This window comes from Triticum aestivum, chromosome 5A (genome assembly GCF_018294505.1).
Source record: "Triticum aestivum cultivar Chinese Spring chromosome 5A, IWGSC CS RefSeq v2.1, whole genome shotgun sequence".
Classification (NCBI taxonomy): Eukaryota; Viridiplantae; Streptophyta; class Magnoliopsida; order Poales; family Poaceae; genus Triticum; species Triticum aestivum.
This window is the reverse complement of record NC_057806.1, coordinates 422,211,244-422,499,601: the sequence shown is the minus strand read 5'-3', so window position 1 is coordinate 422,499,601 and position 288,358 is coordinate 422,211,244. Positions and strand designations below refer to the sequence as shown.

Below are 288,358 nucleotides of genomic sequence, written 5' to 3'. Positions count from 1 at the left end.
TATACTCGAATTGTAAAAGATGAAAATTACACGTTGAAATAGTTGAAGTCATGCTTAATTATGAAAATAACACTTGTCGTCGTTGTGTACCGTTTCAACTTCGAAGGTCTCCTCGAGCTTAATGCTGAAGCGCCGATCATCGTCCAGGTGAGGCATGTCGCACAGACCTCGATCGTCGTGGCACCAGTCGCACTCCGCCGGGAGACTTTCGTCGTCCGATGATGATGACGACATATCCTACGTTCATAATTCAAAACTACATCATTTAGGGTTTGTCGACACCGAGGCATCCTAAAAGCTAAGCTTTTATCATTTAGGGTTTGTCGACGCTGAGGCACCCTAAAAGCCTAAGCTTTCATCATTTAGGTTCTTATCGACACCGAGGCACCCTAAAAGCCAAGGTTTTATCATTTAGGGTTTGTCGACGTCGAGGCACCCTAAAAGCCTAAGCTTTCATCATTTAGGTTTTGTCGACGCCGAGGCACCCTAAAAGCCTAAGCGTACATCATTTAGGTTCTCATCGACACCGAGGCACCCTATAGAAGCGAAGTTAAGTTTTCATCATTTAGGGTTTATCGATGCCGAGGCACCCTAGGTTGGGCCTAATCACTTGGCACTAATCACTTGGCTCTATTGCCACCTATGTTGGGTTTATCATCTAGGGTTTATCGATGCTAACGAGAATTCTAAGTTGGGCCTAATCACTTGGCTCTATTGCCACCTATGGTTTAATGCAGCAAGAATGGCGGGGCAGTTGATCCTACTTAACTAAGTACTAAGATACCCCGGCCCATGCATTAGTCGCAAGTACCCCATATGTCCTATTTTTAGCAAAGTCATGCTAAAATTCACGGAAAATTTCAGCATGACCTTTGCTGAAAATAGGACATATGGAGTACCCGAATTTGCCGGAACGGAAGTTAATCGACATTCCGGCAAACTCAAGGGCCTCTCGGGGTACAGCAGCAGCATCACAAGTTGACAAAATTCCCAAGTAGTACAGCAGCAGCATCACAAGTAGTACCAATGAACATATAGTCCAGCAAGTTGAAAAAGCTGAAGTTCTCAGCATGAAGAATCACACAACACAGCACCTACATTATGATGATACATTTGGAGATTGCACATACAGTTTTCACATAAGCATAATTGTTCTGGAGATTGCACATACAGTTTTTGACAGCACAACACCTATGACAGCACATACAGTTTTCGTTACTGCTCCCAAATGAAATGACACTTTGACATGGCTGCAATTTTTAGTGTCTACTTATCTGCAATTTTTCAGTGTCTGCTTAGGAGAAATAGGTTTCAAACTTCAGCTTGCTTTGTATAAGGAGACTAAAAAACTATCTAAGGAGTTCTTCAAGTTCAAGTTACAGCCTGCATGACATTTTCCTACACAATGCTTGTTGTAAATAATTACTTAAAGTAAACACTTTTTTTATCTTAGCTTACTTACAACAGAATGCCTATCTTTCTGGTTTTCCAATTCCTTTTGTTTCATTTTCAACATTGCTCTATTTGTAATTAATAGCACTGTTCAAGAAATCTGTATATGCAATCTACAGAGATCCCCCTCCTGACTTTTAGACTGATTTTCCATCAAAATTGAAAATAGTTACACTAAGTTTCAAAATAAAAAATACACTTCTCAGTTTTACAAACTGAAAATTACTCTAAAACTGAAACTTTAACTGACTTTTAGACTGAATTTTTACTCCAAGAGTTTTTATATTCAGATCACTTTAACTGAATTTTACATTGAGTTTTAGATTGAATTTTAAACTTTCTTGCAATATAAGCTTGCCGTACACTTTATATTTAGATCAGGAGCCAAGCTCTAAAATTGAATTTTTAACTGAATTTTTATGACTGCATCTGTTTCAATTTCAGTTTCAGATAAAGTTTATATTCAGATCAGGAGACTGACTTTTAAACTGACTTTATATTCAGTTTCAGGTAAGGACATCAGAGAATCTACAGCGAGGGGCGGCCGGCGCGGTGAGCACGAGCCCGCATGCACAAACGGTGACTAAACAAGGAGAAAAACAGGGGAATCGATGGAGACGCTCACCGCGGAGCTGGGGAAGGAGACGGCGAGGCCGAGGGTGGTCGGGGCAGCGCGGATCGACGCCGAGAAGCAGTGGTCGGTGATGAGGAAGAAGAGGTCGATGCGCTCGATCCTTGATGACCCGGCTCCAATCCGTGGACGTAGGCGATGAAGGTGATGATGGTGTTGCTCCAGGCGCAGCTCCTAGGCACGACGACGGAGGACGGGGCGGTCGGTGGCCGCGGTGACGCGCGGCGGCAGCGCTCGGGGTGGAGGGAAGGAGCGGGGCAGGTCGTCAGTGGCGAGGACCGAGAGGGCGATTGAGGAGTGGAGGGAAGGAGCGGGGCAGGCCGTCGGCGGCGAGGACCGAGACGGCGAGGCGGGGCGCGGGGGTCGTCGGGCGACTAGGAGGGAATGAATCTGGCGAGGGGTAGTGAATCTGGCGAGCGGGAGGGATGAAGGGATCGGGCGACTAGGGGGGAAGATTACTAATGGCGCACCCCCTGGCGGTGCGCCATTAGTATGTTTTTTATAGCAATGGCGCACCCCCGAGACGGTGCGCCATTAGTATTCTTTTTTTAGATAGCAATGGCGCACCAGCCAGCCTTGCGCCATAAGTAAGATTTTTTTATTATTATTTTGTTGCATCTAATAATTTAATAGAAAATTAATATGAATATGAATATGAAAATGAATATGAATATGAATATGAAACAGTAATAAATTTTTATAAAAACAGTAATATTTTTTAAAAAATATCATCAAATTTGTTATTTGAAAATATTTATGAATCGAAAAATATCATCAAATTTATTATTTGAAAATATCATCAAATTTGTTATTTGAAAATATAAACAAATTTGTTTTTTTCGATTTTTAGTTGCATTCATTTGTGACGGTGGAGCGGGGAAGGGTGCGGGGGGTCGGCGGCGCGGTGGAGCGGGGGAGGGTGCGGGGGGTCGTCAGCGGCGGTGGAGAGGGGGAGGGTGCGGTGGGTCGTCGGCGGCGGTGGAGCGGGGGAAGGGTGCGGGGGGTCGTCGGCGGCGGCGTGGGTCGGGGCAGCGGGGGGAATTAGCTAGGGGGCGAGGGAGAGGGATGAAGGGGATCTGGCGAGAGGGAGGGAATTAGCTAGGGGGAATCTTACTAATGGCGCACCTGCGGTCGATGCACCATTAGTAATCTTTTTTTTACATAGCAATGGCGCACCAGGCAGAGGTGCGCCATTAGTAATCTTTTTTTACATAGCAATGGCGCACCAGGCAGAGGTGCGCCATTAGTAATCTTTTTTTATATATATAGCAATGGCGCACCAGCCAGAGGTGTGCCATAAGTAATTTTTTTGTTGCATGTAATAATTTTTTAGAAAATGAATATGAATATGAAACAGTAATATTTTTTTATAAAAACAGTAATAATTGTTGTTTAACAACAATTGTAGTCTACACTTTTTTATTATTATTTTTCTTAAAATGAAGAGGGGAGAGGAGGCGCGGGTGGGATCGAGATCGAGATGGAGGGGGAATCGAGATCGAGATGGAGGGGGATCGAGATCGAGTGTCCTCATGAATATTCAATATTTTATCATATTGAATATGAAAAAATATCATCAAATTTGAAAAAATATTCATGAATTCAAAAAGTGCCCATGAAATTTAAAAATATTCATGATATCAAAAAGTGCCCATGAAATTTAAAAATATTCATGATATCAAAATATATACTAATGGCGCACTTCTACAGGGTGCGCCATTAGTAGTTTAAACTAGTAATGGCGCACTATGAGGCGGTGCGCCATTAGTAGTTTTGCAAAAAAAAGAATAAAAAAATTCAGTACTGGCGCACTCCCTGTCCGGTGCGCCATTACTAGTTAGAACTAGTAATGGCGCACTTCGGTAGGATGCGCCATTAGTATGTATGTAAAAATGAAAAAAAATTATCACTAGTGGCGCACCTGTTTTCTGGTGTGCCATTAGTGTCTTCCACACTAATGGCGCATCACCAACTGGTGCGCCATTAGTATATAGTAGTGGCGCACTACTTCCCTGGTGCGCCATTAGTGTCAATCCTATCTATAGCCCTTTTCCTAGTAGTGTGATGGTCAATTAATACAACACATGCAAATTGATTGGACGTGAGGGCGGAAGAAAGACATTATTACTCCACTGCACGCATGCGAGTAGTTAAATCGTGGGTTGCTAGTAGTACTTCCATTGGTCTTCGTATTTTGTGCCAATTTTTGACAGTAACATAATATTTACGCATTTGAGCAGTGTAGTACTTGAAATTTGTGTTCCGCTAAACTCATCGGGAGCCGTTTCGGGCCTCAAAACCAAAACCACCAATTAATATTTACCTTGTTCCCATCATATTCGAAAGCCTGCTCACACCTACTAGTACGTACCAAACGTGAACGTGTTCGCACTATGCAGGTATTAGTACTAGTGCTAGTACTTAGGTTATAAAAAGGGGAACTGCCTAACCGAAAATTACTCTGCCTTTCCTCCTTATAAGTGCTTCTTCTTCGTCCGTCGTTGCCATGGCCGGTGAGCAGAGCTCTAGGTCGAGAACTACTCGTAACAAGGGAGCGGAAACCAAGGCTGCAGAAAAAAAGAGAGGGCTCGCCGCCATGCAGAGACCTCAAAAGATCTCTCACGGGCAGGCGATGGCTCCCAGGAGCGCCCTAGCCGCGGAGGCGAACATGCTGAGCCGGCGGAGCTGGAGTCGTTATCCCTCGACGGCATGCCCGATCAGCTCAATAAGCACCTCAATAAGCAAAAGGAGTTCATCCAAGGCTTGATGGAGTTGCTGAAGGAGAGCCTCGACGACATGCCCGCTGAGCTCAATCAGCAGGGGGAGTTGACCGCCGGCTTGGTGATGCTGCTGAATAAGAGCATTGCCTCGGAGAAGAAGGCGACCAGCAAAATCCCGCGACCTCAGGAGGACAAGGTGAAGCTCTGCCACGATATCGACATGTTGAAGGAGAAGAACACTGGCTGGAAGAAGCTGCATGAGAATAGTAGTTCCTTGATGAAGATGCTGCAGGCCCTTGTCATGGAACAGAAGGAGGAGTTGGCGAAGCTTTACATCGAGCAACCGGCTGTTGTCAAGGTACGTAATGCGGCCATGGAACAGATGATGAAGGCTCGCGTCGAGAAATCCCGCGTCATGGACAGAATAAAGAAGATGGCGGAGGAGACGCGCAAGGAGATGGAGGTCTTGGAGGCAATGAAGAAGCAGTTACGACTCCGTGGCAAATTAGATCATTTGGGGTGATAATCTTCCTTCTTCTTTTGCTCCTGTGTTTCATCTTTTGCTTCAGGTGTTTCGCCACACGTGTCACATTCTCTACGAGGCATGAATAGAAAAATGGTTTTTTAGGGAATGAATAGATCAATGCTAAAAATGAGATGACTAGCAAATTAGATCATTTTTATCGCCATATGGCACTAGGCTATCGTGTTTCGTGCTCCTCCGTTGCAGTACAACTCCAGTGGAAAACTTGAGTATATCGCACGGTTCCTTGCTCCTCCTCGATTAGGTCGTCGGCGCATTTATACGAGCAGTCAAATCACAAGGCCCCGCCTTCCAACAGTAATGAGCCGTCAAATCATAGAGGCCCTCGCCTCTCATGAAACCGACCAAGCTACACTGCCCCGCCCTCTAGCCTTTTAAAAAATGTATACTTTTGTACAGTAGTAGTATCGATGGATTGCGCCATGGAGCAAAACTTGAAATTAAGAAAAAAGTGGTACACATAGAGAGTGCTCGTTGCCAAATTATGCATATAGTACTATTAAAAAGGCTAGTCACAATAATGGTGTCCAACACAACCCACCCCTCAAATAAAACTAAGAGGGTGCTTGGATATGTTTTAGTCCCATGACTAAAAGTAGTGGGACTAAAACATGCTAGCCTCACCCATGCTTGGATCCAAATACTAAAAAGGCTAAAATCAAGTTAATGAGCATTTATTATCATCCAAACCCTCCAATCCAGAACTCGCCTGTGTTAAAGGAGAGGAGTTAAATGAGTAGAGAGAGGACTAATCCACATTTTAGTAGGGGTACCCCTGACTAAAAAAATTTAGTCTCAAGACTAGTTTTACCCCTCTTTAGTCAGGGGTGCTTGGAACTCTAGTGTCTTAAAGAGACTATTTTTAGTCAGACTAAAATAAGTCCCTTGGATCCAAGCACCCTCTAAGCATCCTGGAATTCTTTGACAAAACTAAGCACCCTGAAATTCTTTGACAACTAAACTGCTGGCTATATGATGTTGGCCATATATATATTGTACGTATATAATGTGAAGAAACGAGTGGTAGTACTATACCCACTAAAAGATGAAATGTAAGAAATACTAGTATGTATGTACTGAAGAGTTAAAGTAATGAGAAGAAATATAACATAGTTCTGCTGGGGGCTCTGCACAACACACCCCTCAAATTAAATTAAGCACACCTGAAATTAAACTTTGCAACTATTCCGGTAGACACTGCATTAGAACCACCATGAGCAATGACACTGCCACCTTACTCGGAGTCCTCGTCCACGTCCTCGACTTCGTCCTTGTCCCTCTTCCTCTTGGCCGATACTTCTTTGCTTGAACCGCACACTTGGCTGTTGCTCTCCATCCAACCCTTGTAGATATTGAAGCAAAGGTAGCCATCCATTGCAGCATAGTGGATTTGGTCTATATCTAGTACATTCCACTGCCATGGATGACGATGAAACGTGTATGGAGGTTTCTCCAGTTTACCGTACGAAGGATGAACCATGGCTCCTACCAGGGTCAGCATTGAAGGCTGACGAGAGGACACCAACCGATTCTTCTGGAGGTCGAAGGTGTTGCTTACAATGAGGCCTATCCGACGCATGACTTCTTTGTCGTTACCAAAGTCTACAGTAATGAATTTGACTAGGTTGCTCTGGAGGAAGTCCTTAAAATCCTAGCACTCAACGTCGGCATGGCATATGTGGTAGACCAAGCATAAGTCATGCACACAAACCTGGATCATGGCGGGCTTCTTCCTCTATTCGTCCTTTAGATACTTCTCTGGTCCCGGGACTATGGTGTACTCAATATCTAGCCCAGCGACCCACTCATCATCTGAGTCTTCGAACATGCGTCTGAAGCGAGAAAGGCATCCTTTCACCGTCGCGGAAGAACGGGTGTAGATGACGTCGAACTCATCGCCGGTGAGGGTTCTAACCTTGTACTCACCGCCGATCGTCGAGATTTGGGACGCCATGGATTTGGGAGGAGGGTTAGGATTAGTGGAATTGGCGTAATGTCAATGGACGTGACGACTAGGAGCGAACCGCTGTAGTATTGAAGGACTTGCGGGGACGAGTAGGACTGAACTGCCAGCGCGCGAACGGCAGGGTAGTGGCTTCCCATTCTCCCATGATCATGGGGCCCTACCTGTCCAGCAGTAACTCACTGTCAAATCACACAGCCCTACGTTTGCAGCAGCCTACTCCCTCGTCTTCTCGCGTCTCTGTCGAACCGACTAGGTGGAACTGCCCCGCCGCCTACCGCGCAGGAAAAGCCCCACCCTCGACTTTTAAAATGTATATAGTATACTAATTTTGTATCCCTGGATTGCACCCGCGCCATGGATCAAAGCGTCTAGAAAACGGTGGTACACATGTACGGAGTATACAGCACGCCCGTTGCATTCGCGTCGCACCCCAGACGGTCGGTCGGTCTGGCACGCTGCTCTCCGAATGGAACGCGCGTCATATTGCGTTTGCACACACATGTGGGACGACAATTGAAAACCGACCATAGGCACACTCCCCGGCCCCGCAAGTCGGGTGACTTAATATAAGAGGGAGACGAGCGATAGTACTAGAGAAGTGTTGTACTACGTTGGTGCCTGGACGATCCCTGCAAGACACAGAAGATCAGTTCGTCCATGCATGTGACCAGACTCCAGCAGACACGCCTGGATTGTCTACCGTCTACATATCGTGCAGGCTGTGTTGTACATGGTTGTAGTTGTGGTGAGAAATCTAAAAAAAGGTTTCTTGTCATCTCGCAAAATTAGGTGTCATGTGCTTCGGATCACTGCGAGGGTTAAACAGCAACAACTGAGTTGGGCTAGTCATTGGGGGCACATGCACGAACAGTGAGTACTTGGCTACCATCTAGGTCAAGACGGCTATGTTGATTAGGACATCTATCGATGGACCCCTTTTCTACGAGTTTATCTTTAATTTGATCTTTGTTCCTCGTCTAGTTTGTCCGTCGGGATTCATGTTGTCTCCTTTGGGCAGTGAGGTTATGATTGCTTGTCATGTGGCATTTTTTCTTGTTATATGTTATAATCCGGCGCTTCAGATCAAAATGATGACAACTGCGCCTCCGGGCCACATGCATGAGGAGGTTGTTTTGCAATGGAGAAGATCAGAAGAGGGAGGGGCGAGACGGTGGTTTTGGAATGGAGATGATGGAGAGGAGAGGAGGTGGTTTTGCAATGGAGAAGATCAAAAGAGGGAGAGGCGAGATGGTGGTTTTGGAATGGAGATGATGGAGAGGAGAGGAGGTGGTTTTGCAATGGATAAGAGGGAGAGGAGCGTGCGGCAGCGATTTAGGATTGGATGAGAGGGCCGACGCGCTGTGACTGGATCAAAATCAAAATCGATTTACCCTTCAATTAAGAAAGTGACCCCACATTAACTAGTCTCCCTTTTATTCTGGGTCATAATTTACCAAGATTTTCGCACATAAAATATATGTTATACGTTGCAAAAATAATATAATTTGAAAGTACATTCAAATATGAACCAAACGATACAATTTTTGGTGACATGCATTCCCATTTTGCTTGTCAAATACAGTACGTGGTCAAACTTTGACCCCAAATATGCAAAACAACAAAAAAAATACTTCCAAGACCAGCGCCGCTCTTCCGCTCTTCTCCTCTTAAACCACCGCCGCTCCTCTCATGTTCCAATCTAAATGCAGCGCCACTCCTCTCCTCTTCCATTTCAAAACCACCGCCCCTCCTCTCCTGTTCCAGTCCAAAACCAGTGTCGCTCCTCTCTCGTTCTAATCCCAAACCAGCGCTGCTCCTCTCCTCTTCCATTCAAAAACCATCGCCGGCGAGTGAAGGTGCTGTGGAGAAGTAGATCGATGGAGCAGTACAACCGATACGTGAGGGTCGCAGACGGCGACCCTGTGAAGCTAGCTAGGATGTTGGAGATACAATCTTGGTTTGACAACAAGGACCAACTAGCGGCGACAGCGACATCCATGGCCAAATATCTGCAATAGATCGAAAAGGCGGCGATACTCCCGGTGCGTCGGAGTACATAGAGCTGCTCCTCTGGGCCATGGAGCAAACAGATTCACCGAATCCGATCATGAGGGAGCGGTGGTGGGAGTATCGATCCCAGATGGAGCATCCACCAGAGATTGAAGGATCGAGCATCTACAGGGTGTCGTTTGTGAGGGTGTCCTGCCAGAGCGAGCCGATGGAGTCTTCATTGACCGAACCCAACTGCAAGAGGAGAAAAGCAGTTGGCCCGATGACGCTTCCCCGCCATCGTGTCACGACCGGTTTTCCGGGTTTTAAATTCCATAAAATGGCTGTTGTACTCACCAGCCCCAGGATAACTGTTAGCTGATGAGGCACCAACTTGATACAAAAATTCCAAGCAAAATACAACATATGTAGTACAAGACCATTCTGGCCTGTGAGTACAACAATTGGTTTCTAGTGGTTGATGGCGGAAGCGGTTTGTGAGACATCAGTGTCTATGGGACTCCATTTCCCACAGGAACAGCTGACCAGGTTAACTCCTATCCTCGCGAGGCTGCTATCACCGCTGCTTAGTTTCCGGGGCTGTCACCCCAACGCTCCTCTCCAAGCAGAAATCTGGCCAAGACAATAGCCAGGGACAAGCCAGTGAGTACTTTGAATGTACTCGCAAACATTATGAACACAGGTATAACATAACAATGATGTGCTGAAAATATTTTATGCTCATGACGTCAGTCACAAAATATAAATAAAACTCTGATGCGTGCAGGCATGTTATTTATGAATATGCAGTAACATAGTAGTATTAAAATTTATAAAAAAATTAACAAGCAATGCCACAGTCGGGCGTCTTAGCGACACCACATAAAGGGCTTTAAAAGAAATGCCATAGTCGGGCGTCTTAGCGACACCACATAAAGGGCTTTAAAAGAAACGCCACAGTCGGGCGTCTTAGCGACACCACATAAAGGGCTTTAAAAGAAATGCCACAGTCGGGCGTCTTAGCGACACCACATAAAGGGCTTTAAAAGAAATGCCACAGTCGGGCGTCTCAGCGACACCACATAAAGGGCTTTAAAAGAAATGCCACAGTCGGGCGTCTTAGTGACACCACATAAATGGCTTTAAAAGAAATGCCACAGTCGGGCGTCTTAGCGACACCACATAAAGGGCTTTAAAAGAAATGCCACATTCGGGCGTCTTAGCGACACCACATAAAGGGCTTTAAAAGAAATGCCACAGTCGGGCGTCTTAGCGACACCACATAAAGGGCTTTAAAAGAAATGCCACAGTCGGGCGTCTCAGCGACACCACATAAAGGGCTTATAAAACAAATAATCACAATGAACATCCAGGAGGTAGAACCGTCCTAGGGATACTTGATAATACAAATAATGCAACGGGTTAGTCCATCACAAAAATATAATCATGGTCCTCACAAGTAACCAGTCGGTATCCAAGTTTGGTTTAACAATTTCACCTCCGAAGACCGACACTAAGACCAACACTTGACCCATCCCAGACTGTAATCCTTAACCATGGACACGGCTATTCGAATAGGTTTAATCTCTGTAGAGGGTGTACTCTTTACCCACGAGTAACGGATTCCTTTAGACCATCGGGACTAATTCCGTCTACGGCCTTTTAGTTGAAAACACGCCTAACTTGCACACACCAGCTTAACTCATCGGTGTCTGGAATCACCCACGACATTTGTTAAGCAAAACTCTAAGTGGGGAGGCTACAACCTCGCGTAGCATGGGATCAAATTTATATCGCGCGCTCTAAGGGGTGGCCTCCCCTCTCGGTCCCAACCGGAAACACCCATGCCCCCTGACCAGGTGGCATGCCTACCGGCTACAACCGATATCTTCCACCATGGACTCTCTGTACGTTGTGTGCTTGAAAGGGGTTGACGACTTACTGAACCGTACCCTACCTGCGGCAGGGACAAGTGGTAGTACAAAACAAGTATGGGGGTTACTGGAACAAGACTCGATCTATGGTCGACTCAGGAGGTTTATAAATTCCCTGCATGACATGTATAACAAATATATTTCAACCAACAAAATCACCACTCAATATACCTTATCCTGCCATACCGGACATAACCGTCCCGACGAAGACCGGCGATAAGCTCACGCCTACCCAAGGCAGAGGCTTTCCCGGATTTCTTTCCGGCATGCATGCAAGGCACATGAGGATGATTACCATCACAAGTATATTCATTTCCAACAGCAAGGAAATCACTAATATGCATTCATGCAAATGATCACATCGCCACATAAAATAACGAGTTCTCCGAATGAGATGGTGTTATAAACGAGTCAACTATCACACCAAAAATATTATGCCGGGGTTCAGAATGCTTGCCTTCAAGGTGTGGAGAGGTGGGGGTGCTCTCCAAAACTTTTTGAAAGTTTTCTTCCTCTCTCCAAAATCCTATTTTCAATAAATTTGAATTAACACACAATTTCAAAATAGCACAAAAAAAATTGTTCAATTTTTTTTCAAATAAATATGATAAAAAACTAGAGAAAAATTTAAAGAGGACAGAAAAAATATCAATCAAAAATCATTTTCTGTTTAAAAGTTATAAGAGTTTTAATCCAGGGACTTTTCTGTAATGAAACAGAAACTTTCCAGGGTTCTCTTTATAAAATCAGAAAACGCTTCAGTCCCGAATACGCCAGTTCAGTGGAGAAAGCGTATTTTGCTCGAAGGCGTTTCCAGAAAACGATTCAAAAAGAATAAAAGGATGACGGGGCGGACCCACCCGTCGGGTTTGAAAACAGAAGCAGAGCTTTGGCGCTAGAGGGCTGCAGCGATCACCGGCGGCGATCTACGGCGAGGCAGGGGGATCGGAGTTTACCAACGTGCTCATGGCGTCACTCCGCGTCGGTTGGTGGTGGTGGTGGTGGTCGGCGAGCACCACATCGGCGGTGGCTCTTGCTCCGGCGGACGGTGGTTCGGACGTGTATGGAGCTCGCCGGAGAGTGCTGCGAAGGGCAAATTGAGGAGGGGGTTAGGCCTCTGGTAGCTAGAGGAGGTGATTGACGGAGTCTGGGCGCCGGGGACGGCCTTACCGAAGAGAACGTTGCCGGAGCCCGAGGCGGACGGAGGTGGCCGGAGTCGAGGAAGAAAGGCTCCTCGAGGCTCCTCCAGTGGCTAGGCGGGGTCTGGCGAGGTGGTGGAGTTGTGCGGGGGGAAAGAGCAAGCTCGGGGGGGGGGCTATATATAGACGGCCCGAGGCAGTTGCCGTGAACGGATAAGTCCGGCGGGCGATTACGGTGGTGCTGTGGGTGGACGGTCGGCTTAGGGGCTTGAGCATCGTCTAGGTGAAGCAGCGGTGCCATCCCAGTGTCCAACTAAGCACGGGAGGGAGGATTACGGCCTGCCCTCGACGGAACGGCCGCACGGCACGCCGGCGGTAGAGAATGCGCTCTGCGTGTGCCAGGCCACGGCAACGGTGCTGCATGCGTGCGCTGGCAAGGAGGTGGCCACGCGGAGCTCTTAGAAGGTTTGGGCGGTGCTGAACGACGTTATGCCGCAGTGTTGCCCCCTGTCGGCCGCTACGGTGGATCTGCCGCCGCGGGACACACCGGCGCAGGCGGGCCAGGGCGCCACCGACGCCAGGAAGGCGCCAAGCGTGCGTGCGGGGTGTTGGCCAAGGGGATGGGGTCGTGTGCATCGCGCCAGGGTGCATTGTGGTCGCGTGACCGAAGTCTGACGAAACTAAAACTCTGAACTTTACTGATTTTCTGAAAGTGCAAAGAAACAGTGCAGTTCAGGTGTTCGACATAATGCTTTTGGCATGAAGGGATTTTTCCTTGAGCTGAAACTTGGTGGAGTGGCCTCTCATTGCACCAGGAGGCTGCCTGAATTTTGGTAGAATTTTTGGAGAAGAGAAAATATGAATTTCACCAAATTTGACGAATCTGGTCCAAAACTGCAGAGGCTGAAACTTGAAAATTTTAGAAAGAAGAAGAGTGGATCTTGATGGTCCTAGGTTTTGGGTGCTAAGGAATATCCATAGGAGTTGGTTTGAGATCAGAACTCAAAGGAAATTAGGTACTTGCTTTGCAAATCACCTAGGCTGGACCAGAATGGAAAAGAGGTTGATTCACTCAAAATTTTCAAAGAACAGCACTAGGATTTTGCATAAAGTTGAATCATATGCTACTACCAACATCCCATAATTTTGGTGGAGGCCAGAGAGAAATATTTAAATGGGTTGTAGTGCAAAATTGCACTTTGGACCAGAGAAGAAAAGTGGATGCAGAGCTCAAAATATTACATGAATAAAAGATATTTTTGTATAAAAGTGATTTAAAAACATCACATGACATCTCCAAATTTTGGTTGGAATTTTAGGTGAATTTATCAAATGGTTGTAGTTCAATTATGGCCATATAACCTTGGAAAATCATTTTTCAAGAAAATAAAGATCAAGCAATTTAATTAGGTAATTAGTTATACTGATAAAAGAAAAGTTTTTCTTGAGAGGTTAAACAAGTCCAATAACATATTTGAAGGGTTTTCACTTTAGGGAACAACTCCATGATAATAAGAAAGGAAATGTTTCAAAAAAAATCAAAAGGGAGTCCAAAAAATCAAAGTTTTAATTCCTGGCAAAAAATCAATTTAACAAAACAAGGCCAAAATTTTGGGGTGTCACACATTGTCTCCCTCGCCGTTCACATCGTCTCACGGGGCGGCTGTCTACCGCCAAGGAATAGGAGGGGGCTGCCCCCCTAGCCCAATAGTCGGGCAGGTTGTGAATTGTCGGGAGGAGCTTAGGGTTGTCAGTATTTGTAGGTTGTGAATTGGGTTTTGTGTTGTGTATTTTGAGAGTACTTTCTGATATGAATGTCTTTTGAATTTCATATTTGCAGTATTGAGCATATGAAGTATTTTATGAATTCTAGAGATCTATTTTTAGCACTTAAAAATGTAGTTTCATAGGAGTATAAAAGTGCAGACAATGTGATTCTCAGAGAAGAAACTGCAAGTTTCAGTTTCAGATAAGAAACTGCAACTTTCAGAGGCAGAGCATTTACATTAACACTTCCTTTTCAAACAGGGTTAACATCATGTTGGAAGTTTTATTCATGGTCGAAAATGGAACTACCAGCCAGTTAACATCATCTTGATCAACATTCATGCATAGCACATCTTCATATGACGCACAGTCAAAATGCCCACACAATGTCGAGTGTGCGAAACACAGAGAAAACGAGGGACGAAGTTTTGGCAAAGTGTTGGACGTGGTTTTGGGCTGCCCCATCTAGGCTTTCATTTTTAACATGCGCAGCCCACGACCTCGGATGGGAGGTCCATAGGCCTGTTTGTATTTTCTTAGGGCCGTCATGTATCGACCGGCCTATGGTCCTCCCATCCGAGGTTTCATTTTTGGCAGCCCAATTTATGTATTTTTTTGAAGAAAACGCAGAGGTCTGTTCTATTTTTCTATATAAGAATAGGAACGCCAGGTCCAACTTATGTTTCCCTTCTAACTATATTATATATATTTAAATTATTTTATATGTTATTATATATTATTTTTATTGTCATCATATATTTAATAGATACTTACATATGTAAGAAAACAATATCCCACATCTTATTAACTTATAAAAATAATTTCCTAACAAATAAAATCCTGGATTGTTTTGGCACGAAAATCCTAGTGATTGTGTACAAAAGCTTGGTAAGATTTAAGGATGAATGTAATAATATCACTTATTATTTAAATATATTTATAACAAAATGCTCAGCCCCTTTTTATTTTTTGATAACATTGCTGGCCCAACCCAACATTATAATTAGAATCAGCCCAGCAAAATCGTGTATTTCGAGAAAGTGCAAATGGCCTGTAATTTTTTAGGAAATAAAATAAATGGGCCGCATGGACGCTACATTATTTGTTCACCCAGCCCAGCTAATGGCTGTAATTCAAAAAAAGATCCAATTGACTGTAAATTGTACCGCACAAAAAAAGACTGTAAATTCTGAAAAAATGGGTTGAATACGTACCACATTTTTGGAGGCTGAAATGTGGGCCAATAGGTCGAAGCCAACGCAAGTCGTTGTCAATTTAGTCAACAAATGATTCTGACATGTTAGCCGTTGGATTTACATCCAACAACCGGCATCCATCTTCGATCTCTCGTCTTCTTCCTCCATCGCCGCCGGGACCACCTCCCGCCTCCTGCTGCTAGTAGCTCTGCTTAGCACGCTTCGCTATGAAGCGCTACTCAACCGTTGTCCAGGCCATCTCTCCACCCCTCCACACCTCCTGTTCTTCTCCACCGACTGCCGAACCACACCGCACTAGAACCAGTTAACCCTCGTACACCTCTCCGTCTGCGACTCTACTCCCATGTCTTCCCATCTCCGGCTCGTTGCTGTCCGGGGCCTCGCCGTCGTCCACCACCTTGGATGCGCTCGGCGTGGTGTGGTCAACGTGGTCAACGAACGACACCATCGGAAGTAGACTGTGCATGGAGAGGCTGACAGCTGGGTCCACGGCCACACACAAGGAAATGCCTCCTTATTACACGCAAAATAATGATTCCTCCACCTGACATCTAGGACCCACCGGAAGGGCCTCTGTATTTCACGAAAATAACGTGCCCCCCGCTGACATGTCGGACCCACCAGGTATCTTCGCACGCAAGGAAGTGCCTCCTTATTACGCACAAAAAAAATGAATATTCCCCCTGCCAGCTGGAACCCAGCATAGTGGGAGGCTGACTTGTGGGCCTACCAAGTTGACGGGGACCGAGGGCTTTGTCAACTTAGTCAATATGGACGATTCTAGCTCCTGTTACCGTACGATGTTCATCCAACGGTCGTAGTGCTTCTTCAACCTCTGGTCTTCTTGCTCCAGCCACCCAAACCAGCGCCGGTCGTGCCGCGTGCTCCTGCCTACCGTGACCGGCTATGATGCCGCGGAGGCCTCACCGCCCCCTACTACTCCCACCGCTGGCCAGGCCATCCCTCTACTCACCCACTCCCCCTGTTATTCTGCGGTGACAACAGCCTCACACCGCAGCCGAACCAGTGAACCCTCGTACTCCTCTTCATGTGGGCATCCACTGCTGCGTCTTCCCCGGCTCCGAGTCGTCCCCTTGCTAGTCCTCGCTGTCGTGCACCACCATGGTGCTCTCGGCGCGGCGTGGTCAACATGGTCAAGGAACGACTTCCATCGGACGTGGACTGTATGTGGAGAGGCTGACAGCTGGGTCCACGACCGTAGCAAGGAAGTGCCTCCTTATTACGCGCAAAATAATGATTCCTCCACATGACAGCGGGGACCCACCGGACGGGCCACCGTATTTCGTGAAAAAAACGTTTCCCCCTGACTGCTGGGACCCACCAGCTACATCTTCGCACGCAAGGAAGTGCGTCCGGGCAAAAAAAATGATTCGCCCCCTGACTGCTGGGACCCACCAGCTACATCTTCGCACGCAAGGAAGTGCGTCCGGGCAAAAAAACGATTCGCCCCCCTAACTGCTGGGACCCACCAGCTACATCTTCGCACACAAGGAAGTGCCTGACAGTCGGGACCCACCTGGTCGAAGCGTACGTAGCGTTGTCATTCTGGTCGCGAATGTGTACGTACATATATACTGGTGGGTGTAGAGGCGCGCACGTGTCGTAGTAGAGGTGTGTACGAGTCGTAGTAGAGGCGCGCACGTAGCATGTACACGTACGTGCAGCGGCCAGGGTGCAAGAAATAAAATACGGCCACATATGTGTACATACGGGCGAGGTCTCAAACGCCTACTCGTGCATACGTACGGCCAGGGCTCGTGTACATGGCTGGGTCGGAACGGAGAAACAGCATCGTCGTCGTGTTCATGGGGAGGCAACAGAATGCGTCGTGTTCATGGGGAGGCAACGGAATGCTCGTGTTCATGGGGAGGCAACGGAATGTGTCGTGTTCATCGGGAGGCAACGGAACGCGTGGGAGCCAACCGGCTGGGTCGGAACGGAATGCATGGTCGTGTTCATCGGGAGGACTTGGACGGAACAGGCGATGGAAACGAGGCCTGGCATATCGCAGAACGGAGGAAACGGCCTTGTGTTCGACCGGCCACTTTCGAAACGGGATCCTGTTCATCGGGAGGGGTCTGGCGTACCGCAAAACAGATGAAACGGACCTCCTACGGTCGAAACGGGGGTCCTGTTGATCGGGAGGGGTGTGGCGTACCGCAAAATGGATGAAACGGACCTCCTACGGTCGAAACGGGGGTCCTGTTGATCGGGAGGGGTGTGGCGTACCGCAAAACGGACAAAACGGACTTGTGTTGGAGCGCTACGGTCGAAACGGGGGTCCTGTTCATCGGGAGGGGTGTGGCGTACCGCAAAACGGGACTCCATGGGATACTGTTCATCTCCACCGCCGTCCTCCTCCAACCTCCACGGGCTACGTCGACCTCCTCCAGCCTCCACGGGCTCCTGTTCATCCAGCCTCCAACATGCACTACTCCACCGACTACTGTTCAACCACCCCTCCACGGGCACCCCTCTACCGTCTACTGTTCATCTAGCCCTCCACACCACGGGGTCCTATTCAACCACCCCTCCAGGGGCACTCCTCCACCATCTACTATTCATCCAGCCCTCCACCACACCATGGGGTCCTGTTCATCCAGAGGCAACGCCACCGCTCACTGTTCATCCAACCCCCCCCCCCCCCACAATGCTCCCTGTTCATCCCAGACGCATCATCGCTCGGCTTCAGTTAGCAGCAGTAGCGAAGGAATCGCTCGATCGGGTTCAGTTAACAGCCATCGATCAATCTCTCGGGTTCAGTAGCGCGTAGCCTGCAGTGCAATCGCTCGGGTTCAGTTAGAGCCCAACGCCTTGCACACACGCGCGTACGTGTACGAGAGAAACGCGCATCGCTCGGCCCCCGACCTCCCACCGTAACTGGGAACTCCCCGAAATTTTCCTCCCCCTCACTTCTACCATGGTTTTTTCCGTCATGGACGGCCCAAAGAATGTCATGCAGCTGCGTCTCCAGCCCGCCCAGGACGAAAAGCCCATTTTCTATCATGATTTTTTGTCATAGAAGTAGGATCCCACCACATCTATGATGATACCAGGTTTTGTCACAATTATCGTCATAGAAGTGTCATATGTATGACAAAAAAATTCGTTCGACCCAAAATGTCACGGATGTGTCTTTTTTTGTAGTGTGCTCTGAGGGGAGCACAACCCACCAGGGCGCGCCTGGAGGCCCAGGCGCGCCCTGGTGGCTTGTGCTCCCCCCCTCGGGTGCCCCCCAGACTGCCTCTTTACTCTATAAATACCCCAATATTCCAGAAACCCTAGGGGAGTCGACGAAAATCAATTCCAATCACCGCAGAGTCCAGAACCACCAGATCCAATCTAGACACCATCACGGAGGGGTTCACCACTTCCATTGGTGCCTCTCCGATGATGCGTGAGTAGTTTTTATAGACCCTCGGGTCTGTAGTTAGTAGCTAGATGGCTTCCTCTCTCTCGTTTGATTCTCAATACAATGGTCTCTTGGAGATCCATATGATGTAACTCTTTTGCGGTGTGTTTGTTGGGATCTGATGAACTTTGAGTTTATGATCAGATCTATCTCTTTTTATCCATGAAAGTTATTTGAGTTTCTTTGATCTCTTATATGCATGATTGCTTATAGCCTCGTATTTCTTCTCCGATACTTGGGTTTTGTTTGGCCAACTTGATCTATTTATCTTGCAATGGGAAGAGGTGCTTTGTAGTGGGTTCGATCTTACGGTGCTTGATCCTAATGACAGAAGGGGAACCGGCACGTATGTATCGTTGCTACTAAGGATAAAATGATGGGGTCTATTTCTACATAAATAGATCTTGTTTACATCATGTCATCGTTCTTATTGCATTACTCCATTTCTCCATGAACTTAATACACTAGATACATGCTGGATAGCGGTGGATGTGTGGAGTAATAGTAGTAGATGCAGGCAAGAGTCGGTCTACTAATCTTGGACGTGATGCCTATATAATGATCATTGCCTGGATATCGTCATAATTATTTGAAGTTCTATCAATTGCCCAACAGTAATTCATTTACCCACCGTTTGCTATTTTTCTCAAGAGAAGCCACTAGTGAAACCTACAGCCCCCGGGTCTCTTTCTCATATTATTTGCCTTTGCGATCTATTTTATTAGCCTTTTATTTTCAGACCTATTAAACCCAAAAATATAAAAATACCTTGCTGCAATTTATTATTATTTATTTTATTTGGCATTCGATCTATCAATCTACTACAATTTATTCACGTCCTTTTGCCCATTTCCGGCGCCATTACCCGAAAGGGATTGACAACCCCTTTAATATGTCAGGTTGCGAGTATTTGTTATTGGTGTGCAGGTGTTGTTTAGACGTTGTTGCTTGGTTCTCCTACTAGTTCGATAACCTTGGTTTCATCACTGAGGGAAATACCTACCGTCGATGTGCTACATCATCCCTTCCTCTTTGGGGAAATACCGACGTAGCTTCAAGCTGCATCATGCAGCAAGGTAGCCCAATCCTTTTTGTAGCAAAGGACAGGCAAAACGGTCTCTTATAATAAGCAATGCGTTCTTGAGGGCACACGGGAATTTCATCTAGTCACTTTCATCATGTTGGTTTGATTCGCGTTCGCTACTTTGATAATTTGATATGTGGGTGGACCGGTGCTCGAGTGCTGGTCTTACTTGAACAAGCCTCCCACTTATGATTCACCCCCTCGCAAGCATACGCAACTACGAGAAAAGTATTAAGATAAATCAGTCCCTTACGAAATAGTGCATAAACTAGAGTTTAAGCTTCTTTCACTATAGCAACCCATCATCTAATAAATACTCCACAATGCATTCCCTTAGTCCCAAAGATGGTGAAGTGTCATGTAGTAGATGTTCACATAACACCACTAAGGGAATCACAACATACATATCATCAAAATATCGTACACATACCAAATTCACATGATTACTTGCAACATGACTTCTCTCGTGACCTCAAGAACAAAGGTAACTACTCACAAATGATATTCATGCTTAAGATCATAGGGGTATTAAATAGCATAATGGATCTAAACATATAATCTTCCATCAAATAAACCATATAGTAATCAACTACAAGATGTAATCAACACTACTAGTCACCCATAGGTACCAATCTGAGGTTCTGGTACAAAGATTGAACACACGAGATGAACTAGGGTTTGAGATGAGATGGTGCTATTGAAGATGTTGATGGAGACTCGCCTCCCAAAGATGAGAGGGTTGTTAGTGATGACGATGGCTTCGATTTCCCCCTTCGGGAGGGAAGTTCCCCCGGCGGAATCGCTCTGCCGGAGGGCAAAAGTGCTCCTGCCCAAAGTTCTGCCTCGAGACGTCGGTGCTCCGTACCGAAAGTCCTCTCCTTATTTATTTTCTAGGTCAAAAGACCTCATATACCAGAAGATGGGCACCAGAGGTGGGCTGGGCTGCCCACCACCCACTAGGGCGCGCCTGGGGGGAGGGGGTTGGCGCGCCCTGGTGTCTTGTGGGCTCCAGGTAGCCCCCCTCTGGTAGTTCTTTTCTCCAATATTTATTAAATATTCCAAAATAATTCTCCATAATTTTAGCTCATTTGGACATGTGCAGAATAGGTATCTCTGACGTTGCTTTTTCAGGTCCAGAATTCCAGCTACCGGTATTCTCCCTCTTTGTGTAAACCTTGCATATTATGAATGACAATAAGAAAACATGATGCAAAATGGACGTACCAATATTGTGTGGCCAAAGGCGTCTCCCCTAACCACGTATCCTCCTAGAATCTCGTCAAATTACCGTTTCCAATGATGAATTTAGTTATATGGAAGAAAGCTGCTTTCGTTCTCATCAAGCCTCTCCAAAATGGCGAATCATTGGGTCTAACAGTAACCTGGGCCAAGGTCATAGATTATAAGTACTTATTATGTAAAATTTGTACCCACAATCCTTCGGTCTCCATAGAAAGCCTGTATAGCCATTTACTGAGCAGACATATGTTCTTTACCTCTAAATTCTCAATCACAAGACTACCCTGGTCCTTCGGCCTACAAATGATGTCCCATTTAGTAAGCTTGTACTTCCTCTTTATTTCATCACTCTGCCAAAAGAATCATGATCGATAGAAGTCCAGTCTTTTTCGTATCCAAGGTATCTATAATTTTTTATTGTTCCATGCTATTATGTTATCCATCTTGGATGTTTTATATGCTATTCTATATGATTTTTGGGACTAACCTATTAACATAGAGCCCAGTGCCAGCTTCTGTTTTTTCCTTGCTTTTGAGTTTTACAGAAAAGGAATACCAAACAGAGTCCAATTGACGTCCCAATTTTTGATGATTTTTATGGACAAAAATAAGCCCCTGGAGTAAAAGAGTTGGGCCAGAAGAGTCCTGAGCCGTCCACAAGGGTGGAGGGCGCGCCCTACCCCCCTGGGCGCATCCCCCTATCTCGTGGATGACTCGGAGACCCCCCTGACGTGAGACCGACTCCAAAAATTCCTATAAATACAGAAACCTCTAGAAAATAACTTAGATCGGGAGTTCCGCCACCGCAAGCCTCTGTAGCCACCAAAAACCAATCGGGACCCTATTCCGACACCCTGTCGGAGGGGGGAATCATCACCGGTGGCCATCTTCATCATCCCGGCGCTCTCCATGACGAGGAGGGAGTAGTTCAACCTCGGGGCTGAGGGTATGTACCAATAGCTATGTGTTTGATCTCTCTCTCTCTCTCGTGTTCTTGATTCTGCACCATCTTGATGTATCGTGAGCTTTGCTATTATAGTTGGATCTTATGATGTTTCTCCCCCTCTACTCTCTTGTAATGGATTGAGTTTTCCCTTTGAAGTTATCTTATCAGATTGAGTCTTTAAGGATTTGAGAACACTTGATGTATTTCTTGCATGTGCTTATTGATGACCCACAAGTATAGGGGATCTATCGTAGTCCTTTTGAGAAGTAAGAGTATCGAACCCAACGAGGAGCAGAAGGAAATGATAAACGGTTTCCAACAAGGTATTCTCTGCAAGTACTGAAATAAGTGATAACAGATAGTTTTGTGATAAGATAATTTGTAACGAGCAACAAGTAACAAAAGTAAATAAGGTGCAGCAAGGTGGCCCAATCCTTTTTGTAGCAAAGGACAAGCCTGGACAAACTCTTATATGATGTAAAGCACTCCCGAGGACACATGGGAATATCATCAAGCTAGTTTTCATCACGTTCATATGATTTGCATTCAGTACTTTGATAATTTGGCATGTGGGTGGACCGGTGCTTAGGTGCTGCCCTTACTTGGACAAGCATCCCACTTATGATTAACCTCTATTGCAAGCATCCGCAAATACAACAAAAGTATTAAGGTAAACCTAACCATAGCATGAAACATATGGATCCAAATCAGCCCCTTACGAAGCAACGCATAAACTAGGGTTTAAGCTTCTGTCACTCTAGCAACCCATCATCTACTTATTACTTCCCAATGCCTTCCTCTAAGCCCAAACAATGGTGAAGTGTCATGTAGTCGACGTTCACATAACACCACTAGAGGAGAGACAACATACATCTCATCAAAATATCAAACGAATACCAAATTCACATGACTACTAATAGCAAGACTTCTCCCATGTCCTCAGGAACAAAAGTAACTACTCACAAAGCATAAACATGTTCATGATCAGAGGGGTATTAATGTGCATATAGGATCTGAACATATGATCTTCCACCAATTAAACCAACTAGCATCAACTACAAGGAGTAATTAACACTACTAGCAACCAACTAGCACCAATCCCGGACTTGGAGACAAGAATTGGATACAAGAGATGAACTAGGGTTTTGAGATGAGATGGTGTTGATAAAGATGTTGATGGAGATTACCCTCTCCCGATGAGAGGAGCGTTGGTGATGATGATGGCGATGATTCCCCCCTCTGGGAGGGAAGTTTCCCCGGTAGAACAGCCCCGCCAGAACCCTAGATTGGTTCCGCCAAGGTTCCGCCTCGTGGCGGTAGAGTTTCGTCCGAGAAGATGGCTTATGATTATTTTCCCATCGAAAGAGTCCATATAGCAGAAGATGGTCACCGGAGGGCCACCAGGGGGCCCACGAGGTAGGGGCGCGCCCAGGGGGTAGGGGGCGCCCCCCACCCTCGTGGGCAGTGTGTGGCCCCCTAGTGAAGTCCTTGCGCTCAATGTTTTTTTATATATTTGGAAAACATCATCCGTGAAGTTTCAGGACTTTTGGAGCTGTGCAGAATAGGTCTCTAATATTTGCTCCTTTTCCAGCCAGAATCCCAGCTGCCGGCATTCTTCCTCTTTATGTAAACCTTGTAAAATAAGAGAGAATAGGCATAAGTATTGTGACATAATGTGTAATAACAGCCCATAATGCAATAAATATTGATATAAAAGCATGATGCAAAATGGACGGATCACTTATCTGTGGTGATAATGGGATATTCACGTGATCCACTTGATGTATGTTTTTGTGATCAACTTGCGAGTTCCGTGACCTTGTGAACTTATGCATAGGGGTTGGCACACGTTTTCGTCTTGACTCTCCGGTAGAAACTTTGGGGCACTCTTTGAAGTTCTTTGTGTTGGTTGAATAGATGAATCTGAGATTGTGTGATGCATATCGTATAATCATACCCACGGATACTTGAGGTGACATTGGGGTATCTAGGTGACATTAGGGTTTTGGTTGATTCATGTCTTAAGGTTTTATTCTAGTACGAACTCTATGATAGATCGAACAGAAATAATTGCTTTGTATTATTTTACTACGGACTCTTGAATAGATCAATCAGAAAGGATAACTTTGAGGTGGTTTCATACCCTACAATAATCTCTTCGTTTGTTCTCTGCTATTAGTGACTTTGGAGTGACTCTTTGTTGCATGTTGAGGGATAGTTATATGATCCAATTATGTTATTATTGTTGAGAGAACTTGCACTAGTGAAAGTATGAACTCTAGGCCTTGTTTCAAAGCATTGCAATACCGTTTGTGCTCACTTTTATCATTAGTTACCTTGCTGTTTTTATATTTTCAGATTACAAAAACCTATATCTACCATCCATATTGCACTTGTATCACCATCTCTTCGCCGAACTAGTGCACCTATACAATTTACCATTGTATTGGGTGTGTTGGGACACAAGAGAATATTTGCTATTTGGTTGCAGGGTGGTTTGAGAGATACCATCTTCATCCTACGTCTCCCATGGATTGATAAACCTTAGGTCATCCACTTGAGGGAAATTAGCTACTGTCCTACAAACCTCTGCACTTGGAGGCCCAACAATGTCTACAAGAAGAAGGTTGTGTAGTAGACATCAGTACCTCAAAGAAGGACAACAGGAACATCAGCATACTCATGAGCACTGAGTTTATTAGTATTAGGCGACCTCCGTATGACATAAGCTTGCCCTTCCAGCAACTTAATTTCTTTTCAAATCGATCTTTTATACACTTGTACTCCTTGTTAGATAGCTTGCAATGGTGAATTGGTATGCCTGGATACACATCCAAATAGTTGTTTATAAGCATCTTGTTCATCTTTGGCTCCCCCAAAACAAAACAATTCTCTTTTGTGAAAATTAATCTTCAATCCTAACAACTGTTTGAATAGGCATAACACAAGCTTCATATTTCTGTCCTTTGCCAAATCATGAATATAATGGTATCATCAGCGTATTGTAGTATGGACACCCCACCATCTACTAGATGTTGTACTAGTCCTCCTACTTGGCATTCCTCTTTAGCTCTTCCTATCAGAATTGCTAACATATCTGCTACTATGTTGAACAAGATAGGAGACATCGGGTCTCCTTGTCTTAGACCCTTTTGTGCCTGGAAGTAGTGACCTATGTCATCATTCACATTAATCCTGACACTGCCTTTTTGTACAAATGAATCGACCTGCTTCCTCCAGGAATCATCGAGTCACTTCATACGTAAAGCTTGATGTAGGAACGACATTTAAATTTATCATATGCTTTCTCTAAATCCACTTTGAAGACCACCCCATCTAGTTTCTTCGAGTGGATCTCATGAAGTGTTTCATGTAGGACAACCACACCCTCAAGTATGTTTATGCCCGGCATGAATGTCGTATGAGTTGGTTGCACCACAATATGATGCCGTCTGAGGTGGCTGCACCACACTATGTACAGTCCGCGTCAGTCGGTTTGTCCCAACCTTGGTAAAAAAAGTAAAGGTCACATTAAGCAGACAAATTGGACAGAACTACTGATTGTGTACCGCCCCTCCTTTGGCAAAAACATTACCTTCCCAAAGTTTAGGTGGAATAGCTGTAAATGGCCACTAAACAAGTCATGGAACATTGGTACTAGATCTCCTTTAATAATATGCCATCACTTCTTATAAAATTCTGCTGGTAAGCCATCCGGGCTAGGCGCCTTATTATTTTTAACTGTGATATTGCCTCAAACACCTCTTTCTGCTCGTCCACTGTCTTAGCTGTCAGATAATCTGCATTTAAAAATGTGGGTTCGGCCTTGAGATCAAGCTCATTTATAAGGTGTATAAGCCTGTCCTTTTCCACCTTATAGATTCTGCTTAAATTTTTAGCCCAACCCCTCAAGAACTGCCTCAAGTGCCTAATCTTATTTTGCCATCTCTCGATATTTGACCTCCCTCCTATGGCATTAGCCCATTCCAGAGCTATGATATCAATTAAGCCTTATCTCTCAAACTATGCTAGTTCGAAAGAGAAGACATTCTTGTTTCCCACATGTGGCGCCTCCCCAAAGTCAACAAGCAGCAAGGTGTGATCGGAGATCGCTTTCTACAACTACTCTTGGACTGTCACCAAAGGAAACTTCTGTTCCCATTCAATACTAGTGAGCACTCGATCCAACTTCTCGTATGTTGGATTTGGCAGATTGTTCGCCCAATTAAACTTTCTGTGTGAGAGTTCAATCTCTCTCAGATCTAGACTTTTGATAATTGTGTTGAACATAAATGACCATCTGCCATCGAAATTATCGTTATTATTTTTGTCTCTCCTCCTAATAATCTTAGAATCACCTCCGACCAGTATAGGTAGTCTCTCATCCCCACAATATATGCACAAGGTTTGCTAGGAGGTCTGGTTTGAGCTTCGGTTGAGCAGCTCCATATACTGCAACTAGCGGCCATTGGAACATATCAACCTTCGAGTGCACCCTGAATTTGACGGCAAAGTACCATAGCACTACATTTCGGACTTTTAGTGTCTCGCACTTGACCCCAAGTAAGATCCCATGGGATCTTCCTCTTGGAGCTAGACAGTGCCAATCAAAATCAACACCACCAGATAAGGTGACTAGAAATTATGATGTAAAATTATCCCTAATAGTATCAAGGCAATGAAGTCCAACTTATGTTCTAAAGACACTTCCGCTAGGAACCTACTTTTAGCCAAATCTGCCAGACCTGTGCTATTCCAAAAGATTCCTTTCATCTTTCATCATGAAATTTTTTTACAGTCCAAATTCTCGTACTTCTACGCACAACGGATGTAGGATATACCTTTCTCTTCCAAGTACGTTTTGGCTTATCCTGTCCAGCTACTCGGTCCATATAACCGAGATCAGTCCGCACACTCAAATCTGGCTAAAAAGGGGCCATATACCCTTAGAAACCATATCCGCATCCTCTTCCTATAACACAGAGGAGGGAACTAGATCCTCGCAAAGGCAATCAAGTGCCCTAACCCCTAACACATTAATGTCCGAATCATTCATAGGTTTTACCGCTGCTATATTGCCAATCATCTCCATAGCCCTCTCAGCCTCTAAGTCTAGCAAGTCATTAACCGATTTAGCAATTTCTTTCCCATTATTACCCAAACAAACACCCAATTTATTAGCATTGTGAATAATCTCATCATCGGAAAAAATGCAAAATTGAGCAACTTGTATTAAATGCCATACCTGAAGTGGCCTTGATGTCCCGAAGCTTGGCCGCACACATGGCACGTCCCAACTGCAGGTCGTCAGCATCTGGTTGAGCCTGAATCCGTGGGCTCACCCGTCTGTCCCTGAACATGGGGTCTGGTATCCCTACAAAGGCGATGATGTCGTCAGTGGTAGCCCCAGCTGGGCCAGGACCGCCTGCCTGGTGCCCGATTGTACATATCGCCACCGAGCCAGTTGGGGTGTGGTCTCCTGCCAGGTCCCCAACTGTATCCACCACCACCGAGACAGCAGGCTGCACCCTCACAATCGATTGCGTGCTCTGCTCGCACGGACTATGTGACGAGACCGTCTATAGGCACTGAACCTTGGAGGAAGAACCCTGTTAGCGTGAGCGGCTGCCTTCACCGAGGCACCTCCCCCACCGATCCTGGTGGGAGTCTGTGTCGGCGTTGACAGCAACGGACTAATGGGGCGTGACGAAGCCTCCTCCCAAGTGTCCCCAACCACTTCCGCCTAAAGTACTCGCTGCGGCACCGAGGGTAGCATGGGGGATGTGATCCGCACCACACCGGTATCCAGAACCAGCTGTCCCACTGCACCTGAAGAAGCCAGCGATGACAACGGCGATAGCTCCTACTGCGTCGGGTCATTCAACTCCGCCCTATGGCCCCAAAGGCAACTAGGAGCAGAAGACGCGTCGAATGAACTAATACGTATCCATAATTTATGAAGTATTCATGCCATTATATTGTCATTCTTGGGTGTTTTACAATCATTTTATAGCAACTTTATATCATTTTTTGGGACTAACCTAATGACATAGTGCCCAGTGCCAGTTGTTGTTTTTTCCTTGTTTTTTACATCGCATAAAATCAATACCAAACAGAGTCCAAACGTAGTGAAACTTTTTGGAGATTTTTTCTAGACCAGAAGACGCCTCGTGGGATAAACAAGTACCAGCGGGGAGCTCCGAGGAGAGCACAACCCACGAGGGTGCGCCTGGGGGCCCAGGCACGCCCAGGTGGGTTATGCCCACCTCGGTGGCCTCCCGCACCGCCTCTTTGCCCTATCAATTCCCAAATATTACAAAAACCCTCTGGGTAACCCTAGATCTGATGTTCCGCCACCGCAAGCCTCTATAGCCATCAGAAACCAATCTAGACCCCATTCTGGAACTCTGCCGGAGGGGGAAATCATCACTGGTGGCCATCTTCATCATCACGGCAGCCACCATGATGAGGAGGGAGTAGTCCACCCTCGGGGCTGAGGGTTTGTACCAGTAGCTATGTGTTTATCTCTCTCTCTCTCTCTCATGTTCTTGATGGCACGATCTTGATGTATCTGGGGCTTTGTTAATATAGTTGGATCATATGGTGTTTCCCCCTCTCTATCTTGTTGTGATGAATTGAGTTTTACCTTTGAGATTTCGTTTTATCGGATTGAATACTTTTATGGATTTTAGACTTGGTGCATGTCTTGCTATGAATACCCGTGGTGACAATGGGGTATCATATTGATTCACTTGATATGTGTTTTGGCATGAAACTCACGGATTCCCAAGGTGACATTGGGGTAATCTATGCAAAGGGGTTTATGCACATTCTCGTCTTTGTTTCTCTGGTAGAAATCTTAGGGCACTCTCTGAGGTTCTTTGTGTTGGATTGAGTATTATGAATCTGAAATTGTTTGATGCATATCGTATAATCAACTCACGGATACTCACGGTGACATTGGAGTATGTAGGTGACATTAGAGTTGGTTGATGTGTATCATATCGTGTTATTTAGTACAAATTCTTGGTTAGATCAATTCGAAAGAATAGCTTGGTGTTATTTTAGCACGAACTCTAGGATGGATTGATCGGAAAGAATAGCTTTGAGGTGGTTTCATACCCTACAAACAATTTCTTCTTATGTTCTCCGCTAGATAGCAACTTTGGAGTGATTCTTCATCACATGTTGAGGGATGGTTATATGATCTAATTATATTTGCATTGTTGAGAGATTGCACTAGCAAGAGTACGGACCCTCGGACTCATTTTTAAGCATTGTAATAACGTTTGTGCTCCGTTTTATCAATTGCTACCTTGCTATTTTTTATTGTTCTTATTACAAAAATCAATATCTACTATCATTACTACACTTGTAGCACCATCTCTTCGCCGAACTAGTGCACCTATTCAAATTACCATTGTATTTGGTGCATCGGGGACACAAGAGACTTTCTATTATTTGGTTGCAGGGTTGTTTGAGAGATACCATCATCATCCTATGCCTCCCATGGATTGATAAACCTTAGGTCATCCACTTGAGGGAAAATTGCTACTGTCCTACAAAACTCTGCACTTGGAGGCCCAGCACGAGTCTACAAGAATAAGTTGTGTAGTAGACATCAAGCTCTTTTCTGGCGCCATTGCCGTGGAGGTGAATGCTTGAAGGTATGTCTTTAGATCTTGCAATTGAATCTTTTAGTTTCTTGTTTTGTCACTAGTTTGGTTTGTAAAAAGAAAACTACAAAAAAACTAGAATTGAGGTTGCATCATTCATCTTTATAATGTCTTCCGTGAAAATGATGGAAATAAAAATTCTGCTCAGTTGTTAGAAGAAGAATGCTATAAAATGTTTGGCATATAATCGATAAACGATGTGCATGATTGCAATGTTGCTAGTATGAATTCTTTGAATATCCATGATGCTAATGATATGCAAAGCCATAGGCTTGGGGATGCTATATTTGATGAAGATGATATTTTTAGTCCCCCAAGATTTGATGTGCAAATTTGTTATAATGATTGAATGCCTCCTATTTATGATGATTATATTGATGAAAGTGGGTTTGGAAGAGTGTCAACTCTAGGTACTAATGATCCCATTATTTTGGAGGGTGTTGAATCTTTTCACAATATTGATAAATGTGGATTTGGAGAGTTCATGACTTTATTTAGTGATGAATCCACTATTTTGGAAGAGGTTTCACTTGATTATTATGACAAAAAAGTTTCTATCTATGATGATTATGGTGATGACATGTATGCTATAAAGAACAATGATAACCATGAAACTTGTCATCATGATTTTAATTTTCAATCACATGATAGCTATTTTGTTGAGTTTGCTCCCACTACTATTGATGAGAATAAATTTGCTTATGTGGAGAGTAATAAAATTTCTATGATTGTGGATCATGAAAAGAATGCTTTATGTGATAGTTATATTGTTGAATTCATTCATGATGTTACTGAAAATTATTATGAGAGGGGGACATGTGCTTTTACATATTGCAATAATATCATGTTTCCTCTCTATGTGTTGAAAATCTTGAAGTTGCACTTGTTTTGCCTTCCTATGCTAGTTGATTCTTGCTCCCAAAAGTTATTTGCTCACAAAATCCCTATGCATAGGAAGTGGGTAGACTTAAATGTGCTATTCATATGCTTCATGATGCTCTTTTTGTGTTGCAATTCTTATCTTTTATGCGAGCATCATTGAAATCATAATGCCTAGCTAAAAAGGCATTAAAGAAAAGCGCTTGTTGGGAGACAACCCAATATCTTTACCTACTATTTTTATGTTTTCACATGATTAAGCTACTGTATTAATCATGTTTTATAGATTTTTTTCAATAAAGTGCCAAGTAAATCCTTTGGGATTATGTTTGGTTATAGTTGATTTGATCTTGTTGGAAAACAGAAACTTTTGCGTCCAGTAAACAATTTTGAAAAATCACAGAAGTGACAAAACCTTCTGAATTTTTTACACAACACTGATATACAAATTCCCTATGTTGTCCTCATTTTTCAGAATTTTTGGAGTAGCATAAGTATGGTTCGAGTACAGATTACTACAGACGGTTCTGTTTTTGACAGATTCTGTTTTTTAATGCATAGTTTGCTTGTTATCTAGTTTCATTGACTTATATTACTCAATATAAATTGTGGAAATGATGACGTATAGTAGGCATTGTGTGAAAACAATTATGAATCTTGTTTTTTACAGTACCAAAGTGAATGATTTGTCTTTATCATAATAACCTATCTCACGAAGTTCCGTCAAGTTTTGTGTGATTGAAGTTTTCAAGTTTTGGGTGAGATATCGATATGAGGAGAATAAGGAGTGACAAGACCGTAATCTTGGGGATTCCCAAGGCACCCTCAAGGTAATATTCAAGGAAGATCCAATAAACTAAGCTTGGGGATGCCTCGGAAGGCATCCCCTCTTTCGTTTCCAACATTATCGGTAACCTCACTTGGAGCTATATTTTCATTCGTCACATGATATGTGTTTTGCTTGGAGCGTCATTTTCTTTTGTTAAGATTTGCTTGCTGTTATTTATAATAATGTTTTGTATATTTTACTTAAAAATTCCCTAGAAAATTCAGAATGTGATAAAATGTTGAAACTTTTTGCAAAATAAGCTATGATAAATTTTCTATAGTATGGTAAGTTTTCAGAATTTTTGGAATTAAAGAAGTATTGATACTCCTGCATTCTTTACAGAATGTACTGTTTTGGCAGGTTGCTGTTATGTTTGCATATGTTTTCTTGTTTAATGATTCTATTTGAGGATAGGAGTATTAAATATGCAGAGGCATTTAGTATGCAATGTTGAATAATAATTTTGGTGATTTTCTATAGTGGAGAATGATAAGGTTTTGCATTGATTTATACTAACTTATCTCATGTGTTCTTGTTTAGTTTTGTTTGGATGAAGTTTTTAAGATTTAGGAAACCCATGATATAAAAGGAATTAAGGAGACGCAAAAGCTCAAGCTTAGGGATGCCCAAGGCATCCCAAGATAATATTTCAAGAAGTCTCAAGCATCTAAGCTTGGGGATGCCCCGGTAGGCATCCCACATTTCTTCATCAACAATTATCGATTAGTCCCAGTTGAGCCTAAGTTTTTGCTTCTTCACATGATGTGTGCCATTCTTAGAATTTCATTTTATTTTGTTTTGCTTGTTGTCTTAATAAAATACTTGGAACTGAAACTTTTAAATAAGAGAGTGTCCTCAAATAGCTACCCATTTACATAACTACTCGCTTGATCATCACTTATATTTTTTGGAGTAGCTTGTCATTTACTCTTGTGCTTCATTTATATCCTATGAGTAAATTTTTGAATGAATTGAATATCAAGAACTTGAAATTATATGTTCATATCATGCCTAGTAGTAGCTTCACATTGGGTTTAGAAAGTGAAATCTTTTGAAGCTTGACAATCACAATATTGGTCATACAAGCAATTCATGAATGATTAGTATAAGGAAGAGAACTTTCACATATAAATATATTATCTTGGACATCTTCTATGATTGTGAATACCCATTAATTATTTTGAAACTTGAGCAAATTAGTTGAAGTTGGACAAGGAAGACAATGTAATGAGTTATGTTTGGGTATATTTGCATAGAAGTTATATTGTCATGGATCCTCCAACATGTGGTGTTTGCCTAGGATCTTTTGCTTGCCAAAAATTCGTACTAAGTAGAGATACTACTTGTGCATCCAAAACCCCCTTAAACCTAGTCTCTTGCCATGAGTGTCCACCATACCTACCTATGGATTGAATAAGATCCTTCAAGTAAGTTGTCATCGGTGCATAAAGCAATAAAAATTGCTCCTAACTATGTTTGATCTTTTATTGTAAGGGAAATTTAAGCATTGTACGAACTTGTGATGGAAAAGTAATAAAAGCGATGGACTGCATAAAAAAGGTTGCTATCATTAGGGGCAATATAACGTGACGTTCCTTTGCATTAAGAGCTTGGGCGTCCAAATAAAAAGCGCATGACAACCTCTACTTCCCTCTACGAAGGGCCTATCTTTTACTTTTTAGTATTTACTTTTATACAAGAGTCAATAGTATGCATTATCATTTCAACCTCAACTATTCTCTATTTGGCAAACATCATGTGGTGGGTAAATCTCTAGGCACATATGATCAGTCAAATATATTTGATCATGATTTATTATTGTTGACAATTATCTCTATGATAAATGAGTTGCGAGGCAAAATATTAAGCCCATATCTTTCTCTGTGTTCGATGGATGCCATTTATTCTAAGAATATGCTTTGAGTATCGAAGACAATATGATGATTGAGTATGTGGAGCTCTTACTTAGACTTTGTTGAATAAGTTGAATTGCAATTGTTTGGTGACTAAGTATATAGGTTGTTGAGTTTCAAGAGAATTCATTGTTTGAACCTTAACAAGTGAATTGGTTGCTACTTTAACATGAGAAGTTTTATAAGAAAGAATTGATGTTATGATGCTAGGAAAAGTGATTGAAATTATCATTGATCAAACTTATGCACTTTGCTAGCATTCACACTTCATAAATTATTTCTTTTATCATTTACCTACTCGAGGACGAGTAGGAATTAAGCTTGAGGGATGCTGATACGTCTCCAACGTATCCATAATTTATGAAGTATTCATGTCATTATATTATCATTCTTGGGTGTTTTACAATCATTTTATAGCAACTTTATATCATTTTTGGGGACTAAGCTATTGACCTAGTGCCCAGTGCCAGTTGTTGTTTTTTGCTTGTTTTTTATATCATAGAAAATCAATACCAAACAGAGTACAAATGCAGCAAAACTTTTTGGAGATATTTTTTGGACCAGAAGATATCCGGTGGGCCAAAGAAGTACCAGAGGGGAGCTCTAAGGAGAGCACAACCCACCCAGGCATGCCCAGGTGGGTTGTGTCCACCTCGATGGCCTCCCACACCGCCTCTTCGCCCTATAAATTCCCAAATATTCCAAAAACCCTCGGGGTAACCCTAGAGCAGACGTTCTGCCGCCGCAAACCTCTCTAGCCATCAGAAACAAATCTAGACCCCGTTCAGGCACTCTGCCAGAGGGGGAAATCATCACCGGTGGCCATCTTCATCATCTCGGCAGCCACCATGATGAGCAGGGAGTAGTCCACCCTCGGGGCTGAGGGTTTGTACCAGTAGCTATGTGTTTAATCTCTCTCTCTCTCATGTTCTTGATGGCACGATCTTGATGTATCGGGGGCTTTCTTAATATAGTTGGATCATATGGTGTTTCCCCCTCTCTATCTTGTTTTGATGAATTGAGTTTTCCCTTTGAGATTTCATTTTATCGGATTGAATACTTTTATGGATTTGAGAGCACTTGATGTATGTCTTGCTATGAATACCCATGGTGACAATGGGGTATCATATTGATTCACTTGATATGTGTTTTGGCACTCAACTCGCGGATTCCCGAGGTGACATTGGGGTAATTTATTGTCACATCCCTAGCTAGTCACTGCTTGTCATTGCATCATCATCTTGCATCATGTTTAAATTTCTGAGAAACTTGAAATGGGGATGATCAAACTCTAGCAGCAAATGGAATTCAAATAGGTTCAACTAAAATAAATTCCAAGAACCCAAAATGGTCTCAGAAAAATGTTCATGATTTTTGTAGATGCTGGAAATAGCAACCAGAGGTGATGCACATTTTTCCTAGCCATCTTGGATTTTACCTCAACACATATTTTATTTGATTGGGGCTCCAAAACATTGCTATAAATATTTTGACAGCTCCAAATATTCTGAGAAATATTGAGGGACACTGGATTAATTCAGAGAGTTCCCAAAAAAATATTTTCAGAATTATATAAAAATGATTTGGTGTTAAACTAAATCAAATCAGAGGCAAACAAATAGAAAAACAGAAACAAATAAAAGGAGAGCAAACTTACCTGGCGCTTACCTACAGCCAAGAGGTCAGCACTATGCAGCCCAGGAGCTGGCCCAGCCCACCACCAGTGCCAGTCGTCTTCAACCCAACGCCAGAAGGACGCTGGGCGCGTGCTCGTCGCACGCTGGCCACGCGCCGGGCCACCTCCTGCTACCTGTCGTTGCCTCGACGCCTTGGACGATGCCACGTCTTCCCCTGGACCGCCTCGTCCTCTCCCGTGCCTCTCTTCTCCTCTGCTCTCCTCCTCCCGCTGCTGCCGAGCACCTCGCAGCGCGCCGACGACCTCCACTGTGGCCACCGGCCACCCCATGCCTCGCCGACACGCCAAGAAGCTCCGCCTCGTTCCCCTCTTCCTCCTCACCGAGCCACATGGTGCCTGAAGCCCCTGGACGCCGCCAACACCGCCATTCCCCTTGTCGGTCGCCGTGGATCCTCGCCGTCGATTCAGGAGCTACCGGGCGTCCCCGACCTCGCTCTCGCGCTCATTGGACTCGCTGTGAGCCACTGCTCCGAACCCCTCTTCTCCCCCTCGCGTTCGCATGCTCTAGCCCCATCCCCCACCATGGCCGAGGCTTGCCGCCGCCGTGCCTCGTCGCCGCCGTGGCTGGAGCCGTTGAAGCTCGAAGCCGAGCACACCATCGCGCTCAACGCGTCTCCAGGAGCCCATAGCCAGCACCAGCTTCTCCCCACGTGCCCTCCTAGCTCCAACCCGATTAGGCCTTAGCTCCGGCCGCTGCTCGGCTCATCGCCGGCGTCGATTCCGGTGACCCCGTGACCTGCTGCTGCCTCCGCTAGATGCGCGGGAGCAAGGGCTATCAGCCGGTGCCCTTAGCACGTCCAACCGACGCCCACAGCGCGATTCCGGCGAGCCACCGCCGCACTGTGAGGTCGTCGAAGTCCAACTCCGGTGGCTGGTGATGTGGCACATCATTAGCCGCTGATGACCCCGCTAATTAACGCCCTCACTCACTGACATGTGGGCCCCGGCATGCTAACTAACCTAGCTTAGCACTTAAACTAACCTGAATTAGTTAATTAACTAACTGTGTGACTGACCAATGGGCCCCACACGTCAGGTTTGACCTGGACCGAGCCGTTGACCTGCTGACATACTGTGAGGTCATGTTGATGCAGTAAAGCATTTTCTGAATTTAAGTTTATTCAGAAAATTCCAGAAAATAGTATAAACTTCTAAAAATCATAGAAAATCAACCATAGCTCCAAATGAAATAATTTATATATGAAAAATTATCAGAAAAATTCAAGGAATCCATCTGTACCATTTCCATGCATGTTTGAGAAAGTTAAACTAACTGTTTAGGATGAAACAAGATTAGGGAAAATTTCATAATAGGTTTGGAGTTGGAATTTAATGTAGTTTTGAATTCCACTTCAATTAAAATGACTTTCTGTTGCATTAGCCCAAACACCGGCAAGTTGCCATGTCATGATCATACATCATATTGTTGCATTGCATTGATTGTGTTTCTTCCTTGTTTGTCGGTGTTTGTCCCCTCTTAGTAGACGTGGTTTCGACGATGTGATCGATGACACCGATGAAGAGCTATACTATCTTCAGAAGTGCCAGGCAAGCAAAAACCCATTGTTCATCCCAATACAATCCCACTCTCTCGCTCCTGCTCTCTTTTACTGCATTAGGACAACAACTTTTCAATTGTTACATGATGCGGTAGCTGAACCCCTTTCCTCTGCATGACCTATCATTGCCACAGTAAATAAATGAAACCCACTAGCATGAGTAGGAGCTGTCTGAGCCCTGATGTGCCTACTCATTCATGTTTGTTTGTCATGCCTGCTACTGCTTAGAGTTGAGCCAAGTCTGATTCATCGGGGATGAATTGGAATGTGGTGAACATGTCCTATCGTTGAGAGCTAAGTGTGTGAACACGATTTGGTAAAGGTAGCAGTGAGAGGCCATGTAGGAGTACATGGTGGGTTGTCTCATTGCAGCCGTTCTTTGGAACTGAGTTCTGTGTTTGTGATCCATGAACAGTTACTACCACACATTGGGTTCCGGTAACTCGACCCCTCTCGACTTATTAATCCACTCGATCTCTGTCCAGGAGTTGCAACTAGTTTCTGGTGTTTGTAGGTAGTGTTAGTAGTCTACCAAGTGGCACCCGGTACAGGTGGGCTTGGGACAGACTAGGCACAGTGGCCCAGTGTACCAAGTGGCACCCGGATGGTGGGCTTGGGAACCCTGTACACATCGTTTGGGGCCGTGAGCGACACCCTGGCCGGATCTCCTTGCGGATGGAACCCGAATAGGCGATAAACCTAGACGAGAGACTTGTGTGATTAGTCAGGTCGTGGCCGACTCCCTCGCCCGGCTTCCGCTTGAAGGTTGCCGAGGTACATGACGTGTACAGGGCGATAAGTGGCGAGAGCGTGTGTGAAGAAGTACACCCCTACAGGGTTATCTTTATCTATTCGAATAGCCGGATTCCTCGGATATGGAAACTTGGACCCCTTGCATATTTCATAGACAAGTGAAAGTGGATACTCTAAAACTCGCAAGATAAGCGTGAGTGCTATGGATGGCATTCTCGCAGGGAGACGGGAGCGGATCCATAGTGGTGTATTGGTATGGTGAATTTGTGGACTCGTGTGCGCCACCTCAAAAGAGTTACTTGCAGTCATAGTTCAGGATAGCCACCGAGTCAAAGCTGGCTTGCTGCAGTTAAACTCCACCACCCCCTTTGTTGATACCGATGCATATGTAGATAGTTCTGATGTAAGTCTTGCTGGGTACATTTGTACTCATGTTTGCTTAATTTATGTTTTTGTAGAGAGACTTCAGTCTCGCTAGTAGTTCCGTGTGGACTTCGACGTTTAGCTTGATACCTCAGCTACGATCTTGTGCCCTCGGCAGGATCTGGTAGATAGTCAGGCTTCTCAGCCTTCTTCATTTGTAGTTATCTGTACTCAGACAAGTTAAGCTTCCACATGTGCTTATTGCTTGTATGCTCTGTATGTTGGGTCATGAGACCCATGTTTGTAATATCTCGCTCCTCGGAGCCTAATGAATAAATACTTGAGTCGTAGGGTTATGTTGTGATGCCATGTTGTATTTACACATGTCGACCATATTGTGTGTATGATTGAAATGCTTGGTATGTGTGGGATCCGACAACATAGTTGTTTATCCTTGGTAGCCTCTCTTATGGGGAAATGTAGTCTTGTGCTTCCATGAGCCATAGTAGTCCGCTACAGCCCGGTTCACCGGAGTCCTGCTAGCCCAGCACTACTGCTCAAGACTCTTGACTGGCCGGCATGTGTTTTACTTCATCCCTGTGTCTGTCCCTTCGGGGAAATGTCACGCGGTGACATCCGGAGTCCTGCCTAGCCTGCTACAGCCCGGGTTACCGGAGTCCTGTTAGCCCAGTGCTACAGCCCGGATTCCATCGCTGCTGACCGACATGCTCGATGTTGATTCATGTATGCCTGTTCCTGTAAGTTAGTTCCACTTTGGGTTCACGATTAGTCATGTCGGCCCGGGTTCTCTGTCATATGGATGCTAGCGACACTATCATATACGTGAGCCAAAAGGCGCAAATGGTCTCGGGCCATGGTAAGGCTACACCCGTGGGAATACCATGCGTGAGGCCGCAAAGTAATATGAGGTGTTACAGGCTAGATCGGCGTGACTTAGAATTAGGGTCCTGACATTTATGCCTAGGGGTTGATGCACGTTCTCGTCTTTGTTTCTCAAGTAGAAATCTTGGGGCACTCTTTGAGGTTCTTTGTGTTGGATTGAGTATTATGAATCTGAAATTGTTTGATGCATATTTTATAATCAACTCACGAATACTCGCGATGACATTGGAGTATCTAGGTGACATTAGAGTTGGTTGATGTGTATGATATGGTGCTATTTTAGTATGAACTCTTGGTTATATCGATCGGAAAGAATAGTCTGGTGTTATTTTATTACCAACTCTAGGATGGATTGATTGGAAAGAATAACTTTAAGGTTGTTTCATACCCTACAAATAATTTCTTCTTATGTTCTCCGCTAGATAGGAACTTTGGAGTGATTCTTCATCGCACGTTGAGGGATGGTTATATGATCCAATTATATTATCATTGTTTAGAGATTGCACTAGTGAAAGTACGGACCATAGGCCTCATTTTTAAGCATTGCAATACCGTTTGTGCTCCATTTTTATCATTTGCTACCTTGTTGTTTTTTATTGTTCTTATGACTAAAATCAGTGTCTACTATCATTACTACACTTGTATCACCATCTCTTCGTCGAACTAGTGCACCTATACAAATTACTATTGTATTTGGTGTGTTGGGGACACAAGAGACTTTTATTATTTGGTTGCAGGGTTGTTTGAGAGAGACCATCTTCATCCTATGCCTCTCACGGATTGATAAACCTTAGGTCATCCACTTGAGGGAAAATTGCTACTATCCTGCAAAACTCTGCGCTTGGAGGCCCAACACGAGTCTACAAGAATAAGTTATGTAGTAGACATCAGGAACTGAACCTCGGAGTGTTTATCGGTGTTGATGGGGGTGCCGCCCCCTTGCCTGAAGTATCCACACCCGACTGACCATTTGACCTCTTTCCAACATCGCTGCCACTGTTATCCGCATGCTTATCCTTATTCCCACTACCATCATCACCCTCTTCCATGTCCACATCATTATTCGGATCCACCCCATCAAACAACGGGGGCCCATCAATCTCGACTTCAAGGTCATACATCATTCCCGCACAGGTCCATCGCACAATGTCCGGAACCAACTCAACATCAACGACACCGCATTCATGCCGACTTAGAGTGGACACGACCTCTCACTATTGCCGGCATTGAAGCGGCGGGCCGGCCAAGAGCGGCAAGAAGTCATATATTGCCAAATGTAGTCTAGAGTGGCCAACACTGATGCCCACACCGCATCCTGTATATGTGGACGGATGTCATGTCTTTTTAAAAATTAGCGTTGGAGATTCCCTAAAATAACAGATCAGTCATGGAATGTATAGAGACCTTCACATTGCCTATGATTTCTCCTCTTGCTCCGAGGGAAGAAGAGCACGACGTGACGAGGGTAGATCTCCTTGAAACAAGAAACCTTTGCATGTTGAGCAATAAAACAACACTCACAAGTGATACTAAATAAAGAATTATTTGGTCAACAACGATAGCTTCTGATCATGCTGCATGAGCTCGATCCCATAAACGACAAAAGTGGAGGCGGAAAACCAAGACCCACGTGAACCACTTTGCGCCTAAACCAACGAAGGGTAGACACAGCCCCAAAGTCCAAAGTAAATGCCCCCCTGGTTGTCTCGTTTCGTCTCACATGCAGGAAGGAAGGACGCAGCATACCGGCCAAATCATGCGCCGTGCACGTGACAACGTCGACGTAACTGGCGCCCTTCTCTCCATTCGGACAATAAGAGCAACTCCAACAGGGCGACCCATTTCGTCCCCTGGCATCCATTTGGGTCGGCGCGGACACAAAAGTCGACCCAACGCGCCGACCCAAACGGACGTGCATTCGCTTTTTGTCCGTGGGCGACCCATTCCCGGCCCATTTTTTAGCCGGATTTGCGTCGGCGCGGACATGAGATGAACACGCGTGCACACGCCTTCTCCTCCCTTGGGCCCGCTGGTCAGTGGCACATTGGCCTCCCCCATTCCAATAGCAACCCTTCCCCACCTCCTTCGTCACTGACGCTGCCAACCATTTTTCCGGTGACTCTGCCAGCTGTCGGCGCCGCAACATCCGCTCAGCAACGCCGCCAAACTCCCACGTCGCGTGCCACCGCCGTCTTGCTGCCGGGGAGCCGACTGCTTCCCACTCCCGCTCCCCCCACCCCCCAACACAGCCGCCACCGCGACCAAGAATCCGCCCCGCTGCCCCCGCCAGATCCTCATGGGCACGCTCGTCAAACGCAGGCCCACTCGTCGAGCACTGGCAGGGCAGCTAGCTGGTCCGTGCACGCCGCGACTCCCTTCACCGGTCGTCTCCTTCGTCGACGCCCGCAAGCTGTTCGACAGTTTGTCAAGGTACAAAATGGACTCCACCGACGAGTTCTTTTTTCACAATTTCCTTTGCGACTCTGATGATTCGTCGTCCTATGACGAGGAGGAGATATTGGCTGTCGTGTTGGTCCATCACCACCTCAACAGCCAGCGGCCGTTGTTCCGTGGCTCCATTCCAGGCCACCTTCCGGCATTGAATCGCAACCGAGAGAGTGGGCTTTTCCTTCTTTGGAAGGACTACTTTGATACAACAAATCCGTTGTTCGAACATCAAAACTTTCGCCGTTGTTTCCGTATAAGTAGGCATCTTTTCAACCGTATTAGAGAGGGGGTGGTCGGCTATGATGACTATTTCGAGTGCAAAGAGGATGTCGTTGGCAAGATTGGTTTCTCCACTTATCAGAAATGCACTGCTGCCATCCAAATGCTTGCATACGGAGTGCCCGATGATCTCATTGACGAGTACGTCCGTATGAGCGAGTCTACATGCCTAGAATCCCTCTATAAGTTCTGCAAGGCTGTTATTGTTGTGTTTGGCCCTGAGTACTTGAGAGAGCCGACTCCTGAAGATGCAACCCGTTTTTTGGTGATGAATGCCAGCAAGGGCTTCCCAGGGATGCTTGGCAGTATAGACTGCATGCACTGGGAGTGGAAGAACTGCCATTCTTCTTGGCAAGGGCAGTATAAGGGCCATGTCAAGGCTTGCACTGTCATACTAGAGGTCGTGGCGTCTCAAGATCTCTGGATCTGGCACTCTTTCTTTGGCATTCCCGGATCACACAACGATATCAACGTGCTTCAATGCTTGCCGGTGTTTGCTAGGCTTGCCGAAGGCAACAACCCATCGGTGAACTTTACTATCAACGGCCAAAACTACGACAAATGATACTACCTGGGCGACGGTATCTATCCTCAGTGGACCACTATTGTCAAGACAATCCCCAACCCTGTCGGAGAGAAGAGGAAAATATTTGCCCAAGAGCAAGAGAGTGCTAGGAAGGATGTCGAGCGTGCCTTTAGTGTTTTGCAATCTCGATGGGGCATCGTTTGGTATCCTGCTAATACCTGGAGCACCCAGAAACTATGGGAGGTGGGACTGCTTGTGTGACCATGCACAATATGATCCTAGAAGACGAGTGCCCGGAACGTCTGTACGATCAAGAGTTTCAGTTTCAGGGTGAGAATGTTGTGCCTGAGCATGGAGGAGCGGCAACGTTTGAACAGTTCACCCAATTTCGTCATGACATGCGCGATTGGGAAACTCACATGCAACTGCAAAATGATTTGGTTGAGCATATGTGGGCTCATGTTGGCAACCAATAGATGTATCTTCTTTTATTTATCTTGCAAAACTATGTGAGACATTTTTATTTTTATTCGGCTTGTAAAACTATGCTAATTTATTTGGTTCAAACTATGTTATTTGACTATTGTTATGCAAAATCAATGCAAAAGTGAGCTATTTGTTCAAATATGGCGGCCATCCCGGCACATATTGGTCGGCGCGTTGGGCACGCTGCCGACCCATATCTAAAACAGGGCAGATGCCAAGTGGGCGGCCGACCCAAACGGAGAAAAATGGGACGAAATCGCCGTCCGTTTGGGTCGGCCCGTTGGAGTTGCTCTAACGGCCTTTATTACCAGACATGGAGAAACAAAGAATAATCAAAATGAAATCCCCAATGCGGCAGCGTCAGCGGAGCCTCCAAATGGCGTGGCAGGGCCGTAATTAGCGCCCTCTGCCCTGACCATTTCCATTTGCGCGCGTATCCCACTACGCGCCTCCCTCACGTCATCGCTGTCACCCTCACGCGTCCTCCTCCCCGCCTTCCTCACTGCCCCATTCACTTCCCAACCGAGCTCCATTAATGGCGTCTCCCCTCATTTAGCCATCACATCATATCATGGTACCAGGACGACCAGCTGGGGCACCACTCGGAACCCGGCGCCACTAGCTCCTTCAGGTCGATGTCCTCAGAGCGGGAGTTGGGCTGCTCGAGCCACCCGCGCCACATGGGCTACCAACCCAAGCACGGCGGCAGCGCCTCCGGGGCCGCGGGTGGTGAAGGTGGAGGTGCCGTTGCCGGTGACCACCTCCCGCGCCTGCACAGCCCCCGCATCGGTGGTGGCGGGTACATGACCCGCCGCACGAACTCCTTCAAGCGTTGCCCCTGCGGCGAGATCGAGCTCCCGATTAGCGGCTCCCCGCGCTCTCCATGGACCGACAGACTGGGCAGCCCACCCAAGCATGTGACGGAGGCCTCCTCCTCCAGCGCCTCCCCCCAGCGGCCTCCACCACCACCACCAGCTCCGGTTCCGCCTCTTCAAGCGCCCGGGCTGAGTCTCCCATGTAGTTGCGCACTCTAATTTTGTGCATGGCACACGGACCTGGATGCTAAATGGCTTTTGGCAATGCTATCAAGCTTCGAGCATTTGTTTACACAATTGACGTATACAAATAATTTTCCAGCGACATGAAATTGTACAATGCTCTGAAGCTTTCAGCTTTTCTTTCGTGTGTCTTGCCAGCTGAAAGGTTGTCTCGTTACAATATCAATCAAAATACTAGAAAGGAAACTAACATCCATTCTCTTTCGGAAAAAGAAAAAAAAACTAACTTCCTTGCTAATGCATCTCAATGATTAGCAGATCAGAACTAATATTTACATCACAATTGAAGACAAAGTTGTGAGAAGGTGTTAAATTAAAATTGATCCATGGTTTCATTGGCAGCAACTTCCCCCAGCTCTGTCTAAATCAACATGGCATGTTGGGAAAAAAGTAGCTGTTAGGAGCATGTAACTTTCCGATCATTTTGTGTAGTTCCACTAAAATAGAGCTGAGCATCCATGTTCCAAAGATATTAAATGTGATTACAATAATAGGGGACTATAGTTGAAACAATAAACATATAGATAGAAGTCGGTCACCTTTGCAGTCTCTCTTAAGACTAACTACTTGGAGAAGATTAAGCAAATAGTTGGAGAAGATCAAGCTCGGAGTTGGATGAGGAGGATAGAGCAAAACCAATCTCCCTTTGTGCAGTCGCACTAAAATGTAGAGTCGTTGTCCGTGTGACATTTTAGTAGAACTGCACAAAACACTCTTAAGAAAAAAGTGATTTGTGCAGTTCACCAAAAGGTCACAATAGCAATGAGGTGAAATCGATAGCCCTACTTGCAAAAAAGAGGTAGAGAGGAAACAATTGCTGGCCAATAACAGTTGATGACACATAAGACAACAAAAAGAAGCATATGCTTTATCCTAAGGGAAGATAACAACACGGTTGTTTATCTAAAACAGTGTGAGGACGAGATTGCAATATGGAAAGTACGCTGGACGAGCTACATTTTGGGAAAAGAACTAGGGAAGATCCACATGCAAGATTTTCCACATGCAGCGATGTGGGAAGATGGGTAGTGGAGCAAGGCCGGAGGGGAGGAAGCTGTACCTGGGGGTTGTCGGGATGTAACTAGGAGGGTGACGGCGGGCGGGATCTGCCCATACTATGGCAGCGAGCAAGTGGTGAAGGCCCTACCGCGCCAGAGCTTTTGGTCAGAGAGAACATCGGGTACCACAGATCGGGACGTGCTTCCTTGACGGCTTCGAACGAAGAAACAATGCACATCATCCCTTCCTGTCGGTGGAAGGGATGCAGCCGGATCAGTGGCCAATGATGAGAGAAAGAGGCCATTGCCGCCTTGTGTGAGATAGTGTGGCGAGAGACAAACCCCGGTAGGCAGGCTCCATAGTATATAGTGGAGCGGATTTCTTTTTTATCGATGACAATCATTTTATATTCTGTATGTGCCAGCCATTGAGGAATATTGTTGGGGAACATACTATGCAATTTCAAAAAATATCCTACACTCGCGCAAGATCTATCTAAGGGATGCATAGCAACAATAGGGGAAGAGTGTGTCCATGTACCCTCATAGACCAAAAGCGGAAGCGTTTGACAACGCGGTTGATGTAGTTGAACTTCTTCTCATTCCGACTGATCAAGCATCGAACGTACGGCACCTCCGAGTTATGCACACGTTCAGCTCGATGACGTCCCTTGAACTCTTGATCCAGTAAAGTGTCGATGGAGAGTTTCGTCAGCACGACGACGTGGTGATGGTGATGGTGAAGTGATCCGCGCAGGGCTTCACCTAAGCACTATGACAATATGACCGGAGGCGTAAACTGTGGAGTGGGGGCACCGCACACAGCTAGGAATCAATGTTGTGTGTTCTAGCGGTGCCCCCCCCCCCACGTATATATAGGTGGGAGAGGGAGGGGAGCAGCAAGGGGTGCCCCAAGTAGGAAGGATCCTACTTGGGCGCCTCCTCCAAGTCGGCCTCCCCCCTTCCATATGCAACAGAGGGGAAAGGAAAGAGAGGCGGAGGGGAAGGAAAGGGGAAGGCCGGATCCTCCCCTTTCCTTCCCCCTTCCCTCCTTTCCTATTCCTCATATTTCGGCCTATAGGGGGCGCACCAGCCCCTTAGGGGCTGGTCTGTCCCTCTCTTGGCCCATTAGGCCCATATAGTTTGCCGGGGGTCGCCCGGAACCCCTTTCGGTGACCCGATAAGTACCCGATACCCCCGGAACAATTCTGGTGTCCGAATACTATCATCCTATATATGAATATTTACCTCTTGACCATTTTGAGACTCCTCATCAAGTCCGTGATATCATCTAGGACTCTGAACAAGATTCGGTCACCAAATCACATAACTCATATAATACAAAATCGTCATTGAACGTTAAGCGTGCGGACCCTACGGATTCGAGAACTATGTAGACATGACCGAGACACCTCTCCGGTCAATAACCAACAGAGGAACCTGGATGCTCATATTGGTTCCTACATATTCTACGAAGATCTTTATCGGTCGTATCGTAAAGACAACATACGTTATTCCCTTTGTCATCAGTATGTTACTTGCCCGAGATTCGATCATCGGTATCTTCATACCTAGTTCAATCTCATTACCGGAAAGTCTCCTTACTCGTTCTGTAATGCATCATCCCACAACTAACTCATTAGTCACATTGCTTGCAAGGCTTATCACGAGGTGCATTACCGAGAGGGCCCAGAGATACCCCTCCGATACTCAGAGTGACAAATCCTAATCTCGATCTATGCCAACCCAACAAACACCTTCGGAGATACCTGTAGAGCATCTTTATAATCACCCAGTTATGTTGTGAGATTTGATAGCACACAAGGTATTCCGCCGATATCCGGGAGTTGCATAATCTCATAGTCGAAGGAATATGTATTTTACATGAAGAAAGCAATAGAAGTAAAACTTAATGATCATTATACTAAGCTAATGGATGGGTCTTGTCCATCACATCATTCTCCTAATGATGTGATCCCGTTCATCAAATGACAACACATGTCTATGGCTAGGAAACTTAACCATCTTTGATTAACGAGCTAGTCTAGTAGAGGCTTACAAGGGACACAGTGTTTTGTGTATGTATCCACACATGTATCAAGTTTCCGGCTAATACAATCCTAGCATGAATAGTAAACATTTATCATGATATAAGTAAATATAAGTAACAACTTTATTATTCCTCTAGGGCATATTTCCTTCAGTCTTCCACTTGCACTAGAGTCAATAATCTATATTACATTGCCATGATTCTAACACCCATGGAGTCTTGGTGCTGATCATGTTTTGCTCGTGGAAGAGACTTAGTCAATGAGTGTACCACATTCAGATCCGTATGTATTTTGCAAATCTTTGTGTCTCCCTCCTTGACTTGATCACGGATGGAGTTGAAGCGTCTCTTGATGTGTTTGGTTCTTTTATGAAATCTGGATTCCTTCGCCAAGGCAATTGCTCCAGTATTGTCACAAAATATTTTCATTAGACCCGATGCACTAGGTATTACACCTAGATTGGATATGAACTCCTTCATCTAGACTCCTTCATTTGCTGCTTCTGAAGCAGCTATGTACTCCGCTTCACACATAGATCCCGCCATGATGCTTTGCTTGGAATTGCACCAACTGAAAGCTCCACCATCCAATATAAATATGTATGCGGTTTGTGACTTAGACCCATTCGGACCAGTGTCAAAGCTAGCATCGACGTAACCATTTACGACTAGCCCTTTGTCACCTCCATAAATGAGAAACATATCCTTACTTCAGGATGTTCTTGACCGATGTCCAGTGATCCACCCCTGGCTTACTTTGGTACCTCCCTGCTAGACTTATAGAAAGGCACACATCAGGTCTGGTACACAACATAGCATACATGATAGATCCTATGGCTGAGGCATAGGGAATGACTTTCATTTTCTCTCTATCTTCTGCAGTGGTCGGGCATTGAGTCTGACTCAACTTCACACCTTATAACACATGCAAGAACCCTTTCTTTGACTAGTCCATTTTGAACTTCTTCAAAACTTTATCAATGTATGTGCTCATGTAAAGTCCAATTAAGTGTCTTGATCTATCTCTATACATCTTGATGCCCAATATATAAGCAGCTTCACCGAGGTCTTTCATTGAAAAACTCTTATTCAGGTATCCTTTTACGCTATCTAGAAATTCTATATCATTTCCAATCAACAATATGTCATCCACATATAATATTAGAAATGCTACAGAGCTCCCACTCACTTTCTTTTAAATACAGGCTTCTCTGAAAGTCTGTATAAAACCATATGCTTTGATCACACTATCAAAGCGTATATTCCAACTCCGAGATGCTTGCACCTGTCCATAAATAGAGCGCTGGAGCTTGCAAACTTTGTTAGCACCTTTAGGATTGACACAACCTTCTGGTTGCATCATATACAACTCTTCTTTGAGAAATCCATGAAGGAATGCAGTTTTGGCATCCATTTGCCAGATTTCATAATCATAAAATGCGGCAATTGCTAACATGATTTGGATAGACTTAAGCATCACTACGGGTGAGAAAATCTCATCGTAGTCAACTCCTTTAACTTGTCAAAAACCTTTCGCAACAAGTCAAACTTTGTAGACAGTAACATTACCATCAGCATCAGTCTTCTTCTTGAAGATCCATTTATTCTCTATGGCTTGCCGATCATCGGGCAAGTCAACCAAAGTCCACACTTTGTTCTCATACATGGATCATATCTAAGATTTCATGGCCTCAGGCCATTTATCGGAATTTGGGCTCATCATCGCTTCCTGGTAGTTCGTAGGTTCGTCATGGTCTAGTAACATGACTTCTAGAACTGGATTACCATACCACTTAGGTGTGGAACGTGCTCTGGTTGACCTACGAGGTTCGGTAGTAACTTGATCTAAAGTTTCATGATCATTATCATTAGCTTCCTGTCTAATTGGTGTAGGCATCACTGGAACTGATTTCTGTGATGAGCTACTTTCCAATTCGAGAGAAGGTAAAATGACCTCATCAAGTTCTACTTTCCTCCCACTCACTTCTTTCGAGAGAAACTCCTTCTCTAGAAAGGATCCATTCTTAGCAAAAAAAAGATCTTGCCTTCGGATCTGTGATAGAAGGTGTACCTAATAGTTTGTTTTGGGTATATTATGAAGATGCACTTCTCCGATTTGGGTTTGAGCTTATCAGGCTGAAGTTTTTTCACATAAGCATCGTAACCCCAAACTTTAAGAAACGACAGCTTAGGTTTCTTGCCAAACCACAGTTCATACGGTGTCATCTCAACGGATTTAGATGGTGCCCTATTTAAAGTGAATGCAGATGTCTCTAATGCATAACCACAGAATGATAGTGGTAAATCAAAAGAGACATCATAGATTGCACTATATCTAATAAAGTACGGTTATGATGTTCGGACACACCATTACGCTGTGGTGTTCTAGGTGGCGTGAGTTGTGAAACTATTCCACATTGTTTTAAATGAAGGCCAAACTCGTAACTCAAATATTCGCCTCCGCGATCATATCATAGAAACTTTATTTTCTTGTTACGATGATTCTCCACTTCACTCTGAAATTCTTTGAACTATTCAAATGTTTCAGACTTGTGTTTCATTAAGTACATATACCCATATCTGCTCAAATCATCTGTGAAGGTCAAAAAATAATGATACTCGCCGCGAGCCTCAACACTTATCGAACCGCATACATCAGTATGTATTATTTCCAATAAGTTAGTGGCTTGCTCCATTGTTCCGGAGAACGGAGTTTTAGTCATCTTGCCCATTGATACGTCTCCGTCGTATCTACTTTTCCAAACACTTTTGCCCTTGTTTTGGACTCTAACTTGCATGATTTGAATGGAACTAACCTGGACTAACGCTGTTTTCAGCAGAATTACCATGGTGTTATTTATGTGCAGAAACAAAAGTTCTCAGACTGACTTGAAACTTCACGGAACAACTTTTCGAAAATAATAAAAAAATGCTTGCAAAAGATGAAGGCCAGGGGGCCCACCACCTGTCCACGAGGGTGCCCCCCTACCTTGTGGGCCCCTGGAGCTCCTTCGACCTCAACTCCAACTCTATATATTTGGTTTCAGGGAGAAAAAAATCAGAGAGAAGAATTCATCGCGTTTTACGATACGAAGCCGCCGCCAAGCCCTAAATCCTCTCGGGAGGGCTGATCTGGAGTCCGTTCGGGGCTCCGGGGAGGGGAATACATTGCCATCGTCATCATCAACCATCCTCCATCACCAATTTCATGATGCTCACCGCCGTGCGTGAGTAATTCCATCGTAGGCTTGCTGGACGGTGATGGGTTGGATAAGATTTATCATGTAATTGAGTTAGTTTGTTAGGGTTTGATCCCTAGTATCCACTATGTTCTGAGATTGTTGTTGCTATGACTTTGCTATGCTTAATGCTTGTCACTAGGGCCCGAGTGCCATGATTTCAGATCTGAACCTATTATGTTTTCATCAATATATGAGAGTTCTTGATCCTATCTTGCAAGTCTATAGTCACCTATTATGTGTTATGATCCGTTAACCCCGAAGTGATAATAATCGGGATACTTACCGGTGATGACCATAGTTTGAGGAGTTCATGTATTCACTATGTGTTAATGCTTTGTTCCGGTACTCTATTAAAAGGAGGCCTTAATATCCCTTAGTTTCCATTAGGACCCCGCTGCCATGGGAGGGTAGGACAAAAGATGTCATGCAAGTTCTTTTCCATAAGCACGTATGACTATATTCGGAATACATGCCTACATTACATTGATGAACTGGAGCTAGTTCTGTGTCACCCTAGGTTATGATTGTTACATGTTGAACCACATCTGGCATAATTCTCCATCACCGATCCATTGCCTATGAGCTTTCCATATATTGTTCTTTGCTTATTTACTTTTCCGTTTCTATTGCTACCATCACTACAAAATACCAAAAACATTACTTTTACTACTGTTACCTTTTGCTACCGTTAACACTACTATCATATTACTTTGCTACTAAATACTTTGCTGCAGATATTAAGTTTCCAGGTGTGGTTGAATTGACAACTCAGCTGCTAATACTTGAGAATATTCTTTGGCTCCCCTTGTGAAGAGTCAATAAATTTCAGTTGAATACTCTACCCTCGAAAACTGTTGTGATCCCCTATACTTGTGGGTTATCAAGACTATTTTCTGGCGCCATTGCAGGGGAGCATAGCTCTATTCTTTGAGTCACTTGGGATATATATCTGCTTATTATGATGAAGAACTTGAGAGATCCAAAAACCAAGATTTATCCCTCAACTACGAGGGGAGGTAAGGAACTGACATCTAGCTCTGCACTTGATTCACCTTCTGTTTTGAGTAAGCTTGCGACACCTAAACCTGCTTCTGCTATTCGTTCTGATATGTCACATGTTATTGATGATGCCACTTCTGCTATGCATGATACTTATGATGAAACTACTTCTATGCTTGATACTATTGTGCCAGTTGGTGAATTTCTTGATGAACAACTTTCTAGGGCTAGAGAGAATGGAAACATTGAATCTGATAATACTGATGAAAGTGATGATGAAGACTCACATGTTATTCCTAAGGGTTATGTTTTTGATAAAGAAGCTTCTTTAGCTATTTTTGCCTGCAAAGATAGATATGAACTCAAGAGGTTATTGGCTAAGTGGAATAAGCAATCTCTAAATGCTAGGATGAAACCTGACCCTGCTTTTGCTACTTCACCTATCTGTGTTACTGATAAGGATTATGAATTCTCTATTAGTCCTGACATAATTACTTTGGTTGAATCTGATCCTTTTCATGGCTATGAATCTAAAACTTTTGTGGCACATCTTACTAAATTAAATGATATAGCCACCCTGTTCACTACTGATGAGAGAACCCGTTACTTTTATATCCTTAAAATATTTCCGTTCTCATTAAAGGGTGATGCTAAGATATGGTTTAATTCTCTTGATCCTGGTTGTGTGCGTAGTCCCCAGGATATGATTTATTACTTCTCTGCTAAATATTTACCTGCTCATAAGAAACAAGCTGCTTTAAGGGATATATATAATTTTGTTCAAATTGAAGAAGAGAGTCTCCCACAAGCTTGGGGGAGGCTTCTCCAATTACTTAATGCTTTGCCTAATCATCCTCTTAAGAAAAATGAAATACTTGATATCTTTTATAATGGACTAACCGATGCCTCCAGAGATTACCTGGATAGTTGTGCTAGTTCTGTTTTCAAGGAAAGAACGCCGGATGAAGCTGAAATTCTATTGAATAATATGCTGACAAATGAAAATAATTGGGCACTTCCTGAGCCAGTTCCTAAGCCTATTCCTAAACCAACTCCGAAGAAGAGGGGTATTCTATTTCTCAGTCCTGAAGATATGCAAGAGGTAAAGAAATCTATGAAAGAAAAAGGTATTAAAGCTGAAGATGTTAAGAATTTAACTCGTATTGAAGAAATACATGGTCTTAATTTACCGCCTGTTGAAGAAACATATGATCTTAATCCTTTACCTATTGAAGAAACTCATGGTCTTGATAACTCGACACAGGTAGTAAAGGTAAATTCTCTCTATAGATATGATAAAGCTGAAATCCCATTTACTAAGTTTGCTACCCATGCTTAGATGAGTTTGATAAATTTATGGCTAAGCAAGAAGACTTTAATGCTTATTTTGGTAGAGAATTGAAATACAATTCAAATATGCTTGAACACTTGGGTGATTATATGGCTAATGTTAAAAGTGAACTTAAACTTATTAGTAAACATGCTTCTATGGTTACCACTCAAGTAGAACAAGTACTTAAAGCTCAAAATGATTTGCTCAATGAATTGAATAGTAAGAATAATGATAATGATGTTAGAGTTATGACTAGAGGTGGTAAAGTGAATCAGGAACCTTTGTATCCTGAAGGCCACCCTAAGAGAATTGAGCAAGATTCTCAGAGAAATAATATAGATGCACCTAGTCCTTCTAAAAGGACGAAAAAGAAAAATGATAGGACTTTGCATGCTTCTAGTGAACCTATTACTGAAACACCTGAGAATCCAAATGATATTTCTATCTCTGATGCTGAAACTCAATCTGGTAATGAACCTGAAACTAGTGATAATGTTAATGATAATGTTCATGATGATGCTCAACCTAGTAATGACAATGATATAGAAATTGACCCTGCTGTTGATCTTGATAACCCACAATCAAAGAATCAACGTTATGATAAGAAAGACTTTGTTGCTAGGAAAAATGGTAAGGAAAGAGAGCCTTGGGTTCAGAAACCCCTTTTTCCTCCCAAACCATCCAAGAAAAAGGATGATGAGGATTTTGAGCGCTTTGCTGAAATGATTAGACCTATCTTTTTGCGTATGTGATTAACTGATATGCTCAAAACCAATCCTTATGCTAAGTACATGAAAGATATTATTATAAATAAAAGAAAGATACCGGAAGCTGAAATTTCCACCATGCTTGCTAATTATACTTTTAAGGGTGGAATACCAAAGAAACTTGGAGATCCCGGTGTACCAACTATACCATGCTCCATTAAACGAAACTATGTTAAAACTGCTTTATGTGATCTCGGAGCCGGTGTTAGTGTTATGCCTCTCTCTTTATATCATAGACTTGATTTGAATAAGTTGACACCTACTGAAATATCTTTGCAAATGGCTGATAAATCAACTGATATACCTATCGGTATTTGTGAGGATGTGCCTGTTGTAGTTGCAAACGTTACTATTTTAACGGACTTTGTTATTCTTGATATTCCCGAGGACGATAGTATGTCTATTATCATTGGAAGACCCTTTTTGAATACTGCAGGGGCTGTTATTGATTGCACTAAAGGCAATTCAACTTTCATGTTAATGGTAATGAGCATACGGTACACTTTCCGAGGAAACAACCTCAAGTTCATAGTATCAACTCTATTGGAAAAATTCCATCGATTATATTTGGAGGTTTTGAATTTCTTCTTCCTACTGTCAATAAGAAATATGATATTCTTATTATTGGGGATGTGCATATCCCCATTGAGGTAACATAGTGTTATTCGAAATTTCTCCGGTTCCATGTTTTTCGGAATGAGTTCGTTAACAAGACTTGATCAACCTTGTTAGTGGAATCCTTTTGATGATCATGAGAAGGATGAAACTAGAAGGCACAACCTTCTGTACCCCACTTTTAGTTTCTGTTATTTATATTAAATAAAATAAAAATAGTATTTTTCTGTCTGTTATCTGATTATCCGTGCAATATAAAAATACCCAGAAAATAAAAGTTCTCCAAATGCCCTGAAATTTAAATATGATTTTTTCTAGAATATTTGAGAATATTTGGCACTGAGAACACAGCAGGGGGCTCATCCACCTGGCCATGAGGGTGGAGGGCACGCCCTACCCCCTAGGCGCGCCCCCTGCCTCATGGGCCCACGGTGGCCCTCCTCCACTTATTCCTGCACCCACACACTTCTTCTTCCCACAAACACGAATATCCAGCTCAAGCACGAATTCTAGCTCATTTTGCTACCATTTTCGATCTCCTTGCTCAAAGCACGTCTCACAAAACTGCTTGGGGGGATTGTTCCTTGGTATGTGACTCCTCCATTGGTCCAATTAGTTTTTGTTCTAGTTCTTTATTCATTGAATATTTTTGCTGCTTAGGTGACCCTGTTCTTGAGCTTGCATGTCAAATTTATATGGTTCCAAGTAGTTTTGATCCATGATATAGGCTCTAGGCACTTGTAGGAGTTGTTGCTATCAATTTTGTTGAGCTTGGTTCACTTTTATTTTGAAGTTACTAAAAATTTCAGAATTTTTCACAAAATAATGAAGAGACTTTTGAGGGGCTCATCGAGCCGAAGCTCGTAGGAAAAGGCACCGAAGCCCAAGTATAATTTGCCTCACACCGCGGAGGTTCGGTCGTGTGAATGGCCTTCCAACGATTTCTTGAGAGCAGCCGGGATTTATGAAGATTTTTATGAATTGGCTAAGAATGCGGGCCTCACCGCTTTCCTCCACGACCAACGCGATCAGTATCTGTTAGTCACAAATATTTTTGTGCAAAACTTTTATTTCCATTCTAGGAGCTCACCACCTACGGTGGAGTTTTATTTATATGATGAGCATAAGGAGATGTCACTTTATGATTTTTGTCGGGTTTGTTTGGTCCCTTTCGAGGGCACGACAGAGGAACCACATCGCAGCAATGTGGATGGGTTTATTGATATCATCATTGTAGGGGAAACAAGGAAGGTTTCCGATGCACGAATCACTAGCATACATTTTCCCGTTTTCCGCTATTTTGCATTATTTGCTAGTCATTGTTTAATTGGTCGCGGAAACTGTGGAAACCTTAGTGTTCCTGATATTATTATTTTGCTCCGCAGTTTATTCAGTGATAACTCTATTAGTATGGGCGGCATTATTGCTAAACGGTTAAGTCTGAACCATACAAAGGGCCCCATCTTTGGAGGCATATATGCTTCTTGCCTAGCTGCACATTTTAACATACCTATTAGGCATTATGAGAAGGAAGAAATAGTGTTTCCTCGTGTTTATTTAGATTATAAGAGTATGGTGGCACACAATTTTATTGTTAAGAATAGGGAAGGGGAGCTTAAATACAAATTGTTCTTTGATAAACATCATCCTGAGACTATTACCCTTCATGCTCCTTCCTTGTTTGATTTATCTACAAGCCAGTACCTTGTTCCGTTAGAGGCTATTCACGCCTACCGGAACCCTACATCAGCCACAGAGCCAGATCCGGAACCACAAGTTGATCCTCCACGATAGTCTAATTACCATTGGGATCCGGAGATGATTGCCAACCAGTGGCAATCAGAGTCTTCTTCATCACAGTACGACCCCAACTATTATTATGGATACCCGCCAGGCCAGCCATGGCCATAGACCAACTTAGGCCAAAAGCCTAAGCTTGGGGGAGTACGTATTTCTCACCGACATTACATTCATGTTCACACACTCATTGCTAGATGTCGGTGCTCATACTTTTTCATTGTATCATCCATGCTAGTTTATTTTCCTTTTTATGCTTTCTTCTTGTGTGTTAAATAAACCTTAAGAAAAACAAAAAAAATAGTTGTAGCTTTTAATTAGTTTAATTTCCATGCTTGTAGTAGTAATTAAAAAGAAAACCCAAAAAGATTTCTTGTTCTTCTTTTGCTTGTTGGGAGCTTTCCCGTGTAAATAGTTTTATTTCTTTTCTTTTCTTTGGGGGTTGATAGGAGAAGACCATAATTAAATTGTTGAAGTGGCTCTTATATGCATTATTGTTGATCTAACAAAAGAGCCCATATTACCTTGTCTTCTCCTGTTTATTGAATGCTTGCAGATTCCAGCTTAGTCCAATGCACGTGCACTATTATTATTATCCATATCTTTCGGTCGTGCAAGTGAAAGGCAATTATGACGATATATGGTGGACTGACTGAGATGAGAAAAGCTGGTATGAACTCGACCTCTCTTGTTTTTGTAAATATGATTAGTTCATCATTCCTGATTCAGCCTATTATGAATAAACATGTTTGCAATGACAATTAGAGATCATAGTTTCTTGTGCCATGCGTAATTAGCTATGAGTTATAATGATTTACCTTGCGTGCTAACATGCTATTAAAATGGTTATGATGTGGTATAATAGGGTGGTATCCTCCTCTGAATGATTTAAGTGACTTGACTTGGCACATGTTCACGCATGTAGTTGAAACAAAATCAACATAGCCTTCACGATATTTATGTTCATGGTGGATTATATCCTACTCATGCTTGCATTTGGTGTCAATTAATTTTAATGCATGTTCATGACTGTTGTCGCTCTCTAGCTGGTCGCTTCCCAGTCTTTTGCTAGCTTTCACCTGTACTAAGCGGGAATACTGCTTGTGCATCCAACTCCATAAACCCCAAAGTTATTCCATATGAGTCCACCATACCTACCTATATACGGTATCTACCTGCCGTTCCAAGTAAATTTGTATGTGCCAAACTCTAAACCTTCAAATAAATATGTTGTTTTGTATGCTCGAATAGCTCATATATCAACTAGGGCTGTCCGTATCTTCCATGTTAGGCGGGTTATTCTCAAGAGGAGTGGACTCCGCTCCTCACTCACGAGATAAATGGCTAGTCACCGGGATGCCCAGTCCCATGCTTTATGCAAACTAAATCAAAATAATTGCAAACAAAACTCCCCCTGGGACTCTTGTTAGTTGGAGGCACTCATTGTTTCGAGCAAGCCATGGATTGATGCTTGTTGGTGGAAGGGGGGGTATAAACTTTACCATTCTGTTTGGGAACCGCCTATAATGTGTGTAGCATGGAAGATATTGCCATCTCTTGGTTGTTATGTTGACAATGAAAGTATACCGCTCAAAATATTATTCACCTCTATTTCAAAATCGAGCTCTGGCACCTCTACAAATCCCTGCTTCCCTCTGCGAAGGGCCTATCTATTTACTTTTATGCTGAGTCATCATCCTCTTATTAAAAAGCACCAGTTGGAGAGCACCACTGTCATTTGCATTCATTACTATTAGTTTACATTGAGTATGACTTGACTGGATCTTTTTTACCATGAATTACAATGTCTAATCAGTCCTTGGTCTTTGAAGGTGTTCTGCATTTATGTTTTGCGGTCTCAGAAAGGGCTAGCAAGATACCATCTTGTTATATCATATTCTGATTGTTTTGAGAAAGTGTTGTCATCCGAGATTTATTATTATTGCTCGCTAGTTGATTATGCCATTGATATGAGTGACCTAACGTCATTGTGAATGTGTTTATGTAACATCCCAAATTTTCAATTTGGAATGTTATACATAGTCATCCATGCATATCATACTTTATTCGCATTTCGTCTCGCGATCCTCGAAATCCTAAGCAACTCAAGGACCCTCGGAGAGAGTTGGGGATTTCCCTGTTTTTAAATTTGTTCTCTATCAAATTTTGAAACGAGGATTTTTGGTTTAATTATTTTCTCTCCAAAAATATTTCATACTAAAATATATGAGAGGAGATAATATGACTTCTCCAAGATAATTGAAATATTGGAGGAAAAATATTAAAATCAAATATTTGTTTTATTTGGATTTTATTGCAATTTTGTTTGCATTAGAAAAATTGCACGTTTTTCAAAATTGCATTTTAGGGTCAAGAAAATGTTCATCTCGTTCTAAATATTTTATTTAGACGGTGAAAATTTTATTTTTGGCATTTTTAGATTTTTATTTTTTTTCTAGGATTTTATTTCGGTCGGCGAAATTGTTTTTTTTTAAATTCCCGCGCCCGACTGGGCCTAAGACCCAGCCGAGCCAGGCCGCCGCCGCCGCCTTCCCCCGCGCGCGCGCCGCCGCCGCCGACTTGGACGAGGAATCCGAGACGGACTCCACCGCCGCCGCCTTGGCCCCTCCTCCAAGCCGCCCCGCCCCGCCCCTTTATATACGCCGCCACCCCGCCCCCAAACGCCACTGTCACCGCCGCCGCAGCCGTCACCGCCCACGCTAGCCGCCGCTGCCGCTTGCCGCAGCCCGCGCCGCCGCCGAGCGCCGCCGCCCCGCAAGCCACCGCCCCGCCGCTGCCTCACCTCACCGGAGGTAGTCGCCGGACTCCGCCGCCGGTTTTTTTATAAAAACCGTTCAGTTTTTTAGAAACCCTAGATCCGTTTTTTCGGATTCGCCGGTTTTTCTCGATTCTTCTAGTTAGCGGACGTTCATCCGAACGTTTGTTTTAACGAACGGTTCTTCGCCCGTTAGATACAGCTAACGAGCGCTCGTTCTTTAGTCTGTTCGTCAGTTTTCTTTTATCGGATTTATTCCGCGATTTTCTCTGATCGTGATTTTTGATCCGATCTTAGTTTCTGTTTATCTTTTCGCTCGTTAGTCAGAATTAGGCGATTCAAGCACCTAGAGTTTCATCTCGAAACCCTCTTTCTGTTTAACCAACTCAAACAAGTTTTCTCTACTGTAAAATTTGACCTAGTTTCAGATTAGTAAACGAAGCTTCTTTCTTCCGCCGTTTGAGTTTCGTTGCTCCGTTTTATTTGATTCTTTTTGTGAACCGGAGTTCTTAATTTGAACTTTCTGGTCAACCTCTTTTATTTGAGTTTTGCTTGTGCATCGTTGCTTGTTACTTATGTATGCTATTGTTTGCTTGCGATAGAACACCCGGAGTGCGAAGCGTGCTACTACGAGTCCCTAGGTTTCGCAGATCGTCAGCAAGGCAAGTAACACTTTGATCATACCCCTTTATCACCCAGTTTTTATGCATTAGTTCCAATCCTCAAACATTGCATGATTAGGATGTCATTAACTTGTGGGTTGGGAAGTAGTTGTTGAGGTAGAACCTATTGCCCTGTTACATTCAAACCCTTGGGAGTTACTCTACTTATTGCTTATATTACTATGCTATGCTATGCTCGTAGACGTGGTTTGGGTTTGAGTGAAATCCATGACAGATGTGAGCTTGTTAATTAATGGTTCAACTTAAGGTGGCAACTTAATCAAACAACTGGGTGGATTGAGGCACCTGGAGTACCCAGTGTTGCCTGTATTTTTTGGAAATCCCGGATTACCCGTGTGATCTTCCTATGGACCGCCACCCAGGCTCAAAGGGAACTGAGATGATTCATGCTAGAAACTTCCGTGTGCAGCCACAAGCTATTATGGGCTCTAGCATAGTTGAGTAAGTTACGTGAAGCTCTTGAAGAGGCAGATCAGCAGGTAGTGGGATGTAGGTTTGGTATGGTCTGTCCGGAGTAGAGAGTTAATGTTTCTGAAAGACTGTGTCTCGGTCATCCGTTTCTCAAACACCCTGTAGTGCGAGAAATCCAACGGAGGCGATCGAGTCTTGTGGGGAAAAGTGCGCAAACCTCTGCAGAGTGTACAATCTAATCATGGTTAGCCGTGTCCCCGGTTATGGACAATTCTTGAGTATCTAGTACTTGGGTTATCACAAGTATCTCATCATGTTTAACTAATATTGTTGGGTTGTTAATCACTTTAATTGGGATTGAGTTGGAGGAACCTTCTCAATGATGTTTCAACTACCATGATAGTTAAATTAAAATCTATTCCTTTGTTGTAGGGAAAAATTGGCTTTTCGCAAAACTGTAACCATAGAGCTTTCCACCAGCCAAATATGCATGTAGTGATAGCATTATTCTGTTCTTGCTCTACTGTGTTACTTTGCCAGCATATTCCATGTGCTGACCCGTTTTCGGGCTGCAACGTATTATGTTGCAGACTTTTCAGACGAGGAGTAAGGTTTGTTAGGTCGTTGCCGTGCAGCTCAGCTATGCCGTTGGAGTTGATGGACTCACTTTATCTTCCAAGCCTTCCGCTGTTATCGTATTAGATGGCCTTAAGCCATATTATTGTAATAAGTTCTCTCTTGAGACATTCGATGTAATAAGTGTGTGATTGCTACTCTGTTATAAATCCTTCGAGTACTGTGTGTGTCAGCATTACCGATCCAGGGATGACACTGAAGCACAGAGACTTGACCATCTGAGGTCGGGTCGCTACAAGATGGTATCAGAGCACACGCTGAGTGTAGGACACGACCACTAAGATAAACCCTAGGTCACACTTCTCTTCTCATTTCTGACTCCTCTCCATTTTCTACTCTTTAGGATGACGGAGATGAAGAACAAGTTTGCACAACCGGATGAAGACACACCTTTTGGACGCCACTTGAAGGAAGTCACTAGGTACTTGAACATTGGAATACCAAGCTTCACCGGGACGTACAACGCCACTTTACCTGAAGAGGAGCGCTGGATGATTCAAGTACAAGTTCCAGGAAGGACGTTCTCGCCAACTTCTAAACCCATAGAGTTTTCTTTCGAAGCACCCACCTGGAGTCTAGGCAAGAGCATGGCAGCCCACATTACCATTGGACGCATTGGAGAAGTTTACAACAGGGAGCTTAAGGACACTATTTACCAAATATGTGGGCGCCGAGACGAGCAATGGGAAGTAATCAGCACCAGGAAGGATAGATCCATTGCAGCTTTCATCCAGGAGTTAAACCAGCACATCCGACGTCAGGAAAACCAGATGTGCGCGGACATGATGGACTTAAAGAAGGCGAAGACTAGAATCATCGAGCTGGAGGAAGAACTCAAGTTTGTACGCGATGGATATGAGGAGGAAATCAAGACACTACTGGAGAAGAATGACGACCTAGTCAAGAAGATCGGAGTATTCATGGGAGGACCAGCACCAATAGAAGAAGAAGAAGAACCCAAGGAGATACGCCCCGAGGACTACATCATCATCGACGACACCGATTCCGATCCTAGTGATGATGACTATGAAGACGAAGCTGGAGCAGACATCATGGAGTCTTCCACCGATCAAAATTTCTAGATGACTACCATATATCACTAGTATTCCCCCATGTATTTAGTAGTAGTTGAGCACTTGTGCGATAGTTCTAGATCGTTTGTATGCCCTTGCTTGATTGATTGAGTGAAATGATTGTGTTTGTCTCATGTGCATATGGGTAGTGTTTTCTCATTAGACCTCTTCTCTATTCTAAATCTCTTCCATCTAAACCCTCAGATGCCTCTGAGACGTGACACCGATTTTGCCTTCCCACCGGAGCTCACCCAGTTGATCCAACAGCAGAATACGTTGATGCAATTGCTAGTTCAGAATCAGGGCAACAACAACAATAACAACAACAACAACCCGCCGCCCGTGGACAACCTAGCCCGTTTTCTAAGGTTACAGCCGCCGGTGTTTTCCAGTAGCACCGAGCCCATAGTTGCGGACGATTGGCTACACCGTATTGGAAGGGAGTTGACCACCGCAGGTTGCACAGATGCTGAGAGAGTGCGCTTTGCCGCACATCAATTGGATGGACCAGCAGCCTCATGGTGGGAGAATTACACAGCCACTTTTCCTATAGCCAATGTCACTTGGGACCAGTTTCAGCAAGCTTTCCGCACAGCCCATGTCTCCACTGGAGCTATGCAAATGAAGAAGCGGGAGTTCCGCAACCTACGCCAGGGGAACCGTACTGTGGCTCAGTACGTGGATGAGTTTAGCAAGTTATCTCGCTACGCCCCTGATGATGTGGCCACAGATGCCGCGAAGCAGGAGAAGTTTATGGAAGGGCTGAATGATGAGATGAGTATGCAGTTGATGGTAGCAACCTTCAACAACTACCAGGAGTTGGTAGATAAGGCTCTTATGATTGAAGGGAAGCAGCAGCAGATTGAGAGCCGCAAGAGGAAGTATGGACAAGGGAAGTATAACTCAGGAGCTCAGCAGAAACCTCGCCTAACCCCGAACTCGGGAGGACTTGTTCATAACCATGGAGGTCACAACCACACTGGAGGAGGATCGCATAACCACAATGGATCTAAGAATGGGAATGGGAACGGAACCAACAATAATCATAACCGCCCCAACCCAGCCACACCCGCCAAAAGGGACTTAAGTCATGTTACTTGTTTCAAGTGCGGGAAGACTGGACACTACGCCACGGAGTGCCCTGAAGGAAAGAATGGAAATGGAAATGGGAGCGCTGGGAAGAAGCCAAATCCATTCAACAAAGGACAAGTGAACCACGTTAACGTGGAGGAGGTTGAAGAGCAGCCGGACGCGGTAATAGGTAAGTTTTTGGTTAAGTCATTTACCGCTCTTGTTCTTTTCGATACTGGTGCATCGCATTCATACATATCAAGGGGATTCGTGGATAAGTTTAAACTACCAACCCAAACCCTTAGGACCCCTCTTTTAGTGAGTTCACCCGGAGCAGAGTATATGGCTAGTCGATGGTGTGACCAGATACCCTTAACCATTGGTACACATGTTTTTCCGTCCGACCTAATTATCTTGGAATCACAAGGATTGGATGTGATATTGGGTATGGACTGGATGTCAAATTTGGAGGAAGCATTGACTGTGCTAGTAAGTCGATTTATCTCACCACCCCGGAAGGGAAAAGGATTAAGTATGTATCTAGGCATGTGCCTAGGAGGAGTCAAGTGAATGCCCTTACGGGAGTTGTTCAGGAGGAAGTGCCTGTAGTGAAGGATTACCCGGATGTTTTTCCAGAGGAGTTACCAGGCATGCCACCGGATAGAGACATTGAGTTTTTGATAGAGCTGTTGCCAGGTACAGGACCAATATCCAAGAGACCCTATCGGATGCCCGCAAATGATCTGGAAGAAATTAAGAAACAGATCAAGGAGTTATTGGAGAAAGGATACATCCGAAGAAGTTCATCACCTTGGGGAGCCCCAGTACTTTTGGTTGAGAAGAAGGATAAATCCCTGAGGATGGTTGTTGATTATCGAGCATTAAATGAAGTGACGATTAAGAACAAGTACCCACTGCCGATGATCAACGATTTGTTTGATCAGTTGCAAGGAGCTAAAGTGTTTTCGAAGATCGATTTGCGATCGGGGTATCATCAGTTGAAGATACGAGAGAAGGACATACCGAAGACAGCGTTCACAACACGATATGGATTATACGAGTACACGGTCATGTCATTTGGACTGACTAACGCCCCTGCCTATTTCATGAGTATGATGAACAAGGTGTTCATGGAGTATTTGGATAAGTTTCTTGTGGTGTTTATTGATGATATTATGGTATACTCGAAGAACGAGGAGGAGCACAAGGAGCATTTGCGCTTAGTTCTCGAGAAACTCAGGGAACACCAGTTGTATGCTAAGTTTAGCAAATGCGAATTTTGGTTGAAGGAAGTTGGGTTCCTTGGACATGTTATATCGGGAGAAGGTATAGCAGTAGACCCCAGCAAAATTCAGTTAGTCACTGAATGGTTGGCACCCATTTCAGTTAGCGATATCCGTAGTTTTCTTTGACTCGCAGGATACTACCGGAGATTCATCGAGAATTTTTCCAAGATTGCAAAGCCAATGACTGAACTGTTAAAGAAGGATACTAAGTTTAAATGGACAGAAGATTGCGAGGCAAGTTTCCAGGAGATGAAGAAATGTTTGACTACAGCGCCAGTGCTAACACTGCCAGATATACATAAGGAGTTCCAAGTGTACTGCGATGCCTCACGCTTAGGACTTGGATGTGTGCTTATGCAGGATGGGAGAGTTGTTTCGTATGCCTCACGACAACTAAAACATCATGAGTTAAACTATGCCACGCATGATTTGGAGTTAGCAGCCATAGTGCATGCATTGAAGACCTGGAGACATTACCTTATTGGAAACCGTTGTGATGTGTACACGGACCATAAGAGTTTGAAGTACATTTTCACACAGAAGGAGCTGAACCTTCGACAGAGGAGATGGTTGGAGCTTATAAAGGATTATGACATGAAGCTACACTATCATCCAGGAAAGGCCAATGTCGTAGCAGACGCTTTGAGCCGGAAGAGTTATGCTAATATCCTTGAAAGCAAGGGACTGCCGAAGGAATTAGCAGAGGACATCATGGAACTTCGATTGGAGATTGTTCCTAGAGGATTTATTGCAACAATGGAGGTCCAGTCGACATTGCTGGACAAGATTCGGGAAGCTCAGAAGGAGGACAAGGAGATTGCCGAGATAAAGGAGAAGATGAGCAAAGGAAAGGCCAAAGGTTTTCGTGAAGATGAGCACGATACCCTATGGTTTGAGGACCGAGTTTATGTGCCCAATAACCAGGAGATCAGGAAGTTAATACTTCAAGAGGCCCATGACTCACCATACTCGATACACCCCGGAAACACCAAGATGTATTTGGATTTGAAGGAAAATTTCTGGTGGACTGGTATGAACAAGGTTATTGCCGAGTATGTCGCCGTATGTGATATATGTCAGTGCGTGAAGGCAGAGCATCAGAAGCCCGCAGGATTGTTACAGCCTATGCCGATACCCGAATGGAAGTGGGATAAACTGGGCATGGACTTTATCACCGGATTGGCTAGGACCAAAGCAGTATATGATTCCATATGGGTAGTAGTTGATCGCTTGACCAAAGTAGCTCTCTTCATCCCAATGAAAACCACCTATACAAGTGCAAAGTTGGCCAAGATATATATGTCCAGGATAGTATGTCTGCATGGAGTTCCGAGGACCATCGTATCAGATCAAGGAACATAGTTTACCTCAAAGTTTTGGCACCAGTTGCACCAGACCTTGGGAACGAGATCGGAGTTTAGTACAGCATTTCACCTGCAGACGGATGGACAAATAGAGAGAGTCAACCAAATTTTGGAGGACATGTTGAGAGCCTGTGCGCTAGATTATGGATCTAATTGGGATGACAATTTGCCATACGCGGAGTTTTCATACAACAATAGCTATCAAGCCAGTTTGAAGATGGCACCGTTTGAAGCCCTGTATGGACGAAGGTGCAGAACACCGTTGATGTGGGACGAGGTAGGAGACCGACAATTGTTTGGACCAAACTTGATCAAGGAGTTTGAGGAGAAGGTTAAATTGATTCGTGACAGACTGAAGATTGCTCAGTCCAGGCAGAAGAGTTATGCTGACTCAAAACGCAAGGAGGTAACCTATGAAATTGGAGACCGATCATATCTACGAGTATCACCCTTGCGAGGAGTGAAACGTTTTGGAGTTAAGGGAAAGTTAGCCCCGAGATTTGTAGGACCGTATCGTATTTTGGAACGGATGGGAGAAGTTGCCTACAAGTTGGAGTTACCCGACGGATTGTCAGGAGTTCACGACGTGTTTCATGTTTCACAGCTGAAGAAGTGTCATGCGCAGATGGCGGATATACCCCTGGAGGCGATTCAGTTGGACAGTGATTTGACCTACGAGGAAAAACCAGTTAAGATTCTTGAGTTTGCCAGCAGAGTCACCCGCAATAAGGTTATCAAGTTTTGTAAAGTTCAATGGAGCCACCATACCGAGGATGAAGCCACATGGGAACGAGAGGATGATCTTCGCAAAGACCACCCACACCTATTTTCTAGCCAACCCGAATCTCGAGGGCGAGATTCATCTTAAGGGGGTAGGTTTGTAGCATCCAAAATTTACAATTTGGAATGTTATACATAGTCATCCTTGCATATCATACTTTATTCGCATTTCGTCTCGCGATCCTCGAAATCCTAAGCAACTCAAGGACCCTCAGAGAGAGTTGGGGATTTCCCAGTTTTCAAATTTGATCTTTATCAAATTTTGGAACGAGGATTTTTGGTTTTAATTATTTTCTCTCCAAAAATATTTCATACTAAAATATATGAGAGGAGATAATATGACTTCTCCAAGATAATTGAAATATTTGGAGGAAAAATATTAAAATCCAATATTTGTTTTATTTGGATTTTATTGCAATTTTGTTTGCATTAGAAAAATTGCATGTTTTTCAAAATTGCATTTTAGGGCCAAGAAAATGTTCATCTCGTTCTAAATATTTTATTTAGACGGTGAAAATTTTATTTTGGCATTTTTAGATTTTTATTTATTTTTCTAGGATTTTATTATGGTCGGCGAAATTATTTAAAAAAAAGTTCCCGCACCCGACTGGGCCTAAGACCCAGCCGAGCCAGGCCGCCGCCACTGCCGCCTTCCCCCGCGCGCGTGCCGCCGCTGCCGACTCAGACGAGGAGTCCGAGCCGGACTCCACCGCCGCCGCCTTGGCCCCTCCTCCAAGCCGCCCCGCCCTGCCCCTTTATATACGCCGCCACCCCGCCCCAAACGCCACCGCCACCGCCGTCGCAGCCGCCACCGCCCGCGCTAGCCGCCGCCGCCACCGCTTGCCGCCGCCGCAGCCCGTGCCGCCGCCCCGCAAGCCGCTGCCCTGCCTCTGCCTCGCCTCGCCGGAGGTAGTTGCCAGACTCCGCCGCCGGTTTTTTTATAAAAACCGTTCGTTTTTTTAGAAACCCTAGATCCGTTTTTTTTGGATTCGCCGGTTTTTCTCGATTCTTCTAGTTAGCGGACGTTCGTCCGAACATTCGTTTTAACGAACGGTTCTTCGCCCGTTAGATACAGCTAACGAATGCTCGTTCGTTAGTCTGTTCGTCAGTTTTCTTTTATCGGATTTATTCCGCGATTTTCTCCGATCGCGATTTCTGATCTGATCTTAGTTTCTGTTTATCTTTTCGCTCGTTAGTCGGAATCAGGCGATTCAAGCGCCTAGAGTTTCATATCAAAACCCTCTTTCTGTTTAACCAGCTCAAAGAAGTTTTCTCTACTGTAAAATTTGACCTTGTTTCAGATTAGTAAAGAAGCTTCTTTCTTTCGCCGTTTGAGTTTCGTTGCTCCGTTTGATTTGATTCTTTTTGCGAACCGGAGTTCTTAATTTGAACTTTCTGGTCAACCTCTTTTATTTGAGTTTTCCTTGTGCATCGTTGCTTGTTACTTATGTATGCTATTGTTTTCTTGCGATAGAACACCCGGAGTGCGAAGCGTGCTACTACGAGTCCCTAGGTTTCGCAGATCGTTAGCAAGACAAGTAACACTTTGATCATACCCCTTTATCACCCAGTTTTTATGCATTAGTTCCAATCCTCAAACATTGCATGATTAGGATGTCATTAACTTGTGGGTTGAGATGTAGTTGATGAGGTAGAACCTATTGCCTTGTTACATTCAAACCCTTGGGAGTTACTCTACGCATTGCTTATATACTATGCTATGCTATGCTCGCAGACGTGGTTTGGGTTTGAGTGAAATACATGATAGATGTGAGCTTGTTAATTAATGGTTCAACTTAAGGTGGCAGCTTAATCAAACAACTGGGTGGATTGAGGCACCTGGAGTACCCAGTGTTGCCTGTATTTTTGGAAATCCCGGAGTACCCGTGTGATCTTCCTATGGACCGCCACCCAGGCTCAAAGGGAACTGAGATGATTCATGCTAGAAACTTCCGTGTGCAGCCACAAGCTATTATGGGCTCTAGCATAGTTGAGTAAGTTACGTGAAGCTCTTGAAGAGGCAGATCAGCAGGTAGTGGGATGTAGGTTTGGTATGGTCTGTCCGGAGTAGAGAGTTAATGTTTCTGAAAGACTGTGTCTCGGTCATCCGTTTCTCAAACACCCTGTAGTGCAAGAAATCCGACGGAGGCGATCGAGTCTTGTGGGGAAAAGTGCGCAAACCTCTGCAGAGTGTACAATCTAATCATGGTTAGCCGTGTCCCCGGTTATGGACAATTCTTGAGTATCTAGTACTTGGGTTATCAAAAGTATCTCATCATGTTTACTAATATTGTTGGGTTGTTAATCACTTTCATTGGGATTGAGTTGGAGGAACCTTCTCAATGATGTTTCAACTACCATGATAGTTAAATTAAAATCTATTCCTTTGTTGTAGGGAAAAATTGGCTTTTCGCGAAACTGTAACCATAGAGCTTTCCACCAGCCAAATATGCATGTAGTGATAGCATTATTCTGTTCTTGCTCTACTATGTTACTCTGCCAGCATATTCCATGTGCTGACCCGTTTTTGGGCTGCAATGTATTATGTTGCAGACTTTTCAGATGAGGAGTAAGGTTCGTTAGGTCGTTGCCGTGCAGCTCAGCTATGCCGTTGGACTTGACGGACTCACTTTATCTTCCAAGCCTTCCGCTGTTATCGTATTAGATGGCCTTAAGCCATATTATTGTAATAAGTTCTCTCTTGAGACGTTCGATGTAATAAGTGTGTGATTGCTACTGTGTTATAAATCCTTCGAGTACTGTGTGTGTCAGCATTATCGATCCAGGGATGACACTGAAGCACAGAGACTTGAATGTTGGCTTTACATATTTACAACAACAACGACAAACAGAGTTTGTAAAAGTTTTTCTTTATCACTTTCAGTTTATCAACTGAATTGCTTGAGGACAAGCAAAGGTTTAAGCTTGGGGGAGTTGATACGTCTCCATCGTATCTACTTTTCAAAACACTTTTGCCCTTGTTTTGGACTCTAACTGACATGATTTGAATGGAACTAACCCAGACTGACGCTGTTTTCAGTAGAATTACCATGGTGTTATTTATGTGCAGAAACAAAAGTTCTCGGAATGACCTAAAACTTCACGGGACAACTTTTCGGAAATAATAAAAAATCCTTGCAAAAGATGAAGGCCAGGGGGCCCACCACCTGTCCACGAGGGTGGGGGCGCGCCTGCCCCCTAGAGCGCGCCCCCTACCTCGTGGGCCCCCTGGAGCTCCTACGAACTCAACTCCAACTCTATATATTTGGTTTCAGGGAGAAAAAAATCAGAGGGAAGGATTCATCGTGTTTAACGATACGGAGCCGCCGCCAAGCCCTAAAACCTCTCGGGAGGGCTGATCTGGAGTCCGTGCGGGGCTCCGGAGAGGGGAATCCATCGCCATCGTCATCATCAACCATCCTCCATCACCAATTTCATGATGCTCACCGCCGTGCTTGAGTAATTCCATCTTAGGCTTGCTGGACGTTGATGGGTTGGATGAGATTTATCATGTAATCGAGTTAGTTTTGTTAGGGTTTGATCCCTAGTATCCACTATGTTCTGAGATTGATGTTGCTATGACTTTGCTATGCTTAATGCTTGTCACTAGGGCCCGAGTGCCATGATTTCAGATCTAAACCTATTATGTTTTCATCAATATATGAGAGTTCTTGATCCTATCTTGCAAGTCTATAGTCACCTATTATGTGTTATGATCCGTTAACCCCGAAGTGACAATAATCGAGATACTTACCGGTGATGACCATAGTTTGAGGAGTTCATGTATTCACTATGTGTTAATGCTTTGTTCCGGTACTCTATTAAAAGGAGGCCTTAATATCCCTTAGTTTCCATTAGGACCCCGCTGCCACGGGAGGGTAGGACAAAAGATGTCATGCAAGTTCTTTTCCATAAGCATGTTTTACTATATTCGGAATACATGCCTACATTACATTGATGAACTGGAGCTAGTTCTGTGTCACCCTAGGTTATGATTGTTACATGATGAACCGCATCCGGCATAATTCTCCATCACCGATCCATTGCCTATGAGCTTTCCATATATTGTTCTTCGCTTATTTACTTTTCCGTTGCTATTGCTGCCATCACTAAAAAATACCAAAAACATTACATTTACTATTGTTACCTTTTGCTACCGTTACCACTACTATCATATTACTTTGCTACTAAATACTTTGCTGCAGATATTAAGTTTCCAGGTGTGGTTGAATTGACAACTCAGCTGCTAATACTTGAGAATATTCTTTGGCTCCCCTTGTGTCGAATCAATAAATTTGGGTTGAATACTCTACCCTTGAAAACTGTTGCGATCCCCTATACTTGTGGGTTATCACCCATGAGGCATGGTTCGCAAGTATCAAATGATTCATAATCAAGTGATCCCAAAACTCCATCAGCATGGAGTTTCTTCATGTGCTTTACACCAATATGACCTAAACGACAGTGCCACGAATATGTTGCACTATCATTATGAACTTTGCATCTTTTGGCATCAATATTATGAATACGTGTATCACCACGATCGATATTCAACAATAATAGACCACTCTTAAAGGGTGCAAGACCATAAAAGATATTACTCATATAAATAGAACAACCATTATTCTCTGATTTAAATGAATATCCGTCTCGCATCAAACAAGATCTAGATATAATGTTCATGCTCAACGCTGGCACTAAATAACAATTATTCTGGTCTAAAACTAATCCCGAAGGTAGATGTAGAGGTAGCGTGCTGACGGACGTCACATCGACCTTGGAACCATTCCCGATGCGCATTGTCACCTCGTCCTTAGCCAATGTTTGTTTAATCCGTAACCCCATTTTCGAGTTGCAAATATGAGCAACAGAACCAGTATCAAATATCCAGGTGCCACTACGAGCATTAGTAAGGTACACATCAATAACATGTATATCAATATACCTTTGTTCACTTTGCCATCGTTCTTATCCGCCAAAACTTGGGGCAGTTCCGCTTCCGGTGACCAGTCCCTTTGTAGTATAAGCACTCAGTTTCAGGCTTGGGTCCAGACTTGGGCTTCTTCCCGGGAGTGACAACTTGCTTGCCATTCTTCTTGAAGTTCCCCTTCTTTCCCTTGCCCTTTTTCTTGAAACTAGTTGTCTTGTTAACCATCAACACTTGATGCTCCTTGATTTCTACCTCCGCTGCTTTGAGCATAGCAAAGAGTTCAGGAATTTTTTTATCCATCCCTTGCATATTATAGTTCATCATGAAGCCTTTGTAGCTTGGTGGCATTGATTGAAGAACTCTATCAATAACACGATCATCCGGAAGATTAACTCCCAACTCAGTCAAGTGATTATGATACCCAAACATTCTGGGTATGTGTTCACTGAAAGAACTATTGTCCTCCATCTTGCAGCTATAGAACTTGTTGGGGCCTTCATATCTCTCAACTCGGGCATTTTCTTGAAATATTAACTTCAATTCCTGGAACATCTCATATGGTCCATGATGTTCAAAACATCTTTGAAGTCCTGATTCCAAGCCGTAAAGCGTGGCACACTGAACTATAGAGTACTCATCAGACCGCATCTGCCAGACGCTCGAAGCATCTACATTAGCGGGAGGGGGCTTGTCACCTAGCGGTGCATCAAGGACATAATTCTTTTGTGCAGCAATGAGGATAATCCTCAAGTTACGGACCCAGTCCGTGTAGTTGCTAGCATCATCTTTCAACTTAGCTTTCTCTAGGAACGCATTAAAATTCAAGGGAACGGTAGCACGGGCCATTGATCTACAACATAGATACGAAAAAACTATTAGGACTAAGTTCATGATAAATTAAGTTCAATTAATCATATTACATAAAGAACTCCCACTTAGATAGACATCCCTCTAGTCATCTGAATGATCACGTGATCCATATCAACTAAACCATGTATGATCATCACGTGAGATGGAGTAGTTTTCAATGGTGAACATCTCCATGTTGATCATATCTACTATATGATTCACATTAGACCTTTCGGTCTCTAGTATTCGGAGGCCATGTTTGTACATGTTGGGCTCGTCAAGTTTAACCTGAGTATTCCGCATGTGCAAAACTGTCTTGCACCCGTTGTATGTCAACGTAGAGGTTATCACACCCGATCGTCACGTGGTGTCTCGGCACGATGAACTATCGCAACGGTGCATACTCAGGGAGAACACTTATACCTTGAAATTTTTAGTGAGGGATCATCTTATAATGCTACTGCCATACTAAGCAAAATAAGATGCATAAAAGATAAACATCACATGCAATCAAAATATGTGACATGATATGGCCGCCATCATCTTGTGCCTTTGATATCCATCTCCAAAGCACCGTCATGATCTCCATCATCACCGGCTTGACACCTTGATCTCCATCGTAGCGTCGTGGTCATCTCGCCAACTATTTCTTCTACAACTATCGCTAATGCATAGTTCTAAAGTAAAGCAATTACATGGCGTTTGCATTTCATACAATAAAGTGATAACCATAAGTGGATTTCATACAATAAAGTAAAGCAACTATCGCTCCTGCCAGTTGCCAATAACTTTTACAAAACATGATCATCTCATACAATAACGTATATCACATTATGTCTTGACCATATCACATCACAACATGCCCTGCAAAAACAAGTTAGACGTCCTCTACTTTGTTGTTGCAAGTTTTATGTGGCTGCTACGGGCTTCTAGCAAGAACCGTTCTTACCCATGCATCAAACCCACAATGGTGATTTTAATCTTCAACAAGGACCAGACACAGTCAAATTCGATTCAACTAAAGTTGGAGAAATAGACACCCGCCAGCCACCTTTAATCAAAACTAGTTGCATGTCTGTCGGTGGAACCGGTCTCATGAACGTGGTCATGTAAGGTTGGTTCAGGCTGCTTCATCCAACAATACCGCCGAATCAAAATAAGACGTTGGTGGTAAGCAGTATGACGAACACCGCCCACAAATCTTTGTGTTCTACTCATGCATATCATCTGCGCATAGACCTGGCTCGAATGCCACTATTGGGGAACGTAGTATGCAATTTCAAAAAAATTCCTACGCTCATGCAAGATCTATCTAGGGATGCATAGCAACGAGAGGGGAAGAGTGTGTCCACGTACCCTTGTAGACCGAAAGCGGAAGCATTGTTGACAATGCAATGTAGTCGAACTTCTTCTCATTCCGATCGATCCAGCACCGACGTACGGCACCTCCGAGTTCTGCACACGTTCAGCTTGATGACGTTCCTCGAACTCTGGATCCAGCAAAGTGTTGAGGGAGAGTTTCGTCACCACGGCGGTGTGGTGACAGTGATGGTGAAGTCATCCGTGCAGGGCTTCACCTAAGCACTACCATAATATGACCAGAGGCATAAACTGTGGAGGGGGGCGCCACACACGGCTAGGAATCAATGTTGTGTGTTCTAGCGGTGCCCCCCCCAATATATATAGGTGGGAGAGGGAGGGGAGCAACAAGGGGCGCCCCAAGTAGGAGGGATCCTACTTGGGCACCTCCTCCAAGTCGGCCACCCCCCTTCCATATGCATCAGAGGGGAAAGGAAAGAAAGGGCGAGGCCGAATCCTCCCCTTTCCTTCTCCCTTCCCTCCTTTCCTATTCCTCCTATTTCGGCCTATAGGGGGGCGCACCAGCCCCTTAGGGGCTGGTCTGTCCCTCTCTTGGCCCATTAGGCCCATATAGTTTGCCGGGGGTCGCCCGGAACCCCTTCCGGTGACCCGATACGTACCCGGTACCCCCAGAACACTTCCAGTGTCTGAATACTATCATCCTATATATGAATCTTTACCTCTCGACCATTTCGAGACTCCTCGTCATGTTTGTGATCTCATTTCGGACTCCGAACAACATTCGGTCACCAAATCACATAACTCATATAAAACAAAATCGTCATAGAACGTTAAGTGTGCGGACCCTACGGGTTCGAGAACTATGTAGACATGACCGATGGACCTCTCCGGTCAATAACCAACAGAGGAACCTGGATGCTAATATTGGTTTCTACATATTCTACAAAGATTTTTATCAGTCGTACCGTAATGACAACATACGGTATTCCCATTGTCATCGGTATGTTGCTTGCCCAAGATTCGATCGTTGGTATCTTCATACCTAGTTCAATCTCGTTATCGGCAAGTCTATTTACTCGTTCTGTAATGCATCATCCTGTAACTAACTCATTAGTCACATTGCCTGCAAGGCTTATCATGATGTGCATTACCGAGAGGGCCTAGAGATACTTCTCCGATACTCAGAGTGACAAATCGTAATCTCGATCTATGCCAACCCAACAAACACCTTCGGAGATACCCGTAGAGCATCTTTATAATCACCCAGTTACATTGTGATGTTTGATAGCACACAAGGTATTCCTCCGGTATCTGGGAGTTGCATAATCTCATAGTCGAAGGAATATGTATTTCACATAAAGAAAGCAATAGCAACAAAACTTAACGATCATTATGCTAAGATAATGGATGGGTCTTGTCCATCACATCATTCTCCTAATGATGTGATCCCGTTCATCAAATGACAACACATTTCTATGGCTAGGAAACTTAACCATCTTTGATTAACAAGCTAGTCTAGTAGAGGCTTACTAGGGACATTGTGTTTTGTCTATGTATCCACACATGTATCAAGTTTCCGGTTAATACAATTCTAGCATGAATAATAAACATTTATCATGATATAAGGAAATATAAATAACCACTTTATTATTGCCTCTAGGGCGTATTTCCTTCAAATATAACTTTATTTAATACTAACGCATCAAGTCAAACTTTGTTCCGTGTACGCATGGTACACGACCCTCCTTCAAGTAAACAACCGCTACACGCGTCAAATTATCATGTGGGCTGCCTTTTCATACAGAAATGAGCTCCACTATGTACCCGCGTGGGTGTGGCTGGGAACGAGACGTGAGTGTGTGCGTTGTGCGTGCACCTCTTCTTTACGTGCAGGTACGTACGTGGGTGTGTGTGAGCGAGACAGTTTGTGCGAAACAAAGTCAATGTGTCGATGATATCTCAAACAAAAAATGTAACATATGCAATGTGTGTGAAACAGAGGCCTAGATATATCATATATAGAGGGAGCGATCCACGAGAAGAGAGTGGAGGTATCATCGGCGTGAGATATCAATAGAATCAAAAAGAAAGGATGAAGTGTTCGGGTGCGCAATGAATAAAGAGTGCCATCAAATCTGTGTTTGCCCACGTCAAAGATACAGGACGGCTAGTGTCGATGTCAAAACCGGCTGATCTCGGGTAGGGGGTCCCAAACTGTGCGTCTGAGGATCGAAGGTAACAGGAGACATGGGAGACACGATGTTTACCCAGGTTTGGGCCCTCTTAATGGAGGTAAAACCCTACGTCCTGCTTGATTGTATTTGACGAGTATAGGGGTTACAAGAGTTGATCTACCTCGAGGTCGTAATGGCTAAGCCCTAGATGTCTAGTGTATATGAATTCGGATAGCCTCTACGGACTAAACCCTTCGGTTTATATACACACTGGAGGGGCCTAGGGTTGTACAGAGTCGGTTTACAGAGAAAGGAAATTATTCATCCGGATGCTAGTCTTGCAATCCACGCAAAGGAGAGTTCCACCCGGACACGGGGGAAGGTCTTCTATCTTGTATCTTCATGGCCCATCAATCTGGCCCAAGCTACACAGCTCGGACACCCGAGGACCCCATAATCCAGGACTCCCTCAGTAGCCCTCCAACATGCCTTCTATGACGATGTAGTATTCGGCACATGTCTTTGGCTTTGCAAGGAGGGTTATTCATCACAATCCAGACTAATGATAATCCAGCGACAACCTCAACGTCTTTTACAATTCCACCCTAATGGCGCTTTGACTTTCATGCGCAGGGTGAACATGAATGGTCCATGCTTTTTCTCAAATAAGCGATCCACCATGCTCGGGCGGCATCTATATAAAGGGATATGGGTCTCCTAAGGCCATCTCACACCACGCAGAAGGAAAAACGGCCAAGTCTGGCCACAAAACAAAGCCTTCATCATGGCCAGCACCCCAGGCTCCTCTTCGCGCCCCATGGCCCTCAAGAGGGCGATTGGCAGAGTTGCTCCATGCCTCATCTTCAACTAAGCCGGATCTAGACGCAGGGCTACCTCCCCCTTGCAGATCTAGTTCCTGTTCGAGCGAGATTATATTCAATCGGCAATGATGCGATGGCTGAGAATTTCCCCAACCCAACAAGGAGGAGAGGGTCTGCTTTGTCCCATTTCTGTTACGGGGCCTGGGGTTTCCAATCCATCCCTTCCTTCGTGAGTTATTGGAATTTTACGACATCCAACTACATAACTTACCCCAGGTTCGATTCTGCACATCTCAGGCTTTGTTGCCCTCTGCAAGTTATTCCTAGGCATCGAGGCCCATTTAGGATTATGGAGGAAATTCTTCTGCCTCGTTCCATGCCACAAAGGGGGTTACATATTTGAAGTGGGTGGTGCCGAAGTATGGCATATTGCCAGATCCAGATACCCTGTAGGAACTCCTAAAGAAGCATACTCGCGGTGGTCTTCAGAGTGGTTATATATGGATGATGTTCCGCTGCTGGATCCAGTCAGGAACGGTCTCCCTGAATTTTCCGGCGCTCCTCTAAAGAAGCGCTTAAACTGGCGTCCTCGAAGTCCCAAAGAAGAGGGCAGTGCGGAGATACAGAAGTTGGTTAGCAAGGTCAAGCTGCTGGCCCACTCCGAACTCTCAATAGTTGAAGTCATGGCAATCACAATAAAGAGGTGTGTGATGCCTCTTCAATCAAGAGTAACTCCTTTATGATGTTACAATGGAGAAGACGACGCGTCCCGTTACAGATGCAGGGTCCGGATACCCCAGCCGAACTGGCCTCAATTTTGGCTGATCTGTACAAGGTCGAAAAAGAAGATTTTCTCCGGTTAAACTGCCAGGAGGCCTATTCCATGTACACCCCTATTGAATGGGTAAGATCTCAATTCATTTGTGCTTATTTTACTACATTGCAGATACTAATCGAATGTAATTTTTGTTGCCACCAACTAGTCATGGAGGAGGATGATCAAGGACGTCCACTGTTCTGCTCCCCAGCTGGAGGATCATAATCGTGATAAAGATCCTGGCTTTTGTGAGGATCCGGATATATATATAGAATTCACAATGGGGTATTCTATCAGGCGAGCCTTGACGGTTCGGAAGTGGCCATCATTGCCGCCTACCCTCGCCTTTACCCATTTTGCATTGTGTGTATCCAGAGGCTTCTTAAGAAGAGGTCCTCATCTGTATCCTTATCTGTCGTACTGATCTGGCACTACTGCAGGATACTGCTAATGCGACACTACGATCATAGACCCTTTGTTGAAATTGTGTGCGATGCAATAATCGCAAATGATGGTGTAAAAAACCTGTCAAAAAAGGTGCAAAATGTTTGCAGTGGTGGATCCATCAAACATGGTTCAGATTTTTAGTTGCGTGTGCGATGTAGGACACACGGTTAATCCATTCAAACTGTTTGCGATGAGGCAGAACAACTGAAACGGGTAGCCATAACAATGTGTGTGCAATGCAGGACACACGGTTAATCCATTCAAACTGTTTGCGATGATGTAGAACAAAAGAAACGGACAACCATATCAATGTGTGTGCGATAAACGGCATACAATTAACTCGGACAAACTGTTTTTGATTAGGGAACACAACAAAAACGGTTCAACTTAACAAGATGTGTGTGATATGTGGCATAAAGTTCACATGGATGAACTGTTTGCAATGAGCCAAAAGAACACAAACGAGTCGTGTAAACAAGATGTGTCTGATACGTGGCAAACAGCCGACTCGGAGGAACTGTTTGCGATGAGAAATTACAACACAGACGGTCAATGCAGTTACTTCGTGTGTGATTCTGTGTGTACAAAAAACTTTGAAAAATGCAAACTAGTTGCTTGCGGTGGTGGAGTATCGCACACGATGAGTGTGCGAGTACTCGTGTGTGATGATTAGTATGTTACACATACATTTCCTTATGTTAACATGTGTGTGAATTTGCAATATGGACAGTTAATATGCAAATGCCTTCTGGTCATCAGGCACACGCTTAAACTCAATGAACTGTGTATGATACCAATACTTTTCATGAAAATTTATGAACTTGGCTAACAACATTTGAGTAACATATATATAGTGGTTACACTATTCGACAAAAGGAGGATCTTCATAGCACGGGTTTGACAACCATATGGTCCATATCTACATACTTAACATAGTAACAACTATCACATTTTAAGAGGCTAAGAGCCAACAACCATATGGTCCATATCTACATACTTAACATATATAGTAATAGCTAGCACATTTTAAGAGGTTTAGGTCCAACAACCACAACTATCCACTAGAAGCGGCTTGATCATGGTGACTCAGCATCTCGTCAATGAAATGGAAAAGCCCTCATGTGCCTTGGTAGATCATGAGTAGAACAGTGTCTCCAATTTTCCAATATGGATGCATTGCCACGAGAAGCGGGAACTTGTTAATTTGAATGGTTCCATTTATGTGGGAAATGTAGTACCTTGCAATCACTTTGGCGTTATTAACAGGCACAAGTGTAATTCGACCACGCCGGGAAATCGATCCAGGAACTGCTATAGGGGGCAATTTATGTTGACATGTAGAATAAAAAAACAATTGTAACATATCCTTGAAGATATATATAGTTTATGAGCATCAACATTAAAATAAGACTTTTTACTAGCGTTTTGTGCACACAATTGGTCTTGTTCAGTGTGTGCACCATAGGTCTAATCAATCCCATCCAAAATCCAGCATTCATACGGTGTCCTGTCTTTGTCAGATTATCAACAAAGTTTATGACATGCTTCAAGTCCTTCCAGTGAAATTCGGTACGCCTTAGTAACATACATATCATTCACTATGCACCCAACATATCCTGCTTAAAAGGTGGAAAGGTATTATTTATTCAGAACATGGTAGAAGAATATACAGTGCGCATAAATTGGTAAATAGAATTTGTTACTGCCTAGGAACGGAGTTAGAATATGATATCACAATTGGTTGCTTAAATAGTGATAAATTGGTTGCTTAAATAGTAATATGATAGCAAGGAGAAAGTTGAAAGGACACTAACCTCGATCATACTTTGATCGGCTGATGACGTTGCGGAAGTAAACATCCATGTTAATTATACCAGGATGTGGTGCACGCACTAGAATCTTATTGCCGGCTTTCAGTTCATAACACTTAGACATTTTTCTCCAAAGGTCCGCATTAAAATAGGAGTGACCATCTTTATCAAGTTTTACGCTAACCGTCACTGTAAATCCATGCTGTGTTGTCAATATGACATCCTGGGAGTCATCAGCAAAGTAAAGCCCAAGATTTCCTTCTACTCCCATTCTTGCAAAGCAAGGGATGTACTGCTCGAAATGAAAATTAAGATCGTAAATTAGATATACTGAAATAAAAGAGCAAGATGCAAATATGGGAGTAACTGATCGAACAGATCCATATATAGATAGATGAAAGCAAAGTACAAAAATATAAAATTAAAAATAGATAATGTAACAAAGATTTGATGCAAATATATAGATAATGTAGCAACAGACGGTATATGTTCACAAATTTAGGCCATGCCGACCGTGGTAGGTTGAGATTGAACATATCGAACGCTCCCTAAAGTCATCCTGAATGGTGAGATAGAAATTCGTTTCTGACTGGCCACGACCATAGTTACCCGATTTGTGCTGGCACTGTGGACACATGAATGAACACCCACGAATCAGTTAGAACAAAAATGATTCCACGACGATTTTCACCGGTTGATTAACAGCGACAGACGGACTACGATAAGAGATGAGTGAATATTTTGCTAATTAGGTTGATTACCTTCTCCATGAGAAAAATCCCTGGCCCAATCTCACAAAAAAACCCTAGTCGACCAGAGTCTAGAATGTCGGTGCAGATAGGCGGCAAAAAGCGGTGGAGGCGAAATCCGGTGCCGTTTGGAACGCGACCTACGCCCGCCGCCAACAGCCGTCGAGCTTAGGGTGCAGAGTTGCGGAGGAGTCTACGGTGAGTGAGTGGGGACGAAGTGGGCGAGGGTTTTCTTTTCCTTTTGCATGTGTGAGTGAACACACACGGTTCACAGAGGCGACAGAGATGAATCGTGTGCGATAGTAAATCACCGAGATTGAATGGGAATCCAAATTTCCTTTGTCCTTCATCCATGCGTTTTTTCTATGATGAACATAAACCCTGCTAATCACTGTGTTCAAATTTGACACTTTTTCGGGTTCATTTACAATATTTATTGGATTATGTGCATTTTGTAGGCATTAACGCACGTAATTCAAATTCAAACAATCGATGCATGAAAGGGTACACAAGAATGGTCTGTAAAAACCATACTTGTTGTATTTAGTAATTTCTCAAGCCTTTTACAAGGAATGGGCAGAGATTTCAATGGAATGTGTGGCAATAGTCAACCAAACGCGTCATTTACTGGGTTATAAACTATTGAACAATGAAATATGTGCTTGAAAAACATGACGGCTGGAACGGTGCGATGGTATGGCCTCACTATTGCCTGGTTAAAAGCTGAGAAGGTTTGATTTATGTCGTCATGCATGCCCTTCATAAATCTAACCATCACCGCGGAAGTTCAATGCTTTCGAGAGGGAAATCACCAAGATTGAAGGGGGATCCAAATTTCCGTCCTAGTTTGTCATTCAGTTTTTTCCAACGATCAGCATACCACCTCAAACGCAACGTGTTCAAATTTGACATTTTTCTAAACTCATTTACCATATTTAGGGGATTATATGCATTTTCTAGGCATTAATTATGCATGTAATTCAAATTTGAACAATCGGTGCATGAAAAGGTGCACAAGAACGGTTTGGAAAACCATGCTCATGCTATTTAGTACATTCTCATGCCTTTTACAAGGAATGGGCAGATATTTCAAGGAAATGTGTGGCAACCATAAACGTGTCATTTACTAGGTTAACAACTATACAAAAATGAAATACATGCTTGGAAAAACATGACGCCTGGTGTGGTGCTATGGTATGACCTCACTGTGCCCTGGTAAAAATGTCGTGATGCACGCCTTTCATAAAACGAACAATCACCGAGGAAGTTTCATAGTTTCGAGGGGGAAATCACCAAGATTGAAGGGGGGTCCAAATTTCCTTTGTCCTTTGTCCATGATTTTTTTTCTATGATGAACATACAACCTGCAAATCACCGTGTTCAAATTTGGCACTTTTCCGGGTTCATTTGCCATATTTAGGGAATTATCTGCATTTCCTAGATGGTAATGCACATAATTCAAGTTCAAACAATTGGTGCATGAAAGGGTCCACAAGAACGGCCTGGAAAACCATTCATACTTGTGCCATTTAGTAAATTCTCATGCCTTTTACAAGGAATAATGGATAGATATTTCGATGAAATGTGTGGCAATAGTCAACCACGAATGTTTGTTTGTTGGGTTTTCAACTATAGAAAAAATGAAATAAATGCTTAAAAATATGACGTCTGGCATGGTGACATGGTATGACCTCACCATGCCCTGGTAAAAATTTGAGAAAGTTTGGCTTATATCGTCATGCACGCCCTTCATAAATCGAACCATCATCGAGAAAGTTCCATGCTTTCGAGAGGGAAATCCCCAAGATTGAAGGAGAATACAAATTTCCGTCCTAGTTTGTCATTCAGTTTTCTTCCAACGATCAACATACCGCCTCAAATGCAACGTGTTCAAATTTGACATTTTCCCGGGCTCATTTACCATATTTAGGGGATTATGTGCATTTTCTAGACATTAATGGACATAATTGAAATTCGAAAAATTGATGCATGAAAAGATGCACAGGAACGGTCTCGAAAACCATGTTCGTGTTATTTAGTACATTCTCATGCCTTTTATAAGGAATGGACATATATTTCAAGGAAATGTGTGGCAATAGTCAACCATAAATGTGTTGTTTACTCGGTTAACAACTATACAAAAAATGTAACACATGGTTGGAAAACATGACGCCTGGCGTGGTGCCATGGTATGGCCTCACCATGCCCTGGTAAAAATTGGAGAATGTTTTCCTTATATCGTGATGCGTGCCTTTCATAAATCGAACCATCACAGAGGAAGTTCCATGGTTTCGACGGGGAAATCACCAAGGTTGAAGGGGTGTCCAAATTTCCTTTGTCCATCGGTTTTTTTCTATGATGAACATACAACCTACAAATCACCATGTTCAAATTTGGCACTTTCCGGGTTCATTTGCCATATTTAGGGGATTATGTGCATTTCCTAGGCATTAATGCGCATAATTCAAGTTCAAACAATCGATGGATGAAAGGGTCCACAAGAACTGCCTAGAAAACCATGCTCGTGCCATTTAGTAAATTCTCATGCCTTTTACAAGGAATGGACAGATATTTCGATGAAATGTGTGGCAATAGTCAACCACAAATGTTTGTTTGTTGGGTTTTCAACTATAGAAAAAATGAAATAAATGCTTAAAAACATGACACCTGGCATGGTGCCATGGTATGACCTCACCATGCCCTGGTAAAAATTTGAGAAGGTTTGGCTTATGTCGTCATGCACGCCCTTCATAAATCGAACCACCACCGAGGAAGTTCCATGCTTTCGAGAGAGAAATCCCCAAGATTGAAGGGGAATCCAAATTTTGTTCGTTCTTTGCCCTGGAGTTTTTTCTATGACAAACATACACCTTGCAAATCACCTCATTCAAATTTGGTATTTTTCCGGGCTCATTTACCATATTTAGGGGATTATGTGCATTTTCTAGGCATTTAGCGTATATAAATCCAATCCAGCTACAGGTGCACGGGTGTGATGTGAGGGACGTGGATTTTCGTTCGATCGCGGTGCATCCTATGGTGCACACGCGCGATCCGCGTGGCTGGGGTTCCGACCAGTCATAACGCAACACACAATAGGCTCAGCGCACAACGTTTCTGGAAGCGATGGAGATGAACCGTGTGCGATAATGAACGAGCAAAATTGTAAGGGAAGCCAAATTTCTATTGTCGTTTGTCATTGAGCTCTTGAATACCACCACACTGTACGGCTGCCCGGCCCCTCTGTCCCAGAGCTCTCTCCAGGCGTCGTCCATGGCACCGCGGCGCACAGGAACTGGTAAGGAAGCGATGGCATCCCGCCGCGCCGTGTTCCTCGCCGCCCGCAACCGCACATATGGTAAGGAAGCGATGGCATCTCGTTGTGCCGATTTCATTGCCGCCGGTGGCCAGACAGTTACGGACTTTGAGGCTGCCATGGCCGAATGGGTGGTGGATCTAGGGGCGGCCAAAGCCGCACAGAAGGAGCGGAAAAGGCAGAAACTAGTCAAGAAAAGAGAGTCCCGCCGCCGCAAGAAAGAAGAGGCCGCACGCCATGGTGAGGAGAGCTTGGCGGAGATCGAAGCACGGTGGGCTGCTTCCTACAAGGCAGGAAGGAGAACGCCGGTGTCTGGCCAGCAGACCCTAATGGCAGCATGTGAGAAGTAGTTTAAGTTTGTAGCATAAGAGAAAATTACCAGTAGTACTTTAAGTTTGTAGTATTAACGTACAATGTCGATAAGAGCATCCTTTGAGAGCTTTGAGCGTTGATTAGCATGTGTGCCCGTGTGTGTTTTTTGCGTTAATCATTAGAAGATCACAAAACACACGGTTTCTATGTCGTACCCGTCTGCATTTTTTTGTGTTAATGACCCATAAGTCAGTTACATGTGCGGTGTTTCCTAATAAACCAGGCGTACCATTGATCGAAAAAAAATCAAGAACTAGTGTACATTTTTTTAGAGACGGGATCTACCAACTTTCTTTTTTCTCGCACACGAGTATTTTACACGTTTCGTCTGCGTTGTGTGCTTCCCCCGCCCAAGTTTCAAGTTTCGCACCAAAATTTTCATTAGGCATGTGATTTCAGAATTTATTCCTCCAACCACATCCCCTTCCCCTCAGTATCCTTCCTCGCTCCCGCCTCCCCCTACCGGCATCTCAAACCGCCGGCGCCGCAACCACAGCTTCAACCACATCTATGCTCTGCTCAGATCCAGTCAGGTAACCCACCGATCTCTATCACGTCCCCGGCCTAATTGCTTAAATGGCACCTGTGAAACATCCTCATGCCTCCAAATCCCCCCCCCCCGCGCCAGGAGCTGATGGCGGTCCATGGCACAATGGCCGCTGTGTGTGTTGACCCGGAGGAACACCTCGCCTCCACCGTCGTCGCTGACATGGTGCAGGCTCTGGCCCAGATGAAGTCCCCCCACCGACATGATTTCTACGGTTGATGTATTAAGCATGTCTGTGCCTTGTTTATTTCAGTACTGCACACTGTGTGATGTTCAAATATTACCATGTCCATCTCAATTTCACCAATACCAACAACAAACTTACAATACATGACTCAGGATATCACTAGAGATGCTGCCCATTTGATATTTTTAGTGGATGCTAACCCTGTTTTACTTAACATGCCTGTCCATGTACTTACGCAGGGTCATAACGGCCGATGCTTCTGTTTGCCATCGAGGTGAGCTGCATCCCATGTCTTACGGTATTTCACATAATGTGTGCAATTGAAGTTTAACTTCTACACATGCCAGTGGCACTGATCCACGCTTCAACCCGGAGGAACAGCTCGCCTCCGCCGTCGCTGACTTTGGGTGAGCTCTGGCCAAGATGAAGTGCCCCAGCAACTACCTCTCAGGACTTACCAAGTATGTATTCTCCAGTTCATTCTTACCAATACAAGTTGCAATTAATGGCTATGTTCTATATGGTCGATGTATTAAGCATGTTCTAGTAAACTTGCCTAACACATTTTTGCTACTTTCCCTACATTTTTATAGACATCTAGGTCATACTCTGCTCTGGCAGCACCTGCCTTGTGATGTTTAACTATGCCAATTGCATTTTTATCAGTACCGGTTTCAATGTCTATTAAGCCTATTGCAATTAACAGTTGAATCCATTTTTAAACAGTTGTATTTTAGTGTCTACAAACTTACAAAACATGACTTAGGATGTTGTTAAGCCTGTTGCAATTAACAGTTGTATCCATTTTTTTAATCTGTCAATTTGCTACCATGCTACTCTCCGCAATGAAGATATAGTAGAGATGCTGCCCATTTGCTATTTTTGGTGGATGCTAACCCTGTTGTACTTAACATGCTTGTCCATGTACTTAACATGCTTGTCCACTAATCCGGTGCCGGACTCGTTAGCTAGGACGCAAGCCAATGATGCGCCCGTTCCGCCTCCTCAAGAGGATTCAGATGATGTGTTGGTTATGAATTCCGGAGTGGAGAGCGTGATGAATCACCGACATTTGAAGGAAGATATGCATGCTCCGGTCTTGTCCGGACAAGAATTCACCGCACTGAGTTCGACAGATGCATATATTCGAGCCGCTCGAGACTGATACGTATCCAACGTATCTATAATTTTGATTGTTCCATGTTGTTATATTATCAATCTTGGATGTTTTATAGTCATTTTTAGTCATTTTATATCATTTTTTAGTATTAACCTATTGACATAGTGCCAAGTGCCAGTTCCCGTTTTTTCGTGTTTTTTACATCATAGAAAATCAATATCAGACAGAGTCCAAATGCCACGAAACTTTACAGAGAATTTTTATGGGCCAAAAGGAACACAACAGGCCCTGTCTATGCCTAGGGGGTGCCCCGAGGGGGGCACAACCCACCAGGGCGCGCCAGGAGGCCCAGGCGCGCCCTGGTGGGTTGTGCCCACCTCGGGTGCCCCTAGACCGCCTCTTTGCTCTATAAATACCCCCAAAAATCCCAGAACCCTAGGGGAGTCAACGAAATATTTATCCACCCGCCGTAGAGTCCAGAACCACCAGATCCAATCTAGACACCATCTCAGATGGGGTTCACAACCTCCATTGGTGCCTCTCCGATGATGCGTGAGTAGTTCTTTGTAGACCTTCAGGTCCATATTTAGTAGCTAGATGGCTTCACCTCTCTCTCTCTCTCTTTATCCTCAATACAATGGTTTCTTGGAGATCCATATGATGTAACTCTTTTGCGGTGTGTTTGTTGGGATCTGATGAACTTTGAGTTTATGATCAGATATATGTTTTTACATCCATGAAAGTTATTTGAGTTTCTTTGATCTCTTATATGCATGATTGCTTATAGCCTCATATTTCTTCTCCGATATTTTGGTTTTGTTTGGCCAACTTGATCTATTTATGTTGCAATGGGAAGAGGTGCTTTGTTGTGGGTTCGATCTTACGGTGCTTGATCCCAGTGGTAGAAAGGGAAATGACACGTATGTATCATTGCTACTAAGGATAAAATGATGGGGTCTATCTCTACATAGATAGATCTTGTCTACATCATGTCATCGTTCTTATTGCATTACTCCGTTTCTCCATGAACTTAATACACTAGATGCATGTTGGATAGCGATCGATGTGTGGAGTAATAGTAGTAGATGAAGGCAGGAGTCGGTATACTAATCTTGGACATGATGCCTATATAATGATCATTGCCTGGATATCAACATAATTATTTGAAGTTTTATCAATTGCCCAATAGTAATTTGTTTACCCACCGTTTGCTTGCCTTTGCGATCTACTTTTATTTGCTTTTATTTTCAGATCTACTAAACCAAAAACCCAAAAATACTTTGCTGCAATTTTCCCTTATTTATTTTATTTGGCGTTCAATCTATCAATCTACTACAAATTTATCTCACGTCCATTTGCCTATCTTGAGGCGCCGTACCCCGAAAGGGATTAACAACCCCTTTAACACGTCGGGTTGCGAGGATTTGTTATATGTGTGCAGGGGTTGTTTACGTTGTTTTGCTTGCTTCTCCTACTGGTTCGATAACCTTGGTTTCATATCTGAGGGAAATACCAACATAGCTTCAAGCGACATCAAAAGGAATTTCTGGCGCCGTTCCCAGGGAGGATCAAGTCAAGATAGTCTCCGGCCACATGCCAATTTCTGGTGCCGTTGCCGAGGAGGATCTTCAACATATACCAGGCTCCTAATCACAAATCTCATCTCCTCGCAATTTACATTATTTTCCATTTGCCTCCCATTTTCCTCTCCCCCACTTCACAAGAAATTGTCGTTTTATTCGCCTCTCTTTTTTCGTTCGCCGTTTTCTTGCCGGATCTGTTTTTGAGTGTGATCTTGTTATGTAGTCATCATGACTCAAGAGAACAACAAGTTATGTGATTTCTCAAATACCAACAACAATGATTTTATTGGCACTCCGATTGCTCCTCCCGCCGCTAGTGCGGAGTCTTGTGACATTAACACTGCTTTGTTGAATCTTGTCATGAAAGACCAATTTTTCGATACTCCTAATGAGGATGTCGTGTCCCATCTTAATACCTTCATGGAAACTGATGTGGTCAAGATGAAATGATTTCCATTTTCCTTGCGTGATTCTGCAAAAATTTGGTTCTCTTCTTTGCCTTGCAATAGTATTGATTCTTGGAATAAGTGCAAAGATGCTTTTATCACTAAGTATTTTCCTCCCGCAAAAATTATTTCCCTTAGAACCCAGATCATGAATTTCAAGCAACTTGAACATGAGCATGTTGAAAAATCTTGGGAAAGGATGAAAATGATGCTAAGGAATTGCCCAACTCATGGGTTAAATCTTTGGATTATCATACAAAATTTTTATGCGGGGTTGAATTTTGTTTCTCGTAATCTTTTAGATGTCGCCGCGGGTGGTAATTTTATGGAAATTATTTTGGGTGAAGTCACCAAATTGCTTGATAATATTATGGCAAATTACTGGCAATGGCATACCGAAAGAGCTCCTACTAGTAAAAAGGTTAATTCGCTTGAAGAAATTTCATCTGTGAGTGAAAAAGTAGATGCTCCTGTGAAATTGGTTGCTAGTAGAAGTGCTCCTATTGATCTTAATGATATGCCTTTATCTACTTTGATTGAGAAAAATAGTGATGCCATAGATGTGAATTTTATCTCTCGAAATAATTTCAACAGCAATGCTTATAGAGGTAATTTTAATCTAGGCCTTTTCCTAGTAATTCATCTAATAATTATGGTAATTCCTATGGAAATCAATATTATAATAATAATAGGAACACCTGTAATCTTGAATTTATCAATACTCAAAAAGTTTTCAACACTTCCATAGAAGAAAAGTTGAGCAAGATTGATGATTTGTCTAGAAGAGTTGATAGAATTGCTCATGATGTGGAAAATCTCCAGATGAAATTTTTTGTGCCTAAGGTTGATGAATCAATTAAAGCTCTTTATGTTTCTATCGATGAAAGTAAGAAAAGAACCGCTATGCTTAGAGCTAAAAGAGAATTTTTAGAAAAGGCGTTCTTTAGTGATTTCTTTCGCAAAACTGATGAAGATCTTAAAATGATTGGTGTTTATTCTATTGATTCCTTGTTTAGTAAAGTTAATATTGATGAAAAAGGGACTGGAGAAGAATCAACTTTAGGTAGAAGGCGTCCCAATATTTCGAAGGGTGAAAATCTTGTTGAAAAAATCGATGAAAGTGGGTTTGGAGAGGTCAAAACTTTAGCTAGTGATGTACCCGCTCTTTTGGATTACAAAGACTTAAATTATGATAGTTGCTCTTTGATTAATTGTATTTATTTGTTGCAATCCATGATAAATTCACCCCATGCTTATGAACAAAATAAGCTTTTACTAAATATATTGTTGATGCTATGATGAAAGCTCTTGGAATTAGAAGTTTCAATTCCTAGAAAATTGCATGATGAATGGTAACCTAATATCAAAGTCAAGATTAAAAATTATGAGTGTTTTTCTTTGTGTGACTTGGGTGCTAGTGTTTCTATAATTCCGAAATCTTTATGTGATGTGCTTGGTCTTACTAATCTTGAAGAATGTTCTTGGCGGATTCTACTATTACAAAGCCTATGGGAAAAATTAATGATGTTCTTATTCTTGCAAATAGGAATTATGTGCACATAGATTTTATTGTTCTTGATATTGATTGCAATCTGTCTTGTCCAATTATTCTTGGTAGACAGTTTTTACACACTATCGGTGCCGTGATTGATATGAAAGAAGGCAGTATTAAGTTCTAATTTCCTTTGCGGAAGGGTATGGAACACTTTCCTATAACTAGAATTAAGCCACCTTATGAATCAATCATGAGGGCATCTTATGGATCTCGAACCAAAGATGACAAAACTTAGATCCTTGCTTTATGCCCATCTAACGGCGTAAAACTATAGCCCTTGTTGGGAGGCAACCCAATGAATAAAATTTATTTTTGCTTTTTGCTTCCTGTTATTGTGTGTTAACACAATTATGCTACTGTTATGATTGTGTTTTTTATTTTTTAATTAGTGTTTGTGCCAAGTAAAGCCTTTAGGATCTTCTTGTGTGATAGTTGTTTGATCTTGCTGAAAAAACAAAAACTTTTATGCTCACAAAATTAATTTTCATTTTTTACCAGAGTGCGATAAAATACCCATTCCACTTGAAGTAGATCAATATACAAATTTCTCAGGTCATCTTAATTTTTCAAAAAAACTGGATTACATAAGTATTTGAAATAGTCAGATTGCTACAGACTATCTGTTTTGACAAATTCTGTTTTCTTTGTGTTGTGTGCTTATTTTGATGGATCTATGGTTTTCTTTGATGAGTTTTTGCCATAGAAAAGTTGGAATACAGTAGATATAATACAAGAACAAAATATGAATTGGTTTGATACAGTACTTATAGTAGTGATTTATTATTCTTATACTAACGGATCTCATGAAGGTTTTGTTGAGTTTTGTGTGATTGAAGTTTTCAAATTTTGGGTTATCTTATGATGGATGAAGGAAGGATGGAAGAGTCTAAGCTTGGGGATTCCCCCGACTGGCATCCTCGCTTTCTTCCAATGACCATCGGTATTTTACTTGAAACTATATTTTTATTCGTCACATGATATGTGTTTTGCTTGGAGCGTCTTGTATGATATGAGTCTTTTATTGTTTTATTTTGTGTTTCAAGTCATCAATCCTTGCTGGACACACCTATTTGAGAGATCCAAAATTATGTCATGACTTGTTAGAATTGCTCTCTATGCTTCACTTAACTTTTAATGAGCAATGGACTTGCTCTAGTGCTTCACTTATATATTTTTTTGAGCATGGTGTGCTTTAGTATTATTGAAGAAATGCTCCCTTGCTTCACTTAGATTTATTTTAGAGTTAGTAAAATTTTCAAGAAATTCTCTCTTGCTTCACTTAAATTAATTTGAGAGAAAGAAAAATATATTATGCTCATGATCTTCACTTATATTTGTTGGAGCTTGTCAAAAGCAATACATGAAAATTAGTCCCAAAGTGATAGATATCCAAGAAGGATATAATAAAAACTTTCATGCAGATCATTGGACAAAATAAACTTGATTCTTAGTAATAGTTTTGAGATATGATGATGTGATATGTGAGTCATCTTGATGAGTAATTATGCTTTAGTAAGAATATTGGTGTTAAGGTTTGTAATTCCCTATGCAAGTACGAAAGTCAATAGTCATGCAATGAAATTATATCCTACTTGTGGTTCATTATCCGGTGTTATTTATGCTTAATGCTTGCTTATGAGATTATGCGTTTCTTAGTTGGCCGCTGTCGGTGTCAAAACCGGCGGATCTCGGGTAGGGGGTCCCGAACTGTGCGTCTAGGATCGATGGTAACAGGAGACGGGGGACATGATGTTTACCCAGGTTCGGGCCCTCTCTATGGAGGTAATACCCTATGTCCTGCTTGATTAATATTAATGAATATGAGTGTTACAAGAGTTGATCTACCACAAGATCGTAATGGCTAAACCCTACAACTCTAGCTTGTATGACTATGGTAATGAGTATAACCTTTCTGGACTAACCCCTCCGGTTTATATAGACACCGGGGGGGAATCTAGGGTTACATAGAGTCAGTTACATAATAAGGAATCTTCATAGTCGGTCGCCAAGCTTGCCTTCCACGCCAAGGAGAGTCCAATCCGGACACGGGTATAGTCTTCGGCCTTCATGTCTTCACAGCCCATCAGTCCGGCCCATGGATAATAGGCCGGACGCCCAAGGACCCCTTAATCCAGGACTCCCTCATACATAAAAGAATTCAGAGGAGAATGAAATATTGTTCATAGATAATCTGGATCATAAACCCACAAATCATAGGATCTCGACAAACACACCGCAAAAGAAGATTACATCGAATAGATCTCATGGAAGATCGAGGAGAACTTTGTATTGAGATCCAAAGAGAGAGAAGCCATCTAGCCAATAACTATGGACCCGAAGGTCTGAAGTGAACTACTCACACATCACCCGAGAGGCCATGGAGTTGATGTAGAGGCCCTCCGTGATCAATGCCCCCTCCGGCGGAGCTCCAGAAAAGGCCCCGAGATGGGATCTCTCAGGTACAGAAGGTTGCGGCGGTGGAATTAGGTTTTTGTGGTGCCCCTGGATGTTTTGGGGGTACGTGGATATATATATATAGGGGGAAGAAGTACGACAGTGGAGCAACGAGGGGCCCACGAGGGTGGAGGGCGCGCCCAGGGGGGGTAGGTGCGCCCCCGTGCCTCGTGCCTCGATTGTTTCTTGATGCACACCCCAAGTTTCCTGGATTACGTTTTTTGAGAAAATCATGTTCCTGAAGGTTTCATTCCGTTTGACTCTGTTTGATATTCCTTTTCTTCAAAACCCTAAAATAGGCAAAAAAAAATCAGCAATTTGGGCCGGGCCTCCGGTTAGTAGGTTAGTCCCAAAAATGATATAAAAGTGTAAAATAAAGCCCATTAACATCCAAAATAGATAATATAATAGCATGGAGCAATCAAAAATTATAGATACATTGGAGACGTATCAAGCATCCCCAAGCTTAATTCCTGCTCGTCCTCGAGTAGGTAAATGATAAAAAAAGAATAATTTTTGATGTGGAATGCTTTCTAACATGTTTCTCAATGTAATTTTTCTTTATTGTGGCATGAATTTCAGATCCATATGATTCAAGATAAAAGTTTAATATTGACATAAAAATAATGATACTTCAAGCATACTAACTAAGCAATTATGTCTTCTCAAAATATCATGGCCAAAGAAATTTATCCCTAGAAAATTATATAGTCTGGCTATGCTCTATCTTCACCACACAAAATATTTAAATCATGCACAACCCCGATGACAAGCCAAGCAATTGTTTCATACTTTTGGTGTTCTCAAACTTTTTCAATCTTCACGCAATATATGAGCGTGAGCCATGGATATAACACTATATGGTGGAATAGAATGGTGGTTGTGGAGAGGACAAAAAGGAGAAGATAGTCTCACATCAACTAGGCATATCAACGGGCTATGCAGATGACCATTAATAGATATCAATGTGAGTGAGTAGGGATTGCCATGCAACGGATGCACTAGAGCTATAAGTGTATGAAAGCTGAACAAAAGAAACTAAGTGGGTGTGCATCCAACTTGATTGCTCACGAATACCTAGGGCAATTTGAGGAAGCCCATCATTGGAATATACAAGACAAGTTCTATAATGAAAAATTCCCACTAGTATATGAAAGTGATATCATAGGAGACTCTCTATCATCAAGATCATGGTGCTACTTTGAAGCACAAGTGTGGAAAAGGATAGTAAAATTGTCCCTTCTCTCTTTTTCTCTCATTTCTTTTTTCTCTTTTTTTTCTTTGGGCCTTCTTTTTTTGCCTCTTTTCTTTTTTTCGTCCAGAGTGTCATCCCGACTTGTGGGGGAATCATAGTCTCCATCATCCTTCCTTCACTTGGGACAATGTTCTAATAATGATGATCATCACACTTTATTTACTTACAACTCAAGAATTACAACTCGATACTTGGAACAAGATATGACTCTATGTGAATGCCTCCGGCGGTGTACCGGGATGTGCAAATATGCATGAGTGGCATGTATGGAAGAATTATGAACGGTGGCTTTGCCACAAATACGATGTCAACTACATGATCATGCAAGCAATATGACAATTATGAAGCGTGTCATAATAACGGAATAGTGGAAAGTTGCATGGCAATATATCTCGGAATGGCTATGGAAATGCCATAATAGGTAGGTATAGTGGTTGTTTTGAGGAAGGTATATGGTGGGTTTATGGTACCGGCGAAAGTTGCGCGATACTAGAGAGGCTAGCAATGGTGGAAGGGTGAGAATGCGTATAATCCATGGACTCAACATTAGTCATAAAGAACTCACATACTTATTGCAAAAATCTACAAGTTATCAAAGCAAAGTATTACGGTCATGCTCCTAGGGGGATAGATTGGTAGGAAAATACCATCGCTCGTCCCCGACCGCCACTCATAAGGAAGACAATCAATAAATAAATCATGCTCCGACTTTATCACATAACGGTTCACCATACATGCATTCTATGGGAATCACAAACTTCAACACAAGTATTTCTAAAATTCACAACTACTCAACTAGCATGACTCTAATATCACCATCTCCATATCTCAAAACAATTATCAAGTATCAACTTCTCATAGCATTCAACGCACTTGTATGAAAGTTTTTATTATTGCCATGTTGTTCTAAAGGACTCTCAAAATAATATAAGTGAAGCATGAGAGATCAATTATTTCTATAAAATAAAACCACCACCGTGCTCTAAAAGATATAAGTGAAGCACTTAGAGCAAAAACTATATAGCTCAAAAGATATAAGTGAAGCACATAGAGTATTCTAATAAATTCCCAATCTTGTGAGTCTCTCTCAAAAGGTGTGTACAGCAAGGATGATTGTGGTAAACTAAAAGGCAAAGACTCAAATCATACAAGACGCTCCAAGGAAAACACATATCATGTGGTGAATAAAAATGTAGCTCCAAGTGAAGTTACCGATAGACGAAGACGAAAGAGGGGATGGCTTCCGGGGCATCCCCAAGCTTAGGCTTTTTGGTGTCCTTGTATTTTAACTTGGGGTGCCATGGGCATCCCCAAGCTTAGGCTCTTTCCACTCCTTGTTCCATAATCCATCAAATCTTTACCCAAAACTTGAAAACTTCACAACACAAAACTCAAAATAGAAAATCTCGTGAGCTCCGTTAGTGAAAGAAAACAAAACACCACTTCAAGGTACTGTAATGAACTCATTATTGATTTACATTGGTGTTAAACCTACTGTATTCCAACTTATCTATGGTTTATAAACTCTTTTACTAGCCATAGATTCATCAAAATAAGCAAACAACACACGAAAAACAGAATCTGTCAAAAACAAAAGAGTCTGTAGTAATCTGTAGCTAACACAACTTCTGGAACCCCAAAAATTCTAAAATAAATTGCTGGACGTGACTAATTTATATATTAATAATCTTCAAAAAGAATTAACTAATTAGCACTTTCCAAATAAAAATGAACATCAATTCTCGTGAGCGCTAAAGTTTCTGTTTTTTTACAGCAAGATCAAAAAGACTTTCCCCAAGTCTTCCCAACGGTTCTACTTGGCACAAATACTAATTAAACACAAAAAACACAACCAAAACAGAGGCTAGATAAATTATTTATTACTAAACAGGGACAAAAGGCAAGGAATAAAAATAAAATTGGGTTGCCTCCCAACAAGCGCTATCGTTTAACGCCCCTAGCTAGGCATAAAAGCGAAGATAGATCTAGGTATTGCCATCTTTGGTGGGCAATTCTTCAATAAGACACCTATAGCTTTTAGGAGTTTCTTTATTCTTATTAATTATCAAACTCCTAGGCACGAAATTAATAAAATCATTTGTATCAAAAGGTTCCTTAAGGATAGTGAGAAAATTGGGGCGAACACTTATGGATTTGAGGTCCGCATTTTCCTTACTAGAAGTTTCACCCTTATTTTTAGGAACATACATCAATTTAGTAATCTTAGCATTAGGAGGAGTGTTTTTCTTGGAAGAAAAGGAAGACCCAAGGTTGGTAATAATATCCTCAATTTTATCAATTCTAGTGGAATCTTGATCTATCTTTTCATTAACCATAGGTCCCTTTTCTGTAAAACTTTTAAGAGCAACTCCTACCTTAGATCTGTATTGGGTAATTTGGTTATGTATCTTTCTATCCAAATTTTCAATCAACTATATAGTGGCAACTTTATTTTCAATAATTTCAAGCCATTGCATCACGTGTTCCAAAGTTAAAATAGTTCCATTAACCAAAAGAGGTGGTGGGCCTAACAAATCTATCATAGCATTATAAGAATCAAAAGTATGACTACCCAAGAAATTTCCTCTGGTAATGGTATCAAGAATATATCCGTTCCAAGGAGTGATGCCTACATAAAAATTGCGAAGAAGAACAGAAGTAGATTGCTTCCTAGTAGATCTATTTTGCGCATTGCAAATTCCGTACCAAGCATCTTTTAGATTTTCTCCCTCCCTTTGTTTAAAATTAAGAACTTCATTCTTGGGAGACAAAGGAGTAGATAAAGGACTAGCCATAATGACAAGGCAAGCAATCCAACACACGAGAAAACAAGAAATGGGCAAAAAGGCAAATAGAAAAATTGAAGGGGAACGGAGAAGAGAGGGCGAATAAAACGGCAAGGGTGAAGTGGGGGAGAGGAAAACGAGAGGCAAATGGCAAATAATGTAATGCGAGGGATACGAGTTTGTGATGGGTACTTGGTATGTCTTGACTTGACTTGGCTTGGTGCGAATCTCCCCGGCAACAGTGCCAGAAATGGCTCGTTGTCGGAGTCCAATCTTGACTTGACTTGGCGCGAATCTCCCCGGCAACGGTGCCAGAAATCCTTCTTGCTACCTCTTGAGCACTGCGTTGGTTTTCCCTTGAAGAGGAAAGGGTGATGCAGTAAAGTAGCGTAAGTATTTCCCTTGGTTTTTGAGAACCAAGGTATCAATCCAGTAGGAGATCACGCTCAAGTCCCACACACCCACAAACAAATAAGAACCTCGCAACCAACGCGATAAAGGGGTTGTCAATCCCTTCACGGTCACTTACGAGTGTGAGATCTGATAGATATGATAAGATAATATTTTTGGTATTTTTATGATAAAGAGAAATAAAGATGCAAAGTAAAATAAAAGGGCAATAGAAATAACTAAGTATTGGAAGATTAATATGATGGAAGATAGACCGGGGGCCATAGGTTTCACTAGTGGCTTATCTCAAGAGCATAAGTATTATGGTGGGTAAACGAATTATTGTCAAGCAATTGATAGAATTGAGCATAGTTATGAGAATATCTAGGTATGATCATGTATATAGGCATCACGTCCGTGACAAGTAGACCGAAACAATTCTGCATCTACTACTATTACTCCACACATCGACCGCTATCCAGCATGCATCTAGAGTATTAAGTTCATAAGAACAGAGTAATGCTTTAAGGAAGATGACATGATGTAGAGGGATAAACTCATGCAATATGATATAAACCCCATCTTTTTATCCTCGATGGCAACAATACAATACGTGTCGGTTCCCTTTATGTTACTGGGATCGAGCACCGCAAGATTGAACCCAAAGATAAGCACTTCTCCCATTGCAAGAAAGATCAATCTAGTAGGCCAAACCAAACTGATAATTCGAAGAGACTTGCAAAAATAAACCAATCATACATAAAAGAATTCAGAGGAGAATCAAATATTGTTCATAGATAATCTGGATCATAAACCCACAATTCATTAAATCTTGACAAACACACTGCAAAAGAAGATTACATCGAATAGATATCCAAGAAGATCGAGGAGAACTTTGTATTGAGATCCAAAGAGAGAGAAGAAGCCATCTAGCTAATAACTATGGACCCAAAGGTCTGAAGTAAACTACTCACACATCACCGGAGAGGCCATGGAGTTAATGTAGAGGCCCTCCATGATCGATGCCCCCTCCGGTAGAGCTCCAGAAAAGGCCCCGAGATGGGATCTCTCGGGTACAGAAGGTTGCGGTGGTGGAATTAGGTTTCCGTGGTTCCCCTGGATGTTTGGGGGTACGTGGATATATATAGGAGGAAGAATTACGTCGGTGGAGCAATGAGGGGCCCAGGAGGGTGGAGGGCGCGCTCAGGGTGGTAGGCGCGCCCCCTGCCTCGTGCCCTCCTCGATCATTTCTTGACGCACATGCCAAGTCTCCTGGATCACGTTTGTTGAGAAAACCACGTTCTCGAAGGTTTCATTCCGTTTGGACTCTGTTTGATATTCCTTTTCTTCGAAACCCTGAAATAGGCAAAAATAATAGCAATTTGGGCTGGGCCTCCGGTTAGTAGGTTAGTCCCAAAAATGATATAAAAGTGTAAAATAAAGCCCATTAACATCCAAAATAGATAATATAATAGCATGGAGCAATCAAAAAATATAGATATGTTGGAGACGTATCAAGGAGGAGACGAACAAGTGGTTTGGCGCTAGGCATAGAATCTCCGGAGTCTGGCCGCGTTCCAGGGGTTCGACTCGAGGCGATTGGCTGATGCATCATGAAGATGATACGCTCCTCCGGTGAGAACTTCGTCAATTATGAAGGGACCCTCCCATTTGGGCTTGAGTTTGTCCTTTTCTTCTCCGGCAGGCGTAGAACCAGTTCGCCAACGTTGTAAGTCTTGGCTCGTACTTCTCTGCTTTGATATCTTCGAGCTTATTGTTGGTAAAATTCTAATGGGCTTTTGCGACATCATGTTCCTCCTCCAGGGCATCTAGGCCATCCTGCAAATCAAGCTCGGCTTCTCTCTCTTCGTACATACGCACTCAAGGTGAGTCATGAATAATATCGCAGGGTAATACAGCCTTTGCGCCATACACCATGAAGAAAGGTGTGTATCCGGTAGTGCGGTTGGGCGTGGTCCATAGCCCCCAGAGTACGGAGTCGAGCTCCTCGACCCAGTTCTTGTCTGATTCTTTCAAATACCGCACTAGTATGGGCTTGATGCCGCTCATAATAAGACTGTTGGCTCGTTCGACTTGACTGTTGGTTTGTGGGTGGTAGACGGAGGCGTAATCGAGTTTAATACCCAGATTAGTACACCAGGTTTTTACCTCGTCGGCTGTGAAATTGGAGCCGTTGTTAGTGATGATGCTGTGTGGGACACCATAACGGTGCACAACACCGGATATGAAGTCTATCACTGGGCCGGACTCAGCCGTTTTAACCGGCTTAGCCTCTATCCACTTAGTGAATTTGTCCACCATAACCAGCAGATATTTTTTCTTGTGGCTTCCCCCTTTAAGGGGTCCAACCATATCGAGTCCCCAGACCGCAAAAGGCCAAGTGATGGGGATTGTTTGTAAGGCGGTGGGGGGCATATGGCTTTGATTGGTAAAGAGTTGGCATCCGACGCAACGTTGGACAAGGTCCTGTGCATCTGCTCGGGCCGTCGGCCAATAAAAACATGTACGGAAGGCCTTGCTAACAAGGGCCCGAGCTGCGGCGTGGTGACCGCCGAGTCCGGCATGAATTTCAGCCAAGAGCAGCTGCCCCTCTTCCTCGGATATACATCGTTGAAGGACTCCGGTGGCGCTTTTCTTGTAGAGCTCTCCATCATGAACCTTGTAGACCTTTGAACACCGGACAATGCAGCGGCCCTCATTCTGGTCCTCGGGAAGCTCTTTCCTGTTGAGGTAGGCCAGGAAGGGTTCGGTCCATGGGGCAATGACTGCCATGATGAGATGCGCCGACGGTGTTATTTCGATGGATGAGCCCCCGATGACGTCGGTGTTTCTGGGATCTTGGATTATGTTTGGTTCCGGACTAGTATTGCCATTTTCCCCCTGCCACACCACGGATGGCTTAAAGAGCCTTTCCAGGAAAATATTAGGTGGGACGGGGTCACGCTTAGCGCCGATATGAGCAAGAATATCCGTCGCTTGATTACTTTCTCGAGCCACATGATGGAACTCGAGCCCCTCGAACCGGGCCGACATTTTTATGACTGCGTTATGATACACTGCCATCTTCGGATCTTTAGCGTCGAAATCTCTGTTTATTTGAGATATTGCAAGGTTGGAGTCCCCGCCTACTTCTAGGCGTTGTATGCCCATGGAGACAGCCATCCGGAGACCATAGTAAGGCCTCGTATTCGGCTGCGTTATTGGAGTCTGTGTATAGTATTTGGAAACGTACTAGACGATGTCTCTAGTAGGGGACGTTAAAATGACGCCCACCCCTAACCCTGCTAGCATTTTGGAGTCGCCGAAGTACATGACCCAATTGGAGTATGTGCCGTACTCTTTAGGGAGTTCAGCCTCTATCCATTTGGCGACGAAGTCGGCCAGTACTTGGGATTTGATAGCTCAACGTGGTTTATATGTAATGTCAAATGGGAGGAGTTCGATGGCCCATTTGGCAATCTGGCCCGTAGCATCGCGGTTGTTTATAATGCCATTGAGTGGTACTTCGGAGGCCACCGTGATGGAACACTCCTGGAAGTAGTGACAGAGCTTTCGCGATGCCATGAAGACCGCTTATGCTATTTTTTGATAATGAGGGTACCGGGATTTGCATGGTGTAAGGACAGTAGATACGTAGTATACTGGCTTCTGAAGTGGGAATTTATGTCCATCCTGTTCTCGTTCAACGACGAGTACGGTGCTCACCAACTGGTGTGTTGCCGATATGTATAATAACACCGGTTCACCGGCGTTTCGTGCGGCCATGATTGGATTGCTCGCAAGAAGGGTTTTTATTTCCTCCAGTCCGGCTGTTGCCGCGTCCGTCCACTCGAAGTGGTCGGTTTGCCGGTGATAGAGTGGTAGTGCCTTTTCTCCCAATCTAGAGATAAAGCGGCTTAGAGCTGGTACGCAACCCGCAAGCTTTTGAACTTGTTTAAGGTCTGTTCGCTTAGCCAATTGTGACAAAGCTCGGATTTTGGCTGGGTTTGCCTCGATTCCTCTATTGGAAATGTTGAAGCCCAGCAGTTTTCCAGCGGGGACGCCGAAGACACACTTTTCCGGGTTGAGCTTAATGTCATACACCCAGAGGTTGTCGAATGTAAGACGTAAGTTGTCTATTAGTGTTTCGACATGCCTGGTTTTGATGATGATGTCATCGACGTAAGCTTCTACTGTTTTGCCGATCTGTTTCTCCAGGCATGTTTGAATCATGCATTGGTATGTGGCGCCGGCGTTCTTGAGCCCAAAGGGCATGGTGTTGAAGCAGAATGGCCCATATGGGGTGATAAATGTTGTTGCGGCTTGATCGGACTCCTTCATTTTGATTTGATGGTATCCGGAATATGCATCGAGGAAACACAGTGAGTCGTGTCCTGTGGTGGCGTCGATGATTTGATAAATGCGGGGGAGGGGAAGGGATCCTTAGGGCAAGCCTTATTGAGGTCTTTGAAATCGACGCACATGCGCCAGGATTTGTCCTTCTTTGGTACCATCACCAGGTTTTCCAGCCAGTCCGGGTGTTTGATTTCTCTAATGAATTCGGCCTTGATGAGTTTGGCCAGCTCCTCCCCCATGGCTTGTCGCTTGGGTTCGGCAAAGCACCGCAGTGATTGCTTGACCGGTTTAAACCCCTTTAATATATTGAGGCTATGTTCGGCCAGCTCGCGTGGGATCCCTGGCATATCTGAAGGGTGCCAGGCGAATATGTCCCAGTTTTCACGCAGGAATTCTCGTAGTGCGGTGTCAACTGTTGGGTTCATTTGAGCTCTGATAGATGCTATCTTCTTGGGGTCCGTTGGGTGGACTTGGAATTTGACTATTTCTTTTGCTAGTTTAAAGGATGTGGATTTAGGCCGTTTGTCGAGGATCACGTCATCCCTGTCCATCGTGGAGCGTAGTGCGGTTAATTCGTCGGTCGCGAGGGCTTCGGATAGCTCCTCCAGGGCCAGGGATACGGTTTTGTTTTCAGCGCGGAGTGCTATGTCCGGATCACTGACGAGAGTGATTATACCGTTTGATCCAGGCATTTTGAGCTTCATATACCCGTAATGGGGTATGGCCTGAAAGCATGAAAAAGCATCCCGCCCCAACAGGGCGTGATATCCACTCCTGAAAGGGGCCACTTGGAAAGTTATTTCTTTGGACTGATAGTTCTCCGACGTGCCGAATACTACGTCAAGTGTGATTTTGTCCGCGCACCGCGCCTCCTGACTAGGAATAATTCCTCGAAAGGTTGTGTTACTTTGCATGATGTGGCTCCTATCTATTTCCATTTTATGGAGTGTGTCCTCATAAATGAGGTTTAGTCTGCTGCCGCCGTCCATGAGGACCTTGGTAAGTCGAAACCCATCCATGATGGGACTAAGGACTAACGCGTTTGGCGCTTGTACTGTTCTATACTTTGGTTCATCACCGGTGTTGAATGTTATAGCCGTGTCATTCCAGGTGTTTATCACAGCAATTTGGCAGACTTCGGCGAGCTCGCAAAGCGCCCTTTTGCGGTTGTTGTTTGGAGCGAATGTCTCAAAGACCGTCAATACTCTTGAGTTATTGTCCCCTGGGGGATGTCGTCCTGGGTCGTCCTTGATAAGGATGTCCTCACCGCTCTTGGCTACCTGTCATAGTATTCAACATGCTCTAAGGCTGTGGGTTGCCACAGTATCTGGTGTTGTATGTATTTTGCATGGGCCATCGAGCCACCCCACCAGAACGGTGCCGTGCCGCATAGCGGTTTTGTGTTTCTTGACTGTTGGACTGGGCATGCCGTGAGGGTGCGCCCTTTTCGCCTGTAGGGGGAGTTGAGTTGGGACTGACGGTTCCCAGCGAGCTACCTGAGTTTTCTAGGTGCTCTCCATCGTGCTGTACTTTTGTACGATGGTTACTAAGTCAACGAATTTCAGTATGCGGCGGCGATTGATGGCGTTGAGGATTCCTTCGTCCACGCAATTGTTGCAGAACGTGATATTGCGTCCTTGTCACGGCAATCTTTTACCTTGTCCTTGACAAGGAGGAATGTGGCCCAGAAATGGTGGACCGTTTCCTGAGACTGTTGTTTTATGCTCATGAGAGCGTGTATATCCGGGTGGGTGGGTGGAATTAAATCCGAACCCCGACCTGACCGGTTATCCGGAGTCTGACGACCTTCCGGGCTTAACAGTCTGTGTTCTGGAATATCTTCTGATTGTTTAGGACCGCCATCCGATGCTATGTTCGGAGGGCTGGTCGCGTCCTTTCGCGGGTGAGTATCCGGCTCTTCTTGACCGGCGATCCGAACATATCCGTATTCGGTATAGAAGAAGACTCGTCGTCCTGTTCCATGACTACTGCAATCTGGTGAGTGACCGGTAGGGTATCGATTTCTCCTTGATCGGTTTTAGGCCCAATCCGATCGTAGTCTGTGGCTATTCCCGAAGCGGCGATGCGATCTAGGAGTTCGTTCAAAGACGAAAACTCCATTGGATCCATCTGCTTGGAGTTCCCGGAGTTGATGCAAAGGGGGTTTTTCGATGGCCCGAGAGGTCATCATCGGCTCAACGACCGAACGGGCGATCATAGTAAAGCCGCCCAGCCGGAGGGTTTGGCCTGGGGCCAGAGCTCCCCCGGAGGTGATGTTGTCTTTAAGGACAAGGCGAGCCATCGAGCCTTTCGTCGACGGCACAGTGGAACTCTCAATGAAAGCACCAATGTCGGTGTTAAAACCTGCGGATCTCGGTTAGGGGGTCCCGAACTGTGCGTCTAGGATCGATGGTAACAGGAGACGGGGGACACGATGTTTACCCAGGTTCAGGCCCTCTCTATGGAGGTAATACCATACGTCCTGCTTGATTGATATTGATGAATATGAGTGTTACAAGAGTTGATCTACCACAAGATCGTAATGGCTAAACCCTAGAAGTCTAGCTTGTATGACCATGGTAATGAGTATATCCTTTCCGGACTAACCCCTCCGGTTTATATAGACACCGGGTGGGGAATCTAGGGTTACATAGAGTTGGTTGCATAAGAAGGAAACTTCATAGTCGGTCGCCAAGCTTGCCTTCCACGCCAAGGAGAGTCCGATCCGGACATGGGTACAGTCTTCGGCCTTCATGTCTTCACAGCCCATCAGTCCGGCCCATGGATAATAGGTTGGACGCCCGAGGACCCCTTAATCTAGGACTCCCTCAACCGCGTCCCAATCTTTTTCTAGCCTTCATTTTGCACTAAGTATGATAACTACTTGTGCATCTAAAAACCTTTAACCCAGTTTTGCCACATGAGTCCACTATATCTACCTATATGCGGTATTCTTTTGCCGTTCTAAGAAAATTTGCATGTGCCATCTCTAATTTTCAAAATAAACTTCTCTTTTGTGTGTTTGTTTCGCTCGCGGAGCAGTGAGGGGTGGCTAATATTTTCCATACTAGATGTGTTATTCTCAAGATGAGTGTTTATTCACTTGTAATTGCATGAGAGTAAGGCAAAGGTATTAGGGATGCCCAGTCCCGAAATGCAAAAAAAATTAATTTACTTTATGCTGTCAAATAATAAATTCCTTGGAAAGTGTTGGTATGGAGGGCACTCGTGGATACGGTTAGCCATGGAAAGTGAAAGTATGGTGGAAAAAGGAATAAACTTTATTTTCTGTTTGGGGACCGCCTATGATATATCTATGCATGGAAAGTATTGGAAACTATAAGTCGTTTTCGTTGGTGGGATGGATACACCTCTCAAAATGTTTTTATCTCTAAGTTTGACGATTTGAGCTATGGCACCTCTACAAATCCTTGCTTCCCTCTGCGAAGGGCCTTTATTTTACTTTATGCAATTTTTATTTTTGAATTTGAGTCTCCATCTTCTCTTATAAAAGCACCAACTAGGAGGCAATATGATCGTACTTAAGTATTGGGTGTAGCTAATATTCGAGTGTGTTTCATGAATGGATCAATGTTAGAGCATGATGGGCTTGAGATAGCTTATTTTAGCGTTGATATTTTGAAAGACGATCCCTTTTTGATATGCTTGAGAATCTAAATTATCATGTCAAAACTAGACTATTGCTTTGAACAACTAAAAGTCCAATTGTCCATGTTATAAAGAAAAGAATATGATATAACATGATAGGCAGCATTGCACATCAAAAATTCTGTTTTTATCACTTACCTACTCGAGGAAGAGTAGGAGTTAAGCTTGGGGATGCTGATACGTCTCCAATGTATCTATAATATTTGATTGTTCCATGCTGTTATATTATCAATCTTGGATGTTTTATAATCATTTTATAGTCATTTTATATCATTTTGGTACTAACTTATTGACATAGTGCCAAGTGCCAGTTCCTGTTTTTTCCGTGTTTTTTATATCGCGGAAAATAAATATCAGACGGAGTCCAAATGCCACGAAACTTTACAGAGAATTTTTATGGGCCAAAAGGAACACAACGGGCCCTGGCTACGTCTGGGGGGTGCTTGGTGGCACAACCCACCAGGGCGCGCCAGGAGGCCCAGGCACGCCTTGGTGGGTTGTGCCGACCTCAGGTGCCCCCCGAACCGCCTCTTTGCTCTATAAATACCCAAAATTCCCAGAACCCTAGGGGAATTGACGAAATATTCATCCAGCCGCCGAAGAGTCCAGAACCACCAGATCCAATCTTGACACCATCTCAGATGGGGTTCACCACCTCCATTGGTGCCTCTCTGGTGATGTGTGAGTAGTTCTTTGTAGATCTTCGAGTCCGTAGTTAGTAGCTAGATGGCTTCATCTCTCTCTCCCTCTCTCTCTCTCTCTTGATCCTCAATACAATGGTCTCTTGGAGATCCATATGATGTAACTCTTTTGCGGTGTTTTTGTTGGGATCCGATGAACTTTGAGTTTATGATCAGATCTATCTTTTTATATCCATGGAAGTTATTTGAGTTTCTTTCATCTCTTATATTCATGATTGCTTATAGCCTCGTATTTCCTCTCTGATATTTGGGTTTTGTTTGGCCAACTTGATCTATTTATCTTGCAATGGGAAGAGGTGCTTTGTAGTGGGTTCGATCTTACGGTGCTTGATCCCAGTGACAGAAAGGGAAACGACACGTATGTATCGTTGCTACTAAGGATAAAACGATGGGGTCTATCTCTACATAGATAGATCTTGTCTACATCATTTCATCGTTATTATTGCATTACTCCGTTTCTCCATGAACTTAATACACTAGATGCATGCTGGATAGTGGCCGATGTGTGTAGTAATAGTAGTAGATGCAGGAAGGAGTCGGTCTACTAATCTTGGACGTGATGCCTATATAATAATCATTGCCTGGATATCATCATAATTATTTTAAGTTCTATCAATTGCCCAACAGTAATTTGTTTACCCACCATTAGCTATTTTTCTCGAGACAATCCACTAGTGAAACCTACGGCCCCCGGGTCTTCTTTCTCATATATTTGCCTTTGCGATCTACTTTTATTTGCTTCTATTTTTAGATCTACTAAACCAAAAACCCAAAAATACTTTGCTGCAATTTTCCCTTATTTATTTTATTTGACGTTCGGTCTATCAATCTACTACAAATTTATCTCACGTTCGTTTGCCTATCTTGAGGCGCCGTACCCCGAAAGGGATTGACAACCCCTTTAACACGTCGGGTTGCAAGGATTTGTTATCTGTGTGCCTTTTTATGTTGTGTTGCTTGGTTCTCCTACTGGTTCAATAACTTTGGTTTCATATCTGAGGGGAATACCTACCGACCCTGTGCTGCATCATCCCTTCCTCTTTGGGGCAATACCGACGTAGCTTCAAGCGACATCAGAGATGGCCTTGTCGGAGTTATTCAGCTGTTCTCAAAGAAGATACAGGTAAAATTTGACACAAGTTTGCATGGTCGTATGCCAGTAACCCCCGAGACTTGAAACGGTGAAGCAAACCGATTTAAGGATCGATAATTTTGTGCAGGTTCTGCAAGAAAAGCACACTATGCTGGCTCAGGAGCTGAACACAAACCAGACGCAACTGAGTGCAGTTACCACCGAACTAGCAGTTTTGAAAGAGATCGCAAAGGGCGGGTCGAGGGACAAAAAACTTGAGGAGGAAAAGGACAAACAGTCCGAAGAGATAGGGAGCTTGAAGTCTCAGCTATCAGCCGCTCAGAAGGAAAATGAAAAGCTGAAGGGCGGCATGTTCTATATGTCTTCCTCTCATGTTTAGAACCACCATAGGTACTTCACGTCTAATCGATAATGCGGAATACCATGAATTTGTTACGGCAAGTCTATTAACTGGTCGACTAGAGGAGGAAGTGTCCAGGTTTCAAGGCGACGTGCTAAAGGAGTTATCCGCCATGCATGCTCGGTCCCGGAAGGCCATGAGGAGTATGGTGAAGGCGTTATGGCCATTTGATACCCCTCCGGAAAGTATGGAAGCCCTGGCAAACCTGTTCAAAGGTGCTCGGCATCGGTTCGAGCTATGGAAGACATCTGCCTGCCATGAAGGCGCACGAGAAGCCTGGGCCATGATGAAGACACGCTTATGGAAACTGGATCCGAATCATATGGCCCGAGTAGGACCACAGGGACCAGACGGGAAGGAAATCCCGTTAAATTTAGTCCATGATCAAGTAATGCTCGCTGCGAAATATTCGCAGGAAGACTATAGATTAGACAGCCTTATAGACGACATAGAGAAGGAATAGGTTTTGAGCTTAATGTATTGATGCACATTTATGATAAGCCTATGGCTTTGATCCGAACATGTGAAATGATTTTTTCATCGCAGACTTTTGGCTTTAACCTCCAAACCAATAATGGTGATGTGTTTCTGGAAACGTACGACAAGAGGAAGTATCCTTCCAGAAACCAGGCAACCCAGTCATAGTGCTCAAATAGACAAAAAAATTTGAGTTCGGGATGTATGTTATATTACGTATGTAAGAAACATCTTCCAAGGAAAATAGTTCTGTTAAAGGTTCCTTTCCTTGGGTCGTCATGTTATACGTGCCAAGATGTGTGGTTCATAGTATGAAAAAACCGTCTTGAAATGCTTTGAAGATGATTGCAATACAGTGATAGTTTGCCGACCAATTATTCCCTTAAGAACGCTAGCTTTCGGCTTCACCCGTATGAGGTACATGTCCAAATGACCCGGTTGTAACAATCGTAGAGGTGCTCCCTTTATGCCCTAGCCGAACAATCGGGAATGTAGGGCATAAGCACAGGAGCGAGGTAACCCAGCTTGGCAAAAAACTTAAGTCATAGAGGTGCATATAATTGCAAGAAAGGATGTATATCCGCAAACGGCACATGTATTGTGAGCTCTAGGCTTGATATAATAATAAGCTTCTATTTATAGAAGCCCCCAGTCGTGGCTGATACGTCTCCAACGTATCTATAATTTTTTATTGTTCTGTCCTATTATATTATCTATTTTGGATGTTATTGGGCTTATTTTTACACTTTTATATTATTTTTGGGACTAACCTATTAACCGGAGGCCCGACCCAAATTGTTGTTTTCTTGCCTATTTCAGTGTTTCGAAGAAAAGGAATATCAAATGGAGTCCAAACGGAATGAAACCTTCGGGAAAGTTATTTTTGGAATGGAAGCAATCCAGAAGACTTGGAGTATATGTCAGGCAAGAAACGAGGCAGCCATGAGGCAGGGGGGCATGCCCACCCCCCTGGGCGCGCCCCCCACCCTCGTGAGCCCCTCATTGCTCCACCGACATACTTCTCCCTCCTATATACTCCCTATGTTCTGTATTATTTGTTGTTGGGCATTCACAGTTCAACTTCTGTCACGTTCATTCTCTTTTTGACTTTCCAACTTTACCCCTCCTTCGCCGCTGTCGTCGTAGCTCCCACTCATTCGCTCGCTATCTCCCTCTCCCTTTCCTTGTCGCCGCCCTCTCCCTCTCTTCTCTATCGCTGCGGCTCCGCCGCAGCTACGTCGGCCGCAGCTCCTTCGCCCCACCCCATACACCTCCTGCACGACCTTGCTGCGCTCGAGCTCGCGGCCCTATCTGCCCGCACCGCCGCCTCCCTGGGGGGCGCAGCCGGCCTGCCGCAAGTACACCTACGCTATCGCCTCCCTGGGGGCCGCAAGGCGAAGTGGATGTCCGAGGAGAAGGCTCGCGGCGAGGGCCGGGCGCCCAAGTGTGAGGCAGAGCTCGCCTCCCCCAACGATGGCGGCTTCGACCTGAGAGGCCTAGTCTGAGCCGGCGCCGCCGCCAAGGCCAAGACCGAGTGAGGCGCCGAGGAAGCTAGCAAGGATGACAAGAAGAAGCCGGCGAGGAAGGGCATCCAGATCGAGGAGATCCCGGCGGCTGTGACGTCCAGATCAAGGTATACTCAGTAGAAAAGATGAGATTTTTTAGGTGTTTGGCCCCAATCTGAATGAAATGTGGGATTTCCAGTACCCCAGTAGCACACTCCAGTACTGTACTCCGGTAGCTTAAATGGAACTTGACTGTTTTGGGTTTTCCAGTAGCTTAATGATCTCTGCATCACCACAAAAGTGCAGATACAAAGCCAGATGATTTGCTTAATGATCTCTAGAGTATATTGAACTTTTCGTGAGTAAGCCAGATGGTTTGCTTTTGCTATCTTATTAGGTGAGTAAACTGGATTTATATGAAAGTCAGTGTTCTTGAACTACTCCAGTTAGCTTGCTGATGCTTTCAGCAATCTTGGTGTTTAAATTTGACTTGGTGTAGTAATCTTGGAGCTTAGTGTTCCAGTTAATTTAACACTTGCAGTAGTATAGCACTTGCAATAGTATAGCACTTGCAGTAGTATGGCACTTGCAGTAGTGTGTGACAGCAGTAGTTTAGTGCAAGTTTTAGTTAATTAGCTGGACTAAACAAGATGCTTGGTGATCTACAGGAGTAGGACAAGCAAATCTACTTGAATATTTGTTTACTGAAAGTAAATGAACATTTTACTGCTAGTGTACTGATAGTGTAATCTAGCTATTGTACTGATATTTCTGTTTCTTTGAACATTTTACTATCAATAAAAATGATGTACTGCTAGTGTACTGCTGCTTTCAGTTAATTCAAATTAGCTAAAACCTTTTACTGTCAAATAGTGCTAATGTTTACTCTATGAAATAAACTACTCCATGTGAAATAAACCTTGCTAGGTGAATCTTGTTTGCATTAGGAGTAGTTGCTGGAAATTTACTGAATTTTGTTTCCAATAGATGCACTGCATTTCACAGAAAGAGTACTCAAGTGCATCACCACAAAAGTGCAGATACAAAGCCAGATTGTAGTAGCTTAAATTAGAACTTTACTATTTTGGAATTTCCGGTAGCTTAACATTATTGTTATCTGCTTTGCTGAATTTAACTGTAGTAAATTAGTGTAAATCGAAGATTGCTGGAGTATGTATTGGCAAAAGGCAAGAGGCTCAAGATCTTGTTTAGTTAATTAGGAGTAGTGTACTACTGCTGTAGTTTCTCCATCTGGAGTACAACTCCTCTTCTCTTCTCTTCTTCAGTTAATTAGGAGTAGTTTTAGAGGTAACTAACTGAAACTTTTTACATGTTGACAACAGTAGCATGTGGACCTATCATGGTGATTTCATATCAAAATAGAGGAGTACTCCTGTTCATTTGGAGAACTCATACAACAATTGATATGCATCAAACTTGGGATCAACAGTAGCATGTGGCCTTATCATTCTGGTTTTTGGATGATTTAGTTAATCAAATTTCTCAATTGAGGAACACCTGTACTTGTCATTCCGGTCTTGGGATCAACAGTATCATATGGACTTATCATTCTTGTTTCTGGATGATTTAGTTAATCAATTTGACATCAATTGACCTGGTTTATGGATCCATTGCAGTTCTCTGCGCTGTCCGAGATGAGAAGAGCAGCAACAAGAATCAAGCACAATATAGAGAGGAGAGGAGCAACAGAAGTGGACAGCACAGTGGCTGACCTCGGGCTCTTGATTGGAGTGGGGGGAGGCAGCCGGCGAGGGATCTGTGGCCAGTGGGGAAGGATCTGAAGCTACGGCGGAGCAGGCAGCCGGCAAGGGAGCTGCGGACCGCGGCAGGGAAGGGCGGCCGGCGAGGGAGCTGCGGACTGCCGCGGGGAAGGGCAGCCGGCGAGGGAGCTTCGAGCTAAATTGGGGAAGGGCGGCCGGCGTGGGAGCTTCCGACCACGGCGGGGAAGGACACCGGAGACGCGAAGGGCGGAGGAGCCCGGCGGAAGGGAGGAGCGACGGCGGAGAAGCCTGGCGAGGGGAGGAGCGATGGAGGAAGACGCCTCCAGATCAATTTCAAAACGGGGGTACTTTCGTAATTTCACACCATTTCACCTGGTCGGAACAGAACCTCCAGCGAAAAATAATACGGAACAGAGGGAGTATATCCATATACCCCCCAAACATCCGAGAGCAGAATAGATCGGGAGTTCCGCAGCCAGAAGCCTCCGTAGCCACCGAAAACCAATCTAGACCCGTTCTGGCACCCTACCGGAGGGGGGAATCCCTCTCCGGTGGCCATCTTCATCATCTCGACGCTCTCCATGACGAGGAGGGAGTAGTTCTCCCTCGGGGCTGAGGGTATGTACCAGTAGCTATGTGTTTGATTTCTCTCTCTTGTGTTCTTGAGGTGGTACGATCTTGATGTATCGCGAGCTTTGCTATTATAGTGGGATCTTATGATGTTTCTCCCCCTCTACTCTCTTGTGATGAATTGAGTTTTCCCTTTGAAGTTGTCTTATCGAATTGAGTCTTTAAGGATTTGAGAACACTTGATGTATGTCTTGCATGTGCTTATCTGTGGTGACGATGCGATATCATGTGATCCACTTGATGTATGTTTTGGTGATCAACTTGCGAGTTCCCGTGAACTTATGCATAGGGGTTGGCACAGGTTTTCATCTTGACTCTCCGGTAGAAACTTTGGGGCACTCTTTGAAGTTCTTTGTGTTGGTTTAATAGATGAATCTGAGATTGTGTGATGCATATCCTATAATAATACCCACGGATACTTGAGGTGACATTGAAGTATCTAGGTGACATTAGGGTTTTGGTTGATTTATGTCTTAAGGTGTTATTCTAGTACGAACTCTATGATAGATTGAACGGAAAGAATAGCTTCGTGTCATTTCACTACGGACTTTTGAATAGATCGATCAGAAAGGATAACTTTGAGGTGGTTTCATACCCTACCATAAGCTCTTCTTGTTCTCCGCTATTAGTTACTTTGGAGTGACTCTTCGTTGCATGTTGAGGGATAGCTATATGATCCAATTATGTTATTATTGTTGAGATAACTTGCACTAGTGAAAGTATGAACCCTAGGCCTTGTTTCAACACATTGCAATACCGTTTGTGCTCACTTTTATCATTAGTTACCTTGCTGTTTTTATATTTTCATATAGCAAAAACCATTATCTACTATCCATATTGCACTTGTATCACCATCTCTTCGCCGAACTAGTGCACCTATACAATTTACCATTGTATTGGGTGTGTTGGGGACACAAGAGACTCTTTGTTATTTGGTTATAGGGTTGCTTGTGATAGACCATCTTCATCCTACGCCTCCCATGGATTGATAAACCTTAGGTCATCCACTTGAGGGAAATTTGCTACTGTCCTACAAACCTCTGCACTTGGAGCCTCAACAACGTCTACAAGAAGAATGTCGTGTAGTAGACATCAAGCTCTTTTCTGGCGCCGTTGCCGGGGAGGTTAGCGCTTGAAGGTATATCTTTAGATCTTGAAATCAAATCTTTTAGTTTCTTGTTTTATCACTAGTTTAGTCTATAAAAGAAAACTACAAAAATTTGGAATTAAGGTTGCCTCATATGCTTAATCTTTTTAATGTTTCGTGAAAATAAGGATTCCGATAATTGTGCCAAAGTGTTAGAAGAAGAATGTATTAAAATGTTTGGCATTAAATCTTTGGATGATGAGCATGATTTCAATGTTATTAGTATGAATTCTTTGAATATCCATGATGCTAATGATATGCAAGGCCACAAGCTTGGGGATGCTATGTTTGATGAAGATGATATTTTTTGTCCCCCAGGTTTTGATGAGCAAATTTATTATGATGAAAGCATCCCTCCTATCTATGATAATTATTGTGATGACACATATGCTATAAAGAATAATGATATTCGTGAAACTCATCATCATGATTTTAACTTTCAATTGGATTATGCCTCACATGATAGTTATTTTGTTGAGTTTGCTCCCACTACTATTCAAGAGAAGAAATTTGCTTATGTGGAGAGTAATAAAAATTCTATGCTTGTAGATCACGAAAAGAATGTTTTATGTGATGCTTATATTGTTGAATTCAATCATGATGCTACTGAAAATTATTGTGTGGGAGGAATACATGCTTGTAGGAGTTGCAACAATATCAAGTTTCTTCTCTATGTGCTTAAAGTTTTAAAGTTATGCTTGTTTTGCCTTCCTATGCTAGTTAATTATTGTTCCCATAAATTGTTTGCTCACAAAATCCTTATGCATAGGAAGTGGGTTAGACTTAAATGTGCTAGTCATATTCTTCATGATGCTCTCTTTATGTTACAATTCTTATCTTTTATGTGAGCATCATTGAAATCATCATGCCTAGCTAGGGGCGTTAAATGATAGCGCTTGTTGGGAGGCAACCCAACTTCTTTTTTGTTCCTTGCTTTTTGATTCTGTTTAGTAATAAATAATTCATCTAGCCTCTGTTTAGATGTAGTTTTATCCTTTTAATTAGTGTTTGTGCCAACTAGAACCTTTGGGAACACTTGGGGAAAGTCTTTGCGATCATGCTGTAAAAAACAGAAACTTTAGCGCTCATGAGATTTGCTGCCATTTTTTATTGGAGAGGGGTATTTAGTTAATTATTTTTTCAGATGATTAATAGGTAAATTCATCACGTCCATCAATTTATTTTAGATTTTTTGGGGTTCCATAAGTATACGTTTGATACAGATTACTACAGACTGTTCTGTTTTTGACAGATTCTGTTTTTATGTGTTGTTTGCTTATTTTGATGAATCTATGAGTAGTATCGGAGGGTATGAACCATAGATAAGTTGGAATACAGTAGATATTACACCAATATGAATTTAGAATGAGTTCACAACAGTACCTAAGTGGTGATTTATTTTCTTATACTAACGGAGCTTACGAGTTTTTTGTTAAGTTTTGTGTTGTGAAGTTTTCAAGTTTTGGGTAAAGATTTGATGGACTATGGAATAAGGAGTGGAAAGAGTCTAAGATTGTGGATTCCCAAGGCACCCCAAGTTAATATTCAAGGACAACCAAGAGCCTAAGCTTGGGGATGCCCCGGAAGGCATCCCCTCTTTCGTCTTCGTTCATCGGTAACTTTACTTGGAGCTATATTTTTATTCACCACATGATATGTGTTTTGCTTGGAGCTTCATTTTATTTTCTTTTGTTTTGCTTGCTGTTTGAATAAAATACCAAGATCTGAAATTATTAAATGTTAGAGAGTCTTCACATAGTTGCATAATTATTTGACTACTTATTGATCTTCACTTATATCTTTTGGAGTAGTTTGTCATTTGCTCTAGTGCTTCACTTATATCTTTTAGAGCATGGCGGTGTTTTATTTTATAGAAATAGATGAACTCTCATGCTTCACTTATATCATTTTGAGAGTCCTTTAGAACAACATGGCAATAATAAAAACTTTCATATAAAGTGCATTGAATACTATGAGAAGTTTGATACTTGATAATTGTTTTGAGATATGGAGATGGTGATATTAGAGTCATGCTAGTGAGTAGTTGTGAATTTGAGAAATACTTGTGTCAAAGTTTGTGATTCCCATAGCATGCACGTATGGTAAACCGTTATGTGATGAAGTCAGAGCATGATTTATTTATTGATTGTCTTCCTTATGAGTGGCGGTCGGGGACGAGCGATGGTCTTTACCTACCAATCTATCCCCCTAGGAGCATGCGCGTAGTACTTTGTTTCGATAACTAATAGATTTTTGCAATAAGCATGTGATTTCTTTATGACTAATGTTGAGTCCATGGATTATATGCACTCTCACCCTTCCACCATTGCTAGCCTCTCTAGTACCGCGCAACTTTCGCCGGTACCATAAACCCACCATATACCTTCCTCAAAACAGCCACCATACCTACCTATTATGGCATTTCCATAGCCATTCCGAGATATATTTCCATGCAACTTTCCACCGTTCCGTTTGTGACACGCTCCATCATTGTCATATTGCTTTGCATGATCATGTAGTTGACATCGTATTTGTGGCAAAAGCCACTGTTCATAATTCTTTCATACATGTCACTCATGACTCATTGCACATCCCAGTACACCGCCGGAGGAATTTATATAGAGTCATATTTTGTTCTAAGTATTGAGTTGTAATTCTTGAGTTGTAAGTAAATTAAAGTGTGATGATCATCATTATTAGAGCATTGTCCCAGTGAGGAAAGGATGATGGAGACTATGATTCCCCCATAAGTCGGGATGCGACTCCGGACGAAAAAAAGAGAAAGGCCATAAAAAATAAGAAGGCCCAAAAAATGAAAAAAATTAGAGAAAAAGAGAGAAGGGACAATGCTAGTATCCTTTTACCACACTTGTGCTTCAAAGTAGCACCATGATCTTCATGATAGAGAGTCTCCTATGTTGTCACTTTCATATACTAGTGGGAATTTTTCATTATAGAACTTGGCTTGTATATTCCAATGATGGTTCCTCAAAATGCCCTAGGTCTTCGTGAGCAAGCGAGTTGGATGCACACCCACTTAGTTTCTTTTTGAGCTTTCATACACTTATAGCTCTAGTGCATCCGTTGCATGGCAATCCCTACTCACTCACATTGATATCTATTGATGGGCATCTACATAGCCCGTTGATACGCCTAGTTGATGTGAGACTATCTTCTCCTTTTTGTCTTCTCCACAACCACCATTCTATTCCACCTATAGTGATATGTCCATGGCTCACGCTCATGTATTGCGTGAAGATTGAAAAAGTTTGAGAACATCAAAAGAATGAATTGATTGGCTTGTCATCGGGGTTGTGCATGATTTAAATACTTTGTGTGGTGAAGATGGAGCATAGCCAGACTATATGATTTTGTATGGATAGCTTGCTTTGGCCATGTTATTTTGAGAAGACATGATTGCTTTATTAGTATGCTTGAAGTATTATTATTTTTATGTCAATATTTAACTTTTGTCTTGAATCTTATGGATCTGAACATTCATGCCACAATAAAGAGAATTACTTAGAGAAATATTCTAGAAAGCATTCCACATCAAAAATTATGTTTTTATCTTTTACCTACTCGAGGACGAGCAGGAATTAAGCTTTGGGATGCTTGATACGTCTCCAACGTATCTATAATTTTTGATTGTTCCATGCTATTATATTATCTATTTTGGATGTTATTGGGCTTATTTTTACACTTTTATATTATTTTTGGGACTAACCTATTAACCAGAGGCCCGGCCCAAATTGTTGTTTTCTTGCCTATTTCAGTGTTTCGAAGAAAAGGAATATCAAACGGAGTCCAAACGGAATGAAACCTTCAGGAAAGTGATTTTCGGAACGGAAGCAATCCAGAAGACTTGGAGTATACATCAGGCAAGCAACGAGGTAGCCACGAGGCAGGGGGCGCGCCCACCCCCCTGGGCGCGCCCCTCACCCTCGTGGGCCCCTTGTTGCTCCACCGACGTACTTCTACCTCCTATATATATCCATATACCCCCCAAACATCCAAGAGTAGAATAGATCGGGAGTTCCGCCGCCAGAAGCCTCCGTAGCCACCGAAAACCAATCTAGACCCGTTCTGGCACCCTGCCGGAGGGGGGAATCCCTCTCCGGTGGCCATCTTTATCATCCCGGTGCTCTCCATGACGAGGAGGGAGTAATTCTCCCTCGGGGCTGATGGTATGTACTAGTAGCTATGTGTTTGATCTATTTCTCTCTCGTGTTCTTAAGGTGGTACGATCTTGACGTATTGCGAGCTTTGCTATTATAGTTGGATCTTATGATGTTTCTCCCCCTCTACTCTCTTGTGACGAATTGAGTTTTCCCTTTGAAGTTATCTTATCGGATTGAGTCTTTAAGGATTTGAGAACACTTGTTGTATGTCTTGCATGTGCTTATCTGTGGTGACGATGGGATATCACATGATCCACTTGATGTATGTTTTGGTGATCAACTTGCGAGTTCCCTCGTGAACTTATGCATAGGGGTTGGCACACGTTTTCGTCTTGACTCTCCGGTAGAAACTTTGGGTCACTCTTTGAAATTCTTTGTGTTGGTTGAATAGATGAATCTGAGATTGTGTGATGCATACCATATAATCATACCCACGGATACTTGAGGTGACATTGGAGTATCTATGTGACATTAGGGTTTTGGTTGATTTGTGTCTTAAGGTGTTATTCTAGTATGAACTCTATGATAGATTGAACGGAAAGAATAGCTTCGTGTCATTTCACTATGGACTCTTGAATAGATCGATCAGAAAGGATAACTTTGAGGTGGTTTCGTACCCTACCATAATCTCTTCATTTGTTCTCCGCTATTAGTTACTTTGGAGTGACTCTTTGTTGCATGTTGAGGGATATCTATATGATCCAATTATGTTATTATTGTTGAGAGAACTTGCACTAGTGAAAGTATGAACCCTAGGCCTTGTTTCAACACATTGCAATACCGTTTGTGCTCACTTTTATCATTAGTTACATTGCTGTTTTTATATTTTCAGATTAAAAAAACCATTATCTACTATACATATTGCACTTGTATCACCATCTCTTCGCCGAACTAGTGCACCTATACAATTTACCATTGTATTGGGTGTGTTGGGGACACAAGAGACTCTTTGTTATTTGGTTGCAGGGTTGCTTGAGAGAGACCATCTTCATCCTACACCTCCCACAGATTGATAAACCTTAGGTCGTCCACTTGAGGGAAATTTTCTACTGTCCTACAAACCTCTGCACTTGGAGGCCCAACAACGTCTACAAGAAGAAGGTCGTGTAGTAGACATCAATGGCAGGGTGTATACATTTGAGGATGTGTACCCCTCAAGTGTTCGGCCGATCTGAACACACCATGGGAAACGTATAAAAAAGACAAAAAGAAAAAATTTGAAAAGGAGACAAAAGAACGAATAAGAACCATGGTCTTACTTATGCGTAGAATCTTTGGTGTCGAGCAGCGTTCCAGTTCTAAGCGATTATCCGATGCATTGCGAAGGCGGTAGGCTCCTCCCATCAGAACTTCATCTATAATGAAGGGACCTTCCCATTTTGGTTTGAGTTTGTCCTTTTTCTTCTCTGGGAGGTGTAAAATGAGCTCACCTACGTTGTAAGTCTTTACCCGCACTTCTCTGCTTTGGTATCTTTGAGCTTGTTGTTGATAAAATGCGAAACGGGCTTTTGCGATATCGCGCTCCTCCTCTAGGCCATCTAAGTCGTCCTGTCGATCGAGCTCGGCCTCTCTCTCTTCATACATGCGCACTCGAGGTGAATCATGAATAATATCGTAGGGCAAGACAGCTTCTGCGCTGTACACCATAAAGAATGGTGTGTATCCGGTTGTGCGGTTCGGCATGGTCCGCAGCCCCCAGAGTACGAAATCGAGTTCCTCCACCTAGTGTTTGTCTGACTCCTTTAGGGATCGCACTAGTCTAGGTTTAATGTCGCTCATTATCAGGCCATTGGCCTGCTCGACTTGACTGTTTGTTTGAGGGTGATAGACGGAGGCGTAATCGAGCTTGATGCCCAGGTTAGCACACCAATTTTTTACCTCATCGGCAGTGAAGTTAGAGCCTTTGTCAGTAATAATGTTGTACGGGACACCATAACGGTGTACGACACCAGATATAAAGTTTATCACCTGTCCGGCTTCAGCTGTTTTTACTGGTTTGGCTTCTATCCACTTGGTGAATTTATCCACCATGACCAGTAGATATTTTTTCTTATGGCTTCCCCTTTTAAGGGGTCCGACCATGTCTAGCCCCCAGACCGCAAAAGGCCAGGTAATGGGAATAGTTCTTAGGGCAGGAGGAGGCATATCGCTTTGATTGGCGAAGAGCTGGCATCCTACGCAGTGCTGTACAAGGGCCTGTGCATCTGCTCAGGCCGTGGGCTAGAAGAAACCTTTATGGAAGGCTTTGCTTACAAGGGCCCGAGTTGTAGCGTGATGGCCGCCAAGGCCAACATGTATTTCAGCCAAGAGCAGTTGCCCCTCCTCTTTGGAGATACATCTTTGAAGAACTTCAGTAGTGCTTTTCTTGTAGAGTTCTCCTTCGTGAACTTTGTAGGCCATAGAACATTGGATGATGCGACGGGCCTCGTTCTGATCGTCGGGGAGCTCTTGCCTATTAAGATAGGCCAAGAAGGGTTTGGTCCGTGGAGCAATAACCGCCATGATTACATGAGCGAAAGGCGTTGGCTCAGTGCTCGAGCCTCCGGTGATATCTGAATCGTGTTCGGCGTGCGGGGGTGTGATCAGCACCGGACTGTTATTTCCGCTCTCGTCCTGCCATGCCACAGATGGCTTGAAAAGCCTCTCCAGAAAGGTGTTAGGCGGGACGGGGTCGCGTTTAGCACCCATACAAGCAATGATGTCTGCTTCTTGATTGCTGTCTCAAGCCACATGATGAAACTCGATCCCCTCAAATCGAGCTGATATTCTAAGTACAACATTGCGGTAGGCCGCCATCTTTGGATCTTTTGTGTCGAATTCTCCATTTACTTGAGATACCGCGAGGTTCAAATCCCCACGCACCTCAAGGCGTTGTATGCCCATAGAAATGGCCATCCGAAGTCCATGCAGGAGCACTTCATATTTGTTTGCATTATTGGAATCCGTATACATGATTTGTAGCACATAACGAATTGTGTCCCCTGTAGGGGATATTAGGATGACGCCAGCCCCCAATTCGGCTAACATTTTGGAGCCGTCGAAGTACATCACCTAGTTGGAGTATGTGATGTACTCTTTAGGGAGTTCGGCTTCTGTCCATTCGGCGACAAAGTATGCCAACACCTGAGATTTAATAGCTCGGCGTGGCTTGTATGTTATTTCAAATGGTAAGATCTCAATAGCCCACTGAGCAATGCATCCGGTGGCATCTCGATTGTTTATGATGTCATTGAGTGGCACTTCAGAGGCCACCGTGATCGAGCACTCTTGAAAGTGGTGCTGCAGCTTTCGAGATGCCATGAAGACCGCATATGCTATCTTTTGATAATGCGGGTATCTGGATTTGCATGTTGTAAGGACTGCTGATACGTAATATACTAGTTTTTGGAGTGGGAATTTGTGTCCCTCTTCCTCTCGTTCGACAACGAGCACGGTGCTCACTACTTGGTGAGTTGCTGATATGTACAGAAGCATAGGTTCACCGACGTTTAGTGCGGCAAGGATTGGGTTGTTTGCTAACAAAGTTTTTATTTCTTCCAACCCAGTCGTCGCCGCATCTGTCCACTCGAAGTGATCGGTATGTCGGAGCATGCAATAAAGTGGTAGTGCCTTTTCTCCCAATCTGGAGATAAAGCGGCTCAAGGCTGCCACGCACCCAACTAGTTTTTGGACCTGCTTTAGGTCTGTTGGTGTTGCCAATTGCGACAAGGCTCGGATTTTAGCTGGATTTGCTTCGATTCCTCTATTGGAGACAATGAACACGAGCAGTTTTCTGGCCAGGATGCCGAAAACGCACTTTTCCAGATTGAGTTGTATGTCATATGTTCGGAGGTTGTCGAATGTGAGGCATAAGTCGTCCACCAATGATTTGACATGTTTAGTTTTGATAACTACATCATCTACATATGCCTCCACTGTCTTGCCAATTTGTTTTTTCAAGCATGTTTGAATCATGCGCTGGTAGGTGGCGCTGGCGTTTTTGAGTCTGAAAGGCATAGTGTTGAAGCAGAAAGGCCCATACGGCGTGATGAATGCCATTGCGTCTTGATCGGATTCCCTCATCTTAATTTGATGGTATCCGGAGTATGCGTCGAGGAAGCACAGTGAATCGTATCCTGCGGTTGCATCAATGATTTGGTCAATTTGGGGCAATGGGAAGGGGTCCTTAGGGCAAGCCTTGTTCAGGTCTTCAAAATCGACACAAAGGCGCCAGGATTTATCCTTGTTTGGCACCATGACCAGGTTTGCTAGCCAATCCGGATGTTTAATCTCTCTAATGAATCCGGCTTCAAGTAGTTTGGCTAGCTCTTCCCCCATGGCTTGTCACTTGGGTTCGGAAAATCGTTGCAGCATTTGCTTGTCTGGTTTAAAGCCTTTTATTATATTGAGGCTGTGTTCGGCCAGTCTGCATGGGATTCCTGGCATATCCGAAGGATGCCAGGCAAAGATGTTCCAATTTTCACACAAAAATTCTCTTAAGGCGACGTCGATTGTTGGATCCAGCTGTGCTCCAATGGTTGCAGTTTTATTAGGATCCGTTGGGTGTACTTGAAAGTTGACTATTTCGTCTGCCAGTTTAAAGGAAGTGGATTTGGGCCTTTTATCCAGGATTACATCGTCCTTGTCCACTGTAGAGCGCAGAGTAGTCAGTTCCTCGGCCGCCAGGGCCTCGGATAGTGCCTCGAGGGTTAGGGATGCGGTTTTGTTTTCGGCACAGAGTGTTATGTCCGGATCACTGGAGATAGTGATAACTCCGTTAGGCCCTAGCATTTTGAGCTTCATGTACCCGTAATGGGGTATAGCTTGAAAGTGGATGAATGCTTCTCGCCCCAACAGGGTGTGATATCCGCTGTGGAAAGGTGCCACATGGAAGAGCAATTCTTCGGACCTATAGTTTTTCGGTGTGCCGAATACGACGTCGAGTTTGATCCTCCCCGAGCTGATTGCTTCTCTACTAAGGATGATGCCTCGGAAAGTGGTGCCGCTTTGCTCAATGCGACTTTTGTCCATCTGCATTTTTTGGAGTGTATCTTCGTACATGACGTTTAATTCGCTGCCACCATCCATGAGTACTTTTGTGAACCAAAAGCCATCTACTATTGGGTTTAATACCAAAGCGACCGGTGCTCTGACTGATCTGGCCCTTGGCTTGTCATCGGCGGTGAAGGTTATTGCCGTGTCATTCCAAGGATTTACTGCAGCTACCTGGTTGATTTCGGTAAGGTCACGCAGTGCCCTCTTGCGCCGGTTGTTGGAAGAAAAGGTCTCAAAGACCATAAAAATGTTGAGATCGGCATTTTACGAAGAGTGCCTCTCTGGAGGAATGCTGGTGAGGATGGCCTCACCGCTTTTAGCCACCTGCCAGAGTACCCAACATGCCCAAAGGCTATGTGTTGGTTCGGTATTTGGTGTTGTGTGTATCTAACAAGGTTTATCGAGCAGTTCGTCTAGGATAGTTCTGTGTCCCGTAAAGGGCTTCACTTTTTTGTCCATGGGATGATGATCAGGTGCCCCGTAAGGGTGCATACTTTTTGTCCGTCTAGTGGGCTGCTTGAAGGCCGGGGGTTCCCACTGAGCTATTTGTGCCCTCCAGGTGCTTTCCATTGCACTGTACTTCTATACAATGTGTGCCAGATCTGAATTGTGCGGTATGCTGCGGCGGTTGAGGGCGTTAAGGATTCCCTCGTCTGTGCAATTGCGGCGAAATATCGAAACCGCATCGTCGTCATGACAGTCCTTGATCGTGTTTTTGACAAGGAGGAACCCGACCCAAAAGTGGTGGACTATTTCCTCGGGTTGTTGTCACACGTACTTTAGGTCGCATACGTCTGGAGGACCTGAGTTGTTTGGGGAATATTGTATGTGGTGGGTGGGCGGGCTAAAATTCAAATCCTGACCCATTATTGCATCCGGAGTTTGAAGAATTTGCGAAGTCATCGGTCCAGGGTCCGGAGCGTCCTGGCAGTCTTCGGGCCCAACGCCCGGTTCTATGTTCGGAGGACATGAGGTCTCTTCCCGAAGATGGGTATCCGGCTCGTGCGACTCGGAAATCCGAACATAGATTGTTCTCAACTTAGGGGGAGAAGTATCATCGGCTTGTTCCTCCACGACCGCTACCATATGGGTGATCGGCGGGGACCTGATTTCCCTCTGATCGGTTTTAAGCCCAATCCGATCATAGTCTGTTGCTACTCCTAGGGCGGCGATGCGACCAAGTAGTTCGTTTAAACATGAAACATCTGTTGGATCCATCTTTTCGGGGTGTTCGAGGCCGACATGAAGACGATGTTTAGCAATTTCGAGGGATGTCCTTGGCTTAAAGGCCGCACGGGCGCCCATGGTGAAACCGCTGAGCTGGAGGAGCTATCCCGGAGCTAGGGTCTCTCCAGAGGTGATGTTGTCGTTAGTGAGAAGGTGAGCCATCGATCCCACCGTCGACGGCACAGTGGAACTCTCAATGAAAGCACCAATGTTGGTGTCAAAACCGGCTGATCTAGGGTAGGGGGTCCCAAACTGTGCGTCTGAGGATCGAAGGAAACAGGAGACAAGGGAGACACGATGTTTACCCAGGTTCGGGCCCTATTAATGGAGGTGAAACCCTACGTCCTGCTTGATTGTATTTGACGATTATAGGGGTTACAAGAGTTGATCTACCTTGAGATTGTAATGGCTAAACCCTAGATGTCTAGCCTATATGAATTTTGATAGCCTCTACGGACTAAACCCTCCGGTTTATATAGACACCGGAGGGGCCTAGGGTTGTACAGAGTCGGTTTACAGAGAAAGGAAATTATTCATCCAGGTGCTAGGCTTGCCATCCACGCAAAGGAGAGTCCCACCCGGACACGGGGGAAGGTCTTCTGTCTTGTATCTTCATGGCCCATCAATCCGGCCCAAGCTACACAGCTCGGACACCCGAGGACCCCATAATCCAGGACTCCCTCAGCTAGCCTACTGGAATGTGAGAGGGGAGAGGTGTAGTTTGTCTTTGTGGCATGAATACCTGCCTACAACGTTCGACTATGGGTTTGTGTGGGGGCAGAGACCTAACTATAGAGAAGTAGATCGACTAGTATATGTGTTGATAAGGAGAGAGACCTAACTATGTACTGAGAGAGATCGATTGGCATCCATGCATATGTGTAGCAAAGGAATAAGGATGGGAGAGAGACAAAGCTAGAGTATCAGAGGGTTGGTGGTGGAGTTGCTTCTCACAAATGGTGGGAGAGGCCTGCTAGACAAACAGAGGGTACAACTACAATATCAATAAGAGAGGGGATGTCTACCTTTTGTGCACATGCATGTGAGAGATGGGTCGGGAGACATGCAAGGATGATGAGGGGGCAATATGGTTATGGTAAGCAGACATAACTACATAGGAAGATCAATCGTCGTGTGTCGAAGAAAGGGAGAGACATAACTAGTGAGGTATGTCGATTGGTGCGTGGGGAAAAATACTTATAGTCGACCTAGCTATATGTAGGGAGACCGGTAGGTATACATGCATGCATGTGTTAGAAGCAAATAAGGTCCAGAGAGACGGATAGAGAGAGAGGGATGCGGCTAGGAGGTGGTGCGAGAGGCCTACTATATCGAGGGAGGAGTGTGCGGGTATGAGATCGATGAAAAGAGGGGTGGGAGTGTGCATGTGTGTGGAACCATATTGGACATAGGGGGCATGGACGGTGAGAAGAGAAGAGGGAAAGTGTGTGTTTGTGGTAGGCACACTTGGCTAGAGAGGTATATTGACCGATGTGTGCCAGAAAGAAGGAGCCGGGGGCGTACACACACCATGCATGGGTGAACGACCAAAAGAGAAATAACGAATGTGCGCGATGGAGCGGACGCTCAGGGAGGGTGAGGGGGCGGGTGTGTGCATGCACGAGAGAAAGTTAGCGCTAGCTACAAAGAGAAGAGAATTGTGTGGGTGCAAAAGACGAACAAAGACATAATTCATTATAAAAGTGGATTCAGATATTTGAAGAAGAGATCATAGTGTTTTAAACCGACGCATGCATCAATATATATAATGGTGATACACATGGTGTGGTTATGAACATGTTATACTACATATAATATATAGAATATTTATTTGAATTTGTGATAATGTGTGGCTTTTGCAGCTCAGGGCTAAATACTTGTCATAATGTAGGGGGCGGGGGACTATACTTTGTGTGATAAACATAGTGTACGTATAAAACATGGTTTAGATTATAAAGATCTAGTTAGTACATCAAATATACTATTATTTGGAATCAACATCAAGTGTATTCAAAAAATTTAAGTTGAGTTCATATGGTACACATAGTTCATATCTATCTTTATAGTAATCATGTGGTGTGTTGTTAAGATAATATACAAATGATGGTTGGCAACAATCATGATTGTAGATTCTTATTCAAATAGAGAAACGAATTCAAATTTAGTTCGAATTGCAGCAGTAGTATAGACATTTGGAATGCACTGAAATGTCCGTATGAGAGTAGGTTACATGCATTATATAGCCAGCGAAAAAATTTAATTGGACATAACATGGACTTATAGCTTTGAATAGCATTTGTACAGTAAAATGGGACAAGACTCTCTCTCACTAGTAGAAAATGTAGCTTTATTACCGGTTCGTAAGGTCCTTTAGTGCCAGTTCTGCAACCGGCACTAAAGGGTGGAGACTAAAGCCCCCCCCTTTAGTACCGGTTCGGCACGAACCACCACTAAAGGTCCACCACGTGGCGTGAGCTCGCGCAGTGGTATGGGGGACCTTCAGTACCGGTTGATAACACCAACCGGTACTAAAGGTTTTTTTTGAATTTTTTTGAAAATTTTGGAAAAAAATTGATTTTTTTTCGAGTTTCAATTTTCTGAATTATTTGATATTTAGTCTCTAATCACCCCTCTTAACTGCTCAAGTGTGAACACTCATTCCAAATCGTCTAACTTCCCGGCTGGTCACCCATCCGCTCACTACCCCAGCCTGAGCACGCTTAACTTCAGAGTTCTATTCCCCCTACTTTCCAAGTCTGCACTTGTTGTTTTCCTAACAAACGTAAGCTGTCAATCCTATTAACCCTCAGGAGTTTAGCTTGAGCATTAGGTCACACGTTTCACCGTTTGAGTTTGAAACTATTATTCTAAAAAACAATAATTATTTACTCACACTAATATTTCTTGAATAAGTAGTTTGACCATAGTTTGACCACAATTTGACCATATGTGACCAAAATTCAAAAAACTGAAATACTTATTTAGTAACAGTAATATTCTTGAATAATTATTTAGTAACACTAATATTTCTTGAATAAGTAGTTTGACCATAGTTTGACCAAAATTCAAAACAAATGAAATTTGAGCATATCTTTTTTTCCTTTTAGAATTTGAGGATTCTAAAATTTGCAAACAGGTCGTAGGCTGTCAAAATTGGATGCGGATTTTCGTGCTGAACATTTTGATATATTATACGTTTTTTCCCGACATCGTATGCAAAAGTTATAGCCGTTTTACATTTTCCCTACACTTTTTGCAAAACATGTACAAATTTAAGTTTTTTAATTTTCCTAATTAGTAGATGCAGTAATATAACTACATCTCAAAGAATTTTATTTTTTAATTGTTTATCATTTTCTTTTGTATTTTTCAAAACTGAAATGGCGATACACGGGGGGGAGAGTTTGAAAATTGCCCTATAGTCCCGGTTTGTGTCTCCAACCGCACTATAGGTCAGACCCCTTTAGTCCCGGTTCGTGGCACGAACCGGTACTAAAGGTTTGCCCTTTAGTACCGGTTTTGCCACGAACCGGGACTAAAGGGGCTCATGGGGCCCCGGCCTGACGCCAGCCTGCCACCACCCCTTTAGTACCGGTTCATGGCACGGACCGGTACTAAAGGTTCAACACAAACCGGCATTAATGCATAGCCGTTCGAACCGGGACTAATGGTACCATTAGTACCAGGCCAAAATCGAATCGGGACTAATGTGTCTCACATTAGTTCATTTTTCTACTAGTGTCTTTGTGTGGTGCGAATAGTTTTATGTTTTTGTTTTTTTTGGTTGAGGGAAGTGCAAATTGATCTGGTACGTACATTATTACACATAAGTCTTGTCCCTAAATTTCAACATGTGCCTTGTTATCCCGAAAATTCAGTATTGTGCTCCCAAAACTCGCGCCTTCACGACCAACACCTTGCTATCCCGAAACTACAACGCGTGTGAAAACTCCCTCCAGCTGTCAAATCCCGACACGCGAAATCCCCCTTCTAACTCTGAGCCGAAAGGGCCGCTAGTTCAAATCAGTGGGGTACTTTTGTAACACACCCTACATTTTGGACAAGCGCGTCCCTAAGTCATGGTTCCTCCGTCTCATCACCTCCTTTTCGCCATTGAAATCCTAGGACGCCATAACCTCTCTGCTCCAGCCGTGAAACCCCACTCTCCTCCGTCCGCCACCCCACCGATGCCTAGTTGGAGCCTCTTCCCCGACGACATCATCCGCCGCAACCGCTCGACGTCCCTCATCTACCTCCCCAGATGAGGATCCGTCATCAATCTTATCATCCCGTCGGTTCAGCCGCCCCATCCTCCACCTTCAAGGAGCTGCTCCGACGATCGCCTCGTCTATCATGGCTGATGCATCCCCACAGCACCGCCTTAACCTACTCCACCGGAACCGCGGCATCCTCACTGACTCCTAAGACAAAGCCAAGGTCTACTCGACGCCAACAAAGAGGTTGTACACTCATCGCAACACACCTTCTCCTTAACTCGACCTCCCGGCACTGACGGTGCTTGATCTCGCACCCCCATCACTACAAAAAAATACACTTCCGTGATGATACGTGTTTGTCATAGTAGGTCACGTTTTCTGTCATGCATGTACATCCATGACAAATTTATGACAAAATCAAGATAGTCATACATGTGCTGTCGTAGAAGTGTTCCATGACATTACCAAAATTATCATCACAGAAGTGTCCACTCCCATGACGATAAATCGCGCATCACAAAAGTGCTTTCCTCAAGGGTGACCGACACGTGGCATCCACCGTAACGGAACGCCTTTAAGCTATCAGGTCGGGTTTTGGACCCGATAACCCGTTAACAGACCCGACCAATGGGGATTTTCCACGTGTAAAATCATCATTGGCTGGAGGAAACACGTGTTGGCTCATCGTTGGGACAGATGTCAACCACTCATTGGACGGAAGGCGCCTATGATACGTCGAAACGTGGCACGGCCCAACAGAGGCCCATTCCTGTGAAAAGGCCGGCCCGTTTGACTTGGTCAAAAGCTGGCGGGCCGGCCCATGGAAAGCCTGTTAACGGCCTGTTCGAATATAGCCCATTTACAGCCCGCTAACCCAAGGCCCGTTACGCCCTATCCGAATTAGGCCCAGTAGCGTCATCTGGGCCATCCAATATGATTCCAGCCCGTTTTCACTTCTGGCCCATGTATGGCCCATGACGTCTTTCGGCCCATATGAGGCCCTATGTAACTCTTGGCCTACTAACGGCCCGTGGTGAAACTGGCCCGTAATGAACAGTGTATCACTTTACACCCATTAACGGCCCGTGGTGAAACTGGCCCGTAATGAACAGTGTATCACTTTATACCCATTAACGGCCCGTTATTCCGTTGGGCCGTTTCCAGCCCATGTTATCTTTCGGCCTTCTCAGAGCCCATTTATTCTTGGGCTCATTTCCAGCATTCGTTTACTTACGGCCCGTTACTGTCATTTTCTGCTTGTGGGCCAAATTCAGCCCGTGGTTACAGTCGGCCCGTTTGTGGTCCGTTAATACGTTGGGCCGATTTCATAGCGTCATCAAATACGGCCTATTAACGATGGCCCGTTATGGTCGGCCCATGAACGGACGATTCCAACTCTAGCCCGTTTACGGCCATAATGCGGTCTGTTTGGCCCATGTTTGGCCAATCGATTATACGGCCCGTATAAGGCCCATTGATAATACGGCCCGCAGAAGGCCCATTGTTTCTACGGCCCGTAGAAGGCCCATTGTTTCTACGGCCCGTAGAAGGCCCACTGTTTCTACGGCCAGTAGGAGGCCCAGTGTCACTACAGTAAATATTAGCCCATGGTTATTGTGGCCTAGTTTTAAAAAATAGGTTATTGCAGCCACTAGCTAACCGCGGAAAAAGAACTGCAATGACTACAAGCAAACAAATAAACAAGACAACAAGGAAATAAATAAGCAAGCAACTAACGCTAGGCTATCACGGCTATTACACATATTACATCCACTGGGCATCAAAGTTCGCCACCAGTGCAAATATAGGGAACAAAGCAGCATATCATATACACTGGTTGTCAAAGTTGGCGACCAGCGCAAATAAACGCCGCAGCAAAACAAATCCAGAACTGAAACCACTTCAGAAGATCTCAAGAAACAATATCCTGGGTACCCATAATGCTGGCAAGATGCTTAGCAAGCTTATTAACTTTCTCTTGTTTGGCGCTTAAATCCTCCAGCGCTTGCTGTTGCACCAGAAAATATGCATCTGAATTCTGCAGGGACTTCCTCAGTCCTTCAGCTTCCTGTCGCAGCACATCTGATCGATGTCTTTCAACTTGAAGTTGAGACTCAAGAAGACGAACTGATTCAGGCAGCGAGTTCGAAGAGCTTGTGCCAGCAGTAGTGGCCAGTAACTCGAACACTACATCAAGACAGGACTTTTGGGTTCCCTCACTGTCGTCAAGATAGTTTTTATCAGCTTTCTTGGAGACCAACAGGGATGTCTCACTATCTTGAACCTTATCTGCATTACTTCCTTTACCATTGGATAACGCGGTACTGTTCTCCAATATTTTGTCCGCATTCTAAAAGAGAAACAAGCAGACACATCACATGTTTACCATGTTGTATATGAAACTCATTTTGGTAAATGAGTTCAGTAGTAAAGTGGACAGGATAACAGCATGAAACAAACATATATCTATGTACCATGGTCACTTTATGGTCTATATCATTCTAGTTTTTGTTGCCAAATCAAGATAGAGACACAGTTCAAATAATATTTGTTCAAGACAAAGCAGAATAGACAGAATATAAGTGTGGGTAACTATAGAGCAATAACAACACTTGTAATGTGCATGACATGAGAACATAACTGTTTATTCAATTGAAACTGAAATCAACATAGAGCAGGTTACAACAGCAAACCAGTTAAAGAAACAGGTTTAAAACATACCTGTTGCGCCATTGGAGTTTCAATTCCATCCTTCAAATTTGAAAATAGTTGGTATGAGTAAATACAGTCATGCAAGAGCAAAGGAGTATGAACCATAGCTACAGAACCTGACCTGAGAACAAATCTTCTTCTCCTTTAAGCGTTGAGTTGGGATTCGGAGTGGTGGTCCTCGTGCTTTGGGCACTGCAGTTCCCTTACTAACTGCTCGTGTTTGGGTGCTCTGTGGTGGAGACGGTGCTGTGTCAACTGGAACTGGGTTACTATCTGCCGGGGTTGGGGTTAGAAGGGGTGTAGCTGGTTCTCTGTCCAACTGGGTAGGGGTACAATCTGCGAGAGTCTGGGTTATGTGTGGTGGATCTGGTCCTTGGGCAAGTACAACCGTGGTTCTATCTGCATCAACTGGTAGCACTATCTTTTCTGAAGACCGTGTTGTTACTCCCTTAGATACTGCCATCACGCTCTCCAATTCAAATGGCTGATAAACAAGAAAAGTAATTGAAAGTATAGACATTGTATGATAGACAGGTGCAATGGATAGTGGGGAATAAAAGAGGGCATGAAATAATTCATATTTATGTTGTCTAACCAAACAGGATAGCATGACACAATTTCACATATATGATGGCTAACTAAACAGGATAGCATGACACAATTTCACATTATGATGGCTAACTAAAAAAGATGGAAAGACATAGTTCAAAATATGAGACTATGTAAACAGGATGACATGACATAACTATATAATGTGTTTATTAAATAGGTTGGCATGCCATAATTCACATACATTCACGGATAGAATGCCATAATTCAAAATATGATGACTGTAAACACTAAACAGGATGAGATGATATAACTATATGATGTCTTTATTAAATGGGTTGCCATGCCATAATTCAGATAGATGATGTGTATGTACTATGTAAACATGATGGCATGATATAATTCAAATATATGATTTATATAGTAAGCAAGTAAGCAGATGGCAATCCATATATGATGTAAAAACTAAGCAATGCAAGACAACATGCATGACATGGGTAATATAACCCTGCCAAGTTTGAGCATAGACCTCAGGGGGAAAATAGGACTGGTCATCAGTCTCTGAATCCTCCTCTGAGGAGCTCTCTGTAACCAGCAAGATGTCTGCTTCAGCAGGTAGCATTGTCTGCTCTGAATACCTTGTTTTCACTCCAGATACTTCCATCACCGCTTCAAATGGCTGATGCACAGGAAGAGTAGTTGAATATACAAACGTTGTCGACAAATGGAACACGTAATACAAAAAAATGATAGCATGATATAATTCACATACATGATGATTGGCTAAACAGCATGGCATTGCATAATTCACATATATAATGCCTTTGCAACAAGATAGCATTGTATAATTCACATATATAATGTCTTGCAACAAGATGGCAATGCATAATTCACATATATGGTAATTAGACACTGAACAGGTGGCATTCACACAAAGCATGTCTAAACTAATCAAATGACATAGCAATGCGAGACACCATACGCACGATATGAGCAACATAACCCTGCCAAGTTAGAGCATACACCTCGGGGGGGGGATAGGACTGGTCATCTGTCTCTGAATCCTCCTCTGAGGAGCTATCCGTAACCAGCGAGATATGCGCTTCGTCAGATAGCATAGTCTGCTCTGAAGACCTTGTTTTCACTCCAGAATTTGCCATCACCGTGTCAAATGGCTGATGCACACGAAGAGCAGTTGAATGTAATAACATTGTTGACAAATGTAATATGTAACGAAAAAAGGATGGCCTGATATAATTTACATATAAGATGACTGGCTAAGCAGGATGGCATTGCAAAATTCACATATATGATGCCTGGCTAAACAAGATGGCGTTGCATAATTCACATAAACGATGAATAAACTAAACAGATGGCATTCGCACAAAGGATGTCTAAACTAAGCAGATGACATATTTGATGTATAAAGTAAGCAATGCAAGACACCATATGCATGATATAACCAACATCAGCATGCCAAGTTAGAGCGAAGACCTCAGGGGGTAAATAGGAGTTGTCTTCTCCTTCTGAATCCCCCTCAGAACAGATATCTTCCTCTCGATTACAATCCGAAATGCGTGGAGGGGGGCTGCCTTTGCGCCTACCATGGAGCGACGTCTGCATGAAATTTTATTGCCACACAAGGCTCGTCTCTTTTGCTCTACATGTTCAGTTCCATTGTTTACAATAACTGTCATGCATAGGAATAAAACATAGTGAGATTATGTAAGGAGTGCATGCAGAAATCCAGAGTGATGGTAGCAACCTGTGGATAGACCCAAAACCAATAATAGCAGGCAGATAATGGCTTCAGTTAAAAAATACAGATAATGGCTTCTTTACTGTTTGTTTCCCACCCAACATGAAACTCATAGTAGACACCGGAGATTAACCAGATAGTAGATAGATACTATTGATAGCGGCCCCGATATGTACCCCACAACCATTTAAAAACTCAAGTTTGACCATTAGTTTGGAGCTGACTCAGAGTCTAATCGGTGAACAGGACGATAAAGTAGCATGTAATATTAAGCGATGCATAACGTAAGCAGACACGAAAGAGTGCGACCTCTCTTGCGGACCCGTGTAGTCCTCGAGGTCATCTGCTCGGTTGATGATGGTAGTGCAGTTTTCATGGCTGCCAGCGGCGGGGAAGAAGATCTGAGGCGGCGAAAGACAGTCTGGAGGCCGGATCCCTGCTGTGCTGGACCCTTCTGTCGTTGGAGCAGCTGAGCTGGGGTGGACGACGGCGCAGCAGGAGCGGGACAAACCACGCAAGGTTTTCTTTGACAACTATCTGTAAGAGAAGTAATTCTGTAAGGGCTCGTTTGAATTGGAGGATTCCAACAATGCAGGGATAGGAAATAGACAGGAATAGGATAGGAATGCACGTGCAAAACAGAGAATTTAAAAACACAGGATTTCTGCCAATCTGGGTGTTTGATTCACAACAATTGGAAGATCACAGGATGCAAAGAAGCATGGTGAGATTAAGTCAAACCACAAGAAAATGTACGGTTATAATGCTATTATGCTACTATCTCTTAGTCTTGTGCTTCATGAATAGGAATTTGAAAAGGAGGACAAGTGAAAATTAAAATTCCTACATTTTTTCTTTCAAGGAGACACTAAAGGAAAAATTCGTGTGCTCAGTGGACAATATATATAACATGTAGAGTAAAAAAAAGATGCAACAAGTGTACAACCTCTTTGGCGAAGCCATGTCGATCTCAACGTGATTGGGTTGGCCGGTGAGGATGCTCCGGCTGACTTGGCTATCGAAGGAGGGTAAGAAGATCTTAGGCGCCTGGAGATGGAGCCCAAGGTACTGCTCCGCTGTGATGGAGGGTTTCGTCGTTGGAGCAGCTCCGGTGAGTTGTACGACGCCGAGGCTGAAGCAGGACAAGAGAGACAACAAACAACGTTAACCTGTGTGGAATTCTAATAGCATCTCCAATACATGACATAAAATACATAAACACAAAGTGCTAGATGTAAAATACATCAGCCGTTCATCTCTGAACTTAACTGTCGAAACTGAATTTAACTATCGAAACTGAACTTAACTGTCAAAACTGAACTTAACTGTCGAAACTGAATTTTGTTGTTGAAACCGAATTTTGCTGTCGAAACTGAACGCACTAGCAAGGTGAGGCTACACGTCGGTCAACTGACTTTTTCATCTCTGGTCAGTTGATTTTGCAGTCGTTGGATACGAAATCAAGGGCCTGCGGTTCATCTTCAACCTCCACCCCCCTGAGCCGGCCAAACAGCAGCCCCCTGTCGCCCGCGGCCGGCGGTGCGCCGCCCCACCCGCCCCGACAACACTCCCCACCGCCGGTCCGCCGCCGCCCCGGCCATCCCTCTAGGCCCCCCGTGCCGAGCATTTTCTCCGGTGATCCCCACGCCACCGCCCCGCCAACGCCCCGCCACCGCCGTGACCACCGCCCCCAACCTGAACCCTAAGATAGATAGTGGGGTACCTCTCCGGCGAGCCCCCCTCCCCGCTGTGGCTGGTTCTTCCTTCACCCCGGCGGCATCGGAGTGAAGTGTAGCTAAATCGGAGCAGCATCGCAAGCAAGAGAAAGATCGAGAGCAGCAGCGCGAGCAAGAGCAATAGCAAGAGCAGACCAGGCAGGGGACCGAGAGCAAGAGCAGAGCAGCAGCGCAAGCGAGAGCTAAAGTAGTAGCAGGTCCTACTGATGTGGACGTCGCCCCCAAGGGAGCGACGCCATGGAGGAAGTGGCCGGCGACGCCGCCATGGATGGAGCCGCGCCGTGTCGGCTCGGGACCGAGCGCCGGCAGCACCGTAAGATTGAATCAAGAAGAAAATGCGGCAATTAGTGTACAACCTCTTTGGTGGGGCCGATTAGGCCGCAGCTTCATCCGAGGAAACGGTGATGATGAGGCTCTTCAGGTGGTGCAGGTGAAGACGGCGGTGTGGGAATGGAGGTGGCACGAAAGACGAGGGGAATGTCGGGGCAGCTCCTTGGAGGTGGAGGACGGGGTGGCTGAAACGGCGGGATGATGAGATCGACGACGGATCCACATCCAGTACGGTGGATGAGGGACGTCGAGGTGTTGCTATGGACGACGTCGTCGGGGAAGAGGCTCCGACTGGGTGGCGGACGGAGCAGGGTGTGGGGTTTCGTCGCAGGTTTTTGCGGCCTCGGTGTACGAATGGGTGGGCGGATGGGATGGCAGTGGGGAACCATGTCTTAGAGACGCGCTTGTCCGAAATGTGGGGTAAGTTACAAAGTACCCCCACCGATTTGAGGCGGTTCTTTCGGTTCAGGGGTACCATGGGCATTTCACGTGTCGGGATTTCATAGGAGGTGGGAGTTTTCACGCGCGTTGTAATTTCTGAATAGTAAGGCGCGGGTTGAGATGGAGGGAGTTGTCGGAGCACAACAAGACAAAGATATATCTTAAATATTTCAGGCTAACAAGGTGCGGGTTGAAATTTCCGGACAAGCCTAACGTGTACTGTACCAAATCAATGCGCCCTACAAATGTCATTCAAAACTTTGAATTCATGTTATGTTCAATTAAAATATTTCGCTACGTGTATAATGCATGCAACCTACTACTCAAATGAACGTTTTAGTGCATTCCAAACATATATACTACCGCTTCAATATGAACTAAATTTGAATTCGTTTCTCTATTTGAATAAGATCTACAGTAATGATTGTTGTGAAGTCAAAGCATTTGAATTCGTTTCTCTGTATTAATAAGATCTACAATCATCATTATTGTCAAGTTAAACCATCATTTGTGTATTATCTTCATAGCACACCACATGATTAGTCTCGAGTTACATATGAACTATGTGTACTATATGAACTCGAACTAGATTTTTTGAATCCACTTTATTTTGATTTCAAATCACATTACAATTCTAGCTCTAGCTAGATCTTCATAATCTAAACCATGTCTCATATGTATAATGTGTTTATCACATTATGTATGGTGCCCTGCCCCCTACGCCTACAAGTATTTGGATGTGAGTTAGAAACACCACACATTACCACAAATTCAAATAAAATGTGAGAATGTTCGATATATAGTATTGTTTAGATTGTTCGATATTTAGTTGTAAGCTGCAAACGCCACACATTATCACAAATTCAAATAAAATGTGAGATTGTTTGATGTATAGTATGGTTTAGATTGTTCGGCATTTAGCTGTGAGTTGCAAATGCCATGGATTATCACATTATGGTATAACATGTGCACAGCACGTGTATCACCGCTATATTCATGCATGCAATGTTTAAAATACTATGATCTCCTATTCAAATATATGAATCCGCTTTCATATCAAATTATGATCTTTGTTAGTCTCTTACACCCACACAATCCTCTAACCTTTGTAGCTACCACTAACTTTCTCTCGTGCATGCACACGCCCTCCTCGCCCTCCCCCTCCCTCGGCATTCTATCCATCGGGCACATTCATTTTTTTCTTTAGGTCGTTCTCCCAGAGTCTCCACAACTCCTTTCCGACACACACCGATCAATAAACCTCTCCAGCGATGCCTGCCTACAACATACAAACACACCTTCAATCTCCTCCTTTATGTGTCCTTGCCTCGTGTCTCTCATACGGTCAGACACACGTGTAAACTCTCGCCCCTCTTTTCATTGCTCTCACAACCGCACACTCCTCCCCCTATCTAGCTAGTAGTTGGGCCTCTCGCACCACCTCCTAGCTCCATTCTCTCTGTCTATCCGTCTCGCTGGGCCTTATTTTCCTCTAACAAATGGACGTACACCGACGGATCTCTCGCTATACATATAGCTAGCTAGGTCCTTATAACTCATTTTTACCCACACATCAATCGATCTACCTCATTAGTTGTGTCTCTCCCTTCCTCCCACAAACAACAATTGATCTACCGATCTAGTTAGGTTTGCTTACCAAACACATGGTTCCCCTTCATCATCCATGGATGTGTCCCGACAGATCTATCACGCACAGGCACACACAGAAACACATCCCCACTCTTATTGATAACATTGCAGGTCCACCCTCAGTTTGTCTAGTAGGCCTCTCCCACCATCTTCGAGAAGCAACTCCATCACCCATCCAGCACTCTACCCCTCTCCCTCCCTCTCCCTCCCTCTCTCTCTCTCTCCTCTCTCTCTCTCTCCCATCATATTTCCCATCCTTCAGTTATGTATGGATGTCAACCGATCTCCCTCAAGACATAGCTGGGTCTCTCCTTCTCAACACATATACGAGTCGTTCTACCTCTATAGTTAGGCCTCTGCCTACCCCTCCCACCACCCCCTCCCCCCCCCCCCACACACACACCGATACATCGAGCGCTCTAGTCATGTCTCCCTGGCACACACAAACTTGACGTGTGCCCTCTAACGTTCCGGTAGGCCAGTCGCCCTATATCTTTGACTTGTACACACACACAATTTAGATGACTCTCTTCATCGATCTCGCACCCACTCACTTGATCCTCTCTTCGACTCTATCAATAGCTATGACCCCTCCCTCTCTTCTCGTGGATTGCCCGACCCTCTATGTATGATATGGATAGGCCTCCATTTCACACACATTGCATGCAAAATTTTGTTTGAGATGTCATCGACACATATTCCCACAAATAATTCACAAAATCAACCCCCCACCCCAAAACAAAAAACACTCACGAACATGGTTTGTATCTCTCACACACACCCACGTAGGTGGGGGCGTGCACGAAGAGAAGAGGTGCATGCACGGCGCACGTACTCCTGTCTCTTTCCCAACCACACCCGCGGGGGTACACGGTGGAGCTCATTTCTGTATGAAAAAGGCAGCCCACGTGGTAATTTGGCACGTGTACTAGTTGTCCACTTGGTGGAGGGAGGATCGTCTACCACGGGTGAACAAACAAATTGCGACTTGACGTGTTATGTTAAAAAAAGAAGCAAACCATGTGGGGCCTACCTTAGAGGCAAGGCTCTATACACTGGAGTACTTTTTATGTGTCCCGTCAACTCGCAGAATGAAGAGAAGCTTGCTTAGTACACCGTCTCCCCTGCCCACGGGCGTGGTGGCTCGCAGGATGAGGTGAAGCTTGCTTACTACGCCTTACGCCCGCTCCCTCGCCCATGCGCGCGGTGGCTCGTAGGACGAGGAGAAAAATTTACTACTCCCTCCGTTTACTCCTAGTCCCTACTACCTTGGTTATAGAGATTATATCATATTGTTTGGAATATATATGTCCTTTAGTAGATTTCAATATGAACTACTAGTACATACTCCAAACACTGATGTATATAGACGTATTTTAGAGTGTAGATTCACTCATTTTGCTCCGTATGTAGCACTCTCCCTCGCCCCTCGACCCTCGCCCACGTGGTGGACGTGCAGAAATTCATTCGGTATCATATAGCCAGAACGATATATACTGCACTACCATTATTGCTCGACTTCCCGAAGAGGCGAAGAGCCAATCGCAAGGTTAATATTTTGGAGATGCCAAGCGCAAGGTTATAGGAGAACGAGTAGTAGGTGTCGCGTCATTTATAAATAAAGTTTGTTTTCTTCAGTAGCACGTACGCAATATGATAGGTTCATATGGAGATAAAAGGAAACCGCTCCACTATACATAGTCAGGACGGGCCAGCCTACACGGTTGCTTGATGGGGTTGCTCTCTTCACACTCTCTCACACAAAACGACTGTGGCCACATCTCTAACATCCCGGCGGATCACGCCCGCTTGGGGAAGGGGTGGATGCTTAGTGTAGATGCGGTGGCCGTCGCCGACGGCGAAAACCCACTGTCGGCACGTCCCGGTCAGGGGTCCCCGTCGTTCTCTCTCACAAAGTCGGTAAGGTTGCCTTCGTCCCTTGCTCACTGCCGCGACATGGGCAGTTGCCGCCTCCCGCCGCCCTCCTCAAGGATGAGCTACGTCCCTCAGGTACAACTCCCTTTACAGCCGGCTTGCACCACTGCTCTAGCTGCCCACATCACTCCCTATGGATATTTCTCTACTTCTTTGCATAGACCAATGAGCCGACAAATCACATAGACCCAGCAGTAAGTTGGACTGACGAAGCAACCATCACTCTTGCGCCAGTGAGAGGTCGCGTCCGCTCTGCCCGGGCATGAATGCAGCACCGATTCTTTGGAGCGGCGCTGACCGTTTCGGGCGGGAAGCACACGCGGGCGATGGATGGGCTTTGGGTGGGCCAGGCTGGTCAGGAGCAGCTGTAGCAGCTGTCAGCATGTCCCTACCGGACACGCCCGGAAATGAGAGGATGCACTGACTCTCGCGGCTAAAATCGTACACTACACAACATCTCTCTGTAGGAGTAGGTCGATCTGTCGCTCTCTCTAACACACACATGGTGTTAAACACACACACACACACACACACACCTTGGTCCCGTTGCACCTTATAACATGACTTATTACACCTAGACGGAGGGAGTAGTAAGTATACGAGATACGGTGGCACACTGACTTAAGTCGAATACAAGTGCCCAAAATTTGTGTGCATGTTATAATAAGGATTCACTTAAAATAGTACGTGAGCAAATAGAGGGATCAATTGGACAGTGTTTCTGAGCAGTAGCGAGATGTGTGAGGTAAGATACACCGTTGGCGCTTTTAATTTTTCTTATTAATTTGTTTGTTTCACCCTCTGACTGGTGGGACCCAACGTACTACGTGGAGAGAGGTAAGGTGACTAAGGCTGCATTATTTCTACACCTCTGTGGATAGTCTTACCACCAAAACCACATGACACGATTATGATTGAAATCCCAACGACTCCCACACACAAAAAAAAACACGGCATGCTTGTCACACGAATGCAGGAATGTATAAAAGGTTATTTCCCTCTCGTTAAACATAACGGGAGGGTTGTGTAGCTGGTTAGCATGTTCGCTCATCAAACTTGAGGTCTCGGGTTCGATAACTACACTTGAGCATAATTTGTGCCAGGAGGATTCTTTAACTGGTCAAAATGTTTTCTAGGGTTTGCACGCTTCACACTCTCTCTCCAGTATATATATACACGTTGGGGCCTCAACGCTTGTAGTTGCTCTCTTCACACTCTCTCGCCCTCTCCCGCTGGAGCCTCAGCGCTTGTAGTTGCTCTCTTCACACTCTCTCGCCCTCTCTAGATCTAAACAAGACTTCGTTGGCCTCTCTCTCCCCTCACTGCTGCTCAAAGAGCCGGCAGGATCCATCCGCCGGGAAGGGAAGGAGGCTTAACACTGTCACCATCGGCAAGGGACTACCGGCGCAGCTGTTCACTTTCCACCCAGCGGCGGCGCGGGAGGGCCTCCGACCCCTTCTTCTTCACCGCCCTCCCGTCACCAACCGAACCACGCCCCAAGAACCATAAGGTATAATTTACTTACTCCACATGCATTGCTCTAGCTGCATATATACCATGAATCTAGGACGTGGTTCAAAGAGGAAAGGAGTGGGGGAAAGTAGTGGGAAAAGTTGTATATAGCATGAATCTAGGACATGGTTCAAAGAGTAAATGAAGGGGGAAAGTTGTATAGCATTAATCTAGGACGTGATTCAAAGAGGAAAGGAATGGGGGAAAGTAGTGGGGAAAGTTGTATCGCATAAATCTAGGACGTGGTTCAAAGAGGAAAGGAAGGGCCGAAAGTACTAGTTCAAAAAGGAAAGGAAACGACAAGACTGTAGAGTTTGAGCAGGACTAGATTTGCTGCGCTCACATAGGGAAAGGCGTATAAAGATAACAAAACTAGGACCAACACAGATATGCTCCTTGGTTGTTTGTTCTTTGTTGCAACAGACTGTGCATGACCATAGTACGTCGGTAGATGCACATGGTGCTGGTGCGTCCACTGTCCCATGCAACTCATTAGCTGTTGTTAATATAAGGCCCTGTTTGGTTAAAAACTCCCTAGTCCCTACCTGCTGGGTTCCAGGGACTAAACATGGACTAGAGGTTATTAAATGACATTCTAAAAGACCATGTTACCCCTAGTAATGAACTAATAGAGACAAGGTGTGATGCATGGCAGGGGCAACTGTTGGAAAAAGTCCCAAAAAGACTCCCTCGGGGTCTTCTTCCTTTAGTCCCAAATGCCCACTTTTACTCCCTACAAGTCCCTCCTCTTTGGTTTAAATGGGACTGACACGGAGTTTTTTTAGTCCCTACACCAAAATGTCCCTATAAACAAACACCCTCTAATAATGCCGCTGGAAAATTGATGCAATGCCACAGTTAAAAGCAAATTACATGTTTAACAAATTTTATTGTTAATATAATCTCTATATTAATATTAATCAATGCCACCGTTTGAGAAATGCTACTGTCTTGCTTTCTTTCCCATTTAGATAAGGTAGATGCTTCTTTTTGTTGGCTTCTGTGTCATCCACCGTTATTGACCACTAATTGTTTCCCTTGCACCACTCTGTAAACAGGGTTATCTGCTTCACCTCGTTGCCATTGTGACCTTTTGTTGCACTGCACAAAACACTTTTTTAAGAGTGTTTTGTGCAGTTCAACCAAAATGTCACACCGACAACGTTGCTTGATTGCTTAATCTTAGTGGAACTGCACAAGAGGAGATCTTACTTCCTATCCGTTAAGGCGAATTTGGTTCAGATCTTCTTCTTGTGAGTTGTTTGAATTCCGCACCATGAGAGGTCAGTACTAGCCTTCTTTCACATGATTCTGCAGTGTGCATTCATATGTTGTGCTACTTGTACGATAATGTTGCTTGATTTTAGTGAACTGCACAAATGGAGACAAGACTTCCAATCTGTATGTGCACCTAATATCCCATTGAGGTAAGATAAGGATATTTCACAACTGCTGGCCTGTATTTTGCCACTTTCATCAGAAAATTAAGTTTAGTACTATACTTGTGCTCCCTAATTGACATGCCAAATCTTACATTGAAGGCGAAGCTTGTTTGTTATTGAACCAAGTGATGAAGGGGAAGAACAAGGGGAAGAAAAACAAAAATCAACTCTCGGTGCTATAATGAAGCACTGGAACTGTGATGACACAAGTAATGATATAGTTTTGCATCTTAATTTATTGCTATGGCTGGAACGAGCAATTTTTTTGCCACTGATTTGATGCCACTCTTAATGTAATATGTAATTATCTCTACTTGTGCAAACAGGGATCTTCTTTGAATATACCATATATTTTAGTGGAACTACACAAGCAGATGTTGGAACCATTAAACTAATCGAGGAGTATATAGTAAGCATGGCCACCACCGTAGATAGCAACAGATGGTTCCGGAGAATTGCTTCATCTGTATGCTCTACACAATAAGCCTCCTAACAAAGGTTGGTACTCGCCCACTAATTTCATCCATATGATTGAGCTTTGCCATCTCTATTGGTGTTGTGCTACTGTTTAGATACTGTCATGAAAAAGTGGTATTGTCCTTGAGAAGTGCCTCATCTGTGCTGTTTTAAATATTTCCTTTCCTTTTTTTGAGAAAACAGTGATGCTAGCATTTAGTAGTCCTCTTGTCTTTGCACAACGGGATCATCTTCCTTTGAAGAAGAATATGGAGTACATGAAGTGACTAGTTTCGATTATGCCAGGATGAAGAAGCCCTGTCTATCTTATCATTAGAAGGAGCAGTTGAATGATGGTTACATTACCCCCACAAGACCAAACTAACTTCAGCTCAGAAGGACTGACAAAATCTCCATTTTTTGCTGTGATGCGCGAGTACAATGTTGTTCTAGGATTCTTTCTGGTGAGTTCCATTTTTCTAAAAGTGTGCTCTACATGGACCATGTATGTGCCTGTTGAAACTGTCAATTCATAGTACAGTTTGCTCTATACTAATCACTTTTTTGTATTTGTGCAAATAGGGGTGCTCAGCTTGATTTCAATGGGAACTGCACAAAATGTTCATCAATACATCAAATCATTCATTTCCACCACAAGAAAGGAGGTGCCGATAATTTCAAGGCGTTGCAACATATAAGGGCGAAATCATAAAAGCTACGCGCGAACTTGGTTGATTTTGGTGGAACTGCACAAAAAGAACACCTGGTTTATTTAGCATGAGGTGCCATGTCAATGTCCGAACTGATGGCAAACCCTGCCCATTCCACAATCGTATGCATTTGATATTTTGGAATGGGACAACCTTGTCAAATTTTGCTCATTGATTTTAGCAAGACATGCGTTTGATATTTTCGAATGGGATGCCCTTTGCTGTCAGCAGCGTCGATCAATTTTTTCTTTATTCTTTAGTTGTGAAGTAAAATTGCCTCTGTCATGTGAGTCACTGAGATGCATAATCATTGATTGTTTTGAATGTTCTCTATGAATTGCCAGGCCTGTGTGTTTGATTGCAATGTACAGAAACACTAAAAAGCTGCTCAAACTCTTTGTACTCCTTCTGTTCCTTTTTACTTCGCACGTTGTGAAAGTGCATACTTTTTGTATAAGATTGGTCAAAGTAGAGATACTTTGACTGCAGACAAAACTTGTATGCAGACTAGAAAGGACCGGAGGGAGTACATATGAAACTGCTGCAAACGAGGTGATCACCCTGGGAATAATGCTAGTACGTATTGTTTTGCATGTTCATCCAATGCCAGTGATACAGGAATTCGAACTAATCGAAATAAATTCATTCATACACGGTCGGATTTCATATAAACATGCCAGATTTCATTACATTTCATACATTCTTTAACTAAAAAGGGGTGTGCTGGAGGTATAATTAATTAACCCAAGCTACCCACATGTGTCCCGCTAAGCCGAACAGAAGCTTCAGTGACTTAACTGCAGGTGCGGTTGCGTAACTGGCATGTGGCCTGTTGGGCCCACGTGTCAGTCAGCCAACTGCACCAGCAGTTAAGTAGAAGCAACGTTATTCTCCAGAGAACTCCCCGACTCCACGTCACCGCCAAGAAGCTAACCGGCCGTCAATGGTCAACCCGCCTAGCTTGGCTTCAACAGGAGGGTAGCAGCGGTGGCCTTACTTGGACCCGAGCGGCGGCGAGCTACCGTGTTCTACTCTTCCTTGTTTTCTATGTGGCGCGGCCTTGTTGGCAGCGGGGCGGGGCCTCGACGGAGCCGGCGATGTCCTCTTTCTCGTTGCCGGTGGGCGGCGCCTCAGCGGAGCGGTGGAAATCCTCCCCCGCGTTGCCGGCAGGGTGGGGCCTCGGCTGAGCCGGTGATGTCCTCTGCCTCGTTGTTGGCGGGGCGGGGCCTCGGCGGAGCCGGCGATGTCCTCTGCCTCGTTATTGGCGACACGGGGCCTCGGCGAAGCAGGGCCTCATCGACGCTAGCGGAGCGGGGACTCGTCGGAGCCAGCATTGTCCTCTGCCTCGTCCTCAGTGTCGTGGGAATGATTCCGACAATAATAAGGTATAGGGTAATGGAGCATGATCTATCGAGATGCATATGGGTGACACGGTGGTTTTAGCAAGTTCGGGCCTCTCACGGTGGAGATAACAACCCTACGTCTCGTGCTCCGGAGAGGCTTTGTTATATCTAAGTATGTATACGGAGATTACAATGTGTGTTTGAGAGAGAGGTGGAAGAAAAAAGAGCCCCTAGTCTAGTGGTGGGGGTGGCTTATATAGAGTGCGCCACCCCCGCACCTCCTATGTTACAAAGTGGGGCATGAATGCCATAAAGCCAGCCCACTATCAATCCTTCACTATGAGAATGATGTCGACTGCTTTGCTGCCTGTTGGTCTTCGTATATCTGAGCGAGTCGTACGGTCGAGTGGTGAACTGTCATCCGAGTGGATGGTATGCTGCTTGGTCGAGTGGATAGTATGCTGCTTATCCGAGTGGATAGTATGTCTCTATGAAATTTACCTGGACCCACATGTTGTGTGGACCCCATGCTTAATGATATTTCGACCCTTCGTGGGCCTACCTGTTATGTGTATCCCCAACATTTGCCCCCGAATCGATTGCGATTTTGCAGAACGAGTTTGTGAAAGACACAATTTGGCCTGAGTGATTACGAAAATACTCGGTACCTGTCATCGTGCTTTCAGACAACCAAGGTTTGAACAAAGTCTCAATGGATTCTGCTTCATGAAATTTCGACCCTTCGTGGGCCTACCTATTATGTGTATCCCCAAAATTAGCCCCCGAATCGATTGCGATTTTGTAGAACGAGTTTGTGAAAGACACAATTTGGCCCGAGTGATTACGGAACTACTCGGTACCTGTCATCGTGCTTTCAGACAACCAAGGTTTCAACAAAGTCTCAATGGATTCTGGTACTGTGCTTCCCAACTGATCTGGGTAAGTGCCCACGAGGAGCAACTTGGTGACATTCGATCATCTCTCGGAAGAGGTTAACTTGTGATCAGAGTATGGATGTGTCATTAAATCTGTGCAACAAGATTGACACATGGGCTGCTCTCTCAGAGAGATGCCATTCAAATCCCTGAGGAACGTCAATACGAGTCGGTTTTAGATCCGCACTTGTGAGTTTCACGCTTTGAGTCCTAGAAGAAGGCTCAAAATAGGTCCACGGAGGAGCGTTAAAACTCACCTTATAGGATTTTTTTGGTAGTCGACGGGATTCTTTAAAAGTTGTTTGTTTGTTGTTCGTCACTCGGACTGGTCAGGCCATACCGAGTGGAGATTACTCCAGTGGGGGCATGCTAAGTGCACCCACTGGGTGCAGTCCCCGAGACCGTCATCGACTGCGGGCAGTCGGCGGGGGTCTGAGAGAGAAAATCTTCCTAACTAGTACTGATTGGACTTGTTCTTCTCCGACTCAGAGGTCGAGTGATCTAGAGGTGAGTTTGCATCGAGCAAAATGTTTCTTTCCGAGTTCTCTTCCAGTGGGGGCACGCTGAGTGCACCCATTAGGTGTAGTCCCCGAGCCTCTGTCGGACTAGATGAGTCTGGCAAAGGGTTTAAGTCTCCCGGTAAACCTCCATGGAGTTGGCATGGTAAATATCTTTGTCTGGAATTGAATCAATCAAGTAATCTTTGTGCACTCGGCACGATGAATGAATTCGGCCTTGAAACTGCCGACTGTAGAAAAAAGCTAGCCACTCCAGGGAGTAATCGTTCCAGTAGTACTTCTTATATTGATCGTTAGATTTTGCGTGAAAGGGGTATTTGTCTGAGTGGACGTGCTTCCCGACTGATCGGGGTATGTTGACTGCAAGGAAAATTTGGTGGCACTTCTATGTATGGTCAGAAAGATATTCCTGATGTGATGAATGGGTCGATTGAATGGGCGTAACCCCGGAGGATAGCACGGTCAATGGTTGTGCGTAGCCCCCGAGTGATGTTTGAAAGAGGTAAGCTTGCTACAGAGTGTGATATGAGGTTTGATCATATGAGTAACTTAGTCGTTCCCGTGCTGGGGGTGTAGAGGTAAAGACATGTCCAACTGATGGTGATGCGCGAGGTGGCCGAGGGGCGATGATGTGTACAACCGAGTGATGACGCGGGGCGGTCGAGTGGTGAAGACATGCACGACCGAGTGGCGATGCGTGGAGCGGCCGAGTCATGCTGTGCGAGGTGGTCGAATGATGAAGACGTGCACAACTGTGTGGCAACGCGTGGGGGAGCGAGTGGTGAAGAACTACGTGTCCAGCCAAGTGGTGACGCGTGGAGCGGCAGTATGGTGAAGGCATGCACAACTGAGAGGCGACGCACGGAGCGACCAAGTGGTGAAGACATGCACAACCGAGTGGCGATGTGCGGGACGGCTGAGTGAGGATGCGCGAGGTGACCGACTAAAGGACTACGTGTCCAGCCAAGGGGTGACACGCGGAGCGGCCATGTGGTGAAGGCATGCACAACCGAGAGGCGACACGCGGAGCGGCCAAGCGATGAAGACGTGCATAACCGAGTGGCGACGTGCGGGACGGCCGAGTGAGGATGCGCGAGGTGGCCGAGTGAAGGACTATGTGTCCAGCCAAGTGGTGATGTGTGGGATGGCTGAATGACGACGCGTGGCGTGGCCAAGTGACGACGCGCGGGGCAGCCGAGTGAAAGATTGCGTGTCCAGCCAAGTGGCTGAAATTGTCTTCGAAGGAGTTAACCAGATGCTTTCGAAGCTAATGTAGTGACAAGGTCGGTGTAGTGTGGTTGCGACGCAACAAGACCAGCGTGACAACTGAGTCTGGGTAGAAATGAAGATGGCGCATAGAGCGTCTGAGTGATTATAAAACTTGTCAAAGTGGCGGATCGAATGCACTTTGTTGAAGTGAAGGATCTGACAAGTGATGAAGTACTCGACTACTCAGGAGAGTGTCATTCCAAACGAGATGCAGCCCCCGAGTGCGGCGTAGCCCCCAAGCGTACTACAGGCTTCGACAATGGATATGTCGGAATACGAGAAATATAGTTTTGAATGGAAGATTTGCAATTCATCGAGTCGGGCTCGGGTAAAGATGAGGAGAAGCTTCCGGGTGATGCTCGAAAGAGGCAAATTCACAAAAGAGTGAAGTGTGAAATTTAATTACAGAAGGGACTTACCTGTCTCATGCCTGACGAGGTCTATATCATTGATACGATGAAGAGGATTCCATAGAGGGTTTGGCTGGATGTGTTTGAAGTCAACAGAGTGACAAGGTCGGTGTTGTGGTGCGCTAGGACCGGTACGGTGACCGAGTCCGAGCAGCGATGAAGTTGGCGCATAAGGCCGTCGAGTGATCGCGTAACTTGTGTAAAAAAAGGCACAAGCCAACGAAATGATTTCTTGAGGAAATTTGATGTGTGCTGAAATGATTTATGTGAATAACACCCATTGGGAGTGCAAGGGGCTTGCTAGTTAACTAGCAAGAGTCTGGAAGAGCGAAGGATCCGTTCGAACTTGTTGAAGTGAAGGATCCGACTAAACTCATTGGAATACTGGCTGAAATAAAACGGAAGTGTAGTGTTTCGACTGAGTTTCAGCCCCGGAGGAGCGATGCAAACTCAAAATGAAGAACGACACATGGTGTTCGTGAATGATGTATGTGAAAAAATGGAAGTTGGACTCGGGAGTCACATAACCAGTACTAAGCAAATATGTGAAAATAAGCAGCCGAGCGTAGAGGTACACTCGATGGCGTGGCCTCCGAGTGAACGTGATGTGTGAATTATGGGATACTCGGGGAGACGGAAATAATATAATGTAAAATGACTTAGTTGTCTGAAGGCGCGCTAGTGGCCAAGTGGTGATGAGGCGACCAACCGATTGGCGATGCGCGGGGCGGCCGAGTGGTGATGAGGTGACCGACCGAAGGCAATGCGCGGGGCGGCCGAGTGGTGATGAGGTGACCAACCGATGGCGACGCGCGGGGCGGCCGAGTGGTTATGAGGTGACCAACCGAGTGGCGACGCGCGGGGCGGCCGAGTGGTGATGAGGTGACCAACCGATGATGACGCGTGGGGCGACCGAGTGGTGATGAGGTGACCAACCGATGGCGACGCGCGGGGTGGCCGAGTGGTTATGAGGTGACCAACCGAGTGGCGACGCGCGGGGCGGCCGAGTGGTTATGAGGTGACGAACCTATGGCGACGCGCGGGGCGGCCGAGTGGTTATGAGGTGACCAACCGAGTGGCGACGCGCGGGGCGGCCGAGTGGTGATGAGGTGACCAACCGATGGCGACGCGCGGGGCGGCCGAGTGGTTATGAGGTGACCAACCGAGTGGAGACGCGCGGGGCGGCCGAGTGGTTATGAGGTGACCAACCTATGGTGACGCGCGGGGCGGCCGAGTGGTTATGAGGTGACCAACCGAGTGGCAACGCGCGGGGCGGCCGCGTGGTTATGAGGTGACCAACCTATGGCGACGCGCGGGGCGGCCGAGTGGTTATGAGGTGACCAACCGAGTGGCGACGCGCGGGGCGGCCGAGTGGTGATGAAGTGACCAACCGATGGCGACGCGCGGGGCGGCTGAGTGGTTATGAGGTGACCAACCGAGTGGCGACGCGCGGGGCGGCCGAGTGGTTATGAGGTGACCAACATATGGCGACACGCAGGGCGGCCGAGTGGTTATGAGGTGACCAACCTATGGCGACGCGCGGCGCGGCCGAGTGGTTATGAGGTGACCAACCGATGGCGACGCGAGGGGCAGCCGAGTGGTTATGAGGTGACCAACCGAGTGGCGACTCGCGGGGTGGCCGAGTGGTTATGAGGTGACCAACCGAGTGGCGACGCGCGGGGCGGCCGAGTGGTTATGAGGTGACCAACCGCGTGGCGACGCGCGGGGCGGCCGAGTGGTTATGAGGTGACCAACCGGGTGGCGACGCGCGGGGCAGCCGAGTGGTGATTAGGTGACCAACTGATGGCGACGCGCAGGGCGGCCGAGTGGTTATGAGGTGACCAACCGAGTGGCGACGCGCGGGGTGGCCGAGTGGTTATGAGGTGACCAACCTATGGCAACGCGCGGGGCGGCCGAGTGGTTATGAGGTGACCAACCGAGTGGCGACGCGTGGGGCAGCCGAGTGGTGATGAGGTAACCAACCGACGGCGACGCGCGGGGCGGCCGAGTGGTTATGAAGGTGACCAACCGAGTGGCGACGCGCGGGGCGGCCGAGTGGTGATGAGGTGACCAACCGATGGCGACGCGCGGGGCGGCCGAGTGATGATGAGGTGACCAACCGATGGCAACGCGCGGGGCGTCGGAGTGAAGTAGACGAGTCCCACGGGGTGGCGACGCACGGGGCGTCAGAGTGTAGTAGACGTGTCCCGCAGTGTGATGATGCGCGGGGCGTCCGAGTGATGTTGACGAGTCCCGCGGAGTGGCGACGCGCGGAGCGTCAGAGTGAAGTAGACGCGTCCCGCAGAGTGATGATGCGCGGGGCGTCCGAGTGATGTAGACGAGTCCCGCGGAGTGGCGACGCGCGGAGCATCAGAGTGAAGTAGACACGTCCCGCAGAGTGACGATGCGCGAGGCGTCCGAGTGATGTAGAGGAGTCCTGCGGAGTGGTGACGCGCAGGGCGTCAGAGTGATGTAGACGCGTCTCGTTGAGTGGCGATGCATGGGGTGGCCGAGTCTGGCAAGTTGATGAAGATGTGCCCAACTGAGCGACACGGGGCTGCCGAGCGGGCAAGTTGATAAAGAGGTGCTCAACTGAGCGGCGACGCGCAGTGCGGCCGAGCGGGCAAGCCGATGAAGATGTGCCCAATGGAGCGACACGGAGCGGCCGAGCGGGCAAGTTGATAAAGAGGTGCTCAACTGAGAGGCGACGCGCAGTGCGGCCGAGCGGGCAAGCCGATGAAGATGTGCCCAATGGAGCGACACGGGGCGGCCGAGCAGGCAAGTTGATAAAGCCAGCCCACTATCAAGCCTTCACTATGAGAATGATGTCGACTGCTTTGTTGCGTGCTGGTCTTCGTATATCTGAGCGAGTCGTACGGTCGAGTGGTGAACTGTCATCCGAGTGGATGGTATGCTGCTTGGTCGAGTGGATAGTATGCTGCTTATCCGAGTGGATAGTATGTCTCTATGAAATTTACCTGGACCCACATGTTGTGTGGACCCCATGCTTCATGATATTTCGACCCTTCGTGGGCCTACCTGTTATGTGTATCCTCAACACTCGGTCTCGCCAAACAGTGCGTCACCCGCTTCATCGCCCTCTTTGCTAGCCTCTTTGTAGGCGGCCGTAGCCTCTGCCACCTGCATGTAGTACTGCCAGCGCTCGAGGCGGCCCTTGCGGGCGGAGCGGTACGAGTCGAGCAGCGCCTCCTGCTCCGCCCGCTCCGCGGCGATCTTCTCCTCCGCCTGCAGGTGCTCCTGGAGGAGATGGTGGTTGTAGGCGGCGTCAGCCTGCGCCTCCCAGAACTGCTCCTGACACATCTGCCTCACACTGTCCATATATTGGGCACGGGCCTCGCCGATGGTCATGGTGCAATGCACCGGCGAGGATGGCGCGGAGGAGGGGGTTGGCGCCAGATCGTCGACTACCATGTTCTCCATTGGGACGTCATCGTCCTCCGGCTGCCTGTCGGCCAGCCGGTCGGCAGCAATGGCTGCCATCTCCTTGTGGTCCATCGTCCGCCCGTCCTGAAGAGCGTTGGAGCGCGAGGAAGCCATGGTCGGCAGTAGAGGTGTGGATAGGAGAAAGGGAACGGATGCGGATGACTGCGGCTATGGCCGGTGCAGCAGTTTATATAGCAATGGTGGGCGGGCGGAGGGACGGACATGTGGCGCCGGAGTATCCACCTCGGCAACCGCGTATCATTAATGTGGGCGGCAGATGGACGGACGGACAGCACTCGTGTCGTTTGAAGGCGGAGCAATCGCCTGCACCGGGAAGCGGGGCGGGCGGCACTGACTGTTTCGGGCGGAAAGCGCGCGCGGGCGAGGAGATAACTTTACTTGGAGAGGATGACAATGGGGACCCACCAGGTCCATAGCCTCACGTACGCAAGTGCCTCCTTATTATATATATATATATATATATATATATATATATATATATATGTGTGTGTGTGTGTGTGTGTGTGTGTGTGTGTGTGTGTGTAAAACTATACTCCCTCCGTCTAGGTGAATAAGTCGTATTAGAAGGTGCATCACGACCTAGATGCAAGCAGATTGGTGGAAAAGAAGAATATTTCTCTCTTCTAAACACAACATTTAATCACAGCAGTTAAGAGGATGTCTTATTAGCTACCCATGCAGGCCATCGTAATTCGTAGCATGCAAAGCGCTTTTATTTCTTGCCTAATAACTGCATGGACGTGCTGCATGCATTGGTACTTGCCCCAACAAAAAAGGGAGAAAAGGGGTTTCCACAGGAGACAACGAGGCAGAGGTGGAAGCGCTCGATGGAGTAATTTATTTTGCTTCCCCCTGGTTTCCTGACATCACGGTCCCACACCATTGTCAACCTATGTAGTAGTCAATAAACGAGAGAATTGCACAAGAAGCGACCGACAGCTGGGACCAAGCAGCTCGAGCAGTATTTGTGTTTTTGAGGTGTGAGCACTTCAGAGTTTTTCGATGTTTAGCCCAGATATTAATTTTTCTCCTCTGAACAACAACAAAAACGTCGCTGCAGGTATTAACTGGGCGCGATGTGGCCCGTCTAGCCCAGGCAAGATATCCAGCCCAGATATTAATTTTTTTCAAGATGAAAATGGCTAGCCCAGCTATACTTTTTTTAGGAATACCCAGGCAAGGTCAAGTTGTTATTCTCCACCCCGCTGGGCTACAAATCTTTCCTAGGAGGGATGCAGTAGGCTTAACAAGAAAATGGACTTTAAGAAATAATAAATGGGATGTAATTATAAAACTGGACAGTAGCTATAAAAAAATGCACCAAACACGTGATTACTTTATAAAATATTATATTTGGATATTGAAAATTTTAATTTCATTAATTGTTGCAAGCGCAATGTTTCGTTGGATTTTTACGTAATATAAATTTATATTGAAATTGTATTTAATCTGACAAGAAATTTCGGGATAAAAATATTTCAGATCCCATCAAAATGTGGTAAATTTTATTGAATTCTGTTTTGAACGGTTGGTTGGAATGGGTTGTACTTTTAACAAATTGTAAATGGGTTGTAGTAAATTCCATTAGAATTCAAAAATGGGCTACACATTCTTACAAATCTCAAATGGGCTATAAGTTCTCTGCCACACACTTCTGGCCTTACTAAGTTGATGCGTCCCCCAAAAAAACAGAGTTGACGCGTATGCAAGGCTTTGTCAACTTATAGTCAACACACGGTTCTAGCAGCAGTGGACGTTGGATGTCCATCCAACGGATGTCGTGCTTCTTCTTCAATCTCGGATATTCTAGCTTCACCCGCCCAAAAAATGATTCCTCCCCCTGACATCTGGGGCTCACCGTTTCGGAAGCTGACCTGTGGGCCTACTAAGTTGACGTACCTAGGGCTTTGTCAACTTAGTCAATATAAACGATTCTAGCTGCAATGATCGTACGATGTCCATCCAACGGCCGTAGTGCTTCTTCAACCTCTGGTCTTCTTGCTCCAGCCGCCCAAAGCAGCGCCGGTCTTGCCAACTGCTCCTGTCTCCCGTGGCCGGGTGTGCTGCCGCGGAGCTCTCACTGCCCCCTACTATTCCCACCGCTGGCCAGGCCATGCGGCAACGGCAGCCTCACACTGCAGCCGAACGAGTGAACCCTCATACTCCTCTCCGCGTGGGCATCCACTGCTGCGTCTTCACCGGCTCCGCGTCGTCCCCTTCCTAGGCCTCGCCGTTGTCCACCGCCCTGGTGCTCTCGGCGCGGCGTGGTCAACGTGGTCAAGGAATGACTTCCATCAGACGTGGACTGTACATGGAGAGGCTGACAGCTGGGTCCACGGCGCAGCAAGGAAGTGCCTTCTTATTATGCAGAAAATAATGATTCCTCCACCTGACAGCAGGGACACACCGGACGGGCCACCAGTATTTTGCAAAAAAATTGTTTCCCCCTGACTGCTGGGACTCACCGGACGGGCCACCGTATTTCGCAAAAAAAACATTCCCCCCGCTGTCAGTTCGGACCCACCGGAAGTGCCTCCTTATTACGCACAAAAAAATGAATACTCCCCCGGCTAGCTGGGACCCACCTTGCTGGGAGGCTGACTTGTGGGCCTACTAAGTTGACGGGGACGAAGGGCTTTGTCAACTTAGTCAATATGAACGATTCTAGCTCCAGTGACCGTACGATGTCCATCCAACGGCCATAGTGCTTCTTCAACCTCTGGTCTTCTTGCTCCAGCCGCCCAAAGCAGCGCCGGTCGTGCCGCATGCTCCTGCCTCCCGTGGCCGGCTGTGCTTCCACAGAGGCCTCATCGCCCCTACTATTCCCACCATTGGCCAGGCCCTGCGGCAACGGCAGCCTCACACCGCAGCCGAAGCAGTGAACCCTCGTAGTCCTCTCCACGCGGGCTTCCTCTGCCACGTCATCCCCTTCCTAGGCCTCGTCGTCGTCCACCGCCATGGTGCTCTCCGCGCGGCGTGATCAATGTGGTCAAGGAACGACTTCCATCGGAAGAGTGCTGTATGTGGAGAGGCTGACAGCTGGGTCCACGGCCACAGCCCAGTTTTTTTGTGATTTGCCAAGTAAGTCGCTTTGTCAGGCCTGTTGGGCTGCAAATCTTTCAAGACGAGGAGAGCTTTCATTCGGCTGGCCGAGAAAATGGCCCATCAGTAATGAGAAATGGGTTGTACATTTTTAAAACACATCAAGCTGGCAATTAGTTTCAAATATCTTTTTTTCATTTCAAGATTTTAAATTACATTAATTTTTATGCGTGGAGAATTTGTTGGATTTTATATTGATATACATTTATTTTTAAAATCAGTTTGAATGTGAGTCGAAATTTCGGGATTAAAAACAGTTCGGACCGCACCGAAATATGCAAAATTTCGTATAATTTTTTAACCGTTGCCACAATATGGGCTGTAATGCTAACAAAAAGAATATGGGCTCCAAAAAACCTTAAGAATTAGCAAATGGGCTGTAAATTATTAGAAATAATGGCAGATGGGATGTATGCTGTTTTCCACAGATTTGAGGCTTTCCTAAAAAAAGGTTGATGCACAAGCACTGACTGTTGGATGTCCATCCAACGGTCGTCGTGCTTCTTCAATCTCTGCTCTTCCTGCTCCAGCCGCTCAAACAAGCGCCATTGGGACTGCCTGCTCCCTCCTCCTCGCGGCAGGCTGTGCTGCCGCGCAGGCCTCACCGCCCGACCGTACTCCCATCGCTGGCCTAGCCATCCCTCTACTCACCCACACCTGTGTTATTCTCCGGCGACGAGAGACGTACTAGTAAACCCTCGTACAGTCGTACTCCCCTCTGCGTGGGAAACAACTGTCGAGTCTTCCCTGCCTTCGTGTCGTCCCCTTCCTAGGCCTCGCCGTCGTCCACCGCCCTGGTGCTCTCGGCGTGGCGTGGACAACATGGTCAAGGAACGACTTCCATCGGACGTGGACTGTACGTGGAGAGGCTGACAGCTGGGTCCACGGCCGCAGCAAGGAAGTGCCTCCTTATTACGTGGAAAATAATTATTCCTCCCCCGGACAGCTGGGACCCACCAGACAGGCCACTGTATTTCGCGAAAAAAATGTTTCCCCCTGACTGCTGGGACCCACCAGCTACATCTTCGCACACAAGGAAGTGCGTCCGGGCAAAAAAACGATTTGCCCCCTGACTACTGGGACCCACCAGCTACATCTTCGCAGGCAAGGAACTGCCTGACAGTCGGGACCCACCTGGTCGAAGCATACGTAGCGTTGTCATTCTGGTCGCGAACGTGTACGTACATACTAGTCGATGTAGAGACGCGCACGTGTCGTAGTAGAGGCGCGCACGTAGCATGTACACATACGTACAATGGCCAGGGTGCAAGAAAGAAAATACGGCCACGTATGTGTACATACGGGCGGGGTCTCGAACGCCTACTCGCGCATACGTACGGCCAGGGCCCGTGTACATGGCTGGGTCGGAATGGAGAAACAGCGTCGTCGTCGTGTTCATGGGGAGGCAACGGAATGCGTCCTGTTCATGGGGAGGCAACGGAATGCGTCGTGTTCATGGGGAAGCAACGGAACGCGTGGGAGCCAACTGGCTGGGTCGGAACGGACTGTGTGGTCGTGTTCATCGGGAGGGTTTGGACGGAATAGGCGATGGCAACGAGGCCTGGCGTACCGCAAAATGGAGGAGACGGCCTTGTGTTCGACCGGCCACGTTCGAAACAGGATCCTGTTCATCGGGAGGGGTCTGGCGTACCGCAAAACGGAGGAAACGGACCTCCTACGGTCGAAACGGGGGTCCTGTTGATCGGGAGGGGTGTGGCGTACCGCAAAACAGAGGAAACGGACTTGTGTTGGAGCGTTACGGTTGAAACGAGGGTCCTGTCCATCGGGAGGGGTGTGGCGTACCACAAAATGGGACTCCACGGGATAATGTTCATCTCCACCGTCGACCTCCTCCAGCCTCCACGGGCTCCTGTTCATCCAGCCTCCACGGGCTCCTGTTCATCCAGCCTCCACCGTGCGCTACTCCACTGGCTACTGTTCAACCACCCCTCCACCTTCTACTGTTCATCCAGCCCTCCACACCACGGGGTCCTGTTCAACCACCCCTCCACGGGCACCCCTCCACCGTCTACTGTTCATCCAGCCATCCACACCACGAGGTCCTGTTCAACCACCCCTCCACCGCCTACTGTTCATCCAGCCCTCCACACCACGAGGTCTTGTTCATCCACCCCTCCACTGTCTACTGTTTATCCAGCCCTCCACCACACCACGGGGTCCTGTTCATCTAGAGGCAACGCCACCGCTCACTTTTCATCCAACCCCTCCCCCCCCCCCGCAACGCTCACTGTTCATCCCGCCGATCGGCTTCAGTTAGAGCAGTAGCGAAGGAATTGCTCGATCGGGTTCAGTTAACAGCCATCGATCGATCGCTCGGGTTCAGTAACGCGTAGCCTGCAGTGCAATCTCTCGGGTTCAGTTAGAACCCAACGCCTCGCTCTGGTTTAGTTAGAGCCAACGCCTCGCACACACGCGCGTACGTGTACGAGAGAAACGCGCATCGCTCGGCCCCCGACCTCCCACCGTAATCGGGAACTCCCCGAAATTTTCCTCGCCCTCGCTTCTACCATGGTTTTTTCCGTCATGGACGGCCCAAAGAATGTCATGTAGCTGCGTCTCCGACCCGCCCAGGACTAAAAGCCCATTTTCTGTCATGATTTTTTGTCATAGAAGTAGGAGCCCACCACATCTATGATGATACCGGGTTTTTTCACAATTATCATCATAGAAGTGTCATATGTATGATAGAGAAAAAATTCGTTCGGCCCAAAATGTCACAGATGTGTCTTTTTTTGTAGTGCATGGCGCGGCTACCTCGAAGCCGGCACCACCGGTGACATATCCACGGCGACTCTCCCCCAGTGCGAGGCTCCCTCAGCGGTGGTGTCCATACCAGCCGGATCTGCTGTTGCTGATTGCTACCTCTTGAGCTTGCGTTGGTTTTTCACTTGAAGAGGAAAGGGTGATGCAGCAAAGTAGCATAAGTATTTCAATCAGTTTTGAGAACCAAGGTATCAATCCAGTAGGAGACTATGCAACAAGTTACCGAATACCTGCACAAACAAACACCAACTTGCAACCAACGACAAAGGGGTTGTCAACCCCTTCACTGTTATTCACAAAGTGAGATCTGATAGAGATGGATAAACGGTAAAGTAATATTTTTGGTATTTTTGGTTTATGGAACGGAAAGTAAAAGATTGCAAAGGAAAGTAAATAGTAAACTAGAATTGTAGGTTGGAAACTTATATGATGGGAAATAAACTTCGGGGCCATAGGTTTCACTAGTGGCTTCTCTCAAGATAGAAATTATTATTGTGGGTGAACAAATTACTGTCGAGCAATTGATAGAAAGCGCAAAGTTATGACGATACCTAAGGCAATGATCATGAATATAGGCATCACGTCTGTGTCAAGTATATCGAAATGATTCTGCATCTACTACTATTACTCCACACATCGACCGACTCCTGCCTGCATCTAGAGTATTAAGTTCATAAGAACAGAGTAACGCATTAAGCAAGATGACATGATATCGCGGGATTAACTCAAGCAATATGATGAAAACCCCATCTTGTTATCCTCGATGGCAACAGTACAATATGTGCCTTGCTGCTCCTACTTTCACTGGAAAGGACACTAGAAGATTGAACCCAAAGCTAAGCACTACTCCCATTGCAAGAAAAACCAATCTAGTTGCCAAACCAAATCGATAGTTCGAAGAGACTTGCAAAGATATCAAATCATGCATATAAGAATTCATAGGAGATTCAAATAATATTCATAGATAAGCTGATCATAAATCCATAATTCATCGGATCTTGGTAAACACACAGCAGAAGAGTATTACATCGAATAGATCTCCAAGAACATCGAGGAGAACTTTCTATTTAGAATCAAAGAGAGAGAAGAAGCCATCTAGTTGAAGGAAATATGCCCTAGAGGTAATAATAAAGTTGTTATTTTATATTTCCTTATACCATGATAAATGTTTATTATTCATGCTAGAATTGTATTAACCAGAAACTTGATACATGTGTGGATACATAGACAAAACACCATGTCCCTAGTAAGCCTCTACTAGACTAGCTTGTTAATCAAAGATGTTTAAGTTTCCTAACCATAGACATGTGTTGTCATTTGATAAATGGGGTCACATCATTAGGAGAATGATGTGATGGACAAGACCCATCTGTTAGCTTAGCATTATGATCGTTCAGTTGTATTGTTATTGCTTTCTTCATGACTTATACATATTCCTTTGACTATGAGATTATGCAACTCCCGGATACCGGAGGAATACCTTGTGTGCTATCAAACGTCATAACGTAATTGGGTGATTATAAATATGCTCTACAGGTATGTCCAAAGGTGTTTGTTGGGTTGGCATAGATCGAGATTAGGATTTGTCACTCCAAGTATCGGAGAGGTATCTCTGGGCCCTACCGGTAATGCACATTGATGGAGTCCTGGATAAGGGGGTCTCCGGAGAGCCGGACTATCTCCATTGGCCGGACTGTTAGACTATGAAGATACAAGATTGAAGACTTCGTCTCATGTCCGGATGGGACTCTACTTGGCGTGGAAGGCAAGCTAGGCAATACGGATATGGATATTTCCTCCTTTGTAACCGACCTTGTGTAACCCTAACCCTCTCCGGTGTCTATATAAACCGAAGGGTTTTAGTCCGTAGGACAACAACCACAACATACAATCATACCATAAGCTAGCTTCTAGGGTTTAGCCTCTTTGATCTCGTGGTAGATCTACTCTTGTACTACCCATATCATCTATATTAATCAAGCAGGACGTAGGGTTTTACCTCCATCAAGAGGGCCCGAACCTGGGTAAAACATCGTGTCCCCTGCCTCCTGTTACCATCTGGCCTAGACGCACAGTTCGGGACCCCCTACCCGAGATCCGCCGGTTTTGACACCGACATTGGTGCTTTCATTGAGAGTTCCTCTGTGTCGTCACCGTTAGGCTTGATGGCTCCTACTATCATCGATAACGATGCGGTCCAGGGTGAGACTTTTCTCCCCGGACAGATCTTCGTATTCGGCGGCTTTGCACTGCGGGCTAATTCGCTTGGCCATCTGGAGCAGATTGAAAGCTACGCCCCTGGCCATCAGGTCAGATTTGGAAGTTTGAACTACACGGCCGACATCCGCGGAGACTTGATCTTCGACGGATTCGAGCCACAGCCGGGTGCGCCGCACTGTCGTGATGGGTATGACCTAGCTCTGCTGCTGAATAGTACCCTAGAGGTCGCGCCCGCATCAGCTCCGACCCTTAGTTCGGAGCCAACTGCGCGAATCGAGGACGGGTGGTTAGACACCGCCTCAGGGGCTGCAGTCTCAACGGCGATCGAGCCGAACACCAGCATAATCCTCTGCGCAGCCCGTGACTCCAAGGTGCCGGACTCTTTTTCTGACTTCGAACCGCCCGCGCCCCTGCCAGTCGAATCCGATTGGGCGCCGATCACAAAATTCACCGCCGCAGATATCTTTCAGCACTCGCCCCTCGGCGACATTCTGAATTCACTAAAGTCTCTCTCTTTGTCAGGAGAGCCCTGGCGGGATTATGGCCAACAGGATTGGGACGCGGACGACGAAGAAATTTGACGCCCACCCACAACCCACTTGATAGCCACTGTCGATGACTCAACCGACATGCTCGACTTCGACTCCGAAGACATCGACGGTATGGACGACGATGCAGGAGGCGAAGAAAAACCACCGCCCACAGGGCGCTGGACGTCCACCTCATCATATGACGTATACATGATGGACACACCAAAAGACGACGACGAGGAACGGAAGGACGCACCGAAGGCTTGTTCCCTCGAGAAGCAGTCAAAGCGATCCTGCCTCGGCAGAAACAATGATCATACAGACCCAGCGTTGGAGCAGGGCGAACCACTGCCGGACTACGGCAATACGGAGAATCAAACCGAACAAACTAATTCTGTCAAAGATAATAGTCCGGACGACATAACGCCGGACAGGCACCCGGAGCAGCAGAATGCCCGTCAAAGGCCTGTTGCCACCGCGAGGAGTCTGAAAAAGTAGAAGCAAAGGCTCAAGGTTGTGCAGGACACACTCCAAATCAGATGGAGTAAAGTACTCAACACAGCAGCGAAGTACGGCGACAATCGCCCCACCAAGAGCTACCCAAAGCGGAAGTTGCTACCTGAATTCGATGAGGAGGCCTCAGACCCCCCACAACCAAAAATCAAAACAGCCACCTGGCCGGATAGACGACCTCATGACCAAAATTGAGCGGCAAACAACGCCACTCACAAGCCAATACGCGATCCACGCAAGGGCTCGCACCAAAAGGACGGCACAACCAGATCCATCTATGGACCACGCAAGCGCGCCCCAGCATACGATGTAACACAACAAACATCCGAACAACGCGGTACACCTAGATACAGGGGTGCCACACACCCCCTATGTTTCACCGACGAGGTGCTGGACCATGAATTTCCAGAGGGATTCAAACCCGTAAACATAGAGGCATACGACGGAACAACAGACCCTGGGGTCTGGATTGAGGACCATATCCTCCATATCCATATGGCTCGAGGAGATGATCTCCACGCCATCAAGTACTTACCCCTCAAGCTCAAAGGGCCAGCTCGTCACTGGCTTAAAAGCCTCCCCAAAAACTCCATTGGAAGCTGGGAAGAGCTCGAAGACGCTTTTCAGGCAAATTTTCAAGGGACTTATGTCCGACCTCCGGACGCGGACGATTTGAGTCATATAACTCAACAGCCCGGAGAGTCAGTCTGGAAACTTTGGAACATGTTTCTTACTAAAAAGAACCAAATTGTCGACTGTCCGGACGCCGAAGCCTTGGCAGATTTTAAGCATAGCCTCCGTGACGAATGGCTTGCCAGACACCTCGGCCAAGAAAAGCCGAGAACAATGGCAGCATTAACAAGCCTCATGACCCGCTTTTGCGCAGGTGAGGACAGCTGGCTAGCCAGATGCAGCACCAGCGACCCCAGTACATCTAAAGTTAGAGATGGAAATGGGAAATCACGGCGCAACAGCAATAACAAATGCTGGAATAAGAAGATAGCACGAAGAGCATGGCAGCAAACGCCGGATTCAAAAGCTCTCGACCAGGTCAGCAAAAGCCACCCTCTAAAGGCGCCAGAGACGAACTGTCCAGCCTAAACAAAATTTTGGACCAAATATGTCAGATCCATAGCACCCCTGGTAAACCCGCTAATCATACTCACAGAGAATGTTGGGTCTTCAAGCAGTCCGGCAAGCTCAACGCCGTACACAAGGGGGAGGATGCACCAAGCGAAGACGAGGATGGGCCTCTCAAGCAAGACACTGGGGAACAAAAGAAATTTCCACCAGAAGTCAAAACAGTAAACGTGTTACATGTGATCAAGGGAAGAAACAAAACGGCACTCCCAGAAAAATATGAAATATGCCCAAGGGCCTATCACCGCGGAGTCCTGCCACTGGTCGTCTCAACTGATCACTTTCGACCATCGTGATTACTCAGCAAGTATCCAGCGTGCAGGATGGGCTGCCCTGGTATTAGACCCAATAATTGACGGATACCACTTCACACGAGTCCTGATGGATGGTGGCAGCAGTCTAAACCTGATATACCAGGATACAATCCGCGAAATGGGGATAGACCCAACAAAAATTTGCCATAGCAATACTACCTTTAAAGGAGTAACGCCAGGCCCAGGGGCTCATTGCACGGGCTCCCTGCTACTAAAGGTTATATTCGGCTTCCCCGATAACTTCCGTAGCAAACATTTAACCTTCCACATCGCTTCGTTCCGAAGTGGCTATCAAGCACTACTCGGACGTGAAGCTTTCGCTCGCTTTAATGCAATACCGCACTACGCTTCCCTCACACTCAAGATGCCCGGCCCACGTGGCATCATTACAGTGAACGGAAGAATTAAGTGATCTTTGCGCGCCGAAGAGAGTGCGGCTGCCTTGGCAGCCGCACACTAAAAACGGCCTCACCAACTAAAGCATCTAACAGGTCATTAAGACCTCGGACACGGTTAGACGAGTCCGGTGCAGCTATATGTAATTCATACCGGATCAATGGTCACACCCCTATTACAAATACAAGGGGCTCAACGCGTGCAGACAAGTGGCAATTTGTACTCATCTTGAATTATACATGGTTTCTTTAAAAACTATCTATTTGCACGATAACTTTTTCACCTAAGTTCCTCTCTTTTACAGATGATCATCGTGCTACACCCGTCTAGGATACGGCACAATGGAGACACAGGCGCAGACGTGCAGCAGGGACCCGCTCCAAGGATTCTTTTTAGATTAAGACCCTGCATAAACCTTTTTTACTGTCTCTTGTTGATACACATCCACCGAATTCTCAACACAGTTGAGAAGGATGCTGACGTCTTGGCATGTGGCCACATCAGAATAAAGCACGTACCTGGACACAAGGGGCTTCTTACAAAGGGCAGTATTTAGGCCTGGTTCATACCATAAAGACCAAATACCTTAGGGAGTGTTTGTTGGGTAACGTAGCAGAAATTCAAAAATTTCCTACGTGTCACCAAGATCTATCTATGGAGAGACCAGCAACGAGTAGAAAGAGAGTGCATCTACATACCCTTGTAGATCGCTAAGCGGAAGCGTTCAAGTGAACGGGGTTGATGGAGTCGTACTCGTCGTGATTCAGATCACCGATGATCCTAGTGCCGAACGGATGGCACCTCCGCGTTCAACACACGTACAGCTCGACGATGTCTCCCACGCCTTGATCCAGCAAGGAGAGAGGGAGAGGTTGAGGAAGACTCCATCCAGCAGCAGCACAACGGCATGGTGGTGATGGAGGAGCGTGGCAATCCTGCAGGGCTTCGCCAAGCACCTACGGGAGAGGAGGAGGTGTCACGGGAGGGAGGGAGGCGCCAAGGGCTCAGGTATGGATGCCCTCCCACCCCTCCACTATATATAGGGGCAAGGGAGAGGGGAAAGGCGCAGCCTTGCCCCTTACTCCAAGAAAAGGGTGCGGCCAAGAGGGGGGGAGGAGTCCATCCTCTCCAAGGCACCTCGGAGGTGCCTTCCCCCTTGAGGACTCTTCCCTCTAGGGTTCCCTAGGCGCATGGGCCTCTTGGGGCTGGTGCCCTTGGCCCATGTAGGCCAAGGCGCACCCCCTACAGCCCATGTGGCCCCCCGGGGCAGGTGGCCCCACCCGGTGGGCCCCCGGGACCCTTCCGGTGGTCCCGGAACAATACCGATGACCCCGAAACTTGTCCCGATGGCCGAAACAGGACTTCCTATATATAAATCTTTACCTCCGGACCATTCCGGAACTCCTCGTGACGTCCGAGATCTCATCCGGGACTCCGAACAACATTCGGTAACCACATACAAGCTTCCTTTATAACCCTAGCGTCATCGAACCTTAAGTGTGTAGACCCTACGGGTTCGGGAGACATGTAGACATGACTGAGACGTTCTCCGGTCAATAACCAACAGCGGGATCTGGATACCCATGTTGGCTCCCACATGTTCCACGATGATCTCATCGGATGAACCATGATGTCAAGGACTCAATCAATCCCGTATACAATTCCCTTTGTCTAGCGGTATGGTACTTGCCCGAGATTCGATCGTCGGTATACCGATACCTTGTTCAATCTCGTTACCGGCAAGTCTCTTTACTCGTTCCGTAACACATCATCCCGTGATCAACCCCTTGGTCACATTGTGCACATTATGATGATGTCCTACCGAGTGGGCCCAGAGATACCTCTCCGTTTACACGGAGTGACAAAATCCCAATCTCGATTCGTGCCAACCCAACAGACACTTTCAGAGATACCCGTAGTGTACCTTTATAGCCACCCAGTTACGTTGTGACGTTTGGCACACCCAAAGCACTCCTACGGTATCCGGGAGTTGCACAATCTCATGGTCTAAGGAAATGATACTTGACATTAGAAAAGCTTTAGCATACGAACTACATGATCTTGTGCTAGGCTTAGGATTGGGTCTTGTCCATCACATCATTCTCCTAATGATGTGATCCCGTTATCAACGACATCCAATGTCCATGGTCAGGAAACCGTAACCATCTATTGATTAACGAGCTAGTCAACTAGAGGCTTACTAGGGACATGGTGTTGTCTATGTATCCACACATGTATCTGAGTTTCCTATCAATACAATTCTAGCATGGATAATAAACGATTATCATGAACAAGGAAATATAATAATAATCAATTTATTATTGCCTCTAGGGCATATTTCCAACAGTCTCCCACTTGCACTAGAGTCAATAATCTAGTTCACATCGATATGTGATTAACACTCAAGGTCACATCCCCATGTGACTAACACCCAAAGAGTTTACTAGAGTCAATAATCTAGTTCACATTTACCATGTGATTAACACTCGATGAGTTCTGGGTTTGATCATGTTATGCTTGTGAGAGAGGTTATAGTCAACGGGTCTAAACCTTTCAGATCCATGTGTGCTTTACAAATCTCTATGTCATCTCCTAGATGCAGCTACCACGTTCTATTTGGAGCTATTCCAAATAACTGTTCTACTTGGAGCTATTCTAAATTGTTGCTCCATTATACGTATTCGGTATCTCTACTCAGAGCTATCCGGTACTTTGACCGCTGTCCTGTGATCCATTCTTGGATCACTCTTGTACCCCTTGACTGACTCATGGTAAAGCACACTTCAGGTGCGGTACACGGCATAGCATATTGTAGAGCCTATGTCTTAAGCATAGGGGACGACCTTCGTTCCTTTCTCTCTATTCTGCCATGGTCGAGCTTTAAGTCTTAACTTCATACCTAACAACTCAGGCAAGAACTCCTTCTTTGACTGATCCATCTTGAACACCTTCAAGATCACGTCAAGGCATGTGCTCATTTGAAAGTACTATTAAGCGTTTTGATCTATCCTTATAGATCTTGATGCTCAATGTTCAAGTAGCTTAATCCAGGTTTTCCATTGAAAACACTTTCCAAATAACCCTATATGCTTTCCAGAAATTCTACATCATTTCTGATCAACAATATGTCAACAACATATACTCATCAGAAATTCCATAGTGCTCCCACTCACTTCTTTGGAAATACAAGTTTCTCATAAACTTTGTATACACCCAAAATCTTTGATCATCATCAAAGCATAAATTCCAACTCCGAGATGCTCACTCCAGTCCTCAGAAGGATTGCTGGAGCTTTGCATACTTATTAGCATATTTCAGGATGGACAAAACCTTCCGGTTGTATCACATACAACCTTTTCTCAAAAATCGTCGAGGAAACAATGTTTTGACATCCTATCTGCAAGATTTCATAAATAATGCAGTAATTGCTAATATAATTCCAACAGACTCTTAGCATCGCTACGAGTGAGAAAGTCTCATCGTAGTCAACTCCTTGAACTTGTCGAAAAACATCTTAACGACAAGTCGAGCTTTCTCAATGGTGACACTTACCATCATTGTCTGTCTTCCTTTCAAAATCCATATGTACCTAACAGCCTTACGACCATCAAGTAGTTCTTCCAAAGTCTACACTTTGTTTTCATATATGGATCCTCTCTCGGATTACATGGCCTCGAGCCATTTATCGGAATCCGGGCCCACCATCGCTTCTCCATAGCTCGTAGGTTCATTGTTGTCTAGCAACATGACTTCCAAGACAGGATTACGTACCACTCTGAAGTAGTACGCATCCTTGTCATCCCACGAGGTTTGGGAGTGACTTGATCTGAAGTTTCATGATCACTATCATAAGCTTCTACTTCAATTGGTGTAGGTGCCATAGGAACAACTTCCTGTGCCCTGCTACACACTGGTTGAAGTGATGGTTCAATAACCTCATCAAGTCTCCACCATCCTCCCACTCAATTCTTTCGAGAGAAACCTTTCCTCGAAAAAGGACCCGATTCAAGAAACAATCCCTATTGCTTTCGGATCTGAATTAGGAGGTATACCCAACTGTTTTGGGTGTCCTATGAAGATGTACTTTATCCGCTTTGGGTTCGAGCTTAATCCTGAAACTTTTTCACATAAGCGTCGCAGCCCCAAACTTTTAAGAAACGACAACTTAGGTTTCTCTAAACCATAATTCATACGGTGTCATCTCATCGGAATTACGTGGTGCCCTATTTAAAGTGAATGTGGTTGTCTCTAATGCCTAACCCATGAACGATAGTGGTAACTCGATAAGAGACATCATGGTATGCACCATATCCAATAGGGTGCAACTATGACGTTTGGACACACCATCACACTACGGTGTTCCAGGCTATATCAGTTGTGAAACAATTTCCACAATGTCTTAATTCTGTGCCAAACTCGTGATTCAGATATTCATCTCTATGATCATATCATAGATCTTTTATCCTCTTGTCACGACGATCTTTCAACTCACACTTGAAATTACTTGAACCTTTCAATAATTCAGACTTGTGATTCATCAAGTAAATATACTCAACATCTACTCGAATCATCTGTGAAGTAAGAACATAACGATATTCACTGCATGCCTCAGCACTCATTGGACTGCACACATCAAAATGTGTTACTTCCAACAAGTTGCTATCTTGTTCCATCTTACTGAAAATGAGGCTTTTCAGTCATCTTGCCCATGTGGTATGATTTGCATGTCCCAAGTGATTCAAAATCAAGTGAGTCAAAACGGTCCATTTGCATGGAGTTTCTTCATGCATATACACCAATAGACATGGTTCGCATGTCTCAAACTTTTCAAAAACGAGTGAGCCCAAAGATCCATCAATATGGAGCTTCTTCATGCGTTTTAAACCAATATGACTTACATGGCAGTGCCACCAGTAAGTGGTACTATCATTACTGTCTTTTGGCATGAACATGTGTATCACTACGATCGAGATTTAATAAACCATTCATTTTAGGTGTAAGACCATTGAAGGTATTATTCAAGTAAACAGAGTAACCATTATTCTCCTTAAATGAATAACCGTATTGCGATAGACGTAATCCAATCATGTCTATGCTCAACGCAAACACCAAATAACAATTATTTAGGTTTAACACCAATCTCTTTGGTAGAGGGAGCGTGCGATGCTTGATCATATCAAGCTTGGAAAAACTTCCAACACATATCGTCAGCTCACCTTTAGCTAGTCTCCGTTTATTCCGTAGCCTTTTGTTTCGAGTTACTAACACTTAGCAACCGAACCGGTATCTAATACCCTAGTGCTACTAGGAGTACTAGCAAAGTACACATTAACACAATGTATATCCAATATACTTCTATCGACCTTGCCAGCCTTCTTATCTACCAAGTATCTAGGGTAATTCTGCTCTAGTGGTTGTTCCCCTTATTACAGAAGCACTTAGTCTCGGGTTTGGGTTTTACCTTGGGTTTCTTCACTAGAGCAGCAGCTGATTTGCCGTTTCATGAAGTATCCCTTCTTGCCCTTGCCCTTCTTGAAACTAGTGGTTTCACCAACCATCAACAATTGATGCTCCTTCTTGATTTCTACTTTCGCGGTGTCAACATCGCGAATACCTCAAGGATCATCATATCTATCCCTGATATGTTATAGTTCATCACGAAGCTCTAACAGCTTGGTGGCAATGACTTTGGAGAACCATCACTGTCTTATCTGGAAGATCAACTCCCACTCTATTCAAATGATTGTTGTACTCAGACAATCTGAGCACAAGCTCAACAATTGAGCTTTTCTCCTTAGTTTGCAGGTTAAGAAAGTCATCGGAGGTTTTATACCTCTTGACATGGGCACAAGCCTGAAATCCCAATTTCAGCCCTCAAAACATCTCATATGTTTTGCGACGTTTCAAAACGTCTTTGGTGCCTCAACTCTAAACCGTTTAACTGAACTATCACGTAGTTATCAAAACGTGTATGTCAGATGTTCGCAACAACCACAGACAACGTTCGAGGTTCAGCACACTGAGCGGTGCATTAAGGACATAAGCCTTCTATGAAGCAATGAGGACAATCCTCAGTTTACGGACCTAGTCCGCATAATTGCTACTATCAACTTTCAACTAATTTTTCTCTAGGAACATATCTAAACAGTAGAACTATAGCGTGAGCTACGACATAATTTGCAAAAACCTTTTGACTATGTTCAGGATAATTAAGTTCATCTTATGAACTCCCACTCAGATAGACATCCCTCTAGTCATCTAAGTGATTACATGATCCGAGTCAAACTAGGCCGTGTCCGATCATCACGTGAGACGGACTAGTCATCATCGGTGAACATCTTCATGTTGATCGTATCTTCTATACGACTCATGTTCGACCTTTCGGTCTCCGTGTTCCGAGGCCATGTCTGTACATGCTAGGCTCGTCAAGTTAACCCTAAGTGTTTTGCATGTGTTTCGAGGCCATGTCTGTACATGCTAGGCTCGTCAACACCCGTTGTATTTGAACGTCTGAATAAAACACCCGATCATCACGTGATGTTTTGAAACATCGAACTGTCGCAACGGTGCACAGTTAGGGGAGAACACTTCTTGAAATTGTTGTAAGGGATCATCTTATTTACTACCGTCGTTCTAAGCAAATAAGATGTATAAACATGATAAACATCACATGCAATCAAATAGTGACATGATATGGCCATCATCACTTTGCTCCTTTTGATCTCCATCTTCGGGGCTCCATGATCATCATCGTCACCGGCATGACACCATGATCTCCATCATCGTGTCTTCATGAAGTTGCCTCGCCAACTATTACTTCTACTACTATGGCTAACGGTTAGCAATAAAGTAAAGTAATTACATGACGTTTAAGTTGACACGCAGGTCACAAATAAATAAAGACAACTCCTATGGCTCCTGCCGGTTGTCATACTCATCGACATGCAAGTCGTGATTCCTATTACAAGAACATGATCAATCTCATACATCACATATATCATTCATCACATCCTTTTTTTGGCCATATCACATCACATAGCATACCCTGCAAAAACAAGTTAGACGTCCTCTAATTGTTGTTTGCATGTTTTACGTGGCTGCTATGGGTTTCTAGCAAGAACGTTTCTTACCTACGCATGAACCACAACGTGATATGCCAACCCGCTAATCATATTCACAGAGAATGTTGGGTCTTCAAGCAGTCCCGCAAGCTCAACGCCGTACACAAGGGGGAGGATGCACCAAGCGAAGACGAGGATGAGCCTCTCAAGCAAGACACTGGGGAACTAAAGAAATTTCCACCAGAAGTCAAAACAGTAAACGTGTTACACGTGATCAAGGGAAGAAACAAAACGGCACTCCCAAAAAAATATGAAATATGCCCAAGGGCCTATCACCGCGGAGTCCTGCCACTGGTCGTCTCAACCGATCACTTTCGACCATCGTGATTACTCAGCAAGTATCCAGCGTGCAGGATGGGCTGCCCTGGTATTAGACCCAATAATTGACGGATACCACTTCACACGAGTCCTGATGGACGGTGGCAGCAGTCTAAACCTGATATACCAGGATACAATCCGCGAAATGGGGATAGACCCAACAAAAATTTGCCATAGCAATACTACCTTTAAAGGAGTAACGCCAGGCCCAGGGGCTCATTGCACGGGCTCCCTGCTACTAAAGGTTATATTCGGCTTCCCCGATAACTTCCGTAGCAAACATTTAACCTTCCACATCGCTTCGTTCCGAAGTGGCTATCAAGCACTACTCGGACGCGAAGCTTTCGCTCGCTTTAATGCAATACCGCACTACGCTTCCCTCACACTCAAGATGCCCGGCCCACGTGGCATCATTACAGTGAACGGAAGAATTAAGTGATCTTTGCGCGCCGAAGAGAGTGCGGCTGCCTTGGCAGCCGCACACTAAAAACGGCCTCACCAACTAAAGCATCTAACAGGTCATCAAGACCTCGGACACGGTTAGACGAGTCCGGTGCAGCTATATGTAATTCATACCGGATCAATGGTCACACCCCTATTACAAATACAAGGGGCTCAACGCGTGCAAACAAGTGGCAATTTGTACTCATCTTGAATTATACATGGTTTCTTTAAAAACTATCTATTTGCACGATAACTTTTTCACCTAAGTTCCTCTCTTTTACAGATGATCATCGTGCTACACCCGTCTAGGATACGGCACAACGGAGACACAGGCGCAGACGTGCAGCAGGGACCCGCTCCAAGGATTCTTTTTAGATTAAGACCCTGCATAAACCTTTGTTACTGTCTCTTGTTGATACACATCCACCGAATTCTCAACACAGTTGAGAAGGATGCTGACGTCTTGGCATGTGGCCACATCAGAATAATGCACGTACCTGGACACAAGGGGCTTCTTACAAAGGGCAGTATTTAGGCCTGGTTCATACCATAAAGACCAAATACCTTAGGGAGTGTTTGTTGGGTAACGTAGCAGAAATTCAAAATTTTCCTACGTGTCACCAAGATCTATCTATGGAGAGACCAGCAACGAGTAGAAAGAGAGTGCATCTACATACCCTTGTAGATCGCTAAGCGGAAGCGTTCAAGTGAACGGGGTTGATGGAGTCGTACTCGTCGTGATTCAGATCACCGATGATCCTAGTGCCGAACGGACGGCACCTCCGCGTTCAACACACGTACAGCTCGACGATGTCTCCCACGCCTTGATCCAGCAAGGAGAGAGGGAGAGGTTGAGGAAGACTCCATCCAGCAGCAGCACAACGGCATGGTGGTGATGGAGGAGCGTGGCAATCCTGCAGGGCTTCGCCAAGCACCTACGGGAGAGGAGGAGGTGTCACGGGAGGGAGGGAGGCGCCAAGGGCTCAGGTATGGATGCCCTCCCACCCCTCCACTATATATAGGGGCAAGGGAGAGGGGAAAGGCGCAGCCTTGCCCCTTAATCCAAGAAAAGGGTGCGGCCAAGAGGGGGGGAGGAGTCCATCCTCTCCAAGGCACCTCGGAGGTGCCTTCCCCCTTGAGGACTCTTCCCTCTAGGGTTCCCTAGGCGCATGGGCCTCTTGGGGCTGGTGCCCTTGGCCCATGTAGGCCAAGGCGCACCCCCTACAGCCCATGTGCCCCCCCGGGGCAGGTGGCCCCACCCGGTGGGCCCCCGGGACCCTTCCGGTGGTCCCGGAACAATACCGATGACCCCGAAACTTGTCCCGATGGCCGAAACAGGACTTCCTATATATAAATCTTTACTTCCTATAAACAGGAACTCCTCGTGACGTCCGGGATCTCATCCGGGACTCTGAACAACATTCGGTAACCACATACAAGCTTCCTTTATAATCCTAGCGTCATCGAACCTTAAGTGTGTAGACCCTACGGGTTCGGGAGACATGTAGACATGACCGAGACGTTCTCCGGTCAATAACCAACAGCGGGATCTGGATACCCATGTTGGCTCCCACATGTTCCACGATGATCTCATCGGATGAACCACGATGTCAAGGACTCAATCAATCCCATATACAATTCTCTTTGTCTAGCGGTATGGTACTTGCCCGAGATTCGATCGTCGGTATACCGATACCTTGTTCAATCTCGTTACCGGCAAGTCTCTTTACTCGTTCCGTAACACATCATCCCGTGATCAACCCCTTGGTCACATTGTGCACATTATGATGATGTCCTACCGAGTGGGCCCAGAGATACCTCTCCGTTTACACGGAGTGACAAAATCCCAATCTCGATTCGTGCCAACCCAACAGACACTTTCAGAGATACCCGTAGTGTACCTTTATAGCCACCCAGTTACGTTGTGACGTTTGGCACACCCAAAGCACTCCTACGGTATCCGGGAGTTGCACAATCTCATGGTCTAAGGAAATGATACTTGACATTAGAAAAGCTTTAGCATACGAACTACATGATCTTGTGCTAGGCTTAGGATTGGGTCTTGTCCATCACATCATTCTCCTAATGATGTGATCCCGTTATCAACGACATCCAATGTCCATGGTCAGGAAACCATAACCATCTATTGATTAACGAGCTAGTCAACTAGAGGCTTACTAGGGACATGGTGTTGTCTATGTATCCACACATGTATCTGAGTTTCCTATCAATACAATTCTAGCATGGATAATAAACGATTATCATGAACAAGGAAATATAATAATAATCAATTTATTATTGCCTCTAGGGCATATTTCCAACAGTGTTCGGCGTCGCGAGTTTGGCCTTATATGCATCAGCTCCGAATCATTGTCTTTGGTCAAATGTTGGGTTTGCCCGGCTCCTGTGTTTTGGTGCCTTACGTTCCGCTTTATCGGCTAAGGTAGCACCAGGAGAACTACTGCAATTGTGCCCTGGTTCATCCGGACGAGCACCTCAGTACAGAAAGCCGAAAACTGACTGTCATGATATAGCGTGAGACTGGTCAACCACTCGATGACCTTTCGGAATGTTAGAATTCCTCCACCTTAACGAAGGGCCGTTTTCCGGCCAGGCATGTACGCACCTCGAGATCGGGAGAGTGTAGAGCCACCAGGGGCTATCTAGTAGCCCCACTGTCAAACTCCTATGGCTAAGTGAAAGTGTTAAAGCATTATAGTCCGGTTGCCTCGTTCGCTACGCTATCACCTCCTTAATAGGACCAAGACATTGGGTTAAGTGTGAACATGTGTTTTTCGCGAGCACCTCCGCATTATATGCGTGGGGGTTGAAGCCGACGGCTGCAATCTTTCAGGTTATACACATGTATACATAAACGGCCGCACAGGAGGCATCATACTACTTTCAGGCAAAAATATAAACATAGCCTTATAAAATTTCATAAAAGCATTGTGTTTACAATGAGAATACATATCACTCAAACATAATATTCTTCGAGCACTGGGCCTCTATCAAACGAGCACCCTCGAGAACCTCCTCCAAATAGTGCTCGGCAGCCACTTTGCGCCGCAATAGTGGTAGCGTCCATCTCTGCCCAGTATGCTTTAACACGGGCAAGGGCCATCCGCGAGCCTTCTATGCACGCCGACCTCTTCATCGCATTTATGCACGTCACCGCACTAAGGAACTGCTGCACTAAGCTGAAATAGTTGTTCGGCTTTGGCTTTTCCGGCCACAGCTGATCCACAACAGACCTCATGGCGAGTCCGGACAACCTATTCAGTTCGGCCCATTCAGCTAGCTGGTCAGTCAATGAAAGCGGACGCTCTGGAACATCGAATTGCGACCAGAACAGCTTGTCCACTTCACGATCTGTCTGACCTTGGAAGTACTTGGCCACATCGGCAGCGCTCGCCGCCAAATCCATATACGCATCTGCCAAACTCCACAGCCGATCCAGAGGGGCATACCGTGGATCTCCGAACTTCCTCCGTAACATGAAGGGTTTCGCAGCCGCAATATCCCTGGCTTCCCGCAGCTCCTCCTTCTTCGCTCTCATAGCAGAACGGGTGTCTTTGTCCGCCATCGTGGCCTTCTCAAGGTCCATTGCCTTCGCTCGGTTCTCTTTTTCAAGGACCCGGCAACGGTTGGCGGTGTCTTTTAATTCTACGGCCATCTTGGCCATCTTCTCTTGGCTCTCGCAATGTGCGGCCTTTTCGGCTTTCAACTCTTCGGTCGCCTTCAAAGCAGCCGCATTACTAATCCTCGCTTGTTCCTTGGCTCGGGCAAGTTCTGCCCGCAAGGTTTCCACGGTGGCAGCTCCATCTGCAGTCACAACATATTAAAGATACTGGCATCATGCTGCTCTTACTATGTGACATTCACCAGATAATAACACTTACCCTGTGCCTCGTCAAGCCTCTTATTAACAAGCTCGATGTCGGTGTCTGCCGCATCCAGTTGCCGTTTTAATTTGGCAAACTCACTAGTCCGGCTAGCCACCGGAGCTTCCACCACCTACACATAGGGGCAGTATGGTTATTGCCTGGGAATATGATCCTCTGTTCATCGTCGTTCTCGACGACAACCAGAGTCTCAGGGGCTACTATCTACACAGGGCACACCTAACATGTGCAGTACTATCGCATATTATCTCACGTACCTCAAAGCCTGTTAGTAGACTTATAAAGGCTTCATGTAATCCGCTTTCGGTGGACGAAATTCTCTCCATCACCGTACCCATCAGCGTACGGTGTTCTTCTGAGATGGCCGCTCGCCCCACCAGCTCCCTCAGAATGTCCGACCGCATACCAGACGGTGCCGGACTCTTTTGTCTGCTCGTTCGGGAGCCGGACGCTGGGGACTTAGGGGGTCTATGGGTTTGTCTTCTGGCCTCACTGGATCCGGAGAGGCCCTCCATGATGACACTTCAGGGTCGCCCGCTTCTTGAGCGGGGGAGTCCGGGGGAGGCGTTTCGCTCTCCATCATCTCTGGAAGAAGATCCCCCAAAGACGAGCTCAGCTGAGAGGGGCTAAGGCCCGAACTGCAAGATATATGCGGTGGTTATTTTCTCAGAAAAAAGATAGCACACCTTTACTACTAAAATTATTTTGGATCACTTATGACTCGTTGGAGGGATGATCCCCCGCGGACTTTGTGCGGCAAAAGCACCCCCCGAGGCAGGACCCTCTGTGGGAGACTTCTTCTCCCGCTTGGAGGCTTCGGCTTCCGGATCCTTGGAAGCGGTCCTTTTCCTCCCCCGGTTATCCTCCTTCATGGAGACGCTCATTCCCTCGATTGGAACGGGCAGCGATGGGGGCCCGCATCTTCTCGTATTATCCCCCCCCCCCCGTATCTTCCTTCGAGGGCCCCGGGCAAGGTGCGACCTCGAGCATCTTTTCCAATACCGGATTTTCCAAACCCTCAGGGAGGTGGGCCAAACACCGAATCATCTTCGCCTTTGTTAGCCAGTCCTGGTCAAAAAGCAAACTCTTGGAAATAACTTTGTGACGAATAAAAAATGGTGTGTTCAGCCAAGAGGATTTCTTACTTGTTCGGCGGCGCGGTTACTGCTCAGGCCCACGTCCTCGGTAATATCCGGACACTCTACTTGAGGTCCGAAGAATGACTTGTACATCTCGTGCGTCAGGCCGAGGAAACTTTGAATGGCATGCGGTCCCTCTGGGTTGAACTCCCACAAGCGAAGGGGCCGGCGTTTGCAAGGCTGGACTTGACGGACCAGCATAACTTGTATTACCACAACCAAATTAAAATCTCCCTCGAAGAGATCTCGAATGCGGCTTTGCAGCTTAGGCACGTCCTTGGCTGGACCCCAGCTCAGACCTCTGCTAATCCATGACATCAGTTGTGGTGGGGGGCCCGAGCGGAAAGCGGGGGCAGCCGCCCACTTGGCACTTCTGGGAGCCGTGACGTAAAACCACTCTTGTTGCCATAATTCGGACACCTCTGGAAAGGAATCTTTCGGCCATGGAGATCCTGCCATCTTGCCTATTGATGCACCACCACAAGCTACATGTTGCCCCTCGATCATCTTCGGCTTTACTTCAAAGGTCTTGAGCAACAGGCCGAAGTGAGGGGTAACGCGGAGGAAGGCCTCACACACGACAATAAATGTCGAGATGTGGAGAAAGGAGTCCGGAGCTAGATCGTGGACATCTAGCCCGTAATAGAACATCAAACCCCTGACAAAGAGATCCAGAGTGAGGCCTAGACCTCGGAGGAAGTGGGAGACGAACACGACGTTCTCGTTGGGTTCGGGCGTAGGGACGATCTGCCCTCGAGCAGGCAGCCGATGCGAAACCTCGGCGGTCAGGTATCTGGCCTCCCTCAATTTCTTAATGTCCTCTTCCATAACGGAGGAGGGCATCCATCGGCCTTGAAGGCTGGATCCGGACATGATTGAAGATCCGGAGCACCTAACCTAGGCTTTGGGTGTTAGAACTCGAGGCGGGGGAAGGGTTCGATTGAGCACGTGAGGGAAAAAGCGAAAACTTTGTCCCTTCATAAAGAGGGTGAATATCAAGCATCCTCTCCATAGCCGTTTAGGACTTGCCTATAATCTAGAAGTCCTAAACACGGTTGGGTTATCCACGACCGCATTAATGAGAATCCCGTAATTGAGGGAACACGATCTCCGCTTCGGCAAGACGTGTCAAGAAATCGCCTCGCGTTATGTGTGGGGCTGGTTAAAAGAAACGGTTCGAATAATCACCGGGCCATGACGTAACGTCATGCTGCCAAGACAAGCCAGCAAATTAGATTTGCGAAAATATTATTCTCTCTACGGTGGTACGTGGAACTTATTTTGCAGGGTCGGACACTATCCTCGTTTTCAAGTTCTTCTGTGATGTATTCGGAGAAGGAACCCGCCTTGCAATGTGGAAGACAATACTGTGCGCCAGACTCATCGTCATTGAAGCCTGGTTCAGGGGCTACTGAGGGAGTCCTGGATAAGGGGGTCTCCGGACAGCTGGACTATCTCCATTGGCCGGACTGTTAGACTATGAAGATACAAGATTGAAGACTTCGTCTCGTGTCCGGATGGGATTCTACTTGGCGTGGAAGGCAAGCTAGGTAATACGGATATGGATATTTCCTCCTTTGTAACCGACCTTGTGTAACCCTAACCCTCTCTGGTGTCTATATAAACCGAAGGGTTTTAGTCCGTAGGACAACAACCACAACATACAATCATACCATAAGCTAGCTTCTAGGGTTTAGCCTCTCTGATCTCGTGGTAGATCTACTCTTGTACTACCCATATCATCTATATTAATCAAGCAAGACGTAGGGTTTTACCTCCATCAAGAGGGCCCGAACCTGGGTAAAACATCGTGTCCCCTGCCTCCTGTTACCATCTGGCCTAGACGCATAGTTCGGGACCCCCCTACCCGAGATCTGCCGGTTTTGACACCGACACACATCATGATAAGCCTTGCAAGCAATGTGACTAATGAGTTAGTTGTGGGATGATGCATTATGAAACGAGTAAAGATACTTGCCGGTAATGAGATTGAACTAGGTATGAAGATACCGACGATCGAATCTTGGGCAAGTAACATACTGATGACAAAGGGAATAACATATGTTGTCATTACGGTTTGACCGATAAAGATCTTCGTAGAATATGTAGGAACCAATATGAGCATCCAGGTTCCGCGATTGGTTATTGACCGGAGAGGTGTCTCGGTCATGTCTACATAGTTCTCGAACCCGTAGGGTCCGCACGCTTAACATTCGATGACGATTTTGTATTATATGAGTTATGTGATTTGGTGACCGGATTTTGTTCGAAGTCCCGGATGAGATCATCGACATGATGAGGAGTCTCGAAATGGTTGAGAGGTAAAGTTTCATATATAGTACAATAGTATTCGGACACCGGAAGTGTTCTGGGGGTACCGGGTACGTATCGGGTCACCGGAAGGGGTTTCGGGCAAACCACGGCAAGCTATATGGGCCTAATGGGCCAAGAGGGGAAACACACCAGCCACTAAGGGGCTGGTGCACCCCCCCCCCCAATGGGCTGGCCAAATTGGAGAAGGTAAGGGGATGAAGGAAAGGAAAAGGAGAATAGGATTCCCTCTTCCCCCTCTTCCCTTCCTACTCCAAATAGGAATAGGAAAGGGGGGAGGCCGAATTGGGAGGACCCTAAGTAGGATTCCTCCTACTTGGGGCACCCCCTTGGCTGCCTCTCCTCCCCTCCAACCTATATATATGTGGGGGGCACCGCTAGAACACACAAAAAACATTGTTAGCCGTGCGCGGCGCCCCCCTCCACATTTTACGCCTCTGGTCATATTCACATAGTGCTTAGGCGAAGCCCTGCGCGGATCACTTCACCGTCACCACAGCGTCGTGCTGACGAAACTCTCCCTCAACACTTTGCAGATCAAGAGTTCAAGGGACGTCATGGAGCTGAACGTGTGGTGTCGTACGTTCGGTGCTTGATCGGTTGAATCGAGAAGACGTTCGACTACATCAACCGCGTTAAGCTAACGCTTCCACTTTCGGTCTACGGGGGTACATGGACATACCCTCCCCCTCTCATTGATATGCATCTCCTAGATAGATCTTATGTAAGCATAGGAAATTTTTGAAATTGCATGCTACGTTGCCTAACAGTGGCATCCGAGCCAGGTCTATGCGTAGATGATATGCACGAGTAGAACACAAAGAGTTGTGGGCGGTGATCGTCATACTACTTACCACCAATGTCTTATTTTGATTCGGCGGTATTGTTGGATGAAGCAGCCTGGACCAACCTTACATGACCACGTTCATGAGACCGGTTCCACCAACAGACATGCAACTAGTTTTGCATAAAGGTGGCTGGTGGGTGTCTATTTCTCCAACTTTAGTTGAATCGAATTTGACTACGGACGGTCCTTGTTGAAGGTTAAAACAGCAAACTTGATAAATCACTGTTGTGGTTTTGATGCGTAGGTAAGAACGGTTCTTGCTAGAAGCCCGTAGCAGCCACGTAAAACTTGCAACAACAAAGTAGAGGATGTCTAACTTGTTTTTGCAGGGCATGTTGTGATGTGATATGGTTAAGACATGATGTGATATACATTTTTGTATGAGATTATCATGTTTTGTAAAAGTTATCGGCAACTGGCAGGAGCCTTATGGTTGTCGCTTTATTGTATGAAATGCAATCGCCATGTAATTGCTTTACTTTATCACTATGCGTTAGCGATAGTTGTAGAAGCAATAGTTGGTGAGACGACAACGACGCTACGATGGAGATCAAGGTGTCAAGCCGGTGATGATGGAAATCATGATGGTGCTTTGGATATGGAGATCAAAGGCACAAGATGATGATGGCCATATCATGTCACATATTTTGATTGCATGTGATGTTTATCTTTTATGTATCTTATTTTTCTTAGTACAGTGGTAGCATTATAAGATGATCCCTTACTAAAGTTTCAAGGTATAAGTGTTCTCCCTGAGTATGTACTGTTGGGACAGTTCGTCATGCTGAGACACCACGTGATGATCGGGTGTGATAAGTTCTACGTTCACATACAACAGGTGCAAGATAGTTTTGCGCATGCGGAATACTCAGGTTAAACTTGACGAGCCTAGCATGTACAGACATGGCCTCGGAACATTGCAGACCGAAAGGTCGAACGTTAATCATATAGTAGATATGATCAACATAGAGATGTTCACCATTAAAGACTACTCCATCTCACGTGATGATCGGACATGGTTTAGTTTATTTGGATCACGTGATCATTTAGATTACTCAAGGGATGTCTATCTAAGTGGGAGTTCTTAAGTAATTTGATTAATTGAACTTAATTTATCATGAACTTAGTCCTAATAGTATTTGCATATCTATGTTGTAGATCAATAGCTCGCGTTGTAGCTCCCCTATGTTTTTTGATATGTTCCTAGAGAAAACTAAGTTGAAATATGATAGTAGCAATGATGCGGACTGGGTCTGTGATATGAGGATTATCCTCATTGCTGCATAGAAGAATTATGTCCTTGATGCACCGCTAGGTGACAGACCTATTGCAGGAGCAGATGCAGACGTTATGAATGTTTGACAAGCTCGGTATGATGACTACTTGATAGTTTAGTGCACCATGCTTTAAGGCTTAGAACCGGGACTTCAAAAATGTTTTGAACGCCATGGAGCATATGAGATGTTCCAAGAGCTGAAAATGATATTTCAGACTCATGCCCGTGTTAAGAGGTATGAGACCTCTGACAAGCACTTTGCCTACAAGATGGAGGAGAATAGCTCAGCCAGTGAGCATGTACTCAGACTGTCTAGGTAGTACAATCGCTTGAATCAAGTGGGAGTTAATCTTCCAGATAAGATGGTGATAGACAGAGTTCTCTAGTCACTATAACCAAGTTACTAGAACTTCATGATGAACTATAATATGCGAGGGATAATGAAAATGATTTCCAAGCTCTTCGCGATGCATCAAGTGTTGATGGTTAACAAGACCACTAGTTTCCAGAAAAAGGGCAAGGGAAAGAAAGGGAACTTCAAGAAGAATGGCAAGCAAGTTGCCACTCCATGAAGAAGCCCAAAGCTAGACCCAACCCTAAAACTGAGTGCTTCTACTGCAAAGGAAATGGTCACTGGAAGTGGAACTGCCCCAGATACTTGGCGGATAAGAAGGATGGCAAAGTGAACAAAGGTATATTTTGATATACATGTTATTGATGTGTACTTCACTAGTGTTTATAGCAACCCCTCGGTATTTGATACTGGTTCACTTGCTAAGAGTAGTAACTCGAAACAGTAGATGCAAAATAAACAAAGACTAGTTAAGGACGAGGTGACGATGTGTGTTGGAAGTAATTCCAAGGTTGATACCATCACCATCGCACACTCCCTCTACCTTCGGGATTGGTGTTGAACCTAAATAAAAGTTATGTGGTGTTTGCGTTGAGCATTAATATGATTAGATCATGTTTATTATATAAGGTTATTCATTTAAGTCAGAGAATAATTGTTGTTCTGTTTATATGAATAAAACCTTCTATGGTCATACACCCAATGTAAATGGTTTAGTGAATCTCGATCATAGTGATACACATATTCATAATATTGATGCCAAAAGATGCAAAGTTGATAATGATAGTGCAACATATTTCTGGCACTGCCGTTTAGGTCATATTGGTGTAAAGCGCATGAAGAAAATCCATGCAGATGGGCTTTTGGAATCACTTGATTATGAATCATTTGATACTTGCGAACCATGCCTCATGGGTGATACGTCTCCAACATATCTATAATTTTTGATTGCTCCATGCTATATTATCTACTGTTTTGGACATTATTGGGCTTTATTATCCACTTTTATATTATTTTTGGGACTAACCTATTAACCGGAAGCCCAGCCCAGAATTGCTGTTTTTTTGCCTGTTTTAGGGTTTCGAAGAAAAGGAATATCAAATGGAGTCCAAACGGAATCAAACCTTCGGGAACGTGATTTTCTCATCAGATGCGACTCAGGAGACATGGACCCTACGTCAAGAAACGTAACAAGAGCCCACGAGGTAGGGGGGGCGCCTACCCCCCCCCCAGGCGCGCCCTCCACCCTCATGGGGCTCTTGTTGCTCCACCGATGTACTTCTTCCTCCTATATATATCCACGTACCACCAAACGATCAGAAGAGGAGCCAAAACCCTAATTCCACCGTCGTAACTTTCTGTATCCACGAGATCCCATCTTGGGGCCTGTTCCAGAGCTCCACCGGAGGGGCATCGATCACGGAGGGCTTCTACATCAACACCATAGCCTCTCCGATGAAGTTTGAGTAGTTTACTTCAGACCTACGGGTCCATAGTTAGTAGCTATATGGCTTCTTCTCTCTTTTTGGATCTCAATACAATGTTGTCCCCCTCTCTTGTGGAGATCTATTCCATGTAATCTTCTTTTTGCAGTGTGTTTGTTGAGACCGATGAATTGTGGGTTTATGATCAAGTCTATCTATGAATAATATTTGAATCTTCTCTGAATTCTTTTATGTATGATTGGTTATCTTTGCAAGTCTCTTCGAATTATTAGTTTGGTTTGGCCTACTAGATTGATCTTTCTTGTAATGGGAGAAGTGCTTAGCTTTGGGTTCAATCTTGCGGTGTCCTTTCCCGGTGACAGTAAGGGCAGCAAGGCACGTATTGTATTATTGCCATCGAGGATAACAAGATGGGGTTTTCTTCATATGCATGAGTCTATCCCTCTACATCATGTCATCTTGCTTAAGGCGTTACTCTGTTTTTAACTTAATACTATAGATGCATGCTGGATAGCGGTCGATGAGTGGAGTAATAGTAGTAAATGCAGGCAGGAGTCGGTCTAGTTGTCTCGGACGTGATGCCTATATACATGATCATACGTAGATATTCTCATAACTATGCTCAATTCTGTCAATTGCTCAACAGTAATTTGTTCACCCACCGTAGAATACTTATGCTCTCGAGAGAAGCCACTAGTGAAACCTATGGCCCCCGGGTCTATCTTTATCATATTAATCTCCTACTACTTAGTTATTTACTTTGCTATTTACTTTGCTTTTATTTTACTTTGCATCTTTATCATAAAAATACCAAAAATATTATCTTATCATATCTATCATATCTCACTCTCATAAGTGGCCCTATAGGGATTGACAACCCCTATTTGTGTTTGTTGCGTGGATTTATTTGTTTTGTGCAGGTACGAGGGACTCGCACATAGCCTCCTACTGGATTGATACCTTGGTTCTCAAAAATTGAGGGAAATACTTACGCTACTTTGCTGCATCATCCCTTCCTCTTCGGGGAAAACCAACGCAGTGCTAAAAGAGGTAGCTAGAAGGATTTCTGCCGTCGTTGCCGGGGAGGTCTACGCAAAAGTCAACATACCAAGTACCCATCACATACCCTTATCTCCCGCATTACATTATTTGCCATTTGCCTCTCGTTTTCCTCTCCCCCAATTCACCCTTGCAGTTTTATTCTTCCTCCCTCTTATTTGCCCTTTTTGTCTGCTTGCTTTTTGTTTGCTTGTGTGTTAGTTTGCTTGCTTGTCGTTATGGCTAGTCCCTTATCTTCTCCGTTGACCCCTGAGTTCGAAATCTTTCACTTTAAACAAAGGGTAGGAGAAAACTTAAAAGATGCCTGGTTGAGAATAATGGAATCTCATCATAATTGTACCTCTGAAATAAATCTGAGAATTTTGCTTCGCAATTTTTATGTTGGATTAAATATGTCTCATAGACAATTCTTGGATTGCGTTGCCAAAGGCAATTTTATAGAAATCGATCCCCATATTGCACTTGAAATTATAGAAGGTATAGTGGGAACACTGCCTCAACAAAAGGGGCATCATCCTACCCAGGAAGAGACACAAGTTTTTGAAAAAATTTGTGAAGTTACTAAAATCTTGCAGAAATCTCTTGAACCTCTTAAGAACATTAGTGGAAATATTCACCGCATGAATATGTTGATTACCCTTTGCAATAAGCGGTTGGATTCTTTAGATCTAAAAATTTCAGAATATGAAGGGAAACGTAAAGAACCTCCCGGATTCGAACTTGATTCCGCTAAAAAGTTGAAAACCAAAGATGGCAATACGTAGATCTATTCTTGCTTGTTATGCCTAGCTAGGGGCGTTAAACAATAGCGCTTGTTGGGAGGCAACCCAATTTTATTTTTATTCCTTGCTTTTTGATCCTGCTTAGTAATAAATAAATTATTTAGCCTCTGTTTTGGTTGTGTTTTTTGTGTTTAATTAGTGTTTCTGCCAAGTAGAACCGTTGGGAAGACTTGGGGAAAGTCTTGTTGAACTTGCTGTGAAAAAAAGAAACTTTAGCGCTCACGAGAACTGCTGCCATTTTTATTTGGAGAGTGCTATTTAGTTAATTCTTTTTTCATATGATTAATATATAAATTACTCACGTATAGAAATTTATTTTAGAATTTTTTCGGTTCCATATCTTGCGCTAGCTACAGATTACTACAGACTGTTCTGTTTTTGACAGATTCTGTTTCGCGTGTGTTGTTTGCTTATTTTGATGAATCTATGGCTAGTAAAGTAGTTTATGAACCATAGAGAAGTTGCAATACAGTAGGAATAACACACATATAAATAAATAATGAGTTCATTACAGTACCTTGAAGTGGTCTTTTGTTTTCTTTCGCTAACGGAGCTCACGAGTTTTCTACTTTAAGTTTTGTGTTGTGAAGTTCTCAAGTTTTGGGTAAAGATTTGATGGATTATGGAACAAGGAGTGGCAAGAGCCTAAGCTTGGGGATGCCCATGGCACCCCCAAGATAATATAAGGACACATAAAAGCCAAAGCTTGGGGCTGCCCCGGAAGGCATCCCCTCTTTCGTCTACTTCTATCGGTAACTTTACTTGGAGCTATATTTTTATTTACCACATGATATGTGTTTTACTTGGAGCGTCTTGTATGATTAGAGTCTTTGCTTGTTAGTTTACCACAATAATCCTTGCTGTACACACCTTTTGTGAGAGCCATACATGATTTGGAATTTGTTAGAATACTCTATGTACTTCGCTTATATCTTTTGAGTTATATAATTTTGCTCTAGTGCTTCACTTATATCTTTTAGCGCACGGTGGTGGATTTGTTTTATAGAAACTATTGATCTCTCATGCTTCACTTAGATTATTTTGAGAGTCTTAAATAGCATGGTAATTTGCTTAAAATTCTAATATGCTTCGTATGCAAGATTAATAATAAAACTTTCTTATGAGTGTGTTGAATACTAAGAGAAGTTTGATGCTTGATGATTGTTTTGAGACATGGAGGTAATAATATCAAAGTCGTGCTAGTTGAGTAGTTGTGAAATTGAGAAATACTTGTGTTGAAGTTTGCAAGTCCCGTAGCATGCACGTATGGTAAACGTTATGCAACAAATTTGAAACATGAGGTGTTATTTGATTGTCCTCCTTATGAGTGGCGGTCGGGGACGAGCGATGGTCTTTTCCTACCAATCTATCCCCCCCTAGGAGCATGCGCGTAGTACCGAGGTTTTTGATGACTTGTAGATTTTTGCAATAAGTATGTGAGTTCTTTATGACTAATGTTGAGTCCATGGATTATACGCACTCTCACCCTTCCATCCTTGCTAACCTCTTCGGTACCGTGCATTGCCCTTTCTCACATTGAGAGTTGGCGCAAACTTCGCCGGTGCATCCAAACCCCGTGATATGATACGCTCTTTCACACATAAACCTCCTTATATCTTCCTCAAAATACCTACCTATTATGGCATTTCCATAGCCATTCCGAGATATATTGACATGCAACTTTCCATCATTCCGTTCATCATGACACATTCATCATTGTCATATTGCTTAGCATGATCATGTAGTTGACATAGTATTTGTGGCAAAGCCACCATTCATAATTCTTTCATACATGTCACTCTTGGTTCATTGCATATCCCGGTACACCACCGGAGGCATTCATATAGAGTCATCTTTGTTCTAGTATCGAGTTGTAATCATTGAGTTGTAAATAAATAGAAGTGTGATGATCATCATTTTCTAGAGCATTGTCCCAAGTGAGGAATATAAAATAAAAAGGAAAGGCCATAAAAAAGAGAAGGTCCAAAAAATGAGAGAAAAAGAGAGAAGGGACAATGTTACTATCCTTTGCCACACTTGTGCTTCAAAGTAGCACCATGATCTTCATAGTGGAGAGTCTCTCGTGTTATCACTTTCATATACTAGTGGGAATTTTTCATTATAGAACTTGGCTTGTATATTCCAACAATGGGCCTCCTCAAGTGCCCTAGGTCTTCGTGAGCAAGCAAGTTGGATGCACACCCACTAGTTTCTTTTGTTGAGCTTTCATACATTTATAGCTCTAGTGCATCTGTTGCATGGCAATCCCTACTCCTTGCATTAACATCAATCGGTGGGCATCTCCATAGCCCATTGATTAGCCTCGTTGATGTGAGACTTTCTCCTTTTTTTTTCTCCACATAACCCCCCTCATTATATTCTATTCCACCTATAGTGTTGTGTCCATGGCTCGCGCTCATATATTGCGTGGAAGTTTATAGGTTAGAGATTACTAAAGTATGAAACAATTGCTTGGCTTGTCATCGGGGTTGTGCATGATGATAGAATTCTTGTGTGATGAAAATGAAACATGACTAAACCATATGATTTTGTACGGATGAACTTTCTTTGGCCATGTTATTTTGAGAAGACATAATTGCTTAGTTAGTATGCTTGAAGTATTATCATTTTTATGTCAATATGAACTTTTGTCTTGAATCTTTCGGATCTGAATATTCATACCACAATTAAGAAGAATTACATTAAAATTATGCCAAGTAGCACTCCGCATCAAAAATTCTGTTTTTATCATTTACCTACTTGAGGACGAGCAGGAATTAAGCTTGGGGATGCTTGATACGTCTCCAACGTATCTATAATTTTTGATTGCTCCATGCTATATTATCTACTGTTTTGGACATTATTGGGCTTTATTATCCACTTTTATATTATTTTTGGGACTAACCTATTAACCGGAGGCCCAGCCCAGAATTGTTGTTTTTTGCCTGTTTTAGGGTTTCGAAGAAAAGGAATATCAAACGGAGTCCAAACGGAATGAAACCTTCGGGAACGTGATTTTCTCATCAGATAAGACTCAGGAGACTTGGACCCTACGTCAAGAAATGTAACAGGAGCCCACGAGGTAGGGGGCGCGCCTACCCCCCAGGCGCGCCCTCCACCCTCGTGGGGCCCCTGTTGCTCCACCGATGTACTTCTTCCACCTATATATATATCCATGTACCCCAAACAATCAGAAGAGGAGCCAAAACCCTAATTCCACCGTCGTAACTTTCTGTATCCACGAGATCCCATCTTGGGGCCTGTTCCGGAGCTCCGCCGGAGGGGCATCGATCACGGAGGGCTTCTACATCAACACCATAGCCTCTCCGATGAAGTGTGAGTAGTTTACTTCAGACCTACGGGTCCATAGTTAGTAGCTAGATGGCTTCTTCTCTCTTTTTGGATCTCAATACAATGTTCTCCACCTCTCTTGTGGAGATCTATTCGATGTAATCTTCTTTTTGTGGTGTGTTTGTTGAGACCGATGAATTGTGGGTTTATGATCAAGTCTATGTATGAATAATATTTGAATCTTCTCTGAATTCTTTTATGTATGATTGGTTATCTTTGCAATTCTCTTTGAATTATCAGTTTGCTTTGGCCTACTAGATTGATCTTTCTTGCAATGGGAGAAGTGCTTAGCTTTGGGTTCAATCTTGTGGTGTCCTTTCCCGGTGACAGTAAGGGCAGCAAGGCACATATTGTATTGTTGCCATCGAGGATAACAAGATGGGGTTTTCTTCATATTGCATGAGTTTATCCCTCTACATCATGTCATCTTGCTTAAGGCGTTACTCTGTTTTTAACTTAATACTCTAGATGCATGCTGGATAGCGGTCGATGATTGGGGTAATAGTAGTAGATGCAGGCAGGAGTCGGTCTACTTGTCTCGGACGTGATGCCTATATACATGATCATACCTAGATATTCTCATAACTATGCTCAATTCTGTCAATTGCTCAACAGTAATTTGTTCACCCACCGTAGAATACTTATGCTCTCGAGAGAAGCCACTAGTGAAACCTATGGCCCCCGGGTCTATTTTTATCATATTAATCTCCTACTACTTAGTTATTTACTTTGCTTTTATTTTACTGTGCATATTTAGCATAAAAATACCAAAAATATTATCTTATCATATCTATCAGATCTCACTCTTGTAAGTGGCCCTATAGGGATTGACAACCCCTATTTGCGTTGGTTGCGAGGATTTATTTGTTTTGTGCAGGTATGAGGGACTCGCGCGTAGCCTCCTACTGGATTGATACCTTGGTTCTCAAAAACTGAGGGAAATACTTATGCTACTTTGTTGCATCATCCCTTCCTTTTCGGGGAAAACCAACGCAGTGCTAAAAGAGGTAGCAGTGGGCAAGATGACTAAAACTCCGTTCTCCGGAACAAAGGAGCGAGCCAATGACTTACTGGAAATAATACATACCGATGTATGTGGTCCAATGAGTGTTGAGGCACGTGGCAGGTATCGTTATTTTCTGACCTCCACGGATGATTTGAGAAGATAAGGGTATATCTACTTTATGAAACACAAGTCTGAAACATTTGAAAAGTTCAAAGAATTTCATAGTGAAGTGGAGAATCAACGTAACAAGAAAATAAAGTTTCTACGATCTGATCGCGGAGGCAAATATTTGAGTTACGTGTTTCGCCTTCATTTAAAACAATGTGGAATAGTTTCACAACTCACGCCACCTGGAACACCACAGCGTAATGGTGTGTCCGAACATTGTAACCGTACTTTATTATATATGGTGCGATCTATGATGTCTCTTACCGATTTACCACTATCGTTCTGGGGCTATGCATTAGAGACAGCTGCATTTATTTTAAATAGGGCACCATCTAAATCCATTGAGACGACACCGTATGAACTGTGGTTTGGCAAGAAACCTAAGTTGTCGTTTCTTAAAGTTTGGGGTTGCGATGCTTATGTGAAAAAGCTTCAGCTTGATAAGCTCGAACCCAAATCGGAGAAATATGTCTTCATAGGATACCCAAAAGAAACTGTTGGGTACACCTTCTATCACAGATCTGAAGGCAAGATCTTTGTTGCTAAGAATGGATCCTTTCTAGAGAAGGAGTTTCTCTCGAAAGAAGTGAATAGGATGAAAGTAGAACTTGATAAGGTAATTGTACCTTCTCTCGAATTGGAAAGTTACTCATCAGAGAAATCCATTCTCGTGATGCCTACACCAACTAGAGAGGAAGCTAATGATGATGATCATGAAACTTCAGATCAAGTTACTACCGAACCTCGTAGGTGAACCAGAGCATGTCCCGCACCAGAGTGGTACGGTAATCCTGTTCTAGAAGTCATGTTACTAGACCATGACGAACCTACGAACTATGAGGAAGCGATGATGAGCCCAGATTCCAATAAATGGCTTGAGGCCATGAAATTTGAGATAGGATCCATGTATGATAACAAAGTGTGGACTTTGGTGAACTTGCCCGGTGATCGGCAAGCCATTGAGAATAGATGGATCTTCAAGAGGAAGACAGACACTGATGATAGTGTTACTATCTACAAAGCTCGACTTGTCCTAAAAGGTTTTCGACAAGTTCAAGGTGTTGACTACGATGAGATTTTCTCACTCGTAGTGATGCTTAAGTCTATCTGAATCATGTTAGCAATTGCCACATTTTATGAAATCTGGCAAACGGATATCAAAAACTACATTCCTTGATGGATTTCTTAAAGAAGAGTTGTATATGATGCAACTAGAAGGTTTTGTTGATCCTAAAGGTGCTAACAAAGTGTGCAACTCCAGCGTTCCATCTATGGACTGGTGAAAGCATCTCGGAGTGGGAATATATGCTTTGATGAGGTGATCAAAGCATATGTTTTTTATACAGACTTATGGTGAAGCCTGTATTTACAAGAAAGTGAGTGGGAGCCCTGTAGCATTTCTGATATTATATGTGGATGACGTATTGTTGATCGGGAATGATATAGAATTTCTAGATAGCATAAAAAGGATACTTGAGTAAGAATTTTTCAATGAAAGACCTCGGTGAAGTTGCTCATATATTGGGCATCAAGATCTATAGAGATAGATCAAGACACTTGATAGGACTTTCACAAAGCACATACCTTGATAAAGTTTTGAAGCAGTTCAAAATGGATCAGTCAAAGATAGGGTTCTCGCCTGTGTTACAATGTGTGAAGTTGAGTAAGACTCAAAACCCGACCACGGCAGAATATATAGAGAGAATGAAAGTCATTCCCTATGCCTCAGTCATAGGTTCTATAAAGTATGACATGTTGTGTACTAGACCTATTGTGTACCTTGCCATGAGTTCGGCAAGGGGTACTATTGGGGAACGCAGTAATTTCAAAAAAAATCCTACGCACACACAAGATCATGGTGATGCGTAGCAACGAGAGGGGAGAGTATTGTCTATGTACCCTCATAGACCGTAAGCGGAAGCGTTATGACAACACGGTTGATGTAGTCGTATGTCTTCACGATCGAATTATCCTAGTACCGAAAGTACGGCACCTTCGTGATCTGCACATGTTCAGCTCAGTGACGTCCCATGAACTCACAATCCAGCAGAGTGTCGAGGGAGAGCTTTGTCAGCACGACGGTGTGATGACGGTGATGATGATGCTACCGTAATAGGGCTTTGCCTAAGCACCACTACGATATGACTGAGGTGGATTATGGTGGAGGGGGGCACCGCACATGGCTAAGAGATCAATGGTCAACTTGTGTCTCCATGGGTGCCCCCCTCCCCCGTATATAAAGGAGTGGAGGAGGGGGAGAGCCGGCCCTCTACTATGGCGCGCCCTGGGGAGTCCTACTCCCATCGGGAGTAGGATTCCCCCCCCCTTCCATGTAGTAGGAGTACGAGAGAAGGAAAGGGAAAAGAGAAGAGAAGGAAGGAGGGGGCACAGCCCCTCCCCCTAGTCCAATTCAAACTAAGCCTTGGGGGGGCGCAGCCTCCTCTCTCTCTCTCTCTTTCCCCTAAAGCCCAATAAAGCCCATATACTCCCCGACGAATTCCCGTAACTCTCAGGTACTCTGAAAAATATTTGAATCACTCGGAACCTTTCCGATGTCCGAATATAGTCGTCCAATATATCGATCTTTACGTCTCGACCATTTCGAGACTCCTCGTCATGTCTCGGACCTAATCCGGGACTCTGAACTACCTTCGGTACATCAAAACACATAAACTCATATTACCGATCGTCACCGAACATTAAGCTTGTGGACCCTACGGGTTCGACAACTATGTAGACATGACCGAGACTCGTCTCCAGTCAATAACCAATAGCAGAACCTGGATGCTCATATTGGTTCCTACGTATTCTAGGAAGATCTTTATCGGTCAAACCACATAACAACATATGTTGTTCCCTTTGTCGTTGGTATGTTACTTGCCCGAGATTTGATCGTCGGTATCTCAATACCTAGTTCAATCTCGTTACTGGCAAGTCTCTTTACTTGTTCTGTAATACATCATCCCGCAACTAACTCATTAGTCACAATGTTTGCAAGGCTTATAATGATGTGTATTACCGAGAGGGCCCAGAGATACCTCTCCGACAATCACAGTGACAAATCCTAATCTCGATCTATGCCAACTCAACAAGCACCATAGGAGACACCTGTAGAGCACCTTTATAATCACTCAGTTATGTTGTGACGTTTTGTAGCACACAAAGTGTTCCTCCAATACTCGGGAGTTGCATAATCTCATAGTCGTAGGACCATGTATAAGTCATGAAGAAAGCAATAGCAACAAACTAAACGATCAAGTGCTAAGCTAACAGAATGGGTCAAGTAAATCACATCATTCTCCTAATGATGTGATCCCGTTTATCAAATGACAACTCATGTCTATGGTTAGGAAACATAACCATCTTTGACCAACGAGCTAGTCAAGTAGAGGCATACTGGTGACACTCTCTTTGTCTATGTATTCACACATGTATTATGTTTCCGGTTAATACAATTCTAGCATGAATAATAAACATTTATCATGAAATAAGGAAATAAATAATAACTTTATTATTGCCTCTAGGGCATATTTCCTTCAGTCTCCCACTTGCACTAGAGTCAATAATCTAGTTCACATCTCCATGTGACTAATACCCAAAGGGTTTACTAGAGTCAATAATCTAGTTCACATCGCTATGTGATTAACACCCAAAGAGTGATCATGTTTTGCTTGTGAGAGAAGTTTAGCCTGCGGATCTACAACATTCAGATCCGTATGTATTTCGCAAATTTCTATGTCTACAATGCTCTGCATGGAGCTTCTCTAGCTAATTGCTCCCACTTTAAATATGTATCCAGATTGAGACTTGGAGTCATCTAGATCTATGTAAAAAGCTTGCATCAATGTAACTCTTTACGACGAACTCTTTTATCACCTCCATAACCGAGAAATATTTCCTTAGTCCTCTAAGGATAATTTTGACCGCTGTCCAGTGATCTACTCCTAGATCACTATTGTACTCCCTTGCCAGAAAAATGCTAAGGTATACAATAGGACTGGTAAACAGCATAGCAGAGTTTATAGAACCTATGACTGAGGCGTAGGGAATGACTTTTCATTCTCTTTCTATTTTCTGCTGTGGTCGGGTTTTGAGTCTTTGCTCAACTTCACACCTTGCAACACAGGCAAGAACTCCCTCTTTTACTGTTCCATTTTGAACTACTTTAAAATCTTGTCAAGGTATGTACTCATTGAAAAAACTTATCAAGCGTCTTGATCTATCTCTATAGATCTTGATGCTCAATGTGTAAGCAGCTTCATCGAGGTATTTCTTTGAAAAACTCTTTTAAAACACTCCTTTATGCTTTCCAGAAAAATCTACATTATTTCTGATCAACAATATGTCATTCACATATACTTATCAGAAATGCCGTAGTGCTCCCACTCACTTTCTTGTAAATACAGGTTTCATCGCAAGTCTGTATAAAACTATATGCTTTGGTCAACTCATCAAAGCGTATATTCCAACTCCGAGATGCTTGCACCAGTCCATAGATGGATCGCTAGAGCTTGCACATTTTGTTAGCACCTTTAGGATCGACAAAACTTTTGGTTGCATCATACACAACTCTTATTTTAAGAAATCCATGAAGGAATACAGTTTTGACATCCATTTGCTAGATTTCGTAAAATGCGGCAACTGCTAACATGATTCGGACAGACTTTTAAGCATCGATACGAGTAAGAAAATCTCATTGTAGTCAACACCTTGAACTTGTCGAAAACATTTTGCGACAATTCGAGCTTTGTACATAGTAACACTACTATCAGCGTCCGTCTTCCTCTTGAAGATCCATTTATTCTTAATGACTCACCGATCATCGGGCAAGTCAATCAAAGTCCATACTTTGTTCTCATACATGGATCCCATCTCAGATTTCATGGCCTCAAGCCATTTAGCGGAATCGGGGCTCATCATTACTTCCTCATAGTTCATAGGTTCGTCATGGTCTAGCAACATGACCTCCAGAACAGGATTACCGTACCACTCTGGTTCGTCATGGTCTAGCAACATGACCTCCAGAATAGGTATATCAAATATACCTTTGTTCACTTTGCCATCCTTCTTATCCGCCAAATACTTGGGGCAGTTCTGCTTCCAGTGACTAGTCCCTTTGCAGTAGAAGCACTTAGTCTCAGGCTTAGGTCTAGACTTGGGCTTGTTCACTTGAGCTGCAACTTGCTTGTCGTTCTTCTTGAAGTTCACCTTCTTCCCTTTGCCATTTTTCTTGAAACAAGTGGTCTTGTCAACCATCAACACTTGATGCTTTTCTTGATTTCTACCTTCGTCGATTTTAGCATCACGAAGAGCTTGGGAATCATTTCTATTATCCCTTGCATATTATAGTTCATCACGAAGTTCCAATAACTTGGTGATAGTGACTAGAGAACTCTGTCAATCAATATCTTATCTGGAAGATTAACTCTTACTTGATTCAAGTGATTGTAGTACTCGGACACTTTGAGCACATGCTCACTAGCTGAGCTATTCTCCTCCATCTTGTAGGAAAAGTGCTTGTCAAAGGTCTCATACCTTTCGACATGGGCATGAGTATGAAATACTAATTTCAAATCTTGGAACATCTCATATGCTCCGTGGCATTCAAAACATCTTTGAAGCCCTAACTCTAAGCCGTAAAGCATGGTGCACTAAACTATCAAGTAGTCATCATATCGAGCTCGCCAAACGTTCATAACGTCTGCATCTGCTCCTGCAATCGGTCTGTCACCTAGCGGTGCATCAAGAACATAATTCTTTTGTGCAGCAATGAGGATAATCCTCAGATCACGGATCCAATCCACATCATTTCTACTAACATCTTTCAACTTAGTTTTTCTCTAGGAACATATCAAAATAAATGGGGAGCTACATCGCGAGCTATTGATCTACAACATAGTTATGCAAATACTATCAGGACTAAGTTCATGATAAATTAAAGTTCAATTAATCATATTTAAGAACTCCCACTTAGATAGACATCCCTCTAATCATCTAAGTGATCATGTGATCCAAATAAACTAAACCATGACCGATCATCACATGAAATGGAGTAGTTTTCAATAGTGAACATCACTATGTTGATCATATCTACTATATGATTCACGCTCGACCTTTCGGTCTCAGTGTTCCGAGGCCATATCTGCATATGCTAGGCTCGTCAAGTTTAACCCGAGTATTTCTGCGTGTGCAAAACTGGCTTGTACTCGTTGTATGTGAACGTAGAGCTTATCACACCCGATCATCACGTGGTGTCTCGGCACGACGAACTTTGGCAACAGTGCATACTCAGGGAGAACACTTGTACCTTGAAATTAGTGAGAGGACATCTTATAATGCTACCGCTGAACTAAGCAAAATAAGATGCATAAAGGATAAACATCACATGCAATAAAAGTATGTGACATGATATGGCCATGATCATCTTGCGCCTTTGATCTCCATCTCCAAAGTACCGTCATGATCTCTATCGTCATCGGCATGACACCATGATCTCCATCATCTTGATCTCTATCAATGTGTCGTCACATGGTCGTCTCGCCAACCATTGCTTTTGCAACTATTGCTATCGCATAGCGATAAAGTAAAGCAATTGTATGGCGCTTGCATCTTATGCAATAAAGAGACAACCATAAGGCTTCTCCCAGTTGCCGATAACTTTAACAAAACATGATCATCTCATACAACAATTTATATCTTATCACGTCTTGACCATATCACATCACAACATGCCCTCCAAAAACAAGTTAGATGTTCTCTACTTTGTTGTTGCAAGTTTTACGTGGCTGCTACGGGCTGAGCAAGAACTGTTCTTACCTACACATCAAAAACCACAACACGGTATAGTGATTGATTTTTGATCTTCCGAAAGAACCTTGTTCATTGAATCCGATTCAACTAAAGCTGGAGCGACCCGACCCGAATGGATCAAGTCTCTGTGCTTAGGTGTCATCCCTGGATCGGTATGCTGACACACACAGTACTCGAAGGATTTATAACAGAGGTAAATCACATGTATAAAGTAACGTAAATACTATTACCTCAATCCAAATAGCGGAAGCAACAAGGTTGTGGATTCCCATCAACACCAACGGCAAAGTTGAGTGTAGAAATCATAACCCTAACGTATCACTTACTCGTCGTAAGAAACCTGCAACATAAGACGTTGCAGCCCGAAACGGGTCAGTACATTGAATGTACTGGCAAATTCACACCATAGAGAATGATGAACAATGGCTATCACTACATGCATATTTTGGCTAGTGGAAAAGCTCTAAGGTTATAAGGTTTTTGCGTAAAGCCAATTTTTCCCTACTGCAAAGGAATACATTTTAATTAACTATCATGGTGGTTGTGAAACATCGAGAATGGTTGACAGCATTCTCAATCCCAATTAAAAAATAATTAAAACCCAACAACATTAATTAGAAGTAACATGTTGAGATTCACATGATATTCAAGTACTAGATACTCAAGTTGTCCATAACCGGGGACACGGCTAATCATGATTAGTTTGTACGCTCTGCAGAGGTTTGCGCACTTTTCCCCACAAGACTCGATCGCCTCCGTTGGATTTCTCGCACTACATGGTGTTTGAGAAACGGATGACTGAGACATAGTCTTTCAGAAGCGCTAGCACCTTACGATCGGGTAGACCGTACCACCTACAACCCCTACATCTGCTAGTCTACCACTGTAAGAGTTCGCACAACTTAGTCAACTATGCCAGAGCCCATAATGGCTTGTGGCTGCACACGGAAGTTTCTAGCATGAAAGATCTTATGATCCCTTTGAGCCTGGGTGGCAGTCCAAAAAAAATAGGCAAGTCCTGATAGACATCAGGTGCCTCAATCCACCCAGATGTGTGTTTAAGTTGCCACCTTAGATAAACCATTAATTAACAATACTCACATCTGTCATGGATATCACTCATCCAATCCACGTCTACTAGCATAGCATGGCATAATAAGCAAACGTAGAAGTAACTCCCAAAGGTTTCATAATAATACAGGTAATAGGTACTACCTCATCTACTTCCCATCCCACAATTTAATTAGATCCTAATCATGCAATGTGAGAGGATTGATCTAATGCAATAAAACTGGGTTGTAGAAAAGGTATGATCAAAGTGTGAACTTGCCTGCAATGTAGATGAAGATGATTCACACTTAAAACTCTTGATAGATCTACTCATCACACTCCAGTCAATCTACCGTAAGCAAACAATAGTAACCACACAATAAGTACTCATCTAATGCACAAGTAAAACTCGAACGAGAGAACGAACCAGAAAGTTCAACTTAAGAACTCCGGTTGCAAAGAAAGAATGAACCGAACAAACGACGGAAAACAAACGGGGGAAGAAAACAACTCGGTTCTAGCAAGTTGAAACTAGGTCAAATTTTACCGGGACAAAAACTTGTTTAAGTTGATTAGACGGAACGGTGGTTTCGAGACGAAACTCCAGGCGCTTGAATTACCTGATTCCGATAAACGGGCAAGAAGATAAGCTAGAATGAAGATCGGATCTGAGATTCGCGATCACGGAATAAATCCGACGAAAAGAAAGAGACGAACGGTTAAACGAACGGGCGTCGTTAACCGGGAATAGTCGGTGATCACGTTCGTTGAGACGAATGGTCCGAAAGAAGAACGAAAAACCGATCTAGGGTTTTCGGAAAAGAAACCGAAAAAGAAAACGGAGAACCAATCTAGGGTTTTGGAAAAGAAACCGAAACGAAGAATCGGAGAGAAAAACCGGAAAAGAAAACCGGAACGGTTTCTTTTAAAAGAACTGAACCGCGGGGAAAAAATAGAGAGGCGCGAGGCTACCTCCGGCGAGGCGGGGCGAACGGTGGCGACGGCGGCGTGCTAGGGCGGCGGCGGCGGCGCTATAGGGGCGGCAGCGGCGGGTGAGGGGCGCGGGGTGGGGCGCGGCTTGGTGAGGAGAGGGGGTTTGGGTTTTTTGGTGTGAGGAGAGGGGGGTCTATGGGGGTATTTATATAGGAGAGGGGAGAGATTACTTGGGGTAGGGGACAAGAAAAAGAGTAGGAAAATAAAAATGAAACAAAGGAAAGGGGGCTAAGAATCCTACTAGGATTCGGCCTAGAAGGATTCCTCCTGGGAATCGGTAGTGGAGGCGGCGGCTGGCGCCTGCCTAGCGCTGGCGCGCGCGACGGGGAGGCTGGGGCCTGGCCGGCTGGCCTGCTGGAATTTTTTTTTTAAATCGGTTTCGCGCGCAGAAAAACACAGAAAAGAAAATCTAAACGGGCTCCAAAAATTCTAAAGTAAATTTTCCCCGACTCCTAAAAATGACTCGAACAAAATGAACTTTACTCCAGACCTAAAATGCAATTTTCGAAAACGCGCATTTTTCCCTATCCAAAGAAAACGCAAACAAAACTCCGGCAAAACCAAAATTGATCTATTTATTAATTCTTCATTTTTTTTTCCTAAATTTGGGAAAGTCATATTATTCCCTCTCTTATATTTTGATATCGGAAAAATAATTGAAGATGAAATAAATAAATCAAATGATCCTCTTTTCAAATTCGAGAAAACTCTCAAATATGAAAATAACGAAATCTCCAACTCTCTCCGAAGGTCCTTGAGTTGCGTGAAATTTCTAGGATCGACCAAAATGCAAGAAAATAAAATATGCATGATGATCTAATGTATAACATTCCAAATTGAAAATTTGGGATGTTACAAACCTACCACCCTTAAAAGGAATCTCGTCCTCGAGATTTGGAGAGGCTAGCAAGAAAAGTTTAGGGTTTGGGGGTCTTCTCAAAATCCATCGATCATCACACGGTGTCTGCGGTGCTACCACCCTTAGAATCATTGTTACGGTTCCATCAAAACTCATATACTCCATCCTTATTCTTGACAGTGCCATCTTCTCAGATCGTAAGGATAATTCCTTCTCTAGGCTCTTCAGGTAGTGGCATAACCTTTTACTCAATTCTTCTGTCATTTCCTCTTAGTAAGGTTATTCTGAGATTGGGTCTTCTTAGCTGATGGGTCTAGCGCCAAAACTAAACAACTATCGATATCTCATGGTGGTCAACAATTTATGGTTTCTCCTGCAGGAAATGGGTCTGGGTTGATCCTCACCGTATAACCTATGGTTGGCAAAAGTTGCCTTGTACAAGGGAAAAATTCTTATACCATTCTAAGGTTTAATATCGCTGTCTCTCTACTATAGGTAAGTCACTCAGATTTACCATCCCATATAGCAGGGCGAATAATAAGAGTAAGTCGGTATGGTGATCAATCCATCCCGCACCGAAATCATTACCTTGTATACAGTTTAGCGAATCTCGCATTCTAACACTCGGTCATCCTCACAAGCATTGCAGAATTTCTCTTGTCGACGAACCAAGTTCGGAATAATCCATTAATTCTGCAAGCCAACAACCATCTATCGTTCCTTCACAACTCTCAGTTTTGCGTAAACTCCTATAAGATCGTCTGTCGACAAAAGTATATCCACTTCCAGGGTTTTTCCTTCAGCAAGAATGTGCTTGCTTCTTGGCAGGTCCTGGGGCCTGTGGGTTATGGCCCATCTCATTACTTGTAGTCCTTGAACTTATCATCGGGCAACTGATCATTGTTCCAACTTCCAACTTCCTAGTATTCTTAAATCCATCCAATTGTACTGTCTTCCTTCCTTCTATTGGCACCAAACTAAACATGATTACTCAAACTCATCATGGAATTTCCATTGATCCATATTTCCAACATCATACCTCCTTTATATCCAATGGTAACTCATTTCTTCATCCGCGTGGGGTATCCCTCATACTGAGATAAAACTTATACTTATGAAGTCCATATTCTACTTCGTGGAACATCATTATCCTTTCCAGGGTCAAGCATCCTTACAGGGGAATATTGGCCATCTCTGCATGGCACTTCTTCAACTGGGAAACGTGAAACACATCCTGAACTCCTGATAGTCCTTCGGGTAACTCCAACTTGTAGGCTACTTCTCTCATACGCTCCAAAACTCGGTATGGTCCTACAAATCTCGGGGCTAACTTTACCTTAACTCCAATTCGTTTAACTCCTCGCAGAGGGAACACATGAAGACATGCTCTGTCTCCAATTTCATAGACTACCTCCTTGAGTTTTTTTTACATAACTCTTCTGCCTGGACTGAGCTACCTTCAGTCTATCTCGAATCAACTTAACAGTTTCTTCTGACTCCTTTGTTCACCTTTGGTCCAAACAACTGTCAGTCTCCAACTTCATCCCACACACTCTTGGGGTATCGCACATATCGAGACAAAACTCATATTCATTTTGTCCGAAATCCACTCAGTGGAGTATGCTTATCTTTTCCAGGGGTCAACGGTTCTTACAGGGTACTACCACCCTTAAAATGCTCCAATATTTTATAGACCATATTTCTCATATCCTCAAAAATGGTCAACATCTTTCCTCATAGAGTAACTCATAAAATCCAAATTAGTACCAACACTGCTAACTTTATTGATTCTCAAATTATTACAATCTCCTGTTTTTCCATTACATGCCTCAACTCAACACCTCAATATAAAGGAAAATGTCCTCACTACTACGACTATATTTCTTCTGTTACAAACTCAACTATTTATCACAAGTCTTCTTCCCCTTCGGACAATCTCTGGCAAAGTGCCCTGCTTCATTACAACTAAAACATATTACTTCTGACAAGTATCGAGGTTTCCTTTTGGGGCATTTGTTGAGGTAGTGCCCTGACTCCTTGCACCCATAACAGGTGACATGACTCAGATCCTTCCTGGAATCCAATCTACTTCTCTTTCTGGACTTTTCCATTCCAATCAGGGCTTCTATTTCCTGTGGGTCATACTCTACTTCCTCAGCCGGGAATTCTACTAGATTCCCATTCATACAATTTTGGGAGATGTGTCCTTCTTCTCCACATGAATAGCAAGACTTGGTGTAGGGTTTAATTGGTTCCTCTTTGGGTGTGTCCTCCACCTCGTCCTTCATCGCAGGTTCTTCTAAAATTTCCATGAGGGCTCCTTTCATTACTTCGTCCTTCTGCTGGATGGTTCGTTGTACCATGGGGTAAATGTGACACTGAGCAGGATAGTGGGTAGTCCCTTCACACAAGAAACAAGTGATCTGCCTAGTTGGGAATTCTTCAGCTGGGTGACTTCCTTCACAATTAGGGCATTCATCCTTGTGTTATTTAGGGTTGTGTCCTATTTCTCCACAAAGCTTGCATGCATAAGTTTTCTTCATATCCTTTCCATAAGGCTTCAATTTCTGGGACACAAACTGAGACTTTAGCAAGGTCAACTTAAATTCTTTCCAAGTGGTTACTCCTTGCCATCCATTGATGGTTTGATACATCCTCGACCAAGTAGCAGCACCTCTTTCAAAGCATTGAAGAGCATGCTGGGCCATATCCTTTCCGAATATAGGGTTGTTCTCCATATGATCCTCCATGTTCTGAATCCATCGGTCTGTCTCCAATTGACTCATCGGTCCAGAAAATACAAGCTCCTCTCCATTCATCATCTATTGGGTCCATGGGTTTGGGGTGAGATAAGAGAGATCAAGAGAGAGGGATGCACACAATACAAACAAAAGTTTTGAAAAGACAGATTTTTGTTGTGGCTGTCGAAAAACATCAAACAAATGACAGCTCACAATCGTCGCATCTAACGTAGGTGTATAACAGGGGTTTGGTCTTCTAAGGTCAACGTCGCCAAACTCTTCAAGTCTTGTTCATCCCTCCAATGGCTTCTTCCGATCGTGTTTGTCCTTCTCAATTTCTTCTGCCAGATCCTCTCTGTTGACAAAAAATCTCGTGACGTCCTTTAATATTTCTGGAGTGGCATTCCAAACTTCTGGGTTTCAACATTGGCATGAACCATGGTACTACTGTCCTTCCGTTCCTGACGAATCTTCGGTATCTCGAGGTTTTTCTACTCTAGCTTGGCTACTTTCAACTTTTGGGTCCTGAGTTCTTCATGAAATGTTTCCTTTCAAATACGGCTTCTTGTGGCTCCATCTTAACTTCTTGATGTAATACTCCAGATCCTGGTGATACACTAGCTAAGGTTAAAACTTCATCTTACTAATAGGTGCTCCATCAGCCTTCTACCATTTAATCCTTCCATGCATATGCATGCTTAACTCAGCACGGTGACAATAGCATCAGTGGGCGATGACATCACGGATAACCGTGTTTCTGTTCTTGTCATTCCCATGAGTTATCATTCCATAGTTGATATCTCCTGCCTTAGGGTTTTCCTTGACAAATCCTTGAGTTCTATGCTCCATGATCCGGTCTTTCTCCAACACACCTTGATCTCGGGTATTGACAACTTCCATAGTCTGTCAAGTTCCATCAGGGTAGCAGTCCTAGGTCATACAAATCTGGGGATTCTTTAGAGCCTTCAAATTCTACTTGTCTTCGGCCTTCAACCGTTGTAGTTTCCATTATTCAGAGGCACAGAAAATACTCCTCATTCCGAAGTGGTCTTAGTTGTCCGATATCTTGTACTTCTTGGAGTGGTATCATCAGTCGAATCTTCGAGTGGTCAAAAGGGAAAGGGGGTATGGTTTCACTAAAGGGAAATTTGAATAAACTCAGAAGAGAAGAGAGGTAAAAGATATTTTTGAAAGGGAAAGTTGTAGAGAAAAATCTTTGCTATGGGCTTGCTAGTTTCTAGGGTCACGTCCTATAGTCAACATGTGCTCTGATACCATCTTGTAGCGACCCGACCTGAATGGAACAAGTCTCTGTGCTTAGGTGTCATCCCTGGATCGGTATGCTGACACATACAGTACTCGAAGGATTTATAACAGAGGTAAATCACATGTATAAAGTAAGGTAAATACTATTACCTCAATCCAAATAGCAGAAGCAACAAGGTTGTGGATTCCCATCAACACCAACGGCAAAGTTGAGTGTAGAAATCGTAACCCTAACATATCACTTACTCGTCGTAAGAAACCTGCAACATAAGACGTTGCAGCCCGAAACGGGTCAGTACATTGAATGTACTGGCAAATTCACACCATAGAGAATGATGAACAATGGCTATCACTACATGCATATTTTGGCTGGTGGAAAAGCTCTAAGGTTATAAGGTTTTTGCGTAAAGCCAATTTTTCCCTACTGCAAAGGAATACATTTTAATTAACTATCATGGTGGTTGTGAAACATCGAGAATGGTTAACAGCATTCTCAATCCCAATTAAAAAATAATAAAAACCCAACAACATTAATTAGAAGTAACATGTTGAGATTCACATGATATTCAAGTACTAGATACTCAAGTTTTCCATAACCGGGGACACGGCTAATCATGATTAGTTTGTACGCTCTGCAGAGGTTTGCGCACTTTTCCCCACAAGACTCGATCGCCTCCGTTGGATTTCTCGCACTACATGGTGTTTGCGAAACGGATGACCGAGACATAGTCTTTCAAAAGCGCTAGCACCTTACGATCGGGTAGACCGTACCACCTACAACCCCTACATCTGCTAGTCTACCACTGTAAGAGTTCGCACAACTTAGTCAACTATGCAAGAGCCCATAATGGCTTGTGGCTGCACACGGAAGTTTCTAGCATGAAAGATCTTATGATCCCTTTGAGCCTGGGTGGCGGTCCAAAAAAAACAGGCAAGTCCTGATAGACATCAGGTGCCTCAATCCACCCAGATGTGTGTTTAAGTTGCCACCTTAGATAAACCATTCATTAACAATACTCACATCTGTCATGGATATCACTCACCCAATCAACGTCTACTAGCATAGCATGGCATAATAAGCAAACGTAGAAGTAACTCCCAAAGGTTTCATAATAATACAGGTAATAGGTACTACCTCATCTACTTCCCATCCCACAATTTAATTAGATCCTAATCATGCAATGTGAGAGGATTGATCTAATGCAATAAAACTGGGTTGTAGAAAAGGTATGATCAAAGTGTGAACTTGCCTGCAATGTAGATGAAGATGATTCACACTAAAAACTCTTGATAGATCTACTCGTCACACTCCGGTCAATCTACCATAAGCAAACAATAAGCAAACGTAGAAGTAACTCCCAAAGGTTTCATAATAATACAGGTAATAGGTACTACCTCATCTACTTCCCATCCCACAATTTAATTAGATCCTAATCATGCAATGTGAGAGGATTGATCTAATGCAATAAAACTGGGTTGTAGAAAAGGTATGATCAAAGTGTGAACTTGCCTGCAATGTAGATGAAGATGATTCACACTTAAAACTCTTGATAGATCTACTCGTCACACTCCGGTCAATCTACCATAAGCAAACAATAGTAACCACACAATAAGTACTCATCTAATGCACAAGTAAAACTCGAACGAGAGAACGAACCAGAAAGTTCAACTTAAGAACTCCGGTTGCAAAGAAAGAACGAACCGAACAAACGACGGAAAACAAACGACGGAAGAAAACAACTCGGTTCTAGCAAGTTGAAACTAGGTAAAATATTACCATGGAAAAAACTTGTTTAAGTTGATTAGACGGAACGACAGTTTCGAGACGAAACTCCAGGCGCTTGAATTACCTGATTCCGATAAACGGGCGAGAAGATAGGCTAGAACGAAGATCGGATCTGAGATTCGCGATCGCGGAATAAATCCGACGAAAAGAAAGAGACGAACGGTTAAACGAATGGGCGTCGTTAACCGGGAATAGTCGGTGATCACGTTCGTTGAGACGAACGGTCCGAAAGAAGAACGAAAAACCGATCTAGGGTTTTCGGAAAAGAAACCGAAAAAGAAAACGGAGAACCGATCTAGGGTTTCGGAAAAGAAACCGAAACGAAGAATCGGAGAGAAAAACCGAAAAAGAAAACCGGAACGGTTTCTTTTAAAAGAACCGAACCGCGGGGAAGAAAAAGAGAGGCGTGAGGCTACCTCCGGCGAGGCGGGGCGAACGGTGGCAACGGCGGCGTGTTAGGGCGGCGGTGGTGGCGCTATAGGGGCGGCGGCGGCGGGTGAGGGGCGCGGGGTGGGGCGCGGCTTGGGGAGGAGAGGGGGTTTGGGTTTTTTGGTGTGAGGAGAGGGGGGGTCTATGGGGGTATTTATATAGGAGAGGGGGAGATTACTTGGGGTAGGGGACAAGAAAAAGAGTAGGAAAAGGAAAATGAAACAAAGGAAAGGGGGCTAAGAATCCTACTAGGATTCGGCCTAGAAGGATTCCTCCTGGGAATCGGTAGTGGAGGCGACGGCTGGCGCCTGCCTAGCGCTGGCGCGCGCGACGGGGAGGCTGGGGCCTGGCCGGCTGGCTGGCCTAGGCCCGGCTGGCCTGCTGGAATTTTTTTTTTAAATCGGTTTCGCGCGCAGAAAAACACAAAAAAGAAAATCTAAACGGGCTCCAAAAATTCTAAAGTAAATTTTCCCCCACTCCTAAAAATGAGTCGAACAAAATGAACTTTACTCCGGACCTAAAATGCAATTTTCGAAAACGCGCATTTTTCCCTATCCAAAGAAAACGCAAACAAAACTCCGGCAAAACCAAAATTGATCTATTTATTAATTCTTCATTTTTTTTCCTAAATTTGGGAAAGTCATATTATTCCCTCTCTTATATTTTGATATCGCAAAAAATAATTGAAGATGAAATAAATAAATCAAATGATCCTCTTTTCAAATTCGAGAAAAACTCTCAAATATGAAAACAACGAAATCTCCAACTCTCTCTGAAGGTCCTTGAGTTGCGTGAAATTTCTAGGATCGACCAAAATGCAAGAAAATAAAATATGCATGATGATCTAATGTATAACATTCCAAATTGAAAATTTGGGATGTTACAAAAGCTGGAGAAACAGACACCCACTAGCCACCTAAGTGCGAAGCACGTCGGTAGAACCAGTCTCGCATAAGCGTACGCGTAATGTCGGTCTGGGCCGCTTCATCCAACAATGCCTCTGAATCAAGAATCAACTAGTGACGGCAAGCAATGTTTATATACCAACGCCCACAACTCCTTTGTGTTCTACTCATGCATATGACATCTACGCATAAACCTGGCTCGGATGCCACTGTTGGGGAACGCAGTAATTTCAAAACTTTCCTACGCACATGCAAGATCATGGTGATGCATAGCAACAAGAGGGGAGAGTATTGTCTACGTACCCTAGTAGACCGTAAGCGGAAGCGTTATGACAACGTGGTTGATGTAGTCGTACGTCTTCACAATTAACCGATCCTAGTACCGGAAGTACGGCACATCTGCGATCTGCACACGTTCAGCTTGGTGACGTCCCACGAATTCACGATCCAACAGAGTGTCGAGGGGGAGCTTTGTCAACACGACGGCGTGATGACGGTGATGATGATGCTACTGGAACAGGGCTTCGCCTAAGCACCTCTATGATATGAACGAGATGGATTATGGTGGAGGGGGGCACCGCACACGGCTAAGAGATCAATGGTCAACTTGTGTCTCCATGGGGTGCCCCCCTCCCCCGTATACAAAGGAGTGGAGGAGGGGGAGGGCCGGCCCTCTACTATGGCGCGCCCTGGGGAGTCCTACTCCCACCGGGAGTAGGATTCCCCCCCCCTTCCATGTAGTAGGAGTAGGAGAGAAGGAAAGGGAAAAGAGAAGAGAAGGAAGGAGGGGGCGCAGCCCCTCCCCCTAGTCCAATTCGTACTAAGTCTTGGGGGCGCGCAGCCTCCTCTCTCTCTTTCCCCTAAAGCCCAATAAGGCCCATATACTCCCCGTCGAATTCCCGTAACTCTCTGGTACTCCAAAAAATACCTGAATCACTCGGAACCTTTCCGATGTCCGAATATAGTCGCCCAATGTATCGATCTTTACGTCTCGACCATTTCAAGATTCCTCATCATGTCCCCGATCTCATCCGGGACTCCAAACTACCTACGGTACATCAAAACACATAAACTCATATTACTGATCGTTACCGAACATTAAGCGTGCGGACCCTACGGGTTCGAGAACTATGTAGACATGACCGAAACTCGTCTCCGGTCAATAACCAATAGCGGAACCTGGATGCTCATATTGGTTCCTACATATTCTGCGAAGATCTTTATCGATCAAACCGCATAACAACATACGTTGTTCCCTTCGTCATCGGTATGTTACTTGCTCGAGATTTGATCGTCGGTATCTCAATACCTAGTTCAATCTCGTTACGGGCAAGTCTCTTTACTCGTTCTGTAATACATCTTCCCGCAACTAACTCATTAGTCACAATGCTTGCAAGGCTTATAGTGATGTGTATTACCGAGTGGGCCCGGAGATACCTCTCCGACAATCGGAGTGACAAATCCTAATCTTGATCTATGCCAACTCAACAAGCACCATCGGAGACACCTGTAGAGAACCTTTATAATCACCCAGTTACATTGTGACGTTTGGTAGCACACAAAGTGTTCCTCCAATACTCGGGAGTTGCATAATCTCATAGTCATAGGAACACGTATAAGTCATGAAGAAAGCAATAGCAACAAACTAAACAATCAAGTGCTAAGCTAACGGAGTGGATCAAGTCAATCACATCATTCTCCTAATAACATCCTCGCACTGCCGGATGTACGGGACCACCTTGGCGTTGTCGTTGTCTCCCCTGGTCCGGCAGTCGTGATCCTGTTTATCAAATGACAACTCATGTCTATGGTTAGGAAACATAACCATCTTCGACCAACGAGCTAGTCAAGTAGAGGCATACTAGTGACACTCTGTTTGTCTATGTATTCACACTTGTATTATGTTTTCGGTTAATACAATTCTAGCATGAATAATAAACATTTATCATGACATAAGGAAATAAATAATAACTTTATTATTGCCTCTAGGGCATATTTCCTTCGTGTACAATAGTGATCCAGGAGTAGATCACTGGACAGCGGTCAAAATTATCGTTAGGTACCTAAAGAGGACTAAGGAAATGTTTCTCGGTTATGGAGGTGACAAAGAGTTCGTCGTAAAGAGTTGCGTCGATGCAAGCTTTGACATCGATCTGGATGACTCTGAGTCTTGATCTGGATACATATTGAAAGTGGGAGCAATTAGCTAGAGTAGCTCCATGCATGGCATTGTAGACATAGAAATTTGCAAAACATACGGATATGAATCTGGCAGACCCGTTGACTAAACTTCTCTCACAAGCAAAACATGATCACACCTTAGTGCTCTTTGGGTGTTAATCACATAGCGGTGTGAACTAGATTATTGACAATAGTAAACCCTTTGGGTGTTGGTCACATGGCGATGTGAACTATGGGTGTCAATCACATAAAGATGTGAACTATTGGTGTTAAATCACATGGCGATGTGAACTAAATTATTGACTCTAGTGCAAGTGGGAGACTGAAGGAAATATGCCCTAGAGGCAATAATAAAGTTGTTATTTTATATTTCCTTGTATCATGGTAAATTTTTATTATTCATGCTAGAATTGTATTAACCGGAAACTTGATACATGTGTGGGTACATAGAAAAAACAACGTGTCCCTGGGAAGCCTCTACTAGACTAGCTCGTTAATCAAAGATGGTTAACTTTCCTAACCATAGACATGTGTTGTCATTTGGTAAACGGGATCACGTTAATAGAAAAATGATGTGATGGACAAGACCCATATGTTAGCTTAGCATTATGATTGCTCAGTTTTATTGATATTGCTTTCTTCATGACTTATACATATTCCTTTGACTATGAGATTATGCAACTCCCGGATACCGGAGGAATACCTTGTGTGCTATCAAATATCACAACGTAACTGGGTGATTATAAATATGCTCTACAAGTATCTCCGAAGGCGTTTGTTGGGTTGGCATAGATCGAGATTAGGAATGGTCACTCCAAGTATCGGAGAGGTATCTCTAGGCCCTCTCGGTAATGCACATCATGATAAGCCTTGCAAACAATGTGACTAATGAGTTAGTTGCAGGATGATGAATTACGGAATGAGTAAAGAGACTTACCGGTAATGAGATTGAACTAGGTATGAAAATACCGATGATCGAATCTCAGGCAAGTAACATACCGATGACAAAGGGAATAACGTATGTTGTCATTATGGTTTGACCGATAAAGATCTTCGTAGAATATGTAGGAACCAATATGAGCATATAGGTTCCGCTATTGGTTATTGACCAGAGAGGTGTCTCGGTCATGTCTACATAGTTCTCGAACCCGTAGGGTCCGCACGCTTAACGTTCGATGACGATTATGTATTATCTGAGTTATGTGATTTGGTGACCAAATGTTGTCATGAGTCCTGGATGAGATCACGGACATGAAGAGGAGTCTCGAAATGGTCTACAGGTAAAGATTCATATATAGGACAATAGTATTCGGACACCGGAAGTGTTCTGGGGGTACCGGGTACGTATCGGGTCACTAGAAGGGGTTCCGGGCAACCCCCGACAAGCTATATGGGCCTAATGGGCCAAGAGGGGAAACACACCAGCCACTGAGGGGCTGGTGCGCCCCCCCCCCCCCCCCATATGGGCTGGCCAAACTGGAGAAGGAAAGGGGAAGAAGGAAAGGAAAAAGATAATAGGATTCCCCCTTTCCCCTTTTCCCTTCCTACTCCGAATAGGAATAGGAAAGGGGGGAGGCCGAATTGGGAGGACACCAAGTAGGATTCCTCCTACTTGGGGCGCCCCCTTGGCTACCTCTCCTCCCCTCCAACCTATATATATGTGGGGGAGCACCGCTAGAACACACAACAAACATTGTTAGCCATGTGCGGCGCCCCCTCCACAGTTTACACCTCCAGTCATATTCACGTAGTGCTTAGGCGAAGCCTTGCGCGGATCACTTCACCATCACCGTCACCACGCTGTTGTGCTGACGAAACTCTCCCTCGACACTTTGCTGGATTAAGTGTTTGAGGGGCGTCATCGAGCTGAACGTGTGCAGAACTCGGAGGTGTCGTACATTCGGTGCTTGATCGGTTGAATCGAGAAGATGTTCGACTACATCAACCGCGTTAAGTTAATGCTTCCGCTTTCGTCTACGAGGGTACGTGGACACACTCTCCCCCTCTCGTTGCTATGCTTATCCTAGATAGATCTTGCGTGAGCATAGGAAATTTTTGAAATTGCATGCTATGTTACCCAACACTAGCTACTAGCTATGGACCCGTAGGTCTGAAGTAAACTACTCAAGCTTCATCGGGGAGGAAATGGTGTTGATGTAGAAGCCCTCCGTGATCGATTTCCCCTCTGGCAGGATGCCGGAAAAGGCCCCAAGATGGGATCTCAGGGGTACAGAAGGTTGCAGTGGTGGAAAAGTGGTTCCGTGGCTCCCCTAGATGTTTTTGGGGTATAAGACTATATATAGGTGAAAGAATTAGGTCAGGGGAGCTACGAGGGGCCCACAAGGTCGGGGGGCGCGCCCTCCACTCTTGTGGCCGCCTCGAGGCTCCTCTGACTTATACTCCAAGTCTCCTAGGTGTCTTCTGGTCCAAGAAAAATCATGGCGAAAGTTTTATTCTGTTTGGACTCCGTTTAGTATTCCTTTTCTGTGAAACTCTAAAACAAGGAAAAAGCAGAAACTGGCACTGGCACTGGGCTCTAGGTTAAAAGGTTAGTCCCAAAAATCATATAAAATAGCATATTAAAGCATATAAAACATCCAAAAGAGATAATATAATAGCATGGAACAATCAAAAATTATAGATACGTTGGAGACGTATCATTGCTCCGACTCTCGCTCGCTCGCGCTGCTGATGCTCTGTTCGCTCGGTCATGTTGTTGCTCTGCTCTCCCCGTCGCTCGTGATGCTGCTTTGCTCTTGCTCTCGCTCGCGCTACTGATGCTGGTACATAGGCTGCTGCAGCTACATGATTTGCTACTCTGGCTCTAGTTCGCGTTGTTCCTCCAGGTGCTGCTGCTCCAGCTGCTATCTGCTACTGTGTTTCCTGTCGATCGCCTGCTGATTTAGACCAGTGTTTCTCTACTAGTAGTGATCAAGCGGCCTAAACTACATGTGAAGTGCCTCTCTGCTACCAGTGTGTTCAGTTTGATAGTAACATTCAGATTCCACATTAAATTTCAGTTTCGACAGTTAAGTTCAGAGTCAACAGTTTTTACCTCATCTGTTGTAGTCAGGTGTTTTTTGGTGATGTAAATTTTACATCTATCACTTTTTGGTAATGTATTTTACATCATCTATTGCAGATGCTATTAGAATCCCACTTGAGATTAACGATGTATGTCTTATACTGCTTCAGCCTCGACATCTTACGGCTCGCTAGAGCTGTGCCAATGATGGAACCATCCATCACAACAGAGCAGTACCCTGGACGCCATCTACAAATGCCTCAGATCTTTCTCCACACCTCCGATAGCCACCTCTGCCACAACTTCTTTAGCGACCAACCCAATGATGCGGAGGTCGACACGGCTATGCCAAAGAGGTTGTACACTTGTCGCATCACTTATTACTCTACATTCATGTCGATCCATTAGGGCTATTTTGGTTCAAAGGAAAAAGTGAAGGAAAACATAGCAATGGGAAATTTTCCTATGGCACTCTACTATTCAATTATTCATGCATTTTGTTCAAAGCAATGGAGCAAAACATCCACCTGGGCCTACTTTTCAAAATCCTATGCATGAAAACAAGAATAAGTGCATTATTGGTAGAATGACATTCTAACTGTACACACTTTCATATGGTTTCACTTTAATTTGGTCATGTTTCTTTGCATTCCTTTGCTCTTCCAATTCCTATCAACCAAACACCCAAGTTGACAGAAATCATGTGCTTACAAATGCTTTGTTTCCCACGTGCATTCCTATCCTATTACGGTGTTTTCCTATCCCTGCATTTTTAGGATCATGCAAGCCAAAGGAGCCCTTATAGAATTGCTTCAGTTACAGATAGGTGTCGAAGAAAACTTTTTGTGGTTTGTCGTACTCCTGCCGTGACATCGTCCACCTCACCTGAATCGCTCAATCGACAGAAGCATCCAGCATACCAGACATCACGACTCCTGACCGTCTTTTGCCGCCTCAGATCTCCTTCCCTTCCGCCGACACCCACCGCAACTGCATCACCATCATCGACTCAATAGATGAACCTTACGAGTACACGGGTCCACAAGAGAGGTTGCACTCTTTTGTTTTTGCTTATGTTATGCATTGCTTAATATTACCTGCTATTCTATTGTCATGTTCACCTCTTAGACTCCAATTCATGTCCAAATTAATGTTCAAACTTGAGTTTTAAAAATACTTGTGGGGCACATATCGAAGCAGCAATCAATATAGTATCTCTGTATATTATCTGGTTCACCTAGGGTATGCCAATGTTGCTCATCTTGGGTGGGAAACAAACAGTAAAGAAATCATCGTCTACCTTTTTTATTAAATTAAAGCTATCATGAGCCTGCTATCATTATTTTAGGATCCATCCACTGGTTGTTACCATCACTCTAGATTTCTGCATGCTCTCCTTACATAATCTCCCTATATTTTTTCGTATGCATGCCAGATATTGTACACAGTCATGCTGAACATGTAGGGAAAAAGGGAAGAGTTCTGCGCGGCAATACAATGTCATGCAGACATCGCTCCATGGTGGGTTCAATGGCAAACCCTTCCCTCCCCCCTTCAGATTGCAATCCAAAGGAAGAAATTTGTGTTGGGGAACGTAGTAATTTCAAAAAAAAAATCCTACGCACACACAGGATCATGGTGATGCACAGCAATGAGAGTGAAGAGCGTGTCCACTTACCCTCGTAGACCGAATGCGGAAGCGTTAGCACAACACGGTTGATGTAGTCCTACGTCTTCATGATCCGATCGATCCAAGTACCGAACGCACGGCACCTCTGAGTTCTGCACACGTTCAACTCGATGATGTCCCGCGAGCTCCGATCCAGCAAAGATTCACAGGAGAGTTTCGTCAGCACGATGGCGTGGTGACGGTGATGATGATGCTACCGAAGTAGGGCTTCGCCTAAGCATCTCTACGATATGATCCAGGTGGATTATGGTGGAGGGGGGCACTGCACACGGCTAAGAGATCAATGATTAATTGTTGTGTCTATGGGGTGCCCCCCTACCCCCGTATATAAAGGAGCAAGGGGAGGAGGCGGCCGGCCAGGGAGAGGCGTGCCAAGAGGGGGAGTCCTACTCCCACTAGGAGTAGGACTCCTCCCTTTCCTAGTAGGAGTAGGAGAGGGGGAAGGAAAGGGAGAGGAGGAGAAGGAAAGAGGGGGTCGGCCCCCCTTGCCCTAAACCAATTCGGTTTGGGCCTTGGGGGGCGCGCCCCACACTTCCCTTACTGCCCTCTATTTCCACTAAGGCCCATGTAGGCCCATTAAGCCCCCGAGGGGTTCCGGTAACCCCCCGGTACTCCGGTATATGTCTGAAACCTTCCGGAACCTTTCCGGTGTTCGAACATAGTCGTCCAATATATCGATCTTTATGTCTCATCCATTTCGAGACTCCTCGTCATGTCCCCGATCTCATCCGGGACTCTGAACTACCTTCGGTACATCAAATCACATAAACTCATAATACAATCATCACCGAAACTTTAAGCGTGCGGACCCTGTGGGTTCGAGAACTATGCAGACATGACCGAGACACGTCTCCGGTCAATAACCAATAGCGGAACCTAGATGCTCATATTGGCTCCCACATATTCTACGAAGATCTTTATCGGTCAAACCGTATAACAACATACGTTGTTCCCTTTGTCATCAGTATGTTACTTGCCCGAGATTCGATCGTCGGTATCTCAATACCTAGTTCAATCTCGTTACCGGCAAGCCTCTTTACTCGTTCCGTAATACATCATCCCGCAACTAACTTATTAGTTACAATGCTTGCAAGGCTTATAGTGATGTGCATTACCGAGTGGGCCCAGAGATACCTCTCCGACAATCGGAGTGACAAATCCTAATCTCAAAATACGCCAACTCAGCAAGTACCTTCGGAGACACCTGTAAAGCACCTTTATAATCACCCAGTTATGCTGTGACGTTTGGTAGCACACAAAGTGGTACTCCGGTAAACGAGAGTTGCATAATCTCATAGTCATAGGAACATGTATAAGTCATGAAGAAAGCAATAGCAACATACTAAACGATCAAGTGCTAAGCTAACGGAATGGGCCAAGTCAATCACATCATTCTCCTAATGATGTGTTCACGTTAATCAAATGACAACTCATGTCTATGGCTAGGAAACATAACTATCTTTGATCAACGAGCTAGTCAAGTAGAGGCATACTAGTGACACTCTGTTTGTCTATGTATTCACACATGTATCATGTTTCTGGTTAATACAATTCTAGCATGAATAATAAAAAATTATCATGATATAAGGAAATAAACAATAACTTTATTATTGCCTCTAGGGCATATTTCCTTCAGTCTCCTACTTGCACTAGAGTCAATAATCTAGATTACACAGTAATGATTCTAACACCCATGGAGCCTTGGTGCTGATCGTGTTTTGCTCGTGGAAGAGGCTTAGTCAACGGGTCTGCAACATTCAGATCCGTATGTATCTTGCAAATCTCTATGTCTCCCACCTGGACTTGATCCCGGATGGAGTTGAAGTGTCTCTTGATGTGCTTGGTTCTCTTGTGAAATCTAGATTCTTTTGCCAAGGCAATTGCACCAGTATTGTCACAAAATATTTTCATTAGACCCGATGCACTAGGTATGACACCTAGATCGGATATGAACTCCTTCATCCAGACTCCTTCATTTGCTGCTTCCGAAGTAGCAATGTACTCTGCTTCACATGTAGATCCCGCCACGACGCTTTGTTTGGAACTGCTCCAACTGACAGCCCCACCGTTCAATATAAACACGTATCCGGTTTGCGATTTAGAATCGTCCGGATCAGTGTCAAAGCTTGCATCAACGTAACCATTTACGATGAGCTCTTTGTCACCTCCATAAATGAGAAGCATATCCTTAGTCCTTTTCAGGTACTTCAGGATGTTCTTGACCGCTGTCCAGTTATCCACTCCTGGATTACTTTGGTACCTCCCTGCTAAACTAATAGCAAGGCACACATCAGGTCTGGTACACAACATTGCATACATGATAGAGCCTATAGCTGAAGCATAGGGAACATCTTTCATTTTCTCTCTATCTTCTACAGTGGTCGGGCATTGAGTCTTACTCAACTTCACACCTTGTAATACAAGCAAGAACCCTTTCTTTGCCTGATCCATTTTGAACTTCTTCAAAACTTTGTCAAGGTATGTGCTTTGTGAAAGTCCAATTAAGCATCTTGATCTATCTCTATAGATCTTGATGCCCAATATGTAAGCAGCTTCACCGAGGTCCTTCATTGAAAAACTCTTATTCAAGTATCCTTTTATGCTATCCAGAAATTCTATATCATTTCCAATCAATAATATGCCATCCACATATAATATTAGAAATGCTACACAGCTCCCACTTACTTTCTTGTAAATACAGGCTTCTCCAAAAGTCTGTATAAAACCATATGCTTTGATCACACTATCAAAGCGTTTATTCCAACTCCGAGAAGTTTGGAACAGTCCATAAATGGATCGCTGGAGCTTGCACACTTTGTTAGTACCTTTTGGATCGATAAAACCTTCAGGTTGCATCATATAGAACTCTTCTTCCAGAAATCCATTCAGGAATGCAGTCTTTACATCCATTTGCCAAATTTCATAATCATGAAATGCGGCAATAGCTAACATGATTCGGACGGACTTAAGCATCGCTACGGGTGAGAAGGTCTCATCGTAGTCAACTCCTTGAACTTGTTGAAAACCTTTCGCAACAAGTCGAGCTTTGTAGACAGTAACATTACCATCAGCGTCTGTCTTCTTCTTGAAGATCCATTTATTCTCGATGGCTTGCCGATCATCGGGCAAGTCAACCAAAGTCCACACTTTGTTCTCACACATGGATCCCATCTCAGATTTCATGGCCTCAAGCCATTTTGCGGAATCTGGGCTCATCATCGCTTCCTCATAGTTCGTAGGTTTGTCATGGTCTAGCAACATGACCTCCAGAACAGGATTACCGTACCACTCTGGTGCGGATCTTACTCTGGTTAACCTACGAGGTTTGGTAGTAACTTGATCTGAAGTTTCATGATCATCATCATTAGCTTCCCCACTAATTGGTGTAGGTGTCACAGGAACCGGTTTCTGTGATCAGCTACTTTCCAATGAGGGAGCAGGTACAGTTACCTCATCAAGTTCTACTTTCCTCCCACTCACTTCTTTCGAGAGAAACTCCTTCTCTAGAAAGGATCTATTCTTAGCAAAGAATGTCTTGCCTTCAGATCTGTGATAGAAGGTGTACCCAACAGTTTCCTTTGGGTATCTTATGAAGACACATTTCTCCCATTTGGGTTCGAGCTTATCAGGTTGAAGCTTTTTCACATAAGCATCGCAGCCCCAAACTTTAAGAAATGACAACTTTGGTTTCTTGCCAAACCACAGTTCATAAAGAGTCGTCTCAACGGATTTAGATGGTGCCCTATTTAACATGAATGCAGCCGTCACTAAAGCATAACCCCAAAATGATAGCGGTAAATCAGTAAGAGACATCATAGATTGCACCATATCTAGTAAAGTACGATTACGATGTTCGGACACACCATTACGCTGTGGTGTTCTGGGTGGCGTGAGTTGCGAAACTATCCGCATTGTTTCAAATATAGACCAAACTCGTAACTCAAATATTCTCCTCCACGATTAGATCATAGAAACTTTATTTTCTTGTTACGATGATTTTCCACTTCACTCTGAAATTCTTTGAACTTTTCAAATGTTTCAGACTTATGTTTCATTAAGTAGATATACCCATATCTGCTTAAATCATATGTGAAGGTGAGAAAATAATGATACCTGCCGTGAGCCTCAATATTCATTGGACCACATGCATCAGTATGTATGATTTCCAACAAATCCGTTGCTCGCCCCATTGTTCCGGAGAATGGCATTTTAGTCATCTTGCCCATGAGGCATGGTTCGCAAGTACCAAGTGATTCATAATCAAGTGATTCCAAAAGTCCATCAGTATGGAGTTTCTTCATGCGCGTTACATCAATATGACCCAAACGGCAGTGCCACAAATAAGTTGCACTATCATTATCAACTCTGCATCTTTTGGCTTCAATATTATGAATATGTGTGTCACTACTATCGAGATTTAACACAAATAGACCACTCTTCAAGGGTGCATGACCATAAAAGATATTACTCATATAAATAGAACAACCATTATTCTCAGATTTAAATGAATAACCGTCTCGCATCAAACAAGATCCAGATATAATGTTCATGCTCAACGCTGGCACCAAATAACAATTATTCAGGTCTAAAACTAATCCCGAAGGTAGATGTAGAGGTAGCGTGCCGACGGCGATCACATCGACTTTGGAACCATTTCCCACGCGCATCATCACCTCGTCCTTAGCCAGTCTTCGCTTAATCCGTAGTCCCTGTTTCGAGTTGCAAATATTAGCAACAGAACCAGTATCAAATACTCAGGTGCTACTGCGAGCTCCGGTAACATATACCTTTGTTCACCTTGCCATCCTTCTTATCTGCCAAATACTTGGGGAAGTTCCGCTTCCAGTGACTAGTCCCTTTGTAGTAGAAGCACTCAGTCTCAGGTTTAGGTCCAGATTTGGGTTTCTTCTCTTGAGCAGCAACTTGCTTGCTGTTCTTTTTAAAGTTCCCTTTCTTCTTCCCTTTACCTTTTTTCTTGAAACTGGTGGTTTTGTTAACCATCAGCACTTGATGCTCCTTTTTGATTTCTACCTCCGCAGCCTTTAGCATTGCGAAGAGCTCGGGAATTGTCTTATCCATCCCTTGCATATTATAGTTCATCACAAAGCTCTTGTAGCTTGGTGGCAATGATTGAAGAATTCTGTCAATAACACTATCATCCAGAAGATTAACTCCCAGTTGAATCAAGTGATTGCAGTACCCGGGCATTCTGAGTATATGCTCACTGACAGAACTATTCTCCTCCATCTTGCAGCTGTAGAACTTATTGGAGACTTCATATCTCTCAATCCGGGCATTTGCTTGAAATATTAACTTCAACTCCTGGAACATCTCATATGCTCCATGACGTTCAAAATGTCGTTGAACTCCCAGTTCTAAGCCGTAAATCATGGCACATTGAACTATCGAGTAGTCATCAACACGCGACTGCCAGGCATTCACAATGTCTGCAGTTGCCGACGCGGGTGAAACACCTAGAGGTGCTTCCAGGACGTAATTCTTCTGTGCAGCAATGAGGATAATCCTCAAGTTACGAACCCAGTCCGTGTAATTGCTACCATCATCTTTCAACTTTGCTTTCTCAAGGAACGCATTAAAATTCAACGGAATAACAACACGGGCCATCTATCTACAATAACATAGACAAGAAAAATACTATTAGGTACTAAGTTCATGATAAATTTAAGTTCAATTAATCATATTACTTAAGAACTCCCACTTAGATAGACATCCCTCTAATCATCTAAGTGATCACGTGATCCATATCAACTAAACCATAACTGATCATCACGTGAAATGGAGTAGTTTTCAATGGTGAACATCACTATGTTGATCATATCTACTATATGATTCACGCTCGACCTTTCGGTCTCCGTGTTCCGAGGCCATATCTGCATATTCTAGGCTCATCAAGTTTAACCCTAGTATTCTGCGTGTGTAAAACCGTCTTACACCCGTTGTAGATGAACGTTGAGCTTATCACACCCGATCATCACGTGGTGTCTCAGCACGACGAACTTTGGCAACGGTGCATACTCAGGGAGAACAGTTTTACCTTGAAATTTAGTGAGAGATCATCTTATAATGCTACCGTCAAACAAAGCAAAATAAGATGCATAAAGGATAACCATCACATGCAATCAATATAAGTGATATGATATGGGCATCATCATCTTGTGCCTTTGATCTCCATCTCCAAAGCACCGTCATGATCACCATCGTCACCGGCGCGACACCTTGATCTCCATCGTAGCATCATTGTCATCTCACCAACTATTGCTTCTACGACTATCGCTACCGCTTAGTGATAAAGTAAAGCAATTACAGGGCGATTGCATTGCATACAATAAAGCGACAACCATATGGCTCCTGCCAGTTGCCGATAACTCCGTTACAAAACATGATCATCTCATACAATAAATATAGCATCAAGTCTTGACCATATCACATCACAACATGTCCTGCAAAAACAAGTTAGACGTCCTCTACTTTGTTGTTGCAAGTTTTACATGGCTACTGCGGGCTGAGCAAGAACCGTTCGTACCTATGCATCAAAAGCACAACGATAGTTCGTCAAGTTAGTGATGTTTTAACCTTCACAAGGACCGAGCGTAGCCACACTTGGTTCAACTAAAGTTGGAGAAACTGACACCCGCCAGCCACCTATGTGCAAAGCACGTCAGTAGAACCAGTCTCGCGTAAGCGTACGCGTAATGTCGGTCCGGGCCGCTTCATCCAACAATACCACCGAACCAAAGTATGACATGTTGGTAAGCAGTATGACTTGTATCACCCACAACTCACTTGTGTTCTACTTGTGCATATAACATCTACGCAACAACCTGGCTCTGATACCACTGTTGGGGAACGTAGTAATTTCAAAAAAAATCCAACACACACACAGGATCATGGTGATGCACAGAACGAGAGAGAAGAGTGTGTCCATGTACCCTCATAGACCAAATGTGGAAGCGTTAGCACAACGCAGTTGATGTAGTCGTATGTCTTCACGATCCGACCGATCCAAGTACCGAATGCACGGCACCTCCGAGTTATGCACACGTTCAACTCGATGACGTCCCGCGAGCTCTGATCCAGCAAAGCTTCACAGGAGAGTTTCGTCAGCACGACGGCATGGTGACGGTGATGATGATGCTACCGACGTAGGGCTTCGCATAAGCACCACTATGATATGATCGACGTGGATTATGGTGGAGGGGGGCACCGCACACGGCTAAGAGATCAATGATCAATTGTTGTGTCTATGGGGTGCCCCCTGCCCCCGTATATAAAGGAGCAAGGGGAGGAGGTGACCAGCGAGGGAGAGGCACGCCAAGAGGGGGAGTCCTACTCCCAGTAGGAGTAGGACTCCTTGCTATCTCTTGAGCACTGCGTTGGATTTCCCCGAAGAGGAGAGGATGATGCAGCAAAGTAGCTAAGTATTCCCCTCAGTTTTCGATTACCAAGTTATCAATCCAGTAGGAGCCTACGCGCGAGTCCCTCATACCAACACAAAAACAATAGCTCAACGCAACCAACGCGCTTAGGGGTTGTCAATCCCTTCACGGTCACTTACGAAAGTGAGATCTGATAGAGATGATAAATAATATTTTTGGTATTTTTGGTATAGAGATGCAAAGTAAAAAGTAAAAGCAAAGTAAAAGCAAAGCAATAATAAAGTGATGGATATTGATATAATGAGAAAGAGACCCGAGGCCATAGGTTTCACTAGTGGCTTCTCTCAAGAGCATAAGTATTGTATGGTGGGTGAACAAATTATTGTTGAGCAATTGATAGAATTGAGCATAGTTATGAGAATATCTAGGTATGATCATGTATATAGGCATCACGTCCGAGACAAGTAGACCGACTCTTGCCTGCATCTACTACTATTACTCCACTCATCGACCGCTATCCAGCATGCATCTAGAGTATTAAGTTAAAAACAGAGTAACTGTGACGCCCGGGTAATTAAGCTACAGTGCTCCTCTGCTAATGATGCCACGTCACCTCAATTATAGTTGCTAATCTCGAGTTAGTTCGAAACCGATTCAAATTCAAATTCAAAATCAGGCAAACGATAAAAGTTTTCAAATATTAAAACTAAAATCTTCGGAGTGAACCAAATATTGCATAGATAATTATGATGGGAAAACCGCACATTTATAAAATGTTTAAATACTATGAGATAAATAAAACAGTAGCAAAGAGATTAATTAAATACCTTTTATAATTAATAAAATGTCAAACTAAGTTATTTGGGGTCTAGATTTATTTTTGTGACTATGGACTAAGTTGAAATACTAAGTGTATATTTTACTAAATTAAAATGCAACTAAAATAAAGAAAGAAAGAAATAATAAAAGAAAACAGAAAACAAACAAAAGAAAAAAAGGAAAAGAGAGAAAGGCCCCCCCCCACTGGGCTTCGGCCCAGCAGGCCGGCCCGTTCGGCCACCGGCCCAACCGGCCACACCCCTCACTCCCATAACCCCCACCCCTGACAAACCCTAACCCAACCACCCGCACTCCCCCCCCCACGGCGTTCCCACCCCCCTCCCGATCCAGATTGGATCGGGGACGAAACCCCCACTCCCCCCTCGCTCCTCACCCCCCTCTGCCCGATCTGGGCCGGGCACGACGCCCCGCCCCTGCCGATGCCGCCGGCGTTCCTCGCCGCCGCCTCATCCCACCTACACCTCGCCCTCGTCGCGCGAATACGCCACTGATCCCTTGCCGTCGCCGGATCGCCTCGACGCCGCCGCCCGAGGACCTCGCCGGAGGCCACGACGTCGGACCTCCCCGCCGGCCTGCCTCCACTCCGCCCGCGCATCGTCCCCGTCCTCCTCCCCAAAGCCACCTCGAGCCTCGCCGCCCCCCCTGGTCTCTACATCGCCGGTGAGGGCCTCGCCCTCCCCCGTCTTTCCCTCTGTCCCGTACAGTTTTGCCACGGTCCCCTCCACTGTCGCTCGCTGTCTCGCTGTTTGCCGGCGCCGCAGCGCGCCTCGCGCCGCCGACCCGCGGATGCGTCGCCCCCCCCCCTCAGTGGCCCCCCTGCCTCCTGCCGCTGACCACGGCTCGGCCGCGCCCGCGCCGGCCGGCTGCACCGGCCGCGCCGAGCAGACCCCGCTCCGGCCTCACCTTGCTACCAGGCGGGCTGCGGCTTCGCCCGCACCCGCATGCCCGCACGTCCCGACCACCGAGGCCCCCTGCCCGCCATCGCTCCGGCCACCGCTGACCTTGCGCCCGCTCGCCGCCGGTCGGTTTTGCCCGCCCCTGGGCGTGCGCCCGTTCGGGCTATGCCCGCAACCAGCGCCCAAAACTGCTAGGCCCCTGGCCCTATGACATGTGGGGCCCAGCCCCCACAGAACGTTTTTGTTAAAAAAAAGAGAGAAGAATTTTAAAAACATATATATATATATAATAAATAATAAATAATAAAAATAAATAAATAAATAACTTAATTAATTATGTTTAATTAACCTAGTTAACTAACTAACCTAATTAACTCTGTTTAATTAAACTTGTTAATTAAACAGTCAATGACATGCGGGACCCACACGTCAGTTTGACCCCGTCAACTCTGTTGACTGCTGATGTCAGCATGACATCATGCTGATGTCATTATTCCATTTTCGAATTAATTTAAATAACTAATTAAATTCCAAAAATTAATAAAATCTTTAGAAAATCATAACTTTTCATCCGTAACTCGGATTAAATTATTTTCAACATGAAAGTTGCTCAGAACAACGAGACGAATCCGTATACGCTCTCCGTTCGTCTGCCACGCATCCCTAGCATAGTAAACACGCAACTTTCCCCCTCCGGTTCATCTGTCCGAAAACGCGAAACACCGGGGATACTTTCCCGGATGTTTTCCCCCTTTGCCGATATCACCTACTACCATGATTGGGCACACCTAGCATCGTTACTTGTCCTGTCATGCATCGATATGCATCTGTTTGCATGGTATTCATTGTTTCTTCCCCCTCTTCTCTCCGGTAGACTACGAGACCGACGCTGCTGCTGCCCAGTTCGACTACGGAGTTGACGACCCCTCTCTCTTGCCAGAGCAACCAGGCAAGCCCCCCCCCCCCTTGATCACCAGATATCGCCTATTCTCCTCTATACTGCTTGCATTAGAGTAGTGTAGCATGTTACTGCTTTCCGTTAATCCTATTCTGATGCATACCCTGACATTGTTGCTACATCTGTTGATACCTTACCTGCAATCCTAAATACTTAGTATAGGATGCTAGTTTATCATCTTTGGCCCTACATTCTTGTTAGTCTGCCTTGCTATACTATTGGGTCGTGATCACTCGGGAGGTGATCACGGGTATATACTATACGTACATACATACTATACAGATGGTGACTAAAGTCGGGTCAGCTCGATGAGTACCCGCAAGTGATTCTGATGAGGGGGCTGAAAGGACAGGTGGCTCCATCCCGGTAGAGGTGGTCCTGGGTTCCCGACGGCCCCCGACTGTTACTTTGTGGCGGAGCGACAGGGCAGGTTGAGACCACCTAGGAGAGAGGTGGGTCTGGCCCTGTTCGGCGTTCGCGGATATTTAACATGCTTAACGAGATCTTGGTATTTGATCTGAGTTGGCTACGAGCCTATATGCACTAACCATCTACGTCGGAGTAGTTATGGGTATCCCGGCGTTGTGGTATCAGCCGAAGCACTTCAGACGTCAGCGACGGAGCGGCGCGCGCCGGATTGGACTGGAACCGCTCTTGATTAGGGGCTAGTTCTGCTTCCGGCCGCCCTCGCAACGTGCAGGTGTGCTATGGGCGATGGGCCCAGACCCCTGTGCGCTTAGGTTTAGACCGGCGTGCTGGCCTCTCTGTTTTGCCTAGGTGGGGCTGCGACGTGTTGATCTTCCGAGGCCGGGCATGACCCAGGAAAGTGTGTCCGGCCAAATGGGATCAAGCGTGTTGGGTAAGTTGGTGCACCCCTGCAGGGAAGTTAATCTATTCGAATAGCCGTGATCTTCGGTAACAGGACGACTTGGAGTTGTACCTTGACCTTATGACAACTAGAATCGGATACTTAATAAAACACACCCTTCCAAGTTCCACAGACAACCCGGTGATCGCTTTTCCACAGGGCGACGAGGGGAGGATCGCCGGGTAGGATTATGCTATGCGATGCTACTTGGAGATGCTACTTGGAGATGCTACTTGGAGGACTTCAATCTACTCTCTTCTACATGCTGCAAGACGGAGGCTGCCAGAAGCGTAGTCTTCGACAGGATTAGCTATCCCCCTTTTATTCTGGCATTCTGCAGTTCAGTCCACCGATATGGCCCTTTACACATATACCCATGCATATGTAGTGTAGTTCCTTGCTTGCGAGTACTTTGGATGAGTACTCACGGTTGCTTTCTCCCCCTTTTTTCCCCTTTCCTTTCTTTCTGGTTGTCGCAACCAGATGCTGGAGTCCAGGAGCCAGACGCCACCGTCGACGACGACCCTACTACACTGGAGGTGCCTACTACTACGTGCAGGCCGCTGACGACGACCAGGAGTAGTTAGGAGGATCCCAGGCAGGAGGCCTGCGCCTCTTTCGATCTGTATCCCAGTTTGTGCTAGCCTTCTTAAGGCAAACTTGTTTAACTTATGTCTGTACTCAGATATTGTTGCTTCCGCTGACTCGTCTATGATCGAGCACTTGTATTCGAGCCCTCGAGGCCCCTGGCTTGTATTATGATGCTTGTATGACTTATTTATGTTTTAGAGTTGTGTTGTGATATCTTCCCGTGAGTCCCTGATCTTGATCGTACACATTTGCATGCATGATTAGTGTACGATTGGATCGGGGGCGTCACAAGTTGGTATCAGAGCCAACTGCCTGTAGGAATCCCCCTTCCACACTCCTTGGCCGAAGTCGAGTCTAGACATTGCAAAAACTTTTACTAACATGGCTGTGTGTCCTACGGGCACACGTCGCCATTGGGTGGTAGTAGGATCTTTTACTCCTCGACCTTTACTCTGGGACTCTGATCTCTCCTCTATTCGGGTTAAATGAAGTTTACTAAATCTAACATTAGGATCTCGTTATCACTTTCACCCGGAGAGCCCCTTATTACTAATGATCGTCTGCTGCACCAGAAGACCCTGAAGATACTCTCCGCTGTTAACCCGAGAACTTGTGTTCATCACGTTTGCAATTCACCTTCCACCGCAAACCCTTATGGATAACTACTTGCATTTGTTATTCTTACCTTCATCCCCAGTGGTCTTGTTATTACAAGATACCCTGAAAAACTCGTCGTTGTGTCGATAATCCCTTGAGCTTACTGCCTTGCTGTTCTTTGTCACCTGAATACCCCTACGGTTAATTGTTGCACTTATCGAGTATCCGCTCATCCCCAGTTGTTCATGAGTTTCACAAAAGTCTTCAAAATACTATTCGATCTTCCGAAAATCCTCTGGAGCCTTTGGCTCTTGAAATTCTTGCTTCACTCGCATTATGGCTAATCCCATAAGTCTCGTAGTCTTATTGACATTCCTTGTCATTATCATTTTGGGTCTATTGACTCAATATGTTTGCGAATACGCGCAATCATCACTGATCCTTATAAATTACCTTTCCGGCTGAGCTGCCATTCTTTTAACTGGAATTGGTTCTCGACCAGCCCAATTGTCGTTGATTGTATCCCTAATTCTATTCAGCTTATCCATTCTTGATCAGAGCATTTGCTCCTGATCCCTTGATTTGAAAATCATAATTACTTTGCTAATTAAGCGTTGAACTATTCAGCTGTTCTATAAACCGATGCATTTGCAATCTTTCTTCCTCTGATTGGGTATCGATACTCACCTCAGCTCCACTGTGGATCGCCATATCCACTGTTGGATTATTATATCCGACAGTGTCCTTAATAATTAATCACCTTGTGAGTCCTTCTCCATTACATAATGCCTTTGTTAAATTGTGTCCTTTCCTTTTGTCAACCATGCTCTACTTTTGAGCTGGTGATATTTACTCTTGAAGCTTATGGTATATGTTCGTAAGAAGCCCCGATGGGATTGAACCAACGCCTTCCCTCATCGGTGTGAACCCGAAAGATTTCACGAGTCATACTTATCTGGTATTGCACCAGGTAAAACTTTCAACAACTAATGCCATTATCGAAACGAGAAGCGAATGTAAGGTTATGCTTTGGAGAAGTGGGAGTCGACCTTGAACTTTGTGTTCATGCCCATGGACCCGAGGTGGAACTTATCATGGAAGCTTCTCGTAGTAATAATAATCCCCTTGTTATAACTTCTTCTCTTATCTATGCTTGGTTTTTTTGCGACCGTGGTTTCGACCATATTGTTCTTCTTTCCCATTTCTTGGACAAGTTTAAGTGCTTGCCTTCTGCAAATGATTTCACTTGTCCAACCTCTATCCCGCTCTACCCTTGAGTATACCCTCTGGTACCGCGAGAATGTCAGGGAACTACATAACTTCTTATGGGTTCTTCATCAACTGTTATTTCTCACCGATTCCAATTTTCCTGGATTCTGGGTTGTCGTCAACCGAGAACACCGATAAGTGAATCGATTCCGCACTCCGATTCAATAAATCTAAGTAATTCTGGTTGCTTACGAGTTTAATAATCCTTCAAGTCATTCCTAGCCTTATCGGCTATATCATTATCGTGCAAACTTCTAACTGTGCTACCTGGTCCTTCTTCCCGGAGCACAAAATTTTCGACGATGAGCTAAGCTTACGTCGATCTTCCTCGTCATATCAGTTCGCCTTGAACAACAAGCTTGATTTCAAGTTTGTGTCCTACCCATGGTTCCAATAACCTTCCGCTACCTCATTCCTTTGACTTGATGTCGTCGCTGGTTGATTACATCTTCGTGAAATCTCTCGACAAATGTGTCGTGATCATCATCGACCTTATGAACTCTTCCAGGATATCAATTGAGTTCATGATGAGAAATACCATCCTTGCCCTTGATGATCTGTGTTATCATCGACCACTTTATTGCCTTCCCACCAACACAAGCTTGTTCGTGTTTGGTGTTATACCTTGAGTTCCTTGTTATCCAGTAATTGTTCTTCTTTACCTTGGAACATTAACATCTCTTATGTCCTCAATGTTGTGAGAATTTCACCACCTCTGGAGAATTCTTGATACAAGTGATACTTATCACCATCACCATTCTTTTCCTGGTCACCGTGTTATTTCTAACCACCGACAAATGGACTGTGATGTGTAATCCCAAAACTTCTAGCAACCCTATTGCTTTGAAGTTAATGGTCGGTCGTTCATTCTTAGACTGTTGATATTGAATCACCATTCTGACATTGGTCGTGCAACCCAACCCATATTTCGGGTGCACCTTTCGACCAATGTTTAATTGTGTATGTTTTCCTCGAGCATACTTCCTTATATCATTTGATCTGACAAATGTTATCTCCTTGTTCACTTAATTGTGGAAATCCATCTTTTGGAAATCTCGAAGAATTGTCGTTGAGTTCATCATCCACCTCCTTGTCCTCTCCTTAGGATAATGATGAACTCTTGTTAACGGAAATCACTTCATAGTTCATTTCCCGAGAATCTTACAGTGTTATCCCGTCAATTTGTTTTGCACCTTTTCTTCTCGGGCATCCTGAGTCTGAGGTATCCTGACACCAATCAGATCTGAATCTCGGTCAGATATGATGGTGGGAACATATTTCCAAGAGTTATAATGTTGGTCTTTCTATGACCCGATAAGGTGATGTCATGCCTAGCACACCTGACCGGAGGACCTATTGTTATAATTTTCCTTTTAGCAATGCTATCCATTCTTCCATGAGGAAATTGTAAGACTTATTCTACAAGCTGTTCCTGATGGATCCTTCGAGTATCCAAAGTCTGATCTTCACCTGATGACCATGTCAATGCTATCTCAAAAGCTTGTTTGTGATACTCCGATTTCCAACAAGAACATTTGGAGCCCAAGGCTAAAAGTTTCCTGCTCAATTATGCAAACACCGTTGTATGGGTAGTCTCCCCTACCTAAAGAGTTTTCTACATTATATCCTGTCATGGATATCATGCTCTGCTTGTCCTTGGGAAGGATATACCCCTGAAATATGTGATTAAACACATTTTCCTTGTCTTTGTTTTGTGTAATTTGATAACCATATTTCCTTTCCGTTGTTTGGTTTAACCTTTCTTGTGATCTATATAATCTAAGCAGTAATAATTCACTGCGTAGGTAAACACCTCGGTGTACAACTCTGACAGTGAGACCCTGTTTCTATTGTTGATGACATTTCGGTAACCGCCGATGGATGAGAACTTTGCCTCTTGGCCCGCCTCGTTCAACGAGCAGGAAAATAGTTCTCTTCGTCCCTCGCTCTTGGTATCGACGTTGTCGCCGACATAATCGACAGGCTACCCCCCTGACATGCCTTGCTTGCATGATCACGCAAGACGTCTCCGCCCTTCCTACTTCTAACCCACATGGTGGGCCCATAACCCACAGTTCCACAGGATCGAAACCTGACTCTCCTATACACCCTGTTGTCGAAGTTATTCCTCGCGCTTGGCTTCGTATTTAATTCACGGGCCACCTTCCTAATGCTCTATTCTGGTATCAGACGCAATACTTACTCTCGCTGCTCTGAAACCCTTTCTCACTCTGGTTCAGACTTCGAGCAACTATCTATCCACTTGGAACCTCTTATTGTACCTTCGTACCTTACTCTTGATGTATTCGATATGTTCAACTCGAGAGATAATCTTATGCTCATTCATGGGTTAACCCCCAGATTGTTTCCCTCATAAGCATTTTGTCGTAGCCGAGCTGCCCCTTACCTATTCGTAAGTACGTTGGAGTTCCCGAGAAAAGAACGACATCACCATGATGACCTGAAGCAGAAAAGTGAAGACAACAATGTAATGGATCGACCTCCTCGAGAAGAGTAGCCAAGACCAACAAGACCCGTTAGAATTTCGCAACCTAATCCCTTCCCCGCACTTCCCCTCTTAAATCTCGGGACGAGATTTCTTGTAGTGGAGGAGAATTGTGACGCCCGGGTAATTAAGCTAGGGGCTCCTCTGCTAATGATGCCACGTCACATCAATTATAGTTGCTAATCTCGAGTTAGTTCGAAACCGATTCAAATTCAAATTCAAAGTCAGGCAAACGATAAAAGTTTTCAAATATTAAAACTAAAATGTTCGGAGTGAACCAAATATTGCATAGATAATTATGATGGGAAAACCGCACATTTATAAAATGTTTAAATACTATGAGATAAATAAAACAGTAGCAAAGAGATTAATTAAATACCTTTTATAATTAATAAAATGTCAAACTAAGTTATTTGGGGTCTAGATTTTTTTTTGTGACTATGGACTAAGTTGAAATACTAAGTGTATATTTTACTAAATTAAAATGCAACTAAAATAAAGAAAGAAAGAAATAATAAAAGAAAACAGAAAACAAACAAAAGAAAAAAGGAAAAGAGAGAAAGGCCCCCCACTGGGCTTCGGCCCAGCAGGCCGGCCCGTTCGGCCACCGGCCCAACCGGCCACACCCCTCACTCCCATAACCCCCACCCCTGACAAACCCTAACCCAACCACCCGCACTCCCCCCCCCACGGCGTTCCCACCCCCTCCCGATCCAGATTGGATCGGGGACGAAACCCCCACTCCCCCCTCGCTCCTCACCCCCCTCTGCCCGATCTGGGCCGGGCACGACGCCCCGCCCCTGCCGATGCCGCCGGCGTTCCTCGCCGCCGCCTCATCCCACCTACACCTCGCCCTCGTCGCGCGGATACGCCACTGATCCCTTGCCGTCGCCGGATCGCCTCGACGCCGCCGCCCGAGGACCTCGCCGGAGGCCACGACGTCGGACCTCCCCGCCGGCCTGCCTCCACTCCGCCCGCGCATCGTCCCCGTCCTCCTCCCCAAAGCCACCTCGAGCCTCGCCGCCCCCCCTGGTCTCTACATCGCCGGTGAGGGCCTCGCCCTCCCCCGTCTCTCCCTCTGTCCCGTACAGTTTTGCCACGGTCCCCTCCACTGTCGCTCGCTGTCTCGCTGTTTGCCGGCGCCGCAGCGCGCCTCGCGCCGCCGACCCGCCGATGCGTCGCCGCCCCCCCCCCCTCAGTGGCCCCCCTGCCTCCTGCCGCTGACCACGGCTCGGCCGCGCCCGCCCGGCCGGCTGCACCGGCCGCGCCGAGCAGACCCCGCTCCGGCCTCACCTTGCTACCAGGCGGGCTGCGGCTTCGCCCGCACCCGCATGCCCGCACGTCCCGACCACCGAGGCCCCCTGCCCGCCATCGCTCCGGCCACCGCTGCCCTTGCGCCCGCTCGCCGCCGGTCGGTTTTGCCCGCCCCTGGGCGTGCGCCCGTTCGGGCTATGCCCGCAACCAGCGCCCAAAACCGCTAGGCCCCTGGCCCTATGACATGTGGGGCCCAGCCCCCACAGAACGTTTTTGTTAAAAAAAAGAGAGAATAATTTTAAAAACATATATATATATATATAATAAATAATAAATAATAAAAATAAATAAATAAATAACTTAATTAATTATGTTTAATTAACCTAGTTAACTAACTAACCTAATTAACTCTGTTTAATTAAACTTGTTAATTAAACAGTCAATGACATGCGGGACCCACACGTCAGTTTGACCCCGTCAACTCTGTTGACTGCTGACGTCAGCATGACATCATGCTGATGTCATTATTCCATTTTCGAATTAATTTAAATAACTAATTAAATTCCAAAAATTAATAAAATCTTTAGAAAATCATAACTTTTAATCCGTAACTCGGATTAAATTATTTTCAACATGAAAGTTGCTCAGAACAACGAGACGAATCCGTATACGCTCTCCGTTCGTCTGCCACGCATCCCTAGCATAGTAAACACGCAACTTTCCCCCTCCGGTTCATCTGTCCGAAAACGTGAAACACCGGGGATACTTTCCCGGATGTTTTCCCCCTTTGCCGATATCACCTACTACCACGATTGGGCACACCTAGCATCGTTACTTGTCATGTCATGCATCAATATGCATCTGTTTGCATGGTATTCATTGTTTCTTCCCCCTCTTCTCTCCGGCAGACTACGAGACCGACGCTGCTGCTGCCCAGTTCGACTACGGAGTTGACGACCCCTCTCTCTTGCCAGAGCAACCAGGCAAGCCCCCCCCCTTGATCACCAGATATCGCCTATTCTCCTCTATACTGCTTGCATTAGAGTAGTGTAGCATGTTACTGCTTTCCGTTAATCCTATTCTGATGCATAGCCTGACATTGTTGCTACATCTGTTGATACCTTACCTGCAATCCTAAATACTTAGTATAGGATGCTAGTTTATCATCTTTGGCCCTACATTCTTGTTAGTCTGCCTTGCTATACTATTGGGCCGTGATCACTCGGGAGGTGATCACGGGTATATACTATACGTACATACATACTATACAGATGGTGACTAAAGTCGGGTCAGCTCGATGAGTACCCGCAAGTGATTCTGATGAGGGGGCTGAAAGGACAGGTGGCTCCATCCCGGTAGAGGTGGTCCTGGGTTCCCAACGGCCCCCGACTGTTACTTTGTGGCGGAGCGACAGGGCAGGTTGAGACCACCTAGGAGAGAGGTGGGTCTGGCCCTGTTCGGCATTCGCGGATATTTAACATGCTTAACGAGATCTTGGTATTTGATCTGAGTTGGCTACGAGCCTATATGCACTAACCATCTACGTGGGAGTAGTTATGGGTATCCCGGCGTCGTGGTATCAGCCGAAGCACTTCAGACGTCAGCGACGGAGCGGCGCGCGCCGGATTGGACATGGAAGCCTGCCTTATTAGGGGCTAGTTCTGCTTCCGGCCGCCCTCGCAACGTGCAGGTGTGCTATGGGCGATGGGCCCAGACCCCTGTGCGCTTAGGTTTAGACCGGCGTGCTGGCCTCTCTGTTTTGCCTAGGTGGGGCTGCGACGTGTTGATCTTCCGAGGCCGGGCATGATCCAGGAAAGTGTGTCCGGCCAAATGGGATCAAGCGTGTTGGGTAAGTTGGTGCACCCCTGCAGGGAAGTTAATCTATTCGAATAGCCGTGATCTTCGGTAACAGGACGACTTGGAGTTGTACCTTGACCTTATGACAACTAGAACCGGATACTTAATAAAACACACCCTTCCAAGTTCCACAGACAACCCGGTGATCGCTTTTCCACAGGGCGACGAGGGGAGGATCGCCGGGTAGGATTATGCTATGCGATGCTACTTGGAGATGCTACTTGGAGATGCTACTTGGAGGACTTCAATCTACTCTCTTCTACATGCTGCAAGACGGAGGCTGCCAGAAGCGTAGTCTTCGACAGGATTAGCTATCCCCCTTTTATTCTGGCATTCTGCAGTTCAGTCCACCGATATGGCCCTTTACACATATACCCATGCATATGTAGTGTAGTTCCTTGCTTGCGAGTACTTTGGATGAGTACTCACGGTTGCTTTCTCCCCCTTCTTTCCCCTTTCCTTTCTTTCTGGTTGTCGCAACCAGATGCTGGAGTCCAGGAGCCAGACGCCACCGTCGACGACGACCCTACTACACCGGAGGTGCCTACTACTACGTGCAGGCCGCTGACGACGACCAGGAGTAGTTAGGAGGATCCCAGGCAGGAGGCCTGCGCCTCTTTCGATCTGTATCCCAGTTTGTGCTAGCCTTCTTAAGGCAAACTTGTTTAACTTATGTCTGTACTCAGATATTGTTGCTTCCGCTGACTCGTCTATGATCGAGCACTTGTATTCGAGCCCTCGAGGCCCCTGGCTTGTATTATGATGCTTGTATGACTTATTTATGTTTTAGAGTTGTGTTGTGATATCTTCCCGTGAGTCCCTGATCTTGATCGTACACATTTGCGTGCATGATTAGTGTATGATTGGATCGGGGGCGTCACAGTAACGCCTTAAGCAAGATGACATGATGTAGAGGGATAATTTCATGCAATATGATAAAAACCCCATCTTGTTATCCTCGATGGCAACAATACAATATGTGCCTTGCTGCCCCTTCTGTCACTGAGAAAGGACACCGCAACATCGAACCCAAAGCTAGGCACTTCTCCCATGGCAAGAACAACCAATCTAGTAGGCCAAACCAAACTGATAATTCAAAGAGACTTGCAAAGATAACCAATCATACATAAAAGAATTCAGAGAAGATTCAAATATTATTCATAGATAGACTTGATCATAAACCCACATCGGTCTCAACAAACACACCACAAAAAGAAGATTACATCAAATAGATCTCCACAAGAGAGGGGGAGAACATTGTATTGAGATCCAAAAAGAGAGAAGAAGCCATCTAGCTACTAACTATGGACCCGTAGGTCTGAAGTAAACTACTCACACTTCATCGGAGGGGCTTGGATGATGATGTAGAAGCCCTCCGTGATCGATACCCCCTCCGGCGGAGCTCCGGAATAGGCCCCAAGATGGGATCTCGTGGATACAGAAAGTTGCGGCAGTGGAATTGGGTTTTTGGCTCCGTCCCCGATCGTTTGGGGGTACATAGGTATATATAGGAGGAAGAAGTACGTCGGTGGAGCTTCGAGGGGCCCACGAGGCAGGGGCGCGCCCTAGGGGGGGCCCGCCCTCCACCCTCGTGACCGCCTCGTGGCTTTCTTGATGGAGGGTCCAAGTCTCCTGGATCTTATCTGATGAGAAAATCACGTTTCCGAAGGTTTCATTCCGTTTGGACTCCGTTGATATTCTGTTTCTCCGAAACACTGAAATAGGCAAAAAAACAACAATTCTAGGCTGGGCCTCCGTTAATAGGTTAGTCCCAAAAATAATATAAAAGTGGAAAATAAAGCCCAATATAGTCCAAAACAGTAGATAATATAGCATGGAGCAATCAAAAATTATAGATACGTTGGAGACGTATCAAGCATCCCCAAGCTTAATTCCTGCTCGTCCTCGAGTAGGTAAATGATAAAAAGAGAATTTTTGATGCGGAGTGCTACTTGGCATAATTTTAATGTAATTCTTCTTAATTGTGGTATGAATATTCAGATCTGAAAGATTCAAGACAAAAGTTCATATTGACATAAAAATGATAATACTTCAAGCATACTAACTAAGCAATTATGTCTTCTCAAAATAACATGGCCAAAGAAAGTTCATCCCTACAAAATCATATAGTTTAGTCATGTTCATTTTCGTCACACAAGAATGCTCTCATCATGCACAACCCCGATGACAAGCCAAGCAATTGTTTCTACTTTAGTAATCTCAAACCTATAAACTTTCACGCAATATATGAGCGCGAGCCATGGACATAGCACTATGGGTGGAATAGAATATAATGAGGGGGTTATGTGGAGAAGACAAAAAAAGAGAAAGTCTCAGATCAACGAGACTAACCAATGGGCTATGGAGATGCCCACCGATTGATGTTAATGCAAGGAGTAGGGATTGCCATGCAACAAATGCACTAGAGCTATAAATGTATGAAAGCTCAACAAAAGAAACTAGTGGGTGTGCATCCAACTTGCTTGCTCACGAAGACATAGGGCACTTGAGGAGGCCCATTGTTGGAATATACAAGCCAAGTTCTATAATGAAAAATTCCCACTAGTATATGAAAGTGATAACATGAGAGACTCTCTACTATGAAGATCATGGTGCTACTTTGAAACACAAGTGTGGTAAAAGGATAGTAACATTGTCCCTTCTCTCTTTTTCTCTCATTTTTTTGGGCCTTTCCTTTTTTTATGGCCTTTCTCTTTTTTTGGGCCTTCTCTTTTTTATGGCCTTTCTCCCTTTTATTTATTTATTCCTCACTTGGGACAATGCTCTAATAATGATGATCATCACACTTCTATTTATTTACAACTCAATGTTTACAACTCGATACTAGAACAAAAATGACTCTATATGAATGCCTCCGGTGATGTACCGGGATATGCAATGAACCAAGAGTGACATGTATGAAAGAATTATGAACGGTGGCTTTGCCACAAATACTATGTCAACTACATGATCATGCTAAGCAATATGACAATGATGAATGTGTCATGATGACGGAATGATGGAAAGTTGCATGGCAATATATCTCGGAATGGCTATGGAAATGCCATAATAGGTAGGTATGGTGGCTATTTTGAGGAATATATAAGGAGGTTTATGTGTGAAAGAGCGTATCATATCACGGGGTTTGGATGCACCAGCAAAGTTTGCGCCAACTCTCAATGTGAGAAAGGGCAATGCACGGTACCGAAGAGGCTAGCAAGGATGGAAGGGTGAGAGTGCGTATAATCCATGGACTCAACATTAGTCATAAAGCACTCACATACTTATTGCAAAAATCTACAAGTCATCAAAAACCTTGGCACTACGCGCATGTTCCTAGGGGGATAGATTGGTCGGAAAAGACCATCGCTCGTCCCCGACCGCCACTCATAAGGAAGACAATCAAATAACACCTCATGTTTCAAATTTGTTGCATAACGTTTGCCATATGTGCATGCTACGGGACTTGAAAACTTCAACACAAGTATTTCTCAATTTCACAACTACTCAACTAGCATGACTTTGATATTATTACCTCCATATCTCAAAACAATCATCAAGCATCAAACTTTCTCTTAGTATTCAACGCACTCATAAGAAAGTTTTATTATTAATCTTGCATACCAAGCATATTAGGATTTTAAGAAAATTACCATGCTATTAAGACTCTCAAAATAATCTAAGTGAAGCATGAGAGATCAATAGTTTCTATAAAACAAATGCACCGGCGTGCTCTAAAAGATATAAGTGAAGCACTAGAGCAAAACTATAAAGCTCAAAAGATATAAGTGAAGCACATAGAGTATTCTATCAAATTCCAAATCATGTATGGCTCTATCAAAAGGTGTGTACAGCAAGGATGATTGTGGTAGACTAACAAGCAAAGACTCAAATCATAAAAGACGCTCCAAGCAAAACACATATCATGTGGTGAATAAAAATATAGCTCCAAGTAAAGTTACCGATAGAAGTAGACGAAAGAGGGGATGCCTTCCGGGGCATCCCCAAGCTTTGGCTTTTAGGTGTCCTTAGATTATCTTGGGGGTGCCATGGGCATACCCAATCTTAGGCTCTTGCCACTCCTTGTTCCATAATCCATCAAATCTTTACCCAAAACTTGAAAACTTCACAACACAAAACTTAAAGTAGAAAATCTCGTGAGCTCCGTTAGCGAAAGAAAACAAAAGACCACTTCAAGGTACTGTAATGAACTCATTATTTATTTATATTGGTGTTAAACATACTGTATTCCAACTTCTCTATGGATTATAAACTATTTTACTAGCCATAGATTCATCAAAATAAATAAACAACACATGAAAAACAGAATCTGTCAAAAACAGAACAGTCTGTAGTAATCTGTAGCTAGCACAAGATATGGAACCCCAAAAATTATAAAATAAATTGCTGGACGTGAGGAATTTATCTATTAATCATATTCAAAAATAATTAACTAAATATCACTTTCCAAATAAAAATGACAGCAGTTCTCGTGAGCACTAAAGTTTATGTTTTTTACTGCAAGTTCAACAAGACTTTCCCCAAGTCTTCCCAACGGTTCTACTTGGCACAAACACTAATTAAACACAACCAAAAAAGAGGCTAAATAATTTATTTATTACTAAACAGGAGCAAAAATCAAGGAATAAAAATAAAATTGGGTTGCCTCCCAACAAGCGCTATCATTTAACGCCCCTAGCTAGGCATAACAAGCAAGAATAGATCTAGGTATTGCCATAATAGTAAGATAGATTATTAAAACTCATTTCATATTCTCTACATTCGGCAGCAAGTTTTCTTTGAGGCAAGCAAAAGTAATCAAAAGGGCTAAATTTAACGGGACAAAAGTCCTCAAGATCAACCTTGGGAGGTATAGGTTCCTCCTTTGGTCCTTCATAATGCACAACCAATTCATCATTATAAGCATTCTTTTGACAGAACTTTGTGAGCCTATATTCAAGAGAATATCCTAGTTCATTGTTTCGAATAGCCAAATAATCATTAAGTTTAGAAATTCTATCAACTAAAACATTGGTAGGAACCCTTTTTCTAATATTTTCATTGAAAGCAACATAGTCTAGAGATTGAAAACGCACTATTTCTTCTTGATCAAAGAGGATAGCCTCTATGGGAGGACGGCAAGCATCCACCCTATAATGCGCAAAGATTTCTTTGGCTTCTTTTATTATGAATCTAAACTCATGAGCCAAAAAGATAATAGCGACACACTTAACAGAAGAATGCTCAATATTAGAAAAATCCAGAAAAATCCTTTGTATGGAAGGATGCATGTGCATGAATTGTCTTTCAAGTTCAACTACAAGCATGGCAATAGCGTCCACAAGACTACTAGTTCTGTGAAGGATAGAACTACCCATAGAAGGTAAAGCACCGGCACAAGTAAAGAAATCTTGAATAACTCCTTTTCCAATAATATTACCACTACCAACACAGAATTTTTTTGTATGAAAGATGGTAGGTTCTTTAGCAGGAGCATCGGAATTTTTCATGATATTATTATTGTCCATATCGACAATAATTTCCCCAATTTCAGACATAGAGGCAGAAGGTAAAGGACTTGACATAACGACAAGCTAGCAAACTAACACATGAGCAAACAAAAGGAAAACAAGCAAAAAGAGGCAAATAGAGAAAGAGAGGGAGGAAGGAGAGAGAGAGGGAGAATAAAACGGCAAGGGTGAAGTGGGGGAGAGGAAAACGAGAGGCAAATGGCAAATAATGTAATGCGGGAGATAGGGATTGTGATGGGTACTTGGTATGTTGACTTTTGCGTAGACCTCCCCGGCAACGGTGCCAAAAATTCTTCTTGCTACCTCTTGAGCACTGTGTTGGATTTCTCCGAAGAGGAGAGGATGATGCAGCAAAGTAGCTAAGTATTTCCCTCAGTTTTTGAGAACCAAGGTATCAATCCAGTAGGAGGCTACGCGCGAGTCCCTCATACCAACACAAAAACAATAGCTCAACGCAACCAACGCACTTAGGGGTTGTCAATCCCTTCACGGTCACTTACGAAAGTGAGATATGATAGAGATGATAAATAATATTTTTGGTATTTTTGGTATAGAGATGCAAAGTAAAAAAAAGTAAAATCAAAGTAAAAGCAAAGCAATAATAAAGTGATGGAGATTGATATGATGAGAAAGAGACCCGGGGGCCATAGGTTTCACTAGTGGCTTCTCTCAAGAGAATAAGTATTCTACGGTGGGTGAACAAATTACTGTTGAGCAATTGACAGAATTGAGCATAGTTATGAGAATATCTAGGTATGATCATGTATATAGGCATCACGTCCGAGACAAGTAGACCGACTCCTGCCTGCATTTACTACTACTACTCCACTCATCGACCGCTATCCAGCATGCATCTAGAGTATTAAGTTAAAAACAGAGTAACGCCTTAAGCAAGATGACATGATGTAGAGGGATAATTTCATGCAATATAATAAAAAAACATCTTGTTATCCTCGATGGAAACAATACAATATGTGCCTTGCTGCCCCTTCTGTCATTGGGAAAGGACACCGCAAGATCGAACCCAAAGCTAGGCACTTCTCCCATGGCAAGAACAACCAATCTAGTAGGCCAAACCAAACTGATAATTCGAAGAGACTTGCAAAGATAACCAATCATACATAAAAGAATTCAGAGAAGATTCAAATATTATTCATAGATAGACTTGATCATAAACCCATAATTCATCGGTCTCAACAAACACACCGCAAAAAGAAGATTACATCAAATAGATCTCCACAAGAGAGGGGGAGAACATTGTATTGAGATCCAAAAAGAGAGAAGAAGCCATCTAGCTACTAACTATGGACCCGTAGGTCTGAAGTAAACTACTCACACTTCATCGGAGGGGCTTGGATGATGATGTAGAAGCCCTCCGTGATCGATGCCCCATCCGGCGGAGCTCCGGAACAGGCCCCAAGATGGGATCTCGTGGATACAGAAAGTTGCGGCGGTGGAATTAGGTTTTTGGCTCCATCCCCGATCGTTCGGGGGTACGTAGGTATATATAGGAGGAAGAAGTACGTCGGTGGAGCTTCGAGGGGCCCACGAGGTAGGGGGGCACGCCCTAGGGGGGGCGGGCCCTCCACCCTCGTGACCGCCTCGTGGCTTTCTTGACGGAGGGTCCAAGTCTTCTGGATCTTATCTGATGAGAAAATCACGTTTCCGAAGGTTTCATTCCGTTTGGACTCCGTTTGATATTTTGTTTCTCCGAAACACTAAATAGGCAAAAAAACAGCAATTCTGGGCTGGGCCTCCGGTTAATAGGTTAGTCCCAAAAATAATATAAAAGTGGAAAATAAAGCCCAATATAGTCCAAAACAGTAGATAATATAGCATGGAGCAATCCAAAATTATATATACGTCGGAGACGTATCACTCCTCCCTTTCCTGGTAGGAGTAGGAGAGGGGGAAGGAAAGAGGGGGCCGGCCCCCCTTGCCCTAAACCAATTCGGTTTGGGTCTTGGGGGGCGCGCCTCACACTTCCCTTGCTGCCCTCTATTTCCACTAAGGCCCATGTAGGCCCATTAAGCCCCCCGGGGGGTTCCGGTAACCCCCGGTACTCCGGTATATGTCCGAAACCTTCCGGAACCTTTCCGGTGTCCGAACATAGTCATCCAATATATCGATCTTTACGTCTCGACCATTTCGAGACTCCTCGTCATGTTCGTGATCATATCCGGGACTCCTAACTACCTTCGGTACATCAAAACACAAAAACTCATAATACCGATCGTCACTGAACTTTAAGCGTGCGGACCCTACGGGTTCGAGAACTATGCAGACATGACCGAGACACGTCTCCGGTCAATAACCAATAGCGGAACCTGGATGCTCATATTGGCTCCCACATATTCTATGAAGATCTTTATCGGTCAAACCGCATAACAACATATGTTGTTCCCTTTGTCATCGGTATGTTACTTGCCCGAGATTCGATCATCGGTATCTCAATACCTAGTTCAATCTCGTTACCGGCAAGTCTCTTTACTCGTACCGTAATACATCATCCCACAACTAACTTATTAGTTACAATGCTTGCAAGGCTTATAGTGATGTGCATTACCGAGTGGGCCCAGAGACACCTCACCGACAATCGGAGTGACTAATCCTAATCTCGAAATACGCCAACTCAACAAGTACCTTCGGAGACACCTATAAAGCACCTTTATAATCACTCAGTTACGTTGTGACGTTTGGTAGCACACAAAGTGCTCCTCCGGTAAACGGGAGTTGCATAATCTCATAGTCATAGGAACATGTATAAGTCATGAAGAAAGCAATAGCAACATACTAAACGATCAAGTGCTAAGCTAATGGAATGGGTCAAGTCAATCACATCATTCTCCTAATGATGTGATCCCGTTAATCAAATGACAACTCATGTCTATGGCTAGGAAACATAACCATCTTTGATCAACGAGCTAGTCAAGTAGAGGCATACTAGTGACAGTCTGTTTGTCTATGTATTCACACATGTATCATGTTTCCGGTTAATACAATTCTAGCATGAATAATAAACATTTATCATGATATAAGGAAATAAATAATAACTTTATTATTGCCTCTAGGGCATATTTCCTTCAATTTGTTCTGAGGCAGATTCAGACGGAGCTGACCACTCCTATTTACCCCCCCCCCCCACCGAGGTGTTTGCTCTAACTTGGCATGATGATGTTGGTCATATCATGCATATGTTGCCTTGCAGTGCCTACTTTTGACATAATATATGTCATTTACTTAGTTTAGACATGTTTTGTAATGCCACTTGTTAGTTTATATATCATATATGTGAATTATGCAATCTCGTCTCTTTTAGCCAGCCATAATATATGTGAAATGTGCAATGTCATCCTGTTTAACCAGGCATCATATATTTGAATGATATCTTGCCAATCCTTTTCTTCATTACATTTCCATTTGTTGACAATGTTTGTACATTCAACTACTCTTCCTGTGAATCAGCCATTTGAGTGGGTGATGGAAAAATCTGGAGTGAAAACAAGGTCTTCTGAGCAGACAGTGCTACCTGTCGAAGCAGATCTCTTGCTGGGTCTCGATAGCTCCTCAGAGATGGATTCAGAGGCAGATGACCAGTCCTATTCCCCCACCGAGGTGTATGCTCTAACTTGGCACGGTTATACTGCTCAGATCATGCATATGGTGTCTTGCATTGCATAGTTTAGACATCATATACACAATATTCAACACCATGTTTTTAGTTCAGACATCATATATGCAAAGGCCCTCTGCTTAGTATATAAATCACATATGTGAATTAAATCATGTGATCCTGATTACTTAGATAACATGTATGTGAATTATGTCATGCGAACATGTTTACTAAAGACATCATATAATTATCTCATGCCATCATATTTAGTTAGTCATCATATCTTTGAATTATGTCATGCTATGCTATCCAGTTTAGATAAACATCATATATGTGAAATTATGTCATGTTATCCTTTTTAGTTAAATAATATACATATGAACTATTTCATGCCCTCTCTTTTTTCCACACTATCTATTGCATCTGTCTCTCATACAAGCTCTCTATATTCAACTATGTTTCCTGTTTATTAGCCATTTGAATTGGAGTGGGTGATGGCAGTATCTAGCAGAGTAAAACCACGATCTTCAAATAAAACAGTGCTACCTCATGGTGGAGATAGAACCCCGGTTGTACATGCACGAGAACCATCCCTACCACACATAACCCAGACTCTCACAGATTGTACCCCTACTGCGATGGACAGAGAACCAGCTTCAACAAATCTAACCCCAACCCCGGTAGATAGTAACCCAGTTCTAGTTGACACAGCACCATCTCCACCATAGAGCTTCCAAACAAGAGCGGTTAGTAAGGCAGCTCCAGTGCCCAAAGCGCCAGTACTACCACGGCGAACCCCAAATCCACCAGTTAGTACACCTATTCTTGTGGGCAAAGCACAACCAGCCATTCGTAGTTTAGCATCTATCGCATTTGATGTTGTTAAATCCTATGTGCGTACGTATCTTCCCATCATGGAAATATTATACTGAAGATGAAGGAAAATGCCAGTTGTAGGTGTTCGTCCAGGAGTTATGTGTAAGTAATGTTATTCATGGTAATTACTTTGCTTTGTCACATACATTCTACCTCCATGTTGGTTATAATACAGCAAATGTTCCCATTTTTCTCTATAGAGAAGGACCGATTTGGAAACTCAGGATGAGGTAACATGTGCTAATACATTTGCTATCTTTAAGAATGCTTGGTGGCAGTATCAAAATTACCTAAAGAAAATGTACTTCACTGGCAAAGAAACTCATCAAACTCACCTCAGCGTTACACTGTTCATTATAGGCCAGTTTCACCACGGGCCTTTAATGGGCTCAGAATTACAAAGGGCCTTGTATGGGCCGAAAGACGTCATGGGCCATACATGCGCCAAAAATTACAACGGGCTGGAATCATATTGGACGGCCCAGATGACGCTACTGGGCCTAATTCGGATAGGCCATAACGGGTCATGAGTTAGCAGGCTGTAAATGTGCTATATGTGAACATGCCGTTAATAGGATTTCCGTGGGCCGGCCCGCTACCTTTTGACAAGTCAAACGGGTCGGGCTTCTCACCTGAATGGGACTTTGTTGGGCCGTGCCACGTGTTGATGTATCATAGGTGCCTCCTGTCCAATGAGTGGATGACATCTGTCCCAACGCTGAGCCGACACATGGTTCCTCTGGCCGTTGAGAATTTTACACGTGGAAAATCCCCATTAGTCCGGGTTGTTAACGGGTTATCGGATCCAAACCGAAACCCGGTAGCTTAACGGTGACCCGTTATGGTGGATGCCACGTGTCAGTTACCCTTGATGAAAGCACTTCATGACGCGCCATTTATCGTCATGGAAGTGGACACTTTCGTGATGATAATTTTGGTATTGTCATGGAACACTTCTACGACAGCACAGGTATGACTATCTTGATTCTATCATAAAATCGTTATGGGTGTATATGCATGATAGAAAACGTGACCTACTATGACAAACATGTATCATCACGGAAGTGGTATTTTTTAGTGAAAAGGATTAATTCGAAGAATGGGGTGTGGAGAAAAGAGTCAATATTTGGGTTGATCCTTGGTTTCTAAGATAAATATACAAATAGATCTCAAACAACAAGACAACAAACAAAACAAATAATTATACAGATTGCACAAATGTATCCAGGGCCGACCCTAGCATTATGGAGGCTCTAGTACGAAAGTTATGAGCCTAACAACTATAATAGAGTAATATAAATACTTTCATTGGAAAATATCGCATCATGAAAATCATTATAAAGGCATAAAACATCAAAAATAAAGTCTTAATACAACATGTATATGTGATTATATGATACAAATGATGATTACAAGTTACTTGGGTGGGGGGGGGGCAAATGCCCCCTGCACCTTCTGTCATGGCCTAGGGCCCTCAGTGTGGTAGTGAGCTGATATGAGTGCAAGATAACAATTAATGAAATCCATGATGGAAAATTTGGAGAGCCATGAGATAACCATCAAGTCATGATTGATAGAAATACGAACAATTTTGTAGGTCTGAACATAAGCGGGTGATCGGTCAAACAATGGCTAATCCAACTCACAAACCACAACAAATATTTGCACAAATGTCAGTATATTCAAAAGAAGATCAGCATAGTAAGAAACTTATTATCTAGGACACATTGAGTTTTAGAGATAAAAATGTACCTTGACAAAGCCAACGGCGACAATTACCACAACCCACGAAAGCAAGTAGATTTGAAAAAAATCGTCATATGCATAAGTGCCATATACAACTGCATACTTACTGATATACAAAGAAAGTGTAAAGAGAGAAATGCTTCACTAATTCTAGAACTCGACGCCGAGTGACATAGATATACATTCTCAACAATCCACCATGTTCTCAGCTCTTTTCTGGCTGCACTTCTATGCCCCCTTGGTTCATCATCTGCTTATTCCATTTTGCCTAATCATCAACATTTTTTGGCCAACTGAAACCGGAGTGACTAAAAATGAAGGAACAAACATCCAAGTCATCGCCATAAACCATGTTGAAGCAACCATCAAATGTAGAGCCAAAATTTTAAATTTGGGTGTATATAGCTCCAATTTTAATTTTTTTCAAGTCACCAACACGCCTATCGACTGCTGTTGGAAATATGCCCTAGAGTCAATAATAAATTAGTTATTATTATATTTCCTTGTTCATGATAATCGTTTATTATCCATGCTAGAATTGTATTGATAGGAAACTCAGATACATGTGTGGATACATAGACAACACCATGTCCCTAGTAAGCCTCTAGTTGACTAGCTCGTTGATCAATAGATGGTTACGGTTTCCTGACCATGGACATTGGATGTCGTTGATAATGGGGTCACATCATTAGGAGAATGATGTGATGGACAAGATCCAATCCTAAGCCTAGCACAAGATCGTGTAGTTCGTATGCTAAAGCTTTTCTAATGTCAAGTATCATTTCCTTAGACCATAAGATTGTGCAACTCCCAGATACCGTAGGAATGCTTTGGGTGTACCAAACGTCACAACGTAACTGGGTGGCTATAAAGGTGCACTGCGGGTATCTCCAAAAGTGTCTATTGGGTTGGCACGAATCGAGACTGGGATTTGTCACTCCTTGTGACGGAGAGGTATCAGACATCATCATAATGTGCACAATGTGAACAAGGAGTTGATCACGGGGTGATGTGTTACGGAACGAGTAAAGAGACTTTCTGGTAACGAGATTGAACAAGGTATCGGGATACCGACGATCGAATCTCGGGCAAGTACTATACCGGTAGACAAATGGAATTGTATACGGGATTGATTGAATCCTTGACATCGTGGTTCATCCGATGAGATCATCGTGGAACATGTGGGAGCCAACATGGGTATCCAGATCCCGTTGTTGGTTATTGACCAGAGAGATGTCTCGGTCATGTCTACATGATTCCCGAGCCCGTAGGGTCTACACACTTAAGGTTCGATGACGCTAGGGTTATAGGGAAAGTATGTACGCGGTTACCGAATGTTGTTCGGAGTCCCGGATGAGATCCCGGATGTCACGAGGAGTTCCGGAATGGTCCGAAGGTCAAGATTGATATATATGAAGTGAGGATTTGGCCACCGGAAGTGTTCCGGGCATCACCGGTAATGTACAGGGACCACCGAAAGGGTCCGGGAGTCCACCGGGAGGGGCCACCAGCCCCAGAGGCTTGCATGGGCCAATAGTGGGAAGGGACCAGCCCCTAGGTGGGCTGGGGCGCCCCCCACCAAGGCCCAAGGCGTCTCAAGAGAAGAGGGGGGGTAAACCCTAGGGCAGATGGGCCCTAAGGCCCACCCCAGGTGTGCCACCCCCTCTTCCCCCTTTGGCCGCCACCCTAGATGGGATATAGGGCTGCCGCACCCCTTGGGGTGGGAACCCTAGAGGGGGCGCAGCCCCCCTATATATAGTTGAGGTCTAGGGGCTGCCCAATAGATGAGTTATTCTCTCCTAGGCGCAGCCATACTTCTCTCCCTCCTCGTCTCTCGTAGTGCTTGGCGAAGCCCTGCTGGAGTTCCGCGCTCCTCCACCACCACCACGCCGTCGTGCTGCTGCTGGACGGAGTTTTCCCCAACCTCTCCCTCTCTCCTTGCTAGATCAAGGCATGGGAGACGTCACCGGGCTGTACGTGTGTTGAACGCGGAGGCGCCGTTGTTCGGCGCTTAGATCGGAATCGACCGTGATCTGAATCGCTGTGTGTACGACACCATCAACCCCATTCTCTTGAACGCTTCCGCTTAGCGATCTACAAGGGTATGTAGATGCAACTCCCCTTCCCCTCGTTGCTAGTCTCTCCATAGATTGATCTTGGTGACACGTAGGAAAATTTTGAATTTCTGCTAAGATCCCCGACACCTGCTTCTCTTGAAATATACATATTTATACTAAAATTTTATACTTACCATACTACCATGTTAAGAATTATAATTTTCCATTACTTATTTGGCATACTTAACAAGATAACAAAGTTAAATATTAATTGTATTATTTATAATGCATATCATTGGAAAATACTCATACATTGCGCTGAATTCAATTTGTACTTTGTAAAAAATGTTTTTATTATTATTTTATGATACTTGTGTAAATCATATAGTTTATACATATCTATATATGTTAGATATCTCTAAAACATTTAGTTTAACAAATATCGTACTAGTGGTTATGCTCTTTGATTAGGAAAGGATATATGTAGAAAATTCTAGAATACAAGTTTAACCATATGTGAGGGGTTGCCTAGATATACTTGTTCTTGGAACACCCATGTACAAATTTAATCATATATTTGTTAAATCCATATGGTTTAACAAATGTACTACTCTTTTTTAAACAGAAATTATGGGTGTACAGCCGTACACCCATGTACTCGTCTAGCTCATCCATGTATACTGAGCACTCGTGATCTCATCAAGACATACTAAACTGTCAGAAGAAACACCAACTTAAACCCTTTGACAAAGTGACTTTGAGAGTATAGCTGATAATTATCGATGAAGCTTGCATGAAAAGCAAAAAAAAACTAGGTCCTGTCGACTGATATTTAGAGCCCCTGTGAAGAAGGGTTTGTCCATAGGAGTGCACTTTTATTCCAAGCGAGAATGTGAAAAAAAGTAGCTTGCAGTTGCATTAGGACGAACTCACCGATGGTTGCTCGAAAACCTTTTTCAAGGCCGAGTTCTATCACCATAGGAAATATTGTAAGCAATCCAAGTTGAAGAAAAGATTGGGATGCAAGGGATCTTTCTAACAACTTCATATTCTTAGCCATTGTTTAAGTAGGACAACTTCATGTAGACCACTAAGAACCAAATTAAGCTCACCGCGGAGAAAAATATAAACACATATTGTTCATAATCGTAAAAAATATGGACTCGTTAGAATAATATGACTCGTCGTTGGTGATATACTAATCCACATAAAAGATTGGATTTGACTAATGTGGAGTTACAATGCAATGGACAAGAGAAGGAGGGAGGGAGAGAACATACTAGGTTGTTGAAGTTGAACCCCACTATGATGAAATAAAATGAAAGCATCCGGGGAAGGTAAAATCCTTGCCTTAACATCTATATTTCACGGCTAATTGTATGTTCACCATCGCCATGTGCAACTTTGGCTTCAAATATTAATATCTAATTAAGGCCAACATCACGCCCTTTGCCACCTTGAATGCACTCATTATAAGTTATATTTCCGCAACGCGATATGGAATTATAACCTATAAAGTTAATTTGAGGTGCAATTTCTTTTAAAATGGCATGAAGTTATTGTTTTCAACAAATAGATACTTAAATTATATGAGAAAATACATCCTCACTTAAGTTTATTATTTTAGAGGTTTTGCTTATACAACCTTCTGTAAAAAAATACCCAATCAAATATATCCGGATGATCATAGTGAAATTATACCCTGCAACCATTTTTATTTTTTTGGTACAGAAACATATTGTCAGTTCTTCAGTAATAATATGCATGGTATTTAATATGACACCGTAACATTCATAAAAAGTGAGAACACTAGAGCATAGGAAATTAGCTTGTGTAATCATAGCAAACACTATAAGATGAGGAGCATGATTTCACCTCAAGGGATTAGCGAGGAATCTCTATCCAATGGTAACAAATGATGTTTCTTGGTATGATATGAATCCGACAACTAATGAAATATTGCACATACAATAATGTCATGTTATTCAACTATACAGACAACAATAATTATGAGCACATTCTGGAAACATAACAGACCTTCAAGTGAAGATATGTTCTCCAAGCCCAAGGATTGTTGGAGATTGATCTCTAGGGTGCTTAACAAACTCTTCGAGGATATTTCTCATTTCGTAAGCTCTTTGCAGATAATTTTCTTGATAGCATTGTATGTAAATGAACATAGAGTTTATACAAAAAACATAAACTATAGAAGATGTCTAATTCATTACTTGATCATATTAATGGTTTGAAGGGCCTCTCCTCGGGTAAATCCGACCGCAAGGCTTTGATTTTTAGGCTTCTCTTCTCCAATAATGGATGGGTCAGGCAGATTTATACGGCAAGTCTCCTATATAAACAATTAATAGTACAAGTATTTGAGGAATTCAACATAAAACAGTTCGTAAGTTGTCACAATCAAGTGCATCAATCATAATAACACATTGTATTTAATGTGATATAGTTGCATTAACAAAATAGAGAAGGGGCTCAGAAGAAATTATTCGTAGACTTATGCTAAAGTACAAGATTTTCACTTTAAGCTTCAGCTAAGATCATTACCTGGTCTAAATAATTTTCTGCTTTTATTAAGGCTAAGGAATAAGTTGTATGAATTATGTTTCCTGTTATAATTTCCTTCTCTTCATTGTAGGCAACACACAAAGATGGATACCTTCGTTGAGCACATAACAAGTGAAAATTATTAGCAAAGTTCTAGTGGAATCATTGTAGGAAATATGCCCTAGATGCAATAATAAATGCTATTACTTATCTCCATGTTCATAATTATGTTTATGTTCCATGTTATAACTACTATGGTTCTCAAGTCTGCAATAACACGAGGCTCGGAGGAAGACTCATATGCACGTGTGGAATAATAAACGGTAAGAAGTATTCCTAGTCTGGCCTCTAAGACTAGCTCAAGTGTTGCATGATGATTCTGTTTTCCTGGTCATGGGCATGTCTATGCCAGCAACTTTGAGGGTACAATGTTAAGAGAACATTTGTGTTGAATCGACCCGGGTTGATGTTATGCTATGAGATTCGTTCGTCACAAGTTAATGGTACATAACACAGAGATGGTTAACGTTTGCATAATTCCTTAGACCATGAGAGTATCGAGTTTCTTCATACTTGCTTCATGAACTTTGGGGTTTGTTAAACGACTTGCATCCCCGAATACCCAATAGTTAATGTTTGCATAGTGGACAAGTCGTTGATCCAGGAATAGCACACGGCAACTAGACGTTCACTCGAATATTCATTCGTGTGGGTATAGGGGTCAATATGGGTGTCCATGGTTCCGATGTTGATCATTGATCGGAAGGGGTTCCAGGTCATGTCTATACTTCGCCGAACCTATAAGGTCACACGCTTAAGGGTCATCTATCTTCTGAATACTAGACAGGGAGTCTGAGAGAAAGTCACCGGAAAAGTTTCGGAGACAACGGAAGAGTTGCGGAGAGAGAACATCGAAAGATTTCGGTAAAACCAAAAAGTTGTTTCGGAATATATTATTAGGTCAAAATGGTTTCGGCACTCGCCTAAAAATTCTTAGAGGGCCCTAGAATTGGTCTTGGAACTTTTGAGAATTTTCGGAGAGAACAAACGAAAATGTTCCGGAGCTGCCGTAACCGCCGTTGTTGCTTTTCGCTGATAAAAATCACCACACCAGAAATGTTTCGGATCATGCCCAGAAGAATTTTAGAGGGTGCCGAAAATGTTCTGGGACCTTCCGGAATTTTTCAGAAAAAATGTTTCGCGGAAAACATCTTGTCTCGGCACGAGGGGACAAGATCCCACGAATCGGGGGTTACATGTTTGGTGGCTTTTTGTCTAGGGAGCACCCATGTTTCTAGGAGGCATGTTGGTGGCTTGTTGGGGGGCCCCCCATGGGAGGGGGCAAGGTTGTGGCTGGCCAAGGGGGTGCCTCCATGGTGTCCCCTTGGTGCCCCACTTGAGTTATCATTTCACCCTTCATGCGGGACATGTAGCATGGGTGTTTTTGTATTTCCTCCACCACCCCACCCCTTGCCTTGGACTATAAAAGGAGGAGAAGGGGCTGCCATTCTCCTCATCCCTTCTCACATACAAGTGCCATGCAATGATCTGGCTTCTCTCTCCCTCCCCGCAAAATAGTTTCGTAGAGCCGAAAGGCTATCTGGGTTCCGGCAGGAACTAGTTCTGGACGGCGAAGCCCTGCCGGATAGATGACACCGTATGTGTGAAACTCTGTAGAGAGATCGTAGTTTTGGTCTTAGTTCATGAGTGCCTCCCGGAGGGCTGTCCATGTGACCGTCCGAGTTTTGAAGGTCCTCCCGAAGGGCTGTCCGAGTGACCGTTCGAGTTTCGAAGGTCCTCCCGAAGGGCTGTCCATGACACCGTCCGGGGGGCTATTCGACCGCCTCCTAGAGGGCTGTCTGAGGAGCAGATGAGGGTATACATCCTCGCGGTTGGGAGGTTGTAAATCCTAACTACGGGGATCTGCACCGCCGATCGTCATCGACTCTACTTCCCGCTGCGCTACGAGTCGGTAACGAAAAAGATCAAACCATGTATGCGTCTCCATAGTGGTCCTGGGCTGGTGCGTAGGTCGGAAATTTTTTGTTTTCTACTGCGTTACCCTACAATCATTATTATGTAGGTCCATATTTTATAAAGCATACCTTGACATCAAATTTATAATGCCTTGAGCACGAGGGTTATCATTAGATTTGTGTTCCCAGACTTTGACATAAGATGACTTATGAAAATTTCATATCTGCAAGCGCGTCTTATTCAGCTGACAATGACTGGTCGTCATTGCTCTTATTTTGTCCTCCATCGATCGCTATAAGTCCTTCATATAATCTCATGTAAGGTTTTCAAAATGAGGTTACTTTACTAGCTTGCGAAAAATATGAAGGTCGGAACTACCAAATCATCATAACGGCAAACTAATGCAATATTTCCGTACAACATAAACTAGTTGGTATATTCAACTTAATATTCAAACCATTTCAGATATGGAAATATTTCCAAATTTCTTGATGAGGAAAGGTAGTACTATGCGCACCTTGGCCATTTGTCCTGTCTAAGAAAGCTTGTAGTCTCAATTCTGTTCTGTAATACATCATTCCGCGAACTAGACATTACATAAGGTAGCCAATCAGATAATTGTTAGTCAGGGGCTTGAATGATATATAGAACTTGCAAGAAATGAAATAATTCCTTATTACCGGTTCGAGTTAGCGTTTGACCTCGAAAAGAAGCCCGATATCTGATCTCTTCATTGGTCACCTCAGAACCAAGACGTTCCAAAAAAAGATATTCATATAATAAAGGAGAGAACAAAGTTTTAGTAATAAAATGAAATCCATGCCAGCATTTGGAATAAAAGAAACTTGAAGTTACGAAACATAACTGACCTACATATATCTTCTGCATGTAAGGGCATCTCTAATGCTGACTCTGAAACCGTCTGCATTCGTTCGGATTAAGCGGACAAATCTGAACGTTCGTTCTTCCACAAACCGTAAGCAAACCGAGGGGAGGGGGAGTGCTTTGCAGCCGCCCGAACCATTACCACGCACGCGTCCGACACTCTGGTCCCACCCAAAACTTTCTCACGCTCGAAGCGGTTGCCGCACATTCATGCCGCTCCAGAGCGTTAACGCCACATTCATGCCGACTCAGAGCGGCATGTGACCTCTCACTAATGCTGGCATGAAAGTGGCGCGCCGGCTAAGAGCATCGGCCACGTCGCGTCCTGTATCTGCGGACAGATGTCGTGTCCGTTTTAGGAGTCGGCGTTGGAGATGCCCTAAAATAATAGGCCGCTGCTTGAAAATGGAATGCATAGAGATCTTCGCAGCCCCACTGGTGGTACATTCTTTCTTGTTTCGAGGGAAGCACGACGTGACAAGGGTACATTCCCTAGACTAGAAACCTTTGTGTTAGGATTAAATTATTTATGTAACTGAGGTTAATCCTCGTTTGTACATAGCACACATACGGTTACCGATTCGGCAGCCGTCACGGAGTTTTCACACATCCCACTCTCGGGCGCGTCCCTTGCATGCGTCTTCTCCCCTTGTATATAAGATGTGACTATCAATGGAATTGATGCGGTTCATTCATTCTTACTTCCGTCTCTAGACACGTTATCAGCACTTCGCTCTCCGCTGAGAGAATAAATTACCACGGTTACGCACGAAGAACGACTCGGCGGTCCCGGCGGGGAAGCCCTCGGCGGCTCGGCGCCAACATGGAACGGGACGATGACCATTGCCGTGCCTGGAAACTGCAACGGCCATGGCGGAGGGCAGCCGACGCGTCACAGGGACGATGCTGGGTGGCGGTGTTGGTGCACGGCCGGCACGCAGCGACATGGCACAGGCAACGGAGAGAATAAAAGAGAAGATCAGCGGCAATTGCGACGACGAGGAAACACAGAAGAACTGCGATCTCGTCGTTTCAAATTGCGACGACGAGGATGACCACGTCCGGCGCATGGCGGCGTGATACAGCGCGGGGTGGCGCAGTCTCGCTCTTCCCGGTGCCGCCGCGGCGCAGCCATGGGCGGCAACAACGCGAGACGCCTGGCGAGACGCGGCTGCCTGTTGCAGGAAGAGAGGCGCCAGATAAGGCATGCATGTACCAGTACAGGAATTCAATCAGGAGCGAGAATCACTTCATCGAAGATCGAATCCGGCACATGCACCTGAAGAATGGATGAAGCGTACTACAAGTAAGAACTACTACTCACGATTGATTTGTGCTTTCATGTACATGGGACGACAGGAGCCGTAGGATCCTTGGTACTTCGGCATCGACGACCACGATGGTCTCCGTAGCAACGTAGGTGGAGGCAGACCGTGCGCCCTCAACCATGGAGACGGCAGATGACGGGCCCGGCTCGCATCCTAGTGGTGTGGCAGACTGTGAACGGCGACAGGGCCAGCCACGGCGTCTCTGCATCAACCAACAGTGACTGCGCATGATTTCTGGTGTCGAGACATGGTTCTAAGACAACACAGCACGGCGTGGTCGGCCACCGGAGCGTGGCGGCAAGTTGCGCGGCGAAGACGATTGGCACACGGCTAAGGCCTTCTGGCCAACGCACGGGCCGGTCCACGCGCAAGGCGAGGATGGGGCCACGAGTCCACGACCTCCTGGTTCGGCTCTCCAGATCGCAGGTGGTGACTGCCAACAGCAGCGCACGCCGCAGCGGTAGTTCTGCCCGGCACAGGGCGGTGCCGTGGTGTAGCACGACGCTACGCGGTGTCGGGAGGGAAAGTGGGCTATAGCCCCATCCCTTGTTTCCGGCAGGAAATAAAGAAAAAAAATAGAAAACAAAGTGGGCTATGCCACTGGTTTGGGCTGTGCAGACTCAGCCCATGGTCTGTTTTTCTTTTCTGTTTAGCTTTTAGCTATGCAGTTTTTCTTTATACTATGTGTGTTTACAATAATTATGGTATGTTACTGTATTATAAAGCACATTCATGCATCCACATGTTTGATTAGGCAATTTTATGATTGCTACATGTTAATGATGCTTAAAAGATAATTTACTACATAGTAAATTAATTGTGCATGATGATTTCATGTTGGATATGCTAGAAATATCCAAGAGAGTTTTGCTGAGTTTGCCGTAGATGGCAACAATTATCAAACATCGAACCTGATCGATGTAAAGATTAACTTGGCAACCCGGGATCTCAGTGCACACATAACCACACCTACTCAGGGGCTCCGGCTATAGTCGCTATAGCAAAGTATGTTGCATTGCACTTCACTACACCATGATCTAAAAAAAGAGTATCCGGTACTCTAGAGCTCTTTTGAGGAGCAATATGATCAATATAGGGTGATGATGATGCGTGAAGTGCACAGGAAATGGACACTCGTCCAATTCCGTGACTTGGAGTCTATGGTAGCATACAACTCTTATGTGCATCAGATCAAATAGTAGTTGAGATTCTGCAATATTGCAGTTCTAGATGTTGATCTCATCGTGTAATGCTCTTTACTTGCAAATCCTTCTATGAGGATTTGCGCTGAATAGTGTCGTCAGCGGTGAAGGAATTTTGAGTTGTGATGAGAGGCAAAATAAGAGTGGATCTGAAAAAGGGCAAAAGTCATTTCAAGGAGAATGACAAGGCCAACAACTCTGATGGTTGCTATAGGTGTGGTTGTATAACTCGGTCAATTGCAAGAAAATGTGATACCTCCAAGCATTTGGTGGATAAATACAATCACTACAAGAAATATGTCAACTTATGACCACCACTATTGGTCACTGAATGGTCACAAATTTCCATTTATGACCTTTTTGTGACCAAAAACATAAGGTCAAAAGCTGGGCGTCGTAAACTGACTATAGCGACCTTTCTTCTGGAATGGTCGCAAACGTTTATGACCAAAATAAGTCCACTGTGGCGTTTTGGTCATTAGCAACCTCCCCAGGCCACGTAGGCATCCAGCGTGGCAAGGTGATGTGGCACAAGATTAAGCCCGGTCCAATTCGGTTTTCTACATGGGCCTGGCCCATTAATTCAGCCCATTTATATTTTTTTCCTATGAATTTTTTGTCAGCTTCATGGACCAAGCCCAACATTGCAGCCTTTTTATTTTTGGCCCAAGGCCTTCATTGCAGCCTTTTTATTTTTGGCCCGTGGCCTTCATTGCAACATTATAGCCTTTTTATTTTGGGTCGTGGCCTTTTTAGTCCATAGATTTCTTGTTTTGCCCATTATATATTGGAGCTGGTCCCACACGTCAAATATTTCAACATTGCTCAGATTATTTTGATAAGTGGATCCCACTTGTCAGGTTTCCATTTCACACATTTTTAAATCACCATTTCAAACAAAACAGAACAAACATAATTTGTCAAATAACAGTAAATCTGTTCCGATGTCACAATCTATTACAGTCGGAATAAACAAATCTCTGGCAAGTGAATACAAATAACAGTAAATCCGTTCCAATGTCACAATCTCTACAGTATCACAATGCATCACAGCTTTGCACTTGGCTTCATGGATTTTCACTTCAAATTTGTCCTGGCTCTCCTGTAAAAGAGTGAACACAAAGGCTACCAGCATTAGTGTACTGTTGCTGAGGCCAGAACCAAACAATTGCAATGGCAACACTAATGTAAACAACAAAGTAGATCTACCCACTCGTAAGTTCCAGCCTCACCTTTCCCTTCCTGAATTTGGACACTATCATGCAATACTATAAAGGGCAAATAAAACAATAGACTTGCATAGTGAAATGTTTGCTTTTACAGATCTTATAGAATAATTTGTTTATGCCAGAAATGCATCAGTTTGTACAATACTAGAAAGGGCAAATAAAACAACAGACTTGCATACGGCAAATAACACACATTAACCTGCTGTTGTTCTACACTTCAACTACCACATTCAAGCTCATGTTAGGCACCACCAACACTAACCTACAGGTACCAGCATGGTATATTGGTACAAGTGCAGGTCATGCAATGAACATCACTAGAGGTGCATCTTGAAGGATGCATGTCAACAGCTAGCAAAGTGTAGCATATTGAAGAATGCTTGTCGTGTACCTTCCATTAGAGCAGCAGCCCGTAAGAAGCCCTTCATCGTCTGTCAACAATAGTGGATTCCCTGTAGTAGGCAACAACAAAGAAAATGAGAGATTCAGGGCCTGTAGAGAAATAGAGTTCAGACCATAGCAAATAAGCATACAACTACAACAAAGCAGGGCATAATTCAGTTATAATCTGCATGACAATAACAGTAATACCAATTGTAGTAGTAAGTATACAGTTCTCTAAAATGAGTAGGTAACAAAGCCTCAAAGTATGCAGTGGACAAACTGGCAACCTATTAGTCCAGTATTTGATATACATGTCGCAGCAAATACATTATGCAAACAATAAAGACAAATTTGCAAGTGGGTTTTAGTAGCTGAAGCTTAGAAGTCAACCACTTAGTCCACTAACTAAACTAAGGACCAATTCAATTAGCAGCAGATATATAGCTACCAAACCATATTTTGCAAAGATGTCTCTCCCAGAAAACCATATCCCCTACTCTCGAGCATCCAACAAACAAAGAATAATTCTACAGAGGCAGTCATGCAGATAGATATTCCTTCACCTAAGGTTCAGGTAAGTGCAAGAAGCATGAAAGAAACATTTTCAGAGCATCATTACCCAGTCATACTCTCCGCGGACCCTTTCCACTCCATACTCCATGCCTCATACACTCCACACTCCAGCAACAGCATCTGCAGATTAACAGAAGAAGCATCCGAATGTGTCAGCAACAGCACCTGCACATTACTAGATGTCTGAATCGGGAAGAACATGTTTGAATGGAGAAGACGGAAACAGGACTCAAGCGAACAAGATAGAGGAAAGGAGAGGACCTTCCATGGCCCTCCTCTTGAATCGGCATCGGCATCGGCATCCCCAGCAGCTTCTCTCTCCATGTCCTCCTTCCTTCACCGTGCAAGGAGGGAGATGAGATGGGAGGGCAGCAGCTTCCGTCTCCATGGACTCCTTCCTTCACCACCAAGGGAGATGAGATGGGAGGACAGTGCATGCACACGACTGAACGCACACACGCCTACATCAGATGAGATGCGGAGAGGAAAAAAACCAGAGATAGAAGAAGAAGAAGAGAATGAGAGGAGGGGTCTGACCTCCTACAGTCTCACCCTGGCCATCTAGGGTTCCTGGATCCGTCGAGGAGGGAGGGAGGGAGCGAGGCCTGCAGCTTGTCGAGCGACTCCTGCGCCTGGTCAGAGCAGCGGACGCCGACGAGCCACTGGTCTAGCTGGTGGTGGTGCTGCATCATGGCGACTCCTAGCAGGAAAATGGATTCTGATAGAATGTTGCATCTTCCAAATGAAGACGATTTGCTTTTGGAGCTAGCTAGCAATTGGAAGAATCTAGAATCAGCCGAGATTAAGAATCTATAATGCAAAAACCATAACCATTGAAGATTGAAAGAATTTGTGAAGTGAGTTCACTCTCTTTCTAGATATTTTGATAGTTTTGAGTCAACACACATATTAAAGTAAGCGACCATATCATTTATATATGCTGGCACAAACACTACCCTTGAGTAACATCTCAATTAAGCACAACTAACAAAGTAGAGGAGATGGATCAATCATAGCAGGGGTTTAGGATAATGCCCTCAAACTTGTATGTGTCAAGTATTTAGAAACAAAACAGTGTCACATTTATGGAAATAGAGGGACTAAAAAGATATATGAGCATAAGGTTTTCAATAAGTAGACTCAAAGGCACATGACATCACAAAGAAGATAAAAGCACAAGATGACTGCAGTGACTAGGCTACAAGTTAATACAATTAACACAAGTTAATACAGGCCTGATGTACTACTCAGGCTAAGAAGAAGCAGGTACAGTAGTAGTTTTAGCACACTAGTACATGTCTTAAAATGGAAGCATCGCTGCTGGGTTATATTAATAAATAATCCAAGTGTTGCAACAGCCAACAAAATTTAAAAAAATCTATACACATTCACAGACCACAACACATTTACCGACATTGATGGACTGGACAAACCTAACACATACTTATCATACCAACTAGTAGGATGCCCGTGCTATGCTATGGGGTCACACAAGATTTCGCTTCATCCATTTGGTAATCTAAGAGGACATTAGACAATCACTACTCCATACATAACTTTTTGTGATATATTTAGACAAAAGGAAAAAATAATGAACAACACTTGCAATACATTCTGTACTGAGCAAAGAAACAAAATGCACGGTAAAAGATGCTCTTATGCAACTAGGACAACCCTAAATAACATACAACAATGCAATTGTAGCGTTGTTCAACAAGAACTCTCGTCTTCTATTGGCAGTTTAGCACCACACAAATAGAAAAGAATTTTGACCAAAAACATTATTCGCATGGTGACATGAAGTTTGGCTAAATTCAACATTTAGTTACCATGAAAATAAAACAACGAACTCGGATAGGCATTAGCAGTGTAGTACAGAATGTATCACTCTAACTTTGGGAAATAGTTAGTCTGGTGGGTATCCAGTTTACTTGCATATGACCAACACTAACCATATGACAAACGAACTACAATTCATTGTGTAGGTAAGACTAAGTACCTACAAATTAAATGGCTAAGTACCAAGCTTCAGTTCTACATCTCTACATCTTCTATATTTACCAACCCACTTGCCCACAGACCAATTTAAAGTTTTTGCAGCTTAGGGGTTAAACCTAGGGGAGCAAAAGAAATAGACACATTTAGAAATGCTAAGTACTTGTGGGGTCAGCACTACAATTTTTTGTAATGCAAAAAAATGAGAGCCTTTGAAAGCTTTGATGAGGTGTATTAGGAAGCAAATGATGATCGATAACAAGGTATACCATATGAAAAATCAACTAGACTTCACTATGTAGGCACTACCAAGTAACAACAACCTAAATTCCCATCCCCACCCCTACCATCACAACCGTAATAACCTCCTTCCCTACAAATAGCCTCCCAAGAATCCAACCAAGGCCAGCTCAGCACAGCACACCGCACCACAGAGCAATAGCCATAGCCAGCAGCAATGGAGATAGAGTCAGTCAAGTGTGGGTGTTGTGGCATGAGGGAGGACTGCACCCAGGACAACATTCCGGCGATGATGTATCCCTCGACAGATCTGCATCCACAAGGCGAGGGGAGAGAAGGGGTCAGTTGTAGAGAGACGTAATTTAGATAGGTAAATCGAAATAGAGAGACAGTGGGGGAAGAGAGAGAGAGAGAGAGAGAGAGAGGAGGTCGACGAACCCTGGCCAGAAGCTGGAGTAGGAGCACGCTGTTGATGTTGGTGGCTTCCAAGACACCTCTATCGCCCGCTCCGCCATGCCACAACCGAACCACATCGGAACCCTAGCCGTCAACGGAGCAAGAAACAAACCTAGACGTCGAGATCTGCAAGGGAGACAAGAAGAGGTGAGGAAGAGAGGGAGGTATGTGACGAAGAGGAGTGGAGAGACTCACCTGAGTCACCGGAGCCACGACGGCGACGTGCTAGCCACAACCCTAGCCGCTGGGAAGGGTTGCGCTTGGCCTCTAGAGGACGCGCGCGCCGGATCTGGCCCGATGGGAGGAAGGAACGGACGGAGGAGGTCACGGTGGTGTGTTGGGCGCGCCGGAGGATGCCGAAATCGGGCGGGATCTGGCCCATCGGTGGTGGGATTGGGCGATGTTGGTGGCGGTGACGAGAATTGGTGCGAGGGAGAGGGAGGCACGACGTGCGATCGGGCAGCCGCCGCAGACACGCCCCCACGGCGGGGTGGTGGGTTGGTGCGGGGATCCGGAGGAGGAGGAGGCGGCCATGGTGGACAGTACGGGGTGCGGGGGCGGCGGGGTTGTGTCGATTGGATCTGGGGGATCGAGGCAAGGGGCAGAGGGAGGAGGGAGGGACGAGGTGGGCGGTGGGTGAGGAGGACGGCGAGGTCGGCAGTGGGTGGGAGGAAGGGTTGCCACGCAGGGAGAGGACTGGATCTCCGTCGTCCTTGGTTGAGGGGAGAGGTGGGGGTGAGATCGGGAGGGGGCGGCGGCGGCGAGGAGATGGGGGGTCTGAGCTAGGGTTTGGGCTGTGGGTGGGCTATCTCCTTTTCCTTTTCTCTGTAGATAGATGGATGGATGGATGTGGAATGGAGAGATGGATGGATGGATGGGCGCCATGTCATCGATCCGTGGGAATGGTTCTGATTGGTTCAGAAAACCAGTGATTTAAAAGAGTTTCCAAGTACTACTAAAACTAGAAGGATTTTGTGAAGTAGGTATCAAAAATATTTTGCAAAAGGGTACCACACAAATTTTCACTAGAATTAGACCATATTTTATGGATAAGGACCAATTTTTACGCATTTATGATCTTTCTAGCTATTTTTAATCATTTTCCGAGAGGCAAAAATGTTTTTTGTGAAGAACCTATCAAATATTTGTTGTAAAATTGGACTCCATCAATTTTCTCAAATACTAGTCCATATTTAATATACAATTGACCAAATGGTTGGGTGTCAAAATCTTTGACCCACCTCATGTAAAAAGAATAATTTCCGCCGATTTAGTTGGAAGCGGGTCAAATTTGAACTGCAGCTGCCTCATAGTTTGCTATTTATTTTTTCCAAAAATCATTTCTAGGTACATAAGTATCTATTTAATCAGAGAAACACCAAAATTTTTCCAAGATTCAACCACTAGCTAGGAACGGTCAAGCCCGCCGTTTTGACCGCATTTTGAAACGGGCATAAAAAATTCAAAAAAATCAAAAAATTTGGAAACCTTCGCATTGTGTCATTATATGTGGCCAAGTTCCCAAGAAAAATAACAAACTTGTAATACGGCAATTATTTTAAAAAAGTGTTCTCAGAAATGAGCTATCATCTCTGAAGATTCATGGCTTTCAAGCCAAATGATCAATCTTATGGCCACATTCGTGGCATAGTTTGTTCAAATGATCTCATATTGTGCACAAGGGTGCATATTGGAATGGCAAACAATGTTGCCTAAGGAAGTTTTCATTTTCTTTGGACGAAAAAACCATTTTTCATTTTCCGAGTGCCCGAAAGGAGGTTTTTTTGTGAAGGAACTACCAAATAATTGTTGCAAAATTGGACCAAATCAATTTTCTAAAATACTAGGACATATTTAATGCACAATTAACAAAATAGTTGGGTGTAAAAAGTTTTGATCCACCTCTCGTGAAAAAGACAAATTTCCGCCGATTCAGTGGAAGCGGGTCAAATTTGAACTGCAGCTGCCTCATAGTTTGCTATTTATTTTTTCCAAAAATCATTTCTAGTTACATAAGGACCTATTTAATCATAAATACATGGTTTGGTGGCGATACGTCGAGGTTTGGACGGTGGCCGAGGGCCCCATCTCTAGAGCGCGTAAACTCGCATGCCCGTCGCGTGGTCACCGCGTGACCATAATGTTGCCATGTGTTCTGGGCGTCCTAGGCATGTCTAGTGGGTTGGGCACTCCCCAGGTTGGTGCTAGGAAGAAAATTACAACATAAGATTCTCACGAGGAGACCGATCGATGCTCAAACATGAATTAGCAGCCAAGTGTTTGATTAGCGGTACGGGAAATGCACATGGCCAATGGGCGTGAGTTTTGGCTGAGGATGATCATCTACTAAGGAGAATGTCTTCACAAATTTTGAGCTCAAAAGGAGGATCCTAGGTGGTACTTTCTTTGCAAAGTACCACGCTAGACAAAAATATGAATGTTGAAGCTGGGCTCAAAAAATGAATGGAGTGAGCTAAAATTTTGTGAAGGATGGTTATTTGGGCATAAGAAAGCATTGTAGAAAATTGATACCATTTGGACATGCCAAAGTAGTACTTCCTTCACAATGCTCTTCTATGGACAGAAACTTGGGAAAACTAGTGAGAGAGATTGGATGAATGAAATGAGCTCAAAATTGGTGTAGGTAAGTTACTTAGGTATGGTCATGCGCTGGTAAATTTTCAGATCATTTGGGTAAGCCTAGATAGTACTTACTTCACAAAGCTTCTCTCGAGGTAGAAACTTTGGAAATTTCCTGAGAAAGATTTACTAGGAAAATTGAGCTGAATATTATCATGTGGCAATGATTTGGGTATGGAAGAGTGCCCGAAATGTTTGAGGGTAATAAGAGGGGTCTATATAACACTTGCTTTGCAACGTGCCAATTTGGCCATAAAATATAAATTGAACCTGGGCTCACATAGATGATTTGACTGAGCTGCAATTTGGAGGAGGGTGATAATTTGGACATATGAAGGAACTGTATAAATTTCATGTCATTTAGAGATATAAAAAAGGTACTTCCTTCACAATGCTTCTAGGTGGACAAAAACTTTGGAAATTTGCCGAAGAAGATTTGCTAGGCAAATGGAGCTGAATTTTGTCATGCGGTAATGATTTGGATAGGAAAGAGTGCCCAAAAATTCCGAGGGCAATCAAGAATATATAAATAGCACTTCCTTCATAAAGTGTTGTTGTGAACAGAATAGGAAAATGAATATTGTTGAATTAGTTTTGAACTAGGCAAGGAAGGATTTTTACATATTTGATGAATATATGCCCCAAAGAATTTATGAGATTTTTTTGGGAATTTTGGGAATGATAGAAATATAGGTTGCTTCACAACCTAGGGCAAAAACTGCCACATGGACATGACACATAGGCAAAACTGATGAGATGGCGCCTAGTCATCACAACCCACCACAATCTACAAGGCTATGACCATCTATATTGGTCATTAACAACTAGAAATAAGGCAGCGGACTAGCACTGTTTGCTTTGTGACCATTTCGTGTAAGGAAATTACAACCTTTCTGACCAAAATGGTCGCAATGGTTTAGGGTTTGGAGCCCCCTGAACAGCTTTTGACCAATTGGTCTAAAATGGTCATAAATTTATGACCAATTCTTTGAGGGTCACTGACAGAAGGTCATAAGTTGACATATTTCTTGTAGTGAATGAATTGCAAGGGCAATTGGCTCATGGAAACCAGTGTGAAGCTTGCTTCACTGGACATAACAATAATTTCCCGATGGTTGAAAGTTCCTAGACGTACCTCGGGATGTGGGAACCAAGAGCATGCTCGGCAAAAGGAAGGTCCACTACTTAGTATCGATGACATGCTAATGGACTTCACTACCAGTGATATACAATGTGTGTATTTCTATATGAGTTCAACCATATCTTGAAATTGGTTTCTTTCTCTATAGAAGCCTAATGGAATAATCCAGTTGAGAAGAAAATGTGTTAGTAGAAACTAGGTCTACTAACATGATACTAAGGGAGATTAAGTATTTCCATACTCTTGATAAGAGTAGTGGAAGTGTCATGACAATTGCTTGTCATGATGTGGTAATTGTTGGTTTTGGTCAAGTCGCAATTGCACTCCCTATATGGGTACTACATGGTAATCATGGATGTTATCTAGATTCTACTCGTACCTGGCTGAGTTCTAAGGATATCTGCATTGGTTTCTATGTTGAAACTCGTGAAGTGAGTGAGGTTGGAAGCCTACTCATGACTCGGCTAAAGGGATCTGAATGAAATCCTAGAGTAAATGCTTCTCTATATTGTGGATTGTATTATACATACATTAAATTGGATACGCATTGGCGTATAAGATAATTCTCTAGAATCTTGAGAAGTTCAAAATATGGCATGATTGCCTGGGTCATCCTATTATTGGAAGGATGAGAAAATTATCGACGATTCAATTGGACACAGTCTAATGGTGTGAATTTTCCAAATTCATTTAATTGTGTATACACAATGTGTGCAAACTGGAAACTGATCGCAAGGCCATCTTATCTCATGAAAAGAGGATGAGCCACTAGATTTCCTTGGATAGGAGATATATATGTGATCCAATTCAACCGTTATATGGAATATTCACATATTTCATAGTGCTTTTGGATGCATTAGTGAGATGGTCCAATGTGTGTCTTACTCCCATAAGGAACCCTGCTTTTACAAAGCTTATTGCTCAAATCATTAATTTGAGAGCAAATCATCCTGCGCACGGGACAAAATCCATCAGAATGGATAATGCTGCGAAATTTAGTTCGTGAGCATTTCATGATTACTGCCTAGACTGGGGCATAACTGGGGAGCATATTGGTACTTTGTGTACATACCCAGATTGGTTTTGTGGAATCACTTGTCAAGACGACAAGTTGATATCAAGATTGCTCCTACAGAATTGTAATCTCCCAACATCTAGTTGGGGACATTGCAGTTTTATGTACTGCATATACAAACTGGATGAACTACATATTATATGGTCCCCCCGTTGCAGTTAGTACGTGGAAATGAGTAAGTATTTCCCATCTGCGATAAATCGGTTGTGTTGGATACATACCGATTTCACCACCACAGCGTACATATATGAGCCCTCATAGAGAAATGGGGATCTATGTGAGGTATAATTCTCCGTCAATCGTAAAGTACCTGAAGTCCTTAGAAGGGGACTTGTTTATGGCCCGATACGCTGGATGTATTTTGATGAGGACATTTTCCCGGCATTAGGGGGAGATAATAACCACATTGAATGCCGGGAAATAGAATGAGATGTGAATAGACATCTTGTCCTTAGTTCCACATACGAATGAGTCTGGACTGGAGGTTCAGAAGATTATCAATTTGCAAAGTATCGCAAATAATCTGCCAATTGCATTTACTAAGTATATAGGTGTCACAAAGTAAAATGTTCCCATAGTGAATGTGTCAGAGAGAGTGGATGTGACCCATAGGTCCACTCGGCCACCGACGAGGGGGAGGAATCTGGACACAAGAGGACAAGGCTTCATGGAAGCGTCCAAGGGGAATGAGGAATCCTCAAACAGTAAATGCAGGTCAACATCATGTTGATATTCAACCAAGAGTTGAAGGACACCTGAAGGATGTTGGACACATCCAGGACCCAACATGAGTGTGCACACAATTTTTTGTGTTGGGTCATCGGAAGACCTTGACTCAACTATTGTCGGAAATCACAAAGAGTCAAAAGGTAATGATAAAATCTCCACTATGGATATGGATTCGGGAGAATCATATAATAAAGACTACATTGTGTCGACATTTTTTTATCCTCATGAATTGCAGAAGACCTTGGATTGGATCTAGAATCTAAGTCCATGCATGGCTGAGTGTCTAAAACGCTCTAGTTGATCCAAAGGAAGGCAACAATTGAGGATGCACTCGCTCTCAAGAAGAGGGGGTATTGACCTGATTAGTAATACCCACTCCTCTAAATTTGTTCCCTGGGGGAGCAAATGGGTTTTTGTTCATGTGAGGAACAAAAACAATGAGGTGGTGAGACATGAAGCGAGGCTTGTAGCACATGGGTTCACGCAGAGACCCTTCATCGTTTAAGATGAAACATGTTCTCTTGTTATGAGTGGATTAACGTTCCGATATTTCACATCACTGGCAGTAAATAATGAATTTGTATATCCAACTAATGAATGTTGTTATTGAATAATTGTATGAGTCACTTGATTCAGATATCTCTATGATAATTCCGAAGGAATGAAAATTCTGAATTTAATCGCAACATGTGTTGTGTAAAGCTTTAGAAGTCATTATGACTTAAAGTAGTCGGAAATGATGTGGTAGAACCGACTGAGTGAGTTCCTTTATTAGAAGGTTACTCAAACATTGATGATTGTTCATGTATGTTCATCATGAAATCCAAAGAGGGATTTTGTACTATTTCTGTGTATGTTGATGATCTAGTATCATTGGAGCTACACGAGAGGTACATGATACAATCATATCATCTTAAGACGGAGTGTAAGATGTAAGATTTGGTTGAGACCAAACTTTGCTTGAATTTGGAACTTGAGCGTATTCCTTCGGGAATACTTGTTCACTAGTCTACATATATCCAAAAGATTGTTGAAAGTTCAATATGGATAAGTCATATCCATTAAAGAACTATGGTTTGAGATCTCTGAATTACTAGAGATAAGGACCCATTAAGTCCTAACGACACTGATGAAGAGATATTTGGACGTGAGTTTCCATATCACGGTGCAATGAGAGCACTGATGTATCTAGCAAACTGCACCAGGCATGACATGTCATTGGCAGTGAATTTATTGGCTAGATAGAATGTATCACTGATTAAAAGGCATTGGGTTGGTGTGAAGAATATTTTTGGATATCTTCTAGACACTAAAATCTTGGTTTGTTTTATGAGAAAACTCAAGATATGACCATGGTTGGATATCGTGATGATGGGCATATATCATATCCCCATAATCCAAGATCACAAACTGGTTTTGTTTTCTCGAATGGAGGTACAACCTTCTCTTGGAAGTCGAGAAGAAAAACTTTAGTGGCTGCATCCACTAATCATTCTGAATGTATGAAGCAACATCTGAATCTATTTGGCTTCACAGAATGATGAACTTTGTTGAAAGTTCGGGCGAGTTTGATTGATAGGACTCACCCACCATTATCCACGAAGATAATGTTATTTGTATTACATATATGCAGACAGGTTATAAGGAGCAATATTGCAAAGTATATTACTCTGAAAGTATTTTTCTTCCTCGTGAGTTGAAAAGTGGGAAGATAAATATTTTGAAAGCAAAGTCATATGTGATGTGTGATATGTTCACAAAGTCTTTACCAAGTTCTTCATTCCAGAAATATGTTGTTGGAATTGGTATGAGATGACTTTGTTATTTGCAAGTTTTAGGGGGGAGTGTACTCCTGAACAATAACCTGTTCGAGATCTCTGGATTTTTGATATTGCACTCTTTTCCTTTATGAGTTTTTCCTATATGGTTTCTCATAGAAGGTTTTTAATGAGGCAATAGTAATACAAACATTGTAATGTGCCATTTTCTCCATATTTTCCCACTGGGTTTTTGGAAGGGGTTTTTCATGGCATATTGTATATTTCTTCTTAATTTTTCCTGCAGGGTTTTTGAAGGGGATAATTCCAAGGATGATCAGTCACAAGGACAAACAAGGATTAGGGGAAGTGTTAGGATTAAATTATTTATGTAATTGAGGTTAATCCTCGCTTGTACATAGCGCACGTACGGTTACCGATTCGGCAGCCGTCACGGCGTTTCCACACATCCCACTCTCGGGCGCGTCCCTTGCATGCGTCCTCTCCCCTTGTATATAAGATGTGACTATCAATGGAATTGATGCGGTTCATTCATTCTTACTTCTGTCTCTAAACACTTTGCATGTTGATCAATCAATAAAACAATACCCCCAACTTGACAAGTGGTGGTAGTAAACGAAGAACTATTTGATCAACGGTGGCTCCTGATCGTGAGCTTGATCCCATAAACGGCAAAAGAGTATGTGAAAAACCAAAACCCACGTGAACCATTTTGTGCGTCAACCAGTAGAGACTACTCCCTCCGTTTCAAAATAAATGATTCAACTTTGTATTAACATAAAGTTGGGTCATCTATTTGAAACGGAGGGAATACTAGACTAGAGATAGCCCCAAAGTCCAAAGTAAACGCCTCCTTCCCCCTGGTTTCGTTTCGTCTAAGGCTGGTCATAGTGGAGAGTAACTTAGACTAGTAACATACATATGTTACTAGTCTATGTTACTACCTTCATAGTGGGTAGTGTCATAGGTGTGGTAACATAGTTGCCTTCATTTATTACTTTGTAGACTCATTATGCATTGGAAACCGCTATGTGATGGTAACATATTATGTTACTCTATTTGCCTCTCTCCTCATTAACTACTTGCCACATCACCAATTTTGCTTATATGGCATCTATGTTACTATCTATGTTACTCCCACTATGACCAGCCTAACTCTCACATGCAGCCATGCAGGATGGATGCAGCGTACCGGCCAAAGCACGCGCCGCGCACGTGACCGCGTCGACGTAATGGGCGCTCTTTTCCCCCCTTCGGACAATAACGGCCTTTATTAGGAGTACTACGTCGGAAAAACAAAGAAAAAATCAAAATCAAATCCCTAGTGCGGCGGCGTCGGCGGCGCCTCCAAATGGCATGGCAATGGCAGGGCCGTAATTAGCGCCCTCCGCCCTGGCCGTTTCCGTTTCCGCGCGTATCCCACTACGCTACGCGCCTCGCGTCGTCGCCGTCGCCCTCACGCGTCCTCCTCCCCGCCTTCCTCACTGCCCCATTCACTTCCCAACCGAGCTCCATTAATGGCGCCTCCCCTCATCTAGCCATATTATATCATATCATGGTACCGGGACGACCAGCTGGGGCACCACTCGGAACCCAGCGCCACTAGTTCGTCCAGGTCGAGGTCCTCGGACCGGGACTTGGACTGCTCGAGCCCCCCGCGCCACATGGGCTACCAACCAAAGCACGGCGGCGCCGCCTCCGGGGCCGCGGGCGGTGGTGGTGGAGCTGCCGGTTCCGGTGACCACCTCCCGCGCCTGCACAGCCCCCGCGTCGCCGGAGGCGGGTACATGACCCGCCGCGCCAACTCCTTCAAGCGCTGCCCCGGCGGCGAGATCGAGCTCCAGATCAGCGGCTCCCCGCGCTCGCCGCGGACCGACGGCCTGGGCAGCCCGCCCAAGGACGCGGCGGAGGCCTCCTCCTCCTCCAGCGCCTCCCCCGGCGGCCTCCACCACCAGCAGCAGCTCCGGTTCCGCCTCTTCAAGCGCCCGGGCGCCGGCGGGGGCGCCGGCGACGTCGTGCTGGGGCTGGGGATCCGGGAGAGGAGGAAGCTCGGCAACCTGCTCTTCTTCGCCTTCTGCGGCGTTTGCCTGCTTCTCGGCGTCGTCAAGATCTGGGCCGGCGGCCGGTCAGCGCTACCAGCTGGCGATGATTTGCAGGTATGTATGGAAGCTACAAATTGCATTCTTGTTTGGACTTCTCGCTGCCACTCGGGAATGTTCCTTCCGTGGGATCAATCAACGGACCTGGTGTTCGAACAAGTCTACATTTTTCTTCTTCTTTTGCACTGAGAATGTGTTTCCTTGCTACTTCTTAGTTCTTATCACGAACACATTTTTTTACGAAGAGTTGCGAAGATATAACGTTTCCCGTCTTGTAGTAATGATCTTGATTATGAAGTATGAACTGAGATGTTACGAGGACTAGCTAGAGTAATGGAAATCATGTTAAATTGTTAACTGTCTAGATTCACCGGTCACTCTTACATAATAACCTTTTTTTTTCATGATCAATCATTGGCATTCTAAATTTAACATGCAATTTGCCCAGTTCTCTACCATTTTTGTTGTTGTTCTGGACAAGTCAAACAAGAATTGAAAAAGAAATCTGATGGAATCTGATTCTCATTGTTAAAAGTAGTAAGAATCTGGGCATGTTTTAGCATAATGTAATGTGATGCTTATGCAATTGGTCTGCTTGAAAACTGCTAGGCTGGGTTTATTGTATTCTGTTGGACCTGGACAGCTAGAGTTTAATGTCCGGCCATCTTTCCTCGGCTTAAGTGTTGGATGAACTGGTCGGTGCATGCAATCAATGTGTTCTAGGCTTTGTAGCTCTATTTGGAACTTCTTAAGCAAGGATCTTTTAGCAGAAGCTTAGCATTTTTAGGACGTTTCCTCGTTTGTTGGAGGTTTTTTAGTCCCTTTCCAGTTCGTTTACTATTAAAGCACTTGTTACTTTTGGCGCTTGTAGCTGTTGGCAGTTGGTTGTTATAGGCTTTATGATCTTGTGGTCTATCCAAGTTGGGCAGAATATTCTTTATGTCCATAAGAACTTTGGAAGTATGTCTTACTGTCGTCTTCCATGGAGTATATTGTACTAGTAGGTATCCTTAGTTGGGCTTTTTCAGATCAATAGTCATCTTTAATTTAGGACTTCATTGGTGAAAATAAAATCTTCCGACTTCAACATTTCCTTCTAACAAATAGCCCTTGTTCTATATAGTGAGTGCTTTGGCGATGCAAATTTTAGGAAAACTAGTTTGATAAGGTATCTTTTAGTGTCCGTAACTCCGTACCCTAGACGCCTCGACAAAATTAGCTTCTAACTTGTTATATATAGTATCTATTCAAAGTGCAGATATACTGCATGGATGATTAAGGTGTCACAACATTTAAATATTCCATTACCACTATATAAAAATAGCATTGAAACTAATGCTAATAGCATGAAATTGCGCACAACCACAGCTGGGCAATTTTTTAAATTGGTAGAATCAAGGAATATCGAGTTGAAAATTGCATCAGGTTTCTTAACGCTAATAATCTTCTCATCCAGGTCTCTAACCAACCAGAACTAGATGGACAGATAACTCCTTTATTGTTCATAGAAAAACGTTGTACAGCTGATCTTTTACACTAAATGTCCGTCTTTATGTCAAAAGTTGGCAATTCGTCACCTAGTCTTGATTACATTCATATTAGTAGTACCTGAGATGTTGCAAGCTGATGACAAATTCAGTATGTGCACAAATTGAAAGTACTGATTGTACACTTACATGGCTTCACTGTAGTTCAAAATCTGCATCATAGTATTAGCTGGGCATAGTTATAGTTATGAATATGATGAGCTTATTTGATTGTCTCAACATCACATGAAGTTTATGTTAATGAACGAAACTCTCTGGTATCCCAAGTTATTGATTTGATCAACAACTCTACGCCATAACATTTAGAGAAGAAAATATTTGGTATTACGATCTAAATTGTCATCATCTGTACATGTTTCTAGGATCTCTCTGTCTCCTTCTCCAGTGATAAAGGGCATCAAGTTAATCACTTTGGATATATGGGAGGGAAAGAGAGTGACAGGATGTTGATGACGGTGGAATCTAGCATTGGTGAAAGACAAAGCAGTGTGGTTGAGGCTAGTAATATATCGCTGCTAAACCTGTTCCTTTGTTCGATACATTAATTAGTGAAAGTAACCTTTTTTTTGCTTGTTTGTGCTTCATATAGGCATCTGATGTCTGGTCTCAGCCAAGCAATGAAAATTTCAGACAATGCATTGTTTCAAACTCTCATAAAAGTAAGTTGGTTTATATCTCATAAACACATTTTTTTCTCTTCCTTATATGCATTTCTTAACATGATATGGTCACATGTTCTTAATTTGTAGAGCAAGATTCTCGCAGTAATGGCTACATTCTCATAAACGCAAATGGTGGTCTGAATCAAATGCGATTTGGGGTGTGATTACTATCATTTACAATAATTTTTGTGCAGCCATTAGTATTCTTTGCCATGGTATCTGAGTCTCTTTTACATCTCAGATATGTGACATGGTTGCTGTTGCTAAGATTTTGAAGGCAACACTGGTTCTACCTTCACTTGATCATACATCCTACTGGGCAGATGACAGGTTGGCCCCTTTAACCTTAACTGTTCATTCCTAATCGGCTAATCCCCTATATCTTGTTAATCAATGCACTCATATATCCCTTTCATCCATTTTTTAGTGAATTTAAGGATCTTTTCAATTGGAGACACTTCATTGAATCACTGAAAGAAGACATTGATATTGTTGAAACACTACCTCCTGCATACAAGCATATAGAGCCTCTGGCCAAAGCTCCGATATCCTGGTCAAAGGTTAAAAACTAGACTTCTTTTAATCTACATTTACATCGATATATGGTGGAAAGGCTCACTAAGTATTTTATCCTGGCAGGTGAATTATTACAGAGATGAAATACTCCCTCTCTTGAAGAAACACAGAGTCATTTACTTCACACATACAGATTCTCGCTTAGCAAATAACGACCTTCCTAGTTATATTCAGAAGCTAAGATGCCGAGTTAACTACAGATCTTTGAAGTATTCTCATACGATCGAAGATCTTGGTGCTACCTTAGTTTCGAGGATGCGCCAGGATGGAAGCCCATATCTTGCTCTTCATCTAAGGCAAGCTCTATGCTCCTACATTCATCTCAGGATGCTTCTGTCTGCACAGTTTTTTTCCTTACTTTGTATACTTACCAACATTCTTCTAGTATTTTGGCATCTTGATTACCGCAATTTGTGTTGTAGCTTTGATTTATCATTTCCATCAGACCATGAAATGAAATCTTGGTTTACCTGTCTCCAAAATATACATGCAGCTGGAATTGGCTTGAACATATTAGTTTTCTGTCGGCATATTATGCAAGTCAACTGTTATGTCCGTGCTAGCACAGGTGAATCTATTAGGGCCTGTCTGTTGATCTTGCCAGTAAAGATAGGTGATTTCATGAACCCTGAATTGAAGTGAGTCTCATTTTAGTGATGTTTTATTGATAAATAGAGTGCCTATGTACATCACTGGTGAATGATCTAGGTGTGCTAGTTGGCACACATTTCACAAAATCATCTTGTGAAGAAGTTCTGGATTGCTTCAAATCATTAGGTTTATTGAGAAGTTCTACTATTGAGTTTTTGGAACTACAGCAGCAAACAATGCCACAGAACTGTGGCGCCAACATTCCAGAAGTTGTTGAGCTATGTTGTAGCCCAGCAGACCCTTTCTTGGAATCTTTTATAACATTTTAATGATTTACTGAACTCTCTCTAGATGCACCAGCTAAAACACTTAGAAGTGAGAAGCCATGTAGTACATACTGTGACATTTACTTCCACGAAAATAAAATGGGCTAACATTTATGTTGTTAGTTGTTCTTTTATGTACTTGAAACATGAGGGGGGCTTTCTTTAACAAATTAACAACTATGTTTTGCAGGTATGAGAAGGATATGCTAGCTTTTACTGGTTGCAGCCATGGCTTGACATCGGATGAGGAAGAGGAGTTACGTAAGATGCGTTATGAGGTCAGTCATTGGAAAGAGAAAGACATTAACGGAACCGAGAGAAGAAGTATTGGTGGCTGTCCTTTGACTCCACGGGAAACTTCACTCCTGTTGAAAGGATTGGGTTTCACACGGAACACCAGAATTTACTTAGTTGCAGGAGAAGCCTTTGGCAATGGAAGCATGCAAGCGCTGCTGGACGATTTTCCCTATATCTATTCTCATTCTACCCTTGCAACAGAAGAGGAACTTGAGCCCTTCAAAAATCATCAAAACATGCTTGCTGGTCTTGACTATATTGTAGCTCTCCAGAGTGATGTCTTCATGTACACATACGATGGAAATATGGCTAAAGCTGTGCAAGGCCATAGGCGTTTCGAGGACTTCAGGAAGACAATTAACCCAGATAGGTAACACCTTTCCCTTGTTAGAAGTACTATATGTGTATGGTCATTTTACTTCTACACCCAATGACCCAAGAGGCAGTAACCCAATTTACAAGTACATATGTTCTCCTTTTTCTTTCTGAATGTAAAAGTTCTCCTGCAGGATGGATTTTGTGAACCTGGTAGATGAATTTGATGAAGGAAGGATCCCTTGGGAGGAATTCAGTTCAGAAGTGAAAAGGTTGCACAAAGATAGAACAGGAGCTCCATATTTCAGGGAGCCTGGAGAGTTTCCGAAGCTGGAGGAGTCTTTCTTTGCAAACCCCTTGCCTGGCTGTATATGTGAGAAACATGGTGACCAATGAACAAGTACCCAGCCCAATTGATGCTTCTTTGACAAGCTGTGCTAGCAGAGGATATAGGCCCTCTGCTTTCCTGCCAGCTGCAGCATGCACAGTTTGTTCGTCCCTGATCATTTGTAGTCGAGACACGAGCGTTTGCGCCTACATTTTCAAGGGCATCCCCTGAAGTTCAGTGCAAGAAAATTTTGACAGGCGATCAACATATTCAAGCGATTGGTGGTGGTAAACTAATTTTCATACGACCAAAGCACGTGGGGGTGAGGCATGTCGCAGCGATCTGAAGCAGTATATAAGAAGTAACTACGAGTTGGTGGAGTACGTGTAGGTATCCCTGGTATATGTTCTTTTCTTTGTTGCACTTATATTGTGCCGATTACTGCTGTTGCTGCTAAGTACGAGTAGTATTTTGTGTAGACAACATTGGATGTATGCGGTTGTTCAAAATGTGGGTAACCTTTTGCCCCTACCTGTACAACTGGAAATTTTGCCACTTGTATTTTGTTCAGTATATGAAGAAATATACAATGGAGAGGCTCACATCGAATACTACTTATCCTGTTTCTGTACCGATTCTTCAAGAACTCATGCTCATTAGCAGCTGTACATTATGGATCTCCTGGAGGCTAGAATTGCCTTTATGCAACCGTAATTCACCCCTGAACTTATGCTCCTCGCGCCGATTTCAGTTGCTCACTAACTTCAGCATGATGGGTATTTCTTCACAGAGGCTGTGGAAGAAACATTGAGGTTCCAGAATTATGTGCTGTGAGCTTGTGAAGCGGTCTGCCTCTTTCAAGTCACATGATGTAAAGCAAATTTACATCAAGTACATATGATGGTCCGCTCCTCTCCCACCTGGTTGGTGTAGTTACCGAGGTGCATAACCTGAGTTGAATTGGAAGGTGAATAACCTGAGTTTATGTTTTGTGACTTCACAGTGTCTACGTGAAAAATCTAAATTTCATTCCTCAAAAAGGAAACAAAAAAACATTCATAAAGGCAAAGATCTTCACTCCAACTTGAGTTTTCACATGAGGCATGTTTTGTAATACCTTAGGTGATTCAGATTTGGCTAAACATACACATGTTGGTGACTGTCTGAGAACATGATTAGATTTTGTGGTGATTTTACCTCCTTCATTTTCTAGTGTTTGCAAAGCATAACTAAAACTTGAGAGAGAGAGCTTTACTAATCTATCTTCTCTTAAAGGATTAAGACCTCCCAAGGAAGAACCCTATGGATTTCATGACCTCTATCTATCCTTGAGATTTGAGGACGAATACCACCAAGACCTCCATCACTCCTAGAGATTTGGGCAAGAACTACCTGCTATTTACCTTTATTTCCTTTGTTGTTTTTGGATCTAAGACGCACCTCTTAGATTGAATTGGGTTTTGAGGAGTAATTGGTATGGATCTTGTTCTTGAGTGATTTACTCTTATATTTTCCCTTTGATTGCCCTTGATCCTTGTGTTTCTTCTCAAAACACCTCCAATTCATGAAGATTGGACCACCTTTGCGGCTTGCCCCTTATCAGTGTGCCAACAAGCGAGACTTGGCAGAGGGTTTTCAGTGAACTTCAGATCAATGTTATGTGCACCACACCGATTGACACGCTCGAGAAATGGTGGCTTACTGCTCACAAGAATTTTCAATAAAAGGACAAAAGGAGCTTCAACTCATTGGTGATTCTCATCCCTTGGCACCTTTGGAAATAAAGAAACGATCGAGTCTTCACCGACCCCAGGCACTCTACTGAGTGGGCTTATTGGAATTAGGCAGATTTGTTATAAGATGGTTATAGTTTAGAGTGTTGGTGGGGTCTGTGTTGTGCTAAACGCGCACATTTCAGCGTAAGGGTGTTGTAAAACTATTTCTGCCTACGGTACACCTTTGGCGTACTCTCTAAAGCTGTGTTCAGTTGACAGGTATTTGAAGGGGGATTGGCCGGGATTGAGTGGATTTAATCCCCTACAACTTACAAATTAATGAAATGGTGCATATTCTCGAGCTAGAAAAACGTGAGTGAACATATAAATATGCTAGTCATTCTCCAAACAAGAAAGAAAAACATGCATATTTTCCATGATTTATTCACGTCTTCACTAACATACATAATCTGACATTACTAATTATTCATTGTAGCTGTGATTGTAGAAGTACAGGTTCTGCTGACCCAATATGGTTGCCTACTACACCTCAGCAGTCTACTTTGACTTTGTTATCCAATTCAGTGAATTCTTCAAAATATGCCTTGAGGTGTTCATACGAGTAGTTGACGTCGTCAACGGCGCACATCTCCCTGATGCTGTGCATAGACAATTGTGGTGCTCCAATATCCACAGTACGAATACCAACACCGCTGGCGAGTATTGGCCCGATTGTTGACCCACAAGCCATGTCGTTGCGAACAACAAAATCCTGCAAAAATAAAGTCGTTTTCATAGATGAAAAAAGTAAGATGTAATCAGGTACTGTTGAACCGGTATGGGCCCTAGCCCATCAAGATCTGTCTCTTGGGCCCAAGCCCATGAGAGGTGCTGACCTAGAAGAGGAGCCCCTCTTCCCCCTGCCCCGGTGTGAGCCGCCAGACACGAGAGGAACTACTCGTGAGTCACCAGACACCACCTGCCCTCCTCTCTGTAGGTACTCCCCCTCTCATCTCAACATGGTATCAGAGGCCAGCGACGGCGGGGCCTAAGGAGACGGCGGCGACGTCCGGCGAGGTGGCGGCGGATCTGGCGCGCGCGCGGGAGGCTGCGGAGAGCTGCACGCACGAGAGACGCGGGGAGCGGCCCGGCAGAGCTGCGCGGGCGGCTGCTGCTGCTGCTTCTTGGACCGGAGGCAGAGCCCCTGCGCGGGCGGCTGCAGAGGAAGAGGAGCTGCTCGGGGTGGTTGCTGGCGTGCGTGTGCTGAGCGGCAGCAGGCAGAGGAGCAGAGGAGGAGCACTAGTGGAGAGAAGGAGTGCGTGCGTCCTGCGTGCGCTGTGGTGCTGCTGAGCGGAGAGTAGAAAGGGGAGTGATCGAGAGGAGAGGAGCTGCTGCTGGGCGCTGTGGTCCTGGAGGCTGCGTGTTTGCTGCTGCTGACTCTGTTGCTGCTACTGCTGGTGCTGCTGAGGGGGAGAAGGAAGAGGAGGTGCTGGAGCTTATTCCTGCGAGGAGCTGCTGCTGGTTGGAAAGAGAAGAAGAGGTGTTGCTGAAGCTGAGCTGCTGCTGGTTGGAAAGAGAAGAAGAGGTGTTGCTGCTGTTGCTGCTTATCCCGCCAAACAATGGCTAAACCAACTGGTCTTGCCGAGGCTTTGGAGAAGCTCGCTAAGATCCTCGCGGAGTCCAACTCTGGGGCCATCGTTCCTCGACAGGAAGTGGCTCAAAAGCTTGAAATGTCGCCCCTGGACATGAAGCTAGAGGGGGCAACAAATTATTTGAGCTGGTCCAGAAGGGCTTTGTGGGCTGTGGAGCAGAAGGAGCTTGATGGATATTTGTTGGGCACCGTTGTAGAACCAAGGGACAAGAGTAGTGCAGAGGGCAAGAGGTGGAAGGTCATCCACTCTGTACTTATGGTGTGGTTGTTGAACTCCGTGGTGCCCTCCATTGGACGCTCTGTGGAGGGGCTATCCTCACCTGCTGAGATATGGAAGATTCTGTCCACTCAATACTCTGGCAAGGGCAATGTCATGCTCATTGCTCAGATTGAGGACAAGATTAGGTTGCTGCGTCAAGATGATGGCATGTCAGTGATGACATACGTGGCAGAACTGCAGGCTCTGTGGGCTGACCAGGATAACTGTGATCCCTTGGAACTCTATGATGCGGCTTCAATCGAGTCAGGGCATAAGTGGATGGCACGCAGGCGTGTGCTGAAATTTTTGGCTGGCCTCAAAGGTTGCTTTGATGGCAGGAAGGCTTCCCTGTTGCACCAACCTAGTCTGCCTACCATTCCTGAGGCTATTGCAGCGATGACTCAAGAGGAGGTGCGCCTATCCCTTGAGCATGCAGACATGAAGGTTGTGCCAGCTTCGACATTTGCAGTCACTGAGCGCATGGAGTGGGGAGATCCCACCAAATGTCATATCTGTGGGGAGGTAGGTCACTGGAAGAGAGAATGTCCAACTCGTGGCAGAGGCAGGGGATATAACAGAGGGGGAGCAGGCAGAGGTAGAAGTGCTAGAGGCAGAGGTGGATACTCAGAGACCTCATGGAGCCAGGCTTCTAGAGGTAGAGGTGGCTACTCAGGACACTCAGGGGGTCAGAGGGCTCACATGGCCGTTGCAGGAGACACTGGGACGTCCAAAGGCAAAGATGTAGATGATGTTGTCTATGGAGACTTTGCTCACTGGGCCTCCACTGATGAAGGTAATCCGGAAAGAGCATCTCTTGCTACTAATGAGAGTGCTCCAGAGTGGGTTCTTGACTCTGGAGCATCTAAGCATGTTGCTAGTAACTCATGTGTGTTCGAATCTTACACTAAGCATCCTCCCTCTCACACGGGCACTATACAAACGGCTGATGGCACAAAACAACCAGTCATAGGGGTTGGTACAGTAAAGTGTACTCCGACCATTTCCCTATCGTCAGTTTTACATGTGCCAGCCTTTCCTGTCAATTTGGTCTCTTTCAGTGCACTCATTGATCAAATGGACTGTCGTGTGATCCTTGACAAGTTCGGTTGCTTGATTCAGGTGCGACAGACGAGCCAGACGGTTGGGACTGGCACCAGGCGTAGGGGGCTCTGGTACATGGACCAGGAGGTGCAGCCGGACTTGGTGTGTGCTGCGACCATGGAGGATAAGGAGAAGCAGGCGATGATCCATCATTGTAGGATGGGGCATGTATCTTTTGATAAGATGAGTAGAATATTTCCGGATGTTATGTGTGGAATAGGCAAAGGCAAGCTGACATGTGATGCTTGTGAATATGCAAAACACACACGGGCCTCATATGTGAGTAAGGGGCTCAGGAGCATATCTCCTTTTATGCTTATTCATTCGGATGTATGGACTAGCCCAGTGGTGTCAATGAATGGGAAGAAGTATTTTGCTACCTTTATTGACTGCTATTCTCGCATGACTTGGATTTACTTGATGCGTCACAAGGATGAGGTGTTTAGCTGTTTTCAGAACTTCCATGCTCTTGTAAAGAACCAGTTTCAGGTACAGGTCAAGGTGCTCAGGACGGACAATGGAACGGAGTATGTGAACAACATTTTTGGGGCTTTCATGGCTGACCATGGGATTCTTCATCAAACTTCATGTCCGGACACCCCCCCTCAGAATGGAGTGGCCGAACGGAAGAATCGTCATGTTCTTGAGGTCGCTCGGTCGTTGATGTTTACCATGAATGTGCCTAAGTTCTTGTGGGATGATGCAGTTATGACAGCCACATACTTGATCAACCGAACACCTTCCAGGATACTTGGCATGAAATCTCCGTCTGAGTTGATCATTGGAGATAATAAGTTTGTTGTTCCCCCAAAGTTGTTTGGCAGTACCTGCTTTGTTCGTGATCACCGACCATCTGTTGGCAAGCTTGATCCTCGGGCAGTGAAGTGTGTCTTTCTGGGATACTCGTCTAGTCAGCAGGGGTATAAATGTTGGTGTCCCTCTGAAAAACGCAGGTTTGTAAGTATGGACGTTACATTCAGGGAGTCTGAGCCATTCTATGGTGAGCCGACTGATCTCAGTCTGTTGTTTGCAGAGCTTGACCACCTACACCCTGTGCATGATGGTCAAGAGGGGGAGAAGGATGTGTCTCATACTCACGGTGATCCTGTGGACATTAACACTGATAATGATGTGCAGGCTCAGGTTCAACCAATAGTGGGTACAATTCCGGTTAGTACCATCACTGATGATGATGTGCGGGCTCATGTCGAGCCAACTGTCGATACACTTAAGATTGGTGCTCTCCAGGTTCCTGTTCGGGATCGATGGCAGACGAATACCCTGGTGTACTCTCGGCGGCAACCACAAGTGCAGGGGGAGCAGCAAGGCAGGGAGGCAAGAGTGCAGGGGGAGCAGCAAGGCAGGGAGGCAAGAGTGCAGGGGGAGCAGCAAGGCAGTGAGGCAAGAGTGCAGGGGGAGCAGCAAGGCAGTGAGGCAAGCTCATCTGACACAGTGGAGCTGCCCATTGCGTTGCGAAAACCTACACGTGAAGCGGCAAGGAAGGGTGAGGTAGCAAGGAAGGCTCTGCCAAAGGATGATGCTTGTGATGACCTTGATATTGGCAATTTTGTGTCTTACAAGGCTTTGTCACCTTCATATAAGGCGTTTGTTGCCTCTCTGCAAACTGTGTCTATCCCTAGGGATTGGAAGGCTGCAAAGCAAGATCCGAAGTGGCGTGAATCGATGATAGAGGAGTTAGAAGCATTGAAAAAAAACAAGACATGGGTGCTAACCACATTGCCGGCAGGAAAGAAAGCAGTGAGTTGTAAGTGGATTTTTACTGTGAAGCAGAATCCTGAGGGCAAGGTGGAACGGTATAAGGCTAGATTGGTTGCCAGAGGATATAGTCAAACTTATGGAATTGACTATGATGAGACATTTGCTCCAGTTGCAAAGATGAACACGGTACGGGTATTGGTCTCGTGTGCTGCAAACTTTGGGTGGAAATTGCACCAGTTAGATGTCAAGAATGCCTTCTTACATGGTGACTTGAAAGAAGAGGTATACATGGAGATACCGCCAGGTTTTGGCACAGAACAGACTACGGGGAAGGTATGCAGGCTGAAGAAATCCTTGTATGGTCTGAAGCAATCGCCGAGGGCATGGTTTGATAGGTTCAGACGAGCTGTTTGGAATATGGGGTATGGCCAATGTAATGGTGACCACACGGTGTTTTATAGACACACTAATAAGAAGATCACCATTGTTGCAGTGTATGTTGATGATATCATCATCACTGGAGATGATGAGGAGGAAATAAAGAGAGTGAAGGGGTGTCTGAGCAAGGAGTTTGAGGTAAAAGACTTAGGAAATCTAAAGTACTTCCTTGGCATAGAAGTGGCCCGGACAGAGAAGGGAATATCTTTGTGCCAACGAAAATACACCTTGGATCTTTTGAGTGACATGGGCATGATGGGATGTCGTGCAGCCCCTACTCCAATTGAACAAAATCATCAAGTAACAGCACAATCAGGTGAGCTAGTGAATAAGGAAGATTATCAGAAGCTGGTTGGGAGGTTATTGTACTTGTGTCATACCAGGCCTGACATTACGTATGCCGTGGGGGTGGTGAGCAGATACATGCATGAACCAAGGAGAGGGCATCTTGATATTGTTCACAGAATCCTGAGATACTTGAAGGGGACTCCGGGTAAAGGGTTGTGGTTTGCGAAGAGTGGACATCTTGAGGTGGATGGCTATAGTGACTCTGATTGGGCTAGCTGTCAAGATGATAGACGATCAACTTCAGGTTACTGTGTGTTTGTGGGAGGAAATTTGGTGTCATGGAGAAGCAAGAAACAGAATGTTGTGTCTAGATCAACAGCAGAAGCTGAATATAGAGCATTATCTCAAGGGTTGTGTGATATGCTCTGGGTGAAGCACCTACTATGCGAGTTGAAACTCTTGAGGAAGGGACCCTTAAGGGTGTGGTGTGACAATCAGTCAGCTATAGCCATTGCTAATAACCCAGTTCAACATGATAGGACGAAGCATGTGGAAATTGATCGCTTCTTCATTAAAGAGAAACTTGATGCTGGGATCATCAGCCTTACTCATGTCAGCTCTGGGCAGCAGTTTGCAGATTGCTTGACAAAGGGACTGGGAACAAAGGACTGTAACTTGGCGTGTGACAAGATGGGGATGATAGATATCTACCACCCATCTTGAGGGGGAGTGTTGAACCGGTATGGGCCCTAGCCCATCAAGATCTGTCTCTTGGGCCCAAGCCCATGAGAGGTGCTGACCTAGAAGAGGAGCCCCTCTTCCCCCTGCCCCGGTGTGAGCCGCCAGACACGAGAGGAACTACTCGTGAGTCACCAGACACCACCTGCCCTCCTCTCTGTAGGTACTCCCCCTCTCATCTCAACAGGTACCAAGATCGGCGATTGGCTAATGATCTGGAACCACCCACCAGCCCAAGAGCTTATCTAATAAGTTGTATTTTTACTTCTTTCTCTAGATGTCGATGCAGCCTAATATCTTTGACTATTGCTTATTCTAAATATGCTACAGAAATTATTTGTATAGTCATATGGGATAGAGGTACTTCTAATACACAAATCAAAGTATTATGTAAATTAGGTTAAAGTTTTAAAACATAGACAATATGATTGCTAAAATGATACGTGTCTTCGTGGAGCTGCCCAGGATATATGTTTGGTGGAGCTAAAACGACATGTATCTTGGTGGAGCTGCCTAGTATGTTTGGTGGAGCTCAAAGCAATGCTTTACTGGGCAAACTTGCTCATACGAATTGGCTCTCCTAATAAGTAGAAAACATTTTATTATTCCTCCTTTTTTTCCACGTGGTCCACTAGATAGTACTCCCATTGTTCCAAATTAATTGAAATTCTAGCTTTGTCCTAAGTCACATTTCTTTAAGTTTGACCAGGCCTATAGAGAAATATATCAGCATCTACAATGCCAATTAACTTAATTAGACTCATCATAAAATATACTCCTCCCAAAATAAGTGTCTCAACTTTGTACTAACTCTAGTACAAAGTTGTACTAAGTTTGAGACACTTATTTTGGGGCGGAGGAAGTATATTGTTGTTGTTGTTGTCGGCATGAAAACAACATAAGAGTAGGGGGTATCTTGTCGTTAGTACTCTTATTTTGCAATCACAAAATCAAGTATAAGTTGAGAAGGGCAATTATGGCAAGCTAATCCACAATTGTAATAGGGGTTCCTCCTTTTTATATGTACTAACCTGGATAGGTAACTGGAGCCTCTCAGCAATTTCTCGGAAAATAAAAGCTGTCACGGCATTTGTAGCATATCGTTGATTAGCATTGTGCTTAATCACAAGTCCACCATGCAACTTTGGCTGGTGGTTCTCCTCGTGCTTTTCCTGGAAAGATAGATCATTTTCTATCAGAATATTACTGCATACCTGTGAACCCATAAACTGATCCAAAAATACTATTATTACCATATAATTGGGGTGCAAGGCATGAGCCATATCTGCAGATACAAGGAAACTCCTTTGAATAGCCTTTTCTAGCAACTAAAAAAAATGAAAGCAGATAGTCAGAATATGGAACTCAAAAGGGCAGCCCCAGTGCATGTAGCTCCCGCTTGCGCAGGGTCTGGGGAAGGGTCCGACCACTTTGGGTCTATTGTACGCAGCCTTTCCCTACATTTCTGCAAGAGGCTGTTTCCAGAGAATATGGAACTCAACTTGGAGCAATAAACTACACACAATCTGGCATAAATCATTTAAAGTGAAGTTGAATCATAAAAGAAATGTGTATACCTGAGCAGGGAAGGTACTTTTTTTACGAATGAAGAGTTATGGACAAATTAACTTAAAATTGAATTCCATTAAGGGTGTGCAATAACTGTTATAATAATTTTAAATAAATGAATATTATAGGTCGTGCCATGGATGGTTAGCAGATAAGCAGAAACAAAATGATGACATAAAATCAGGTAATGTGAAAAATCAAATCCAATAGCCAGCTGAAATAAAGTCAGTGGATTGGGTGCTGGGTGAAGGAAATTAGTTTTGTACCTTGGAATTTGAATGGTTAAAGCAGCATGTGATTCTTGTTAAAGCATCCAGCATTGCAGGCGAACCAGCTCCCTGAGCCGAATCAGAACCAACCTCCTCATGATCAAATAGAGCCACCATCCTGACGCCAGATTCATGATCAAGAGAGTGGTCGGTAGAAGTTGACTCCACCAGGGCCTGAAAAAGTATTGGACAACTCGTTATATCGGGACTTTGTTGCAAAATAAGGACAGTAATACGTATTTGTTAGAAACTGAAGTGTGTTAGCTTCATTGACCAACTACACTTTGTATATTATTAGAATCATAGGGATCATACGCATGTCGTGGAACAATTAATATCATAAAGAACAACCAAATTATGATATCAAAATTATAGTTAGTAGTAATCAACTCTTATCACAACCAGGATTGCAATTCTTGACAAGGGGGTTTCTGTGTGGTCAAATCAAGAACAAATCAAAGGTGGTATATGAGGGAATGTAGAAGCAATGGGTACAATCATCCATGAGAAAATGAGCTATTGTAGGGAGTACGAGTATCCAAATCCAGCAACACTATAAGCTTCATAAAGTGTTGTTTGGGCCTTTGAGGCGTTTTCCCCATTTTCTCCTAAATTGCAGAATCCACACATTTTTGTGTTGTAACATCCTAGGTTTGGGTGTGTGTGACCATCACCTATAAGCAAGATAAAGACTTGGTGTGTTTCAACATGGATCTTTTTCTTATTTGGATTTTGTTGCGTAAACAAGTAAAATTTTGCAAAGGCAAATTTGGGAACTTAAAATTAAATCACCTGAGTTCATAAAAGGGCATCTTGGACCATGTAATATTTTTTCTGAGATTATTGGCGGCACAAGACTAGCTCAAAATGTTATTAGCACATAAACCCTAAAAACAAGGGTATGTTATTAGCACAAAAATCCTAGAAAACAAATCTTAGCTTAGTTTGGATCCCCCAAAGCCATCTAGGCCGAAAACTCACCAAGTCCCTTCTCAAAAAGTTCGAAATCTGATCAAATCAGTTTTGGCTCGAACTTTGACCAATCTTCTGAAAAATACAAGAATATTCAAACCAGGAACCTCCTAGACATCAAGTTCAAGCCAGTAACTTAGCCCGCAACCCCCTACACAAGTTCAAACCAGGAAGTTGCCAACCATGCACTTCCCAGATTCATACCTTATGTTTGAATTTGAACTCAAACCCATTCGACCAAACCAGCAACAAATTAGCTTCTAGAAGCTTGGCTCTGGCAAGTATGGGACCCGCACCTAATAGTGAATCGAGCCACAGGGCCACACCAAATGCTCCACGGCGCAGGCGGAGCTCACGCATGCCGAGGCCACGAGCAGGCGCTCGACCCAATTCACGTGCCTGCAGCACCAGAGGAGGCCGTTGAAGCCCCCTGTCCCCATCCTAACACACAGAGGACCAGGCAAACGACGAGGAGCTTTTTCCCCTGGCACCAGCCCATGTGGTAACTGTCCAACCAGAGCGCTCTGTCGCATGTTGCAGTCGGTGCAAAATCGCACCCGCCAGCCGAGAGGATCTCTCCCTCATGTCGTCCTTATTTCCCCCTGCGTCAGCCAAGCCTCAGCTCGCTCCCCTCTCTTCTCTCCCCTACAAACCCACGGAGAGAGCCTTGCCAACGAGCTGGCTGGAATTCATGAGGCCCCGCTCGACAGACTCTCTTTCACTTCTACCTGCACAAGAGCACCCCCTACTCTTATAAAAGCTAAACCCCCCCCCCCCCCTGCTCGCTCGTCTCTCCAGGATCTCCTGTGATGCCGATCTCCTAGCTATCGTGCCCCGTGCCCTCATAGATGTCGTGATCTCTGAAAATCCCTAATGCTTTGATCGTCATAGCTTTCATTGGACTTTTGTATGCCTTTGTTGGCTTTTGGGTTAGGTTTTTTGTTTTGGCATTTGTTTGCCTGATACTACTGGTACCTGTTCTCGCTGTATGGACCTGCTGGCAGGCTTCGTTTCTGAGTAAATGGAGCATGGGAGCTCTTTCCCTGTTGGTCTAAAAATAAGGTAGCCCTGCTCACCCCCCAAACTAGGGCACCCAAATTATAGCCTCCCCGTCGCCCCTCGCACAACAACCAGACATCATCCATGGAGAGCTACCTCCAACCACTCAGAGCGCCACCCAAGCACCCCCCACCACCTTTGCACACCCCCAATTGACTCCCAGCCGAAGGACAACCCCTGGGAGCCCGTCTTCCTCGACTCGGGCAGCACACTCCGTCGCACTGCTGGGAGGTTGCTCCGCCCGATACGGTAAGCCCGCATCTGATTCCTTCCGAGTCCTAGCCCCTTCAACCCTTTCTAAACCAACGTCATACTCTTTTCCAGCAGTCGCGAGGCAGAGCGAGGCCAGCAACTCCACATCTAGGTCAGTCACATGGGCTGGGCCTTATGGGACAAGTGGAGATGGGCCAGGCCCATACCGGTTCAACAGAGAGAGACATGTATGCAAAAATATTTGAAATAGTGTGAGATGAAAAGAATTTTAGTACTTTCAAAACATGTGGAATATGCAAATATGGTCTCCATAGTCTACATGCAAAAACTTAAATGGAGAAACAAACCTTCAGTGAACAAAATGACATGCAAAGGTTGTCAAGCCTTCCCGAAAAGATGAATTCTTTCATGGCACCTGCTACAACGCTTGGTTGGGTATCACACAGCTGCAGCTCGAAATCACAGATCTCATCAACTTCACAATTAGCCTCTTTAGCAATCAACTGCAAAAAAATGAAAGCAACATACATTAAGTAAAAACTAAAACATACTTCCAAATCCAAGGGCTCTTGATATTTAATAAGTGAGAATGTTTGGCTCCACGTAATGTTAGAAATACATAACCTGCAACAATAGTGGATGGTGCTTTGTGTTTTCGGCACCGGATGACTCCCCTGGAACATTTCCTTCCACTAATTTCTGCATTTCATGCTGCAAAGAAAAAAAAAGTTTGAATCAAGATTCGAATTTTCAAAGCAAACAAAAGAAGATAAGCGTCCTATGGTTCTTTTATCGTAATAGTTTAATTCCAAATAATTAAAGGACAATAATGGCATTCTTATGAACATATTAATTTCAAAATTTAACATTTTCTGGATAAACTAGGTGGAGCATTCTAAGATAACGAAAGATGCCTGAAGTTTTGCACTATTAATCATTTGAAGAAATTGATACTACACAGTTTTGTTCAGAACGTGTGAACATGAAGAAGAGTAGAAGACATGTACACAATGTGCAAGCAAGTGTTGCTTCTTACATAAAGAATACAACATCACAAGGTGTATCAATATCCTAGCGGAACAACTGACATTGATGTTATACAGAGGCTATGCCTCTTCAAACTGAAAATTATGGTGAAATAACAAAAAATTCATGCTAGTTAATTCCTTGGCTCAAAGATATTATGCCCATCATCAAGTACAATAAATAACAAAGAAGCTGACTGAAAACACGAAGATCAGATTCTGATCAATGCAGTCAAATCACCTTAATCAATGTGCCCAGCACTGGGACAAGATGATTCTGATTGTTAATCTTCAGACCTTCCGAGGAGATAGTCCTGCGCAAAATATGAATAAGACACATGAGAAGTATTATTGTAAGTATGTAATAGACTAAGTGTCCAAAACACCAGGGTTAAATCCAAACATAGGTTGCATTATACTCCCCCTGTCCCAAAATAAGTGTCTCAACTTTATACTAACTTTAGTACAAAGTTGTACTAGAGTTGAGACACTTATTTTGGGACGGAGGGAGTAGTGCGTAATTCCATAATGAGGCTACGATTATTTAGTACTGGCACCGTGACATAGCAAATTAAGTACTCCCTCCGATCCAAAATAAGTGTCTATGGTTTTAGCTTAAAGGTAACCACGACACTTATTTTGGATCAGAGGGAGTATATAATATTTTCAGAACTTCCATTCAAGCAATATATGAAAGCTGAATAGGAAGTTTCACATACCCCTTAGGTGAGGCACTAAAAGTTAATCTTTAATTCTACATCTAGCACTGCAATCTGTAAACAACTAGTGATAATACTTCACAAATACATAAGTTCAAAAAGTGGAGAACAATGATACCGAATTTACATTGCAGTACGGACCAGATATCAAAACCAATGTTTAGCTATTTCTCTTCGTGCAAAAGAACAGGATGAAACTTCCAGAATAGTGTTCTAAACTATAGGCCCAAAATGCTCTTCTACTATATTGGATAATATGATCCAACTGGATGAACTACCGAGTAACAAGGCACGATAATGAAAGCCCTTCAGTTTAAGGAAACACACGATAACTAGTTTTTCCAAGTTTTATACGAGAGTATGAAACTTATGTGGTTGTACAAAGGATAATTCAAGGTTGTCTTTTAGATGATGCATGAGATACAAGGGTTAACACAAGAAACTGAATGGAGATACAGAAGTGCAATATTTGCAATCTAAAGATCATTTCCTTTGACTGTTTTCATAGACTTCATTCATTATAACAATCTTAGGATTCATCCATTGCATAATAAAAAGCTCTCAAATGCAAGAACTGCTCCAAAATGAAGGAGTAATTTTCAAAGGCTTCACAATACTGAAATATCTATACTAAAAAAGAGTTTTTATCACCAACCTGTCTAGGTGAATAGCCAAAGTGGGGATTCTCATGATAGGCTCTTGCACTCTTACAAGCTTATGTCCATAAGAGACCACACCGTCCTTCTTCTCTCGCACAAGCACCCTACCAGCAATGGTAAGATCACGGTCAAACCATGTATACCACAATCCACCTCCATAGGTTTGGACTCCAACCTCAAGATAACCTCCCTTGGTTATCTGTGAAAGAAGAAGCAAGATTCTGTTAGTAAATCATCAAAATCTAGCACCTAATAAGTAAGACTAAACAGCAAACTAGGATATCTGATTGATAAATGAACCGCTGTTCCTGCAAAGCATTGTCAGTCGATGTTTCAGGACACAACTGCTCTGAAATCAATAACTAAGAGCTCACCTTGGTGACAGGCTTGAGCTTCAGGCATGGACTGTCCGTATGTGCGCCAATGATGTGGAACCCATTACCGGCAACGTACCTACCAAACATCGACACCAGATTGTATTGGATTAGATTCATTTTTCCATTTACAAAAGAGTGTGCATTTTGTGTCGGGAAACCGAAGGAGAGGAAGTGGATAGAGCGGGCTCACTTGGCGCCGATAGCGAAGGCGACGATGGCGGAGTGGTTGCGTGTGAAGAAGTACTTCCGGCCGGGCTGAAGCCCCGTCCACTCCTCCCGCTCCGAAAGCTGCTCGAACCCCGCCGCCTTCAGCAGTCGCTTCGCCTCATCTTCTCCCGCCGGAAGCAGCAGCAGGAGATAGATCCAGTCCAGATCAGTTCAGTTCAGTTCACGTCACGTCAGTCACGAACAAGCGAGAGGGAAGCGGGACAGGACGCGTACCGACGGCGTGGAAAGCGGTGGGCGAGGCGTTGAGAAAGTCGACGAGGTCGGAGACGACGGCGGCCATGGGCGGCGGGATGCGCTAGGGGCGGAACCGCGGAGGTGGGAACTGAAGGAAACACGATCGGTCGGAACGTTGCTCCGCCGTATCTTATTATTATGTGTAGCACGACTTCGAATACGGAGCGTATTACAATGTGTATCCCCGAGGTCTTCAAAGCGGATACGGACATGGGAATCAACCTGTGGTTGAGTTGGTTAGGGCATGTCCAGCCGCGCCCTCAGGAAGGCCTCCCCAGATGATTTTTTCGTGCCGGCGCCAAAAAAACGGCCCAGTCGCGCCTTCAGGAGTCCGGTTTTCGCCGGCCTGGGCCGAAAACAGCGCCGGCGGATCCAGGCCGAACCCGGCGCGCTGGGGGGCGCCCGGGGGCGCCGGGGCGAACTGTTTTGGCGCGAAACAGCCGCGGGCCCACCGCGTCAGCGACATGGCGCCTCGTCTTCCCCCAACGGTCTCGGTTTCCGCGGGGAATCAATGCCAAGGCTGCCGCCGGTCAGTCTTCCTATTGATTCCTCACGGGCGGCGCGTCACGGGACGGCGCGCCGACGCCTCCCCTCCCTCGCACGCGTACACACGGATGCGGCGCGGCTATATAGCTGGTGGCCTGCACTCGCCTGTGCCCACACCAGCCCCGCCCCTCGCCGCCGCCCAGCTCCTCCCTCTCCCTACCTCTCCCGAGCGCCGCCGCCCAGCCCCTCCCTCTATCTCTCTACCTCTCCCGGGCCCGTCGCCATGGCGGAACGCTTTCCCGAAGACGAGGCGGCGGCCAACGGCTTCGGCCGCCGTTCGCTCCGCGAACAGGAGTCCTGGCTCCTGTTCCAGGCGAACTTCCCGGCGCCGCCAGACATGCGCGCCGGGCCGACGGGGTGGAGGCTCAGCGCCGGGGGAGTGCCCATTCCCCCGTTGCCCGACGTCGTGGCGAAGCCAAAGTACTTCGCCGAGGAAGTCGAGGTCGTGCGCGCCTCCCTCACCGACGCCCAACTCTCCCTTCCCCAGTACGCCGCCGACAACCACGCGGCTTGGGCGGCGTATTTCGAGCGCCGCCAGCAGCAGCGCTTGGCGTCCATCAACGGCGCGCCGGTGGTTGGCGGTCGGCAGAACAGCGAGGGGCGCCACCTGTGGTGGGGCGTCCCCGGCCGCACACTCGAGGGCGTGCTGACGTACCTCGAGGGCGGCAACGACTCGCCGTTGGCGTACCCGGTGAGGGCGGCCGCCCCGCGCAGCACCGACGCGCCGGGCCATGGGCGCCAAGGAGGTTCGGGTCCTCCTCCTCTTCTTCCTCCTCCCGATCTTCATCGCACTCCTCCGGCACTCCGGCCCTGCTCGGCGTCAAGGCCGAGCCCGCGGCGGAGACGCCACTCGACCGACGCACTCGCAGCGCCGGCATCGTCATCAATGAGGGCGACCGGCGCGCCTACTCGTCGGCTCCTCCTCCGCGCTTCGTCAAGCCAAAGACGGAGCCGGGACTCGCGCCGGTGAAGAAGGAGCCGGCCGCGCCGGTGACGACGGAGCTCGACGACGATGACGCGGCCCTGGAATGGGCGCGCAGGGACTCCATAGCGATGGAGAAGGAGCGCCTGGAGAAGGCGAAGGAGCGCCAGCGCGCCGCCCTGCTTCGCTTCGCGGAGCGTCGACGCGGCCGCGACGAAAGCGGAGTCGTCATCATCTGCGACAGCGACGACGACGACGACGATGCGCCGCCACCAGTCCGCCATGGCGACGCCGGGCAGGGGTCCAGTAGGGGCGCCCGCGTCAAGGAGGAGAAGGCCGACGACGACGATGGCGGCGACGGCGGCGACTTCAGCCAGTTTTTCCTTTAGATTAGTTTATGTATATGTGCTATGTAATGAAAATCCGCGAACTTCGCCGAAATGTGTCGAAATTTATCGTGTTTGGCCGAATTTTATCGTGTTTAAGCCGAACTTCGCCAAACTTCTTTTATTTTAAAACGTGTCTGGGGCAGCCCTGGGGCCGGCGGCTGGGGACCAACTCGCCCCCAGGCCCAATTTTTGCGCCGGCTCACCCCCAGGCGGCGATTTTAGGCGCCCCCTGGGGGGCCAACGGCTGGAGATGCCCTTAGGTGGACAGTGATATTCCCAACCCATCAGGGTTCAAATCCTGGTGCTCGCATTATTCCTGAATTTATTTTAGCATTTCTGGCGATACGCTTTTAGCGGGAGGAGACGTTCCCGTCGACGACGAGGCGCCTACGGTGACTTTGTAAATCTCAAGATGATATGCCGGCTCAGTCTCTCGGAGGTGCTCATAGGGGTAGGATGTGCGTGTGTGCGTTTATAGGGATGAGTGTATGCGCGTGTATATGAGCGCTTGTGTCTGTATTGATGCTAAAAAAGCGGATACGGACCTCAACCCATGTCCGGACGTGTCTATGTGGATAACCAAAGGAGCAAAGGTCTTCCAACCAGTCACCAAAATATTCAAGTCCAGTCCTTCACTGTACGCGACTTTTTTCTATCCTAGCCGTCGCCACCACCAGGCGACTAGGGAGGCGCTCTCTTTCCTCCGATCTCCACCGGCCGGGGCGTTGGTCCCCTTTCCCTTCGGCTGCTCTGACGGCAGAAGGGAGTGGGGACCCCGTTCCTCTACTCTGTAGTTAGGTTTTGGATTTATAGGCCATGGTGCGTCGTTAAAGTGGTGGGAGGGGCGCCCGGACGAATAAATCTGTCTCAACTCTACTCCCACGCCGGCGGTGCCCTTCATGGCGGCGTCTCGGAGTTGATGGCATCGTGTCTCTGTCGATCTCACAGATCGGCAGCGTTGGGGTTCATGGATGGTGTTGGCGAGGCGGCAGCGGCGACTCCATCAGGTGTGTCTCTCCTTCTGCTTTGTTTCCGTTGTTGTGACGTTGTCTCCGACGTCATGGTGGAGCGGGGAGGTTTTGTCATTCAGGAGTACGCGCAGGCGGTTGTCTGTGCAAGTGACAACTGGAAGATGGAGTATCTTGTGTTGGGTCTGTGGTCGAAGGCTGGCAGTTCTGGTTTTCTCCTCCGACATAGTCGTCATGCGGGGGTGTCAGTTCTGAAGTTTGATGGTGTGTCCGGGGATGTTGCCCCGGTCTGATTCTTTCAACGGCTATGGTTTTGCTTCTGGAAAACTACTTTGAAGGTCCCTAAAGTTGTTGATCAGCGATGGAGCAATGTTGAGCTTGGCTGAAGAAGTTATCTATCTTTCTACCCTTTGGTGGCCACTTCGATGGTGTCGAAGGAAAAGGACAGGCGCTGGTATTTTGTATAGGATTTCCTATCTTTTCAGTCCTGTATGGTCGGTGCTTACGTGCCTTGTAACATGATCTTTATTCTATATAAATGAGACGTGTATTACCATACAAAAAAACAGTCACTAAATGCTTATAAAGCGGACATCACATTTTCAATGATTTTTAATTAACTTTTACACATCAGAATAACCTAAAAAACACTGAAAGGGAACCGAAAATTCCTACTCTACTATTCATGTTGGAGGTGAGGTCAAGGAACCCTATGTCGGACGTTCCGGCCTCAGCGTCATTGGCGGCTAGCATGAACGAGGTCGAAGAGCCAAGTGCATTATGCGTCATTGATGCGAAGCTACCACACTCACGGGCAAAGCGTGCGAACGGTCTCCACATACGCCGGGCACCACCTGGTTGATGTTGATGTCCGGGTCCGCCTAAACGATGGGCGTGACGGCAGCGGCGGATGTGCGATCGACCTCCAATGGCGCCATCGCCGCGAGGTGCTCCTCCCGGAGCTCCAAATTGTACTATTGTTCCGCCTGCAGCTGCAGCAGAGTAAACTCAGACGCCGATGTGACGTCGATGGATATCTCCTCCTCCTTTGATGGCCTAAGATATGAATCTTTTTATGGAACATAATCTGAATAAGGCTTGAAACCTAAAGCTCTTAGTTTGTTTGAGCAAATTTCAAGCCTTAAGATTAATTTTCATAAAGGTGAATTGTTCTTGTTTGGAGAAGTTTGTGAGGCGATGGCTGATTATATTGACATGTTTGGTTGTGTGCAAGGTCAATTCCTAATTAAATACATGGCAATTTTGATTCATAATCAATGTCTCACAAATGCAAAGTGGAAACACGTGAAGGAGCACTTAGAGAAACAGTTGAGCAGTTGAAAAAGGCAAGTTGCTTGAAGGGCGTCTAATCTTGGTCAATTATGTCACCACAAATATGGTTTCTATATGCTTAACTACAAAATGTGGTCTTGTAAGGGTTGGA

At 44.5% G+C, this 288,358-nt stretch overlaps 2 protein-coding genes and 1 pseudogene across 2 annotated transcripts; 1 reads left to right on the top strand and 2 right to left on the bottom strand.

Moving 5' to 3' along the window:
• Positions 1-109,244: 109,244 nt before the first annotated feature.
• Positions 109,245-247,348, bottom strand: LOC123101340 (putative callose synthase 8; annotated as a pseudogene).
• Positions 247,349-263,499: 16,151 nt separating this feature from the next.
• LOC123103731 (O-fucosyltransferase 35) lies at positions 263,500-269,470 on the top strand. The gene is made up of 9 exons (XM_044525397.1): positions 263,500-264,271; positions 266,124-266,258; positions 266,351-266,420; positions 266,511-266,581; positions 266,665-266,753; positions 266,851-266,983; positions 267,063-267,295; positions 268,107-268,583; positions 268,723-269,470. The coding sequence occupies exons 1-9, from the start codon at positions 263,780-263,782 to the stop codon at positions 268,922-268,924; spliced, it is 1,902 nt and encodes a 633-aa protein (XP_044381332.1). The 5' UTR covers positions 263,500-263,779; the 3' UTR covers positions 268,925-269,470.
• Positions 269,471-270,948: 1,478 nt separating this feature from the next.
• Positions 270,949-284,287, bottom strand: LOC123103730 (probable aspartyl aminopeptidase). Its single transcript, XM_044525396.1, has 11 exons — positions 284,069-284,287; positions 283,818-283,956; positions 283,625-283,703; positions 283,247-283,449; positions 282,114-282,186; positions 281,472-281,558; positions 281,195-281,350; positions 278,601-278,777; positions 278,019-278,093; positions 277,797-277,937; positions 270,949-271,343 (listed from the first exon to the last, which is right to left on the bottom strand). Exons 1-11 carry the CDS (start codon positions 284,133-284,135, stop codon positions 271,122-271,124), a joined length of 1,419 nt encoding a protein of 472 aa, XP_044381331.1. The 5' UTR covers positions 284,136-284,287; the 3' UTR covers positions 270,949-271,121.
• Positions 284,288-288,358: the final 4,071 nt, after the last annotated feature.

Excerpts from the sequence above, each read along its gene's own strand:
- LOC123103731 (XM_044525397.1), top strand. The coding sequence starts at position 263,780 with ATGGGCTACCAACCAAAGCACGGCGGCGCCGCCTCCGGGGCCGCGGGC. Across the intron at positions 266,582-266,664 it reads TGAATCAAATGCGATTTGGG|ATATGTGACATGGTTGCTGT; the intron begins GTGTGATTACTA and ends TTTACATCTCAG. Across the intron at positions 266,984-267,062 it reads CTCCGATATCCTGGTCAAAG|GTGAATTATTACAGAGATGA; the intron begins GTTAAAAACTAG and ends TTATCCTGGCAG.
- LOC123103730 (XM_044525396.1), bottom strand. The coding sequence starts at position 284,135 with ATGGCCGCCGTCGTCTCCGACCTCGTCGACTTTCTCAACGCCTCGCCC. Across the intron at positions 283,957-284,068 it reads CACCGCTTTCCACGCCGTCG|ATGAGGCGAAGCGACTGCTG; the intron begins GTACGCGTCCTG and ends CGGCGGGAGAAG. Across the intron at positions 278,094-278,600 it reads TTAACCATTCAAATTCCAAG|TTGCTAGAAAAGGCTATTCA; the intron begins GTACAAAACTAA and ends CATTTTTTTTAG.